Here is a 207,513-nt window from a genome sequence, read left to right on the forward strand (position 1 = left end):
CTCCACCATCTGCTGAAGACAGAAAAATACTGACAGACTCTAGATGGCACCTCAGGGGTATAGGATGGAGTCCGTTAAAACTTCTCTGTCTCCATCTGCTGGAGGGGAGGCAAAACCCAGGAGTCTGAACTGATCTGGGTACGTACAGGGAAACCAAGGTTATAATAAATATTATAGTACCATTGGTTGGGCTCTACTATGTCTATATCCCACTCATGCTTCCTGGCAGTCATGTTAGTGGCTGTAACACAGCTGCTGCCTTACCAATAGGCCTGGGAAAATAGAAAGTGCCCTTCTGGAGAGGAGGAAAAAGGGAATGGGATTTGGGAGGAGAACATCAGAAAGTGGAAGGGAAGGGAGAGAGGATAACTATGCCAAGGGGGAAGTGAAAGAGTATTGAGGAAGATAAGGGAGAGAAAGCAATCAGAGGGAAAGAAGCAAAGAAAAATAATTCTGCAATCCATATGAATTTGGAGAGGAACTCACACAAAACCATCACACTCCCCCCCCCCCCCACCCAAACAAACAAAAAAGAAGAAAAAGAAGGCAAAGTTCCAGCTGTCTAACAGGAACCAGCAGGCTGTCCCCATCACACATTTGCTGTTCCCGGTACGACAGCCTAAACCTGGAACTCTCTGCCAGCGGGTCTGTTTCTCCTTCCTCTTATGCTAGGAGGGCAGCCAGAATCTCTTCTAACTCAGTGACATCCTCAGCTCGTAGAAAGTCTAGGGCCACAACAGTCTGCACCTTGGTGGTCTTACCCCGCACAGAAAATTGTAATCCAAAGGGAAAAAGCCAGTAATATTTAATCCAGGATTTTCACAAGGTGGAGATGACACTACGAAATTCCCTGCGCTTCTTAATAGTAGTCGCTGACGGGTCCTGGAAGACGTCAACCTTCTGGCCATGCCACACAACTTGCTCCACTCTTCTGGCTATCCGAGCCACTTTTTCTTTAATAGCAAAATTGTGAAAGCAGGCCACTATATCCCTGGGAAGGTTACCCCGCGCTCTATCCAATTTAATCTCAGTATCAGGTACAACACCCTCTTCGGTTTCTAATATGGAAATGCAGATGCTGCTCACTGCTTTGAAACAGTCAGCATATTCAGGTACTTCCTGTATACCACGAAAGAACAAATTGGCCCTACGGGAGCTGTTTTCAAGGTCCTCTAGTTTGTCCTCCAGGGCCTGAACAGAAGTCGCCAAAACCTGCCCCTCCTTTTAGTGAGCGGCAAGATCCGCTGCCTGTTCACCACCTTCTCCACGTGGTAGCCCACTGCCGCGACATCCACTTTTACTTCTGCAACCAGCGCCGCGACTTCAGAGCGAAACGTCGCCAATGGAGAGTAACGTGACTTGCCCAAGATCACAAGGGGCGACAGTGGGACTTGATCCCTGGTCTCCTGGTTTATAGCCCGCTGGTCTGGCCACTCCTCCCCTACTAGTGACTTTGTAGGAAGACTGAGCATTCTTGTATTAGATTAATGACTTTGAAGAACAATTGCATGTACGTTGAATATAAGCAGATTTTGCTCAGAATGTGCGGGCCGTACCTTGTTTAGGGGTTGGATTGAGCCGCAGTAGACCTGTTTCGAGTTGTTGGATACACCACTCCAGCTCATCTTCAAATGTTCCCTGAGGAACCTATATCAGTTGGATCACAGGTAAATCACATACATCTTGTAGAATAATACATCAGTCTTAACAAACATTTTCTAACTGGCAGGGTGCAGTAGGAATTTCATCTAAAATGGTCTAGAATTAAAACCTGGCCTAAGCTGGTCAAAATTAATGTGAAATGAAAGGCAGAGAGAGTAGTGCTGCAGAAGGGCACCTAAGGTACGGATATGGTACAAAATATTTTTTTGTCAACATGTTTTTATTCATTTTTCATATAGAAAGAAAACAATGTATCAATATTGATGTGTATTTGTTATACATGCTCACAAATAAGATTTTCTTTCTATATGAAAAATGAATAAAAACAAAATGTTTTAAAGAAAAATACATAGTTGATCAGACATCACCACCAAATCTTAAGAGAAATTGCAAAGCCTGGTTAAAAAAAAAAGTCTCTCTCTAAAATCTATTTATTTTTCATTTTCAAGTGGTATGTGATCTCCTCGACCTCCTTTGGTTTACAACTAAATCAAAATCTGTTTGATCCTTATTTTTTTGCTAAGATATAGCACAGATAAGGGTAAAAAAGTGAGGTGATTCAGGACAGCTATTTTTTTTCACCTTAAATACAACCTACTCTCAACATCCAACATACATCACTAAGACAGATCCTCCCACCCTGGTTCCCTTAAGAATCAGCCCTAGATGTCATTGTTGAGTAATGACCAAGATTCTTATCTCAGGAACAGTAAGCAAAACACTGCCAGGCCCAGAGTTCCCTACACATATGTCCCTTTTAACGGACATATGAACCAACTCAAGACAAACTAATAAGAAACAAATACCATACTAGGTTTCCTGCATCCTTTCAAGAGGTCCAACACAGAAAATCTAAGGCTTTATCAAAACATAGAAGAAACATAAACCAATTCTGCTGTTTGTCTGTTTTATGAATTTCCTTATTCACAATCATAGAAGAGGCCCTAGTATGGGAGGGAAGAACAAACAAGTTTCATACCTCTTCCATCAGATCAGTTTTTCCACTAGAGCACTCTCACATCAAATGACACGCCAGGGGTACAGCATTCATCTATGCAGTTCTCACCCACCTCTTATTTGCCTATAATAAAACAATGGTACAGAGATGAGAAGCAATGAAGGAGCTTCTACCAGTCAAACAGTCCTGTATAAAAGTCTAAAAGGTAGATTCCAAAGATTAAGAACATAAGAAAATGCCATACTGGGTCAGACCAAGGGTCCATCAAGCCCAGCATCCTGTTTCCAACAGTGGCCAATCCAGGCCATAAGAACCTGGCAAGTACCCAAAAACTAAGTCTATTCCATGTAACCACTGCTAATGGCAGTGGCTATTCTCTAGTCTAAGTGAACTTAATAGCAGGTAATGGACTTCTTCTCCAAGAACTTATCCAATCCTTTTTTAAACACAGCTATACTAACTGCACTAACCACATTCTCTGGCAACAAATTCCAGAGTTTAATTGTGTGTTGAGTAAAAAAGAACTTTCTCCGATTAGTTTTAAATGTGCCCCATGCTAACTTCATGGAGTGCCCCCTAGTCTTTCTATTATCCGAAAGAGTAAATAACCGATTCACATCTACCCGTTCTAGACCTCTCATGATTTTAAACACCTCTATCATATCCCCCCTCATTCGTCTCTTCTCCAAGCTGAAAAGTCCTAACCTCTTTAGTCTTTCCTCATAGGGGAGTTGTTCCATTCCCCTTATCATTTTGGTAGCCCTTCTCTGTACCTTCTCCATCGCAATTATATCTTTTTTGAGATGCGGTGACCAGAATTGTATACAGTATTCAAGGTGCGGTCTCACCATGAATGTATTAACTCACTATTATTCTCCTATGGTCCCGGCAGTACTTGATCTTTATATAGGAGATGGAAAAGGAGGAAATGCTTACATGAGGTCTCACTGATGAGAGCCAAATGAAAAGAAATCTGGAGGAAAAAGCAGACACAATGGTAAAAAAAAATATTTCTAGCTCAGCAAATAACCAATTGGCGACATAAGTCCTATAAATCAGAGAGTGGGTTTCTCTCTTTGTTTTGCTCTGAATTGTGAGTTCATAGGGGTTGGTACTGTGCACCAGGCACTGTTTTCTTTTTTAATGTAGACTCTGAGACCGTCACAGTTTTAGGAAGGTTGTTTTTTTTTTTGGAAGGGGGGGAGGAGTAGGACTGCATGTTTGCCAATTTTCTGCAACATAGCCATACGATCCTAAACTGTTAAAAAGAGAAATACCAGCCTTGCTTATTTAATAAAAAGAATACTGTCAATGTCTCGATGACTTCATTAAAAACAGATATCAAAACAAATGAACTCCTAACTACCTGGAAGGAGTTTTATTAATTTGTTGTTCCTCCAATTTAAAAATCCCTATATATTGGTGTGAGCCTGCTACAATTCATGGTCCATTTAGAAGGTAATAAAAAGCTAAGATAATTTGTTATATATTAGTTACCCTGGAAAACATGTTTGCTTCCCTTTAGTTATGGTTAACCATTCCAGATCAAAGGTTTAAAGCAAATTGACTAGCAAAAAAAGATTTTTGATAAAGCAAACAAAATTGTACAAGGGAATGTATAAACATTTCATGTCGTGTCCTGTTTTCAGAATGAAATTTACACATGGTTTGGACATGTATATATGTGTTATAAAAACATTAGACATTTAGAGATTATTTATATATATATAGGGAAAAACAGAGTCAGCTGGTGATCACAAGCAAGGCAACTTTAAAAATGCTTGATGACAGCAGAATGTGCTCTGACCTCCCTGAGCTTTCAAATTAATTGACCCAAAAAAAAGACACATTAATATTTAGAAGACTATCTGATGCTTTCTTTTAAAATTAAAACACCAGTATCTGTGGCTGAACAACAACATTTAAGAATGTTGAATGGCAGTTTCTGCAGAAAATAGGCGCCTGCATGCTAAACCTCGCAAATGAAATAACAAAACTACCGACTTTAAATTGTTTTAATCCACTTGTAAGTTAATATCAGAGCTACCTATGTAGGAGGTGAGCCCCTCCACTTTAACTTCCCTCCTAATAAATGGCCAAACTCTAAAGTATTTTAGGGGAAAATTAGGATACCTTCTTTCTTTTCACCCTACATGCCCTCCAAGGAGTCCAAGAGCTATGCTACAGCGTGTCAGCAACCTTGCTGACTGCACTTATACATGCAAAAAACTCCCCAGGAGCTGAATAATACCGGCAGCAACCAATAACTGCAGACCGGTATCAGGGAGAAATGCCAGAGACTGCAGCGACAGGTCGGCTGCTTGCAGACGATGCGTTCAAAAGCCTGAGCTAGGCACGAACATAAGACCCGCAAACACCGACCCTAAACAAGCAGACACCGCAGAGGACAAGCAAATGCCAAACTCACACTATCTTGCTCCGTTTCGGGGGTTGGGTACTTAGGCGAAGCGTGACCAATGACAGTGCAGGACTTTCGTGACCTATGTATCACATGCTCCCAGAGAGCATTGTGGGAGAACCTGCTGACTAGGAGCAGCCATCATGTCCTTGGTAACCAGAAAGTGTCCTTGGTTACCTGAGGCTCCCATTGGGAGACAAAGTTTAATTCTTAGTGATTTTTGGTGAGTGATCGGGTTTTCAAATTTCATGGGTTTAGTGGAGAATTTAATATGGCATAAGAACATGAGAATATAACATTGTTTTAGAATGGCATAAGAATATGGCATTCTTATGTTTGCAACAGTACTTGTTTTTTACTCGGCATGATTTGAATCCATGCAGACATGCTTTGATGCACATGTAAACTGGAGATTAAACTTTCATTTAAATTATGTGTATAGTACTAGCAGGTGTTCACAGACATACAAGAAAAACAGTTCCTGCACCTTGGAGTTTATAATCTAGTCAAGACCCACAGACAAAAAAAAGAGGTTTTGAATTAAAACATTTGAAACCCTGATTGAAAAGACTTAACCCAGATGAGTTATAGGCACAGATTCGTTCCTTACTGCAAGTCGGGCTACATTTGGTGGTAATGATGTAGTACCTTTGCATAAATGTTATTTTATTTATTTATTATTTTTGCTATACCGGCTTTCATGATCAAAATCACATCAAACCGATTTACATTTAACAAAGTGTGCAAGTTAGAGAAAACTCAAACCACATTAACAAGAGCATAGTTAGGAGAGTGACAGTTACAATAAAACAGGGAAGTAAATAACTGGGATCTGGAAGGAGAAGTGGGGAAGTTAACTGATAGCAAAATATTTACAGTGTAGCAAAAATGATGCAAAAATAATAAGTTTGTATAGTGGATGACATTGAGGCCACGGTAATTGTTAATTATTTTATTTAATGTTAATTATTTTAATTAAAATGTTAATTATTTTGCATATAAAATTATTTTGCATATAAAATATTGCCTAATACAACTACCGTGTTTTTTTCAAGTTTGCTTTGTTTTTTTGGGAGTTTTATGGGTAGGAAATGTCAAATATGGATTTGAGGGAGAAGAGGAAGCAGAAATTTTAGAGTTGGGGAGAAGGCAAGAAAGGCTGAGAGATGGCAGGGGATTTAAGAGGAAGGGAGAAACATAGAAATGATGGCAGAAGAAGACCAAACGGCCCATCCAGTCTGCCTAGCAAGTTTTGCACTTTTTTTTTCTCATATGGGTAAAGAGACAGAGTGAGGATCAAGTAGGGGGAGGTAGGAAGAGAGGAAGATCAAGAATGGGTCTCATTGGTATCTCAGCCATAAACTGTTGGTCTTATATAACAACAGTGGTATAGTTTATTTTGCTACACATAAGCAATAAAGTTTGAATTAAGGCAACGTACATCACATATATAATAAAATAATTTAAACCATAATATTTCTTTATTGCATTTGGGAATAGTAGTTACCTAGGAATAAGCAAGAATGTCAAGAATAAGTACTTTTTCACTCAATGCACAATCAAGCTGTGAAATCTATTGTCAGAGGACGCTGGCAAAGCACACAACTTGCATTTCAGGGTTTGGATAAGTTCCTAGAGAAGTCCTTAAAATATTAACAAGTAGGCTTGGGAAAGCCATTGCTCTCCCTGCAGGTAGCAAAAAATAGTTCTATTTTTTTTTTTGGAATCTGCCAGTTACTGTGACCCAGACTGGCCCCTGTTAGAGACATGATGTTGGGCCTGATGGATCTTGATCTGACCCAGAATGGCATATCTTATATTCTTAATAATTTAGCTATAGCAGGGTTTCCCAAACCTGTCATATGGATACCAGAGCTAGCTGAGTTTTCAGGATAGCCACAATAAATATGAATACAATAAATTAGCATACATTGGAAACCCATTACATGCTAATTTATCTCATGCATATTCAGGGTGGACATCCTGAAAACCAGACTGACTAGGAGGTACTTCAGGACTGGCTTGAGAAAAACTGTTTTAGAGAATAATAGAAGAAGAAAAATAATTTGGAAATAATCTAGTCAACACAGATGGAATACTCACTCTCAAACAAGGCAACACAGATAACTTATTATACAGAAGGATCCTAAGAGTTCATAGAATTATACAAAGCAAATTTAACATTTAGATTGAATATTTAGCATTTATTTTAATTATGCATTTGTATAATTAAATTTGTTGAATGTTGTTAATAATTGCTGATGTGACCCCTTCCACTGTTTGTTCCAGTGCAATAAAACTCAGTTAAGTCTTATGTTTCTTTTTGATATTACTATATTATTGTTAAATGTATAATGTTAGAGATTCAGTATCTTTTGTTAATTATCATCTATGATTTGTTCTATATGTTATCAATCCACCCTTAAACCCTCCCCTAAATCCACCAATTCTGGATCCACTGTTTCTCTTATCCTCCATCCCCCTGCACTCTAGCCCAAATTCATTCGATGCATTCAACTGCTTGTTAACTTTTAATTTTAACGGCTTTTTGCAAGGCATCTAGTATAAGATGTATACTTCAATACCATGTTACTTAAAGTTTTTTTATATGTTCTTCGTTCTATGTAATGCTCTCAGGCAAGTTTAATTGTTTCACTGTAAACCGGTTTGATTTGTATCCAATGCAAGAAGATCGGTATATAAAAAACAAAAAATAAATAAATAATAAATCTCATAGTTTTAGCTCAGCAGTTTTCTGTTGTTCCTTTGGGCTTCCAACACAATCAGAACCGGCCTCTATTGGTAACAGCAGCATAAGCCTTCATACTCAGCTAATTGGAGCATTTTCATCCATTTTTTCAGCCTTTCTTCTTCCCATCAACTTTGTCCATATTTAAAGGAAGGGGACTTGATTGCAATAATCAATGCTTCCAAGATTGGATTAGTGCAATTCTGTTTCTAGGACCACCTAAGAGATAGCTGTAAAGATTACAGCTAATTCAAAACATTGCAGGGATCACATTTCAGCTGTGCTAGAAAACCTCCATTGACTCCCAGTGCAGTTCCACTGTCATTTCAAATTGGCCTTTTTAATCTTCAAGGCCTTGAAAAATGACAAGTTGTTCATTAGGAATTAGTATATAAAAAGAATATAAGAACATAATTTGTCATACTGGGTTAGACCAAGGATCCATCAACTTAGTATCCTGTTTCTAACAATGGCCAATCCAGGTCACAGGTACGTGGCAAGATCCCAAACAGTAACTATATCCCTTGCTATTGCGCAGTAATAAGAGGTGGCTATTTAGTAACTCTGCTTGAATAATAATTTATTGACTTCTTCTCCAGGAATCTGGCCAAACCTTTTTAAAACCCAGGTATGTTAAGCCTTCTGAAAATCCAAGTGCACTACATCCACCAGCTCACCATTATCCACATATTTATTAACCCCTTCAAAAAATGTAACACATTGGTGAAGCAAGTTTTCCTTTGTGTAAACCTATGCTGGCTGTGTCCTATTAAATCGTATCTTTCTATATGTTCTGGGATTTTGTTGTTTAGACTAGTATCCATGATTTTTCCCAGCACTGAAGTCAGACACACTTGGTCTATAGTTTCCTGGAGCCCTTTCTAAAGGTCAGGGTTACATTTGCCACCTTCCAGTTTTCAAGCATGGCAGATGATCCCAATGATAGGTTAGATAGTACCAGTAACAGATCTTCAATTTCATATTTGAATTCTTTCAGAACTGTGGGGTGTTTACCTGAAGACTGGAGGATAGCTAATGTAACCCCAATATTTAAAAAGGGCTCCAGGGACAATCCAGGAAACTACAGCCAGGTTAGCCTGACTTCAGTGCCAGGAAAAATAGTGGAAAGTGTTCTAAACATCAAAATCACAGAACATATAGAAAGACATGGTTTAATGGAACAAAGTCAGCATGGCTTTACCCAAAGCAAGTCTTGCCTCACAAATCTGCTTCACTTTTTTGAAGGAGTTAATAAACATGTGAATAAAGGTGAACCGGTAGATATAGTGTACTTGGATTTTCAGAAGACGTTTGACAAAGTTCCTCATGAGAGGCTTCTAGGAAAAGTAAAAAGTCATGGGATAGGTAGTGATGTCCTTTCGTGGATTGCAAACTGGCTAAAAGACAGGAAACAGAGAGTAGGATTAAATGGACAATTTTCTCAGTGGGAGTGGGCAGTGGAGTGCCTCAGGGATCTGTATTGGGACCCTTACTTTTCAATATATTTATAAATGATCTGGAAAGAAATAAGATGAGTGAGGTAATCAAATTTGCAGATGATACAAAATTGTTCAGAGTAGTTAAATCACAAGCAGATTGTGATAAATTACAGGAAGACCTTGTGAGACTGGAAAATTGGGCATCGAAATGGCAGATGAAATTTAATGTGGACAAGTGCAAGGTGATGCATATAGGGAAAAATAACCCATGCTATAGTTACACAATGTTAGGTTCCATATTAGGTGCTACCACCCAAGAAAGATCTAGGCGTCATAGTGGATAACACATTGAAATCGTCAGTTCAGTGTGCTGCGGCAGTCAAAAAAGCAAACAATGTTGGGAATTATTAGAAAGGGAATGGTGAATAAAACAGAAAATGTCATAATGCCTCTGTATCGCTCCATGGTGAGACCACACCTTGAATACTGTGTACAATTCTGGTCGCCGCATCTCAAAAAAAGATATAATTGCGATTGAGAAGGTACAGAGAAGAGCTACCAAAATGATAAGGGGAATGGAACAGCTCCCCTATGAGGAAAGACTAAAGAGGTTAGGACTTTTCAGCTTGGAGAAGAGACAGCTGAGGGGGGATATGATAAAGGTGTTTAAAATCATGAGAGGTCTAGAACGGGTAGATGTGAATCAGTTATTCACTCTTTCAGATAATAGAAAGACAAAGGGACATTCCATGAAGTTAGCATGTAGCACATTTAAAACTAATTGAAGAAAGTTCTTTTTCACTCAACACACAATTAAACTCTGGTATTTGTTGTCAGAGGATGTGGTTAGTTCAATTAGTATAGCTGTGTTTAAAAAAAGGATTGAATAAGTTCTTGGAGGAAAAGTCCATTACCTGCTATTAATTAAGTTGGCAGCCACTGCTATTACTAGCAACAGTAACATGAAATAGACTTAGTTTTTGGGTACTTGCCAGCTTCTTATGGCCTGGATTAGCCACTGTTGGAAACAGGATGCTGGGCTTGATGGACCCTTGGTCTGACCCAGTATGGCATGTTATGTTATGTTCTTACCATCTGATCTGGGTGATTTGCTACTTTTTCATTTGTCAATCTGCCTTATTACATCTTCCAGCTTCACAATGATTTGTATCAGTTCTTATGAATCATCATCATTGAAAATAGTTTCCAGCACAGGTATCTCCCCAGCATCCTCTTCAATAAACACCGAAGAAAATAATTCATTCAGACTTTTCCGGGATGGCTTTATCTTTCCTAAGTGCCCCTTTAACCCTTCAATTATCTAACAGTCCAATAGACTCCCTCACAGGCTTCCTGCTTTGGATATATTTAAAAACATTTTAAATTATGCATTTTTGCCTCTAAGTATATTTGCTTTATATTTATTTAGTGTATTAAACTGTTAAGTTCATTTTTGTTTTTTTTATTTGAATGGTTTCTGTTTGTATATTTATTTGTTTTACTAGTAGTAAAAGCCCAGTCAAGAATGGGCATGTTCCCTGAAGTATAGGAAGTGGTAAATAAAATGTTTAGTAATAGAATCACAACCCCACCCCCTCTTTCAAAGCCCCTTTGAACCCCTCACTCTTCCTCTTTCACTTCCTCCCCCTACCCAAGCTCTTCACGCACGCTGGTTTACTTCCCCCCTCCAAAACCCCTTACTTCCCCTGTTTCCCCCCCCCCCCCCCAAACCGCTCATTTACCCTGGTTTACTCCTCCCTCATCCCAGCTCACTTGCAAACTTATCCTGGTTCACTCACTTCCCTCCCCAATCACTCTCCCTTTCACTTCCTCCTCCCATCTGATCCCCTCACGCTAGCTCCCCACCCCAACAAACCCGTCCTCCTGGATTACTCTCCCCCGCCCCAAACGGGGGGGGGGGGGGGGGGAAGAGTAATGCATGCACCACTGCTCAGAATCTATTGCAATTTAGAAAATTATATAGAAGTTAATATAAAACAACTGAGAAGTAACAAAGTTACACAAATTAAACAGAAACCACTGTTATAAGAAGATATTGCCATAACCCTGGCAGGGTGCAGATGGGCAGTGAGTTAAGGGGCTTGGCTCACACTTTCCAAGGTGTGAGCCCAAATACTAACATAAGAACATAAGAAATTGCCATGTTGGGTCAGACCAAGGGTCCATCAAGCCCAGCATCCTGTCTCCAACAGAGGCCAAACTAGGCCACAAGAACCTGGCAATTACCCAAACACTAAGAAGATCCCATGCTACTGATGCAATTAATAGCAGTGGCTATTCCCTAAGTAAACTTGATTAATAGCTGTTAATGGACTTTTTCAAACCTTTTTTGAACCCAGCTATACTAACTGCACTAACCACATCCTCTGGCAACAAATTCCAGAGCTTTATTATGCGTTAACTGGAGGGTGGGAGCATCACTCTTACCATAAAACCCATCAGAGTTGCCCAATATTAGTGTCTTGAATGCAAAAGATTATATCACAATAAAAAATATTGCATATTGTTCTGGTTCTAAATTTTAGTCTAGAAAGTTTAGTTTTAATGGGTAACTGTTTTCACAGAAGGGGGCAGGCCTGCATGTCCCATGAAAACCCTCTCTGTCCTCAGCCATGTCCTTTAGAGCCAAGGAAGCTGTGGACCTGACACAGGACAGACAACATCTCAGCTAAATCTGGCATCTCTGGAGACAGCACCTTGGACTGCAGATATGATATAATTGAGGAAGGAAATACAGAATTGAGCCAGAATTACATATAGAACGGAAGCAGCATTTCAAGAGCGGAGAAAGCGCTCAAAAAAAAATCAAGCACTGTTTACTTTATTTCTTTTAAAGAAACACATTTCACTTTTTCTCATGGCATTATTGTTTTCAAAGAATAAACTGAAAATATATAATCTCTTCCCAACACAGTCAGAAAGAAATCCGCAGAGGATGCCAGAACTTTAGAAAAGTGTTTGGGAGAGAGAAAACATAAGGAGATGGAAAGGGGAGGACAGAGAGCAAAAGAAAAAGAGGCACAAGCACAGTGAGACAAGAGAGGGAGACAGACAGAACTACAAAAACAAGACAATAGAAGAAATATATAAGAGACTGGACACTTAAAAACACTGAAACATTTCAATTGTGACAACATAACATTTATTTATGATACGCCTTATCACCGAGGTGGTTTAGGGCGCGCTATTCTCTTAGGATGGTGTTTCAGGCACAGTTTCTTTAGTCTTTCTTCTCTAGCATAGGATTTCCATAAACCCTTCGCAGGAGACTGAACCCATACCCTGCCCCTCCCACTACATTGTGTTTAGCACCTAAAAACTGATAACTGGGTGACTTGGAATCCAATCTACCTACAGTGTTATTTGTGTTTTTAGAGGGCTCAAAATCACTCTCTTTTCTAAAACTCAGTGTATTACAGTTTTCTCCCCATACTGACATAAAAAAACATTTTCCCGGTGCTCCAGGATATTGTAAAGAGATGGTAAGACCTCTGCAGCTGCAAACTGAGTGCCCACATTAATGGAGCAGAGGCAGCTTACACTGGCAGAGACAATGGGAGTGGTAACGTGGAATTTTATACCACAGGTAGAGAGTAGAATCTGGTAGGTCAGAAAAGGTGACACCTGGAAGCAAAGAATGGTGGCACTGAACATGAAGCAGGGACTGGACACCTTATGCTGTGGCTGTAGGTTCTAGATCAGCTGGGCCCATGAATGAAGGGTTCCAGAAGTGCTACAGTGGAGACGTTCACAGTGTAAACCTGGCAGTCACAACGCTCTTCACACCAAATCCATTTCAGTTCAGTTTCTATGATCCCTTCTAGCTCAATAGATCCAAGATCCACATCTTCCCTAACCTGTGTATACGCAGGCAAGAGGTCTGCGATAAAACATAAGCAGCTAAAGGAGATTAAGGGCTCCAAGAGAACTGAGCCAGAAGCAGCATCATACAACACAACCCATCTTGGATACTTCATAAAGCATCCCTCATTCACTTTGTATTCCCTCCTCTCTCCCCATAATACAGCCTTCTGATACTGAGTTAGCAGCTTCTGCTGGGTATTCAATCCTGGGAATTTTTACAAAATGAACATATTTCAATGAAATTAAAGATTGGACGCGAACTCCTCCCCCTAGTGTTTGCAATTAAACTAGTTCAAGCCGGGCTGGTTGAAATTTCTGGCTTTCTTGCACCCCATTCTAACTGCATCCTGTGATTTTGTTTTGCCAAATGAAGGACTACAAGCCCCAGAAAGCCCACTAGGAGTGTTTAAAGAATGCATCAGACTGATCAGACCCTTCACTAACAGTTTCTCATGTATGATAAGGTCACATAGCGTGAGAAGTAATGCTATATGTTCAGTATGTACATATCCATATACTTCTGGACAGACTGTATCTCATACACAAGCTGCCTAACACAGTACTGTAGAAAGGGATGGATTAACAGAGAGACCATTCAGTTTCCTTCGTTGTAAGACAAGAAACTCCCAATATCATCAACTCCCCCTTTCCTGGTTCACCCAGTCAATGAACGTAGCAACCGGCACAGCACATCAACCTTGGCTGAGTCTGGTCTATGCTCCACCCCCTTGTGGCCTTCGGTGTCCATATCCACGAGGAGCAGGAGGAATAAAATATGAGAAGACATTTGCTGGAATCAGGTGCCATGGCTACTGGATGTTACGGTCCTTGAATCTGTGCTTTGAGGGACCCATCTTTGGATTGGAGGAGGGGGGAGGGGAAGAAGCAACGGGAGACAGAAGTCCTGCATCATCACCTGCAGAGTCAGTTTTTAGATATCCTGCTTGGTGACCTCAGTGTGAATAGGTCTTTTCTCCATACCTGCTCCCCAGCAATATAGGTAGCTTTCACATTCAAGTCATCATCGAGCAATACAAAATCTGAGGGAGAAACACGAGAAAGGAAAATTGAAATGGTCACTCACTCATTTAGCTTCTCTGGGGACTCAAAATATACCTCTGCAGTAATACACTGAAGGGGACAGTGGCATCATCTCAGCACAGAGTCCCAGAAAACACCAGAATTAATGAGCAAGAGGCATTATTCACTCTTGGATGCTTAGCAGGCTTGAATGTAAGGGTAGAAAGGCATTTTCCATATCTGGATGAGGGGAAAGATGAATTATCCATGCTTAGATGCCTAGGGAACTCTCAGATAAAGGCAGTGCCCATTTTGAGGTGTCAGGAAGACCACAGAGCAAAAAGGGACAGATTATTCCCAAGGTACTTACTGAATCAAAGATTGGGAAAGACAGAAAGTCAATACATTTTAGAGAAGCAGTACATATTTTATTGGGAGCAAAGATTAATAAAACAGAATCCTGACCGGATTGAGGAAAGAACCTCCAAATTCCTGTTCTTTGCTGGATCTCAGTGATATTATCTGTATCGGTCAGTCCTGATCCTCTGTCACTGCCTTCTGTCTGAGTTGTAGGACATTGTCCATGTGGGGGTAGGATACAAGGATGTGTAGAACTAATGGAGTAAAACAAGCACATCCATGCAACAGTCCAGGGAAGTGTGGGCAAGGAAGACCGAGCATGCTGAAAAAGGGCACAGCTCAGCTGGTTCGCTATAAGAGGGCTATAAATGTTTTAAATACAAAACTGATTGCAGCAAGTAAGAGAGTAAAAGGCAGAATAAAAGATATGTAATGTTCGCCATATGAATCAGAAAGGAAAGGAAAATTGCTCATGCTGGGCAGAGAGTAGAAAGAAAGTCAAGAACCTGATAGGAGGAGGAAGGAGCACTGACCACAGGGGAAGAAATATGGACTGTCTGGGCTATTATGGAAGCATTAGCAGCAGTTACCTGCATCTGCACCATAGTTCAGGGTCCCCTTCCTATGTTCGATTCCGAGCACCTGGGCTGGATGAAGAGAAGCCGCCTCCAGAGCAGATTCTACCTTACACCCTGGAGAGGAGACACATGCATGCACTGTAAAACATGCAATGTGGGGAAGTGATACCAGCCAACACTTTTACAATTAAGACGAACCAATCTCACAGCCATGATCTTCAAAATCAGATGACGAAGTTTCAGCTGGCACAGTGCTCCAAGCTTCCATAATTTATGTTCACTATCAGTGAGAACAGAAGCTGGGCACAGTGACCTTCAATCCCAGAGAGCCATTACCTTTATGGCTAACAGGAGCAGGGAGCAGCTGGTCAGGCTACATCATTATTATTTCCCGTCGATAGCAGGGCTGAATTAGCCATGCTGTATGGGAACTGTCAATCAGGGCCCAGGAGGCGGAGCTTTTTAGTAGAGTTAAGATCTTTTTGATCCTCTGCGGCTGCGCGTGGGTTCCCGCGCAGCATCAACGGTTCTCCTCAGTCTGTTTTTTTCCGCGCGCGGGAGCGCACGCGGGGCTTCTTCTCCTCAGACAAACAGTAAAAAAAAAAAAAAAAAAAAAAATGTCAAAACCGCAGTCGGGGTTTAAGCCTTGCCCCTGTGGCAAGATCATGTCCATCACGGATGGACATGATCGCTGCTATCGGTGCCTAGGGCGCGAGCATCCCCAAACTACTTGCGAACACTGCGACAGGATGTCGCCGAGAGCTCGTCGACATCGCAGCTATCGCTGGCTGGCGATTGCTGAAAGGACTTCGACGACTCACTCTTCGCCGAGACAAGAATTAAAAACGTTGATGGTAAAGAGAGCCTCCTCATGGGATCCTCAGTCCCCGAAGGTAAGGGACGCGAAGAGACGGCCCAGAGCAACGGAGGACCAGGGCCCTGGTCACTCCCAGGAAAGGGAGGACGGGTTACAGGGACAATTTACGTTGACTGAACCCAATTCCCAGGGACCCGGAAAGGAGATTCCAGTCAGAACCTTGTTGCTCTCCAAAACCAAAGCACAAGGGGAACCCGGGTCGGCGCAGGGAAAGGTATCCCGGCCTAGTACATCCAAGTCGGCCCCGAGGACTCATACGGCGCCGAAATCACTCCAAGCGCCGGGGAGCCGGCCGGAGCCGGACTCGGATACAGCGCAGACTCACACGGAGCCGAGGGATCGTAGACCGGCGCTGAAACACTCGGCGCCGGGGCGGACGCCGAACCCGCCGGAGCCGGGGCGGGCGCCGAAACACCCGGAGCCGGGGCAGGCGCCGAAACACCCGGAGCCGGGGCGGGCGCCGAAACACCCGGAGCCGGGGCGGGCGCCGAAACTCCCGGAGCCGGGGCGGGCGCCGAAACACCCGGAGCCGGGGCAGCAGCCGAAGCTCCGAGAACCTGGAAAGACGCCAAAACACAGGGAGCCGGCACAGAAGCCGAAGTCTACGGCGCCGTCTCCGACTCAAACACAAAAACAACCTGACGAGACAGCAAAATCACGGGCGGTCCCTAGCTCAAAAAGGGAACCACATAAAAAAGGGATTTCTCAGCGGGCTACATCGAAGCTGAAAGCGCAAGGTCCGCAATCGGACTCGACGAAAGCAACGCGACCGCTCACTAAACCGACCACACTCCACGGAACGAGACATTCCCAATCCGGAAGTGAAAGCTCCCAAGACCTGAGCGGGTACGAGCGGACTGGGTTAGGCCACATGACAAAGGAGGTCCACGCGTCCTCTTCCAGAAAGAGGGGACATCCTCGTTCGCCGTCATCGCCTCTCCCGAAGGGACAGCAGAGCGACGCAAAGAGGCACAGAGGCACGCATCGCCATCATCGGAAATCTTCCTCCTCGTCGTCATCTCATGTTAGGAGTAGCTCCCATCGTTCTGCTTCCTCTTCGCATAGGGTGATTCCAATCTCCTCATCGCAATCCCCTAGCTCTGCAGTCTCGGCACATTCTAGGCGTCACAGTGAGGCGAGTTGGGGAACTCATTCGGAGCAGACGAAGGTGACCAATCCTCTTCCATTTCACTCCCCTACGAGGACCCAACCACCGCCAATGCCACAACACGCTTCTAAGGCGTTCTGGGACCTAACTCATTCTCTGGAGGGGTTTTTTGAAACCTTGAGGTCCACATATACCCTTCCTCCGGAGGCCACTACTCCGCAGAAGTCGACACACACCACGCCACTGAGTAAACCAGCCTCTATTTCTCCCTCTCCACCGCGGTATGCAGACTCCCCGTCCCACCACACGGAGTCCATATCGCCACACTCGTCACCGGCATCCTCGATGGGCTACCCCTCAGACCCACCGGACCAGCCGCCGGAACCGTACTCTCCCCCGGAGGATCTCACATACCCGAAATTTGTGGACAAAATGGGTAACATCTTGAAGCTCGAGGTCCAGAAATTACCGGAACCAAGGGCGGAAACGTTTGGATTGTTAAAAATCTTCGACACTCCGGGGGAACCGTCCGCCTTACCACCACATACTGTGTTGCATGGAGTTCTGCAAAAGTCATGGGACACCCCCTATACACTGTCAGCAGTATCTAGGAAAACGGACTTAAAATTTAAGCTACAGAAACCATCCTTGTATTCCATGCCACAGCTACCACATGAATCGGTTGTGGTAGAGTCCGCACTCCAAAAAGTTCGAAAGGCGAAGTCGCACACTTCGGCTCCGCCGGGAAAGGACAATAAGTGTCTCGACGATTTTGCAAGACGGATGTACCAAAATGCGATGCTCACAGCCCGAATTAATCATCACCATTTCTACATGGTGCAATATTTGTACGAGTGTCTGCAAGCCACCAAAGGCATGTTTACGGCAGGGGGACAAACGGTGCCGTCCCCCATTACAGATATGGAGGAATGTACACGGCATATGTTACGAGCGGTGTATGAGGGGTTCGAGAATTCTACAAGAGCTTCCGCTATGGCAATCTCGGCCCGACGTCTGGCATGGCTTAAGGCTAGTGCCATTAGGGAAGACCTACATGAAAAGCTGGCAAACTTACCATGCTCAGGGGACAACCTGTTCGGCGATAGATTGCATGACACAGTAAGCAAACTTAAGGATCAGGCGCTGGCGGTACAATCACTGGCTGCTCCGCAGCCTCCGAAACGATATTTTTCAGCACGCCGGCAACCGTACAATAGACGGCCGTATAGGTCGTATCAAACCTTCCGACCTCAACCCTTCACCCCTTATCAGAGGCAAGCGCATAACAATGCGCCTCAACAACAACAGAGAAGAGGAAAACCTCGAATGCAACGTCAACCACAGCAACAGCAACAGACGGCAATCCCAAGTAAAACAACTCCGTCTTTTTGACTCCATTGCCACCTCTACCTCCATCCTTACCGGAACATCCCCCGGGCAGGGTGACAGCTTGTTGCGATGCGTGGAAAACCATTACGACAGATCAGTGGGTTCTGGACATAATTCAGGAGGGATATCACTTACACTTCCTCTCCAAACCCACAGTTCCTCATTTTCCCCCGAAAAAGGGAAAACCGTGTCAAACCCTATTGGCCCAAGAATTGACCACATTACTTCACCAAAAAGCAATTCGCCATATTCCTCACAACGAACAGGGCCAGGGGTTTTATTCCCCATATTTCCTCATCCCAAAGAAATCGGGGGGCTCACGTCCCATTCTAGACCTACGGGAACTCAACAAGCACCTAGTCCGAGAGAAATTCAAGATGGTGTCCCTAAAGTCCATCCTCCCATTACTGCAACAGGGGGATTGGATGTGTTCCATAGACCTCAAGGATGCGTATACCCATATCCCAATCCACAGTTCGTGTTGGCAATACCTGTGTTTCCAGTATCGCAACCAACATTACCAATACAGAGTACTACCCTTTGGACTGTCGGCAGCACCCAGGGTGTTCACCAAGTGCATGGTAGTAGTGGTGGCTTATCTTCGACTACAGGGTCTAACAATATTCCCTTACCTGGACGACTGGCTGTTAGTAGCATCGGATCCGATGCTTCTGGAATCGCACCTCAACACTGCAATAACCTGTCTGCAACACTTGGGTTTGATCATCAATTACCCAAAATCCAAGTTAAAGCCTGCACAGATTCTACAGTTCATTGGGGCACGTCTCGACACGAGGCAGGCCCGGGCATTCCTTCCAGAGGACAGGAGACTAATCATCTACTCCCTGCTCTTAACACTACAGCATATACAAACGTCTACGGCTCGAACGGTGCTCCGTTTGTTGGGTCATTTGGCGGCGGCGAATTTCACAGTCCCCAACACGAGACTCCACATGCGACGCCTACAGTGGGGTCTGAAACGCCAGTGGACTCAACACACGCAACCGTTACACACACGGGTTTCTATAACTGCCCAGATGAGACAGGACATCGCATGGTGGCTCAAGGCGCCAGTCATGACCAAGGGGGCGCCGTTCAACCCACAACCACACAATGCAGTCCTTACGACGGATGCATCACGGAGGGGCTGGGGAGCGCACCTGGACTCCCTAGAGACACAAGGCCTCTGGTCACACGACGAACAAAAACTGCAAATCAATCTGTTGGAGCTCAGGGCAATTCGAAACGCCCTACTCACCTTTCAGACTTACCTCCGGGGCCGGAGGCTCATGATATACACGGACAATCAAGTAGCCATGTTCTATATCAACAAACAAGGCGGGTCAGGTTCCTGGTCCCTCTGCAAGGAGGCGCTGCAGCTTTTCGCTCACGCCCACAAACACTCCATTCACCTACAGGCCTCTTACCTGCCGGGAATTGCAAACACAAGAGCGGACAGACTGAGTCGAATATTTCATCCACACGAGTGGAAACTCAATCCCGAGGTCCTACAAGACATTTTCGCCAGTTGGGGAACACCAACGATGGATCTATTTGCCACGGAAGCCAACACTCAACTTCCTCAATTTTGTTCCATCCGACCCAGTCAACACAGAGTGGCGCAGGATGCCTTCCTGATTCCTTGGAACACAACGCTCCTGTACGCTTTTCCACCGATTCCATTAATCACGAAAACGTTACAAAAATGCATCGCGGACAGCAGTCAGCTCATTCTCATAGCTCCAGCCTGGCCGCGTCAGCCGTGGTACAGCTACCTCCTACGTCTGTCGATAGAACAACCGATCCGCTTCCCGGACCGTCCGGACCTTCTTTTACAGGACGACGGCCTTCTCATCCACCCGCTTCTCTCATCCCTACATCTGACTGCGTGGAGATTGAGCGGGCACTATTAACGGAACAAGGGGTTTCCCACACGGTACAAACTATTCTTCTTGAGTCCAGGAAACCATCCACCAGAAGAAGCTACTCCTTCAAATGGAAGCGCTACTCTACCTGGTGTGGGGTACGCAACATTTCGCCAATTGACTGCTCCCCCACTGCCTTACTGGACTATTTACACTCGCTCTATGAGTCGGGACTGGCCACCTCCTCGATCCGGGTCCATCTTAGCGCTATTGCAGCGTATCATAGGCCTCTAGATAATCACTCTGTGGCAGAACATCCGCTTCTATCTCGATTCTTCAGGAGTCTCCTACATTTACGACCACCAGTGTCTAAACCACTGTTTCCATGGAATCTAAACGTACTACTGGACCAGCTGATGCTATTTCCATTCGAACCCATGGAATCCGCACACATAAAGTACCTAACGTGGAAGACAGTTTTTCTTGTGGCGATAACATCTGCCCGTAGAGTGAGTGAACTACAAGCGCTAGTGCACTACGAACCGTATCTACAGTTCCATCATGATAAGGTCGTTCTACGAACTCATCCTTCCTTCCTTCCAAAGGTAGTTTCTGCCTTCCACCTCAATCAATCCATTAACTTACCGATTTTCTTTCCAAAACCTCATTCGAATGAGAGAGAACGATTACTGCACACCCTAGATTGCAAAAGGGCTTTAGCATACTATAAAAGGAGAACACACTCCCTCAATAGATCTTCGCAACTGTTCCTCTCATTTAACCCTAACGCTCCTGGCCTCCCAGTAGCGAAACGCACCATCTCTAGCTGGATTGCGCAATGCATCAGATACTGCTACGTGAAAAAGGGGATGCCACTTTCTTCATCCCCGAACGCCCACCAAGTGAGAGCAATGGCCACATCGTTGGCTCACCTACAGAACGTTCAACCAGCGGATATCTGTAAAGCAGCCACGTGGTCCTCACTACATACCTTCACATCCCACTATTGCATAGATAAGCTGTCGGCGGGAGATGCCATTCTAGGGCACTCGATTCTACACACTATGTCCAAGTAATGACCATGACTAACACGCTATTACACTACTTACAAGCATTTGACATTGCTTACGGGAGCTTTGGACTCCCATACAGCATGGCTAATTCAGCCCTGCTATCGACGGGAAAAAGCAAGTTTGCTTACCGTAAACGGTGTTTCCGTAGATAGCAGGATGAATTAGCCATGCTGACCCGCCCTCCTCCCTGTCAGTCATGGAGTTTTTTCCCGCTACGCTCAAGCTTAATTACAGACTGAGGAGAACCGTTGATGCTGCGCGGGAACCCACGCGCAGCCGCAGAGGATCAAAAAGATCTTAACTCTACTAAAAAGCTCCGCCTCCTGGGCCCTGATTGACAGTTCCCATACAGCATGGCTAATTCATCCTGCTATCTACGGAAACACCGTTTACGGTAAGCAAACTTGCTTTTCTTAACTTCATGTTTTATGTTAAGTAGCACAGCTTTTATTAATTCTACATCATGGGCAGTGCTCAGAGCAGTGCACAAGAAAATTCACGCTTAGCAGCTATGACTCACCTGTGGCCTCCAGGAAGTGTCGCACACACATGTCCATGGTGGCAATGCTGCCTGCCAGTGTCTTTGTTCCTGGGAAAGGGAGAAGAGGCATCAGATCTTATTAATATAAGGGACAGAAATGGGTTGTATGGATGAGCAAACTAGATAGGAGAAAAAGACTGTATGGCCTAACACATTTCTATGGCTATCCAATTCAAACTGCAGTTCTGAGCTTAGATGAAAGTTATCCCTGTGTATGGTCATTTGAACATATCAATATACGTACAATGATTAGAAGCATTTTGTGTCTGTGTGCAATTGTGCATGCTTGTTTCCTTGAAAATGGACACACCTACTTCCTACTGCACACATTCCTGATATTAGAATCAAAATGGCAATTAGAACACACACACACACTCTCCATGATGCCTTCCTGTATCAGCTGTTAGGCCTCCACACAGTACAGCTCTGGCACATGGAGACAGACTATCTCCCAGACTGCTAAAGGGTGGACCAAGATGAGAAGGAAGTGGCCACACGACTACCTGAATCTTTATAGTGTAACGTTCTGCCAATTCTCTTATGTGCATATCTTTCCCCATAGTCTCTCTTTCCCTCATAAAAGGAAGGCAAAGGAAGAACCAGAGAGAGCTGAAAGGACAGACACAAATAAGACATGGACCTGCCCTCCTAATGTAAATAAAGAAGCTGGGAAGGGGGCGTGGCTGCAGCAGTCTGGGACATCAAAAGAATGAAGCCATACGCAGTCTTCAAATACGCCTCCTGCTGCCTCATGCTTCCATCTCTTTCAAAGGGAAACCTCCATCCTCAACATTCAAAGTGACACTACCCAGCCAAAAGGAAAGCAACCCTGCCCTCCCCCAGCTGGGCAAGTAATAGATTTAGACCATGCCACCACTAGAGAGTTTAGAGATCAGCAGCAAATGGGCTGCCTGGCGTTTTCTTTTCATCTTTCCTGCCAGGGGGCGGGGGCTTCAACTCATGAGGACTCCTGAACCAGGAGGAAGAGAGAAACCCCAAGAAGATTTAGTCAATTATGTTTCCCCCAAGAAAATGAATTCTTCTGGACTACCCTTCCTTCCCCCTCCACCCAACAAAACAAAAAGAAACAGAGCAACTCCTGCATCAGCATCTATTAACCCTCCCCTGGTCCCATGAATCTGAACAAACAGCAGCCCTCTTTATCCTGCAGGAACTCGTACAAATTAATTTTAACAAAGGCTTCCAAAGGGGCTACTACCGACTCATTTGACAGCATATCCCTCAAGTCTCCATGCAATGCACCCCATCCTCTGAATAAAGTTAAATCTCCTTCCTCTTATCTTAATGGCTGAACCTTTGGACCTATGCAACAATAATTAATCAGTATTTTTATAATTAGTAACATGACCTCTGAGAAAGATAAAGGCACACAACATTCCTTCTTCTCAATTGGCTTCCTAGCATGACTGTACCTGGGAGTCAACGAAATGATTTCTCACTTACCAGCAACATAAGCATTCAGCCCCTCAATCTCAATCACTTGCTGCCCCAAGGGGTGTCGTCCGGGCGCGAGCCCCATGGCTGTGATGGCGTCCGTCACCAGCACTAAGCCTGAGAGGAAGGGGGAACAGTCACTCACATGTCTCACTAGGACCCCATAGTTCTTGGTTTTTTCATGGGTGGCTTGTCCCTATCCGGCTTAGCAAATGATCCCAAATCAGATGCAGGAAGTTGGGCCAGTCTTAATTTAAATTCCCTCTTCAGTCCTTACAAAAATATAAAGACCACTGCGAGCAATAAATGCAGGGACGGATTTCATGAAGCCAGCAAGGTGCGTGGATACTTTTGTGCTGGTGTCACTTGCAGTGAGTGCTAACCCTTACAAGAGTGCAAAGTGCCTGGGTACTTTGCCCCTACTTTATCTGTGGGAGAAGTAAAATAGACGCACAGTTTACTGTTGCCAAATCCACCTCCCAAAATGCTCATTTTTTGCAGCAGATAATTATGGCCATGGAGTGAAACAAGGCTGCTCTACTTAGCCTCTTCAGCAGGGAATCATTTTCACAACCCCTGATCTAACCAGCTTTCTCCCTAATAAGCCGGCTGGACAGTTCTCACAATTGCCTTCTGCATGTTTCTGGGAGTTGAAGGGGGAAAAACCAGGGCTGCAAATCCCACCTCACCTTGAGGTGAAAGTTAAACCTGGACTGGCTCAACCATGTGACCCTAAGGCAAAGGTCTCCTCCTACCAGAAGAACCAGAAGTGGTGGGAATTTCCAGGGAGACATGAAAAAATAAAAAGGTGCGACACGTTACGTCAACTTCTGTGTAAGTAATAAGTGCATCATTAAGCATCTGAGATGATTTTTCCCTACAGACAAGAAGTGCTGCTCAACACCAAGGATATCTTTAAAAACGCTCAGTGACATCACAATGTGTGCTGACCTCCTTGAGATTTCAATTCATAAACTGAACTGGCTTGTTTCATTATACGAAAAGAAAAACGGGATTCTGAGTGTAGGGGATGATGGAGGCACATGAAAAATGTGAGCCAAGGCAAAATGAAATGAGATTACTGGTTCAAATGTTTATAGATTTGTTATAGGAAATTAGGTTAGCAAATGAAAAAAAACAACCCCCTCTTATGAAGGGTCATCAGGCTTTGGACGAGTTTCTCCAGATACTGCTGTCCAGGCAGAGTCAATGCTGGGATTGCAGCCTCCCCCAGCAAAGGCACAGATAATAAAAGAATTAAGGAGCACATCACTTGATCCGGCAGCGCCATGGTAGTACTATTTGAGTGGACAGGTTAAGAAAAATCAGGTGAAGGCATATTTCCAATGAAAGGAGGGTGCTCTGAAGTTATAAGACTTTAGAAGCTGCCATTGTTATACAGTCCAGTCTTGTACACGAGGGGAAGTCAACATTTTCTGTATCAAATTTAACTTAAAACAGAAATTTGGAGAGGTACTACAATATAGAAACTAGTTTGGAAACCACAATTAAGTTCCCTGCTCTTTCTGAAAGTGCCACATAGCGTTATAAGGTCTAAATGTTAGACAGGACTTTGGCATAACATTTCATCTTAACAGTGAACTTTCGGCATCATAGGAACTCCTAATACCACAGTAGGGTATTGGCTCAGTACTAAAATCAGAAAGAAGAGCAGCCCCTCACCAGGATGTCAGTTAAAAAAAAAAAAACAGCAACAAAATATAAAAACAGAGCTGTAGGCTCAGGTTCTGTGAGGCTGCTGTACTCTAGAGTTGGGAACGATGTCTTGGCACATAAAGAGGTGCCAAGATTTATCTCAGCACAGGAAGTTCAACTCTGCACAGAATGTCAATAAAAACCTGGTACAAGGCTGGTCTGGAGGCAGTGATGTGCAATGCCATGCAGACAGACCTAGGGTCAATTCCTGGCTTCGGTCTTCTGCTCTCCAGGTTGGCAGATCTGAGAATGCTGCGGTGCCCCCTGGTGGAGAAGGAGGCATTGCACAATGGCGACACCTAGTGGTCAAACTCAGGGCCCGTGGTTCAGGGCTCCAGGATCCCTGGTGCATTGTCTCCAGCCAAGGCCTGTCTCTACAATGACTGAACTAGGCAAGTTGGGAGTGGATATAAAATAGGAGGAAAAACAAAAGCCATAGGTAGTGGAGAATGAAGGCGGAAGGTGTCAGATCTGAGCTCAGGTACAAACACAGCTGGAAAGCTAGAAGTCCAAAAGGAGCAAGAGGAAACTGCTAGGACCAAAATTTTAAATAGCTATGGCACAATCAGTAAAAAAAAAAAAAACAACAAAAACATAAAACATTTTAATGAGTTGGCAACCATGCCTGGGCACTGATTTAGTACTGGCTCAGAGAAGCTACCCTTAAAACCATGGTGGGGCACTGCTTCAAAGAGAAGAGCATCCCTCGACAATATGTAAAAGCACTGGGTCACAGAAATGTGCCCCTCCCCTTCTCTACCACCACAGTCTTCTCTACCACCACAGTCTTCTCTACCACCACAGTGTGAGGCTTGCTGGGCAGACTGGATGGGCCGTTTGGTCTTCTTCTGCCGTCATTTCTATGTTTCTATAAGTCTTTAGCCCCTAATTTTCTTTACTCTCTCATTCGCATTCATAAGCCCAACCCCACTCAACCACAGTGAGGTCACAGGTCTGCAGCCCATCACCATACGGCCGTAAAACGCTGGCTTCCAAGAACACCTCATCCATCATGCTGGGGCTGGCCAAGATCAGAAGGCTCCAGCTAGTTGGGAGAACATTGGTGATGCGGACCTGCGAGCGGGAAAGGAAGCGATTGCCACCACACACACCTTTAGGATGTGCCAGATGTGCTAGTCTCAGGGCGGCAGGGTTCGTGTGGATTCCATCCGCTATCATACCATAAAACACTGTTTGGCCCTTGGGGATCTTGTCACTTGTCAGCAACCCCACAATTCCAGGGTCTCGATGATGAAACTACAAAGAGGGAGAAGGAGAGAGAGGGCACAGCCATCAGGAAGTTACTGGCCGCAGAGACCCGACAGAACCCTTCTGGACATTCCAAGTCACAGGCAAATAAACGCTAGGAAAAAAAATAAAGACATCTTGAAAAGACCTTTTTTAAAGAACTGGGTTCTTGGCAGGCTGCAGTACCTTTCATTGAATCAACAAAAGATTTATCTAATGATGAAGCTGCACCTGAGCTTTTGAGAGCAAAGTGGTTCCTTCTTCACACGCCATCATCTTTGGATAATTCTTCTGAAGGTGCAATAAAAAGGTATCAGAACTTGCAAAGAATACAATTCTTACCCCCACCCCTAGGACTAATCCAGCTATTAACGATGAGGCTGCACTATGTCCCTCCTCCAGTACTCACAGGTAACATGGCATTAAACAGATGCGTGATGTAGGTAGCTCCATGCTGGACAGCTTCCTCTGCCTGAGACAGGTTAGCCACGGAGTGACCTGAGCAGGAAGAAAAAAACAAAACAATGGGTAATGATGGGGGGGGGGGGGGGGCGGGGAGAGAATGAATAGCTCCTGCAGGAGACACTGCAAGAGCGGGATATGCCTACATCGGTCACACGCACATTTCTACTTACACCAGATACATGGACACATCTCTACATCCGTAAGAGACACAAATACATAATCCAACAGAAATCAACATCCATCACACATGGGCAGAGAAACCCAGAATGTGAGTCATGGGGCGGGGGTAAGAAACAGCACAAATGTCTCCCCCTCCATCCTCCCCCCTAGTGCTGACTTTCTGCCAGGAACCCTTCTGAACTATGGCACATTACTTCCTGCTCCCCACTGCAGCCAGAGCGAAAAGTGGAGGCCACATCTGTCCCTCCCCTGGTCATTTTATTATTTTAAGAAAATTACCGCTGCCCCTCGCCACTATGTAACCGAGAACTCACGAGCTCCTCTTTGTACAGAAAACAGGTTGGAAACCAACAGATTTGTTACACTGAACCAACTCCATGTACCTAATGTTGTTTCCGATACAGGGGGGATTTGTTACAGAAGCAGAACTAAGTGACCTCGCAGAACTGAACTCTTAAAAGTGTTCTTCCACTATCAGACTTTTCCCATGGAATTTTTTTCGGGTTTTTTTCTTTTTTTGCTATTGACTTTTAAAAATATTTCAGTTAAACACTTACAGATATTTAAATATGTAAAAACCAATCCAAATTCTTAAAACTTAGATCTTGGTGAATATCTAAATGGCAATCCTTGTTAATTAAAGCGATGGGCATAATATGCAGCTATTTCACATAAAACTTTCCTAAGGCATTAAAAGTGCCACAGTGTTCACATCAGTTGGAACAAACAGTAACAGTCGAGAATTAACCAGTTGGAATTCTGTATTTAAAATCAGCTTTTTGGGCTGGATTTCTCTGCATGACACAGTCCAGCTACAGAAAACTGATGGCTGTTAACAATGGAAAACCCAACTGGCACAAGACAAGCATCGCATTATAAAGCGTGCACTTCTGCTGCCCACTTACACTGTATGAATAAAAAAAAAATAGTGCACAAATATTAATGGACAGGAATGCAGCAGTGACACTGTTTCTGCCATGAGCAAAAGCCTCGGCCATAGGCAGCCCAACGAGCTGGAGCTTAGGCGAATCACGGCAGCAGGACTCGGGCTCTGGGGACAGCGTGTACCACTAGGCAAGCGTCACCAGTGTCAAAGGTCAGCTGAGTATGCCCTTGAGAACTTTATTGTAAACTTTGTCTCTTTCTGATGGTGAATATTGCTAAATTCTAGTGCCGCACATCCTCCGAGAACATCTTAACTTAGCTAACTTCATGAGATCAATTTGGTTGCCGCCTTCCTTTAGTTTATGTCATTTGGATGGGAGGGGGCGGTTAACATGTAATTTTAAACAAAGCAAATCAAGCAGATAAAGAACCCAGCTCCCCTTCTTGGCCACGCTAGCTACTCACTCACAAGGGCGAGGCGGGTGGGTACTTACCCAATGAGACGCATATTCTGCGCTTAACAAGCTCCGAGATCACCTCGCCACTGCCCTTCATCTCTGGAGCCAGCGTTACGATGCTAACGCTGTCCAAAAACCCATAGGTCTTGAGCAGGTCCTGGAAGCCCCCCGCCGCATAGCTGCGCAGGCAGTGCTCGGGGTGAGCGCCTCTCTTCTCACTGCTTATGAAGGGCCCCTCCAAGTGCACGCCTTCCCCACGGGAACGGGTAGGAAAGGAATGAGAAAAAAAAAACAAACAATGCGAAGAGAAACAAAGGCTGTGCAAACGTGAGAATGAAAGAATTCAGCGCAAGCATCACAGCGAGACCTTTGCGTCATTGGCTTGTACGTAAGATACACAGATACCATGGCCTTAAAAACCCCTTTTTACCCGCCCGGCCTCTGCTTAGGTGAATACAATTGGGAAGCACCAAGTTGTGTTCTCCTGACATCAAGGAGGGGAGCATGGCAGTGTAACGCTGAGCCACTGTCACTGCGCGGTAACTGAGTGTTACCCCAGGCACAAAATCAGGAAGCCCCTTCCCTGAATAGGGATCACATTCGGGGGTAGGAATTTATTTCTGCATAATCTGAGGTCCTGAATTCACTCTGGATTCCTGGTTTCCAAATTTAGGGTGATGCACTCAGGCCCCAGCCATAGTCTGCACAACACACACTCAACTCCCCTTTGTTTCCGTGAAGTCTCCTCAACTGGCAGATGGAAGAACCTAATGGAGGCACTTAAGGAGGACAAAGAGCATGCATGACACTTACCCAGGACACCTGCACCTTGGGGACCTCCATCAGTTACATGGATCTGAGGAAGAACCTACCAGAAAGCACAGATTATAAACTGCTTGGGCACATAAGACACCATCCTTCCCAATACGTCAGAGACATATTCTGAATAAGAAAAGTGCATCACTATTCATTCTGCCACTTGCAGACCAAAGCCATTGATCCATTTTCCTCCATAACACTACTCATTGCGCTGACCCTTCTCTGCTCCCATGATCCTGGATACAGGCCATTTGCCTACAAGCTGCTTGGTCTGACCCAACATGGCACATCTTATGTTCCAAGTAATGATTCAATTACCTTCACTACAAAAGAATATTTCCTTACTATAAAAACAGACACTCCTAACTAAAACAAAGACCTGGAACCTAGAGCTGAACATTTACACCAGAGAGAGAACAAACTGAGGCCAGAGGGCAGTATCCTGGCTCCAGACCTTGATCTCTGCTGCAACTGTACGAATGACGTCATTGTGAAACCTTCATTAGATTTTGAGCAGACTATGAATGACATCCACGACACTGCCTGCATGGTGCAATGCTGGCCACGTCAGATGTTTCTATACTGAACACTGTACAATGAAATTAGTATTTTTACATTTCTTGAAAAATTGCACTGGAAAGTTAAATATAAAGATTTGGAGGCTGGCTTTGCATGATAAAAAAAAAAAGGCAGATGATAGAAATGCTTGTGCATTTATCCTGTATCTTTGAAGTCTTTTTCCTCCATGTAATAACTATACTGTTATACGTATCACAAATAGATAAATCACAAGACTATCAAATTTGCCTTGTGGATTTTAAAAAATCCCCAAACATTCGGAACTATAGCAGATCCTTCATTGCTTCCTCGCACTGAGATTACCCAGAGACATCCCACCATGGACAAACTTTTAACAAGACAATGGTCACAATAGAAACAGTGCAGCTTCACCCCGAATGCAACATTTTGTGCAAGATTGTCCTTTTTAACAAATTGTCACAAAACACATCAGTTCTAAACTTTCATGGAATCCAACAAGTGTCAGAGAATGAAGGTGATGTATCCAATGTCATAAAGTCACATCTAGGTCACCACCTCTTAACTAACGCTATAGAACTACATCAAAGAGTGCTTCTATGTTGGAAGATTCTCACTCTCAGATGTCTACTTGATTTTGCTTTGCTTTACAACGTTATTTGCATAGAATTTTCATTATGGCTAAGGTTACACTGTTTTTATTCCATGAGTATTGTCACTTAAAAAAAAAAAAAGTGAATATCGTAGTCTGTCTGCAAATATATGAGATAATATTGTAAGTACCTCATTCAGCTCACTCTGGAAGAGGAGAAATGAAGGAATTACCATACTGGATTAGTTCTAAATGGTTGTTTTAGACAAATTATGAGCAGATGAATACCTGACGGAGATCTGTTGTATTAGTATAGTCATATGTTAGGTTGCCTTTGTTTCGGGACGTAAAAAGTGAAATAAGGAATTTTTATGCCTTGATTCTTCTATTGTATATGTTGGCAACTATCTGGAGTTGGCTTCTGAAAAGGTTTACATCAATAGCTCCATGTTACCCCAGCTGCTGTGCACACGGACCTGATGGTAGACAGATGGTGGAGAGGTCACAAGCGTAGGGCAGAAGGAGGTCACTCCATGAGACAATATCTTCTGTCCAACCAGTGAGATCCCTGATGGTGCATCATCTGTTGCCATTGAAAAATCCACCCCATAGCCCCCTGAAATAAACAAAATTTGCTTTATATATAAACACACTATGAGTATGCGCACGTGTACATATATACATCCATAGCTATAAATCAGAAAAAAATATTTCACACCCCCCCACCAAGAGTACCACGCTACAAAAACTGTTCATCCTTAAATTTCTAGTCATTTTGTTTAGAACTCTTATCCCAGATGGTCACCCTCCTAAAATCCTGAAATATTTTCTCTCAGTGGTGAGTCTACAGAACAGCCAACTGGAAAATGAGACAGAATCCTGCCCCCAGCAAAGTACAATTTCCATATGAAGTACATTAAACAGACAGCAAATACTTATCAAAATCAACATTCTGAAAAGGAAAAAGGAATCAAAAAAATTATGGAAAAGAAATTCTGGGCCGTGTCACCCCAGAGTCAGATGGAAAGGAGGAGGTGTGCTAATGATAGTACACCCCTCTTTGAATCCCTCTCAATTGAAACTTTCTAATATGATTGGTCTGTTGCTTCTAATGGTATTGCCATCCTATTAATAGAGGGGCGATATAATAAAACCCATGCTAAAATTGGAGTTAAATTACCAAAGAAGGCGCAAGTTCTCTGGGGCTTAGACCTACATCTGAACAAAACACAAGGGGCTCAATATTCAGCCGTAACTGGCTAAGTAACTTAACTAGATATAACCTATCCAGCTAAGTTACAAGGGATATTCAGCAGCATGGCTGGTCTAACTTATCTGAGTAACTTAAGCAGATAAAAGCGAATATCGCTACTTATCCGGTTAAGTTAACTGGATAAGTAGCGCTGCACAAATCCACCCACTATCACGCCGACTAAGAGATAGCCGGATAAGTGACGTACCCAGTTATCTAGTGGCCACTGATATTCAACGAACTGTTAGATAGCCAGATGTCCTACTTATAGGGCTATTGAGCGCTGAATGTGCTTTTCAATATCGGGCCCAAGCTCTCTCGGGAAGGCACCTTCAGCTGAATGGCATGCACTTGGTGTTCTGCAGAACTGTTCAGCTGAAGGTAATACAATGCACCCTCATGTAGTCGTGAATATTTAGATAGATTTCGAATTAAAATTGAGACCTTTGATTGGAAAAATGTTCAGATTAGAAAGATGGGATTCTAGCTTATCCAAAGTATATGAGAATTTATCTCCATCACAAGATAAGGTTATGCACATTAAAAGGCATCCGACACTTTGGTTTACTGAGGAGTTGTGGGAAAAAAAAAAGAAAGTCCTCTGTTGTGCAGAGCAAAAATTGAGACATTATCATGACAAGGCTTTAAAATCAGTTTATTATAGTTATTTATTTATTTATTTATTTAAAACCTTTTTTTTTTAAACCGGTGTTAGTGTGAACATCACATCAGTTTACAATATAGCAAAATGAGTAGACCAGGCAAAATGAGTTGCAGCAATACAATGCCTCTTTAGATATAAATATTACTGCAACTCACTGGCTGCTGCACTTAATCGGCCTTCACAATTACTCAATATTTTGAGGATGTTAACTTCTGGCTCATCATTGAATGATCAGTTTCCAATTGAACATCACACTTTTGCTGATCATTTTGAGGCTAAGATTGAAATGCTGTGTAAGTAGTTAAATTTGAATGTAGAGCAGGAAGATATGCTATGTCCAGCTTTAAATGTAAGCTGAACTATCTTTAGGCCCCTTACAACAAGGAAGGTTGCTGCTATTATAGTGGGCCTGAAATCTGCTTCCTCATTATTAGATCCTTGTCCCTTCTTCCTGGTGAAATGCATCAAGAAGGTCTCTTATGAGGTTATTAGGGATGTGATTAACTGTTCATTAGTGGAAGGTTGTGTACCAAAGGGCAACAGTCAGATCTATCTTAAAGGACAGTGGTAAAGAAGGTCATGACCCAGCCAACTATCAACCCATCTCAAATATATCTACTGTGGCAAAGGTATTAGAGAAGGGTGTGTTGACACAACTAATTGAACACTTAACAGATCATATGTTGGACTGAAATCAATTCAGACTACATAAGCATCATAATACCGAATTATGAATGCTATCCTTGGTGGACATCCTAATGTGCAATTTGGATAAGGGGAGGTCAGGAGTGTTACTACAACTTGATGTGTGCGGTGCCTTTGACAATGTACGACACAAGGTCTTGATTAGGAGGTTAAAAAACATTGGGGTTACAGGGGTGGTCCTGAATTGGTTTATATCCTAAGGGATAGGACACAGTGAGTCCAGCTGGGAATTCAGCACTGTCTTTGGAAAGATTTAACATCAGGTGTCCCCCAAGGTTGTGCCTTGTCCTCTAACCTTTTCAGTTTGTATCTTTCCTCATTGGGATTAAATATACTATATGTATGCTGCTGACATGCAGATATTCATACCATGTGAGGCATCTGGTCACTTTTCTGTTCAATTTTTTCAAGGATGCATATCAAGAATAAGAGCATGACTTGCCAATAATGGTTTGGCCTTGAATATAATCAAAGACCAGGCCTACTTTGGGTTGGAAGAAATCCTTCCGACCCTGTGATGTCTTTTACATCTGTGGAGAGATATTTATTGTCATTAGTATTTGATGCGCAAAGTCTGGGCGTCCTATTGGTCTTCCGGTTAACTATGCATCCTCTTGTATGGTGCACAGCCCAGTCTGCTTTTTCCAAGTTAAAATGACTGAAGACCTTACGGTATATACTACTTCCTGCCATGTTCAGGATAGTTCTTCAGTCACTTGTGCTTACTGTAGCGGCCTTTTTGTAGGCCTAGCCAATAAGTTGTCGAGGGTGCTCTGATTAGTCCAGCATGCTGCAGCTTGGGTTTGTAGATCTGATCATATAACACTGGTGCTTACCTTCACGGGATACCGATAAATATCGGGTGAGATTTTGGTTGCTAGTCTTGGCCCAAACTATTAAGAACTGATTCCTCATGTGCTACCAGAAATCTGCTCGAGTGGTATAAGCCTTCCAAGGCCTTTGCGTTCGATGGGCCAGGATCAATTGCAGGTATCAGCCCTTCAGAATTATAGATTATAGATGACAAGGGACAGAGCATTTTTGCATGTGGTTCTAGTGTTATGGAATTCCTTTTCAGCTCAGCTACAGACTAAAGTGGACATGCAGGTTTTTAGAAAACAATTAAAGGCTGTCCTTTTTAGTGAGGTGTTTGGGGGATGTGCTAGTTTGTAATATGTTCACAATGAGCACCTAATTTGTGTTGTTCAGTAGATTTATATTTCATGTTTCTATGTATGTAAACCTGTACTGCTTGCTGAACACTGTTATGTTGGAAGTCGTGAATAATAAGATTTTCAAATAAATAAGTGCCCGCACCAAAGAGTTCACATTGGCAATGTAAATTCTCCTGGGTCTGAGGTGGAGTAACACATTGGCAGCAGCAATAGCCAATATTTGCCACCAGAAATGTGAGTTTCTTCCACCTCAGACCCCAAAGTTACATTTCCAATGTAAGCTCTCTAAGGCAGGCACCAATCGCAGGGTTTCTGGTTTTCTGGACAGCACACGCACATGTAATGCTAAAGCGTGTACTGTTCACTTGTTGGCATCCACTCAGCCAGCCTGCGCTTTGCTCATCTAGCTGTTTGTGTGTCCCTCAGAAAGCTCCTCCTTTTATTTTACTTGCCATTCCTTGTCAAAATGGCCTTGAATGAGAGAATGTGCCCACAAGTTGAGACGCAGAGCACCAATTTCACGTGCAATGCCATGTTGGTAAGGCAGGCAAATGGCAAGTAAAATCAAAGCAGAAGCTCTCATGGACAGGCACCTTCAGCTGAGCAATATGCATTTTGGTGCTGTGCATCCGACTTTGGCATCCTGTTCAGCTTTAGGTGCCCCACCCCCACCCCGAGAGCTTATGCTTTGATTTTCCTTGCCATTCTTTGCCAAAAGGGCCTTGCATGCAAGAATTTGCTATTTGGAGTGGACACTTACAGCTAGCTGAACAGCATGAAAGCTCCCTGGGGTGGGCATCTACAGTTAAACAGTGCGCCAAAGCTGAATGCATTGTTAAACTGTAGGTGCCCTCCCCGAGAGCACCGGAAATTAAACTCCTGGCTCTGAGGTGGAGTAAACTCACATTTCTGGTGGCCAAAGTTAGTCTATTGCTGTGCCCAGTGTGGCAGAAGCAGCTAGATACTACCACACTGGGCACTGCGATAGTATAACAGAAACGTGAGGAAAGGTTTACTCCTGCTCTGACCCAGAAATTACATTTCCAGCATCAAGAAACCCTGCTTTAAGTTGTCTGTCCTTTAACACACCTCCTTGCAGTGCTGAGGAATAGCTAATTGGGATTTGCATTCACCGGTGCTAAACTTCGTGCTTTTTACTATTTCAGCGCACGTGTTTTAGTAGTTAGAATCCCTGTTACATACCAGTTAGCTCTCGCCAGAAAAATGCACGCTAAAACAGGAGTAAAAACTGCACCAATATTAGCGCCCGTTAATACATCGACCACTCAGAAAGCCCCTTAAGCACCAATCTTGTCTGACATCCTTCAGTTAATATCAGGACTTTGTTTACAGTTCAAAAACATCACATTTTAGTTAACTTTAATCTGCACCCAGACGATCCAGTTGATAATACAACAAAAGACTTCTTAAACTATCAGATCTGGGATTTTCCCAATGGGTAACTTCTCCTACCCACGCCAAAGATCATCACATAGATTTAGATTTTTTGCAAACCTCCCAATTTATGGCATTCCATATTCAGGACATTCATATCTAAAATTGGATGGTCTGACCACTCTCTGATATCTTTCTCAGTGACCGGACCATTAAGCACACTTTTAATAGCTATAAATGCAACAACAACTCGCTCTAAATCTGAGCTTCCCCTACCTCATCTTTTAGGATACCTAGATCAGAACCCTAAGTCCACTTTGAAAGGCTCAATGGGAGAACAAGCAGAAACTTGGAACGGACATATTACAAAAATGGACAATATTGCTCCACCGAAATTACATGTATTTAAATCCAATAAATGAGCCCCATAGTTCTGCCTCTGTCAGAGCAGTGCTGGAGACGCTGGGAGTGGGTCAAGGGGTCCCTCGCTCCCAACTCATGTCAAAAAGGTATTGAGAGAGCAGGAAGGGAGGCACCCTGCTCCGATTTAAGAGAAAGTCGGGACAGAGGCCGGCGTACAATGCTGACCCCTTCCTAAGTCTTTACAAGGGTTTGTGGGAGGTTGGGGTAGGAGAGTACGGCCTGAGAGCCTTTCTATTAAGCTTTGGGAGGGGAATAAGGGGCTTGGCCCTCTGAATCTTTCTTTGGTTTGAGGACGACAGCGCTACTTAGCTGGATATCTTTTAAGATATCCAGTTACGTAGCACTTTACCCAGCCACGCCTAACCTAGCTGGACATACCTGATATTCAGTTAGATTAGCCGGATAACTCAATCCCTCCCAGGAATGCCCCCTTTTTTTTCTGGCTAAATTATGGCTGGATAAGTAGTTATTCTGCTATAATTTAGCCAGATAAGTGGCTGAATATGTCACATTTGCCATTTAGACAGATAACTTGTGAGTTATCTATCTGTGTGGCTTTTGAATATGGACCTCCAGTAAAATAAGGGAGACAAATCTTATTTCTCTTCTAAATTAGCTGCATCTCATAATAAGCCTCTTCAACCTTTTTCAAAATGTTCAAACCTTGAGGGATCCTCATTATTCTAATTCTGCTATAACTGGCTCATCCAGTCCTGAAAAGGCAATTTCAAACTCAATGGCTCTAAAACTAAACCCATCACAAACTCATTATCTGCTATAGATAGCTTGTCAAACTTATCCTTGGCTGAGCAGGCACCGGTAGAGAATCTCTCTATTCTTGAGGATCCTCAGTCCAGGTTTTGTCCTCCCTTATCTTTTTATCCTTTATCTCAAAAGGCAAATAAGAGACTTATCATCCGCTGGATCAAGTGGCTCCCCTCTGGAAACTCTACCCCTTTATATATTAAAGGGTGCTGAAGAGGCTCTTATTCTACAATTACTGCCATTAGTGGTAGGGCAATCTGGCTTTAGACCCAGCCACAATACAACAAGCATCAATGATGCTGTTTCTAATGGATTTTGTAAACATCTAGACATAGGACAAGATTGTGCATTAGTCTCCTTAAATTTGTCTGCCACTTTTGACATAGTCGACCATGCCATTTTGCTACATCACCTAGAATCAGTTGGCATTATGGATACGGCATTTGTCTGGATGGCATCTTTTCTTCATAGTAGGATCCAATGTGCCCAGCGAGGGAATAGTTTTTCACAAATATGGCCTTTGTCATCAAGTGTTCCTCAAAGTTTTATTTCATCCCCCTGTTATTTAATATCTGCTTGCCACCTCTGGCCAAATTAATTCCTTAGGTATTGATTACAGTATGCATGCTGACGATATGCAAATTTATTGTAACCTAGTGAGAAATTGGCAGGAGATGATAGATAATTTAAACGATGGCCTTCGAGAAGTTGAACAATGATTGATTTAAATCAAGCCAAAACTGCAGCATAATAAAACAAACAGTTGTTAAGGATAAAACGCCCCTGGATATGCTTATCCAGCCCTCACATTAGGATTAGAACCTATAACATAGTAATTTAAAGTTTATAAATTTTATTATGAGAAGCACTGGTTGGATTCGTTCCCAAGGTCCTGTTTCTGAGATTGGCAGGCCGCTGTATTTTATACAAGTTGGAGCCTGCATAAACTACTATTTAACTGATACTGATCTCCGGATTATCATCCAGGCCTTAATCTCAGTTTACATCAACTACTGCAAATCTTTATTGGTGGGACTGCCAAATATGTAGCTAAGTATCTAATAGTCTAAAAATGATAGCGACATACTTTAATAATATTGCTACTATGTTTATGAAATGATGGGTCCAATCATACTCCTAAAATTTTAACCTCATCACTGAAAGGGATATTCTGCATTCTAGATTACACATAATATTTGTGTAATGCCATCCGTTTATACGTTCCATTAAGGTCCTTACACTCGACACAACAGAATTACCTGAGACTCCTGCTGTTAGGTTGATGGAGAGAAAACGGAGCGCGGTTTTTTTTGTGTGCAGGCCCACACCTCTGGAATTCCTTACCAATCTCTATTAAATCTATAGATGATTTTTCAACTTTCCCAAACAAATATAAAGCTTGGCTCGCTGCAGAAAACACCAATTAATCTGATTTTTGTCTGTTTTTATATGTTTTGTTGTGAACCGCTTTGTAGCCTCCTGAGGGAGGCAGTCTGTAAATGTGAAAATTATTGCAAGAACAACTACAATCACCCATGCCTTGGTCACTAACTGTACAAACTATCAGCCCTAGGTCTATTCAACATGATCAACACAGACCCCCCTCCCTCCCCCCATGAAATATCATTCTTTTCTGTTTTGTTGAGTTTTGTTTACTGTGTGTTCCGGTTGTAACATCGTATTATATGCCAGCCTTGCATGTCACTTTGTATACTTGTTTTAGGAAAGGAATGTACTTGGTTCTGCAGTTCAGAATAAGACACCAGATCCAGATACTCACTTTCTTCAAGGAAAAACTGGTGCCCTGCATTCCTGGTGGCTCCAAGCAGAGCCATCAATAACAATCCAGTGCACTCAACTAATATTTATCCTCTGGTATAAAATGATGTTTCCAGCAGCACTGTATCCATAATCGTGCAGGTCACTGTTATGGCTGTGAAATTAATGAGCTCACTCCTGCACACAGAAGGACGTGAAAGCTTTCCCCTAAATCGAAAGACAGAGAGGTGTCTTACCATTGATCTGTGTGTCGATGAATCCCGGTGCAATCAGACTATTCTGGCAATCCACCAGGAGATCAGCCGACCCTTTCTCATCAAAAAACAGCTTCTCGGGGTTCAGGATCTTTCCTTCTCGCACCCACAGGTCCTCTCTGGAAGAAGATCAGATGGATTAATCCATCTCTGTGTGCCGGGCCAGGAGCTGCAGACACATACAATTACTAGAATCTAATTCAGACTCAGATGCTCATAATGTGGCTTACCCATTAGAGAAATGAACTGCAAAAACGAAATCGAATCTCCCTACTTACTGTGTGACAATGAGAAAGTCATTTAAGCTCCCTGTGCTTCCGATCTAACTTTTACTTAAATGAATGCATGAACATGTACAGAGAAAGCAGCAGAAGAAAAATATGGCCCCCAACTTCCTGCTCTAACTAGAAGACGATCTGAAACTTGGCACCATGCATCATTTTGCTGCTGTTTTATAAGCCAAGATTGATGTTATGAAGACATCGTATGTCTATTTATTTCACAAATAGACATACGTCATCGTATCACTGTCTCTTTATGGTCCCATCATCGAATAGCCACAAGTACAATTAAATTGCATTCTTACCACTTTTCCCATATTTTTCCTGCTGGTTTCTCGTTTACCCAACTCTGCATTTATAAAGTGCTTTGATTTGACCCAAAAAGATTTATTAATAACAAGGCAAATCTAATACCAAGAAAAGTAAGCTGAAGCCAGAGCAAGAAATTCTAAAAGATAAGAGAGTACCAATTGTGGACTGAGGGGGAGGAAGAGGATGAAGAAGGTGGCAATGCTGGAGAAGGGTTAGCGGATATGGTGAGGAAGTTTTCTCCAGAACTGGAGGGATAGGATGCCTAAGAACTGAACAACTTGTAGTGTGGACTTACTACAGGGCAGAAGAGGGACTGAGAGCAGGATTTTTGAAGCTGAGCAGAGCGAACATCTGGGAGTGCAAGGGTAAGTTCAAGTTTTCAGGTGAATAGAATAAAGTGGAACTAACAGGCGAGTATGAAAAACAAAGCAGAAAGCAGGATCAAGAACTCAGGTTAGGGAACTGGTGGAGGAGTGAGGAGATGCAGAGATCTAAAGGAGACATGATACAAGCTCGAAAATGGAGACTTTTTGGGAAGGTTTGGGGTACGTGAATTTGATCAAGTCTGGGATTTCTACTCTCCCTGACCTCAAGCAGACAAACAGACAGGGATCCTTAGCTCCTGGGGTAGGAAGCAGTGTTCTATTGAGGACTGGTAACTGATTAAAAGGCCAGAAACAGAGGATAGGAGTAAATGGTCGGTTTTCTAAAATGGACAAAGGTCATTAGGGAATACCACAGGGATCGGTACTGGGACCCGAGCTGTTTAACATTCATAAATGATCTGAAAAAGGGAACTATGAGCGAGTGAGGTGATCACATCTGCAGCTGATACAAAACTATTCAAAGTTATTAAAACAGCAGTGGATTGCGCAGAACTGCAGAAGGTTCTTGTGAGTCTGGGCATCTGTATGGCAGATAAAATGTAATGTGGAAAAGTGCAAAGTGATGAACACAGGGAAAAATAATCCCAGCTACAAGCACATGATAGTGGGTTATGTATTGGCAGTTACTACCCAGGAAAAGGACTTTGGAGTCCTTGTGGACAATACGTTGAAATCCTCAGCTCGGTGTACGGTGGGGGTAAAAAAAAAAAGTAAATAGAATGTTAGGAATGGCCCAAAAAGGAATGGAGAATAAAACAGGGAATATCATACTGCCTCAGTACTGAGCCATGGTGTGACTACACCTTCAGTACTGTGTGCAGCTCTGATCACTTCACCTCAAGAAAGCAGAACTAGAAAAGGTGCAGAGGAGGGTGAGAAAAATGATAGAGGGGATGGAGAATCTCTCCTGAGAGGGGGCTTGATAGAAGTTTATAAAATCAGGAGTAGGTTGGAACAGGTGAATAGAAAACAGTTATTTCCCCCTTTCAAATTATACTAAAACAAGAGGATACATTATAAAAACCAAATCAAGGGAACACGCCATGAAACTAACAAGCATGTTTTATTGTAAATCACCTAGAAATGCTGATAGGCGGGTTAAATTTTATAAATAAACCTGGGTAATGTGTTTTGCACAAGTTCCTGAAGGAAAAATCCATACCACTTTTAAACCCTGCAATGCTAACTGCCTTGGTCACGTCCTCTGGCAACAGATTCCACAGCTTGATTGTGCGCTGAGCGAAAGAATACCTTCTACAATTTGCTTGGAAGCTGCTGGACAATCATAACAACATAAGAAAATGCCATACCGGGTCAGACCAAGGGTCCATCAAGCCCAGCATCCTGTTTCCAACAGTGGCCAATCCAGGCCATAAGAACCTGGCAAGTACCCCAAAACTAAGTCTATTAAGTCTATTCTTTAGTCTATCAGATAGACTAAAGAAAGCTGTGTAACAGGAATTAGATCCTACTTGCAACCTGGACTGGCCACTGTCGGAGACAGGATGCCGGGCTCGTCGAACCTTGGTCTGACCCAGCATGGCGATTCTTATGTTCCAGCTGTGCGGACAGAGTGACTGCAGCCCCCAAAAAACACTAAATTACTAGGGACCCCTGCAAGAAAATGAGTCTATGCCTGGTGATTTTTCTGCACTGTTTAAGGGACTTCTCTGCAACAGTAACAGGATATATGAGATGACCATAAAAATGCTGCACTGCAAAATGTGATGTAAGAAAAGAAGTCCTTGGACAAAAGGACCTAAGAACAAGTCCGAGGTTACATTGTTGCCCATCAGTAAAGTCACATAGTAAGTGCAAAACATACCAGAGGAGATGGTGCACATCTGATCATTGGCACTAAGCATTTTAGAAGAAATTATTTCCAATTCCTTAGAGAATCTCAGCCTAATAAAACATCACCTCCTGTTTTGTTATCCCAGTCACTCTTTGGGTCTTTTGTTATGGATTTCCTTTTTTATATGTAAGATATATGTAACACACCCCCAAATGGTGATCTTTAGTCCAAGCAAAGTAATAGTCCTTATAGGAGTGCTAGCACCTTTGAACTGGGTGACTCTAGGAGCACTAGGAGACAGGCACATTGATTTTTGCAGTCTCACTGTAGAGATCAATCCTCTAGCACTGCTCCTTATGGCTGGCAGGAACTGCCACTAGTGCGGGCAGCTGACTTTCTTCTCTCCCCAGGATTGAGCGCAATGCATTTCCCAGTCGATGCTGATGGACAGGGGACTTGATCCCGAAGCTGCGGCACGACAGTGTACAGAGCTACAGCCTGAGTCACAAGGCCAGTCCCACAGTCATGTGTTTTAAGAGACGTCACTGTGCTGTCATTAGGTAAGAGGACCAGGATGCAAACTAGTGCAGGCATTATTGCACTAGCTATTAGATTATTATGACACAGACAGAAATCCTTCTCAGAATTGATGGTCATTAGACTCTCTGCTTATACATGCTGTTCATTAAATCAATTTTCACAAAGGTTACTTGGTTTCCATCATACTGAGAGAATCTGAGAATTTTACATTCAGAAAAAAACATCTGCCAGGACTGTGTATAACAAGTATGAGAACTGAGGAGATAACACAAAATTATTTCACCTTGTTAAATCACAAGCAGATTGTGTGAAATTGTAGGAGGACCTTGCAAAACTGGGAGATGGGACATCCAAATGGAAATTTAATTTATTGTGCACAAGTACAAAGTGATGCACATAGACAAAAAAGAGCAAGTTTGCTTACCGTAAACGGTGTTTTCCGTACATAGCAGATGAATTAGCCATGCTGTACGGGTACGTTCTCCGTGCCACTAGGTGGCGGAGCTCTCAAAGTCTATTAAAGACTTTTAGCTAGGTATTCCCTCTCTCCTGAATCCTGATAGGATTACCTCAGGCTCCTCAGTCAGTATCAAAGCAAGGTAGGTGGGCTAGAACTGTCTGGGGAGGCGGGCGGGTCAGCATGGCTAATTCATCTGCTATCTACGGAAAACACCGTTTACGGTAAGCAAACTTGCTCTTTTCACATAGATAAGTAGCTGAATTAGTCATGCTGTATGGGAGACCCCAGCTGACGTATTGAGCAATTAGTATGTGTCATTGAATTTATTATTATTATTAATTTTTTTTTTTTTTTTTGCTCAATACAATGATAGTGGCGGACAGTTCCTATGAAGGCCGTATTTGTTTGGAATTTGTGCGCTTCTGTAGGATAGTCCGTCGGAAAGGGATAAACCACCGTCTGTTTGCATAAACACTTGTGGGATGTGAACATGGTGTAGTGGTGACCGTGTCACCGCTTCACAGAGGTCTATGAGAGGTACTTGATGGAGAGAGAGGCAATCAAGGTTGTCATCTCTGCACATGATGCACCCTTAGGGTGGTAGATAGCATATGCGACTTTTTGTTATCGCTGAAAAAGGATATAATTGGATATCTCTATGGATAACGTTGTTCTCGTCACTGGATGCCCTTGTGCATTTGGATTGACGAAGAAAACAATTGTCAGGTTCAATTGGGTGACAGGATGCGCTTTTTGTAGTATGCCAGCGCACACTGACAAAGGTATGTCACCTTGCCTTATTGTTAATTGCAATAGGCTTGGATGGAACTTAGGGAAGGTGATGGTTTAGTTAATGCAGAAACGGGACATTACCATTAGTAGAAAATCTGGGCAGTAAATCAATGCTTGTAATTCACTTGGTCTTCTTGTAGGAGTTAAATCAACGAGGAAAGCACCTTCTGTGAGAGGTAGCGAAGGTGACATGTGTAGAGATGTAAAGGAAAAAAGCATTAGCTGTTCGAGATCCATGGTAACGTGCCACGGCACTGGTGGTTTGTCAGGTGTATAACAAGGAATAATATGAAAGATTTTCTTCCTCTAGATGAAGGTGATAAGCTGTAATGGTGCTTACAGGAACTTGTAGCGAGGAGTCGCAATGCCCTAGCTGCCTTGTAGATGGAGGCAGGACAGAAGTCGGCCAGGTGGCCAGTTAAGGGGGCTATACATGTTGATGACACTCGGAAGCCCAGCGGGACAACCTTCCTGTACTTGAATGTGGTGGAGAGTTGTCCTGAGGATAGGAGAAAAATGTAGATAAGCGCACTCGTCAATCTCCATGCCATAAGGTGTAGGGGGAGGCATGGAGAGGATAATCCCTCATCCTAGGGAAGAAGCTATGAGCTGCGTCCAGGAGAAATCAGTTGCGGAGTGAAAGCCATCATAGATAACTGTACCATGGATGTGTTGACTATGTTGGCGCGATAAGGAACAAATGCGCTTGGCTTTTTTTTTTTTTTTTTTTTTTAAAGACATATCTGCGATAAGGCCGATTCACTCTGTCTTCTATGCATCTCTGGAGTTTGAGAGATGAATTGTATCGGAGGGAATGCATAAATATGCATTGTGACCAATCACTGAGAAAGGTGCTTGAAGTTCGAGTGAGCTCAGAGAAATCAAATAAAGATGTCTTTAGTGAGACATCTTAGTGAGAATTTGTCTTAAGTTACCTTTGTGGGAGCGAAGCGATGTTGAGTTTGTCCGGTCTGGACTCGGCAATACCGGGCAGGTAATTGATTGAAGTGAGATGGACATTCAATGAGCGTGATCCAGCCTCTGAAACTGCCTCTTCCAGGAGCCGGATACTCTCTTTTTTAAAAACAATGAAAGTCGGACTCCGTGTGAATCATGACTAGGATTCCCTGGTAGGGAATCCTGAAGGCTGATGTGCAGTGTGTGTTTGTAGGAGGTCGATAGAGCGTGTGTCTGAAATTCGTTCAGATGCTGAGGTGAGTCCTATTTGATTGCACTGGGAAGGTAGGGGCAAGCCCGGTGAAATGTCAGCGGGAGTAGCCAGCATTGTGTGTTCATTTCTTTCTTTATTTTTTTACTGCAGGCCAAGGAATGTCAGTGGCCCAGGAATTTAGAAAAATGGAGTCCATTCGTGTCCAAGTCTGCACTGCACTTGGCAGATATGCAAGCGCATATGTGGAACTATGGAGGTGGATGCCGTACGTGTCCCAGAACTGTTACGGTCTGGCAGGTTGTCAGTGTAGTACTGTGAAGTAGAGTTGAAAAATCTGTTGAGAGTGAATGCTCTTAGGTGAGGTAGAAAAAACCTTGTATTGAAGATTGCTATGCAGGCTCTTATGAATTGTAGTTTGAATAGACTGGAAGGTTGACTTCTGTTCCCTCTTTTTTTTTTTTTGGCAGTGGATTAGGAGTCCTAGATTGTCTAGGAAAGAATCGCCTGCAAAATCTGCTGCTTGGTAGTATTGAAACAGATGGCACCAAGAAATTATCGTCTAGTTAGGGAAACATTACTCCCTCTGACGACGAATGGTGCGGCACCATCATGTCCCAGCATTTGGTGAAAACTTGTGGGAAAAATAAGGCCGCATGGAAGAATCTTGTATGGCCGAATAGTTACCTTCCTGGAAAAACGAGGTAGCGTTAGGTACTGGGGTGCATCGATAGGTAAGCATATGTCTGCTTCAAAGGCAGTGTGATCCCCGGGATGAAGGAGTGACGAATGGTTCTGAGAGAAGCAGTCCGCATCTATTAGATTTATATCTATCTATTTATTTATTTGTGAAACACATTAATTCAATGTAATGTGAGTTCACATTGGGAAATAAGTGGGTAACTTTTTTCCCCCAGAGGCAATGAGGGTAGCTGTATGATTGCTAAAGACATGACCAGGGCTTTGGAGGCCAAGGATCCGTAGGATGCTGCGGCTGGCGAGGCGTCTTAGTACGTTAATGTGGTGCGTGTATTTGATCAGCTTGCTGTCTCGATGATCGAGAAGACGGCGCTCACAAGCAGAGTAAGGCTGTAGGTTATTTACCTTTCCCCCTTTTTTTTTTAATCCTGAGTAGAGGGCCGAAGCTGAATATTAACGTCGTGAGAAGATGGACGTTGTTTTGTGACTGTATCGATGAAGTAATCTCCGAATAATTTGACCGGACATAGTAATATGCCCAGTTGTCGTTAACATCATCCTGTTTGGCGTTAGAATTTAACCATGGAAGGTGGTTGGCTGCCAAGGTATTTGCTGAAGTCTTAAAAGAGACTTTCAAGCTCCGGAAAAAAAACCAAAACGGAGTTCAGGAAGAGCTTCCACTTGTACTCGAGGTTAAGGAATTGAGGCAAGCTTATTAGAAAATGTGGTTCTTAGAGCCTGTCGAGTATCAAGATATGCGATGCACAATTTCTTGGTTAGCATGGGGGTCGTGAGTCTTTTGTATATGTATTGTATATGTATATGTATACAAAAGCAAAACAGAAGGGGTAAAGTCTTTCTTTACCCCTTATATATACAAAAGACTCACAACCCCCATGCTAACCCCCATGCTAACCAAGAAATTGTGCATCGCATAAATATATATATATATCTTTTTTTTTTTTTTATGGCGTTGTCCACTGATTTATCCTCAGTTGGCAATTTTTTGGAAGGGATCCTGTAGCACGAGACATTTGTATTGTCTACTCAACCACTCGGAGCGAGGTGGAAGGCTAACGTTATTTATTTTATTTATTTATTGAAGGCTTTTATATACCGACTTTCTTGATACAAATCAAATCAACTCGGTTTACATCGAACTAAGCAGTAACTATAAATAACCAATCAACAAGAGACAATTTAGGGAGCATAAAAGTTACATTATAACAAGGAAGCCTTAACTGGGAGTAGGAAATAAAGAGGGTGAACGAAGATAAATACTATATACAAGGGAGGGAGGCAAGAAGCCGACCTCTTAATAGCTAGTAAGCGTGATTTGGTGATTGTTTATTTACATAAGTGAGTGAAGGAACAGTTCTAAATCAGGCTGTGGAGCTTGTAGTGGGGAAGGCTAGGCAGAACAGCCATGTCTTTAGTTAGTGTGGAAAAAAAAACGAATCTGTCAGTCGAACCTCTAGTCAATGTGAGAAAAATGTTGGAGGATCCAACAAGGGAGACTTTCAGGGATCTTCCGTATTGGTATTCACTGGGAACTATGGTAGGTTATTGGTTCAGCAGGAACCTCCCAATCTCTTAGTTGCCCATCAGCCTCGTACGTGGAAATGGAATGCAACTGTTTATAATTGTTATAGTTCGACTTATATTGCCTGCATAGGCGGTATATGTGCTCAAGGACGAACTTGGGTCCAGTTTGCCCGTCTACGTCGGTAATTATTTTATATAATTTATTTATTTTTTTAATGCCTATTAATAGGCTACGTACTGGTTTGAGAGGCCGTCATTCTTTCTTTTTCTTTTTTTTACACGCCTTAGTGCTAGCAGGCGCTGGTGGCCATAAGTGTGTGTGCACACTTGCTATCTGCATTTTAATTCTGGCGCAACTTATGTTCGCACCTATAGTCCGGCATATACAGTGAGCCTTGTGCTCACAATCCGGTTGTGTGTTGCACCTATTTTTTTTTTTTTCGTACACCCAAACGCCTTGGTGGTAGGAGATGCTTGACAAGCACAATAGTGTTGGTACACTCAGCACACGCACCGATGTTGTGGCGTGTCTGGTGCTCGTGCCAATGCTCCAGCTCGTTCATTGGGTCCTGCGGTTAATCTCCCGCTGGTGCTGTGCCCCTCTGTTGTAATGAATGGATCTCGAAGTCAATAGTTATGCCATGGCTCAGCAGCATCGATGCTTTGTCTCGCTCGGTGCCCACATCGATGCGTCAGTGTGCCCGGGCTTGCGTCGGCGCGCCAGGGGCCACGTTGATGTGTCGGCAAGTCTTCGTCCGCGTTGATATGGCGGTGCGCTGGCAGCCGCATCGATGCACCAGCGCCAGCGTCGATATGTCAGCTCTCCCTTGATGTCTCGGTGTACCGGTGCCCACATCAGCGCAGCGGTGCTCGCTTTGACACTTTGGCGCCCATGTCGGCACCCGTGTTTCACAGTCGGCGCTCTGGCGGCCGCGACGATGCGCCGGCGGCCACATCAATGCGCCCGCGCGCTGGCCACCATGGCGATGCATCAGAACCAGCGTTGGTATTTCAGCGCTCCCTCGATGTCTCGGCACACCGGTGCCCGTCGGCGCATCGGTGCCCGCGTTTCAAAGTCAGCTGTCTGGCGTGAAGTTTTGGGCCTTCGCGTGTGGCGCCCGCAATGAAAGTTTGGAGCGCCGGAGTTGGCTTTTTTTGCAGTCGGGGGGCTGGCATGGATATGCTCTAGCCTCCGTTAGAAGCCCACAATTATCTTCCTTTGCCCCTCCCCCAGCCTCTACTCAATGCCAGCCCGTAGATTCGGGGGGGTTAACCGAGGAGGCTTGTTGAGGTAACCGTCGTCCGGAAGGGGGAGGGGTGCCCTGAGATGTCGCAAACTATCTCGTATGGGAGGCTGCTGAGAAATTGTTGGGGTTTTTTTTAACTACTTTATTCTTGTTTCCTTACATCTTGTATAAATAGATAGAAAAATATAGATGGTTTCCATTCTTTTTAAGTTGAAGAGGAGGAGAATTAGAGAGCTCCACGCACACTGTTGCGCGGAAAAATTCAGACTGAGGAGCCTGAGGTAATCCTGTCAGGATACAGGAGGGAGGGAGTACCTAGCTAAAAGTCTTTAATAGACTTTGAGAACTCTGCCACCTAGTGGCACGGAGGACGTACCCATACAGAATGGCTAATTCAGCTGCTTATCTATGTGAAAATAATTTAAACTGTAATTACATGATGTAAAGTTTCATATTAGGAGTCACCACCCAGGAAAAGGATTTAAGCATCATTGTGGACAATATATTGACCATTCCTAGAGTACTGTGTGCAATTTTAGGCACTGCATCTAAAAAAAAAAAAGATATAGTGGAAATAGAAGGGCAATCAAAATGATAAAGGGAATGGAACTGCTACCCTAAGAGTAAACGCTAAAGAGATTAGGGCTTTTCAGCTTGGGGAAGAAATGTCTGTGGGGAGATATGATAGAGGTCTTTAAAATAATGAGTAGAGTGAAACAGGTATAGGCAAATCAGTTTACACTTTAAAAAAAAAAATTAAAAAATACAAAGATTAGGGGACACCCCATGAAATAACAAAGTAGCACATTTAAAACAAATCACAGAAAATATTTTCACAGTGCACAATTAAGTTCTGGAATTCAATGCCAGAAGATGTGGTAAAAGCAGTTAATGTAACTGGGTTTAAAAAAAAAGGTATGGACAAGTTCCTGCAGGAAAAGTCCAAAAATAGTTATTAACCAGGCAGACTTGGAGACAGCCACTGCTTATCCCTGGGAATAAGCAACATGGGATCTACTTATTACGTGACATCCCGCCAGGTGACCTGGATTGGCCGCTGTTGGAAACAGGATGCCGGGCCTCAATGGACCCTTGGTCTGACCCAGTATGGCAATTCTTATGCTCTTGAACTCCCTCACTTTTGTGCAGTGCTAGAGTCTGTTGCCATTCTTCAGCAGGAGACTGCAAAACAAAGAAGGTGGTGGTGGGGGGGGGGATGGAGAGTGGGGGCCAGACACCCCCCTCCTCATGTTCTACAAGAAGATTTTTGAACCAGAATGACCTGGCATGGGTATGATAGCGGCAAACCAGATCGGGCCATCTTGGAAAGGAATCCAAGTGCCCTTCTCTCATAAACCAGAATCCAAGTGCCCTTCTCTCATAAACCAGAATCCAAGTGCCCTTCTCTCATAAACCAGAAATAATTCATGGAAACATAGTACAGTGGAGTGGAAAAAGGACCAACTGCCCTAGTCAGTCTGCCCGGTAATTCCTTCAATCCTGGGCAGCCGATATCCCAGCCATCAGCTTCTAAACAGTATGACATGAGAAGCCTTTTATTATGAGTGCCTAATTTCTAGCGAAAAAAAATCTTCATTATATAAGGAGTGCATTTTCCCCACTAATCTGTGCCAGAAACATAAGAAAAGCAGAACAGAAACACAGAATTCTATCACTCCTGCTTCATTTTGTTTGGATATAATTGGGAATTGCTTTTTTTCTGCACTCATAATTAGACAGTGAAACAGATGAAGAGCTGAGCATTTAAAGTGACGTTTCTATTAATAGGTCCCTATGCTGCCTTGTGATTTTTCACTAAAGCAGGAGGCTGCACTAAATACACAGGAAGGAAACAGCTGGATTTCAAAGGCTTCCCAGGGAAAATAAAGGTCAGGACTGCAAGCCTTCTCCAGCTGTGCTGTGCTGTGCTACCTGCTCCTCTCCTAGTGCCAAACATCCTACAGGATCCCTCCTGTACTGCACCTATCCGACTGTACTGACATTTTTCTGTCCGTTGCCCAAGCCAGACATGAGTCAGATCCCTTCAGCACTATCCTCATTCCATCCCAGGGAGTCCCCCGTTACCTCTGCAATTTGTGGTCCTTCAAGATTCGGCAGTTTGTGAACTGAAAGATGGGCGCATCCGACACGGACTTGTTAGACGGCATGGTCAGGCCAGGAGAATGGAGTGGACACTGGAAGAGAGAGGATGGCTGAATATTATTAGAGCAAGAAATTGGATTCCTCTTTAAGGGAAAACATAATTACATGAATTCATTATGGCTGCTTTCTTATTTTCCTATAAGTTTTCCCAGATCAGCAGCAGAGTTCAATGGAAGAAAGCCTACCATATGAAAGCTTAAAAGATCTACTTTATTAAAGACCACTGATGTAAGAAATCAAAAAATAACAAGTGCTCATAGCTGCTAATGGTAAGCTCCAAAATGCCCTCCATTAACTCAACAATAGCTTAGAGAGAGCAGGCATCCTTTGGAAGTAAAATGCTACTCACTTTCCTTAACTTGATATGTAAACTATGGGCAGAGGTGGTTCATACATCTAATAAATAAAAAACAGAACATAATTTTGTATGCTATATTTGGGACAGCCTGACACTCAGAAGAAGCCACACCAGAGGGAGAGGTGTGGTGACTCTGGGAGGCGTAAAAGAAGCAGTGGCAGCTCTAAGAAGGAAGAGAGACAGGCCAGTGCAAGGACACCATAATTTTATAAGAGGGCAGGGGCCAAGGCAGAAGGGCCTGTGAGGGGGCTGGCATCATGCCCCTGATGTCACCTGTTCCTTTCTTCCCCCAAAGTGCAGCAGTGGGCCCAGTGGTGGAAGGGCACTCACTGATCCAGCATGTACTACACTCCTGGGGGAATTCTGCATACAACATTTTAAAATTCTGCAAAATTCTGTATCTTGGTCAAATTAACACAATATACATGACAATCTTTAAGTAATTAATTTAAAATGAGAAAATTACTATTTACACCTGATAATTTCCTTTTCTTAAGGTGGATAGATGGATTCAGGTCTAGTGGGTTATACACCTCTACCAACAAATGGAGATGGAGCAAACTGATGTCACAGTATATATATACACCCCTGCAGTGACATCAGGCTGCCAGTATTCTCTTCAAAAGCAACTGTGAAAAGATTAGCAAAAAACATAATTAAAAAAAATATAACCATTTCAATACTCAGCCAACATGAAAAACTGAGCTCAGGAAAGAAGCGCATAAACACTTACCAGTAATCCCCTGGAACATGTAGCCATACAGGGCGACCATCACACAATCATTTGGCAGCCAAGGGCAGGAAGCTGAATCCATCTATTCACCTTAATGAAAAGGAAATTATCAGGTAAGTAGTAATTTCTCATTTCCTAGCATGTGGACAGATGGATTCAGGACCAGTGGGATGTACCCAAGCTACTCCCAAATAAGGTAGGAGGCTGCCCCTGGTCCAGTCAACACCGCACGTGCAAAGGGTGCACCCAGATGATAACACCTGGAAAAGGTGTAAGGAGGATCATGTCGCAGCTTGGCAAATGTCAATGGGAGACAGCGACCTAACCTCAGCCCGTGACACTGCCTGAGCCCTAATGGAATCCACATAAGCGGCCGTGACCACCTCCTTAATCCAGCAAGCTATTGTAGCCCACAAAGCTGGTTCGCCCTGTTTTCCTTCACCATGAAGGACAAACAGACAATATATCTTTGGAAGAGTTTAGAAACCTCAAGATACTTCACATCTCTCTTGACATCCAAGGGATGCAACAGGCGATATTCTTCTGCATCTCTTTCCTTATCCAAAGACGGCAAGGAAATGGACTGATTCAAGTGAAAATCCGAGACCACTTTAGGTAAGAATGAAGGAACAGTATGCAGCTGTATCGCTCATGGAGTCACCCAAAGGAAAGGCTCCCGGCAAGACAAGGCCTGCAGCTTGGAAATTCGACGGGCAGAACATATTGCCACCAAAAACACAGTTTTCAAGGTCAATAACTGCTACACAGCGGTCAAAACATAGGACCCGCCAAGAAATCCAACAGCTGGTTAAGACTCCACAAGGGAGGACGAAGATGTTTCACTCCCTTCAAGAAACGGGCCACATCAGGATGAGACAATAAGGATTTACCATTCACCTGGCCCCTGAAACAGGCAAGAGCCGCAATCTGTACCTTCAAGGAATTAAGGGCCAAGTCTTTATTTAATCCATCCTCCAAAAATTCCAAAATGAGCAGGATCTTAACGAGGAATAACATCTTGATCTTCACACCAAGCCTCAAATACATGCCAAACCTGCACATAGGTTAAGGAAGTGGAAAACTTGAGCTCGTAGCAAGGTGGCAATCACAGCAGAAGAATATCCATGCTTCAACAAGCAAGCCCTCTCAAGGGCCATACCGTAAGATAAAACAGGGAACTGTTAGTTGCGGTCAAGCAAACACCCACACAAACACACTCCTTCCTTCTTAAAGTGTGTCTCCTCTCCTATATTCTAATCTCCACCTTTATCTTAAACTTCAAAGAACTAAAGTTAAGTAACACCAAACTTTTAGCAGAGTTAGAAAATCTAGACATAACTTATAACACTCACCAAATAGTACTTATTATGATATAATGTTACAGTATTCTTGATGGCACCTGTGTAAGAGTTAGAATTCCAGACACTTTATGCAACATAGTTTTTGTGCCTTATTGTGAACCGTTGTGATGGCACCCGCTTAACGACGGTATAGAAAAGATTTTAAATAAATAAATCTTCATGAAGAACAGGCCCCTGCTGCAACAGATTCTTGTGCAATGGAAGATAAGGGGGGGGGGGGTTTCTCTACCAGGAATCTTTGCAGATCTGCATATCATGGTCTTCTGGGCCAATCTGGTGCCACCAGGAGCAACATCCCCCTGTGGCCTTTGATCCTGCAAACTATTCTGCCCAATATGGATCATGGGGAAAGGCATACAGCAGCTTGTCTTCTGGCCAGACCTGCAAGACAGCATCGATACCCCAAGGACCTTGGATCTCTCCAGCAACTGAAGAATTGAGGAACCTTCGCATCGCGAGAAGTTACCAGCAGTTCTAGGAACAGAAGGCCCCAGTGATCGACTATCAGCTGAAATGCCTCATCCAACAATAGCCATTCTCCCGGGTCCAGACTCTCCCTGCTGAGAAAGTCTATTCTTAATTGTTTTTTCCTGCAACGTGAGAGGCCAACATCTCCTGGAGATGCCCTTCCACCCATTCCATAAGTTGATCTATTTCCTGCAACACTTGTGGCTCTTGGTTCCTCCCTTCCAATTATGTAATCCACCATAGTTGCATTGTCTGAAATTACGCAGAACGCTCGACCTGCAGTTTGCTGCTGAACTGCAAGCATGCCAACCAGACCGCTTGGACTTCCAGGCGATTGATGCTCCAGAGAGATTCTTCTGTATTCCAGGGTCCTTGGACCATTAGTTCCTGACAGTGAGCTCCCCAACCCTGGAGACTCATAACTGTCGTGAGCACCAACCAGTCTGGCCATGTCAAGGAAACACCCTTTCTCCAATGATCCGCCTGCAAACACCACTAGAGGTGAGAGCAGATTTCCATCGGAAAGTGGAGCCAAATCGAATAGTCCTGAGACTGCAGGTTCCAACAAGACAGCAGGGAGCACTGAAGATGATGCATATGTACTCTCATCCACAGAGTTGCCACCATCAAACTGAGTACCTGCAGATAGGACCACACTGTTGGGCGTATATTATTCACCAAAAGTCGCACCTGCGATATCAACTTCTGAATACGAACTTCTGGCAGAAAACTTTGCCGTGCCTTGTATCAAATCAAACACCCAGATACTCCAATGACTGAGATGGCTGAAGACTGCTCTTGGCTAGGTTCATCACCCAACCGAGCTTCTGCAACAGGAGCGAGTCACCAGGCGGCTCTCTTCCAGAGACTTGGCTCAAATCAGCCAGTCGTCCAAATATGGGTGTACTAGGTCATCCCTTCTCAACTCTGCCGCTGCCACCACCAACATAACCTTGGAAAAAGTTCTGGGAGCAGTGGCCAGACCAAAAGGCAGCACCCAAAACTGGTGCCCCAGCACCGCGAAATGCAGAAAACGGTGTTCCAATTGGATGGGAATATGGAGGTACACCTTGGACAGATCCAAGGTGGTCAGAAATTTCCCCGACTGCATAGCCATTATCACCGAGTGCAATGTCTCCATGCAAAAATGACAGTTGACTCCTTTGAGATCCAGAAAGGGACAAAAAAGAGCCCTCCTTCTTGGGCACAATGAAATAAATGGAATAATCGCCCCATACTTTCTTGAGACATAGGTACTAGAATCACAGCCCTTAGACAGCATAGACTCCACAGCCTGCTTCTTCTGCGGGGTGTAGCACGGAGATACTAAGAAAACATCCTAAGGAAGACTGCAAAACTACAGTGCATATCTTTCTCATATCACTTCCAGTACCCATTGATCTGATATGACATCAACTCACCTCTGATAAAAGAGAGAGAGGTGTCCCCACATCACCTGTTCCTGAGAGTGGGTCGGAAAACCTTCATTGTGAGGTTCGGGAGGATCCACTATCCGAGCCCATGCCTCACTTGGGCTGTCTGGGATGAAAGGACTGACACCTGTCTAAAGGCCAAGACCTCTAAAAATTTGTCCTTCTGTAGGGACGAAACCACTTGGAACCCCTGAAACAACTCCTCATACCAAAAGGTGCTGTAACTGCTTCTTATCCTTTGGCAACCGAAGAACCAGTGATTCTCCCCACTTACTGGCCAGTTTCTCCAGCTCACTCCCAAACAAGAGCGAGCCTTTAAAAGGCAGTTTCGTAAGATTAGCTTTGGAAGTTGCGTCGGCCAACCAAATTCACAGTCATAACTGACGCCTGGCTGCTATTACTGAAGCCACTCCTCTGGCCGAGGTACGGACCAAATCGAAGCTTGCATTTGCTAAAAAGGTGGCGGCAGGTTCCATAACTGCCCTGAAATTCACTCCAGAATCATTAACCTCCTGAGAAATAAGCAGACAAGAGCGAACCACCAGGGAACAACAGGAAGCTATCTGCAATGTCATTGCCACTCCTTAAAACATTTGCTTAAGGATGGTCTCAATCCTCCTATCATCCAGATCCTTCAAGACCATTCCTCCACTTAGAAACTTTGGGGCTTAAACATAGTACCAGAAGAGGGAGAGGCCACCGCCTGAGGATCTGACCTGACAGGATTGGACTGGGCTGAGGACTGCGCTTGAAGAAAGGATTGCAATCCTTGAAAATGTTCTACCCAAGAGAAAGCAGAAGGATCCATATCAAAAGCAGAAGGCACTTGTGCGGGCCTCACTGCACTGCCATCCCCTGCTGAGGAACCAACCAGTCAAGGGAGTTCTAAGACCAGGTGTTTCTCTGGACAAGTCCTTAACCAGGCCATCAACAGGCTGAGAAGAACCAAGCTTAGTAAAATCAGAGGACGATGACTCTCCCTGAGCCTCTAAGCAGCGCTGACACATGTTAGAGAGCACTCCAGGCTGAGGTGCCCGAATATGACAGGCAACACAGAAAGAAAGGCGCTTAGGTTTCTTGGTCACTAGCGCCATTAGTCCGTCAGTACTCTTAACAGTGCGTCCAGCCAATTCACAATGAAAACATTTAGGTGCACAGAACTTGTGCGCACAAACGTTAGGCGCCCCAAGTCTATGCGCTGCAAAACTAAGCTCACTGTCACCGTGCCAAACCTGGACACACAACCGATTATGTATGAGAATGCGTGCACAGGCAGGGTGCCCAAACGAACCTGGGTGCACAATTCAGATGCACAGCCGGATGCACCTGCGCACACTGACAGACCTGTAGAGGGCAGCCGAACATGCAGAAAAGCATGCGAAAACGCCACTGTGGCCTACCACTCGGCACACAGGAAAAAAACCTAACAGCGAGGCTGCTCAACCCGCCAGGCTGCCCAGTTCTCTAACCCCCACAGGGGCGGGAACGAACGTCAGAATGGTGCACCAAGCACAGAGACCGGAGGAAGTGCTCACAACTCCTCTATGCTGTCTTTGACTCTTTTTTTTTCTTTTTTTAAACTTACCTGAGCTCAGCCCTTACCAGCTGAGTACATAGACGGTCTCCGGCTACAGGGGGAGAGGGCATCTGCCGTCACCGCCATGCTCGGCTTCCTACACCCGCTGCCGTTCAGTTGTTGAAACAGCTACTGGTAAGTCCATGCCGGCTGAAAAACCAGCTACCGGGCCAGGGTACTCATCTGAGGGACCATGGAAATCACCTCAGAAATTCTGAACTGGGGGAGGGACCATTTGGTATCACCGCAGGAGAGCGGGCAAATTAGTTTTCTCTTTTTAAAAGTGAAGCAATCCCCGGCAGGGAGATGCACGTCCACCATCTGCTGGAGACGGAGAATGCTGGCAGGCCGATGTTACTGCAGGGGTAATTATACTGTGACGTCAGTTTGCTCAGTCTCCATCTGCTGGTAGAGGTGTATAACCCACTGGTCCTGAATCCATCTATCCACATGCTAGGAAAAAAGTTATTACTTAAAGATGCAGAGCTTTAAATATTTTGAGCAGAATTTCCCTAGAAGTACATTGTAAGAATGTCACTTCCACCCTCTCTCCCTGCTCCCCTGGCCTATCTCCTTTCACTTTGCCTTCTTAGGGCCCCCCCCCCCCCCCCAACTCCTCCACCCTCCAGAATCTCTCCACTTCCCTGGTGGCTCAACCCCTTCCACTCTATCTCCACTCCCAGAGTTTGACCCCTCTCTCAGTATTGTCCCTCACACAGGCTCCCTCTGTCACTCTCTCTCACATACACAGGTTCCCTGTTTCTCATGCACGCACGCACACACACACACACACGCTCACACGGGCTCCCTTCTCTCTCATGCATACACCCTCATAAAGGTTACCTATCTCTCTCTCACACACCCCTGCACATTGGCTCCCTCTTTCTCACACACACACCAGCTCCCTCTCTCACACACACCCACCCACAGGCTCCTTCTCTCACAAGCAAGCAACCTTTTTCATGCACACCAGCTCCCAATCTCTCACACATATACATATTCTTTCATAAAGTCCTCACATACACCCTCACTCATGCTCTCACTCTCACTCACACACACAAGCTCACAGTCTTACACACACACACACATCTTCACACATAGCCTTGCAGTCTCTCACATAACCTCTACAAACAGACTCACTCTCACCGGAGCCTGCTCCACTCTCGGCATGCCAGAACGTGCACCTCCATCTTCGCTGCAAGCAATATGGGCTGTGCTCGCAGCTCGCCGGGGCCTGCTCTGCCGCGATGCGGCTCGCCGGGGCCTGCTCTTTCTTTACCGTGAGTCCAATGGGCTCCGTTCGTGGCACACTGAGATCTGCTCCATCTTCGGCACAGCAGGATGGGGGTCCACTCATGGCACACCAGGGCCTGCTCCAAATTCTGTGCTCCGCAGTAGCACAAAATTCCCCCAGGAGTAATGTACTCATGCACCAGCTCCCATATGGAAGTGAGGAAGGAGCAGAGCCTGTGATTGTACAAGGATTCAATGAGTCTCTGTGCTGTCTGCTGCCTCACTACCTAAGAAGTCATGAGCCAGCCTGGGAGTCGGGGAAAGCGATGAACAATGGAGTGAAGAAGAAGGGACTGGTATTCCTGGGGGAATCCTAAACCTACCAGCGTGTATGGGGAGTTTTGTTGGTAAAAAGTGTGACTATTGGACACTGCTGCTGGCATCCATTTTTAAATGTGTAAGGAAGATAACATGGGACCATGTCCCTATCTCCATTCCAGTACCATTTGGTTGGCATCTGCACCAGGAAAGGGAGAAGAGGTTCCACCTGTAATGATAGTGGACCCTTGTGCAGTGGCGTGGATGGCACAGCCTAGTAGGCGAACCTACTAGACCCACGCTGACAGCTGTCAAACATGCACTGGGCTGGGATAAAGCTGGACCTTCACCTATACTAACCCCGTTTCTAGCACGTTGAGCCCTTGGGTTCCAGGGGCTGGCAGGACTTAGGCAAAGAGTCCCACAGGAAAAAAAAAGAGTCTGGGGTCGGGCAAAGGGCAAGGCAGCAGTCAGGTGACTACCAGTCAGTCCAATGATCAGGGCAGGCAGTAAGGTGTAGTCGAGGGTCATAGCAGGGGTCAGTGGTAGGCAGAAGGGAAGTCTGGGTCTGTGGCAGAGGTCAGTAGCAGATGGCAGGGAGAAGAGACTTTTGGGTTTGTGGCAGAGATCAACACAAAGCAGGCAATCAGTAGACTAAGATGAACCAAGGCTGGAAGCAGGAAACATGAGGCAAGACTGGACAGGCAGCATGAGGCTGGACAAGGCAAGGCAGGATCAGGTACACTGGAGCAACACACACTACTAGGACAGCAGGAGGACCTATTACTGAGGCAAGGGGTGAAGGGCTCAGCAGGTTTAAATAGTCTGACGTTATCTGCGCGCACCACATCCACTTTCCTGCCGTGTGAGCCTATATTATGCATGCATGCACCTAAGGGTGGTAGTGTAGCAATGGCAGTGTCTTGGGGTGAGTGTAGCCAGCCAAACGTTATACCACCATGTAGGCTAGCAAAAATATACCAATCCTTAACTACAGCGGCAGGAAGCCACCAATCCTGTCACCTCATTCACCAAATCACCTAGTTCTGGGGATAGCTTTGACAATCCTCCTGGCTCAGACTGCAATGTAAAATCTGCTTCTGGCACTTCCTATGCTGCTCACTGCTATCAAACAGCCAGTTTAAAAAAAGCAAACCATGAAGCCTGCTAGTACTCCATTGCATCTCTCGGGACTAGGACAGTGGCAACATGCGGACACTGTGAGAACCACAGTCCTATACCTGCTGGTCTTCCCTGGTGGTTTCCGTAGCGATGACGCGAGGTGGCCTGTGCAAGAAGAGAAGGAGCAGTACTCACCTGTACCCAAGTTACTGCTGGGAAATACTGGAAGCTTTTATCTAAAAGTTGGCTCTGGTTTTCATATATATCCTATATTATATAAATAACCCGTCTCCTCAGCTCCACGTTCTTCAGTAACTGCAACTGATCTCAAACTTTTTTCCCGTGTCACGTGAACTACAGTCAGCTGACAAGATTCGGCCAGCTGAGAAACCCCGCCTACTGCCCTTACATCATCCGGTTCTATCAGACAACCATGCTGATGAGGTCAATAGGGGATAGTGGAACCACTGAGCAGCCATTTTGGGGAGGTCACATCGATTTTGGCCGGTGGTTTGATAGGGTTTAGGGTGGTAATGTTAGGAGAGCGATTGAAAGTGCAACGTAAGGCACTGGGAAAAGTAGCTGTTTCTGATCGCTAGTTGAGACCCATTGAAACTTCAAGGGAGGTTATTCTCCCTTTCCGCAGCACTCCCCGTCTTCTGCTCTGCATGAGCAGTATAGGATTTTAGTGCCCCTCGAAACACCGTTAGTACTGTTACACCTTATCCTTTGACGTCTGACAGCAGGGAATAGATTCTAAGTAATGCAGAGCCTCCGTTTTCTGCAGCGGTTTTCCAACCTTGCTTGTGTCTGTATAATTTATTCTGTTTTTATTGAGTGAGGGGAAAAGTACATTGTTCCTGTTTGTATATATTAGGTGCCTGCTATGACCCTCGACTACTATTTATTTATTTAATTTCCTGGGCGGCGGAGACTGTGGTCATGAAGACCTCCGCCGCCATGGGAGCCCGTCCCCGTGGTGGCGAAGAAGGGGTTTGCGGTGAGCCCCTGTGTGCATATGAGAATGGAAGCCTGGGTGTTTCTATGGTAGCCTTGCTCTCCTCGCACTAAGTAGATCCCTATCTGTACTACTACTACTACTACTACTACCTAGACTACTCACAATCTACCTAACCTTAACTATTTGCACTACCTCAACCTAGGAGACTACTATCTAAAGGCTCAAGATATACAGTACAAAGACTGTAAAGTGTGCTTTACTGCTTGAGTTTCATTCAAGTTTTGGATTGGAGGATCATTTTACTTTGAGGTATTTAACTTCTATTCATAGACATTTACTATGGTGTAGTATATTCCTAAAAACCTTTGTTCAGGGTCAACATTTTAACTTGAGTGAGATTTTTGCAGCGAGTGTTATGGTTACTTTTTGTATTCTCCTATATTTGTTATCTCAATAAAAGAATCATTTTTTGTAGCATAGGATTTTTCTTGAACTTGATGCATTAGTGTTCCTTAACTATAGATATATAGACACACACACACACACATATATGTATATACACACACATTCTTTGTTCTGATTGAAACTTGAAATAGCATGTAATTTGACTTAATTTTGATTATAACTTGCCTTGAGACTATTTTAGGGAAAGGTGAAATATGTTTATAAATAAATACAGGGAGAAGATCTCAGGGATGTGTAGAAGAGAAAGAAAGGGTGAGAGGACTGGGGAAGGGTAAAAGTGTGAGAAGGAAACAGTAATGCGGATAGGAAAGATCTGGAATTTGGGATGAGGACGAGAAGAGGGAGGCAGTAGGTGCCAGGATATGGAGAGAAGGGCAAAGGAGGGAGGGAGAGAGGAAGGTTTCAGGATCCTGGAGATAGACTCCAAGACCAAGAGAGAGAGAGAGGATCTGAATTGCAGGGGAAGGGGAGGGGTAAGGAGGCAGGTGTCCTTACTGTGTTCTGGTCCTGCTCCTCTTTGTATCCCCTGTTTAACCTCCTACTCAATCTGGCATATATTCAGACAGCTAGTCCCCATCTCCTATCTCCCAGTCTGGCACCAGTCCCCTCACGCTACTGTACACAAACACATTTCCCTTCTCCCCGTTTCCCAGTCTCTCTCACACAGACATATACCTCCAGCTGATCCCCTCTCAACTCACAGCCTTCCTCTTCATCCCCCTCATGGTCCCTCACTCAGTCCCTCCTAATCTCTACAAAAAGTATCCTTCTTTTCTCTTTATGCTCCAGATTCACCCCTTCCCCTCCTGTCCTTGAATGACAGGAAGGGAAGGGCTGATTTTGTGAGTAGATGAGCTCTTCCTTACTTTGGTGCATGTGCTGTAGGCTTCCCTCCCACCCTTCCTTTTCCTATAGCCAATGCTTCCATTAGGAAAACTAGGCATTTCCTAAAATGTCAAAACTCCCAGTATGAGCCCCTGGGCGCTGGTGGAGACCATCCCACCAGCATCCGAAACAGGGAGACACCTGGTGGAGCCCATCCTGCCATTTGCTAAAGCCTAGAGAGAGAGGCCCAATGGAGCTGCTGATGGAGTCCATTCCACAGGAAGCTGACGAACAGAGAGTAAGCGGGGCCACCGGCAGAGCCCATCCCACTGGTGACCAAAGACAAGAGGAGGCGGCCCAGCAGGACTGCTGGTGGACTTCATCCTGACGCTAGTGGCCAAAAAAGAGTGGGGGAGGCTGGTATGCATGAGAGAGGAAGAGTGTGGGTGTGAAAGTGAGAGAATGCATGAGAGAGCAGGATTGTGGGTGTGAATGAACGTGTGTGAGAGAATGAACATGAAGAGAGTGTGTGTATATGAGGGGGGGAGAGAGAGAGAGAGGAGAAAGCATGTGTGCACCGTCCCAAGCCACAGAAATCTCACAGTTACTGGAAATGAAAAGTTCCCAGGTATGAAGCGGGGGAGATTTTTAAATCCTTATTAGTTTCAATTATTGGTGTTATTTGTGTCTGCTGTTTTGAAATATTTTATTGAACGTGGAAAACTTTTTAAACTTTTCCCCGTTTTTTTCTTTATTCAAGAGACTTACCAATTACAGCATCACATTGGAAGAAGACAGACAATCAAATTACAAAGCAAAAATAGATATAATCTAATAAAACCCGTGTCTCATAATCAACAACCACCTCCCAGCTGTTTTTCCACATTAGAACCCCAACCTAGAATCAGAACAGTCAAGAAACCATTCTTACCAGCCAGGGTTCAGCCCCTCACCCCCTTCCACACCAACACTCATCCCACATTTCTCCAAAATCAGTTCTATAGGGCCAGAAAGGTAGACATAGAAGACTGAATCTCCATAACTAGAGCAGCACCAAAAATGTTGCCACAGCTGCAAAGTACCCCGCTTTATGAGAGATTTCTCACACGTTAAATCCAGAAAGTCATAAAAATATTGCACCATCAACTGCTCCCACAAAGAAACAGAAGGAGAAAAAGCTTCCACCCAAAGCATTAGAATCGGTTTTTCCGCCACTACCCGCCCCAGGTAAATAAAGCGCTTTTCCCATGCATTGAACAGAGTAGCTACCATACCTGCTCCCCATATTAGCAACCGGGCTGTAAACTCAATTTGCTTCCCAAAATCTTTTTTTCAGTCCAGCTTGAACTCCAACCAGAACTAGCTCAGTTTATGACACCGTACAAATAACTGCATAAAAGCAAACAGCTGCTTGCTGACATGTGAAACACAAACAGTGGGGCAGATTTTAAAACCGCGCGGGCGCAGATTTGTTCACGCGAACAAATCTATGCCCGATTTTATAACGTGCGCGCAGCCGTGCGCACGTTATAAAATCCAGGGTCAGCGCGCGCGCAAGGGGGTGCACAATTGTGCAACTTGCGCGTGCCGAGCCGAGCAGCCTGCCTCGTTCCCATTTCGGAGCGGCCTTGGAGGGAACTTTCCTTCCGCCCCCCCCCCCCCGCACCTTCCCCTCCCTTCCCCTACCTAGAATCCCCCCTTTACCTTTGTTGAAAAAGTTACGCACGCCGGCCGATGGCCGGCCCGTGATCCCGGGCACAGCGGCCATTTGCCTGAGCCTCCAGGCAAATGGCCGCTGTGCCTGGAGGCTCAGGCCCCGCCCCTTTTTGCAAGACCCGGGACATACGTGCTTCCCGGGGCTTGGCATGCGCAGGGGGAAGCAGGGCTATGTTTTCGGGGGTTGCGCATGTATCTTTCGCTCGCAACCCTTTGAAAATCTACCCCAGTATCTGTATCAAAAGCACAAAGCTCCTATCCCTCTAACTCTAGCAAGAAAAGCCCTGGTCCTGTTTTACATCGTAACTCCTTAGCATACACATCAGCAGTCAACTTGCAAAGGGAAGAAAAATACCAAGTCCAAAATGTATTGTCCAATGCTACCCTCAAGTCCAGCTAAATGTGGTCCCTGTGTAGGATTGCTCCTCATCTTATACCAGCAAGCTATCCTATTAAATGATCTAGAAGTGTTTTGAAGAGAGGAAGACAAGCCCCCTACCAACAAACCCAGGGTGTACATTTCAGCACTCTCCCCAGGATAACACCAGCCTAACTCCACCACTCTATCCTCCCCCCTTCTTCAGCCCCAACCCCAGCACACTCTCACTCCATCCCCTTTTCCCTCCTACAGCTGCTGCTGTGTCCCTTCTCTGGCCTGTGCAGGCAACTAAAACCATCATAGTTGTTTCCTCCATCTGCCAGCTCTTGTCTTCTGGCCATTCAAACCCTTGTAAGCCACTCCCCCCCCCAAATCATCTTCCAGTAGCACTGGTGGTGGGCTAATATCTGAGCCTCTTTCTAGTCTGCTCAGCCATGTGGATGGTAGCCTGCATGTTTAGTGACCTCCACCACTGGCTCTGACAGACAGACAGCACCTGAAGATTTTTATATGTATAATTACTTAATTAGTAACAATTACTTGAAACCATGCAATCTTTTTCTGAACTCTCTATATAAGATTCTTGACGTGGCATCTGAAAGAGCCAGCGTTGCTGCAGCAGTGGCCACAGGAGAGCTGCTGTTAGCAGCGCTAACACACATACTTTGCAAAATATCTGAGTTTAGAAAGCACAGCCACGGGGCAGGAGAGGGACAATGGGACTCAGTGGTGTAGCCATGGGTGAGCCTGCGTGGACCATGGCCCACCCAACCAGGGCTGTCTGACCCAATAGAGGGATGGAGCCTGGAGCTGCAATGCCATTGCAGGATCCCATCCCTGTGACGGGGAAGAGGAGGATCAAAGCAAAAATGCATCGCAGGGATGGAATCCCACAGCAGCAGAAATAGGAGTTTGGCTGTGCCTAATGAAAAGGCCCCATATGTATATATGTGTGTGTGTGTGTGTGTGTGAGCCTAGGCATGGGTGTATGAGAGTGAGAATGGGAGTGAGTGTGCATCTGTCTCTGGGTGAGAATGGGAGCCTGGGTGTGCGTCTGTGTGTGTATAAGATAATACTTTTCCACTACTGGTCAAACCTCATCCCTCACACTAATGTTCCCATATTCTTAATAAAATCTGCTATACGGATATTTTTTGATAAAAATGTGTGGAAAAATACAAAGAAATAAAAAGGTTAAAAATTGAATGTGACGTGTTTGATGTATCCTCATATATGATTATATAGTTAATTAAGGTGAGGATTTGCTAATGAATAAGTGATCTGTCTTTTTTGATTATTTTATATATATACACACATTTTGAGATTTTAGCAATTTGAATATCTTTGGGGATGTGCATTTCTTATATTTTTATATTTTGCTCTTTCTTCCTTATTTCACTGTTCAGAGTCTAGTTTCTCAGGCTATTTTGGTTTTGTCTGCATGTTTCTGTTTCTAATTTGTAGTCTCTGTTTTGCCTGTGTGTGTGTGTGACTGAATTCTGCTCACCTGTAGTTTCTCTGTAGTAGTCCAGCTTATTCTGTTATTCCAGTAGGTGATGTATTAATGTTCTAAGGCCTGATGTAGTATTTGCATTGCTGTTTTTTCATAAGGTTGCTGTTATTTGAATCCTGAGAGTCAGTGCTGTGACTGTATGATATGGCAAGGTTCTAGATGTCTCTTTCGTTACAGGAGTTTGTTACTTCACAGAATAGCAGTAGAGGGATATTTTTTGCTGAGGTGACACCAGTATTTGAATATTTTACTTTCATGTTAGTTGTAATGTGAATTGTCCTAGCTCCACTCTGCCTCTGTTCTGATGATTAATGCTATTTTATGGTAGTTATATTGATTTCTGGCTTTTTGCAGAGGATTCATGAGGATCTGTTTGTTTGTTTTCTTTGCTTTTTTACATAGCCCCTCTCCATAGTAAATTATACCATGATGTTATGGAAGATTAAACTTGCTCTTTATATGTCAGTCTTTATCCACTAACTGTATGAGGATTTCCATTCATATATCTGTTAACACTCTACTAGTCAAACCAAAGAGAAGGGTGGCACAAGAATGTATAACTGGTCAATACATATATCCACAGCTTTATTTGTGTTAGGACCAACAGGAAAAGCACTTGAATTACAGTATACACTGGCTATTCAGGAAGCCCCGACCGGCCGTGTTTGCACCAAGGCTGTGGCAGGGGGACCAGCAGGCATGCATATCTGCAAATGAAAACAATTTGTAGGTATTGAACAGAAGGCTAGCACAGAAAAAATTCCAATAGATTCAATTGTTTATACAGAGAGAGGAATAGTAAAACCTACCAAGCATGGATAAAGCACTGTGTGAGAGTCCTGGGCTACCACAGCTGCTAAGGTACTGTGGCCGTAACATTCAAATACTATAATATGAAAAGAGATCCATTATAAAGCCAAACGGAAGGGGGTTTGATACTTATCTTTATGTGTGTGCTGTTTACTCTGCATTTCTGATGTGCTCAATCCTCTACTCATTATAGTTCCTGTACCCAAAAACACGAAGATGAAGCTAAAGCATTTATAAAGCAGGGAATGTTTAATTCCTGCACATGGGTAGAAAATATGATCAAATATCACATGCCTTCTGAAAACATTTAGATTTGATATCACTACAGTACTAATATCAACCAGCAAAAGAGAAGAGGTGAGATTTGAATGGTGGAAGGGGAATGATTGGCTATTAGTAATGGAACATTATTATATGTTGAGAAAGAGCGACTGCAGGAGAAGAGAGTATTTTATAGATTTATTTTATTTTGTTAGCTTTTATATACTCAATTGCCCTCCTTGGAGTGAGGAACAGAGTAAAATCAACATATATATTATAAAATAAATTACATATAAAAAAACTGACTAATTAATAATCAGGAGTTAGATGAATGCAAAGGGAGGAAAGATCCTGGATAGAAATAAGGCCCAAGAGATTAGCAAGAGCAAATATATGAACTTAAAAAAACCCCAAAAAACAAAAAACTTATATTGGATTTTAAGAGATGCCCTCTTCCTCCCACCAACACTGCCTTGAGAGAGCCCATACCTCTCAGATCTTGGCAGCTAAATAGGATCAGGCCTGGTTAGTGCTTGGATGGGAAATACCAGGCCCTGCAGACCAAAAAAAAGCAATAGCAAGCCACCATAGGATCCTGCCCCGAATGTCATAGTCACCATAGTGGGGCTATAATTGCTTATGTAAAAGACAAGACACTTACTACTACCACCCCCCCCCCCCCCCCAAAAAAAAAACAAAACAGAAGCCATGGAGGAATTTATCTGCATGTTGAAATTTCTGTTATTTGAAGAAGAGGCATAGTGTGGTCTTGAATGCTTGTGTAGCACATTATCTCTGGCTATTTCTTGTGTTGATCCAATAAAAGATGTGACAACTTTCAAAGAACTGAGCTTTCTCTAGGACTAGTACATCTCCTAGAACTCCATGCTCAGCTGCTAGATCTACCCTGTTTTTTTTCTAGGCTCTTTAATCATTGAACTTCTACCATTTTGCATGATTCATGAAGCTGAATTTAGAGCTTGAATTTAAATGAGGTCTCTTCTCCAGTGAGCTTGTCTGCGTGTATTGGTAACAAGTTCACTGTGGATTTGTGCCGGAGGCTTTTTTTTTTTTTTTAACACACTAAACATTAATTAAACATGAATGAGTAATGTTCTGTTTAAAGACAACCAAGGGAGCTGACTGTAAGTTCCATTTTACTGGGTTTGAAGACAGCATTCATCTTGTTTATGGTATTGATTGGTCAGAACTCAGAAGGGGCATAGCTTCTCTCTTTGAAAGGAACAGGCCACAGCACTCTCTAGCTAGATGGTTTAAAGAGTAGACAGGTAGCTTTATCGTTTTCTACTTAATATGCACCATGAACGTTGATGAGGCACTTACATAACACCATTGTGTGTGCCCTGGAAAGGGAGAACTTAGAGCTCCATTCACGCATCATGAATATTTCCTATAAAGGGGACATCTATATAGCTTTGTCCAGGGTCATAGTATGCTCAGACAGCTGTGTGAGTGTGTACACTGGGATGGAGATTTCTCTTACCATACAGAGTTATGGCCTTCCATACTTTGAAGGGGAGGCACATTTATTTTTAAAAGATGTTGGGTTGCGTGGTGGCACTGACATGCAAGCTGATACAGAACTGGGCCTACAGGCAATATTCCATAAGATCCAGCATCTGCTCACTCTGTTTGGACATGAGGAAGGGTCAGCACCCAAAAGCTAGTTATGAAATGAGTCCGATTAAAAGATGTTATATTATTTCTTTTATGGTATCAAGACAAGAAATGTGACTTGTAAATTGAGCTACATGCAGCAATGGGTAGAATTTTAAATGAAATATAAGATTTGGCATACTGGGTCAGAACAAAATGTCCCTCAAGCCCAGGATCCTGTTTCCAACAGTGGCCAATCCAGGTCACAAGTACCTGGCAGGATCCCAAAAGGTCAGATTCTATGTTGCTTCTCCCACACATAAGCTGTGTATGTCCCCATGTCCACCTTAATAATGCTTTAGGGACTTTTCTGCCAGCTACACTAACTGCACTCACATTCTCCAGCAACAAATTCTAGAGTTTAATTATGCATGGAGTACAAATATTTTCTCCTATTTGTCTTAAATGTATCAATTCATACCCTTCTTGATCATCACCTACACTTTATACTTTTTGAAAGAGTAAACAATTGATTCATGTTTAGTCATTCCAGTCCAGTCCACTCATCATTTTATAGATCTCTATCATATTTCCCCTCAGCAGATTCACTCTTCTCCAAGCTGAAGAGCCTTAACCTCTTTAGCCTTTCCTCCTACAGAACTCATTCACTCTCCTTTCTCAGTCTGGTCACCCTTCTCTATCTCTTTTCTAATTATGATTTATGTTTTTCAGCTGCAGTTCTGATCACTGCACACGATATTTAAAGGTGTGGTCGCACCATGGAGTGATAGACATATTATGATCTCTTTTATTCCATGTTCTTTTCCTAATTCCTAGCTTTCTAGGCCACTGCCTCACAGTGAGCAGATGGATTTCAACATATCCGATATCTAGATCCTTTTCCTAGGTGGTGACTCCCAATGCGGCACCTTGCAGTGTAGCTATAATTTAGGTCGCTCTTCTCTCCCTGCATCACTTTGCACTTGTTCACAAGCAGGGCCGGCAGAACCATTAGGCCTGGGCCTAGGGCACCGAACATCAGGGGGCACTAGCAGGGGCAGTTCCATAATGAGGCAGGGCGAGGCAGCCACTTCAGATGGCAGAATTTGGAAGGGGTAAAAAGTGCCCCTTCAAAATTCTGCCCAGCCCCATCCCATTCATGCCACCCTCCTGACACCCCCCCCCCCGACAACCTCTGGTGGTGCAGCGGGACCCCCGGGAGTGATCTTTCACGCCCAGGCCATCGGTTGCCACTAACCAAAATAGCAATGATGGCCTTTAGCCCCTCCCATGTGGCAGCCGACGGCCCGGGCACAAAAGATCACTCCCGGGGATCCCCAGCGGTTTTCATGAGTCGTGGGAGGGTATTTTATTTAAAGTGGGGGAGGCCCCTGTGGTCCCCTCCTCAGGCAGCACATTGCCTTGAGCTGCCTGAGGAGGGGATGTGGCCCAGTCCACATTAAATATCATCTGCCATTTGTATGCCCAGTCTCCCACTCTTGCAAGGGCCTTTTGCTCTTTCCCACAATCCTCTTGTGATTTAACAACTTTCAATAGTTTTGTATCATCAGCAAATTTGATCACCTCATGCATTGCTTCCATCACTAGGTCATTTATAGATGTTAAAAAGCAATGGTCCTAATACAGAGCCCTGGGATACTCCACTATTTACCCTTCTCCAGTGAGAAAATTGACCCTTTACCCCTCCCCTCTCACTTCATAGTCTGCCTAAATTTATATTTCATATAATCTCCAATTAATGTACATATTGTATATACTTGCAAATCTTGTTTATAATATTTAATGCTATACTCCCATTATATCTCCCCCCCTTCACTTACTCTCTTGTTAACATGTTATATTTGTTCGATGTAAAGCGCCACCCCAGGCATCTGTTTGCGTTACACTGTGAACCGATGTGATATCCTTGATGAATGTCAGTAAATAAAAATTTTAAATAAATAATAATAATAAATAATAATACTCTGGTTATCTTTTCACCAGTTCTCAATGCACAACAGAACATTGTCTCCTATCCCATGCCTAATTTCTTTAAGTCTTTCATGAGGTACTTTGTCACCTACTTTAAGAAAATTCAGATATTACACCTAGCTTACCTTTATCCACACCTTCAAAAAAGTGTAGCAAATTGGTGAGGCAAGACTTCCCTTGCCTAAATCCATCTTGACTTTGTCCCATTAAACCATATCAATGTTTTCAGTAATTTTTCTCCTTAGAATAGTTTCAAGCATTGTTCCAGGCTCAGACATCAAGCTCATTGGTCTGTGATTTCCCACATTACCCCAGTACTCATCTTAAAAACTGGCATTACATTGGCCACCTGCTATTTATTTATTTTGCCATTTTATAGAGCATCATTCCAAGTGAAGATCACAATGGTTTACATCCTGCCAAATATTATAAGAACCAATTACATTCACTTGATGTGTTCATATTTTTTACAATTTAAGCAAAAGACAAGATAAGGAAGTATTGGAAGATGATGTGTAAACTTCACGTAGTCTTTGTAACCAAGGGAATCATGCTTGATGTGGTTAATATGGAGCTAACAGAATCATTTCTGTCCTGTCTACCAACGTAGTCTGTAAATTATCATTTAAATCAGCTAACAGTATGTCTACAATTTCATTTTTCATTTCTTTCAGCACCCTAGCTTGTACACCATTTGGTTTAGGTGATTTGCTACTCTTTAGTTTGTCAAGTTGCTCTAATAAATCTTTCATGAACACCAAAATGTGTTTCTCTGAATCACTTTTGGCATGATTATCTGTTTTTACATTCATTTAATCACTCTAGTATGGCCTTATCCTCCCTTTTACCCCTCAATCATCTACTAGTCCAACTAATTACCTTGCACGCTTTTTGCTTTGACTGTACCTACACCAGATTTTGAGTTTTTGCTTCCACAGCAAGCTTTTTCAAATTCTGCCTTGCACTTCCTCATCACTGCTTTGCAGCTAACTTGCAAGTGCTTCTGCTGGTTCCTATTTTCATTTGGATCCCTTTTCCATTTTTTGAAAGATGCTCTTTTAGCAAGAACAGCCTCACCCTTCACTATTTAACCAAGCCTGCAGTCATTTGGCCTTCCTTCCACCTTTTTAATGCATCGAATACAGCTGGACTGGGCTTTCAAGATGGTATTTTTAAACAACATCCATCCCTGATACATACTCTTGACCTTTGCAGGTGCTCCTTTGTTTTTCCTTAACCATTTTTCTCATTATCTCCCTTTTGAAAGTGAAATGCTATTGCAGATTTCCTTAGTATCTTTCCTCCAGTTATCAAATCTGATTATGTTATGATCACTAGTGCCCACTGGCCCTAATAGTTTATGAAATCATGTTTTACTAAGGATTATGTCTAAAATAGCTCCCCTCCTTGTCTGTTCTTGAACCAGCTGCTCCTTAAAGCAGTCATATTTCATCTAGAAAATTCATTTCCTGCTGTGACATTTATTCACTCCGTACTAGACTAGTTGAAATTATCTATTATTACTGAGATGCTAATTTTGTTACCTTATCTAATTTGTTAGCATTTCATTTGTCTGCTCATTCTGGCCAGTAGTATATCCTTCTTATATGGAATTTCTATCCATTCTGCAGTGCACTTACAAACCGATATAGTACAGTACACTCCAGCGTGCACTGTTAACCCATGTTTGGATACGCTAGCTTATTACCCCTTACTGAATAAGGGATAATCGCAAAAATGTGCTTCCAACCCCCCGAAACTAATAGGCCCATCAACATTCATTTGCATGTTGCGGGCGCTATTAGTAATTCCCACGCGATAAAGAAAGTAAAATGTGCAGCCAAGCCGCACATTTTACTTTCGGAAATTAGCACCTACCCAAAAGGTAGGCGTTAATTTCTCAGCACCAGGAGATATTAAGTCAGAGGTCCCAAAAGTTAAAAATAATTTAAAAAAAAAAAAGTTTAAAATCTGCCTGCAGCTCGCCGGTTGAAAACCGGACGCTCAATTTTGCCGGCGTCCGGTTTCCGAACCTGTGGCTGTCAGCAGGTTTGAGAACAGCCGCCGGCAAAATTGAGCATCAGCTGACAAACTCGCTGACAGCAGCCACTCCTGTCCAAAAAGAGGCGCTAGGCACGCACTAGTGTCCCTAGCACCTCTTTTTACCGCAGGCCCTAATTTGAATAATGTGACTTGTAAATTGAGCTAGATGCAGTAATGGGTAGAATCGCACACACAGGAGAGCGGGCAACTGCGATTTTTACTGTATCGGCCTGTTTCCTGCAAACTTTTATCCTGTTTGACTTTGTTCTCTTTAACACATAACACCAACCCTCTACCAATTTAATCTATCCTATCATTGCAATAGGAATTTGCACGCTGGTGTCATTGTGTGCCACTGCTAAACCTCCTTCCAGCAGCTCTCTTGAGATGCCAATATTATCCACTTCTTTATTCAGTGCTATGTATTCTCCCATTTTTTATTTTTTAAGACTTCTAGCATTTGTATATAGACATTTCAAAGTCTATATTTTGTTTGTATTTACCACTGACATCTGCTAAGCAGGTTATTTGGAATTTTTCTGCTCTTTACTTAAAGGCGCCTGTGCTATTATAGCATTCATTGCAACCTCTCTCAGAATGTCCTAACTTCTGTTTTGGTGGTATCCTTCAGATACTCTACACTATTTCAAATTGTGTATTTCTGAGCGACTGTCAGCTTTTCCAACAACCTGATACAAAACAGACTTAGGCACAGATTTAGAGACTGGGAAACAGTAGGGCAAACATGCAATATTTTTATTTATTTATTTTTTTTTTTAGAATTTTACATGGAAAAGATTAAATAAGCACAAGTATGAAACTTGTGAACAGTGGCACCAATCATCAAATTTAAATCCATCTTCTCTTTGATTTATATTCCACCTTTCAAAAAACCTTCATAGTATTATAACTTTAAAAAATATATCTTTCACTTACCTCATGCTTTGGACTGGTAAGAGAGGCTGGCCATGCAGTTTCCTATTAATAGGAAAAGGGAACATAAGGGATGGCAATAAGCCATGGTTTTGGGGACAAGCACATTTTCGGAGGTAAGAATGTCATTTGGAGAGAAGGGGAGTAGCCGCCTAATGGTTAGAGCAGGGCACTACAAACCAGGGACGTCTGAGTTCAAATCCCACTGCTGTTCATCAAGAACTTGGACAAGTCACTTCAGCCTCCATTGCCTTGAGTACAAATGTAGACTACAAGTAAGTGGCCATAGAAAAATGCCTGAAGAGGCAGACTACAGCAAGATTTCCATAGTTGGGAGCAGCTGGATTTTTGGCAGTGCCACCTCCAACACCATCAATTGCACCTTTGTAACTTGATGCTGAATATTTTATTATGGTGTATTTATTATACTACTTTTGCTGTTTAGTCACATTGGGTTGAGTTTTTTTCTAAGGAAGGTGGTAGATAAATGCAGGGCAGTCATAACAGGTGAGGTGTGTGGGTTTCAGGTCCAGAAGGTGCCAAACATCTCATCAGGGGGAAAGGGAACCATCATGTGCAGCTACCACAGTAGTGACCTGCCCCCTTTGGCAGCTGACTGAGGCTTCCACACTGCTAGGATTCCACTTATCCTAGCAGTCAGCCAGTTTGTAATCTACACTACAACCTTAGCACCCTCTCTCAAGCTTCTCATTTTATTCATAAGCACCCTATGCAGGACCAAATCAAAAGCGTTGCCGAAATCCAAGTATATCACATCAAGCACTTATCCTTGATCCAATTTAAAAAAAAAAAACAAACCATCAATGTTCAACAGGGCCTTAGCTATCCTTTCCTTCAGCAGAAACTCCATTAATTTGCTCACCAATGAGGTGAGGCCAACAAGGCTGTAGTTTCCATCCTCCTTCTCTACTACAACTGCTCTTCTCCAGTTACACAGCACAACTCCTGAATCCAGGGATCTATTAAATATGGATTTCAGCGAGCTGCCACTACATCTCTGCACTCCCTTAAGGATCCTGGCATGTACCTCCATCTGGTTCCATAGCCTTGTTCACATTGTTTTCCTACCTCTTCCCATACATTCTCATCTGTAAAACAGTTTCATCCACCACATTCCCATCTAGTCTTGTGAACCAGCAACAGTCCTTGCACTAAGGGCTTTGGTGAACATCACACTAAAGTATTTGTTTAGTTCTGCCTTCTTAGTCTCTCTCCACACATTGGTTCCTGCCCCCTATTCAATTTCACTATAGCAGTTTAGGCCTCCCTTCTTTCTCTGATATGAACTGATAAAACTTCAGGTACTGTATATAACTCTTCAGCAATCTTTTCCTCCACTTGACTTCTTACTTTCCTGATCTTTCTTAATCTCCTTTGGGTTTTGAAGGCTGTTCTGTCTGAATTTCTTCAGCCATTGCCTTTGAGAAGCAGATGTTTCTTTACCTTCGTACCTTGTTTACTTTTCTAACATATGGATGTTGCCTTTGTAATAGCATCTTTTAATTTGAGGCACTGTTCCACCTTACCTATTAGCTCCCAGTGGTTTAGTTCTTCCTCCAGAACATCTCAATTTTGACAAAGGCTGTAGTTTTGAAATTCACAACTCTGGTCTTCATACATCTTTTTTTTTTTTATTGAAAACTGTACCATGTGATCACAGATGATCAGGAGGGAACCTACCCAGACATTTTCCCTATTTATGAGCACCAGATAGAGTATCACACCCTCCCTCCTAGGTTCAATCAGAGACCCTTGCAGGCCATCCACACACTACTTCATGGAGATTCCACAGAAGAGACACTCCCATCTATATCTGGAAGACTAAAATCTAAGTAACACTTTTATCCCTTCTTTCCCACCTTGTGAATGTCTTCAACCAGATCGCTGGCCAGTGCTTCTGTTTGCATCAAATAGACCTCAGATTATACCAATATAGATGAAAGCAAATTTTTTTTATAGCCAATCATGCTTTTTCCTTACCCCACATCCCTTACATTTCAGTTGTATGGATTTTGTTTTTGACATAAAGAGCTAGTACCCCTGTTCTGTCCTTTGCCAAATCAAGAGAATTTTAGCTCCTGCTTTAAAATCATCCCATTTTATGGTTTAAGAACTCACTCTTAAAACAGCCATTGCTCACAGCTGTTTTTCATAAAAAGTTCAAGGTGAGAAGGAACAATGCTAATGCAGTTAGACATGGGGGCAGGAAAATAGTAACTTAGTGTAGCAGAAGACGTCTGACTGTGTAGTGCAGGAGAGCTCTTAAACATCTTATGCCTCAGCTTACAATGAAAATATGTTTAGTGAAAAGGATGTAACTATGAAGACCAGCATCAAGCTGCATTCAGCCAATCATAACCTACTGGCTAATGGATCAATAAGAGCATGTACCAAACTGACCTAGCTTCTTATAAAGTTCATTAACACTAAGCATTCACACAAGTGATTGAAAGGCCACTGCTGCTTTGGAGATTGTCTAATACAGTGATGATTCTGCCTACTTACAAAACAAACTGCAACACGAGACAGAATATCAAGTTCCATAAAGGTGGTGACAGCTTGGACAGGAACTCTGCCTATACTTTATCTGCTGTGGTGCAGCCAGTTCTGACAGTAGTTGGTATAATGTTTTTCATACAATAGCTCTGGCATAAGACAGTGTTGCTCTCTGTAGCAGTATAAGGGTTTACAGCCACGATGCAGTATTAACATTTGTATCCCTCCTTTACCAACCATAGAGCCTACTTGATCTTTAGCTTTACCTTTGTTTACACTCACTGACAGATGCCATCTCTTTAATTCAGATGCACCAATACCATTTTGCCTCCATGACATTCGATGTAGGTGAGAAAACACTGAAAGGAACTGACCTCACCCTTGTTTCCATGCTGTGAACTTTTAACTCCTGTTTCCTATCATTTAACCAGGTTGATGCTCACCAGACCACCATGCCTGCTTATCAATCTATAGTTAAAGGCTTTACTGAAACCTAAAGCAGACCAGTTCATCCACTTAAACTTGATTTCCCTTAACTCTCCTTTGCAAGTTCGATGCCTTGGATTCAAGATATTTCACACATCTTTCATTTGCAATTTCATTAGCTGGGAAAAGTTAAGGGGACCAGTTGCTAGTTTTGTGCAGAGTAGCATCAGCCTTCACACTACTGCTCTCTTGCAAGTAAGTCACCTTAATTCTAAATGGCAGAAATACTATAAACCAAATCAAAGTGACTGAATCATGCTGGTTGTGATGCCTTCTACTGAAGGCTCCTAGCCAAAGGCAGTATTCTAGAACCTGTCAAGACCACATACTCCATATTGGTCTAAATAATTGGTTCTCAGGATTGTTTTAAGAAAGAGGTGATACGTCCCTACCCATTCTAACCTCCTGCCTCATTTTTCTCTACTTCACTATGCTGTTCTCCTTGGCAGCCCCAGTTAAACCCTTGCTGTCTTCTCCAGCAGGCTGCTACTCCCTCCTCCAGCAGTGCTGTTTCCTCCTCTGCCAGGAGATCATGAGCCACAGTGCCATCCTATAGGATTTCTGCTTTTTGTCATGAAGACGAGCTGTACTGAAACCTGTCTGATAAGAACAGGAATTAAGTGCCCTTAAATCATTTAAGTAGACCAATATACGGTAGTAGATCCTTCAAGATGTGCGATTTCAAAAAATGTACATACATTTTTTTTGTATTAGACTAAAAATCTACAATGATTCCAGCTCTCCCTGGACCACTAAATCATCTTGATTAGGCTTGCAGCTACCATTTTAAAATCTTTTCAGAGACCACATTCCATGCTTAGAAGCAGAATGTAGGATAACTTCACAAAAACCAACAGAAGCCAGCTTCCTCTTTTGAATAGTCCAGGTTTTACATTTAGAATTCCACAACATTTTCCCTACCAGCAACAGCCTACAACACTTTCACTTTATAAGCTGCTCCAAAAGAAACACTGTTTAATCTTAGGAAAATTTCACCTGACCAAAAAAAAAGCCACACCAGGAACAAGATGTTAGGCAAACAAATCACAATAAAGTTTTGAAATGACAGACAATATATAATTTTTTCTACATTAAAAAGCTAGTTCTACTGTTAGCTTCCCCAATAAACTACAATTTTCGTAGCTTATACTGCAGCTTTGGGAGTCAACTAGTCAACCTAGTGGGGGCCCACAAAACTCTGCCCCCTCTGGCTGGCAGAATCAGCCAGTGATAATCAAATTTCATTTGAATCTGTTAGGTGCTAAATTGTGTGAAGGAAGCAGTAAGCAAGAAGTGTAGTATTACTAGAACAGTTACAATGAAAAATCTAAATACTTTATATAGGGCCTCCAACAAGCCAGGCACATCACTGCTGAAGTACTGACTCTGCTTCTCACAAGGTATCTGTGCAGTATAAGCATGTATCTCACACACCTGGCAACTGTGATGAAGTTGCAATTTCAATCTAAGTAATGGTGGCAAGTCTTAGCAATGGCATAGCCAAATTTAGCAGTGTAAAACAATTTGGCTACCTGGCAAAAGCAGGTATTAGACTGACCAATTTCATGGTCTGTAACAGTCGAGGCCAGAAGCAGCAGGCTATTGTGTTTCTTTCCCAATCAAGGGAAGGACTACTGCAAGATGTGATGGTATAATTAACTACTATGTTACAGCTTCCCATCTGAAGCTCCTCGATTGCACTGCACATGCAGTGGCTATGCAGTTTTAGGGATCAAGCAACTACTGTCAAACATGCCTTAGAGCATTCTGAAGTTAGATTCAGATATCTGCAAGATCATTTTACATGTGTTGCCATGTTCTGGGAGGGAGAATATGTACATTTTCAAGACCAAGAAAAAAATTCAGCTTTCAAGTACCCCTGGTTCCAAGCCATTCCTTCTAGAATAGTGACAATCCATGAAAAAAATTCAGCTTTCAAGTACCCCTGGTTCCAAGCCATTCCTTCTAGAATAGTGTCAATCCATTTAATTTGGTTGGGATTTTCTGCATGTTTGTTCTTCTCAGCAATGACCTGAAAACTGTATTCTATGCTCTAGCTGCAAGGTAACAAGAACAAGGGCCATGTAAGAATCAAGTTAATTATAATCAATTCTAGCTAATATTCACTATGAGAGCAATTTTGAAACCTCATAGGTAGTTTGCAGCCCCACAGGTATTTTGAAAATTCTTGTATATTTGAGAATATAAACCAGCCCCCTTGGAGATTCCACTTGAAAAAGTCAGGTAGTGCACACAATACAGGTGCATTCATAATCACTTTGCATATACATGAGAGCAGATGCAAAATACGTGCAATGCTTTGAAAATGGGATCAATGCATACTTCCCCATTCCCACACAGGCAAACATTTATATTCTGCTTTTCAGCCACTTCAAAGCAGATTACATTCAGGTACTGTAGGTACATGTACCTTCACCTGGACCAAGGGGGCTGGGGAGGTGTGCAATAATCCAACTATGTTTATGCAGGTAAACATGCATTTATGTGCATAAATTACTTCTACGCCTAGCTGCTAAATATTGGGCACTGACACTACTACATAAAAAAATCAAACTGATCTACAATAGGATATGTGAGCAGAAGCTGTTAAGACACTGTTTAATTATATTTTCAGAAACAAATAAAATGGACCATTTTTCTACATGCAAAAATCAATACTGCCAATTCCATAATTTCCACTCCATGTAATCGTGCTATTTTACCTTGCCTTTAGACCACTGTTCCACAAGGAATGTTAGAAAAATGTGATCATTAGCTAAATAGAGTTACTACCACTAGAAGTCACTGTATGTTGTGTTTTCACTAGTAAAAGCAAAATGGAAACAAACCACAAAATAACCCTCTCCAGGCATGGAGGAAGTTTTATTTGGAAATATTGTATAACTGGAACCCCATTTGGTGCATCATCTTAATGCTGCATCATATATATATATCTCAATTTTTATTTCTCACTCCTGGTGATATGATGGGTGTCAGATTGTTTCTCTTATTAAAACACAAAAAAACAGAATTCACACTCCAATATAAAGAACACTACAGCAATCTAAGAACCAAATTGTTACATCCAAGGAATTCTCAGTACTTAACAATTAAACCCCACAGTAATCTATAGCTAAAGATTAATATATATGTAGCATGGGAAACTTGGAAAGAAGGGTAAAGGAGAAGTTATGCTTCATTTCAATGTATTAACAATGTCAAAATTATCTTTATAAATAAAAATGTCCAGTGAAAAGAAGATTACAATTCTATTCCATATTTATACAGAGTATTTGACAAAAATGGTTTGGAAAAAGCCTGTATGTTGGGGTAGAAAGGGGATCCGCCTCAAGCCTAGAAATGGGCTTGTGGTAGCCCATCCAGCTACATATCCAAGTATGCACACGGGACAGACGATTCACTAACATACATTGCGCATTTACAAGATCAACTACCCAACAGACAACTGTACACAGTGTGGAAATAAAACCATTATTCTGGTGCTTCTGGTTGTTTGTTTTTTCTATGTAGTATTTTCATATACTCTGTGGTTTGACTTTCTTCTCTCACATTACTTTGTGGAAAGGATCAGGGCCACAATGAGACCATAAAGACCCAAAACTTCAGCAAAAATCAGGATGAGAATCATTCCCACAAATAGTCGGGGTTGCTGTGCTGTTCCTCGCACTCCTGCATCTCCCACGATTCCAATGGCAAAGCCAGCAGCCAGACCACTCAGGCCGACACTCAAGCCAGCACCCAGCTGAAGGAAGCTCCTACAGCATGGAGAGACAAAGAAAAAAAAAAAAAAAAAAAGAGAAGCTTGTCATCCACATGTGATCCTTAAGGGTTTTAGAAATACAGTGCCCCATTCTCCAGTTCTGATATAGTGCCATTCTGCCAACATTCAGTTCCAGCTTGGGATGTGAATTCATAACCTAACCTGAGGCAAAAAGAGTGAGTCAAGGTGAGAAGAGGCTTTTCAGAGCACTACTGAAATCAAATGCTAGTTGTGAGGGAACCTCAAAACATACAAAAGAAAATATTCTAAATGGCCTGTGCTATAGAACATTCCCCATCCTGAACCCAACCACCATTTTTAAGGCCTACAACTCCATGGAGAGGTGGAGGAAGAGAAGGTAGGAGAGTTGTCTTTTATAGGCTATTGGCCAGCTGTAATAAGGAACCTTTTTAGATTATACATCAGGTTTCTAAATACCAGGAATTACCATCAGTTTCAATAAATGTTACTCTAGATACTAATTCCATAAAGATTGCCCTCTGAACTTATTTGGGCACACAGATTCTATGATGCCCAAATAAGGCAAGGAATAAATCTATATTAATCACTGTATTAAGGCTTTGGCAAGTCCTCAACTGGTGTAAGGTGGTGGTATATTTAAAATCTGTTCTAGAACCAGATGTAATAAGGCTTGTGGTAGAACTGTGCACTGAAATTTTGTACACAGTTTAAATGGCATGGTAATGGTAAATATATAAAAAAACCCAGCTCCTGATGCAGTAAGCAAATGGTATGCTAATGCAACCAAATCTGTACATGTTTTAACTTTGGGAGTTTCCAAGCCCTTGGGCCTACACAGCCTGCCCCAGCCTGAGAGCAAGATCTGGCCTCCAGTAGCAATACAGATAAAGTATAGCAGGAACAAAGGAAAGCTTGCCTTTCCCTTTCTATTTCATGTAAAGAAAGCATGCTTTGTACACAAAGCACATTTTCAGTACATAAAATTTATGTAGAAAAAAGTTTTATGTCTTACAAAACTGTGTGATATCTCATTTCATGCACAAAGCATGCTTTTTGCATAAATCGACTGGTCCTGAGCAGAACTCCAGCTTAGGCCCACTAACATTAGCCCTAGGTGTCACATTTCCAGTGCTAAGAAAAACATGCACTTAGCTTATGTACCTTTGCATGGTGGGAGGGTGGGAAGGTATAATTTATGCCTTCATTAGCCTCTGATTTACATGAAAAAGTTCTACCCAAAGAGCATAGGTTTACACACTGTCTGTATGCAAAATTCCTTGATGCATAGAGTGCACAAAAACTGCACAGAAATGGGCAAAAACCTATGCACTGTAAGCACCCCTTTACTTCAGCCTTGATAGTTATGTACCTGATCTAGAATGCACAGAACACCACAAGTTGGCTTACCGTCAGGCCGAGTCTGTAAAGATCACAGGAGAAGAGGCGCTCCGTGCCCAGTCATCTCTTGGGCACACAATCCTATATTTAAATGAGGGGTCACATTAAAAGGAGGTGCTAGGGGCGATTACGCACCCCTAGTGCTCCTTGGCCCAGGAAGGTGGCTCTGTCAGTGGGTTTAGGAAACCATTCAATTTTACAAGTGGTTTTCCAAACCCACTGACAGCCATCAGTTAGGAAAATGGACGCCGGTAAAATTGAGCATCTGTTCTAACCAGATTGGCCGGCACATTTTTATTTATTTATTTTACATTTTTGGATCCTCTGACTTAATATTGCTAGGATATTAAGTCAGAGAGTGTACAGAAAAGCAGTATTTTCTGCTTCTCATACACTTTCCTGGGCTGTTCATAAATTTACATCTGCCCTTGGGCAGGTGTTAATTTATGAGCGTAAAGTGTGCAGATTGGCTACACATTTTACTTTCTGAATCCTGGGTGACTAATAATCTCATAACATGCAAATACATGTTGAGTGCTATTAGTTTTCAGGGTGTTTGGCCACACATTTGAGGCATTAAATCCCCTTACAACGTAAGGGGTAATAGACGCCCCTCGAAAACACGCGGCCAAACCTATGTTTAACAGTGCGCATTTACAGAATCAGCCTGCTGAAAAGCAGAATTCTCTAGCCAGCATATGTGGGAGGACAGCTGATGGCACAGCCATCTCTCCTAGACTACTAGATGAACAGCCTGCACAATGGTGAGATGTGAAGATATGCACAGACCACCAAGTTGCAGCTTTATGGATAGCTTCAACTGAAGCAGCTCTGAGATAAACCATTCAAAGCAGCTATGGCTATCACTTGAGCTTTGACAGTCTGAAATCTGTAAATCAGCTAGTGCAAAAGTGAATATAGTCCACTAGCAATATGAGTTTTTGGCCAACTACTCCCAAGCTATTGGGATCAAAAGACACAAACTGAGAAACCCAATGAGGCTAAATCCATTAGTAGGCCAAGGTTCTCTTGCAGTCCGAGAATGAAGAGCCTTCTCACCTTTATGTACATGAGGCCTTAGAAAGAAGGTTGGAAGAACAATGGCTTGATGTGACCACCACCACTTTGGAAGAAATTTTGGGCGAGGATCACTGGAGATATGATAAGAGATCCGTGCTTGTAATTCACTGATCCAGGGATGCAAGGAACTTCAAAGGTTCATATGGAGGTTTCATAGCTAAGGCAAAACTCCCAAGGCAGATGTTTGGAGACAGAATGCTACAATCTCTGAATTTAAAATTCTTTCAAATAAAACTGAAGCTCCCTCGATCAGCTGATGGTATTGCCACAAAGGTATACTTTCACTGAGAATGTATTAAGTCCCAATAAAGAAAGGGAAACATTTAAGGTAAATTGATCCAGAAAGTTTTTCATCCTATTGTCAGGCTGGCTATTTGAAACCATAGGACTTTCTAGTTGAAGACTTCCAGCCAAACACTACATCCTCCACCTCCCTCAGGAGAAGGGAGGAAACGACCATGTGCTCAACATGCATGCTGAGGGTAGAGGACAGATCTGGATGGTGAGCTCATTTATTATCGCAAAGGAAAGAGGCAATGTCTAATGAGATTAGAGGCTGCACAGACAACCGGACAAGGTATGGAAACCACACTTCTTGGCCACACTGACAAGAATGTCTGCTCAATTTCTAATCTCCTTCTGGATTGTCCTTGCAATCAATGGGATTATCAAATATGTAAACCAGTATCCAGTGAAATAGAAAAAGGTGTTAGGAGATGAACTGCAGCTGCTTGAAGCATGGAGCAAATCTATTGACTTTTCTGTTGCTCTGTAGCAAGTAGCTTGGATGACCTGAGGTTGAAAACAATCTGCCAACATGTTTAAAGTACTTAGAAGGTAGGTTGTAAGTAAGCTCTGTAATAGAGAGCCCACATACAGACCCCTGAGTGACTTGACAAAAAGATCCAGCACCCTTTGCTTAAGAACATAAGACTTGCTGTACTGGGTCAGACCAAAGGTCCATCAAGCCCAGTATCGTTTCCACACTGGCCAAGCCAGGTCACAAGTACCTGTCAGGATCCCAAGGGGTAGACAGATTCCAAGCTGCTTATCCCCAAGATAAGCAGCTTGGCAACCTAGTTGTATGTTTGTGATCAGGATTCTCTTTCCTGTCAGTATACGTGCAAAAGCCCTGCAGGTAGTGGATGACAAAGCATTAGGGTGATCAGAAGACAACGTCCTATGAAGAATGTTACCAGAGTGCAAACTTTACCTGCATGAGCTCTCCCCACCCTCCGGTGGAGGCAATGGAGAGAGACTTGTGGTGCTCCAGGTCCTGGATGGTTTTAACCAGAGACACTCATCACAATAGTTAGAGATTTGATGAGAAGTTGATGTAGCTGGTCCCACTGACGACATCTCATGTTCATTTCCATAATGGAGACAAAGTGCACCATATGACCAGGGATGACCAAGACCGATCTCGTTTGAATCTAGTCTTGCTGCAGGAAGGTCTTCACCAGGCTCCTTAGTGTTACAGCTCTTTCATCCAGGAGAAATGCCTGCTCCCAAACAAACAAAATCATCCATGCACTTATGTACATTACTATCCAGAGGATTCAGGTTAAACATGGAAAAGCTGACCAGGAACTGAATTGACAGACTGCTTCCGAATCTCTTGATTGGGATGAATCCATTACCAACCAACTGTCCAGAGGAAAACAAGACTCCCTGATGAAGGTGCACTACTACCACACACTTGGAACGCATAAGGCCAAAGACAGGCCAAGGGGAAGACTATTGCTAATGTGTCTCACTACAAACCTGAGGTACATCCATGGAGTTGGATGAGTGGGCATATGAGCATAGGTATCTGATATAAAGCACACATCCAACCTATGCTGAATAAATGGGAGAACCTTGTAGAGAATGTCTTCAGTTTTTCCCAGGCTTTGTAAATCCAGGATAGGCCTCAGCTCCCCAGTATTCTTAGGAGGACATTTCAGTAGTAGAACACCTGACCAGTAGCTTTATTATCCTCTGCTGAAGGAGTGATGTCACTTCCAGCCGGAGCCAGGCCAACTTAGATGGTTCTAGATTGAAAACTACTAGGTGGAGTGCAAACCAGAGAACCGCAAGCAGTAACTACACTCGTTTTCAGAATTCAATGGTCCCTGGTGATCTTTATACATTTCTAAAACTGGACCCAATCCTCCTAGTGGAGGTGGTGGGGAGTAGAGCCTGAAACTTACAAAAACCTAGGCCCAGGTTTCATCTGTGGTTGCTGCAGGGTGCAGTTATACAACAATGGTCAAACACTGATAAAGAGCAGAAGTGGCATCTCTGGAAAAACTTGTCTAAGAGAAATATTGGTGCCTGAGAGGTAGAGTTTGGTCATCCCCTCCCACCAACAGACTGAATAGTAGCTTGATGCACCTTAATCTGAACTATAGTATGATTCTCAAAGTAGTCTTATACAAGGGACATCCTCAAGCTGATCATGTATATCTTCCTACAAACTGCTGGCTCTTAACCAAGTGAGCCTCAAAGGCTACTACATTAAATGCTTCATAGATTGAGCAGATCAGGTGCCTCTTGCACTTCTCTGCATCAACTACTTTATGAACTGTAGCACGTTCTAAGACTCATGCAAGTGCTGCTATGCAAGTACTCAGCTTGAAACTCTGGAAAACTTTCCAAAGGTTTTCAAGAGTTTAGGGTCTTTCTCCTGGAGAGTACTGGAAATCTCCAGAGTCTTCTTGGCCTGCTTAAACATAGATTCAACCACAATGCTGTGGTCCAGCTTCATCAGTTCAAATACAGAGTGTGGTCACATCCTGGATTTCAGGTTAACTTTTGTGGCTGCTGGTCAGACAAGTAGTGGGATTCTGCCACATTTTGGACTAAGTTCCTGAAGTAACTTGTGCACAGGAATTGCTGCCAAGTCAGCTGGAGACTGCCAGAGTTGCAGGTGGCCAATATCCAAAAATCTAGAATAGAGGAGGGGAGGAGTTGTAGTAATCAGGTAAGGGGTCTGACAATCCCTGTTGAGCCTTCCTCAGATCCCAAAGGGGAAATGCTGACTCATGAACCAAGACAGCGAAAGAGGTGGAGACCTGTCACCTAAGAGGAGGCATAACCAGGAGGGAGGCTGACTTAGCCAAAGCTCCTTCCCCTTCCTCTGAAGAAGCATGGCCAGTAACTCTTGCACCAGGACAAAGATCAGCTTTGATTCTGTAGTAGTCTCAGCACTTACCCTTAAGTGCTCCTTCAGAGATCCTGCATCTTCCAGACCTAATACTGTTGAGCCCTGGGAGGACATACAACTGCAGTTATAGCAACTAGCCACATGTTCGGGGCCTAAACACTTGCAAACTTCATAGGCACCTGTGAGATCTGACACCCACAAACCCAGGTCTCTATGCTGCCGATGGCTAGCTTCTTAGGCCTTTTTCTAGACATCACAACCATCTTAGAAAAAAACTTTTCTTGGTAGCACTTAAAAGTGCTGTTGAGACGCTGCTGAGGTAGTAAGGCAAGAATAAAAATTTCTAGCTGCAATGAGGCAGGCAAAAATGATAGAAACACATAGTAACAATGGCAGAAAAGGACCAAATGGTCCATCCAGTCTGCCTAGCAAGCTTATGGTAGCATCTGCTGTGTAGGTTACCCCTATGTTTCTCTTAAGGGTAGTACATGCCACTGTTGCACAATTGCTAGAATGCACTTTGAGTTCAGTTTGCTGGTGATGGGTGTGAAGTTATATCCTGATAAACTGCAGGTGAGATTCAATCTTTAGAATAGGGGATTCACAATCTGTTCTTGCTATACATCTATTACAGCTAATTCAATGTTCTATTTTTTATATGCTCATTTCAGCTGATGTACCTATGTAAACAAGAATAGTGATTAGAAAGTCTATATTTTGCTATAGCATCCAAGTTTTTTGTTCTACGTGTTTGACCATCTCTATTGGAACCCTTTCCATATAACACCATATTTATGTATTCAGTAGGACTGGAAAAGACATGAAGAGTGCTAGAAATTAAACTTACAAACCTCACAACTTACCTGTATAGTGTGATTGAGTCTACAAGGGGCATTGGCGATTAGGACAGCCACCACTAAGCCGTAGATGGCAATGATACCCGCCATGACAACAGGAATGATGGACTTCATGATCAGCTCAGGCCTCATAACCGACATGGCTGCAATCCCTGTGCCACTTTTTGCTGTACCATAGGCAGCTCCCAAAGCTAGAAAAAATTTTTAAAAAATTATTCAGACAGTAATACTCATAAATACAAAAGTGCAGCAATAAGTTTACATCCTCTTCCCTCCCCCAATGTCACACACTCCGCTCTGGACAACAACTTTGCCTGGCAGCGTTCAAGTGCAGCACTGAGCATATGCAGAAAACATGCACAAACTGCAAAATCTTTACAAACTATAGAAGTTAACTGTAAAAGCAAAACTGAAGCTTGAAAGATACTTATGTGAAACCTCACACAACTGGTCAAATACAGATATACAGGACAAGTCACTTGTTCCAATTTTTTTTCCCAGTTTAACATAAGCAGAGTAAACCCAATAGCATTCAATCTGTTCATGAATTAGAATTACAGGAAGCCCACCTTGTTAGCCAAACGGTTAGCATAATACACAAGTCTGTGACCAACATCTCCCAAGTCAGGAACCAAGTAATGCTGAAGTCAGGAACGGAAATATTTAGAAAACAGATGCTGGGCCAACATTTTTAGGAGCCAGGAACATTTGCTTTTAACTAATTGCCTTTTTACTTTTTGTATATTTTTTTTGCTTTACTGAATTTTACCTGGCTCCTGGGAGTTTTCCCAACCCTGGCTTTAGTGACCTAGAGGAAGAACTTCACCCTATTCCAGTGTTTCCCAGTGCACTATGGCAGTGGTGTGCCTTCAGATGTGATCAGGTATGCCAGTATCAGCACCTGGGCTCTGTTCTTAGCAGCTCACCGGTGGTGGCTCTTAAACATGCAGTAGCTCCTTTCCGAGAACACATGTGTACACCTTTTCTTCCTAGTTACACCATGAGCAACATGCAGGGCATGGATACTGGGCCCCACTTTGTACAGCACAGGAAGTGGGGCCCAGCACATTTAATTATGTTTATCTGAACAGGAAAAGAAGAACAAAAAACTTCTAAAAAGTAACAAAAGCAGGACATCAGTTGACAGAGGCTTTTGTCCTAGACCAGGTTAGACTATTTCTTTATAGATTAATGAGAAATAGCTATGTAATCTTGTAAAACCTATTACCATATTAAAAAAACAACAACCTTATTTTCAGAAAGGACCAATAAATCAGAATTGGGCTAAATTAAAACCTCAATTTCAGTTTGCAGAAAAAAAATAAAGTCACCAAGATCTTATTTGTGCCCAAAAGCTTGCTGCTGCCTCAGCTGAATTTCAAGGTTCCCATGTAGTCCAGTCATTGCAGTAATATTCCTCTAGTTCTGTTCAGGAATATGAGATGCTTGTGTTTAACAGCTGAGGCTTTTGGGCAAATAAGCAATCTCATTTTTTGAAATACTTGTGGTCAACTACCCAAGTACGAAAAACCCCTTTACACAAAAGCTACCTATTGTAGAGATTGTCCCCAGCCTTCAAGAATGCTGTTCAAAGGGGACCCAAAATGGCAAATCAAGTGATTTGCCATTTTGGTCCCTACCATTTATGGGAAAGTGTAAAGATTAACAGCAATTTTGTCAAACTCCCCTCTGGTGCGTTTCCTCCAGGAGGTTTGGGGGAAGAGGAAGTGCAGGGCTGGGGAATTAGGCCCTCATTGCTCTCTGATCCAGAGAATTATCTCCTCTTATGGATCCAGCTGTGTGTTATGCTCTGCAATACTGCATTATTGATGGCCAATGACCTCAACTAATGGATACTCAGCCGGAAGAGATATGGGAGCAACCCCTGGATTGGAAGCAGGTTCAGGTGACAACCAGCTGGCAGAAAAGGCAGTTTAGTGGTGGTGGGCAGGATTCTACTGCAGCCCCAGGAGATGCTCTGCTGAACAAGTCAGCAGTATTTTGAATTGGAGTCCTCCAAGTAGATTGCTTTGGAGGATATCTGAAAGGCAAATGCTAGACTGGGCAAGTCCTTTGCTAGCCAGATGTCACTTGTTTGAGGTTGCAAAACAGAGGTAAATGATATAGCCAGTTGGTGAATGAAGGATCTGGTGGAGAATGCAGAATACAGGAAGCAGAAATTAAAACTTTATTTAAACTGGAAGATTTGGAAAATCAAATTAGTAATTTATGGCTCAGTTTTATATGCATCAAAATTCTACCACTTGCAATGTTCAAAAAGGTATTTAATAGAAGTCCTTAGGATGCCTGCGCAGCAGCTTCCTCTGAGGGTTTATTACCTTCCACCTTTTCCATTTGAGGGCAGCCTTCTCTCAGAGCCTTCCTGGAATCTTTAGACATCCCAACAGCAGCCCCACCAACTTTGACAGTCACTAACTCTTGAACCCAGTCAAGACCAAATTTTTTTTTTTTTTTTTTAAATCATGAGGAATGGTTTAGATGTGTAAGTTACCGTTTCTCCTGATGAGACCATAAGTAACATTGATAGCCCAGTTTTTCTTTAGCTTTCTGTACAAGTGTCGTATTTTTAGTTTGTTCAGGAGGGAGCATTCACATTCAAGCCTCAATCCATAGTACTGATTAATTGCAGCCTCACTCTTTCACTCTGACTTGTATGGTTAAAATTTCCTTAAATTTTGACTTTGAAATTCCATTATTGTGGACTTCAATGGTACAATTGATATCTTATTGATTTCATTTCTTTGTTTTTCCTCTTCTCAGATATTCAACATGAAAATTAAAAAAAAAAAAAAAAAGAGTGCATAAATTAAAAAGATTCTGCTCACAAGCTTTTCTGTACTTTTTTTCAATGCTCCAGGCAGGCATTAAATAGCTGAGCGATAAATGTTAGTCTGAGATGCACATTTATTTTTTTGCATTTGGAGTGAGTGAGTAAATAGCCTCATTCACATGCATTTGCATGTGATGACTGCTCTCATTCACGCCGTGGATGCACGTCAAATAGGTGCTAATCCCCCTACTGCATTAGGGGGTGGATTAGCGCTTATCCCGCGTCCGACTGCGAGTTACAGTGCGCTCGACTGAGCGCACTGTATCTATCAGTCCCTTAATGTGGTCCAGGCCTGTATATTCCCCCATTTGAAAATGTTTCATTTTTCAAAGAGTCAATGTTTTGACAACCTAGCTTTGGGAGGATGAATGGTTACAATTTTATCTAGAATATTTGTTAATTTATGATTGAGCCATCCCCCTTAACCAAGGTGTCCCTCAGGGATCATCCCTCTTCAATATTTACATCCTTCCCCTCTGCTACTTCCTTTCTAGCCTAAATCTCCCCCATTACATATACGCTGATGATGTTCAGCTGCTCATACCCATCACCGACTCCCTTTCGAAAACCATGGATTTCTGGAATAATACCCTCCAATCCATAAACAATCTCCTTTCTTCCATCCACCTAGCCCTTAACACAACTAAAACTGAAATCATGCTCATCTCACCCCCCAACCACTCGATCCTCCCCCCTCTATCACAGTTCAAATTCGCCCAACAAGTCCGTGATCTGGGAATCATCCTCGATGGGCACTTTACACTGAAGAAATTTATCAACAATATACTTAAAGATGGTTTCTTTAAACTCCATACTCTGAAAAAACTTAAACCCTTACTGCATGCCCTGATTTCCGGACAGTGCTTCAAACCACTATCTTTGCCAAAACTGACTACTGCAACTCCCTGCTCCTCGGCCTTCCTAACAACGCCATTCATCCCATTCAAATTCTGCAAAACACAACAGCCCGAATCTTGACCAACCTACGCAAACATGACCATATTACACCTGTTCTAAAAGATCTACATTGGCTCCCAATAGCATCCCGTATACAATATAAGGCGCTCTTCTCTCATCCACAAGGCTTTATACCATCCTGAAATGAACTGGTTCAATGAATCCTTCCGCTTACACCAGTCTAATAAGCCTACCAGACATGCACATCTCGCAACCATGCCTATCCCCTCTCCCAAACTCCACAAACTAACCTCCACAAGAGCCCGTGCACTATCCATCGCCGGGCCGACCCTTTGGAACACAATGCCAGTTGAACTACGGCAAGAGGAATGCCTGAAATCCTTCAAGCGAAAGCTTAAGACCTGGCTATTTGCCAAAGCATACACCTAATCTCCTCTCTTCCTCTCCTCTCTTCCTTTCCACGGCCCCCCTTTCGGTACCCCGCTTTTGCCCCATCCTTCTTCTTTCCGCCCCCTACTCCCCTTTTCTCCCCCTTCTGCTCTCCACTCCCGCCTCCCCCCCTAGTATTCCTAAATCCCTTTTCTCTCAGTCTCTCAACATTGTACATATGTATATAATTGCAATTCTTGTTTAATATTTAATGCAATTTATCCCATGTTCTCTTACCCCTTTATTCCCTTGTTAACATGTTTTATTTGTTCAATGTAAAGCGCCATGCATGGCGTATGTTTGCGTTACACTGTGAACCGATGTGATATCCTGGATGAATGTCGGTATATAAAAATTTTTTAAATAAAATAAATAAATGTATATCATAAGTTGCTATGTATTATGGAGAATTGACTTGAGGAAGGAGATGCATTTTGTCTAGCCCTTGTTTGCCTGATTATTCATTTTTCAATAAATGTAGGACACTGACAACTGGAGACAGGGTAGCAATTTTCTCTAATACTCTAAGCTTTGTAATAATGACAAAACCTCTTTGGATTGATGCACTTTTGAAGTTTGAAAGTCTCTTGTTATTGCAGGACACTAATTTAAAATCCATCAAATTGTTATTCTTCCCTGTCAGATCTCCAAAATAATTACTGAATGGGTTATGGAGGTTGAATATTTGTTGATTTTAGGAAAGTTTATGCTGAGAAAACTACCAGATCTAAATTTAGAGACAGCTTGGGATTTAGGCTTTACTCAGGTGTCTGGTAAAATCCAGAGAGCTAGCCATATATTAGATTTTTTCCACAAAAAAAAATAAATCTAAGACCCCAATTCAAACTTCATCCTTCTCTTGGACTGTTAACCATTACCTTTGGTAATGAGTTTCCATTAAGTATGACCAAAAAACAAATTTTAGAAAAAAAAAGTCTAGATCTTGAGCTTTTAACTTCTGAGCTGGATCCTTAAGACTTTGCAACAAGTTCAGATACACAAGAAGCACTTTGGAATACATTAGGGATGCTTTTGATGGAATAGCGTCACTATGTCATTGCCTAGTTAACACTTGCCCTAACAGAGGTATCAGTCAGATTTACGATTTTAAAAGCACCAGGTCCATCATGAACAAAAGTGGTAATTCATGAAAGTGATCGGCTGTCTTGTTTTTTGAAGGAAATTTTCAAAAATAAGATATTCCCATCTTTCCATAACCCGTTAACTGATCCAGGTGGAGATAGCTAGAGCAATTCTGATTGTGTGTCAGTTGGTCTCATGAGCAAATTTAAGTCCTTTAACCCAGTTTCATTGGTTGGATTGCAAAAGATTGCCATCTATGAATGGAGACACTTATGTTCTTGATCCTCTACTTTCAAAATTGGTTAAATACACTACTGTAGGCCTGGATGCCCATTTATTATAGTAAGTACTAGCATGGAGTAGGGTTGTTTCCTCATGTGCCTTAAAGCTGGCAATTATGTTGAAAAATATTCATTAGATCCTGGTATAATTTATTAGTAGGTCAGTTTCTAATCTCCTTTATTTTAGGAAAAATTTAAAAAAGTGGTATTCAACAAGTTGTCATTTTCTTATAAAAGTTGTTTCATCCTTTCAGATTGTTATGATAAACTGATCTCCCCTAAAAAAAAGTCTGGGGGTCTTAATTTACCAGATATTAGACTTTATAATATAGAATGTCAATTACATTGTGTGTGAATGACTCACCGTTTCCTATTCTTTCTGTGCCAATAATTTGGAGGCTGCCAAGGTAACATCTTTTTGGGATGAACCTGCTGAGGCTTCAGGACTGCTTCCACTGATGAGAAAACTGTGCATTACCTCTGGATTACAGAGTGTTTAAAATCTGGAAGGAATAGGGTATAGTAGATATTTCTTCTATTGTTTTGATGATTAATGCCTTTCTTCTGAATAATTGTATGATCAGTACCAGATCTCCTGCTCCTGTTGCCTTATTTTGTACTGTGAACATAGTCATGGGGATTTGATTGTGGCTTTATGGTTACTGGCTATTTGTTTTCTAATTTCCTAATAAACCCAGCCTCCCATTCCCTTGACCCTATCCCAGTCAAAACCCTTAAACTAATCCCCGAAACCATAGCCAGCCCAACTGCAGACATAATTAATACATCCCTCAAACAAGGCATCTTGTTTGAGGGATGTATTAATTATGTCTGCAGTTGGGCTGGCTGAAGCCCAACTTCCCTGAAGTCCCTGAAGCCCTGAAATGTGCCTTAATCAAACCCATACTCAAACCACCTCACCTGGATCCCTCTGACCCAGCAAACTACAGACCAAATTTCAAGTCTGCCTTTCATAGCGAAAATCCTGGAAAAACTCGTAAACCACCAATTCTCTGAACATCTAGAAACCCATAAAATACTATATCCCACTCACATGGATTCAGGAAGTCACTCAGCACAGAGACACTCCTACTATCCCTTGCTGACACAGCACTGAGGTCTAGACGCTGGTCACTCCTACCTACTGATACTTCTGGAGATTTCGGCCAACTTCAATATCATCAACCATGATATCCTACTAGCCCAGCTAAGGAAGATTGGTTTGGTTCTTACCTATTACCTATCAAACAAAACCTACAAAGTAAGAATAAATACCAGCGAATCAAGACAATTCCCCCTCTCACACTGCGTACCACAAGGATCATCACTCCTCCACCTTATTCAATATATACATGCTCCCCCCTCTGCAAACTCCTCTCCAACTTGGACCTCTCCTACTATGTCTATGCAGATGACATACAAATTCTCCTCCCCATGAAAGAACATCCAAAACACCCTACTACAATGGGAGTCCTACTCATCCCAAATAATAAACCTCCTTACTCAGATATCGCTCACACTCAACCACATGAAAACTGAAATAGCAAATGTTGCTTACCTGATGTAACAGGTGTTCTCACAGGACAGCAGGATGTTAGTCCTCACAAATGGGTGAGTACCGAGCTGAGGATGTCCCGACTTGCACCAAATGTACCCAACGGTGTGCAGCAGGCACAACAACTGAGGAGAAATTTGGGAAAGGGCATCCACACCCTACCGGGTAGGTGGAAGGGTGTTGGTACATCAGGTTGGAAAAAGGTTACGCAAGACAGACTGGCCGAAGATGGAGTCCTGTCTTCCAGCCTTGTCCAAACAATAGTGGGCTGCAAAGGTATGGAGAGAACTCCAGGTTGCAGCTTTGCAGATGTCAGGAAGCGGCACCGATCGAAGGTGTGCCACTGATGTCGCCATGGCCCTCACAGAGTGTGCTTTAACACGGTCTTGAAAAGGAATGCCAGCTTGCTCATAGCAAAAAGAAATGCAGTCCGCCAACCAGGAGGAAAGAGCCTGCTTACCCACAGGTTGTCCTAACTTGTTAGGATGGAAAGAGACGAATAATTGAGTGCTCTTCCTGTGAGAAACTGTACGGTCTAGGTAAAAAGCTAGAGCCCGTTTACAGTCTAGGGTATGCAGGGTCTGCTCTCCAGAGTTGGAGTGGGGCCTGGGAAAAAAGATAGGTAGTACGATAGATTGATTGATATGAAACTCCGAAACTACCTTAGGTAAAAATTTAGGGTGAGTGCGGAGTACCGCCCGGTCCTGCAGGAGCTTAGTGTAAGGCGGATAGGTAACTAGGGCCTGCAATTCACTAACCCTGCGAGCTGAAGTAACAGCCAAAAGGAATAACACTTTCCAAGTGAGATATTTCAAGTCACAGGAGTGCAGAGGTTCGAAAGGAGGTTTCATTAGACGACCAAGAACCAGGTTAAGGTCCCAGGATGGGGCCGGAGGACGCAAGGGTGGCTTTAGATGGAGTAAGCCCTTAAGAAAGCGTGTTACTAGGGGTTGTACTGAAATAGGATTACCCCCAATACCCTTATGGAAGGCGGCTACCGCACTGACATGCATTCTGATAGAAGAGGTTTTAAGACCTGATTCAGAGAGATGCCATAAATAGTCCAAGAATTTGGAGATTGGACAGGAAAGGGGATCAAGGGACTGAGAAGTGCACCATGATGTGTACCTTTTCCATTTGTATGAGTAAGACTTTCTTGTGGAAGGCTTTCGTGAAGCTATCAGGACCAGAGAAACGGAATCTGAAAGGTTAAATGGTTGAAGGATTAACCTTTCAACATCCATGCCGTCAGGGACAAGGCTTGGAGGTTGGGATGGAGGAGGCATCCGTCGTTTTGAGTGAGCAGATGCGGGTCCTTTCCCAGAGGAACGTGCCTGCGGATGGAGAGATCCTGGAGTATTGGAAACCATACTTGGCGTGGCCAGTAAGGTGCTATCAGGATCATGGTTCCTCCATCCTGGCGTAGCTTCACGAGAGTCTTTGACACAAGAGGGAGTGGAGGGAATGCATAGAGCAGACCGGTTGTCCACTTGAGGGAGAATGCATCTCTCGGCCGAGAGTGCTGGCTCCGAATGAGAGAGCAGTAATCGTCCACTTTGTGGTTCTGAGGGGACGCAAAGAGGTCTATGCGGGGAGAACCCCACTTGTGAAACAGAGAGGTCGCTACCAGAGGATCGAGTGACCACTCGTGTGGTTGGAAGACACGGCTCAGCTGGTCTGCCAATACATTGTCTACTCCCGGCAGGTAAGTGGCCCTGAGGTACATGGAGTGGGAGAGGGCTTCCGCCCAGATCTGCGCAGCTTCCTGACACAGAAGGAAGGAGCCTGTGCCTCCCTGCTTGTTTATGTACCACATGGCCACTTGGTTGTCCGTCTGGATTAAGATTATCTGATGAAATAGATGATCTTTGAAAGTTCGGAGCGCATAGCGGATTGCTCGAAGTTCCAGGAAATTGATCTGGTGTTCGGCTTCCTCTTTGGACCATAACCCTTGGGTTTGAAAGTCGTCCACATGGGCTCCCCAACCGATGTGAGAAGCGTCGGTGGTTAGGATTACTTGTGGATCCGGTGGAAGAAAAGGTAAGCCCTGAAGGAGATTGACCTGAGTCGTCCACCAGGTTAAGGATAGGCGCAGCGCTTGTGTGACTGACTATGGAGGACAGAGGCTGAAAAGCTTGAATCCATTGGTGTCGTAGAGTCCATTGTGTTACTCTCATGGCTAGTCGGGTCATGGGAGTGACTTGAACCGAGGATGCCATGTGTCCTAGGAGAATGAGGAACTGGCGAGCCGTGGCAGTGTTCTGAGACTGGAGCTTGCGAGCCAGGGATATTAGGGTGTGGACCCTCTGAAGAGGAAGGTAAGCCTTTGCCTGTAAGGTGTCCAAGTCTGCCCCAATGAAGGATAAGGTTTGAGATGGGACTAAGCAAGATTTGTCGTAATTGACAAGAAACCCTAAGGAAAGGAGTGTTTGAATTGTCAATTTTAGGGAGGATTGAGCTATCTGTTGGGTGGAGGCCCTGATTAGCCAATCGTCCAGGTAGGGGTAGACGTGGACACCTTTCTTCCTTAGGAATGCTGCTACCACTACGAGACATTTGGTAAAGACTCGTGGGGCAGAAGCCAGACCGAAAGGTAGGACACGGTATTGATAATGGTCGTGGCCTACTAGAAACCGCAGATATTTGCGATGGGATTGTGTGATCGCAATGTGGGTATAAGCGTCCTTGAGGTCGAGAGAGCACAGCCAATCCCCTCTTTGTAGCAGAGGGAGCAGCGCGCCTAGGGTTACCATTTTGAACTTCTCTTTTTGAAGGTATTTGTTGAGGGCTCGAAGGTCCAAAATGGGACGTAGTCCCCCTGATTTCTTTGGTATTAGGAAGTATCTGGAATAGAATCCCTTGCCTCGTTGAGAGGGAGGAACGGGTTCTATAGCATTTGATTGCAGAAGAAGAGATACTTCCTGTTGTAATTGAGCCAAATGGGTGGATAGACTCCACGCTTGAAGAGGCGGGGAGTCTGCCGGAAGAGTTATGAAGTTGAGGTGGTAACCCTGTGCGATAATTGTTAGCACCCACTGATCTGAGGTGATCTGCAACCAAGGTTGTAGAAAATGGTACAGTCGACCTCCTACAGGAATGTCCGGAAGAGGGGTTTGGCATGTGTTCCCTACAGGGGAGTCAAAGGCCAGCCGCAGGCCCAGGAGGAGGGGCTACAGTAGGCCTTTGTTTCCTAGGCTGACGCGGCTGAGGCCTAGTAGAGGATCGAGCTGGACGAGGCCTGGCCGATGGAGGGTAGTAACGGCGTGGCCGAAAGAACGACTTCTTAGAGTCCTTCTTAAGTGGTTGTTTGGAGGAAACCTCAGACGGAACAGAAGAAAGTTGTTTTAACGTCTCGTGGTGATCTTTTAATTCAGCTACAATTTGCTGAATTTGTTCTCCAAACAAATTGTCCCCTAAGCAGGGTAAATCCGCTAAACGATCCTGGACCTCTGGGCGAAGGTTGGATGATTTTAACCAAGCCCAACGTCTGGCCGAAATGGCAGTAGCTGAAACCTTTGTGGAGGCATCAAAGATGTCATAAGCCGTCCTGATCTCGTGCTTCCCTGCTTCAAACCCTTTGTTAAGAAGGGTCTGAAGCTGTGGCTGGTATTGGTCAGGTAATGTGTCAGCAAAATCTTGCATCTGTTTAAGGATGGCTCTGTTATATTGCGTCATGTAGAGTTGATATGAGGCTATGCGAGAAATCAGCATAGCTCCATGGTACACTTTCCGTCCCACACTGTCCAGGAATTTATTGTCCTTGACCGGCGGAGTGGAGGAGTGTGGCTTTAGACGCTTGGCCTTTCTTTGTGCGGACTCAACCACAACAGAGCGATGATCCAGTTGAGGCTTTTGAAAGCCTGGTGCTGACTGGACGAGATATGTGGAGTCAGCCTTCTTGTTAACTGGTGATACAGATGAAGGAGATTCCCAGTTTTTCTTTAAGAGATCGAGAAACACCTGGTGAATGGGGATGGAAGCGATGATTTTTGGAGCATCCAAAAATTGAAGCAGTTCCATCATCTGGTGTCTGTCATCGGTCTCAGATTGCAGCTGAAAAGGTACAATTTCGGACATCTCCTTTACAAAATTAATAAAGGAGAGATCCTCTGGAGGAGATCTTTTTCTACTCTCTGTAGGAGAAGGTGGTGATGGTAAATCTGTGTCAGAAGATGTATCATCACCCCAGGTATCATAGGGATCACTTGGGGGCTGAAGCCCCGATGGACCTGGTTGAGGATCCGAAGGCATCGAAGGAAACCTTGGAGGAACCGGTGGTACAATCGGTACTGGGAACGGCATCGAGGATTTCGGTGCTGCCGATGGAGTCGGTGCCTGTCTTGGAACCGATGGAGCCAAAGGATAAATCGGTGGAGATATACGAGAAGGCACCGATGGGACCACCCCGGAAGGGGGAATCAGGAACGGTGTTTCTCCCGCCGATGAAAATCCAGTCGGAGACGATGGCGCTGTCGGTGCTACTGGAATCATCGATGGAAGGGCATGTACAAGTGCCTCCATACGTTGTAGTAGCGGTGCCAGCGCTTCCACCAAAGGTTCGGTGGTCGGTTCCTTCCTCGGTGGCGGAGTCGGTGCCGGGGTCGATGCCGGTGCCGGAATCGGTGCCGGAGACGGTGCCAATGGAGGTTGGAATCTTTGCATCGCTTTCTCGATGGCCTCCTGGACCAGCCGGTCCAGTTCAGCCCGGAGACCAGGGGTAACAATACCCGGCTCGACGGGAGAAGGAGGCTGAGGCAGAGCCGGAGGGACCACCGTAACCGGTGGGATCACGGCTCCCACACCCCGAGAGGGTGAGGGTTTCCTCGATGCCTGCGAACGAGACGTGGACGGTGCCAAGTCTGATCGAGGCCTCTTAGTCGGTGGTTCGGCCTGTTCAGAGGTCGATGACTGTGGATCCTCGACAGGCCGAGACTTGTGCCGTCGATGGCGATGCTTGTCCTTCCGGTCTCCTCGCCCATCCGGGGAGGGGACAGGAGTCGACGGCCGAGAAGTCATCGATGGTGGACGGTCACCGGAGGGTTGACGATGGTGGTGCAATTTTGACGGTGCCGGTTCCGATGACGTCGATGCTATCGATGGCGTTGGGGTGGGTGCATGGAAGAGGAGCCCCATCTTCTCCATCCTGGCCTTGCGACCCTTAGGTGTCATTAGGGCACATTTGGTGCAAGTCAGGACATCATGCTCACTACCCAAACACAAAACACAAACCCTATGGGGGTCTGTGATTGACATAGTCCGGGTACAATCCGGACATCGACGGAACCCCGTTGCCATGGCTTAAGGCCAAATTTAGTCGCGGGCTCGGTAAGTGCCAACAGGCCTCGAGGGCCAAATTCGACGGTAGTCGAGGAAAAAGGCAAAAAACTTACCGGTTTCCGCGAAGGTGACAAATTTGTCGAAGGGAGACCCCTGAGGGGCAAATTTTCTTCGGAAAGAAAAGTACCGAATTCCTGTCAGGAACGTGGTAAGGGAGCTCCTTTCACCGCGTGGCAACTGCTGCGCGGAAAAAAGAAGACTGAAGAGAGACCCCTGCTGGCTGCAGGGTCAGTGCCTTGCTGGGCATGCCCAGTAGGGGCCAGTCAAAGTTCTGTTTAAACTTTGACAGAAGTTTTCCGTGGTGGGCTCCATCCTCGATGTCACCCATTTGTGAGGACAACCATCCTGCTTGTCCTGTGAGAAACTATATAACAAACAAACCCTCCACTAAGAACATTCAAGACCTCCCGATCACAGTCAATTCATATCCACAGAAAAAAAACCTAGGAATCACACTAGACTCTAAACTTAAACCTAAAAAAAACCCCACATCAACGCAACAATAAGAGGGCTACTTCAAACTACAAGTCCTCAAAAAACTCAAACCCCTCTTCAACCAAGACTACTGGACAGTACTGCAATCCCTCATTCTCGGGCTTCCTGCATCCTCCCTCAAACCTCTTCAACTACTGCAAAATGCAGCAGCCAGATCTCTCACAAATAAACGGTCCACCCACATCACACCCATTCTTAAAGACCTCCACTGGCTCCCCATAACCCACAGAATACAATACAAAGCTCTAACCCTTTTGCTTAAGACCATCAACAATGAGAAGATTGAATGGCTAAAGGACGCCCTCCACCCTCACAACTCTGAGACCTCCGATTCAAGAACACTGGCCTGAATTCCCTCCACCCAACTGGCCCACCTTACCACAACCAGAGAATGTGCCATCTCAATAGCTGGCCCCTCACTATGGAACAAATTACCCACACATCTCAGATTAAAACCCTCAACCCAGTCTTTCAAGAAGATCCTAAAATCTTGGCTATTCCAGAAAGCCTTCCAACCTGCACGCTAATGACACTACCTGACCACCTTGTACCCATCCTTCTCCTCCCCCCTCCCTACTTTCCAGTTCTTCAACTTCCTCAACCCACTCCTTTCAACCACCCAACATAATTAATAAATTGGAATTGTTTGAATTAAGTTACACTGTTTCAATGTATATCAACGTAAGTTCCAATTTGTTAGTTAAGGTTCTTTGTTACCATGTAATAAGACACCGTTGTCATTATTCCATGAGTTAATCTGTAAACAGATGTGATATGCCATATTGAATGTCTGTATATAAACAATTGTTTAATCTGTTCATGTACATATTTTGCACTATTTGTACTTCTCATGACTTGCTAACAAATTGTTTCATCCCTAAAAATCCAGTCCATATGGGTTGTAGCACACAGATATAGTAGCTTTGACTGCCCTTGCAAGGTCAGCTGCATTTGACACTAGACCATAAATTATTTTTATCCAGTGTTTCAGATTTAGGGATTGTTGAACAAGTTTATGGTTTAATTTGAATTTATTAGATCACTGATATAGGGTGAACTGGGATAATTTGTCAGATTATAGACTAAAATGTGGTGTACCACAGGGGTCTAATTTAGCTCCCCCACTTAATTTATAATTTGTCCCTACTTATAGCATTTGACAAGGTGGTGGCTAAAGCCAGAAGGATGCTGGGCTGTTTGAGAGGCATAACCAGCAAGAAAAAGGAGGTTATAATGCTCCTGTACAGATCTTTGGTGAGGCCACACTGAGTACTATGTTCAGATCTGGAAACCATACCTCAAAAAGGGATAGACAGGATGGAAGTGGTTCAAAGGGGCAACCAGAATAGTGTAGGACCTGCACCAGATTGAAGGACTTAAATATATGCCCTGCAGAAGAAGAGGGACAGGGGAGATGATACAAATATCTAAACCGGTATTACTGTACAAGAATCACCTTTTCCAATAGAAAGCAAGCTGTAGAGGTTATAATATGAAGCTCAAAAGAGGTAGACTCAGGATCATCAGGAAATATTTCTTCACAGAAAGGGTACTACTGGATGCATTGAATACCCTCCTAGAAGAGGTAGCAAAGATAAGAATGGTTATGGAATTCAAAAGAGCTTGGTTAAATAGAATCCCTGGTGGCTAGAGGATGGACATGAAGACATGGTGTAACTGTTTTCTTTTCAAGTGCAAGGCACACCTATATTAACAAAACATGGGTGGTACACCAACCTCCGTGGGGCAGGCAACTCATATGGCCAGGAAAAAAAGAGTTAGGGAAGCATTGACATTTTAAAATAAAGGGGAAGAGGGCCAAAGACATGATCACCTCCAAGGACCAGTTCTCTCTACATACAAAATGCAAGAGAAAGGAAAAGTCAGTGTGGCACAGGCAGCCAGCTCAGTTACCTTGGTTGCCGATTGTGGCTACCAGAGCTCCTCCACTGCTGTTGCTCCCAACACTCAGAATAAGACATCTAGTACTCAGTGCATGTTCTGCCTGTCTCATTAAGCCTAGGAATAAAACAAGAGGATGAAGGGTTCAAAGAAGGAAGCGTGTGCCAAACAAAGTGGGGCTTGGCTATCCATACTCTATGGTACTTAATTTCCGTACTCCAGAGCTGAAGCTAGAAAGGGGAGGCATGTGTGAGACTATACATGTTCTAAGAAAGGAGTTTCTACATGTTTAAGAACCACTGCTATGGTCTCTTAGTTATGTGGTGCTGAGAGCACAGCCAGGTGCTGGTTTAATTTGAGAATCAGGCAGTGGCAACTTTTCCATGGCTCATCTGGATCATGGTCTGAAGGCACACTGGTGTAACCAACACTGGCTGGGAGGTAACCTGCATGGAGCAGTAGTTGCTACCCATTTAAAAAAAAACAAAAAAAAAAACAACCCTTCAGAGCAGGACAAATTGGCTCTCTTCCTGCTTGTTACATGTCCCACTCAATGAGAACTGGTCTAAGCACAAGCCTTTTTGCCATTCTAGCAAAAAATCTCCACAAGCTAGAATAACCAACAGCTGGAATATTTTAGCAGAATTAGGGAAGTCAACCAGTTAGAAACGAAATCCAGTTTTGTCATATTACTTTGTGATCTGAAAAGTAGTTTAGTTCCCTGCCATAAAGGATAACACCCCTGTAGAATTACAGAAAAGAACTTCCCATCAGATGAGAACGTTACACCACAGCAGCAAACCCCTAATTGCTACATCAACCAATAAAGAGAACCTGAATTTGGCAATGAACAGTTACTCTCTCTTCCCCATCCTCCAAGAAGTTTCGAGTCAGACCACAAATCATGCAGTCATAACTTATTGCTGCTTTGTGATGAGGATATCATCTGGGGGGGGGGGGGGGGGGACGGACACATAAATCCTTAAGAATCATTTGTTAAGGTCCTATGCCTATAGTGCGATTGCTTAGCTGGATATTCAGGCCATGAGTGATAACTTTGGCACCTCCATAAGAATCATATGCAGCTAGTAACCTGTAGGCCTGTTTCCTAGTCCAGTCACCAAGACAGATTTTACAACTGTCTAGTTGTCTTTTACCTAGCCTGACACTCTGTAGATACAAATCAGTTTTCAGGGCCCTTTGTGTATCTATCATATGTCTAAACTTAAAATAACCTTGCCCACAACAGCATGTGAATTGAGTGTAAAAGGACCCTAGAATCAAAACAGTTTTATTGTGGGAATACCTTATATCTGACCAATTTCTTTGAGCCAGTGACAAGCAGTGGATCAAAGAAATAGAGAAATGGCCTACACTGACTTCAGTAAATCTTGACGTTTTGTGTGGAGATGTGCCAAGGGAATAACATGCACCATTGTCACCATGAGGCCCAACATCAACATGTCTCATGCTGATGCCTGCTGACTCACTTGAATCTGTTTCCATTGCTGATAAAACGTGGAAGGATTTTACCAGAATTGCATTTAGTAATGCTTTCAAACTCCAAGATAAGCTCAAGTGGGATTTGGTAATGGATGACAAACCCTAGTAACTCCCAACACAGATGATTCTGTACATTGATTGTGGCCCCTGAGACTGGCTGAAGAGCACATCATACAGGTAGGGATATATGATCACCTCCAGCCTGCATAGATGTGCTGTAAGCATAGCAAAGCACTTCATGATATGTAGGGCTGACACTGGCTAAAAAGCAGCACATGATACTGGAGGTGACAATCCCCTACTAGAAGTCTGTGACTTTGAAATCTGTGGGTGTAAACATCTTGAACTTTCCTTTTCAGAAAGTTGTTCAAGGGCCTTAGGTCTAAGAGTCTTCCTGTTTTCTTTGAATCAGGCAGTGCCTTGACTAGAATCCTCACTCTCTTTCCCTTTTTGAGTGGGCTCGACAGCAGTGGTATCTAAGAGGGACGAGAACTCCTTCTGTAGTAATTCCAGATGCACAGACTTCCTCCAAGCGGGATCTGAAAGCCAATTTGGAAGGATATCCAATAGATACATGTACCCTTCTTGTGCTGACAACCAGAAGTCTAAACTACTGGTCCAGTAGAACTTCAAAAACCTCAGTGGATGTTACACATCACCTTGCTCAGGGCCTGCTGAATCTTGTCCAGCTATTCCTGCTGATGCTCAAACTGACTGGATGGCTACATCTTCCCAGGAAGTCAGAGGTGTATTAATGGCAGATATTGGACCCTTCAAAGGTCCTGAGTCTGCATCAAGGAGATTCTTTCCTCTCCACATGACCACTTTGGAGGAGTCACAGCAGCAGCCAGAATCACTGCTCCTGGTATCATGCACACAAACTGATGCCAATACTCCTTCCGTTCCAGCATCAAGCAAAGATGTGGATGTTGAGAGGGTTTAAAGCATCAGCATCTTGTGCAGGCCCCAGGTCCACCACTTTCACAGTAGGCCAATCTCATAGTATCTGGAATGCTTTTCCGTTAAGTCCCACCTGGGACCAGCACCCCCTATGGCTCATGGTTGCGCAAAGTTGATATCCCAAGACATCATGCAATGCTTCCAGGCACATCATGTGATAGATAATACCTTGTCACAAATAGCACTCAAAGCCTCTGGCCTGCCTATCCATGAATAGTCAAAGCAAAAAGAAAATCAACTATGAGCAGTTTACACCTTTTGGTGCATAGGAGCCAGTGCACTGTCGAGCATAACCATGAAAGGAAGCATGCAAAAAACAAAAAAAAACCCCACAAAAAAACTTAAAGGACATTAAGAAAAACACCATGGAGTCCCATGACAAATGATTCCTTCCCAGATTATGGCTGGAAATACTCAGAAAGCAGGCATGAAGATCTGCAATTGGTGTACTCTGTAGAATGGACTGAAGGGCCCCTAAGTAGATATGCAACATCGTTCTAGCCTGTACGTGCCCAGGAAATTGAAAAGTTCCAGGCTGGGTTCTATCGAACATCACCCACATGTGAGAGTTGCCATCCTGCTTGCCTTCAGACGTCCATTACAGAAAGCCTTCTTGTGAAAGTGGTAGAGGGTGGCACTGTCAGAATTCAAGAAAGCTTGAGACAAGCAGAGGATCTGAGGTAAGAAGGAACTATCAAGCCAATCAGGAAGTATGGATGGGTTGATACTAAACAGCAGCAAATATGGTATATGTTTCTTAATTTAGTCCATTCTGGTTTCAAAAATATGCCTCCTATACACAGCATTAGTCTACTTATATCATGTACATTCATAACAAAAGACCACACACACCACAGTAATATATAGTGAAGGAGTGCCCACTAAGATGCCATACAGTTTGGTGCTATGGCCGATACTTTCAAAGATTTTTTCCTACTGACAAATGCATAAAAACTGGGAGAAGACCATTTACAATATTTATCATCCATAAAGTACATCATTGTGCAAAGACTAGAATTTTGAAAAAAAAACAGTAAGCAAAGGTTGTAAACTATATACTAATCTAAAGTGTAAAATCATGCATTGGACTGCAAAAAAATCCACTGGCCAATTAGGAGAGCAAGAACTGGCAACTACAAATAGGAAAGGGCTTGTTCTGAAGGTTAATTTAGTCAATAGGAGAAAGCAGCAAAGCTAGAAGCTAGCTAGTTGCATATGAGAGGTATCAGGGAAGTATTTTAGTTTACAATAATTTATATTTTGCATCATTACCAATAAAGTTTGACAGATTACAACATTATAAACACAGATATTACCAAAGCAAACAAAATGTAAATAAGAATTGGACATCTTAATTAAAAGCAAGTCTAAACTAATATGGCCTTCAATGCTTTCCTAAAAACACATGTAATCTGTAACTTCACCCAACTCCAATGGAAGAGCATTCCAGAGTGCAAGGCAGCAAGAGTAAAAAGCACGTAGAATGCAATGTTGATCTAACATCTCATTGGCAAGACCCCACTTAGCTCAGATCTGGCAATTTCTAACAAATGGCAGAAGCACTAGAGATGTGAATCGGAACCAGAATCGGTTCGGATTTCAGTTCCGATTCACATCTCTAATAAGCACCTCAGCAGTCTGTGGAACGTAAGGACAAATTTTTTTTTTTTTTTTTTTAAATTATTTTGAGCCATTAAGATTAGTATAAAACAGTAAAACATTTCAAAGGATATCAGTACAGGTATATAATTGATTTATAGTCTGAAGTAAACCCCCCCCCCCAACTTGTTTCCAAGACAGCATACTGCAGCATATAATATAGCCCTATACTCAACACCAACATAAGTTAAGCATTTGACATCATGTAACATTGCTCCCACACATTCAAATATAAGGAAAGTGAGTCCTTCCATATAGCGGTTAATTTCCTCATATAAAACAATCCAGACATGCCTCAATGATAGCAACAGAGGCACAAATTCTTCCAATGAAATGAAAATTACAATTTTGCCACAAAGACAGTGGGGCCGATGCAATATCAGGTGCTAAGCTCACTGCGCCGTAAAACGTGCGGTTGGATGTGGGTAGCTAATAGCCTCAATGTGCTATTGCATGTGGAGCACTATTAGCTAGTACCCTGATGTAAAAAAAATATGCACCCGACACGCACATTTTAACCATCAAAAATTAATGCCAGCCCAAAGCTGGTGTTTTGAGGCACCCCAAGCCATGCTCAGGAAAGCAAACAAATACAGCTGTTCTGTGTTTCCTCTTAATTGATAAGACAGGAGAAGAGAGAATTTGAAATGAAGTTGGCCATAGAGACAAAAACTCATAATAAAAACTTAATATATCCGAAGCAAGAAACCTTGAAGGAGTCGGTTGGACCATTAGATGACAGAGGGGTTTAAAGGGGCTCTTAGGAAGATAAGGCCATTGCAGAAAGACTAAATGAATTCTTTGCTTCCGTGTTTATTAATGAGGATGTTGGGGAGATACCAGTTCCAGAGATTGTTTTCAGGGGTGATGAGACAGACGAACATGGAAGATGTAGTAGGCCAGATTGACAAACTAAAGAATAGCAAATCACCTGGACCGGATGGTATGCATCCTAGGGTACTAAAGGAACTCAAAAATGAAATTTCTGATCTATTGGTTAAAGTTTGTAACCTATCATTAAAATCATCTATTGTACCTGAAGGCTGGCCAATGTAACCCCAATATTTAAAAAAGGCTCCATAGGCAATCCAGGTAACTATAGACCAGTGAGCCTGTCTTCAGTGCCAGGAAAGAGATCAAAATCTTAGAGCATATAGAAAGACATGGTTTAAAGGAACACAGTCATGGATTTACCCAAGGGAAGTCTTGCCTAACAAATCTGCTTCATTTTTTTGAAGGGGTTAATAAACATGTGGATAAAGGTGAACCAGCAGATGTAGTGTATTTGGATTTTCAGAAGGTGTTTGACAAAGTTCCTCATGAGAGGCTAAGAAAACTAAAATGTCGTGGGATAGGAGGAGATGTCCTTTCATGGATTATAAACTGGTTAAAAGACAGGAAACAGTAGGATTACACTTTTCCACTGAGAAAATTGACCATTTAAACAGTGGAGTGCCTCAGGGATCTGTACTTGGACCGGAAAGGAATAAGACGAGTGAGGTTATCAGATTTGCAGATGATACAAAATTATTCAGAGTAGTTAAATCACAAGCGGATTGTGATACATTATAGGAGGACCTTGCAAGACTGGAAGATTGGGCATCCAAATGGCAGATGAAATTTAAATGTGGACAAGTGCAAGGTGTTGCATATAAAAATAACCCTTGCTGTAGTTACTCAATGTTAGGTTCCATATTAGGAGCTACCACCCAGGAAAAAGATCTAGGTATCATAGTGGATAATACTTTAAAATAGTCAGCTCAGTGTGCTGCAGCAGTCAAAAAAGCAAACAATGTTAAGAATTGTTAGGAAGGGAATGGTTAATAAAAGAGAAAGTGTCATAATGCCTCTATCACTCCATGGTGAGACTGCACCTTGAATTCTGTGTACAATTCTGGTCGCCGCATCTAAAAAAAGATAGTTGCGATGGAGAAGGTACAGAGAAGGGCAACCAAAATGATAAAGGGAATGGAACAGCTCCCCTATGAGGAAAGGCTGAAGAGGTTAGGGCTGTTCAGCTTGGAGAAGAGATGGCTGAGGGGGGATATATGATAGAGGTCTTGAACGAGTAGATGTGAATCGGTTATTTACACTTTCGAATAATAGAAGGACTAGGGGCATTCCATGAAGTTAGAAAGTAGCACATTTAAGGCTAATCGGAGAAAATTATTTTTCACTCAACACAATTAAGCTCTGGAATTTGTTGCCAGAGGATGTGGTTAGTGCAGATAGTGTAGCTGGGTTCAAAAAAAAGGTTTGGATAGGCTCTTGGAAGAGAAGTCCATTAACGGCTATCAATCAAGTTTACTTAGGGAATAGCCACTATTAGTTGCATCATTAGCATGGGATCTTCTTAGTGTTTGGGTAATTGCCAGGTTCTTGTGGCCTGGTTTGACCTCTGCTGGAAATAGGATGCTGGGCTTGATGGACCCTTGGTCTGACCCAGCATTGCAATTTATGTTCTTAATATTGTTTTGATACTAAGCAGGAGGAAACAAAGCTGCAACATGAAAAAAAAATATTGACAGCAATCAGGTTAAGAAAAGAGAAGCTCAATTATGAGCATCTATTTTCCTTACCTGTGCACCGCCATTTCTCCTGGGCGCTCAATGCCATGGATGTGCTAGGGACTCAATTCATCCATTGCACATCTTTTAGCGCGCCAGCTCCTTTGAGTATTACATTGAGCACTCAAGAGAGGATATGCGTGCATTCAAAAATGTGCGTCCAGGATGGATACACTTTTTTTTGCATCAACCCAATACGAGCCAACATTCATTTTTTTTTTACTGGTAAATTAGGGAAAATAGAAATATCTTAAAATGGTTAAGTAATGTCACCCCCAATCTCTCTGAAGTTAATCGAATCATCACCTCTGAAAAATATTTTACAATACACAACTCCAAAAAATGACCCAACCAATCACCAGATAAGGTGGAAGAGATACTATGCAGCTTAGCAGGTATTAAATACCACTGCAAAAGGACAAACCTTTTTTACTACCAAAAGTAGAATGGGAACCCTTTGCAATCCACAAAACAAAAAAAAACCCTTATCCTCAATTCCCATCTCAAATCACATTCCCAGGCAAGCAGGTGTTTATCTTTACTATCTACTTTAGGGAAGAGGAGAACATATCTTCAAAATTAAGCCTTTATCTGACACCATGTCTCAAAATGGTGTCAATATCCTGATGCTTTATCTCTAATATCCTTGACAGAAGTGTTGTACATGAATATATGCAAATCTGTCCTTATCCTCAACCCAAACTGTGCTATAAAAGTTTCTCAAATCCAACTTTATCGTATAAAAAAATGCCTCAAATTCAGCATATTCCACCATAAGAAAGTATAACACATAACCACAGGAGCAAAGTCCTAGTTAAAGGGGAGTAGTCACTGAGTAACATTCTATGTGCAACCCACAAAGCTAATGCAACAAAAATTATCAATTTGCCTACATAGCCCCGCACCATTCAAATCCCATAACCACCTGCAAACTTTACCATATATGTTCTTGCTGTGGAAGCAGTTTCCTGACGTTATCTGGTATAGCAGCAGGTAGTGTTTGAAACAAGTACTACCAGCTAGATAGCAAGGATATTTTAATAACTGCAATGCGCCTCAACCATGAGAACTCATAAGGATTTCAAGATATTAAGTCCTGTATCATTTTAGACATTAATGGTTTATAATTCAACTGAAACAGCTTCTGGTAATCTGCTCCTGACTAACCCCAAATACCTCAGGCTATCCTGCATCCAAGAAGAGGGAAAGGTATCCTTTAATTTAGCCATTTGATTCTCTGGAAAATTGATATTTAATGTTTCTGATTTTTCCATATTGACTTTGAAGCCAAAGACTTCCATAAGAAAATCAACTCCTTTATTAAAACTAGGAGTAAAAAAGGATATCAGCATAAAGCAAAATTTTGAAAAATATCCCACCTTAATGCCATGTATGCCCCCAATTGATGAACCCTCTCACCCAAATGGGTCCATCACCAAGGTGAAAAATGATGAAGAGGCAACCCTGCCTAGTTACCCTTCCAAACAAAAAGTCTGAATATCGCTCATTAACATAAGCCTGAGCTTGTGAATAGAGAGCTTCACACCCTTGTCAGAAAATTGGGAACTAACCCTACTTTCATAATACCTTAAGCACAAAGACCAATGAACCTGATTGAATGCTTTTTCAGAGTCAACCAACAAAAGATCTTTTCTTTCCATGCCTACCATATAATTTCATCAGCTCCTTAGCTCCCTGGCATAAAACCAGACTGATTAGCCATTACCAGATCAAGCATCACCCAGTTTAATCCATGTTGCAAGCACTTTTGCCAAGATCTTGAAATCAAAACTTAAGTGAAATGGGTCTGTATGTCGCATCAAAGTGGGATTCTTGCCTGGTTTAGGCAACACTTGTAACCCCAGCTAAGTTCATAGATATTGGCAAAGTTAAAAACTGAAAAGTTTCCAAGTGGTTGAACCAACAGATCCCTAAGTTTTTAAATAAGTTTTGCAGTGAATTTATCTAAATCTGAGGATTTATTCATTGTGGGAGAAGCTATAGCTGCTAAAACTTTTTGCCCAATCTAATCTAAACGAACAACGTATTCTGGGGCAAATAGCATAAGGGTAATTTGTTGCAGATCTTGATGATCTCCCTATGTATTCTAGTATCTGCCATATATAAAGTTTCTATAGAGCCTAAGGAATCTATGCCTTATTACATTCATTATCAAATAACCCCTTCCCCCCAATCTTTAATTTTAGAAACCTGATAGCTTGCCATTTCAGCTTCCATGCTAGAAGCCTACTAGGTTTGATTTCAAACTCAAAATAAGTTTAGTAAGATCCAGCTTATGCCAAACCTTCTCAAAGAGCACATTAAGCTAAACCCTCACAATTTCCAACTTTAAGCCACTTTGGATTCCAGCAGTTTTGTGCAGCTGTTCCAACTTTAATGGAGTTTGTCTAACCTTATCCCTGCATTTCTCTTTTTAGCTACAGTCCAAGAAATTGTTTGTACAATCTATGTGGGTGTGTTTTAAGGCAGTTTTCTGTGGCAAATTTAGTTTTAGTCATTAAAACTGGAGATGCTCCTTGATGTCTTCCTGGAGTTACACAGATTTAATAAATAATCAACCTCCAGAATTGCAGTCCCATTAGCACAACTAATGGGAGCATGGTCAGACCAAGTGATAAGCGTCTATCTCCATAGAATTTGCGCCAGTTTGGGCCAATTTTAATTCTAATAGCAGTATATAACATTTTAAATAAATTCTTGATTAACCAAGAACATATCTGTTCTAGAGTAGAAGTTATACACCTTTGAACATAAGAAGTTGCCATACTGGGTCAGACCGTGGGTCCATCAACCCCAGCATCTTGTTTCCAAGAGTGGCCAAATCAGGTTGAATATCAGGTTAAGTACCCAAACAAAATAAATCCCATGGCTTAGGGAATAGCAGTGGCTATTCCCTAAACCAACTTGATTAATAGCAGTTTATAGGCTTCTCTTCCAGGACCTATCCAACTTTTTTAAACCCAGATCATAACTGCCTTAATCATATCCTCCGACAAACTCCAGAGCTTAGAGCATTTGGCTGAAAAAAAAAATTAATCGGTTTTAGATGTGCTACTTCCTAACTTCATGGAGTGCCCCCTAATCGTATTACCTGAAAGAGTAAATAACCAATTCACATTTACTCATTCTAGTTGTCTCATGATTTTATAGACCATCATATTCCCCCCTCAGGTACAGCATGCTGGGCCGATTTCAATATATTATCCACTATGACTCATTTTGTTCCTGGGTGGTAACTCCTAATATGGAATCTAAAATCGTGAATCTACAGCAAGGGTTATTTTTCCCCATATGCGTCACCTTGCACTTCTCCACAATAAATTATCTGCCATTTGGACACCCACTCTTCCAGTCTCGCAATGTTCTCCTGCAGTGTATCACAATCCGCATGTGATTTAACTACTCTGAATATTTGTGTCATCAGCAAATTTGATCACCTCACTCATCATATCCTTTTCCAGGTAACACTGTAATCCCACTTAAGTTCACAGATCCAAGAACAGATCCCCGAGGCACTTCACTTTTTACCTTTTTCCCCAGAGAAAAGCTGACCATTTAATCTGTTTTCTGTCTTAAACAGTTTGCGATCCATGAAAGGAAATCACCTCCTATCCCATGACTTTTAGTCATCTTAGATGCCTATCATGAGGGACTTTGTCAAATGTGTTCTGAAAATCCAAATACACCACATCTACCGGTTCACCTTAATCTACATGTTTATTAACCCCTTCAAAAAAAAAAATATAGGAGATATGAGGCAAGACTTCCCTTGGGTAAATCCATGCTGTATTCCATTAAACCATGACTTCCTATATGTTCTGTGATTTTTTTTTCTCTTTAGAACAGTTTCTACTCTTTTTCCTGGCACTGATGTCAGGCTTCACTGGTCTAGTTTCCCAGCTCATGCCTGGAACCCTTTTTAAATATCAGGATAACATTGGCCACCCTCCAGTCTTCAGGTACAATTTCCTTACAATTTTGATAGTTACAAATTTTTACTAATAGATATGAAATTTCATTTGAGTTCTTTCAGAACCCTGGGGTGTACACCATCCAGTCCAAGTGATTTGCTACTCTTTAGTTTGTCAATTTGGCCTACTACATCTTCCAGGTTTACTGTGATTTGGTTCAGTTCATCCCAATCACCCTTGAAAACCAGCTCTGGAACTGGTATCTCCCCAACATCCTCTTTAGTTAAAAAACAAAACAAAACACAAACACAAAACAAAGAATGTGTTTAGTCTTTCCGCAATGGCTTTATCTTCCCTAAGTGCCCCTTTAACCCCTTGGATCATCTAACAGTCCAACCAACTCTTGCAGGTTTCCTGCTTCCGATATATTTAAGTTTTTAATTATGAGTTTTTGCCTCTATGGCAAACGTTTCTAATTCTCTTAACCTGGCTTATCAATGTTTTACACTTGACAATGCTTACGCTTTATTTTCTTCAGATGGATCCTTCTTTTTGAAGGAAGTTTGGGTTTTTTTTTTTGTTTTTTGGTAAAATAGCCTCTTTCGCCTCACCTTTTAACCATGCCAGTAAATGTTTGGTCTTCCTTCCATCTTTAAAACATGGAATGTATCTGGACTGCTTCTAAGATGGCATTTTTTAAATAGTGTCCATGCCTGTTGTACACAACCTTTGCAGAAAAAAAAAAACCTGAGGTGCAGCTATTTTCCTCATTTTATCCAAGTTTCCCTTTTGAAAGTTTAGTGCTACAGCTTTACATATGGTCTTCCTTCCAGTTATTAAAATTTGATCATGTTAATGTCACTATTACCAAGTGGCCCCACCATTGTTACCCTCTCAATCCTGCATTCTACTAAGAATTAACTAAAATAGCTCCCTCATCTGTTCCTGAACCAGTTGCTCCATGAAGCAGTCATTTATTCCATCCAGGAACTTTACCTCTCTAGCATGTCTTGATGTTATATTTATCCAGTCAATATTGGGGAAATTAAAATTTCCCATTATTGCACTGCCAAACTGGTTAGCTTCCCCAATTTCTCTTAGCATTTTGTCTGTCATTTTGGCCAGTTGGACAATAGTATACACTTATCACTATACTCTTACCTAACACATGGGATTTCTACCCATGAAGATTGTGTATTTAATCTCTTGTATGAACTTTATCCTGTTGGACTCTATGCCCTCATGGACATAAAGCGCGCCGCTCCCCCCCCCGACTATCCTCCCTATCATTGCAATATAATTTGTTCCCTGATATAGCAGTGTCCCATTGGTCATCCTTTCACCAGGTCTTTGAGATGCCAATTAAGTGTCATTCACTGCTATACACTAACTCTCCCAATCTTACTTAAGACTTCTGGCACACAGACATTACAAAGTGTGTTTTTTGTACTAACAACCTTCTTTTCAGTTGATATGGATAATTTGGAATCCTTTAGCTCAGGTGATTCTTTACTTATAGGCACATGGACTACTACTGCTTTTATTAGGCATCCCAGAGGTTCCAACTATCCTGTTCATTAATATCCTTTGAAGATATCTCCCCTCCAAACCATGCGCTGTCAGTTTTACCCCTTGTTCTAGCTTAGAAACTGCTCTCCCCTTTTTAAAAAGTTAGCACCAGCTGCCTAGGTCCACTCTGGTTAACCCATGTCCAAAATGTTTAAGAAGCTATCCTCTAAATAGGAAACTGGGACAAAATGGGTTAAGGTGGAGACTGTTCTTTCAACAAAAACTTTGCCAAAAGGTTGCCCAGTTCTTTACAAAACTGAATCCCTCTTCCTGGTACCATCATCTCATCCACACATTGAGATGACGGAGATCTGCCTGCCTCTGAGGGACCTGTGTGTGGAACGGAGCATTTCAGAGAATGCTACCCCAGAGGTTCTGGATTTCACCTTTCTACCTAAAAGCCTAAATTTGGCTTTCAAAACCTCCCCTCCATTTTCCTATGTTTTGGTGCCCACATTGTACCATGACAGCCAGCAACTCCTGCACTGTCTAAAATCTTATCAGGTAACACGTGAGGTCCAATCACCTTCGCACCACGCAGGCAAGTTACTAGGCAGCCCTCATGTCCATCAGCTATCTACATTGCTAATAGTTGGTGAGTCATCTACGACAGCAGACCTAACCCTTCCCCTCCTGGGCAGTAGCCCTGGGAAACATCTGTGCGAGGGGACAATGCATCACCTGGAGAGCAGGTCCTTGCTACAGGTTCATTTCCTGCTGCACCAGGGTGATGCTCTCAGACCAGATCTTCCTGAGCCAAGGCAGAACCAGGGCTGCCAGACTGGAGTTTGGACTTGGCTACTTTGCCCCTGAAGGTCCAACACACACACACCTCTGTCTGCCTCAGCTCTTCCAGGGCTGCCAGTAGCCTCATTCTCTGAAAGCCAGCTCTTTACACTGGGCGCACACATACCTCTCACCGGTGAGTACAAAAAAAAAAATCATACCATGTGACAATGCAAAAGATTGGAAGACCCCCCCTCTTGCTGCTGGACTGCTGTCTTCATCTTAAATTTTGTTGAGTTCTTAGTTAAATTAGATCATACCTAAACGTAGTTTGATTACAAATGGACAGTCTGAAAATGTGTCCCTATAAAGATACTTTGCAGTTTTATATCAGTGCTCATAGAAGTGTGAGGCAATATCTCATCACCATAGTAATGGAAGGAAATTCACACAAGACATAAGAAATGTTGTTCCAACACTCTCCACACAATTTGTTTTACATTGCAGCTGGGAAGGACTTTTCTGGTTATAAGAGCAATAAAAAGTGATCCCCATAAGAAGCTGATACCAAGCCTGATTAGTGTTGAGAAAAAGAGTGAAGCCTGAAGGGGGAACAATCTGGTACCTTCTACCCAAAATATGCTTCTTTAAATGTGATGAGTCAAGGGGGGGATCTACAATTCCCAAAACATTTCACAGAAAATAAGATTTGCAATTCAAATCTGTCATCCAATTTTAGTAAGTGCACCTGCTTTGCAATATTTCTCAGCTACACAACGGTATCAGACTATAAATGTTCAGGAAAGTATTTTAGATTAGCTGGTCTCTACATAGAAATTTCATACAACCATAACTTAGCAATCAATCTCAAAATGAAACCACTGGATTACAGAATGCAAAGCAGCATGGATTCACTAGAGGGTGAAATTGTTTTGGGAAGAAGATCAAGGGAGTGGTGGGTGTAAAATGGATAGATTTTAATGTGGCCTTTTACAATGTTTACACAGTAGAACAAGATAGCCTGGGAGTATGTTACAAGGAGTAAAGCCATTAGAAAGTGGTTGACTTGCTTAATATCAATCTGAGCTCAGAAGTAGTACGGTCATTAAAAGAACAATTCCCTTTCAAATGGGCCAAAACTCACATCAAGTACCTAGGTGTTTGGATATCATCCCAGCTCTCTGATTTTTTTCACCTGAACTATCAGCCACTGATCGATAAGATCTCTACAGACTTGAGCCGCTGGAATAAGGGTATGTTTTCCTGGCTGGGCAGAATTGCCATTGTCAAAATGAATATCCTACCAAAACTCCTTTACCTGTTTTCCTCACTTCCTGTTTATCTCCCGTCTCCTCTCTTCCACCATTGGCAAAAGAGAATCTTTGATTTTATTTGGCGCCGGCGACCTCCAAGACTTTCCAGGGCTATTCTTTACTTACCCAAAACACAGGGAGGTATGGGAGTACCTAATATTCTTTGGTATTACCGCGCTGCTCAACTGAGAGCGCTCATAGACCTCAACCGCTCCCAAAAGCAATGGGTGGTTCTTGAACAGGCTATGGTGGGTAATATGGTCCTAACAGCCATGCCCTGGCAACTACGGTCTACTTGGTGGCCAATACACTGCATCCCTTGGGCCTTGGAGACCACACTGCGAATTTGGGGGCAAACACATACACAACTGGCAGGGAGTTATACCTATTTCTATCAATCCTTGTTAGTTTATAATGAGCATTTTGCTCCGGGTCATTCTTCTCCACCTTTTAAATATTGGGAGGAGAAAGGCATAATCACTATAGGACATCTCTTAATCTCAAGGAAGTTTTCTTACAATGGAGCAGTTGTCAATTAAGCACAACCTCCAATCTCCCAACTTTTTGGTGTATGCCCAGATTGTTCATTTCATCCGGGCCTTGCAAGGAGCCAACTTGTTACACCCTGGTCGTTCTCTGATAGAATCTTATTTTTCCTATAGTGACTTACTTAAAGGTGTCATCTCTAAACTCTATCAATTGTTTTTTCAGCAGGGAATAGACAAGTGCACATTCGTCTCACAATGGGAGGCCGATTTACAGATTCAGCTAGGTGAGAGAGGGTGGAGCGATGTGTTGACTGCTGCCAGACGTTGCTCGATCTCTGCCAAACTCCAGGAAAATTGTTTTAAAATGATATACCGCTGGTATCACACCCCTGATAAACTGCATAAGTTTTACCCCCACCTTGACGATAAATGTTGGCATGACTGTGGTTCATCATAGAAACATAGAAATGACGGCAGAAGACCAAACGGCCCATCCAGTCTGCCCAGCAAGCCTCACACATTTTTTCTCTCATACTTATCTGTTTCTCTTAGCTCTTGGTTCTATTTCCCTTCCACCCCCACCATTAATGTAGAGAGCAGTGATGGAGCTGCATCCAAGTGAAATGTCTAGCTTGATTAGTTAGGGGTAGTAACCGCCGCAATAAGCAAGCTACACCCATGCTTATTTGTTTTACCCAGACTATGTTATACAGCCCTTATTGGTTGTTTTTCTTTTCCCCTGCCGTTGAAGCAGAGAGCTATGCTGGAAATGCGTGATGTATCAGTCTTTCTCCCATGCCGTTGAAGCAGAGAGCCATGCTTGATATGCATCGAAAGTGAAGTATCAGGCACATTTGGTTTGGGGTAGTAACCACCGTAACAAGCCAGCTACTCCCCGCTTTGTGAGTGCGAACCCTTTTTTCTTCTCCCCTGCCGTTGAAGTAGAGTGCTCTGCTGGATGTGTGAAGTATCAGTTTTTCTTCAGCCCTGCCGTTGAAGCAGAGAACTATGCTGGATATGCATTGAAAGTGAAGTATCAGGCTTATTTGGTTTGGGGTAGTAACCGCCGTAACAAGCCAGCTACTCCCCTCTTTGTGAGTGCAAATTCTTTTTTCCATATTTCCTCTTGCTGTTGAAGCTTAGAGTGATGTTGGAGTCACAGTAACCATGTATATGTTTATTGAATAAGGGTATTGTTTCCAGGCAGTACGTGCGCACGTGCCACCAGGCAGTAGCCAGGCACATACATGCACATCTGGTGGGACTGCCCAAAACTAATAGATCTCTGGCAGGAAATTTTTGCTTGGTTGGGTAACCTCCTAGCAATAGATCTCCCTCCATCGGCAGTGGTAGCATTGTTAAATAACTTCCGACTCCATCACTAAAATGTACCAGCATTTTAGTGCCCAATTGTTTATTGCAATGCGCAGCCTTATCGCCTCCCATTGGAAACCTGAGCGTATACCAACATTGCCAGAGATTAAGGCGAAATTACATAACTATTATAGGCTAGCTTTGCTGACAGCCGTTAAATATCAACGCCTTCCTTCTTTTACAGCAGCATGGAAACCCTTCATTAACTCTTTAGGCAGCTCCTAGCTGGCAGGAATGATGCTCAGGGCCTGGGCATTCCCCACATTTCTCTATTGGATTTGGAGGTTTTTATAGCATTAAGATATGGCACTATGTGATTTGGGACCTTTGATGTATTCTTTTCTACCAATTTGGATACATGCTCATCGTTGGTAATGATTTTCTGATGTAGTACTTAATTGTAATTAACCCTTTTTACAGCTCGATGCCTCGGACAGATGGACTTATGTTTGGAAGGAGACTCATGGGGGTTGGGGGAGGGGAGGGAGGATGGGGGGGATGAATAGGGGCTATTGAAGGGAGCTGTTTATTTTTCAACTTGTTTACTGTTAGCACAATCTGCACAGTCTTCACAACCATTTTGTAATCTGCACTATGTGTTGTAAAAAATAAAAACTGTCAAATTAAAAAAAAAGTAGTTGACTAACATGTATTTGTAAAAAGAATACATACCGCTGAGAGGTGACCAGCAGGATGGAAAAAGTCCTATGGTCCATCTGGTTTCATATTTTCATAAACAATATTGCAGAGATACTAGAATGGAATGCATATTTTTTCTGGATGGGGTGATTTAATATGGCAGCAAAATTTTCAACAGGGTTGACTTTCCAGACAAAATAAAATGAGATTTTAAAAAGGTTAGTATAGCGGCTAAGACTTAAGACAAGAAGAGTACAATCCTACAAATTGGACACAAACCTAGGAAAGTGTATGCTGTGAGTTACTGCTGTGCTGTTCAGTGATTTGTGTTAAGGATATATCATTATCTGTAGGGTAACATGGCTAAGTAGGACAACTGCACAAATGAAAAATAGTAAGGCCTTATCTAGTGGACTGTGTCCATCTCTAGAGGAAGCATATTTAAAAGGATATTAAACAAAGACAATCCAGGAGAGCTACCAAAATGGTTCACAATCTGCCCCATACGACTTAAGATCTAAATAAGGTGGTGGCAGCAGAGGGGAAACCAGAAGATTCAAATCTCAGGCAAATACTAATCAAAAGGCATTTTCCAGTCAAAGGTTCTAGAATACGCAAGCATAGGAGGCTGGAGGGGTAGTCTGAGGAGCAGCAGAGTAGTTAAAAGGCCATCCTGATGAGTAGATGCTCACCATCCACTCCATTTAAACCATAATGAAATGATGAATCACAACAGCAATATCAGCAGTAACTTCCTAGGAGAGCTTGAATTTACCTTCCCTGGAACACAAATTACCAGTAATCTAAGGCCTTTCCCATCCTTGAAGCATATACACATCTGCTGCAATACTGCAAATGCTAAATTTGATCTCTGGCTTTACCCTCTTTTCTACTACCAGGTTGGGTTTGTCCATGGCCTTTGTAAATTCACATACTGTTATCTCCACTACCTTAGTTGCATGTATGCATCCGTTAGCCTGTCAAGTTGATTCTATTCCATCTGAAGTACAGCAGCTACATATGAAGTCCCTGTCTGACCATTCCTAAAGGGAAAGATTTTGGCAACATAGCCTCAAGGAGTATAGCAGCTCAGTCAGGTCAATGTCTTCAAAGGAAATATCCTCTTGAGGAAACGTTTTAAGGCTGAATATTTGTTATGAAGGGTTCCTCTGCATATGTTCTTGTCCAGTCTTGGTATGGATAAATTAAGATCATGGATAGGGTGGCCCCCCTTTTAAATTGTATAATAGCATGGCTAAATGTTTCTCTCCTTGGTTCATTTCAGCAACTTAAGAATTGAAACACAGCAAATGTAAGCTGGCGCAGAAACTGCCAACAACTTGTCTTGAAGCCGACTGGTTGGTATATATGATGCAGTCTTAAGAGCAAAGAAGTCATTTTTTCAAACCAGTTATCCCAGGCTAAATTTGGAGGGATTTGTTAAAAGCTTGTCACCAGTGGGTCCTGCTAACTCAAGCCCTGTAATGGTGAATTGTGTTAGATTAGATGAGCGGTTCTCAACCGGTGTGTTGCGACACACTAGTGTGTCGCCAAGCACCGGCTGCTGTGTCGCGTGCTCCCGGTCTCTCCCGCTGCTCTTTCTTCATTGCTGCCGTTGCCGCCGGGCTATCAACACGTTCAAGCCCAGTGGGAACGGCAGCGGTGCTAAAAAAGGCTGTGGCACTTGTGGCTGGGCCTTTTCTTCTTCCCGCGCCTGCCCCCCCCCCCCGTGACCCGGAACAGGAAGTGATACGCGGTGCGCAGGAAGGAGAAAGAGCAGTGCCGCGTGATAAAGTAGCAGCGGCGGCTGCAGCATCGGCCCCCGAGCAATTGAAGCAGCCGGTAATCGGGAAAGGAGAGAGCAGCTTGAGCCTCCCGCGGCCGATGGGATTCTTCTTTCTTGGCTTGCGGGGGCTGGAGGAGGCCGCTGCAGCTACCATTTGTGCTCGGGGAGGGGCGGGAAAGAGGAAGTGAGTGAGAGAAAGAAGCAGCCAGCCTGTGTGTGATTGAGAGCATGTGTGTGAGTGAGAGAAACTGGTCAGAGAGCTGATGTGTGTGTATATGTGAGAGACAATGAAAGTGACTGCTCAAGGAGATGACTGATGTGTATGTGAGAGTGTGAGACAGTCAGGGAGGTGACTGGTGTGTGTGTGAGAGAGAGAAAAAGCATTGAAGTGAGAAATCTGGGTATGTGAGAAAGCATGGGCATAAGAAGCCTGCTGTTGGGGGGGGGGGGGGTGGATGTGTGTGAGAGAGCATGGGAGTGGGAAGCCTGTGTGTGCATGCATGAGAGCGAGAGACTGGTTGGTAAGGTGACGGTGTGTGTGAATGTAAGAGAAAGAATGTGATTCAGGGAATGAGAAACCTGTGCATGTGAAGAGTGAGCATGGGAGTGAGAAACCTGGGTGTGTGTGAGAAGCCTGTATATCTGAAAGAACATGGGAGTGGGAAGCCTTTGTGTGTGTATGCATGAGAGAGATCAGGTGACTGGTGTGTGTGTGTGAGAGAGAAAAAGTGATTATGGGAATGAGAAGCTTGTGCATGTGGAGAGAACGGGAGTGAGAGACTGGTGAGTGTGTGTGAGACAGAGAAAGTGATTATGAGAGTGAGAAGCCCATATTTGTAAGTAGAACACGGGAGTGGGAAGCCTGTGTGTGTATGGCATGAGAGAAACTGTTCAGGAAGGTGACTGGTGTGTTTGTCAAAGACTGTTTGGGAGATGATTGGTGTGTGAGACAGAAACTGGTCATGGGGGCATGACTGGTATGGTGTGTGTGTGAGAGAGACATGGGCATTAAGGAAGAGGACCATGAGTATAGAGCTTAGCTTCTACTGCTGCTTCTGGTGTGTACTACGGCCTGCATGGAAGAGGAGTAGGAGAGCTGGTGGAGGGGGTAAGTAAAGGTGGCTTTTTAAGTTTATTTTTCTTGATTGACTGCCATTTAAGTTTAATATTATGTGATGTGTCTGCTTTTTTTGAAATATTTTATTGGTGTTTGGAGAATTTTTAATAGTTTTTATGAGTTTTTAATTGTTGGATGTTATTCTGTTCATAGCTGTTTAGAAACATTTATTCTGCTTATTAGTATAGTTTTACAATTATTTCTGTGAGGGGATCTATAGCTGCTTGCTAGTTCTGTTTTCCTAATAAGAGGTGTATTGGTTTTTAGGGCCTGATTTAATATTTGTAATGTTGCCTTTTCATAGATAGGGTTGCTCCTGTTTGAGTGTATTCCATAATACAGGTGTAACTGTGTGCGGATTAGTTTGTGCGCATTACTACATATCCTGGGAGTATGTTAGGTCTGTTCTGTGTCTGTTACCGAGATGAGATATTTTACTAGCATGTAAGAGTTTTATCAGTCTTATTTGTTGTGTTTTCTCAAGAGGACATGCATTGGTGGTAAACTGCTGTCTTTTCATAAGTAGGGCTATTGAGTCTGGAAGTAGAAGGAGTTTGAGTTACTGTTACTGAGATGACACCAGAACATCTTTTTTGTAGGGTGAGTTGTATGGGAATGTCATAATTCTGCTTTACATCCATTATTGTGGGTCAGGGGGGTTCCCGTGGATGCAAACTGTATTTTTACATCTAGCCCCGTGAGGATCATGGGTCAGTGTGTCACGCATGTGAGAACCATCTGTCAGGTGTGTCCTGACAGTAAAAACTTTTAAAAATATATCCGAAACAGAAAGCCTGTGAGGGAGTCAGTTGGACCGTTAGATGATCGAGGGGTTAAAGGGGCACTTAGAGAAGATAAGGCCATCGCGGAAAGATTAAATGATTTCTTTGCTTCGGTGTTTACTGAAGAGGATGTTGGGGAGGTACCCGTAATGGAGAAGGTTTTCATGGGTAATGATTCAGATGGACTGAATCAAATCACGGTGAACCTAGAAGATGTGGTAGGCCTGATTGACAAACTGAAGAGTAGTAAATCACCTGGACCGGATGGTATACACCCCAGAGTTCTGAAGGAACTAAAAAATGAAATTTCAGACCTGTTAGTAAAAATTTGTAACTTATCATTAAAATCATCCATTGTACCTGAAGACTGGAGGATAGCAAATGTAACCCCAATATTTAAAAAGGGCTCCAGGGGCGATCCGGGAAACTACAGACCGTTTAGCCTGACTTCAGTGCCAGGAAAAATAGTGGAAAGTGTTCTAAACATCAAAATCACAGAACATATAGAAAGACATGGTTTAATGGAACAAAGTCAGCATGGCTTTACCCAGGGCAAGTCTTGCCTCACAAATCTGCTTCACTTTTTTGAAGGAGTTAATAAACATGTGGATAAAGGTGAACCAGTAGATATAGTATACTTGGATTTTCAGAAGGCGTTTGACAAAGTTCCTCATGAGAGGCTTCTAGGAAAAGTAAAAAGTCATGGGATAGGTGGCGATGTCCTTTCGTGGATTGCAAACTGGCTAAAAGACAGGAAACAGAGAGTAGGATTAAATGGACAATTTTCTCAGTAGAAGGGAGTGGACAGTGGAGTGCCTCAGGGATCTGTATTGGGACCCTTACTTTTCAATATTTATTTATTTATTTATTAACTTTTATTTACCGACATTCGTGAAACACATCATGCCGGTTTACATAGAACTCAATTGGGAGATACAGTATAACAATATAACAATATAACAGTATGATAATATAATATATTTATAAATGATCTGGAAAGAAATATGACGAGTGAGATAATCAAATTTGCAGATGACACAAAATTGTTCAGAGTAGTTAAATCACAAGCAGATTGTGATAAATTGCAGGAAGACCTTGTGAGACTGGAAAATTGGGCATCCAAATGGCAGATGAAATTTAATGTGGATAAGTGCAAGGTGATGCATATAGGGAAAAATAACCCATGCTATAATTACACAATGTTGGGTTCCATATTAGGTGCTACAACCCAAGAAAGAGATCTAGGTGTCATAGTGGATAACACATTGAAATCGTTGGTACAGTGTGCTGCGGCAGTCAAAAAAGCAAACAGAATGTTGGGAATTATTAAAAAGGGAATGGTGAATAAAACGGAAAATGTCATGCCTCTGTATCGCTCCATGGTGAGACCGCACCTTGAATACTGTGTACAATTCTGGTCGCCGCATCTCAAAAAAGATATAATTGCGATGGAGAAGGTACAGCGAAGGGCTACCAAAATAAGGGGAATGGAACAACTCCCCTATGAGGAAAGACTAAAGAGGTTAGGACTTTTCAGCTTGGAGAAGAGACAACTGAGGGGGGGATATGATAGAGGTGTTTAAAATCATGAGAGGTCTAGAACAGGTAGATGTGAATCTGTTATTTACTCTTTCGGATAGTAGAAAGACTAGGGGGCACGCCATGAAGTTAGCATGGGGCACATTTAAAACTAATCGGAGAAAGTTCTTTTTTACTCAATGCACAATTAAACTCTGGAATTTGTTGCCAGAGAATGTGGTTCGTGCAGTTAGTATAGCTGTGTTTAAAAAAGGATTGGATAAGTTCTTGGAGGAGAAGTCCATTACCTGCTATTAAGTTCACTTGGAGAATGGCCACTGCCATTAGCAATGGTAACATGGAATAGACTTAGTTTTTGGGTACTTGCCAGGTTCTTATGGCCTGGATTGGCCACTGTTGGAAACAGGATGCTGGGCTTGATGGACCCTTGGTCTGACCCAGTATGGCATTTTCTTATGTTCTTAACCACTGGATTAGATCATTGACTACTGTAATTGAGAGACACTTAGCTTTCCTTTGAAGCTGGTTTATAAGGTTTCAGCAGATGCAGAATTCAACTGCCCAGCTATTTGATGGGATTTGATGAATCATATGTATTTCACCACTTATAAAGCCTTCATTGGCTAGTGTTATTTTAAATACAGTTTAATATTCTGGTCCTGGAATTCAAGTTTGAACAACCTAGCACTAAACTGAGTACATGGATTAAGATGTGCATTCAAAACTTGTGTTTGCAAATCTGAATCTAAGGATCTGCTGAAGTGTGGTCAGCATAGATAGCATGGTTGACAGACTCCCAGGTCTAGGAGAACCTGATGCCTTGCTCACCAATCTAGTAAATCCACAAATTCTTGAACTGGCATCTTTCCCAGATCCCCAATTTATCTTCATGACCCTTTTATACTGTCTGGTATCATGCATATAAATCTCTTGCACTCCCCACTTCCTCTTGCCTAAGTACTTCAGTGACATCCCATGATCAAATACCATGCAGCTTCCCTCAGTCACTTCCAATGCTGTCTTTTGAATAACCATTAGGTACACCAATTTGGGGAACCAGGCTTCTAATTTTTCTGTTTAGCAGTACCCAGCATTAGCTATCCAGCCTAATGCTAACAAGGTGACAGCGTTCTAAAAGTCACTTTTCTGCCCATACTTGACTACCACCTCTTAATTTCTTAAGCTTACAACAGCTACAGAAACGTTGCTTGCAGAATTAGAATATAAGGAGGTAGTGTCTGTGGATACCGAGACAGGAATGAACCTCATTCGTAAGCCAGGGTACATTAGGAATGATCATCTCAACTTTGGCACAATGCAACTACTTGGGGCATTAGCAGTAAACAGCCACCTTGAGTTCAGGGTGTAATTTTTTTTTATGTTTAAATGGTTATTGATTTTAATAACAATAGTACAACACTGAGTAGGGTGGGTTCCTGAACCCTCCTCAAAATAAACTTCAACCGTGAACAGTCCGCAGTTCCCTTCTACCCCATCCCTCCCCCCTCCAGACACAAAACTGAATAATAAGTAATACAGAGAGAATTAGGTGAGTTACCATCTGCCCAAACAAGGAATGCTACTGGGTACAGTGCACAATATAAAACATTACGGTCAATCATTCACAACAAGACTATGAGCATGTTGTGAGAGGGTCTGAAGATAGGCCTGCCATACCGCAAGAAACCGCCGCCTACAACGCGGGGATTTCCGGGACGCCATACATTCCATATTCATCATGACATGTAAACAATTTCTCCAGGCCCAAAAGGACGGGGTGTCAGGAGACCGCCAGACTGATAAGATCACCTTTTTACTCACCAGACAAGCTTTGCGTAGCAACATGCGCGAGCCAAGATCTCAAATCCTAATTGGGATATACACCCAAATAGCCATAGCTGGAAAAGCTACATCCAGTAAATCAGCCAGATAATCTGCCATGCTGCGCCAAAAGCGCTGTATAGAAGGGCAGGCCCAGAAAACATGGGACAAAGTACCAGTGGCATGCCCACAATGGGTACAGCTCGCCGAAGGGGCTATAGTTGACTGAAATGCCACTTGGGGCGACACATACGCCCGGCTTAGAAATTTAAATTGCAGCTCTCTATAAGACATGTTGGACTAGATCCTGGCTATGCGCCGGAAGCATCTCTTTAAAATGGATTGGGTAACAGTCTCCATCTCTATTCCAGCGGGTCTACCTCGAGTGTTTTTGTAGATACTTATAAGCCGACAAAGTTGGGGCCGTAGCTTTCTCAAAGCGAAATACCTGATCTAGGGCGTGGAACAGAGGGATTCTTATACAGGTCCGGGATGGTCCTTATGTAATGTCCAATTTGTAAGTAAGGGAAGGTGTGTGTAATACCCAAGCCATAAGTCACCTGGAATTCGTCCCGTATTAGCAGGTGGCCCAGGCTAGCAACACCTCTAGACTCCCAAACCCCAAAGCTAGAGGGCTGAGATCCAGGGGAAAACTGTGTTCCCCCATACTGGCAAAAAATATGCACATGTGGAGGATCTGTAATAGTTTTGTCAGCCACTGCCATGTCTGCCGGAATGGACATACCAAGGCCGTGCATTTGAGAAAGGACATGAGCAGTACTAGATTGGACAGCATAAGCAGGAGCCACCGGAGCCATTAATGCCCGATCAGCATACAACGGGGTATAGACTGGTTTGTCTGTCAGCCAATCTGAAGATTACATGCCAAATTATAAACAGCCAGGTCAGGCACCCCTAAACCACCCCTCCCCCCCATCGCATTTTCAACCAGGATAATGGGATACGAGATATCCCCCCAAAGGAACTGCCGAAGTGTGCTATCTAGCTGATGGCGATCCGTCCGCTTCAATATAACTGGTAAATTTTGAAGAAGGTAAAGCCATTTGGGCAGGATGATCATTTTAAATAAATTGACATGGCCACTTAATGAGATGGGTAGTTTACTCCAGTTGATCAAACTGTCTACTGTGATCTGCAATAGTCTGGGAATATTGGCCTGGTAGATAAGTGCAGGATCTGCCGGGATATGACCCCCAAATAACACAAGTGGTCTACTGCCCACTGGAATGGGAAGGGGTCTGGCCAGCTAGTTGACAGGGTAAGTGGATAGGCCAACGCGGAGGACTTAGACTCATTCAATCGCAGCCCCGAAAACACACCAAATGCCCATATTAAATGCAGTAATGGGGGCAAGGACACCTGAGGGTCCATAAGAAAGACTAGCAAGTCATCGGCAAAGGCCACCCCTTTAAAAATATGCGAGCCAAATAGAACACCTCGGATCTCACGACTGTGATGAAGAGTCAACAGAAGAGGCTCTAATTACAAAATAAACAGTAAGGGTGATATCGGGCACCCCTGCTGAGTGCCCCTCGCCACCACAAACTGTTCCGACTGCACGCCATTCGCCAAAATGGCTGCTGGAGGATCTGAATACAATAAGCGCACAGCCTGAAGAAAGAAACCATTAAACCCCATGTGGGCTAAAACAGAAAATAAATAACGCCACTCCACCCTATCAAATGCCTTTTCATCATCAAAACTGATAACTAGATGGGGTGTGTCCATTTGCTGGCAAATTGTCATCGCCATCAACACATGGCGGATATTAGCTAACACATAGCGCTGACGTACAAAGCCCACCTGATGATCCCCTACCAGAGATGGCAAAATAGAGGCCAACATTTTATGATCCAAGCTAACAGGGATATCGGGCAGTATGATTCAGGCGCGAGAGGGTCTTTACCTGCTTTGGGTATAAGAGTAATTAAGGCTAAGTTATCATGCGTAGGGAAAGAACCCAGAGTTATCAACTCCGAAAAATTTGCAACCTAGGGACCCGCTATCCGATCAACCAAAAGCTTAAAAAAACTGCCGTATAAAATGCTCCCGTTTGGGTTGACTTTCAATTTTCTGTGGCTAAAAAATATGGGTATATCTGGTCCAGGAGCTTTAAAATTCCGCAAACGACCATTAACTAGACTGACCTCCTGTTCTGGGCTGATTAAGCAGTTCCTGTTGGTCCCTAGAAAGGTACGGAAGAGACACCTTAGAGCAAAATTGTGTACTTGCTTCCTCATTGTCGCCAGAGGTGTATAATCTGGAATAAAAGTCCTGGAAACCCTTTAAAATGGAGACTGTCTCGAACTACTGTAGTGTTAGAGGTCCGCAATGCAGGGATAAACCGATTCGTCCTGACTTAATCAAGTTGGCCATCATCCGCCCAGCTTTATTACTATACTGATAAAGCTGAAACTGGTAATATGTAAAGCTTTTCTTCGCCCGCTGGTGTAACAGAATTAAGAGCAGATTGCAATGAACGGTAGGCACCCCGTGTCTCTTCGGTCTCGGCAGCCATCATCCGTGCCCTAGCTTTGCGTAGCTGCATACTTAGCGCCAGAATCCGTTTATCAAGCATCTTTCGGTGGTGGGAAACATAGGAAATAATATCCCCCCGCAGAACCGCTTTAGCCATATACCAGAACAGGGCCGGCTGGGAGACATGCGATCGGTTTAAGGTCAGATAGTCCTCCCATCAAGCTCGTAAATAATCACGGAACTTTGCATCTGTGGCTAAAAAATATGGGTATCACCACAGCTTGACCGATGGCTGGCGACTGGAAAATTGAAAGTCAACCCAAACGGGAGCATGATCGGAAATCACGATGTTATCAATATCCGCATCCTGCACCAGAGGGAATGCCCTGCAACTAACAAGAAAATAAGCAAGCCTTGAGAACAAGGCATGAGCACGAGAAACATGTGTGAAATCGATCCATGGAGTGCAAAGTGCGCCATGCATCTAACAAATGCAACGCATTTTCCAACTGCAGGCCCCGTCCCATACCCTGCTCCCGTCGGCACGACTGAAAATCATCCAAGGCCGCGTCATGTACCGTATTGAAGTCACCCCCTATTCCCAGGGTGTCATTTATAAATGGAATTAAATGAGAATAAAGTCCTCTGGGAAAAAAAAAGGCTATATGTATTAGGGGCATAGACATTACAGAGCACGAGAGTTTGACCATATAATTCAGTAACCAGAAGACAGCAGCCATGTGGGTCTACGATTTCTTTAGTAATTATGAGAAGCTCCTTATGTATCAAAATCGCTATCCCCGCTGATTGAGACGGCGGAAGCAGACCGCACCTCTCCCACCCAGTCCTAGCATAACTTGGTGTGCTCTGCCACGTAAAGATGGGTCTCCTGTAAATAGGCCACCAGGGTAGACTTTTTTTTTTTTTTTTTTTAGCAGGGTAAGTATTTTAGAGCGTTTGACCGGGGAATTTATCCCACAAACATTCCATGAAACAAATCATGTTTGATTACTCATATCTACTCAGGGGAAAAATACAATGGCTTGATATCCCAAAACAGATCCAGAAGAGAGCCCTCCCAGCTGAGGCCCTCCCCAAGTTTCCCCTCCCAAAAGAGGGTGAAATCAGAAAGTCAAGCAACAACATGGCAGTGTAACTCATGCTCTGCAGCATACAATCTACCCCTCCCAGCATCCTCCATGTCTTCCCCTCTCCCCCTGCCCACTCCAAACACCCACTCCCAACCCACCCGCCCAATGCACCCTCCCTCCCCATCTAGACTATTTCCCCCTGAAATCTTCAGTTCCCAATTTCTTAAGCCTTCCATAAAGGAAGTATGAGTTCACGCTTCGATGTGTGCATGACCATGCCTCGCCTTGGTAACAAAGATCAGGTATGCCAGTTTCTGTGAGTGTAATGAACTAACAAAGAATACAGTTCAGCAGATCAGTCCTCTGGTGCCACAAATAAGAGCTTAGTTTCCCTCACCATTCAACAACTGATGGGAGTCGGCTACTCAGGTTAATGTTCAAATGCAATCCTCAAGAGCACAGAATCTTGCCACATTCAGGAAGCTGAGATATGTGCGCTGGGTATTGTCTGCTGCCTGCCATTTTGTCCAGGTATACAGAAGTTAATCCAAACTTGACAGCACGTACATGCAGAGACAATTGAGAAGAAAAAAAAACATCTCATCAAATCCAATGCTGTTAAACATGCGTCTGATGGGATAAAAGCCCAGAAATTTGGCTCCGGTCCATCCAAAACTAGGCAAGACGGTTGAACAAAAAAAAAAGACAAACCACAAACCACAAAAACAACCCCCTTGACGCCTGAGGTGCTAAGCAAAACACACCGGTACCCCACTTGGCCCGGATACACTGAACTAGGCCCTCCAGCCTCTGCACACATAACCAGATGACAGGGTGCTGGGCCAATACATCATTGTCCTCCAAACCTGAGAGTGCCAATTCAGGTATCTAGAGAGTCCACAAAGGCCTTAGCGAGTTCTGCAGTTTCGAACGAATGTATTTTATCCGTGTGCCAAATTCTCAGACAGGCTGGAAACATGAGGGCGAATTTGATGCCACGATTATGCAGAGAAGAGCAAATTGTGGAAAATCCTCATCGCGCTTCCGAGACCGAAGCAGAAAAGTCCTGAAAGATTCTGATGGGATGAGATTGATAAAAGCAGTTCTGATTTTGCCCTGGAGGCTTGCCAAATCTCTTCCTTGTGAGCAGAATTAAGAATCTTGGCTATAACAAGCTGAGGGTGCCCCGATGTTTTCCTTACCCCTAACCTGTGGGCACATTCCACAACTAGCTTCCCTTGCAGGTGCGACAGAGAATACATCAGGAAGCCATGTTTCAAGCAGCGAGCACAGAGCATTCAATGTCCTCAGGAAACCCGAGAAAACGCAGGTTCTCTGTGTGCTCTGTTTTCTAATTCATCCACTAAGTTGTAGGGCCTGTATGTCTATCACGAGCAGGCATCCGTGCCTCGGCCGGCTCGAGCCGGGATGGGGGTGCGCAGCCAAGGAATCGCGGCCCTCCCCCAACTGTGCAGTAATTACAGTCCATTTCTCCTCTAATGTCTCCCGGATCGCATCTTTAATATCGGCGATTGTTAGTGGAACGGGGGGGGGGGGGGGGGGGGGGACGACACACTCACTTGCTGTTGCGGTTGCCATCTTGGCTTCCAAAGCCTTCGATTTTTCTTTATATTTTTCCCGGGCTTGGTAGTCAAGAGCTGCGTCTTGCTCCAGATTCGGACAGCGGACATAAACCTACCCCCTGTGTTTATCCCTACCAGGTAGGTTTAAGCGTGGTCTGATGGGTCACGCTGGATAAGGCTGGTCTGGAGCCGGGAAGTAACACGTCTTCCCAGATACCACATCACGTGATCTCCCTTTTTTTTTTTAAACAGGCAACATACCAAGATGTACATGGAAATTCTTCTTAATCAGGCCAATGGCACCCAAAATAGTTGGGGCTATTTCTGTACTTTTCTACATTTTTGGTCTCCAATTACATCTCTTTGGTACTTATGGATTTTCACTTTCTCCATATAATCTGCAGCTGAGTACAGACATCTTCATCAGCAATGCAGTTATTGTGATGAAGAAAAAACATAAGATCTTGCTTTCTAGCAGCATAGTAGGGGTACCATATGACATTGAGGTGATGCCTGCTAGAAGGAAAAATCTTGGCACTATTAAAATCCTGAGAAAAATATGTTGTATTGAGAAATTATTCATTCAATGTATCAGCTTAATTTTATTAAATTCTTAAAGACTAATATTTTATATTTTTTTTTAGACAATCTTTTCCTAAACGCTTTGGCCTTTGGTTCTGGTCTTTAAGTTACCATGCAAAGGGAAGTACCATTTTCTCATTTTTTAAGAAAGAGGAATTAGTTTCTACATATACCTTTAAAAAATGTTTTCAGTGGACTTATGATTAAAAATGACTCCGAGTAGTAAATATGCAAGTGAAGACAAACTTGGCTAACTGGAGTGGTATGAATGGTCAAAGCGTCTAGGAAAATAATATTTATATTTTTTAGAAAGATTTAAGTCTTTTTAAGAATTGAATTAATAAAATGAAGCTGATACATTGAATGAATAATTGATACAATGTATTTTTCTCAGTACAAATGAGTCGGTCGGATAATTCACAAATGTAATATTGTTATTTCACTATCAAAATCCTAACATTGTATATATTCAATGATGGTAATTTTTAATCAGAAACTATATGGAAGTTATTCCTTAACCCTACCACATACAAAATAGACAATTTATTGAATACTTCCTTTACTAGTGTTTTTGTCCATAATGCAGAGATTGCCGTTACATAGTCCTACTCATGACATGTGACATGGAAAGGATTGTCCATCTATTAGGACAGCACTCACATGACGTTATCAAAAGAAAACCCACTTCCAACCACAAGTCATCTGATTTAGATATGATTAATAAAAACTGAGAAAGAACATGTCACAACAAGGTTTACTCTGCTATTTGTGGCCAATGTGCAGTGGTAACTATCCAGAACTAGTTTTTTCTGCTACCTGTTTACTATCATCAAAAGATCTATTTAGAATTCCAACAGACTCCTTAACATAACCGTACACAAGAGTGTTTCCATACCAAACCACCACAGGGCTCATTTACTAAATACAGAACAAGAATGTGAAATAGGCATATTTAAAAGGAAGTGAAAACCAAGGAGAATTGTTTCCACAAAATTCACACCTGCTGAAAGTTGTTCTATATGTATTTGTTGAAGATAAAATTCATCTATTTTGTCTCCTCTTTCTTGCATCACCTCTCCTGCACCTCATTTCTTTAGAAGACAATTAACACCACTGCCAGCCAGCATGCAATGCTGGCAACAATTCTAACAGTATTTGGAAGCCTTGGGGGGGGGGGGGGGGGGGGGGAGCTGCCTCCTACTTACTCAATAAAGAGATGTCCGACTACCAAGAAATGGCAATTCAGGAAACTTAACCCACTGTCGATAAACTTTTTTTTTTAATAAATTTTCCTATAGCCACTTCAGTTATTCCTATTTCATAGACTTAAGTATTACTATACCAACCCTTATCAGACATTGCATTAATTTATATTCAGAGATAGAAATATTTCAAGAAAAATCTTAGATGCAGGCCAAAATCTTTTAGGAGCCAAGCAATTTTTTCACCTTTTTGCTTTTGTTATTTTGCTCTTTTTAAAGTTTCTCTTTTTTTTTTTTGCTTTTCCATTTGCTCTCCTACTCCTAGCCACTATTTCCACATTCCCTTGCCTTTTCAGGTCCCTCCCATAGTCTCACCCTCATTCCTCTCTGAGCATTCCAGTGCGTTAAGACTGAAAATGGCTCTGGGCTGCAGTGAGTTGTTCGGTGTTTGGCTTGGTTTTTCTTTTAACAGTCTTGCTTATATTAATAAGTGGTCACACAGGAGACAAACCTGAACACTAGTATCATCTGAGTGAAGAGTCAGAATAAAGAATCCCAAATGACTGCTTAAGAGTTTGATGCTAATATTTATTTCCATGCTACTCAGGAAAGCCTTAACTTGTTTTCTACAAATGGTGGTGGTCTTCCTAGAGCACTGTTTTTTCTAGCTGCTTAGCTTTTACAGTCTGCCATCTGCTGAAGTACACTAAAGCTATAAAATCTGAAGGCTTCATTTACAGACTCCCACCAGACAGTTGTGTTTCTCTGAATTTTCAACCCCAAAGCTACTAAAGGCAGGAAAAAAAAAAAGATTGAGGGGAGAAAAAGGTTGAACAAGGCATTACATCATTCCTTTCTTACAACATGAAAGACATACTAGTGGGCTAATATAGACCCAGAAATGGAAAAATACTGTTAACAGTCTACATAATTTGCTACTTGAGAGTCACAGTATACCACAAACTGTTTATGCTAAATTTTTGGGAGATTTTGTGATTGATTTTATTTGCTTAGGGTGTGGTATCTCACCTAAAAATTAAAGAAATCTAATTAAAATAGCTTATGCACTTTACATACTTCTTGTGGGTGCAAGGGTACATATACCTTACTTTTGAATTGTCCATCCTCTGTGCAAGTGAAAGTACACATGCTATGTAATTACTTTTATCCACTGCAAAGAGTACGTGTATTCAACCTGCATCCCAGAAATGTTGGATTCTTGGGGGGGGGGGGGGGGGGGGAAGAAGAAACAGGGACAGGGGGGGAGGGAGAGGAGGCTGGGGACTTAAGTCTACACACATACGTGTTTTAACACCATCATTTGACAGGCCCTTCCACTAGTGTAAGCAAGCATGTGACTAAAAATGGCTTTCTATAAAAAGGCTCATTTATGCAAGGTGATGCAGTACATGTATAATTAAGGGGGGGGAGGGAACGGACGGAGAAAATATGAGATCAGAGGTATGAAAGGAAATGATCCCCTTCACCAGAAATGTGAAGCTTGGGGAGAGGGATGAGAGATTTAACATGTCTCTTACAGAATCAGAAATGAAACCACATACCTTTCCAGAAAGTTATAAAACCCACTAGAACACTTGAACTGATGGCCACAGTATGTTAAGGCCTGATACTCGTTTACTAAAAATTGGCATCAAAACTTTTGCTTTATTAATTTCAATATAAGAATTGTAAGGCTCATCTAGTCTGCCCGTTACTGATGAACTACCATTGTACTTTCCCAGTCTCATGCTTTAAACCTCACATCCTAGGATCTTCTGTTCCTGTTTTGGCCTCTGCCATCTGCACTGGGAGACAGTTCCATGTATCCACCACCCTTTGAAAAAAGTGCTATACCCAAGTCTACCTACTTTGTGGACTATGACATGGATACAGTGTTAAGTTTTATATACAAAATGAAGAATCACTAGTGCAAGTAATATTTTGTCAGACAGATTTGTCATGATTTCTGGACAAAGTTGTTGAGACACCATTTAATGTTCTAGTGAAATCCTGTAAAGTATAAAAATCTATTGATATAACATGGCCAATTATATTGTAGTGCATTCTTATCAGCTTAGTAAAACTAAACTGGCCAATGTGCCTAGTTTAGCTGGGTGAATGCAACACCTAAAAAATAATAAATCAACTATAAAAATGCACATTAGCAATTTCAGCATTTATACAGCTTTACAACAAGTAACATGCAGGGGCAATCTAAGTGGGCAACTAAAGCAATGGGAAAGAACAAGAACTTGACAAGTGTCAGATGCAAGACTAACCTAGGTCCCAATTCCCAATCTATTATTCTAACCTTAATGTATGATCATGTAGTTACACACCCCACTGTAGGATGAAGATGAATAGGATGGCCAAACCGAAACTGGCTGCAACTGATGGAACATTTTATATATATTTAATCATATAAATGGAATTAATCATATAAATGGAAATACCAATCCACCTTCCATATAGATTATATTATTGAAACATGTAACCGAAAAATGTGTTGGCACCCTCTAGATAATTTATATACCAAACCAAACTTATTTACGTGCCTATTTGTAAACTGTTGTGATGGTGCATTACTAAACAACTGTATAGAAGAGTTTTTAAATAAATATTTTAAGTTCTAAGAAACTTTTCTCCAAACATACATCTCTACTCCAAAAAACAGATATATAGGTATCAGAATCTTATGCAAGGTTAGTAGCTAAGTGCTCTAATGCTACAGTTCATAAAGCATCTTATGAAACATGAACAAAGCAGACAGCCTAAAACAGTCTTTGATCCAAATAAGCAAACAGGAAAGTAAAAATTGTACTGTTAAATCTTTTATATTTGTTTTATTTTTCAGAATCCAATGAATGTGTTTTAAAACCAGAAAAACTGGCACTGCAAATGTGTTTTAATGCTGGCAACATTGGTTGATATTAAGACATACCAACAGTTATGAACATTCACCTGCATATAATTAATAAAAAAAAAAGCTTGTATATACTTTTTGCCTTATAAAAGGCAAAACACCATGAAAAATCCAGAGGCTCCCACGAACTATACCTAGCTCAAAAAAAAAAAAAGTCTTTAATCACGCTGCTATACAGTTTTGTTTGGCAGCAACTGGTAATCAGCTTTTGCTTAAACAGAAGTGTAAATTAGACTTTTTTTTAACATGGGAATAAAATCACTTCCTTAATCTCCTTGCATGCTTCTAAATAATAGACGTGTGTGGGCGTCAAAGCTCAGCTATATTATCTTCACTCTTTTTACACTGAACCAATAAAAAAGCATCACTGTTTCTTGAGTGCTTCAACAAGATAGAAATATCTATTTGGCTTAAAATGAATTTTTTTTTTTTACTTAAGAATAAGGTAATATTCTTAAGTAATAAGAACAGCTAGCAATTCAGTAAAAAATCCATGTTAACGCCCTTACAAACCCCATCCGTGCATAAGATCAACAGAATGCTACTTTTATTAGCAACTCCTCCATCCTCCACCCTTTCTGTAATCAGGTGATAAGCGAGGGAGGGGGTGGAGAGGGTAGGAGCTACGGGGGAGAAAGCGCTTCCCTCAGCAGGCGCCATTGGCCTATGACGTCATCGCGCCATGAACGCCAGCCTTGCTACCTAAGCCTGCCAGAGCAGGGAAGATATTGATCAACGGGCTATGATTGGCTCGTGAGCCAAGAGTGACAGAAGCCGCCATCGCCCGACGAGCCGAACTGAGCAGCAGCTGGTGCAAGGCACGAAAAGAGACGAAGCTTTCCGAAATCTCCTGTAAGGGCGCTAGGGCGACAGCCACCGAGCCCTGAACAGAAAGGGCGGAAAAACCTCACACCCCTCCCCCCCCCCTCCCAATAGCCCACAAAACTTGTCAGACGGGATTTAAACAGTTGTCCAGAAAAGGAAGACGACAAATAACGCCCTCAACAGACGCCGCGACGCAATGACCCAGAAGCTGCCGGCTTTCCTTTCACAGAAGAACAAGGAGAGACAATGACAAAAATACAATAAAACGTAGAAGTAGAACACGAAAGGGAAAGGACTGTAAAGTTTTCCTTACCACTGAAGACCATAGCAGCCGAGGCGCCCATGACGGCGAAGAAAGAGGCATATTCAGGAGGGCCAGACGACATTTTCACTGCGGGCTTCGCTCTAGATTATGCGGTTTCTCTCTCTCCCAGAGGCTTTCCTCAATAGTCAGTTAACAAAAGGCGGCCCAAGTGGAATGCGACGTCAGTTCCAGCGCTCTGCAGGGATGGGGGTGAATGGGGGCAGTCCACCGTCACGGACGAATTATTTAATGCCTTATCGTGGTCTAGCTGAGGAGCGGGGAAACAGCCAAATTGCTATTAGCTAACGAGAAGCAGGCAGATGGGACAGCAGTACTGCAAGCTGACACTCCAAAGTGATCGACTCCAACTCGCTGCCGCGGTCTAAATACCGCACCGCAGCACAAAATGGCGGCTGCGTCATGTGACGCGGCAGCTTTGTAGCTAATACGTCAGCACCCCACCCGCTTCTCCTCCACCTCCTTTCTGGGACGAGACCACGATCGACGAATTTATGGGGGACGAGTATCATCTTGCTAAAATCAAGAGTTTCAGTGGATTAAGCCATTTGAAATCATTGCTGTCATTACACTTGTATTAATAATAAGGCGTTGCGGTTTTAATTTTGTTAATTGAAAAAGTATCTATTCTGAGATGATATTGCACAGACCCGGCGTTACGGGGTGTACACACTGTGCAAGTGTATAGGGTACCACACCCGGGGGCAAAGAAGACGTGGAGGCCCGCGAGGCCGCCGGTAAGCCCCATTCCACCGGTGGCCCAGACGAGGAGCCCCGCGTGTGAACGAGAGCTTGACTGGATTGTGTGGTGGGTGTGAATAGGAGCTGTCCTGGTGGGCGTGCATTTTATTTATTTAGACATTTTATACACCGTCGATCCAGTATAGATCACAACGGTTTACAAAGTGACATTCCTAGTTATAACTCTACAAACAACAGTGATTGGTTACAGGGGTGGTGTTCATAGACAGGCATTCATATTTATCAAATGAAATTAACTAGTACCTATTAATAATTGATCTAGGACTTAGGACAATGAACAGGGAAAATTAGAGTAAAATGATAGTTTTCACACCTTAGCTAGAGGGTTATTTTGAGAATCTTACATTCTCTTGTTTGGTTTATTCTACATGATTCAAATATAATGTTTTGGCCCTCTTGTCTTTGTTGCTCTGAATATGCTGAAATTTTAAGTTAGTTATATACATTTTTGAATAGCCATGTTTTTAGCTCACATTTAAATCTCTTGCTAGCTGGTATTTATTTAGATTTGTATTCCACTTTTTGCAGCACTTCAAAGTGGAATACCTTCAGGTACTGTAGGTATTTCCCTATCCCCAGAGGGCTTACAATCTAACGGGCCGATACAGTAAAGTGTGCTCCAGTGGAGCACACTGTTAGCTCGGGTTTGGACACGTGTTTTCAACGTGCTAGCTTTACCCCTTATACAGTAAGGGGTAAACCTATATATATATATAGTGATATAGCTATATATATATATATATATATAGCAATATTAAGTCGGAGGCCCCAAAAATAAAAAAAATTATGCTGGTGTCCGTTTTCCAAACCTGTGGCTGTTAAGGGCTCGAGAACCAATGCCGGAAAAATTGAGCGTCACAAACCCATGCCTCCTTTTACTGCAGGCCCTCATTTAATACTTGATCGCATGCCCATGAGAGTGACCTGGGTATGTATTGTTTATACCTGAGGCAATGGAGGGTAAAGGAGTAACAGTGGGACTCAAACCCTGGTGTCATGATTCATAGTCCACTCTCTAACCACTAGGCTACTCTTCCATCTCAGGCAGAGAATTCCAGAGTTTTGAACTCTAGGTATGGGAACCTAACTGTTGTGTGTGTATATTGGAACTTTACTGAGATATGTGTGTGTGAATGGGAGCCTGCGTGTTGTGTGTGCATGCATGCACATGCATGGGAACTCAACTGGGGTGTATGTGTGTATATTGGAACCTGACTGGGGTGTGTGTGTGTGCAAATGGGAGCCTGCGTGGTGTGTGTGTGTGCATGCACATGCATAGGAATCCAACTGGGGTGTGTGTGTGCATAGGAACAAGACTAGTTTGTGTGTGTGTGTGCATAGGAACCTGACTAGGATATGTATGTGTGTGTATTGGAACCAAGCTGAGGTATATGTGTGTGTGAATGGGAGCCTGCCTTGTCTGTGCGTCCACATGGGAACCTAACTAGGTGTATATGTGTGAGTATGGGAACCTGACTGGGGTATGTGTCTTTGTGTGTGTGAATGGGAGCCTGTCAGGGGGAGGTGGTGCTGTATGTGATTGGGAGCCTGCAGGAGGGAGGAGATGATTGGACTCCTGCCTGAGTGCATGTGTGAAGAAAGTTTGTGCTGCGCCCACTAATTCACCCCATACTCAGAATGACTGGAAATGAAAAGTTTTCAGGTATGGAGAGTGGTGAATATTCCATCCTTAGTTTAAATTATTGCGTGTGTGTGTCTGCCATTTTAGTGTTTGGAAAATTTTAAAATTTTGTATTAGCTCTTAATTATTGGATGTTATTCTATACCTTAGCTTGTAAAAATATTATTTTTATAAGTATGGTTTTACTAATATGATTGATTTATATTGTTTGATGAATGATTTATGAGGGTCACGGTTTTGCTGCTGTACAGTCTCCCTGTGCCAAGATTCAGCCTGCTGTACTGTCCTCCCTCCATTAAGGGTCCTCAGTGAGCCTTACTCGTTTCCGTGCCGCCCCTTGCTGATTGCACAACACCCCAGCCTCAGCCCCACTTGACCAGCCTGTCCAGTACTTCAGTCCCTCTTCATTGAGTCACCACAACTCTCTGACCTGACCAGCCCTGTGGCCTCCAAGGCTTCTGCTTTGCCCACCCTTGTAGCCTCCAGGCCTTCTGTCTTGCCTTCCCTTGTGGCCTCTGGGCCTTCTACTTTGCGTAGCCCTGTGGCCTCCAGGCCTTCTGCCTTGCTTAGTGGCTTCTGGGCCTTCTGTATAGCGGCCTCTGGGCTTTCTGTGTCCTGTTTTGTCCTTGTCCACTCTAATCTGGTCCTGCCCTTATTCTCCAGCCCTGCCTGTGCTCTGCTTCCAGCTCCCAGCCAGCGCCTGACTCCAGCTCCCAGCCTGTCTCTAATTTCCAGCCTGTGCTTGAGCCCAGCTCCTACCATGATGTTCAGCAGCAGACAAGTCCTACCGGCCCCAGAACCCAAGGACTCAACCTACAAGGGAGGGGGCTGGCTAGGCAAAATATCAGCACCAGCCCAGCCCTCCAGTCCCTGTACAGCTTCTGCCAGAGCGCTTCCTGCTAGCCAGCTGGACCATGACAATGAGGACTGATTATGTTTGTTTCTGCATTGCATACAGAGTCTGGCTTGTTGCAGTTTCCAATTCAGTTTCTGTATACATGTTTCTGTATACATGTTTCTGTTTATACTTTATAGTCTCTTTATTCTGTATTTGGTGAGGGTGAGTCTATGTTCTGCATGTTTAACTGAGGGGGGTATTCTTTATTTAAAAAAAATGAGAAGGGGAGGTTAGTACATTAATCATTCAGGGCAACGACATGCTAGTACTGGCCCTGATATTGCTCCTCTATAGAATGTCATTGACAGCCTCACCTTGCCAGCTCCTTAATATTTACATAATAGGCGTGGCTGCAGTGTCTTTTCATTTGTTTTTAATATAGAGTATGTTCATGTGTTTCATAATACAGGTGGATCCTGCTAGAGTATTACAAGTATGAAGAGGTGAAATGTGTTAAAGTGGTGATGGGCAATTCCAGTCCTGGAGGGTTGCAAACTGGTCAAGTTTTCAGGATACCCTAATGAATATGCATGAGAGAGATTTGCATACACACTGCCTCCATTGTAGGCAAATCTATTTCATGTATATTCAGTAGGGATATCTTGGAAACCCAACCTGTTTGCTCTCTTAGAGGACTAGAGTTGCCTGTCCCTGAGTTAAAGTCAGTTTAACTCATTATTGTCACTGTTAGAAGAAATTGTAGTTTGGCCTAGGAGAAAATTAATTAAACCAAAGATTCTGAATTTGAGGAAAAGAACAATAACCAGTCAAATGTGGGTAAGTAAGTAGATCACTAGTATTCATGCCCACCTTCTCAAACTAGATCTGCTTTTTCGCAGGAAGAGGAAAGATTCGCATTGACTTTTAAATGGGCCATCTTGGTAAATGAATCCACCACCATCAGAATTCTTGTCTTCCCTTATGAAGGTGGTAAATTGGTAATGAAGTCCATTGATACCCATTCTTAAGGTACTGGTAAAGGCAAGGGTAATCCATGAGGACGATAATGTGGTATCTTATTCTGGGCACATACTTCACAAGAGGTTACATACTTTGTTATATCTCAGGTCCATCCCAGCCACCAAAATTCACGGAAAACTAGTTCCTTAATTTTGTGGCAAGCAGGATAAGCTGCCAATGGGGAATCGGGCAGCTTCAAAGGACTTCCAAGTGTGAGGTGCCCTCAGGTTTATAGAATGCCTTTCTATAAAGGAAGGTTTCTTGCTGGCTCCATTCAGTATCCATTCCAGTTCTAGCAGCTGGGCCTGTGCAAACTCATCTTGCTGCTGGTTTCCATCGGATCAGAATTCCTGTTTCCGAAGACAAAGTTTTCTGGTCTGAAGATTGTGGTGGGAGCTTCCAGTTCTGCAGATTCTTCCCCTTCCCTCGGAGACAAAGCCATCTGCCTTACTATTCATGGAGCCTCTTCTCTGCATCTGTAATTTATAGGAGTAGAAAGCACATAGATAGAGGAAGTCTTTATGCACCCTCCTTTGAGATACTATAACCCTGCTCGCTGTTCTAGATGCATCAGCCTTCATGATAAATGGTTGCTGTGGGTCTAGATGTACCAGGATCGGGACCATTGTAAAAACTTTTTTCTGCAGTTGCTTCTCATGGGTCCTCCTTTTAAGAACCTCAGTTAATGTTGCTATCAGTTTAGAGAAACTCAGGATAAAATATTGGTAAAAGTTTGCAAACCCCAGGAAGCATTCGATTTCCTTAACATTTTTCAGGACAGGTCATTGGACCACTGCTTTGTCCATCTCTATTCCTGAGGAGGAATTATATATCCCAGGAATTCCAACAGTCGCTTGTCAAATTCACATTTCTCAAGCTTGGTATACAATTTGTGTTTCCAGAGACAATCTAAGACCTGTCAGACCTACTGGTCATGCTCTTCCGGTTCTTTGAAAAATATCAAGATGTCATCCAAATATATAACTATGTTCTGACCCAGTATAGCAGGAAATATTTTGTTCACCAGCTTTTGAAAAGTAGCAGGAGCATTTGTTAATTCAAACAGCATCACTAGGTATTCAAAATGGCAATAACATGTTTGAAATGCCATCTTCCATTCATCTCCTTCCCTAATCCGGACAAAATTACATGCTCCCCTCTACTGAATATTTGGGACACTTGAAGGCTTTCCAACAGTTTGTTAATATTGGGCAAGGGGTAACGGTTGTTAATAGTTACAGCACTCAGGGCCTGATAGTCAATGCAAGGCTGAAGAGAACCAGTTTTCTTTGGTACAAAGAAGTTGGGTGACTCGGCTGGTGAAGCCAAATGTAGAATAAATCTTTTCTGCAAATTTTCTTTTAAGTATTTATTTATTTATTTAAAATTTTTATATACCGGCATTCATGATACAATCACATCATGCCGGTTTACATAGAACAGGGGTGTACAAAGAACAAATGAGTAACCTGGTATTAGTGAGGAGGAAGCAGTTACAAATAACAAGGTACTAGAACTGGGAGTAGAGAAGAAAGGGAGAGGATTCCTGGAGGGCCTTCAGTAGTAGCTTAGACATTCTACCAAAAGGGATTTCTGCCCCTGGCAGTAAATCTGTGGGGCAGTCATATGGTCTCTGTGGGGAGAGAATGTCAAGAACTTTTTTTTTTTTATCAGACAGTTATACCTTTTCGGCAGTTGTCCAATCCCATCTTTGAGTGCCAGATAACACAGATTGCCTGGATTCTCCTCTTCAGATTCTACTTCCTAAGCTTCTTAGGTATGCACGTCTGATGGGAATATCACCTGCCAGATCTTCCAGTTGATGTGTGGCTCACTTTGTTCCAGCCATAGACGACCAAGAATGACTAGGAAATGTAGCACTCTGCTGAGGTCAAAACCCGGGGCTTCCTGGTGGTTAGGTATCATAGTTGAAATGAGAGGTTCACTCTCGGTGGTTACAGGCTCTGACGTAAGGGTGAGCCATTGATGAACTTAAGAATTGCCACGCTGGGTCAGATACTTAATCCCTTGTATTGTATGGGGACCTGATGCTGCGTGAACATGAAGTCCAAAAAATCAACATATACTCCAGAGTCAATTATGAGTAGAGTAGGAGTTCTATTATTTTCCCAGGAATAGTAACAGAAGAGAGACAAATCTCCAGGACAATGTTGATACTCAGAGGAATAGCTACCTACCAACCCATTCCCTCTACTGTGCATAAGTGTCTGAGGCACTTACATCACTGAAATATGAAATAAACAACTTGATTGTTTTAGTGGATTTTATCCTTCATGTGGATGAAGATCCACTTTCTTCACCATGTAAGGGTTTTTTAAAAGCTATGTCAGCTCTGAGATGGAACCATTTAATCCATGTGCCTACCCAAATGCATGGTCCCACTTTAGACCCAGTTTTTGTGAATGAAAAATTCTATAACCACTTACTCCAGTTATTAATGAAGTTCTCTGGAGTGATCATCAGTTATCTCTCTAGTGTGCCTCTCAAGCCAGGACCATTTTCCCGAATCATCTTGCCTTAATATGTAGGTCTTTTATGAACAAGTTGGTTATCATAGTTGGCTTCTTTGCCCTCAATGACAGTAATGTGGTTCTGACATGGTGTGATACAATATTTTGTGCTTGATGATATCACTCTAGTTGAAAACTCATGTATGAGTTTTGAAAAAGATCAAAACAGCCCATCATAGGCTTGAGTGATGGCGCAAATCACACTCTGAAAATGATTTGATATAACATAATCATGCATTGGATACTTATAGGGAAGCTACTGTGTGAGCAAACAGGGAGAATACAGAACGGGAATTATTTGCTACTATTTAACGGCTAACCAATCTTTTTTCAGATGCAGAAATTTTCCTGTGTGTCAAATTCTTTCCAATGTATTTGTTATTTTCAAAAGAAAGTTTGAGATCTATCGATGTAAATAATACTATGTTCTTCAGCAATGAAATTCTTCCTACATGGAGTCTGTTTACCACGACATCAGAAGATTAAATTTCTAGTCATATAAAATTGTCTGCTTGATCCATGTGATACAGTAGTTTTGAAGGTTATCTGGGATGAGATAAGCAGTCCACTATCCTTCTTGGTTAATTATTCTCTGGTTGAAGATTTGTTTACCACCCTCATTAAAGCAAACATCAATTAGGCCTATTCTAAAAGAAGCAGAATCTTGATCATGCAGATCCATCTAATTTTCATTCACTCTCTTCCATTCCCTTTGTGGCCAAAGTGCTTGAGACAATAGTATACTGGCAGCTCCAAGAATTTCTGGATGGAAATATCCAGTAACGCATTGGAAGAAGCCATTGCTCAAGATCAGAATCACTTTGCTCATTATTTTCAAGACAAAATTTTCAGTTTGTTAGCAGATTTAATAAGAAAGGTATTCCACCTGTTAGGATCCCTGGTAGATAGTAGTGGAACCACCGGTTAGACCGCTTACCTCGTGACGGGAATCTCAAAGGCACTCCGAGTCAGGGCAGGCAGCAGACAATGAAGTCCAATATTCAGTCCGGGTCGGGGCAGGCAGCAGACAAGCAGGGACCAAAGCAGCAGATAATCCAGAGGCAGGCGGCAGGTAACGAAATCCAATACTCAGTCCGGGTCGGGGCAGGCAGCAGACAATCAGGAACCAAAGCAGCAGATAATCCAGAGGCAGGCGGCAGGTAGCGAAATCCAATACTCAGTCCGGGTCGGGGCAGGCAGCAGACAATCAGGAACCAAACAGCAGATATCCAGAGGCAGGCGGCAGGTAGCGAAATCCAAATAATCAGTCCGGGTCAAGACAGGTAGAAGACAATCAGAAGTAGAGGCAAAATCCCCAGGCGAAAGCTCCACAGAACAATCGTGGCCGAAGCAGCGATTTGGGGAAGCTGCTCCCTTTAAATAGTCTATTTTCCCGCGCAAACGGAGCCTCTGCTGGCGTCTGACGTCAAGGGGGCGGAGCCAATGCTTGAGTCCCGCGGTGATTGGCTCCCCTTGCTGCGCGGAGACGCTGCTCTGCCCGCTGAGTGGAAACGCCCCGATCCCCGCTAGCTCGCGCTACCGACGCTGCCGGGACCGCCCTGCTACACCCCGGAGCCGGAACGCCGCCATCAGCGCGCTGCCTCGCCGCGGACCGCGCGCCAAAGGTAACACCACCTACTCTGTGTTCTGGTTCCTTTATTTGGGAAACTCGTGATCCGGTATCTAGAGAGTCAATTATTGAGGACAAGGCTAAGCTTAAACCTACCTCTTTCCCATTAAAATCATTCTCACCTCTACTTTTAAAATTATTGCGAGAGGACATGAGAAGCTTTATTTTGAAAATGGTAACTCTGTCTCTGACAGAGAGCAGTGTACCATCTTGTCTGAAGAAAGCCTGTGTAAGACCTCTATTAAAGAAATCTTCTTTTGTACATTAGCTTCAGCCCGATCTCTTCACTGCCTTTTCTGGATCAGATCTAGAAAGTATTGTTCTGAAGCAAATGATGCTTTTTTTTTTTTATACAAAATGAAACACTGGATCAGTTCCAATTTGGATTTAGAAAATTATTTAGTCCCAAACTACCTTTATTGTCTGCTACTGATTAGATCTGGAGAGGTTTTGACAGGAGTACCTGCTATGTAATGGGCCAGTGCCTGGACTCTAGTCATGTGACTGGTCAGGTCGGTGCCATTTTGAAACATGGCACCAACTGGGCTCAAGGCTAGGGGGCGCCCCGGGACCCATTGCAGTGGCCTTTTTGAAGTTTTGAGGTATGGGAGGGGGTGGTGTATACACTAAAAACCAACACTGGGGGAGGGAGGAACGAGTGCTGAGACATTTATAAGAAAAGGTGGGTGGGAGACACTTTTAAACGCTGACAGGGTCGTGTGGGGGGGGGGGGGGTAGTGCCGTCATCATGCGGCTACTTTTTACTTTTTTTTTTAAAATTTGGTTGTCGGGGCCACCTGGCGTGGTGGCCATGGGGGTGAGCAGGGGGTTAGCTTTGACCTTCTCACATTTTTATCTTTTTGCTGTGGGATTTGTGGAACACTTTGCATGGCCCTTTAAATCTATCGCGGGAGCCTCGGACCCGCGTTACGGGCCTGGGGCTCCTGCGTTACAATGTCGTTTCTCAAAGGTGTGTTATTAACTTGGGGTAGATTTTATAATGTGCGCGCTCTTCCCAGCGCGCGCACACAAATGGACGCGCCGATTTTATAACATGCTCGTGCAAGGGGGGGGATAGGGACTTTCGCAATTTCTGTGCAGTGATGCATTCCGGCCTTCCCCAGTTCGCTCCCTGTTTGCTCCAATTAAGGAGCGGACTGGGAGGGAACTTCCCTGCCCCCCTAACTATACTCCCTCCATCTTCCCCTCTCCTCTCCACCCCCTAAATCCTACCTTATCTTTCTTTTTTTTTTTGTTTCATAGCTTACAAAATAAATTCTGCAATCTTTTACCGGTTCTAAACTATTAAGATGCTGTCATTTTGCAGAATCTGACCTGTCCTATCTGTGTCTTGTGCTGCAATTATTATCCGAGCTGTTCATTTTGCTGAATTTGTTGTTTAAAACTAAAACACAGTGGAATCCCCATCCCACCCCAGTGAATGGCTTTTCAAAATCCCCTGCAAGGGGTACTTGCTATCCTGTCCCGCTGGTTTCTTCCTGTTCCTGCACTCTGCTCTGCTGAAAGAGTCGGGAGGCTTCTGCAGGCAGTTCACCGCCAGGCAGATCTTTCCACCTCGGAGCAAGTTTGTTCTGCCAACTTCTGCCGTGCAAGAGGTTCATGGCGTGATGTCAGCAGGGGGTGAGGTGTATGGGAGGGAGAGGCACTGGAATTTGGCTGGGCTTGTTTTGGAAACAGATGTAGAAGAGAGGCTGAAGATACGGAGAATGACGGGTATAAAACCCTGCCCAGGAACAAAATTAGAGCTGGTGGGCTTTTTCAGAGATGCACTTCCCCAGTGCTTCACTGGATTTCCCATGCAGAAGTATATAGAATTGGGCTTCTCGTGTGACGCCAGTGACTGCTCACTCAGCCATGGACACATATGGGCCTGTGTGCAAACCTGTCCATGGCCTTGTTTACAGTCAGTATTAAGGGAAATGCCCACGTTCTTAGAAAACTGCAAAGAATCTAACTTTTTACCCCAGTTTAGCTAAAGATTGTTAATTTACAAGAATTGCAGTTGTGACAGTAAATGAGTAATAGCTGTAGCTGTACTTTTATATAATGTGACTGGTTCTGTGACCCTGGTTATCATGAATTGATGCATTCATATATTGCTCCCTAGCAGGCCGATACAGAAAACCCTGTGGGAGCGCCCGCTCTCCCGACGCGCGCTCAGGCCACTCTCCTGGGCGCGCGATTCAGAAAAAAAAAATATTCAAATGAGGGCCCGTGGTAAAAGGAGGCGCTAGGGACACTAGCGCGTCCCTAGCGCCTTTTTGACAGAAGCGGCGGCTGTCAGCGGGTTTGACAGCTCAATTTTACCGGCATTGGTTCCCGAACCCGCTGACAGCCACGGGTTCGGAAAACGGACGCTGGCAAAATTGAGCGTCAGTCTTCCTACCTGCGGGCCGCGGACATATTTTAAATTTTTTATTTTTTTAAATTTTTTATTTTTTTTTTAACTTTTGGGGCCTCCGACTTAATATTGTTATGATATTAAGTCTGAGGGTGTACAGAAAAGCAGTTTTTTCTGCTTTTCTGTACACTTTCCCGGTGCCGGCCGAAATTAAAACGTGCAGCTTGGCTGCACGTTTTACTTTCTGTATCGCGCGGGAATAACTAATAGGCCCATCCATGTGCATTTGCATGTAGCGGGTGCTATTAGTTTTGGGAGGGTTGGACGCGCGTTTTCCACGTGCTATTACCCCTTACTGTATAAGGGGTAAAAATAGCGCATCGAAAACGCGCGTCCAGCCGGGGGCTAACAGTGTATCGGCCTGTAGATAAGTCTCTTAGCCCCTCAGGGGTCCTACCCCCACACTCCCCTGAGCTCAGGTCCCACAATCTTCCATGGGGGACTCCTTCTTGGGGAGCTGACCTCTCCTTACGTGCATTGCTTTTCACAGTTTGAGGTCCTTTTTTTCCCTTCACACCTGAGCTTAGTTCTAGCCTAGTCAATCCTTGTCTCAGTCCTTTCACTGCTATTTATTACAGGAGGACAGCCATAGCCGAGGTGCCATTGCAGCGTCCAGGGCGTTTCTCCGATTAGGTCCCTCTGCACTCTCTTGTTAACCAAACCATCACAGCTGTAGAAGGCTACAGACCACAGTGTTCTTCCAAACCTATAAATGTCTGTTGCATGATAAGCAAAACCTCTTCACTTCCATGTGCAGCACCCCCAGCCCCTGCTGGCCCAATAAGCAGGACTCAAGTCCAGAATTCAGACCCGGATCTCCTGCATGGCTGGGCTGGAGACCTCATTTTGATTTTGTGATTTATGTGCTGGCAGATTTTATGTTTGGATTTTTGCTTTTTAGCTTCCTAATTGTTTCAACGGTGAAAGCTGCAAATAAAGAACTGACTGCTAAAGTCTGTTAGCTTTGTTCTTTATATTAAACAGAAAAGATTAGTGACACTAAAATATAAGAAAAGGAGGATGTTATTAATATAGTTTTGTTTTGTTTTTTTGTTATTCATTTAGGGCCTGCTTCACTAAACTTTTTTCCCCCTAGACAGACTAAAAGAAAAGCCTTACTGAATCACACCCAAAATGGGGAAAAAAAATACTTTAGTACCTAGGCTTCTTAGAGGATCGGGTACTTGATGTACCATATGTGTGGCAGCATATAACAGGGAAGGGGGGGTTCAAAAACCCCATGGAGTTTTCCTTCTGCAAATTCCATGGGGGCAAACATTGCCTGCAAACTTTGCCCCTGCTATTTATGCAGGTTGGGTCCACGGGGAAAAATACACGCAAAGATTTAAACTGGTCCTCTGCCTGTACTTTATCTCTCCTGCAACAAAGGCTGGGCAACTTTCGGAAACCCATTTTAAGTGGGTAAACAAGTGTTTACCCACAGAAAACCTCTTGACAATTGACCTTGCAGTATTAAGAACGTGCAGAAGGGCTACAGGTGCCGTATTGTAAACGGCAATGGTTGATTCTTGTTTACAGTCCTGGCAGTACCTAAGTGAGAACAAAGTTCCTGTCACTTGTGACAGCCCATCCTACCTGCTGGCAAGGAGAAGGCGGCATCTGACGCATTCTGCTCTAATCTGGTTTCTAAAATTGCCCCCTCAACTTTGATTTCTTCTAGCAATTACCTGATATATGTATCTTTTATATATATTCTGCTTTTTGGCCCTTCACAGTGTACATCAAAGTGGATTACATTCAGGTAATGAAGGAATTTCCCTATCCCCAGAGGGCTTACAATCTAATTTTGTACCTGAGGCAACAGGGGGTAAAGTGACTCGCCCAAGGTCACAAGGCGCGACAGTGGGATTTGATCCCTGGTTCGTACTGGCTGAGCTAACCACTAGGCTACTCCTCCGCTCCTTGTATGTCTATGTGTATATCAGGTAATTGTTTATTGGACTAACTTAATACATTTTTGTCTAGCTTTCCATAGCTAGAGCTCTCTACAAACAATTCAGAATCTGAACGAGCAAAATATGTTAGAATAAATCAAAACTGAGGGGGAGATTTTAGAAAGCAGATTAGAGCAGAATTCCTCGGCCGTTAACCTTTATTTCTATCCTGCTAATCGTTCTGTAGAAGCCCCAGCTGAATTCAGACTGCTACCTCTAAGATGTCACTGCTTAATTCACACCTTGGGTTCATGTCATTGGCAGCTCTTTGTCAGAAGTAGCCTAGTCAAAGTACAGACACGCTAACAGGGGTGTGAGAAAAGAGCTGCTCAAGTTAAAACTCTTCTGTGGGAGGCTGATGTGCTAAACCGTCACTAAAACAGCAGTTTGCTTGGTTCTCCTTTGGGCCTTACTCTTACAACTCTTCGTAATCTATTGTAATTTTTTATGTTACATGTTTCAGGAATAAAAAAAAAATGTGTGTTGATTATAGCCCTGCCTTTCTCTTTAACGGCTCCGATGAAGATCACAAGTGTCCTGCTCTTAAGTACATTCACAATGCTGGAGTGGCTAAGTTGGAAGATCTTTTTAAAATCACAAACACGATTATCTCCTGTAGCATGAAATACAAATCAGCATGAGAGAGATCTTACTGATTTTATCTGCCAACTAAATTATCTTTTTTTATGGCTAAAGCACCCGTTCTACCAAAAACAAATCATGTACTTGGCGGTTAAAAGATGTAAAAATGTGTACTCTTGTACTAAAGTGCACTCATATCTGTCATTAATGAGTTAATTAGTTAATGTTAACTGCCCGTGTTAATGACATGTAAATGAGTTTTGCATTAATTTATTGGAAATAAAGGTAGCACATTAATGCAGACATTATCACAAAAACTTAACTACACCTCTGAACTGGAGTTGTTTTATGCATTAAAGGGTCCATTTTAATTTTGTGCGTATTGATGAAGATTATTTTTATATGTGCTAATAAGTAATGAGCTATTTTGCATCTCATTATAAGCAAAGGATTTTGTTAAAACACTCATGAGCTAATTAAAAGATGTTAAAAGCACTGTTTACGCACGTCAACTAGATTGCACATGGTAACGACGCTTTCAAAGTGCGTTAACATTTGCAAACCCGTTAGTGCACTTGTCTGAAAACGAACAAAATCAGTACACCCCATTTGAGGCTGCATAGATGGCTGTGGTGAATAACTATTGGGGGAATATCAGGTGATTTAAAAAAAAATACGCTGATGTGACAAAGGCCAAATAAGTGGTAAATGGGACAATAATGAAGCATTTGGGGGCCAGGCTGGCTCTGACCTGCAGAATGCATTATCAGTCCCATTACAATACACAATATCTGACATGCACAATCGTTCAAATTATGTTGATGCTCTATAATGGTGGGGAAATATGAAAGCAGGCTCCGAACATGCTGTGGGAATGAATTAAGAGCAAGAAGCCCACCCTTCAAGCACCTGCCTGCCTCATGTGCATACACGCTGCAGCCCTTTTGCTGACGAGCATAGGGGCCGGGAAGGGAGGTATTTTATAACTAATCCTTGGATCCTAGAAGGAGCATGACTGTGATAAGCCTTAAAAATGAGGAAGAGAATTTTAAACCATGTTCTTCATACTACTGGAGGCCAATGAAGATCAGCTAAGACTGGAGTTATCACTGGAGGAGATGACAGATTAAACATGCAGCAGAATCTTGGAGGAGTTGTAATACTTTTAAGTGAAATTGGGGTAGAGCGAGGAAAGACGCATTGCAGTAGTCAATGAATGGGAGTATCATAGCTTGGATCACTGTATGAAAGTTGGTGCAGTCAAGAAAAGGTTTAGGAGAGTACAAAATCTGCAATTTGAAGTATGAAGACTGGACCACAGAGTTAATGTGTGGACAAAGTGATAGTGATGAATATATTAAGACACCTAAATCACGAGCCTAAAGTTTAATAGGAATAACGTGAATATCAAAGATGAGGCAGGGCAAAGGTTGGGCTGTGTCATTTTGGAAAATCATCATGGGGCTGGAGCCTAGGGGGTGTTAAAGGCCCTTACTGGACCACCAGGGAGACTTTGAAAAGTAAGATGGGGTTTGGGAGGAGGGGGGTGGGATCCACTGGACTACCAGTGTTGGCTGTTTGAGGAGGGGATGCCCAGGGGGCCCCACTGGACCATCAGGGATGGTATTTTGAGTAGAGAGGATATGGGGGTGTGAGTCCTGGCCAATGGGAAACTAATTTTTTTTATTGAAGGGGAAGGGGGCAGAGCTTCTGCCTGTTTTAAGTACATTTATTTTACACAATGGGCTGTCTACGTGGGGGTTGGGACTCTATGTGTCATGCTCCAGGGGTTATGCGCTCTTGGGCCGCTGCTAGGTTGATGCAGCCTGGTGGGTGCAAGCACAGATCAGGTCCTAGCAGACAGCAGCTGATACACCACAAATCAAAAAGAGACTAAACAGTAGTCCGGGCTGGTAGTACATGGACATGTACAGAGTCCAGGCAATAGTCAGGGCAGGCAGAGAACTAGCAAGGTCGGTGTCCAGGCAGGGTTCAGGGCAAGCAAAGCTCAAAGGGGATGGAACAGCTCCCCTATGAGGAAAGGCTGAAGAGGTTAGGGCTGTTCAGCTTGGAGAAGAGACGGTCGAGGGGGGATATAATAGAGGTCTTTAAGATCATGAGAGGTCTTGAACGAGTAGATGTGACTCAGTTATTTACACTTTCGAATAATGGACTAGGGGGCATTCCTTGAAGTTAGCAAGTAGCACATTTAAGACTAATCGGAGAAAATTCTTTTTCACTCAACACACAATAAAGCTCTGGAATTTGTTGCCAGAGGATGTGGTTAGTGCAGTTAGTGTAGCTGGGTTCAAAAAAGGTTTGGATAAGTTCTTGGAGGAGAAGTCCATTAATGGCTATTAATCAATTTTACTTAGGGAATAGCCACTGCTATTAATTGCTTCAGTAGCATTGGATCTTCTTAGTGTTTGGGTAATTGCCAGGTTCTTGTGGCCTGGTTTTGGCCTCTGTTGAAACAGGATGCTGGGCTTGATGGACCCTTGTCTGACCCAGCATGGCAATTTCTTATGTTCTTATGTTCTTAAACAGAGGCAGAGTCCAGGCAGAGGTCAAGGCAGGCGCAGAAATCAGTCTGGGTCAGCAACAAAGCTAGATGGAACAGGAGCATGGTGAGACGAGGCTGGACAAGTCAGGGACACGGCAAGGCAGGAACAGAAGCAATGTAGCACCAACAACTAGCGCTGGAGGACCTGTAGTTAAGGCACCGACTGGTTGCTCAGTGCTTCCGTAAATATTAGGATGTGATGTCATCGGCTAGCTCCCCAAATCCTACACAAAGGATGCAGGTGAAGGCTCTTATACTGGAGATGCTCAGAGCTATGGGGCATTACATATGCAGACTCCTCGCGGGCTTTTATACTACTTTTGGACTCTTTAAGGCTAGGCTCCGAGATGTGCGTTCGTGTCCTTATGACCCAGGGGAAAGTCAGCTACAACTCTTGAGTTGTAGCTAACTTCAAATGACATGCCTTGTGAATTTTTTTTAGTAAGCCATGTTATTTAATTTGCATAGTTTTGCATAGATATGAGCTAATCAGATCCTTTAAATATGCATGGTGCCAGGGCTTAGATAAGGGAAGATATTTCAAATATCTGATGTTATCCCTACATTAGATCATTTACCATACAAAAACAGTGCTTTTCATGAGATAAATGGCCTAACGACTTAGTAAATGAGCTCCTAAGTTTTAGCTCAGGCAACCAAGGGTGAAGTATAGAGAGGGGACAGTGGGATGCCATCATTTATCCTCACTGCTGTCATTCCCTTGTAAGATCAACATGCACAGGATGCTAGCTAGTGCATCTTGGCCTTACACATATGCACTCCAGAAACCCCTCATTACTGTTATAGCTTTTCCATCTCACAGCCCCCTTTCACATATCTGTCGAGCCTGCAAGGCTAGTGATGTTGGGTACTGAAGCCTTATCTGTTACTCTAAAAGCCTCCAGCACTGCATCCCCAGCAGTCATGCCATAGTAGAGGGGGTTTAGCCTTCATACTTCCTACTCCCACCAGCATCTTGCCAACGTATTCATTAGACACACTGGCATAATGAATACAGACTAGGAAGTTCTCGTCACCATCCCTTTGTTACAGATTTATACAGGAATATAATACAGATGAAGATATTTTGGTGAACATGGCATACACTAAAGAAATGAACACATCTGAAAGATAGAGTGACTGTTGCCGCTCACTATTTCTTGCCTCTTCTCCAAAGGCTGCCATTTATTATCACAAAAAAGCTCAGGATGCCTGTCTAGGCAGCAAAAACAGGTGTGGACCCTTTTAAAAGCAGGTAATGCACCACATAGGAAGCACAGGACACAGTGAAGCATGCGAGTAGCACATGCACATGTACATGCTCATTAACTGACTGACAAGGAAAGATGGCAGTAAGGAAACTGTGACACCCAGCTGCTTCCCACTGGCCTTCCTGCAGTTGGTCTTTTGGAACCGGCATTGGGCCCAGGAGGACCACTGCTGGTGGTTTCTCCTGCAAACTCCAGTAAATCAGGTATTTCTTGTTTCTTATCTTTCTGTGTGAAAAGTGCAGGGTCTGCATCCACTCTGGAGCCGATGCAATAAAGTGTGCCCAGCCTAGCACACAGGTGTACATGCGGTTGGAAGTAATAGACTAGCACCCGATGCAATAAGGAGATCTGTGTGTCCCAAACATGCGCCCAAACAAATGAGTAGGCGATATCGCCCATAACATGTAAATTCCATGTAGATAAGGCTATTGGCTATTACCCCCCATGCGGAAAATCAATGAGCGACCAACTCACACTTTTTAAAGTGGCAACTTTAATTCCAGCCCCAGAGGTGGCGTAAAGTCAATCTGCAAATCAAGAGCTCATGAGAAATTTAAAAATACAGTCTTCTGTGGTTCCTCCTACTTACTATCATTGTGACACTTAAATGTACTGCTTGAGGTGTTGAAAAATAAATGTATATTGGCTTGATTTTAAAAAAACAATTTTGGCGCAGAATTTAGACATCCATAGCAAAGGGCGCTTATGCAACCTCAGCAGAATCGGCAAGAAGCAGGATAAAAACGGACGCTCGCACTGAGTGCCCATTGCAATTGTGGGCGCCTGATGCATTTGAACGCGAGGGATACGTAATTCTCCCCTAGCGCATCCATTTTTACGCAGCTCCTGGCTTAAATATCGCATCGGGTGCCCAGGGGATGTGGTTGCGTGCGCGTTAGGAAAATGGGCGCTCAATACAAATGCCCATTTTCAACGCACGTCTGATTGCATCAGCCCCATTGTGTATTGCCAGAACAAGAGTTCTTTCTCTAATACGTTTTGTATTTGTTGGACTCAGTCTACTAATTTATCTTCTTTTTTAAGTTTTTCAAACTAACCTGTATCCCGTCAGAACTCTGTTCCTGGTCTGATGGGGGGAGGTTGGGGCAGAGCACCCTGTCTTCTGGGTACTAGGAGGCTGACATGGAGGGGGCAAGGTGGCCTTGAAAGACTTGTGGAGGAATTCCAGAGGATCAGCTATGGCTGATGGAAGAGATCCAACCCATGGCTACTACCTCTAGGCTAACAAAGTGCCTTTCGTGAAACCTGAAATTGGCACATCGCTACTCCCCCTTATTTATTTATTTAAAACTTTTATATACCACTTTTTGGTCAAAGATTAATCAAAGTATGTAAATCAAATGTAAATATTGCATTGTTCAATCTCTCCCCTCTTCCAGCTCCAAGTTAATTTTCCCTGTTTTATTGTAACTTTCTCACCCTTCAATTGATTCTCTGTATTTAAAGTTCACAGTTCTATTGGGAATATTGTTATCACGTTACCTTATGCTTTTCACACATTGTTAATTGTAAACCGGGTTGATGTCATGAAACTCGGTATAACAAAAACAATAAATAAATAAATAAATAAATAAAATAAAGTGGATTAACACCATAAAACATAATACAATATGCCATCTATGATGAAAAATACCAGCTTCACTTGTGTTACTAACCGCAACCTATTCAGGGTCCTCCCCGATCTCTACTTGATCCTTCCCCAATCCCAGAGAGAAATTTAGAATACTGTCACCCCTAAGCACCATTGGTGCTGTCATCTTCTGCACTCCCCCCTCTTACATAAAATGGTTAGATACACCAATGAAATCTGGGGTCTATACAGGATGGCTCAGAATCCCAATATAAACCCTGCATCTCAAGTTCAGCAAAGACCCTATGTCCACAAGAACTCCCCCAACAATGTGTGCAGACGAGAACGATGAGGTTCCTCCTTCAACTCACTATACTGAAAAAATATTAAAATTTTGATGTATCAGCAACACACACTTCCTCCACTATTGACATTCTGTGATGCAACACAAAGCCTTGCAAAAAATGTCACTCAGGACCTATACTGTAAACCAATCATACCATAATAATAATTTTCAAGTCACAACAATCCTACCTAGGAAAAGGCAGCAGGCCCTAGAACACAATATTCCTCCTACTAGGAAATAAAAATAAAACAAGCAGGATTGCTACAGAGCTCTACACATAAACTACACACTAGCACAGGGGTGGCTAGAGCGAGACACAGGCTAGGTTTTCAGGATATCCACAAAAAATATATATGAGATACATTTGCACACATTGCCTTTATTGTATGCAAATATATCTCACATATATTCATTGTGGATATCCTGAAAATCTGACCTATTTGTGGCTCTCGATGACCAGAGTTGGTCATCTCTGCACTAGCAGAATATCTCACCGGTGTCACAAAGAGAACACAGACAGATCCTCAACAAATTCAGCACAAGTGACCAGAAATTAGAAATAGAAACATGCCAAAAAATATAATTGAAAACCCTGAGAAGTCAGATTTAACATGCAGTGAAACACCAGAGAAAGAGAAACAAATGCCTTTCTTCCTGTACTGTGCAAAATGCAAAGATATTAGAAAATCACATTCCCAAAGCTGACATGTTCCACTCACTAAATGAAAATAATTTTTTTAAAAATATCTTTGTTACCTGGACAGTTTTTTTTTATAATCGTGTTGGTCCTCATCTCTTTTTTTCTTCTTTTCCCATGTCAGTCTCCCACCTCTTTTTTCAGGGTCTCCTATCCATTTTTCATTTCTTCTCTCTACTATCTTCTTTATTTCCTCCCCTACATGTCTCTGACTGTGATCTTTCGCATTTGTCTAATTTTTCTTCATTTCTATCTTTGTTTCTCTCTTCATTTAAAGCTAGATTTCATCCTTCCTTCTCGTCCTCCAGTTTTCCCTGTCCTAATCCTACATTTCCCCAACTCTCCCCTCTAATGCCCCCTTCTCAGCCCTCGCTCTCCTCCTTGCTAGGGTTGCTCCTTTTACTATCTAGCGCTATCTGACTCCCCTGTCTTTCCCAACAGCTGCCTCCTTTCTATCACATTGACACCTTCCCTATAAATAATCATCTTGCCCTTTCCTTGCCTTCCAACCTATACCTTTTATCTTCCCTTCTCTTCTCTCTTCCCTCCCCTTCCATCCTCCCCCACCTTCCACATTTTCCTTTGCTCTCCTTCACCTTCTATCCCATCCTCTGTCTTCTCCTTCTCTTCTCCCCTCACCTTCCTTCCCTCCTTCACCTGCCATCTTCCTCTCCCTTTCCATCTTCCTCTCCTCATCCTCCTCCTCTCCTCTCACTTTCCTGAAAAACTGGGAACTGATATTGACAAAGGGCCTTATGAGAACATTTTTAATACTCATTTTTAGTAGACTGTTTCCTAGATTACAACACTGTTTGAGTAACTCCTCCAGAGAAACGTTTCCCCTTTCACCCTCCCCTCCTCCTCTTCCCACCCCTTCTAGCTTCCTCTACTGCAGTCTGACTGGCAGGAGAACCACACTGGTGGCCTAGTGTTTCTAACCTGGGGATGTTTCCTCTTTCTCCTACACAGTTCAGTTTATAGAGCAACTGTTTGAACTGTGTGGAGGGAGATGAGCCAATGTCAGGAAGGGGAAGTTTGACGCCATAGGCTACTGGCTGAACTCTCCAGCCTGTCACATAACATGAGAAGGCCCAAGAGCTGTTCTTCGGCCTCATGAACAGTGGACAGTGCAGTAGCAGTTCTTCAGCCCTGCAGGCTGTATTGGACGAAGGGGGCCATGGCACTTCATCAGCATCACAAAGGAGTGTTAACATATCTTAATTCAGGGGTGGGCAAACTATGGCCCAGGGGGGCCAGACTTGGCCCGTTAGCATGATTTATGTTGCCTGCCTACCTCAAGCAGCTGTTCCTTTGCTTCTGTTTCTCTGCCACTGCCATCATTATCAGCGGTTCAAAGTCATGTGAGTCGGCACATCATTTTGGGCATCAGCTTGAGCGGCATTGGTGTGAGCTACTGCAGACAGGCACTGCCGTCTTAAATTTGTATCCTGCAGGACTCCGGAGCATGCTTAAGCATAGAGAGCCAGAAAAATTGCTCCTGCTGGTCTCTCCTCTTTCCACCTGGCTCTACTACAGCAGCAGGAGCCTTTCGATCATGCTTCCGCTGCTGTCCCTTCAGAGCTTAACTGACCCCTTTAATGCTGCAGCGGCACTGAGCAGCCTTCCCTCAATCGCCTGCTCTCATTCCTGCCACCAGTCACTCTGTGTTGAGCTAGAACTACAAAACGCCTCTTTAAAAACAACTCATGCACCTGCAGGCAAGAACAGCACCAGTGAACTTTAACCCCGGTGGGCTTTAACAGCCCCTTCTCTCCTCATGCCAGCCATTCCAGGATTTGCCAGCTGCCAAATGGCACTCCAGGGGCATCACCATCATCCAGGTTATTTCTTTTTGTTTGAATGCACTGCTACTTTCTCATAGTATTGTTTTTTTAGGGCTAATAAATCTCTCTTGTGGTGCTGATTTGCCCCTCTCACTGGGTCTTGGGCTACTTTTGCCACTGTACCTAGAAGATTCCCATACTTTTTCTTGTTATAAATTAATACATTTCTATGTTGGAGCTGGTTCAATCCCCCCCCCCCCCCCCCCACACACACTCTCGAAGGAACCCCCCCCCCCTCAGTTCGAGCAGCTCCAAGAAGGGACCCCCCCAGCCCCTGGTGTAGGCAAGAGCTAATAATGTGACCCCAGTTCCAAACGGTTTGCTCACTTCTGCCTTAGTGCCTGGTACCCCTGTCTGATTGCACAGGTTGCACACCTTAAAAGCCAGCCCTGATCCAGTCTATGAGTATCCCTCTGTCCATCGCAGTCATTGCCCAGCATGCGAGCTTGTCTGGATATTTGCACGTGCGTTTTCATGCTGGTGTGGCACCTGCTCTGTTCTCTTGTCTTATTTGTGCATGGCATTTAGCTCACCTTTAACAAAGGTATCTGCTTCCTCTTTCTGTCTCTCTCTATTGTTTAGTGTGGCATTGTTTCCTTTCTGTTTTATTGGGCGTGGTCCTCTGTTGCATGCCATAGAAAGATAGGTGCTTTTTCTGTTGTATTCCCGGAGCAGTGTCAAGCTGATTGTCTTTCTCCTTTCTTCTGTGCATCCTGCCTAGCCATTCTTTGTTCACGCACGCAATATAACTGATACCCCCTTGTATCCCATTTTCCACCCACATGTATTACCCCCTAACTACTCAGACAATGCAGGAGCCTCTCCAGAGGGCTGGTGCCTGCCATTCCAGGCCTGCCATCAGTACACTTATATGTGCTGCCTTCTTTCCTGCTTTTCAACTACAATGGCCCTAGTACAAGACAGTCCTGTTTTTTTTTTCTTTTAAGAAATTGCTCTATGTCCTGCTTAAACAAGAACAAGATGCCCTCTTTTTCAATCTGGCCATACACAGAAAAATAACATATGGGCAGATTTAGGTGCATAGGCAATAAAACGTATACAAAACCAATTTTTGCATGGGCTCGTGAAAATTGTAATATACACAATAAAGCCACTGAATAACTAATGCAAAAAGACTTAGCGCACTTGTGGTATAAAATGTTAGAAATTCATGCTCACACTATTCTTGTGCAAAGAAACCTAAAAATGCAATGGCTGAATAGTGTGAGCATATTACTTATGCAGCACATGCTAAATAGGGTGAGCATCCTGAACTGAGTATGTTCCGTTCCTCCTTTTAAGGGGTTATAGAACTACTCTGGCACATAGGGGTTGGTTGTCAATGAAGAAGGAAGAGGTGGGAGACCTACTATGCTCCAGATGAGGAGGTCAGAGGAGAGCAGAGAGTTCCAGAAGAGCATAAAACAGACATGAGTGCATGATTAGAGCCATCTGTCTTCTCTGCCAGTGAGGATCTTCAAAGAGCGATGTCAAGCGAAGTGGCTGAAGACAGAAGGGAGTATGCAAGGGAAAGACCAGGGAGGAGCCTGGCTGTCCTGCGTCAGAAAGGCACTGGCATCTGACCATTCCTCCCTCTACGACCGGTCTATAGTGTAGCCTCTGCAACGATGGCACCGCATAGTTTGCGACTGCCTCATAGTCAAGGCCCGCACGTCCATTAGCCTGTCCTTGCTGTCTACCTCCTTTAGATAGGAAGCATGCAGATGGAGGGAGGAGGTGGGCCGTAGGGATAGGCTGAGCTGAAACTATTCAGAGAGCTTCAGGGGATAGGAGGGCTGGAAGAAAAAGGGATGAGGGAGGGAAGGAAGGACATTTTGGAGGAGAAAGAGAATAAAGAAAACACATGACAAACTAAACTGGGATCAGGAGAAAGCAACATGAAACAAAGAATGATGATAAGGAGAAGAAAAGAGCAAGAAATATAAAGGTTTGAAAATATTTTATTGAAAAATATTATGTTACATTACAGAGTAAATTGGCAGAGCAGGAGTACCAGACAGTGATGGCCTTAAGGTTGTTCAGGCCTGGGCAAACAAATCCTTGGAGGCTTAATTTTGATGACCTGTAAAAATGTTGAATATTTTCAATTTCCCTTTGCCCTATACATGAAACCGCAGTGAAAGTTGTATCATCAATCTTTTTAATATTCATTGGAGCAGGGGCAGCCAACTCCAGTCCTCAAGAGCCACAAAGAGACCAGGTTTGGATATGCATCCAAGAAGTGTGCATGAACTGCCTCCATTGTATGCAAATCTCTCTCATGCATATTAATTGTGGATATCCTGAAAACCAGCTTTGTTTATGGCTCTTTAGGTCCTAAGTTAGCCACCCATCATCTCACCTTCTCCCTCCTGTCTCTTTCATCTCTAGTCTCTCTCCTTCTCTCCCCTTCCCCCTTATTACTAACCTCCTCCCTTTACAGCTCCCCTCCCTCCTATTGCTGTTCCTCATCCCACCAACTCTACATTTCTCTTCCCCTCCCATCTTCTCCCACTCACCTCTCTTCTTCCCTTCCCAGTCTACCCCTTCCCCTGTTTCCCAACTACTCTGTGCTGGACTGACCACCCCAAAGGGAAATGTCAGTGGCTTGGCTAGTTATCTTGTCTACAGCATGTGGTTGCCAGAGCTCCTCCATTGCTGCTGCTCCCAACACTGTGTGCGAGTTGAGTCGCATCCAGTGGTCAGTGCAAACTCTCTTTGTCTCAACCTGGAGATAAGACACAACTGGCAGGAAAAGAAGACAGCTCCAAAGGGGGATGATGAGGAGGTGCCGGGTGCAATGTGTGTGCCCCACAAAGTAGGGCCCAGCTATCCGTGCCCTGATTGTTGCTCATTAATTATCACACTGGGGCTCATACTGTAGCTAGGCATAATTGTACATGTTCTCCGAGAGTAGCTCCTACACTTTCAAGAGCTAAGCTAGTGTCTTTTGTTGCTATCAGGTGCTGAGAAAGGAGCCCAGGAGCTGGCCTGGATTTGCGAATCAGGCAGTGGTGATTTTTCCATGGCACACCTGATCAGGTCTGACTGGGAAACACTGCTTTAATGTATGTATATTCTCCCCTGGATATCCAAGTTCCAGCTTAGGCTCCTAGTAAACTAGTATATTGGAATAGTATGTGTTGCTTCAGATACATTGGCAGAGCTATGTGGTCCCAGTACTGGATTAGCAAGGGGTTCTGCAGGTCAATGGTAAAGTTCATTATAAAATATACTGAAAGATTTTAGGGTTTCACCAAACATGAGGTGTCTAGGTTTGGTGGAGGATCAGGGAGCATTTCCTCCTGAGAAAGGTTAGGACTGCAGGAGATGTAAACTCTCCTAAATGATCGTACACCACCCCTTTTTTGTTGGAAGAGGAAGGGATAGAAAGAATTGTGGGCTCCCTACAGACAACCTGTGACCACTGTTTCCACAAGGGCTACTGGTGAAAGTGGATGGCAGTGGAGATGATTAAGGTCCTCTGCAGCCAGATGCCTTAAAGCACCTCCCGCAGAGACTGGAGACATGGACCCCTCCCACGCTACTCCACTACAGCATTTTCCATTATAAGAGATCTATGACAGCTGCGGGAGCTAGCTCTGCACTGAAACTAGTACAGGTTTGGATACAGAAACAATTACACAATAGCTATTGCAGTGCACTGAGGGTTGAAATGGAATTCCTGTTGCTCAATCTCTGTCCAAATGGAGGTGCTTGCAGCATTCTGCTGCCTGTTCACAGCTTAAAGGAGCAGGAAATAGCTCACCAAGCTGCTGTACATAACCGAGCAACTGTCCTGTTCTAACATGGACAACATATTGAATGGTTTGGTTTTTGAACCTGTTTCATTCCATGATCCTGTCCTTCAGCAGAGGGTCCCTGGCGCCATCAGCTGCTTACTACCTGCAGGAGATAAGGGGAGACCATGGACATGCACAGCACACCGTGGAACCCATGCAAATCCACTTTATTTTCACACATTTAAATGGGCCGATACAGTAAAGTCCGCGGGAGAGTGGGCGAACGCCCGCTCTCCCAGCACGCGCACAGGACACTCTCCTGTGCGCGCGATACAGTATGCAAATTAGGTCCGGCGGTAGAAACAGGTAACAGGCGCTAGGGACACTAGCTCGTCCCTAGCGCCTCTTTAGGGACAGGAGCGGCAGCTGTCAGCGGGTTTAACAGCCAACGCTCAATTTTGCCGGCGTCGGTTCTCGAGCCTGCTGACAGCCACGGGTTCGGAAACTGGATGCCAGCAAAATTGAGCGTCCATAATGATGATTAGTAAAATGGTCCACTTTAATATTGGGAGCTATTGAAATGGCTTCCTTTCAATGGGTGATGGCATGCAGGGTCAGTTCTTCCAATTTTGTGGGCAGCAGAGGGGGCGAATCTGTGATCTTGGGCAGCAGAAAATACGGTAGCTCTTCTGCTTACTGCTTCAGCTTCTTCTCTCCCAGGCAGCGCTCAAAGAACGGGGAGAGGAAGGGGTGAGGCTGAAGTGCACAGAGCATAGCAAAGAAGAGCTACTCAGCTTCCTAATCCAGCCCCTCCTTTCCTGTTGTTCTCCACCCCACTTCCCCTCCTGCCTGCAAGGAACCTCCGAGTCAGTTTGGAGGTGACAGCAGAACAAAGACAAGTTTAAGTTTTGACTGCATATTTCAGTTTCTAATTCTTGTTCACCTTTTTTGTATATGATGAGGGTCTGTGTTCTGTTTGTGTGATTGAAATGAGGTATTCTACTAGTGCAAAACCCACAAACAAGTCCTGTTTTCAGGATCTCCACAGTGAGTATGCGAGAGATATATCTGTATACAATAGAGGCGCTGGGGCAGATTTTATAAATCTGCGCACACGCGTACTTTTGTTCGCACACCAGGCGCGAACAAGAGTACGCGGGATTTCAATAGATACTCTTAAAATCCGGGGTCGGCACGCGCAAGGCTGCCCAAAATCGGCAGCCTGCGCGCGCCGAGCCGCGCAGCCTGCCTCCGTTCCCTCCAAGGCCGCTCCGAAATCGGAGCAGCCTCGGAGGGAACTTTCCTTCCATCCCCCCGCACCTTCCCTTCCCCACCCCCCCGGCCCTATCTAAACTCCCCCTAACTTTGTCGGCAAAGTTACGCCTGCTGGAAGCAGGCGTAACTTTGCGCGCGCCGGGCCGGCTGCCGCGCTCCATGTTCCGGGCTGGGGGCTGGTCCGGAGGCCGTGGCCACGCCCCCGGAATGCCCCCGGGCCGAAACCACGCCCACTGCGCCGCCCCCGAAACACCGCGTCACTCGCAACACGCCCCCGAAATGCCGCGTCACTACCGGCACGCCCCCTGACACGCCCCTCCATGCAAGCCCCAGGACTTACACACGTCCCGGGGCTTGCGCGCGCCGCCGAGCCTATGCAAAATAGGCTCGGCGCGTGCAGGGGGGGGTTGGGGTAGGTTTTCAGGGGGTACACATGCATCTTATGCGCGTACCCCTTTGAAAATCTACCCCAGTGTATGCAAATATATCTCATGCATACTCAATGTGGAGATCCTGAAAACAAGACCTGTTTGTAGCACCAGAATTATTTACCTCTGTTCTAGCTTGCAGTTTCTACATAGGATCTGTAGCATTCTGGCTTATTCTGTTTTTCCCCAATAAGAGGTGTAATGGTGTTTTAAGGTCCAGAGTAACGTTTTCATAGGGTTCATGCTATTTGATTTCTGGGAGTTAGTGTTTTTTTAGTATGGCAGGTTTGCTATATAGTTTTGGAGTGTCTTTTTTGAAGGGTTTTGCGTTATTTCACAAAGTGCCTGGTAATGGAGTTTGTTTTACTGTTACTGAGATAAAAGAATTTCAATTTTTTTTGTATGGTGATTAATAAAGGGAAGCATCCTAGTTCAGTCAGACTAGTCAGCCATGTTAGAGATTACCTCTAGGCAATGAAGTATGGATTTCTTTTAATTTTCAAATGTATGTATTTCTTGATTTTTTTTGCATGCAGTAAACCCTCAAACATTAAAGATGACACATGCATCAGACTCTAAATTCACGATTTCTGCAACATATTTGTATTTTATATATATACACTAGCGAAAAGTGCCCAGCGTTGCTCGGGTTGTCTGGTCCAGACCTGATATAAATTGTAAAAAAGATAACTTGTGCATTCCTAGCGCGTCCATGGCATCGGGCGCCCAGGAGATGTGGCTGTACACCAGTTAGGAAAACGGACGCTCAATTAATGGGCATCCTTTTTCCTAACCTGACCACCAGCAAGATTAGTTTTTTCATGCTGCTTCCTGTGGTTCCTCCTACCTATACGCTGATTTGGACACACGTTTTGGACGCACTAATCCCCTTATTGCATCGGGTGTTAGCCTAGCGTGCCCAAGCACTCATTAACCTATGCGCTAGGCTCAGCCTACGATATTGCATTAGCCTGATTGTCTTTGAACAGTTCACCTTCCAATGTTACAGGATTGCTCTGGGAGGGGTGGTGGTGACATCATCATGACTGTTGAATTTAATTATCAAAATCTCAGGGCAGGGAGTGGCCTATGGGTCTGAAAGTTAATTTGGGGGGGTGGGAGAGAGGTTTACGTAGGATGCTTAATACCCTTGCACCAGCAGACCTGGTGGCATGACCGGAAAGACAGAGAGAGAGAAAGAGCAGAATACCTCACAAAATACAGAATAAGTGACTGCAAATGAGAAATACAAATATGCAGAGAAAAGCTGAATTCGAAATCCTACAGGTTTTCATGCAATGTAACATCCTAGAAACAGAAGCAGAAATGCATTTCTTCATGTATTGTGCAAAATACAATGATATCAAAGATGCACATTTCTCACAGCTGAAAGACAAAAAAAAAAAAGACATTCCATAAAAAAAAAATGAGCAGAAACAAACTCTGTAATCCCTGTAGGAAACAAAAGAAACAGCGGCTACAGCAGCAAAGTAGGTTATATCCTGCCACCAGTCCAGAAATGTAATCTGACCAGAGACAATACTGACAAGCACCAGAACCTAGTCATTATGGCCTTAAGGTAACCAATGCTGCCAAACAAGGAAGTTGCCCTCCACCCTGGGTCTGGCTTGACCACTTTGATTGGTCAGAAGGACCTGAAATTCACCAGGCTCCCCCCCTCCAAACATTTTTGAAGCCACTGCAGAATAATGCATAATAAACAATGGTCCCACCCTAGTCCGTTTGCTGAAGTAAATCCAATCAGACACAAAAGAGCAGCTTCTAAAGCACAGGCAGAGCCCATTATGCAGGTAGGTCACATGTCCCAATCATACTCCAGAGAAAGTCAGAGAGCTGCTGCAATTGCATAGTGACAATGTGTAATTAGGACATTTGTCAGTACTATGAAAGTACAACATTTGTATGCATGATACAAGTTTTAATTATAAACCCAGGCTATGTAAAAAATAAAAAAATAAAAAATATATATATAATGTGAAAACTAACTGGGTCTAAAGTCTACAGCAGTAAACTGCTTGCTCGAAGGTTAAATGGCTCCTGATATTGTGTTACAATGCAGGGTGGTAGAAAATGCACTTCCTTATAAGAGTCATTAACAGAAAACTGAATCCAGGAACCCCTCTGAGCAGCTTTATCCCTCTATAAGAGAAGAGAGGGCCCAGTTTATCAAGGGGCTGTCACCTACGCCACTCCTTTACCGAGACACTGTGTGTTCTCAGAAAATAATTAAACAGGGGCTCCCAAAACCTGCTTCAGCAAATCACTGCTTTTTGACAAAGAACGCTGACACAGTTCTTCTTTCTTTCTTCCTTCCTTCCTCTTTTTTGGTTTTTTTTTTATGTGCGAACAGGAAGGTACAATTTACGAGGTTTCTCGACATTGCATCCCAGAGCCAGGGCTGCTAGCGATGGATTCACAGTCATGATTACACCCGGGGCTCTGGGGAGAGATATCACAAGCAGAGCGATCTTTCTAGATTTGTCAGTTGTCACCGGGTTTGAAGAAAAATAGACGGGTAAATGAGGACACTGAAGGGACGAACCAGCACAAGTGAATCAGGGCTTGGAGTGGTCGGCGCAGTTAGGGATCGTCTCCCAATAACAATCCTCACGCAAAACATTGCCGCACCTAGTTTGCTTCGGGAAGCTAACTTCTTATTAAGCAGAAAGTAATGCTCATAAACTAAACAATGAACAACATTATACAGTGGCAATTATGATGGAAATGATTAAATGATTAAAAAAAAACAAAAACCAGCTATGCAACGCCATGTGTGGCTATTCGCACTTTGTAGACGACCCCCGAGCGGTCATCTCTTTAATCAGAGGGCGTTTAAAGGTTATCCTACTGTCTGGAAACTAAACAAACTAGAAAATGAGATATTACTGGGGTTATACTAATCGGAGGAAACTAGTGAATTACTGAAACGCTCCAACCCTTTCCTCTGAAACCCCTTTAAATCAGGGGTTTCTATAATGAAAGGACGAAAGGGGTCCTCGTCTATTTTCATTTCACTTTCTTACTAAAACTGAAAAAAAAGGATTAATTTTATTGTGGTGACATTTCTTTTATTTATTTATTTAACTCTTTTTCTATACATCATATCATATTGGTTCACATGGAACAGGGGTGTTATAACATTTACATTAAAGAAGAAGAAAAGTTACAATAAAACGGGGGGGGGGGGTATGGGAACTTGGGAAACAGAGTGCAGAAGACGGAGGTTTAACGCTATAAACTTAACAGGGAAGGCTGGTTGTGTCATGGATCATATCTAGAGCACTCTATACATATAGAACTTATATACAAAAGCACAATTGTGCTTTTAAAACTGTTACGGGGAACATTACAGTATGGTGAAGAGAAAGAAAAGAAAAAGAGAGCCTGTCTTAAATATAACTTAAAATTAAGAAATATGTGGCTAACACACTTAATTATTGTATTATGTTTGTGAGTACGAAGTTTTTTTGTTTGTTTGTTTTTTAGTATTGTTACTTGCCTGGAAGTTTCATGTAAGGCATGATATCAAATACCAATAAATAAATACATTTTTTTCCAATCTGAAACTAAATGCAGTTGTGGAGTTTCCCCTCCCTGATCTTTTCTTGGGAAGAGGGAGGGTATGATTTAGTGGTAGCTCCCCCCACCCCCCTGTAGGCTTTGAGCTTTCCTGACACACGGCTCGATACAGTAAGGCCGCGGTAAAAACAGTGCGGCAGTGTCAGGCGCACCCTTCCTCCCCGCACGCACAGTTCTCTTCACTAACTCCCCGATACTCTCCTCTAATCGCATGCAAATGCATGCCGCGGCTGTGAAGCGTTAGGGAAGGGTTATGCCCGCGCAACCCATTTTACTGTATAGGCGCTGTAACAGCGCCTATACAGTAACCTGGGTGCGCTGGTACCTGTCATTTCAAATGACATTTGAAATGACAGGCACCAGGAAGTGTAAAAAAGTGTAAAAAACAAAAAACCTGTGTGTTATATAAAAAAATAAAACAATTTTAAATACCTGTCGGAGGGCCGTGGGTCCCGGTGGGCGGCGGGCAGCCATCAGCGGCATCCGGTAGTCCCTTCTCCCTCCCTCCCCTGCCTGGATGAGTGCCAAAATCGCACGGGCGGGGCGGCAGCAGGATCCGGGAGCGGCGGGTAGGCAGCAGCGGGGTCTGGGGGGGGGCAGCGAGATCCGGGGAGCGAGTAGCGGCAGCGTGTTCGATCGGGCAGGCAGGTAGGTGGCAAAATAAAGATGGCCGCCTGCACGGGAAAATCGTGCAATTGGCCGCTGAAGACGTGACGTCACACCCCGTGACGCCAAACGTCGTGACGTCACGTCTTCAGCGGCCAATTGCACGATTTTCCCATGCAGGCGGCCATCTTTATTTTGCCACCTACCTGCCTGCCCGATCGAACACGCTGCCGCTACTCGCTCCCCGGATCTCACTGCCGCCCCTGGATCCTGCTGCCGCTGCCCCCCCGGACCCCGCTGCCGCTGCCCCCCCGGACCCCGCTGCTGCCTACCCGCCGCTCCCGGATCCTGCTGCCGCCCCCCCGCTGCCGACCCGCCCATGCGATTTTGGCGCTCATCCAGGCAGGGGAGGGAGGGAGGAAGGGAGAAGGGACTACCGGATGCCGCTGATGGCTGCCCGCCGCCCACCGGCCGCCTGGACCCACGGCCCTCCGACAGGTATTTAAAATTGTTTTATTTTTTTATATAACACACAGGTTTTTTGTTTTTAACACTTTTTACACTTTTTACACTTACCATAGCAGGCCCGAGCCTTGCTACTTTTTCGTTTGTTTTTTTTTTGCTTCGGGAGGAGGGGACCGGACGGGGCTGCAGGAGACCGGACGGGACCAGGGCGGGTAAGCAATGTTTTTACACTACACTACACTAACTCCTACTAGGGGGAGGCGGTAAACTAGCAGGTTAAGGCCGCGGCAGAACAGCGGGTTACGGAGGAGATAATATCAGCGCCCGTTACAGTATCGCAGGGGAATAGCTAATTCCTTCATTATACAGCTTTTTCGTTCATTTACATGCTGGGTGCGGAAAGGGTTTAGGAAAGGGTTTAGGAAGCGCTAAGGACGCGTGAAACTGGAGACTGTATCGCTGGATGGCCTTACTCGTCTGTATTGTGCGCTCCCAGCACGTTACAGACCGGGAATCTTTAACTCAACGTTACTGTATCGACCTGACAGAATTCAATGAATAAAGCCTCAGCTTTAGAATTTCAGAAGAAAGGTGACTGTCTTTGGTAGCCCATAATGAAAAGGTAGCCTGCCCCTGAAGATTCACTTGCACTGCATCCATTTCTGTTTCAATCTGATCTTAGAACAATGATGCAGGTGGTGGCCCTTTCCCATCTTGATTATTGCAATAGTGTGTAGTCAGGGCTTCCTCAAAAATCGCCTGCCTGGTTGCAACTGACACAAAATACGGCTGCAAAAGACATCACTGGATTTATTTATTTATTTATTTATTATTTTTATTATACCGAGTTTCATGATAGGAATCACATCAACCCGGTTTACAATTAACAATGTGGTTGTGGATGGAAAAGATGGGACAGAACCACACTGTTTTTGATTTCTTTGCACTGACTACCAATCAAACTGTGTGTGCATTTTAAAATCCACTCCATTATATTTGGAGTTCTGAAGGGATGTGCCCCAGACTGCTTAAACAGTCACACTGAACAATATTATCCATGATGGTCATTATGCTCTAGCCCAAGATTTAATTTGGTTTTACCATCTGTTAAAAACCTAAGGCTTACCAGCTCACCGGAAAATAAAAACGTGTTCTCACTGGCAAGGCTTCACAGTTGTAGAATCTGTTGCTGGTTGACTTAAGACTTGAAATAAATTCTCTCTCTTTTGGAAAAACCTGGTTATTTAATAAGTTTCTCCACTCAAGAGTTAAGATCTTCCTAAGTTCTTGATGAAGCATGTTAATGTTTCTCTTTATGTAGTGTTTTGGAAATTCAGAAATTTCATCTGGCTGGGCCAACCTTTCTGGAGTTATAACCCCAATTTACTCAGAGTTGTCTTAATTACTTAATGGAACTATGGATCTTTATTCTCTTACCATTAGGATACTGGGCCTCTACTTTCTAGATATGGAAGCTTTTTTACATTTTTTGTTTATTCAGGCCTAGTATTTTGAGTTGTAATTAACTATTTTGATTTTATAATGATGTATTGGGCTATTGTATTTTATTGATGCATTTGATTGTTTTTAAGTAATTTATGATTGTGCTGTATTTGATTATGTAGTGGTGAATTTATCATTATGATGTAATTTCCTATTATGATGTATTTGGAGTTATTTGTTTGCAAGCCACTTTTGATCAAGGTAAGCAGTCTATAAGTGTAAAATATAACAAAACATGCACTTGGCTATGTATGAATGTTAACGTGTTGGGACTTATTTTATAGTATTAGGTTGGGTTTGAATGTTAATGGGTTAGCTGTTTATTTTACCAATCATTTTGTGGTTATTATTTTAGGTGTATGGGTCCCTGAGGTTTTTTTTTTTTCAAAAATGATTATAAATTGAAACACACAACCAAAAAATAAATGCCCAACATGGGTCCCTAAGGTTGTTTTTTCTTTCAAAATGTTTATAAATGCAAAACATACAGGCAAAAATTAAAAGCCTAGCAAGGGTCCTTGAGGTTTTATGATGATTGTTACCTTGAATTTGGACTGATTTCATTTTTGTACAGTGAATGTTTTTCTATGGGATGTGCTAAATTGCTGTTGTAATTTGCCATGAACCTGGAAAATTATTGTAAAAGGGGAATACAAATGCCTGTGAAAATTAAACTAAAAGCAAACCGATTATTTGGTAGTGCATCCTTATGGAGTCTATCAGGGCACTTATTACTGTATAATTTGTTATCAACAGTGACAAAAAGGAATGCAGAAAAAGTATTGAAAATATTGTGACAATGTTTGTTCTACAGTAATCAGCTTTCAGAAATTGATGAGCCACAGTGAATGAATTCTTTTATCTTTTACATTCTTCTCTTTGTGTAAATGCATGGGTAGACATGGGGATTTCCTGTGGTAGTATCTGGGGTTTTTTTTGGCACGCATCCTCATTCAATGAGATGGCTTCATGTCTAACTTCCTCTATCCTGCCTCCTCCTCTTTTCCCCCCAAACCAGCAGAAAATCATAAGGCAGTAGTCATGGGGTCGAGGAGAGGAGGAATGGAATTTCTGTTACTGAAAATGGTCTTTTCTTTTTTTTTTTCCCCCTGAGTCACACTTCTCTGTTTCTCGGATACTCACGCTATCTGTGATACTCTAGTTATATCAGGCTTGTGACCTTGAACAATTGTATTAACTTTATAATGCTGCAATTTTATCCAGCAACACAATTACAGTGGAGATGCTTATGGAGAGGCAGTAGAATCACTGCGTGAAAACAAATGAGCTAGTAACTAAATGGCCATGTCCTTTACAACAAGCAGAAGGCCTGGGTTGAAGCCCCAAGCCTGCTCCTGCACCCTGTGCTGATACAGAACTCGAAGTCCCTGCAAGAGGTTCCCATGTATTATCATCTCACACTACCACTGGCTGATCCCCTTCAGTTTCATTCCCTACTGTATCCTCAATCTTTATTTTTAAGATAGTCACTAGCTAGAGGTTTCTTGAAAGGCCAACGTTTGAAGCTTTATCATCAAAAGGGTGGGGGGTTGGGATAATTAAAAAGAGATGGGGGAGGCGTTGCCAGGTGTCATGACAATGATCCTATGGTAGCCTTGTCCTGAATCCCTTCCTCATGACTTTTTAAGGCTTTTTAAGTATGGGGTTGGAATGAGGTTCAATTAAGTGCAGAAAGAGTGGGGAAAAGTTTTGGAATAAAAACACAGAAAAGCGAAATAAAGAATCACATGGAAATCTAAAAAAATTTGGACTGTTTTCATATTTGTAAAGTGAATGTTTTTCTATGGGATGTGCTAAATTGCTGTTGAAATTTGCCATGAACGTGGAAAATTATTGTAAAAGGGAAATCCAACCCAATATAATAAAAAGATGGCCATTCAAGATTTTATGTTGGCCAAACTGGAAGAAGATGGACTATCACAGGAAAATTTAAAAATGTCTGAAACTTAAGTCCATTTATATCTTCCTATTAAATTTTCACATCTGGGAGTAAAATGTAGTATTATATCTTTTGAATCAGGTTTGTTTTACTAGAGAAAGGTTCTATTAAACAAAACTGGATTGAGAGAAAGAGAGAAAGAAAGAGACAGAGAGACAGAGAGAGAATATGTACAAGGTCCTTTATGCTACTATAGGAAGCCCACCTAGTAACTCGAAGTGAGGTTTAGGTAGTGGTATAGGGGTTAGGGGCCACTTTTACATGCAGAGCGAGACGTACAAACAGAACAGTACAGTCTTGTGAAGATCTGATGTCCTTCAGAGTGAGGAACTTCAAACAACGATGAGATTTGTACAATGTTCTCTCAACCTGCTAGGACCTCAAATCTTCACAAGACTGTACTGTTTTGTTTGTGCGTCTCATTAAGGATTCAAACTGAGTGGGATTTGTCCACAAAATGGTATTGTAATCAGTAGATTAATACTGAAATACACAATGAGGTCACTGGGTCAGACACTCAGTTTTGAATTTTTTGAAGCCTTGTATAGAAAAATCAAAGATGTGTAGAACATATCTTCACTTGCCACATCAGACTATGCCAGGCTTGGCAGGGAGAATTACCAATCTAGAAAGGTCTCCTTGTCAATGACAATCACTATCATCACTGCCTGACAGTAAACAGGTTTTGTTTTGGGACTTAAGAGGAGTTTATAGTAAATAGTTCCCTTCTCATTTGTTATTACCCTCGTCGAGCAATTCTGGACTACACCAACGATGGAGGAAGCAGTTGCAATAGAATATACGTTTATGATTGAATAATTTGTACAAACAGGATATTTTGCTCTTGCTGTGAACGCTTTAATGAACCTCAGAAGGCTCACATGCTATACAAATGTATTCATAGCATATTATTATACTGTTATACCGTCTAGGCAGATCAAACCACGGAAGTATTTATTCCTCCTTTTCTCCACACCACCTTCCCAAAATGATCTTGCAGGGGAATTAGTCCTGTGCTAATAGAAGGAGCCATTTCCTCTCAGGCTGATGCTCCTTAGACAGGAAGTGCCACCCCTACTTGACTGAATGCCCAAATGTGCATGTCCTGTGCTCTATCTCAGGCATTGCCAAAAATATCATGCTGCTGGACTACTGGTAATTAGTAACAGAAAGTAATGGACAATTGGTTGGGCGACAGCCCTTTAGGAGATACAGGTTCAAATTCCTGCCATTGGGCTGCTTGAGAATGGGAATATTGCTAAGAGCGAGAGGAGAGAGATCTCAGTGGAAGAAACGACTAAGTAGTTCGGAGTTAGAGTCTCTGGTACTCATGTTCCAGGTTTCCTTACTAGCATGGTATGGTGTGAAACTGTCTTGGGTTCTGACTGGACTTTCAGAGAAAAGAAGCATAATGGCTTGGCTAGAAAAAAAAAACATATTTTTCACTTTTTATTTATACATGTTTCAGATTATATCACAAGAAAACCTTTTTACAGAAAACACAGGTTGTCACTCAATATAGAGAATATATTGTATGTAGGATTAAACAAGTAAAATATAGGAGGAAAAATATTACATTGACATGGCCCATCTACCATTGACCGAGCCACGCAGCAACCAGCACTGGGGGCAGCACAAAGGATGTGGGGAAGGTCTCCCCCCAGAAAAAGGAGGTAGGAGGGAGCCGCCGGCACCGAGGAGCCTGTCTTGCCCCTAGCCCACCCACTGGCACACAAAATCGTGTGGTGACATTAAAGGCGTGCACAAAGGAAGGAGCGCAACAAAGGAGTTTGCCCCTTTGTGTGCCCCTTGGTGCGCGCCCAAAGTGCAAAAATTCATTGATCCCTGGATTGCAAACTACAGTCATGGAACAGACGTGCATCACTGAGCCCATACTAAGACAGGGCCTGAATGGAGATTTAAGGAGTACCACAAGTAAGACGCAAAGAAGGACCAGAAGCTCGGTCTCCCCAATGGTAAACACCAATGCTTCCACTAGTTCATCCTACCTAACGTTTACTCTGCTTCTATTAAATGTTCAGTCTATTTAAATAAAAAAATCCCCTTGATTAATGATCTGCTAGAAGATTTACAGCCCACTATTTCCTGCATCTCTGAAACCTGGATGACTGACAAAGATAATGTAACTCCTAAACCAAATTTTGCACCCTAACGATGAGATATTTCACTTTCCTAGACATAAAAGAAAAGGTGGGGGTTTATTAATAACCTGTTAAAAAAGAACTTAAGCTAGTACCCTGCAAAGTAGAGAGAAACCCACCTTAAGAAGTGGCAATTTTAGAATCCCCTCAGCTAAACTTAGGTCTGGTCTACTGTCCTCCAGGTTTACTTCAAAAAGACTGCTCACCACTGATTGAATTATTCGCTAAAGTGTTTCCATCACCAGAACCTACATCAATTGTAGGAGACTTTAAACTTCAAGTAGTGAAAACACTGAGAACCAGAGCTTGTGAAATGTTTTTTAAAAAAATGTTTTAAAATTGTGACCCTGGGATGATCACAATTTGTCTCAAAAGCCACTCATAAAGTGGAACACACTCTAGACCTAATATTTGCTAATGCAAGTAATTGCATCAATACTTCACACACGATACTGCCCTGGTCTGATCACCAATTAATAAAAGCGGAAATAGCCATCACATGCAAATCCATAATAGTATAGAAAATAAGCATACCTTTACCTTCAGGAAAAAGACAGAGATGGAAGTACTTGCTGAAGCTATAGAAAATAAGCTCCACGAAATAAATCAATCCAACTCCACATCGGCATTTGTCTCCTGGGATAAGACAGTCAATGACATAGCTGAAAACCTTAGCCCTGTCCAGACAAAAACTATTAACAACGAAAGGAATAACTCCAAACATAAGAAGCCCTGGTACAATGATGAATTAAGAAGCACTAAATGGATACTCTCTACCTACATGAAAGCAATACAACAAGAACTATCACAACATAAACTGACTGAAATCATTTGGCTGAGTAGGAACACATCGATAGTTAAACCACCTGCCCTAGACCTGGGTAATTTTCAAAGTAACCCCACAAATCAAGTACGGCATTTAGGAGTACAGATAGATGAGAACAATGAAAATGCACATCAGTAAATTAATTAAAGACAGGTTACGCCAAGTTGCTTATATTACATCGGTTAAAACTATTATTAACTTCTGAGGATTTCCGAACTGTATTGCAAACTTTAATCTTCTCAAATCTTGACTACTGTAACTCCTTACTACTAGGTCTTCCACAAGACACCTAAAAACCACTACAACTATTACAAAATGTTGCAGCAAGAATATTGCTAGGATCTAGAAAATAGGATCATATTACACCCTTGCTGATGTCACTGCACTGGTTGCCAATACAATCCAGAATCTACTACAAAGTATTAACAATAATATTCAACATCATTCATTCCCATAACACCGGATTATTAGGGGAGACATTACAACCCTCAGCAAACACTAAGATCTCAAAATAAAGGACTGTTAACCATTCCCACAATATGGAGCACACATCTGATGCAAATAAGAGATCGCATGTTTTCCATAGCAGGACCAAAGCTCTGGAATTCTCTGCCTGAGACGTTACGGATTTTACCAGTCAGAAAGAGATTTAACTGTGAACTAAAAACATGGCTATTCAAAAACGCATATTATTTAACTTAAAAACATCAGAACACATAGAGCCACAAAGATAAGAAGGACAAAAGATAATAAACAAATCATGAAGAATAAATAAAACGAGAGAATGAAAGATTCTCAAACAACCCACTGACTTAAGATGTGAAGGCTATTATTTTAATTACCCGCACACTTTGCCTTATGTACAAGATCAATTGCTAATATGTACTAGAAAACTTCACTTGATTGATACTAATGCCTGCCTGTGATTACCACCTCTATAACCAATCTTTGTTTATTGAGTTATAATTATGAATGTCACTTTGTAAACCATTGTGATCTATACCTGGAACGACGGTACATAAAATATCTAAATAAATAAATAATAGCAACACCCCCCCCCCCTTTGCCTTCTGGCTAATCTCCATTATATATGCCTTGAGATGTATGTGTGACTCCCTAAAGAGTCTCAGGGTTACCTTTAATTTGGGGGATTTTGAGTTGTCAAAATGTTTACAATCCTGAAGCTCCTCTGAGTCCAAGATTCCCTGTCAGGTGGGAGAGAAGACTAACTCCAAAGCCCTTAGCATTGTTCGATTCATAGATAATCATTAGAATCTTTTGATGGTTTCCAACTTAACTTTCACTGATTATTGAGGAAAATTGATGAGATTGTTCAGTTACAAGTTTTAATGCTTTACAGTAGTTCTTCTAATAAATTGGTGACTTTAAGCTTCCAATTACTTTATGATCTTACTGAAGTCTGATGATTCTTTAGATTTTGATCCTAGTAAATCAATGGAGTAGTTTTTAAGCTTTCTCTCAATAGCTGGTGGATAAGATGATAACCCAATTTAGAGGTTTTATTTTACAGTTCCATGTCTCATACCTGTAGTCCAGTTGTCTCAAACATTACTCCTTCTCCTCTTTACCTTCTCTGTTAATACCTGGATACTATCTCATCACTCCTTTCTTCAACATTCTGGTGATGGGTATATGGTTTGCACCAGATGGGTGCCACAGATCTTCTTCACAAACTCCTTCTTCCAGGAATGTATGCAGATTCATTCCTCCACAGGATTAACAGAGGTCCATTGGTTCTTCCTGGATGAGAGACACTAACTCCTTTTCGATGGAACACTTTGAGTCCCTGGGCCCTAGGGTACTCAGGCATGTTGTAAAATTAAACCTGGAAAAAGGCAACTAAAAGTAGAGGGAGGAAGGGTGGAGCAACTTCCTTCTCTAAAACCAAAAGGTATCTTAAAGTTAGGCAAAGCACCCTTTTCTACTTTTCCATACTCACGCCTCATTCTTAAGGAGCCAAGGGTCCTTCCCTAGGAAAACATAAAACGGGAGCCATCTTAAGGACTTGCTGTCTCTATCAGGGATAACTAAAAAGTCCACACCCTAAAATGGTGGCTCTGGGTTTTATAGTCTGGAGATTCTACCATTTCAGTCTCCCACATGGGAGAGCTAAAACCCAAACACTATTATTTCTGTCCCCCTCCCTCCTATAATGGGAAAATCTTCTTAGTAGGAAGCCTTAAGGTTCTCTACATATAATTAAAGTTTCAGGCAATTATCAGCCTGGTACTGCCCTTGTCACTGGGGTTATTGCCTTAATTTGTATATGGCAGGGAAAGCAGAAGGGCATCATTGTATCATCATCATCACTGATTTCTTACAAGCTTTTCCAACAAGAATTCAAAGTGAGTTACAAGTTCACATACAACTGTATGTGAAGCATTGCTAATAGATACAAATAAGATAATGAGGTCCATATTCAGCGCATTTATGCAGCTGTTTGACATTTAGCCAGACAAATACTAAAATTTCAAAATCTCATCAATTGGACTGCCCCTAACATAGTTGGATAACTTGATATTCGTCTACAAACTTATCCGGCTTTGTCAGTGGTGGTCTGGGGGCATTCCAGGGTAGAGTGCTATTATCTAGTGAAGTTAGCCAGATAACCCTGATTTTGAGTGTTCAAAGTTAATAGCTTGACAGTGCAGGAAACTGAGCTCCTCCCTTTATTGGCATGACAAGCACAGCATGGGCACTGGGCAGTGGCAGTGCAAATGTTTTCACTTTGCTTTACCAATATGCCTTAACTCTGCTTGGACAGGACAGTTCTATGAGTGAGATTCTACACTGGGCTTCCACGCCTATTTGGTCTTTGGGCTCTTTGCTGAGACTGCCAACTGGAGTACATTTTTATGACATATTCAGTACTATGCATGCCCTGCCTAATAAGAACTGGACTGAGGCCACCAAATCTTTCCAGAGAGACCACTGAAATAGAGCCAGGCTATCTTTGACTTTTCCAGTGCCAATCCATGCAGTCATCCAGCCCTCCGACTGCCTACAAACGGAAAGAGTTACAGAAGTCAGCATGAGGAAGCCTTCCGGGAGAGCCATCACTCATGGTTTGTGAATGCATCAGGCAACTTATATAGAGTGACCGCTGGACTTCAGCTGGTGAGGAACAACTGAGTCAGTCCTGGTTGTTCCAAGTCCTAAAAAGCTTTGAAACAGGACTGGTTAATCATGTTCAGGCATCACATGATTTTCAATGCTGCTCGCTTGCCATCCACGGAGAAGAATCTTCTCTTTCTCTTCATGGTCATATTCGGCGTGAAGCAAGTGCACAGATGAAGACATAGAACACATATGAAAAGGAAAACAGTGTTTCACAGAACACTGCCCCAAAATATGCAAGCTATGAGGCACATAAGAACTTTTTTGCACACCCAGTCCACCGAAAATTAGAGGGAACATTTGTCTTGATTACTATTTCCAGAGAGACAGAAAGTATGTGTGTATGTGTTTGAAGGTGGGGGGTGTTAGGATATTTTAACAACCTAACAGAAATTTGAATGAAATGATTGAATAAGTCCAGAGCACATGTGCAATATTCAACAAAGGGTTGTATCCTCACCAACAGACAGAGAATTCCAGTACACCAAATGTAATGGTTTTAGCCAAAAAGGATCCCATCTTTACAACAACTTCTCCTACATATCAAACATACTTTGGAGAAAAAGGACCTAAAATCAAATTAAATCAGAGAGGGAAATGATTCATTAAAGTCTCCGTCCTGTCTTCCAAGAAGACATGGTTATGTTCCATGCTTAGAAATGTATAGATGTTGGCCAGCCTCAGAAATTCTTTGTGAGTTAACATCCTTAAAAGATTTGAGAGGATTCAGCTGCAAATCAAGGATCTCCTGAGTTCAAAGTGCTGAATATAATGTACTAACTGAACAAAGGCTAACCAAGAGCCTACTGGAATCCAGAAACTTTGTACAATTATTTCTATTTTCAGCTTATATCTGACCCTTCTAGTCCAACAACGGAAGGCTTAGAAGTTGAATTTACAATATACAACAGAAATAAATATCAAATCACCTAATACAAAAAATATTCATCCACCCACCCCACAAGCAATGAACCTAAAACAAATCCCTATATAATTTTTTTTATTTGAAATTCAGCAATACAATTATTCACAACCAAATATTTAAGGTGTGTTAATTTCTTATTACACTATTCCTGAAAAACTCCCTGTGTCATTGAAGGTGAAAAATCTAGGTTCCTCCAGATAGGGGTTAAGGGACCACTAATGGAAGTATCAGAGCGAATGATTAATTCGCTAAAGTCTTGGTATGAAGTATTTCCCAACAGTTGTGTCCTGATAAGCCTGGGAATGCTACATGCGGTCTTGAAAATAGTGGTAACTTGCACATTTAGTCTTATTTTTGTTACTTGTAAGATACATTTAGAGACCATGGTGTGACTCCCTCTATTTTGATATCTTTAAGCTCCTAATCTTTACCATTGTTTCTTGGTGGCTGAGCTGGTTTATTCTGAACCGCGGAGGACACATTTTCGCAAAAACAAGGGATCCGCTCTCTGCCCTTGGCTAGTCTCCTGCTTCAGCCAGTCTTGCCAGCGTCTAGCCCTGCCCCAATTCCAGGGGTCAGAACACTGGCACTACGAGCCCGTGCCACTGAAAATAACGCATATAGATTTGAAAATGTAATCTACATGCATTGTTTCCCTTCCCTGACCTAAACGTGCATCCAGGATGTCCTTTATTTTTTGAATCTAGCTAAAAGTACCCATGCTGTTGATCACTGTGCTGTACTTTTAGATGAGCAGGTAAATGGCTTCTGACAAACTGTCTTCCTCATTATTACTGAAAGTAAGAAAAATCTCATTCATTAGTGCTTTCATAGATCAAAGCCTCTGCACAGGGTGGGAACAGCCAGCAAGCTCATCCTCCATTTGGAGCTGGTAAGCAGAGGAAGGTGACCGTCTTGATAAGAGGAACCAGCCTGCATTAAACAGGGTTTCCACAATAGCTGGTGTCGGTTCAGTTTTTGGACTTTATCCCTAGCTTTGGGCAGTTCAAGCCCTGCCATACCTCACCCGTTGAACCCCTTGTTCTGTGGTTAATTCCTCTTAATTTTTTTTTTTTGCTTGCTCCTTCAGGCAGGAGGAAGAGAGCAGCACTATTCTTAGCTGTATCTGCCTCCTCCTCCCCTGCGGGCTTCCGTCCGAAGATGCCGTGCTGACAAGCCCCGCAAGACTACCGGGTCCCCGCCCATTCAGACTGCAGTTGCTGACCTCCTGCTGGGTCAGAGGGACAGGGGAGAGGGTCATACTGGGAGAGGATGGGATTGGGGTGGGGCCATGCACAAGCTGATTTGCTGTGGATCGTTCAGCCCTAGTTTTAAGATGTTTTGCGTATTCAGATCCCTATTGTTCAGAGGGAGGGGGTTGTTCCGAAGGTAACACTGTAGGCAAAGAAAGAAAAGAGGACTGTATGTGACAGTGCTGCTATCTGACCTAGCAATCCTTGCCACCTGGCGCCATTATGCAGACATCTCTATTGCATAGCGGGTCTCGGCCGAGTATGTTGAGCTAACATAATTTAGTGTGTTTTTTTTCCATCTTAGAACAAGTAAATGGAAAAAGCCAATATCTTGAATGACAAGGTCTCTTCTGTCTTGGCAAGGGGTGTCTGATGTTGCTGGTTCGTGATGTCTTGTATACATGGAACACACAGAACCAGCCCATGCAGGTTGCAAAGCTGCAAGAGGCGGATCCATCCCGACGTTTCCCCTAAATATAAGAGGCTCCCAGCTACAGGCATACTTGCAATAGTTGGGATATATTTGCCCACATTCATCCCAGTGTACGGTTTGCACAATAGGGTTTAGCTGTTTTTTGTTTTTTTTAATCAGGGGTTCTCCTTTATCAGATGAGTGACAAAGGGCTGTACCCTCTGTAACACTTCAGTAAGCACGAGTGCTCCTGTCCTGCCAGTTACAAATGTGCTGGTGAGCCATTATGTTTGAAATTCTGTGAACTGCCCCCTTACATGTCCTTGGAAGGAGGTAATAAGTGAGGAAGGGGTGGCGGGGGAGGGTCAGCGTGAAATAAAACGGGGCATCCCCTCCCTCTCTTCTGACAATCCAATCCTTCATTTCACCCTCTCCCTCTTTATCACACTTCAGTGCCCTTGATCTATCTTTCCCTCATCACCAGTTCAGTTATCCACCCCATCTACACCTCCACCTCACTGATATTCATTGTCCTCTCGGCCCCAGACCTTCCTCTCAGTGCTCCCTGCTTATCTTACCACGTCTGTCCCTTCCAGCTTCTCTTCTTCCCTAGTTCCCTCCTTTAAAGTTCCTTTCTTCCTCTTTTAATCCTCTTCCCTCCCTCATTTCCCTCCCCCCCTAACATTTTCCTTTCCTCTCCCCTCCCTCCAGGTCCAGTCTTTTCCCTTTCCCCTTTTGTTCCTTTCCTCCTCCCTGCCAGTTCCACTATTTTTCCCCACCCCCTTTCTTCCAGATTCCTCTCTTCCTTCCTCATCTTTATGTGTTTTTCTCCCCTTTCCCGAGTCAGAGCAGCCGGGGTCAGACAGGGCCGATTTAATAAATCTGCGTGGACTTTCCCAACGCGCGCCCAGCCGCCACTCCTGGGCGCGTGATCGAATATTTAAATGAGGGGGTTGCGCTAAAAAGGAGGCGCTAGGGACAAATGTGCGCCCCCCCAGCGCCTCCTCGGCAGCGAACGCCCAGGAGAGGTGACTGTCAGCGGCTTAGGAAGACGGACGCTCAATTTTACAAGCATCCATTTTCCTAACCTGACTGCCTGCACGCTTTTTGTTTTTTAATATTTTTTTTAAAACATTCTCGTCCTTTTTGTTCCTCCGTCTTAATACTGGCACGATATTAAGTCGGAGGAAGTACAGAAAAGTAGTATTTTTCTGCTTTTCTGTACACTTTTTGGGCTGTTCAGACATTAATGCCTGTCGGGCACACTTTTTTTTTTTTTAATCAGGAGAGAATAGCTAATAGCTTCATCGACATGCATTTGCATGTGATGAGTGATATTAGATTCACGGGGGGATTGGATGTGCGTTTTGGACAAGCTAATCCCCTTATAGAATAAGGGCCGTCCAAAACCTACATCCAACCACGGGTTAAACAGTGCACTCGGCTGAGCACACCATATTACATCTGCCTGCGAATTAGACACCCTGGAGGTCCATATTCAAAAGCCATTTACATGGAGAACTCTCTAAATGGTAAATCTGGCATATTCAGCCACTTATGCAGCTAAATTATAGCTGGCTAAATAGTTATTCGGCTGTAGTTTAGCCAAATAAAAAAAGGGGCATTCTGGGGAGGCATTGAGTTATCCAGCTAACCCAGCTGAATATCGGGTATATCTGGCTAAATCAGAACAACTTTAGGCCTTGTGTGACTGGCTAACTTGCTACTTTCCCAGATATCTTCAAAAGATCTGTGTAACTAGCGCTCCTTACTAAAAAAAAAATATATAACATAGTGATGACGGCAGAAAAGGACCAAATGGTTCTCTTAAGGGTGGCAACTACTGCTCAGTGCAGTTATTCCTAAGCCTTAGGATAACCCATAAACAATTTACTGCTAGCAACATTTTTACTGGGTGATGAGCCTTCTTGATAATATGGGCACACGTGACCACACTCGCTCGTCTCCCTTCACTCACGTCTCAATAACTTACCAACAGACAGAGTCGGGTTAAATAAGGCCGCAGCTTTATTAAATACACAGGCCCGAGCCATCAATTAACAATAAACATTAAACATTGCCTCCGGGTTTCAGCATCCGAGTACCCCGACATCCGCCGCTCCCCGGCAGGACGGTCGCTACCTGCCGTCCGGCTCACTGATCCGGCCTCACACCCCCGGTTCTCGCTCCTGCCGCTTGTTTGCAAGGAGCCGAACCCGGGTGGGCTCCCGCCGCCAGTCTTGCAAGGAGCCAGGCCCCCAGGGTCTCCCGCCACCATTGCTAGCAAGGAGCCCCCAATGTTGACAACGGCCCCCTGTTGTCAACCTCCGTCCCGTACTAGCTGAAACCCCATAGTCTAACAACAACAACAGTCTGGCTCGGGCCAACCGCCCCCCCCACTGCGACAACCAAAACAATGGCCCCACCCTTCTAACGCAGAGGGCGGGAGGGAGGGAACAAAATTCCCCAGCCACTCTCCGCCGCGCCGCCGCACGAGTCCGTTCGCCGCGCGCACGCCCCCTCGTTCCCCTAGCTTGTCCCCTCGTACGACTCCACCCCCCCCCCCCATGCCGACCCAGCCCCTCATCCCCCTGGCAACCCTCCGATGTCCAATCCCCTGCCCTTCTCCGGCGTCCTTCCTAACGCCCCCCCCTCTCTGCCCGCATGCTGACCCTAACCTTATCGTGCCCCCGCTTACCCCCCCCCCCCCCCCCCCTTTTCCCTTTCCTTTCCTCGCCGTGGGCACGGGCCCACATTATCCCGCTCAACCGGAAACAAGTTCCGGTCGAGCTTCCAAAATTCAAACAGTGCTGACGTGTTTTGCTTATGGACTTGGCCTTAGAAGCAGTCCTGTGCTTTTTCACTTATGTCTGCGTATAAGAACCCCAGACTTAAAAGTCAGGGCCCCCGTTGGTGGTTGTTTGAATCCAATTCCTCTTCTACCCCCCCCCCCCTACCCTCCTACCCCCCTACCATCGTCAAAGCGGAGAGTGATTCTGTAGTTGCATCAAAGCATCAAGGCTTATTACTTAAGGGTAGTGATCCCTCGCCTTCTGTTATGGGTAGTAACTGCTGCTCTGTGCTGGTTACCCCCATGCTTATCAGTTCCCAGACCATAAAGTCAGGGCCCCCGTTGGTGGTTGTTTGAATCCAATTCCACTTTTCCCCTGCCATTAAAGTGTTGCAGTTGGATCAAACTATCAAGGCTTATTGGTTAAGGGTAGTAACCGTTGCACCAGCAAATTAGCCCCATGCACTCATTTCTTCGTTTCCATCCTCTCTAGCCTTAGGGATCCACAGTGTTTATCCCATGCCACTTTGAATTCTTTGGCTATTTTCGTCTTCACCACCTCCTCTGAAAAGGATTTCCAGGCATCCACCACCCTCTCCGTGAAGAAATATTTTCTGGTGTTGGTTCTGAGTCGTTCCTCCCTGGAGTTTCAAATTGTGATCCCTAGTTCTACAATTTCCTTTCCAACGGAAAAGGTTCAAAGTTCATGCATCACTAAAACCTTTCAGGAATCTGAAGATCTGTATCATATCTTTCCTGCACCATCTCTCTTCTGGGTAGGGTTGCCAACTGGCTCCAGATTTTCAGGACAGGTTGATCCAGTCCTGGTTTTACTCCCCCTGCATGCAGGTACTTATAGTTTTGATTTTCTTAGGAAATGCAGTGGGGAAAATCAGAAAAAATCCCAGCATGCAATTGGGTAAAACCAATACTGGATCAAACTGTCTAGAAAAACTGGAGCCAGTTAGCAACCCTACCTCCAGAGTATACATATTCAGATCCTTCAGCCTCTCCTCATAAGTTTTCCGAAACAGATCCACACCATTTTGGTCTCCCTTCACTGGACCACCTCCATCTTGACTCTATCCTTTTTGAGATACAAGCTCCAGTACTCCAGGTGAGGCCTTGCCAAGGCCAGATATGGCTGATTAGACCAGATAACCTTAGGCATAATCAGCCATATTTAAACATTGGTGGGTTAGGCCTACAGTTACCCAGCTATATGTAGCCAGATAACTTTAGGTTGGTATACTCAGTGGAACGTTTATCCTGCTGAATATATGGGACAAGTTATCTGGCTAACTTTAGCCGGATAACTTGTCCACTACTCGGCCTGATGAATATGGACCTCTCTGGGGCCCAGGGCAGAAATTAAGGAGCAGCCTAGCCAGTGTCAGGCACCCTGGAGCTCTGCCTCAATAACATCACAAGTTCGCAAGGGGAGTCACTTGTAGTGATGGGGGTTCAGGAAATTTCCCTGCTTGCCCCTCCCCCAATCCATCCTTGACAAGAGGCCAGCGGAGCACAACACGGACAAAGTGAGCATGGTATGAACTACTGACTGCATCGATTTAAGAAATATTTGGGCCAAATGCAACATCTAATTTAGAGGCCTCCCACCCCCACATTTTTTGGCAAAGAAATTTATAATTAAATCCCACAAAAAATATATTTCATCCCTCATCTGGCTGCTCCTGTCTCTCTGTTATCTCCCCTACCCTAACCAACCCCACATTTTATGGCACTGATAATTAAAAGTTTCATCTTTCATCTGGCTGCCCCTGGTTTGACTCAGAGTCATCCTCTCTCTCCTTTTGTTTTGCCAAAGAGAATATCTACTCCCTTACCTTGCAATGCACTAGTTCTCCTTGCAGAACATGGGACGTTTTTAGCACCCTGCTATTCCATTCCAGCTGCAGGTCAGCAAAACAAGCTACTCAGGGCCCAATGCAATCGCATTCCTGGCCATGGTCTCAAACCAGCACTGGATCCTGCAGTTGATTCTCCTTCCCTCACGTACTTCCTCTCTAGACAGGAAGCATGAAAGACTGGGGGGGAGGAGCCACTGAAACCAGGCACCGCTGCCTCCCTGACACTACCAGCAATGAGAGAAGGTGGGCAGGGTCAGAGTGAGGATTTTTGTGCTTGGGGTGGGGGAGGGAGGGTCACTGAGTAAGCAAACCCACGTGGGGTTCTCTCCCATCACATTTCTCATTCCTTTCCATCTTTCTCTAAGGATCTAATTCAATCAAGATTGTTTCCATAGGCACAGAATGGGGGAAAACTATTGACTAAAGCCCTAGGTCTTCTTCTGAGTTCTATCATCCTGTCTCTCTGTCTGTCCTTTCACTTCCTCTGTACCATTCTTCTCTCCCTTTCTCACCACCTACTGTGTGCTATTAGTCCCTCCACTGTCCCACTTCCTTTTTCATCTTCTCCTTTTTAATTTCCTGCCCTCTTTCTAACTTGTTCTTCTTCTTTCTCCCCACACTTCTCCCCCAATTTGTATTTAAGCTTTTTCTAGCATTTCACACATTTACAAGAATGAATTAAAGCAAGAAAATCATGATATATCCAAAGACAGGAACATAAAAAAGAATACCATTTAGCATAAAACGTGAAAAGTCCACATTATGGGGAGGACAAGGGAAGGAATAAATACAAAAAAAAAAAAAAGAATTCACACTATCAAGCCACAAATTGGTATAGTGAACCCATCAAAATGCATCTTGCACATCAAAGACATCTACAGGAAAAAGGAGTAGCTTAGTGGTTAGAGCAGCAGCCAGGATTCAGATCCCACCTGTTGCTCCTTGAGACCTTGGGCAAGTCACTTCACCTTCCATTGCCTCAGGTACAAACTTAGGTTGTGAGCCCACTGGGGATAGGAAAATACCCACAGTACCTCAATGGATTCCACTTTGAAGTACCTGAAAAAGTGCAATATCAATACTTAACCTCATTCAAAAAGAAATATCTTTAAATTTGAAATATTGCCTAAGTACCAAGTCCTTGTCCATTTCTGAACCAATGGAGCCCAACAATTTGGCCCTTATTGGAATATCATCCTGAGAAGCCTCCAGAAAGGCAGATCAATTGAGACTGTTCATGGTAACAAGGGTGTCCCAACCTCCTTCCACATTTTCACCTCTTGTTTCATCAAAGGTCACTCCAGAGGCTTGTCGTATAGGTAACTGGAACCTATTGCAACAACCAAGTCCTGCATTTCACCAGGCCTCTTAGCACCGTCTCCCAATTTAGCAACAGCTTCCTTAGAAAACTTACACAGTTGAGCTATAGAGTCAGCCATGGTATTTTCAGTGTGGGCTACTACTTTCCACACATCCAAAAGGATGTCACCTTCCGATTCTTGAGATAGGGATATGGCCCCTGGCACTAACACACCCCTAACACTCGGGGACTTGACACTGACCTCTAATTTTGCTCTTGATATACTCCAGATTGCTGCATAGATCTAACAATGAGCCTTTCTAAGCCTGAGCCAGCCCTCCAAAAGCCAAGCCATTCAAACATTGCTGCTCTCCAGGCCCCACAGGAATCGCCACTGCTATTACTGTCATTAGTGGCATGGGATCTATTTCATGCTTGGGTTCTTGCCTTATACTCAACCTGGATTGGCCACTGTTGGAAACAGGATGCTGGGCTTGATGGACTCTCAGTCTGACCCAGCATGGCAACTTCTAATGTTCTTACATCCAGATCTCTATTCTCCTTCAGATCCTGCACAGGTCCTACATATTGTACCTCATCAGCGCATCCCAGCATTTCTAAGACACCTCATGACTCCATCTGGGATCCATAGATGAAACCTCCAATAGAATAACACAAGAAGCAGCATCTGGGAAGACTCCAAAACTGGCAGCATCAGCACTGAAATCAAGCAACGCCAGCAGTGGAGGCATTCTAACACCAGGCCTCAATGAAACCCCTGTTTTAAAGGAGGCATCTGTGCTTCACATCTCTCGAGTATCAGTCAACAGACATTGAGAAACACGATCACCCATCGGGCCACAATTTCCCCATCCCGGTGCAGAAAGAAAAAGGAGTGCCCAAGGGAAAATGAGGCAAACTTTTAGCTCTTAGGAGCTCCAGCTCTCAGCATCAATATATGGTAGCCATCTTTCCTGCCCCCTCCTCTATTTTGAGTATGAGAACCTGAATACCATACTTACACCAAACTCTAATGCATTATTTGCTCTCATTATATTGTCAGACCTTCCAATTGTCTGGCTCACCAAACAAAGGTAGTTGGCATTTTTCAAATACTTGTCATGCTGAGTCAGACGAAAGGTCCATTGAGTCCAGCATCCTGTCTCCAACAGTGGCTAATCAGGGTCATTAGGAAGTCCTCCCAGATCCCAAAGAGTAGATCCATTCCTTGCTGCTTATTCCCAGGGATAAGTGGGAGCTTTCCCTGAGTCCACCTGGCTAATTATTGTTTATGAACTTTTCTCCACAACTTGTCCAAACCCCTTTAAAGCTCAGCTATAGCAGATGCCTTGACCAAATCCTCTGACAACAAATTCTACAGCTTTATTGCGTGGAGTGAAATAATACTTTCTCTAATTTGTTTTAAATTTTCTGTTAGCTTTATGGTATCTGCTCTAGTTCTAGTGCTATTTGAAAGGGTAAATAACTGTCCCCTATTTACCTGTTCCACCCCACTCACCTCTGTCAAGTCTCCTCTTATTCATCTCTTTTCCAAGCTAAAGAGCCCTAACCTGTGCAGCTATAAAGGAGCCGTTTCATCCCCTTTATCCTTTTTATTGCCCTTCTCTACACCTTTTCTAATTTCACTACATCTTTCTTGAGATGGGGCAACCAGAACTGTACACATTATTCAAGATGCAGTCGCACCACCGTTCTATACACAGGCATGATATTCAGAATTTTATTCTCCATTCCTTTCCAAATAATTCCAAACACTGTATTTGCTTTTTTTGACCACCACCACACACTGAGCTGAGGATTTCAACATAATGTCCACAAATCCTCCAAGATCCTTTTCCTCATAAGGAACCCAGCATTGCAAACCTATAATTAAGATTATTTTTCCCCAGGTGCATCACTTTTGTACTTGTCTACATTAAATTTCATCTGCTATTTAGGTGCCAGTTTCCTAGTCTTCCAAGGTCCTTCTCACAGTCTGTTTGTGTTTTAACTACTTTGAATAATTTGGTGTCATCTGCAAATTTGATCATGTCACTTGTTGCTCCCTTTTCCAGATCATTAAAAAAATAGTTGAACAGCACTGGTCCCAGTACAGATTCCTGAGTTACTCCACTATTTACCTGTCTTCATTGGGAAAAGTGATCATTTAGTCCTACTCTTTGGTTCCTGTCTTTTAACTGGTTATCAATCCACAGTAAGACATCATATCCTATCCCATGTCTTTTTAGTTTTCTGAGGAGTCTTTCCTGAGGGATTTTATCAAATGCCTTCCAAATATCAAAATACACTATGTTGATCAGCTAACCTTTAACCTCATGCTTATTCGCATCTTCAAAAAATTCTAATTCCTTAGTAAGCCAAAACCTCCCTTTGCTAAATCCATCCTGGATCTCTCCCATTAAGCCAAGTTTATCCATATGACCAATAATTTTGTTCATAATAGCTTCTACCATTTTACCCAGCACCAATGTCAGGTTTACCAGTCAGAAGTTACTTAGATTACCCCTGGAACCCTTTTTGAAAATTGGCATTATATTTGCTAACCTACAATCCTCAGATATTGAGGTAGATCTGAATGGCAGGTTACAGATTATCAGTAACAGATTGGAAATGTCATATTTGACATGTGAATACCATCAGGTTCCGGTGATTTGCTACTATTTAATTTGGCAAGTTGTTCTAGCAGTCTCTTTCAGGTTTACACTGATTTCATTCAGCTCCTTTGAATCATCACCTATAAAGAATAATTCAGGTGTGGGTATCTTCCCAACATCCTCCTCAGTAAAGACAAAAGCAAAGAATCAATTTAACTTTTCTGCTATGGCCTTATCCTCCCTTAGGGCTCCTTTTGCCTCTTGGTCAACTAATGGCTCAACAAACTCCCTTGAAGTTTTCTTGTTTTTAATGCACTTGAAAAAGTTTTTATTTTGCTTCTTTGGCAAGTTTCTCCTCAAATTCTCTCCTGGCCTGTTTTATTAATGTTTTATATTTAATTTGGCAGTGCTTACACACCTTCCTATTTCCTCATTAGGTCCTGCTTTACATTTTTTTAAAGATGCCTTTTTGGTTTTGATGACCTCTTTCATAGTACCATTTAGCCATGCTGGCAGATGCTTGTTTTGCTTTTGTCCTGTTTTCATTTGTGTAATATATTTTATCTGGGCTTCCAAGATAGTGTGTTAAAACAGTCTCCACACTTTATGCAGACTTTTACGAAAGTAGCTATTCTTTTAGTTTCCTTCTAAATAGTTTTCTCATGTTATCATAGTCTCCCTTTATAAAGTTAAACATTAATGCAGTAGTTTTGTTTTTTTTCCCTTTAGTGGTTATCCAAAGTTTGATTGCATTATAATCATTATTGCCAATCAGCTCCACCACCACTACCCCTTGCACCAGATCCTTCATTCCAGTGAGCACTAGATGTAAATTAAACCCCCCCCCCCCCGCCATCAGTTCTAGGACTAGTTGTTTCATGAGCAGTCATTTATGGTTGAAAATTAAATGCAAATTTCACTATATAGGGCCATTAAGCCTCACTAAAATGTAAATGCTTGTTTTAATAAAGTAGCAAATTAAAAACTGGAATATGTTCCTTAACTGATAATACTCTTTCCCTCTCATGTTCACAGTCATATACACATTTCAAATGTGTGTATATTCTCTAATTCTGTCTCTCTCCCAAAGCCGCATGCATCTATGCACTCTTTCAGTTTTGTGTCACCTCCAAATCTGTCTTGCCTTCAGTTTCGTCCTTTCTTTCCCCGGTTTTGTTTCTTTCCAGCCTGGTTCATGGTTTTTCTCTCTTTTTTTTTTTTTTTTTTTTAAATCTCTTTTCCCCAATTATGCCTCTTATCATTCCATTTTTATCTCTCACCCTTCATCTGTTTGTTCATCTCTCCCATCCACTCTTCTTCCTCCCCTGCCTGTCTGTCCTCTTCTCTCAGTCTTGTCTAGCCACCTTCTTATATGCCCTGGGCAGGGAAAGAGAAATGCCCAGCTCGTACTACGTCGTCCTGAATTTGTCAGCTCTCTGGCAAGCACTTTGCAGTACAACTGTTAAGTTAAAGTGGGGCTTCTTTTCTGTCTCCTTTCCTCCTGTTTTCCTTTCGTCTTCGTTGTTTACTCTTAGTGTTATAGCAAATGAGCTGCAGATTCAGGGCTGGTGCAAGGATAAGTGGTACCTGAGGCATCCTCTGGTCTTACATTCCCCCCGATATGATGTATACATGAATACTGGTATATAAAAACATTTAAATAAACAAATAAATAAATCTACTGGTGGCAACTCTGTGGTTCTTCGGCTGCCAGTGGGATGGGCTCTGACGGTGACTGGGGGCCTTGTGCTGCTGGGATTTTGCAGGCCCCCCCCCCCAAAGGTCTGGTGCTCTAGCTGACTGCCTACTTTGCCTCATGGAAGCACCGGCCCTGCACAAATCTCATAAGCCTTCTCTTATTTTTGTCTACACGGAAAACAGACAGGGTAGGGGGGGGGGGGGGGGGACTGCTGTCAGCCATGGCGATTGTGAGCGGTAAGCACATGGCCCCAGCACGCCAGCCAGCCCTGTGTCACTTGCTCCGGTTTCATTTTCCTCTTTCAGAGCTCCTATAGGCTGATGGGAGGAACAGAGGGGTAAGATGGAGACTGAGGAACAAGGTTAGGGGGAGGGGAAGGAGAGGGGCTTCGGCCTTCCAGAAAGTGTCTAGCTTCATCACTGGAGATGGGGGAGAGGAGAAGCGGGAGTGTTAGAGAGAAGGAGGAGCAGGGCCCACTGCCACCATGGGGGAAGATGAGGATCTCTGGCTAGCAGCTGAATGATTTCTGCCCAGCCACAACTGCTCTCCTTCCTCTTCTGATGGACTAGAATCCCATCGTGCCACATATGTTATCACAGGACTAAGATGTCATTGGTTCGTAGTGTTTGACGTAGTCTGTGACCATGCAGCCACGGAGTCAGACCAATCAGATCTAGTGTGAATATGAGATAATCTGTGGGTCACTCACTAACATGACTACCCCAAATATTCACAGAAATTTGGGGGATCTGCTTAATGAGTTTAAAAAATAATGACATAAACAGTAACCTTTTTAATTGATACATGACAAATATTGCTGTCCTACTTTGTGTATGTTTGAAACACTGCACAGCATACAGAAGGCACAGCTTTTAAATTATTTTCCAGGGAAAATTAAATATTAAACAAATTGGTTATGCATTGAAAAATAGAACCTTTGCTTATCTTTACTTTTATTCCCATTGCATTCCAAGTCTCTTGCAGATTTGCTTTTCTTAATACAAACAGCTCTACAAATCCCACAATTCAACGGGACACAGAGAAAAGGAAGGCTGCATAACTGTGCTGTATTTGAATGCAGGGACAACCTCAGGTCACATTGGTGTAATTTTCTAATCTCCTTCCCTATAAAATAAAAAAAAAGCCATTGGAGGTTTTGTACTGACTGGAAGACTCTAGTGCCATTGGCACGCGTGCAGGAATTATAAATCAAATAGAGGCTGCAGGCAATCAAAAGCCTTAGAAAAAAAAATGTTTCTGCCTGGTTCTCCTTTCCGTACATGCAGGGATCCCTTTCTCTGCAGTAGGAGGGGGCGGAGTGGGTGGTCATTATCTTGCATCCCGAGAGTCTGCAGATCCTGGGCAATGACTGCCCTCGTTAGGATGACGCAGGGCTTGTCCAATTAATCTGGGTCTCCTTTCCCCCAACCCACGTCAGGATCTGCTGACAGTGCCAACTCCGGTATGCTCCGAGGAGGACAGATTTCCCAGAGCCTGAGACTATGCGATGTGCTGTGCATCATGCAGAATGTGCCCACCTTTCGCAAATAAAATAGGAGATTCCTTCTCTAGTAATGCGGTGCCCAGTCTGCTCCTGTGTGTATGAAAATACTCCTGATTTAGGTTTGCTCAAAGTGTTAGATTCCCACAGATGGGCTGACGTAATAAGAAAATACATTAAGACTGTGCGCTGAAATTTAGCTCAGTTTCTTAATGCATGCCCTAAAAAAAACCCCAAAACAACTCTTGATGCGGTAAGCAACTGGTAGCTACTGTATCATGAATTTAAAAAGTGCCCAAAACACGTTCGCTCAGCATTTTAAGCTCCTGGGGGAGGGGGCAGGAGGAAAGGGTCTCTCGGACTCACAAAAACAAGTATAAAAGACCTTTATGTGCACAGAATATGATTTCTGCTTATTTTGTGCAGAAATCGTGTGGCAGGAGGGAGGGAGATCCCAACACACCAGCAGTACTTGTTCTTCCTCTTGCTGCCTCATCTCTATAAAGAGCAGGGTCTCATGCACCTGGGCTCCGAGCCTGGATCCTTTCCGGTGGGGTCTGGCACTTTAAACAGAAGCTAGAGTTGGTCTCAGCCTCTAGGAACCTGGACTCTGCAAAGGCTGCGGACAGAAGCCCAACTGCGGCCTGGGCCCACACAGCTTCTGAGCCAGGCCAGCCTGCCATCCCTATGCCGGGTGGGAACATTTTAAAGCTTTTTAAAGAGAGAAGGGGGGGGGGGGGATGATTTATGTGCACAAATCACCTTTTGATAAACCTGGCGTGCAGACTCCCCACCCCACAAACTGACACTAGCACGGGAAACATTGCACCACCACTGACCAGGAGTAACATTTCCAGCGATTTGGGGAACCTCTCTGGCTTGGGGAGGGGTCTGTGTGTGCACGCAGGTAAAAGCTAATGCTTTCATTACTATCAGGCCGATACTGTAAAAAATGCAGGAGAGCGGGCGCTCCGTGTTGAGCGCCCGCTCTCCCCGCCGCGCGATTCTCTATTTAAACAAGGTGTCGCGCTAATAAGGAGGCGCTAGGGACAACAGTGCCTCCTTATTAGCGAAGAGGTGGCTGACAGCGGGTCCTGAAAACCGATGCTCTATTTTACTGGCGTCGGTTTCCGAACCCGCTGACAGCCATGGGTTAATAGCGCTAGGATATTAAGTCGGAGGGTGTACAGGAAAGCGGTATTTTCTGCTTTTCTGTACACTTTTCCGCGTTGCTTAGAATTTAACACCTGCCCTTGGGCAGTCAACATTGTGTGTGCAGGAGATGGGACAGAGCTAGGAGCAGCACTGAATATTCATATCCATACCTGAAGATCGGGCTGGATGCCAACTTGTTCGCTTAAATATTGGCACAGGCTTCTGCACCTACCATATCCTACCTTTCAGTTTCAGACACATTGGACGTTAGATCAGAACATCCAACAAAAGATTTTGGAGGTTGAACTTTGGGCATTTAGCTGTGATTAGATGCTTCACTTGGGGTTTTTTGTTTTGTTTTTTAAACTGAGGATGAAGCAGAAGCGCAGGTTTCGAGCACCTTGGAAGGAAGAGGGAATCCCAAGAACACTCACGATCCAGACCTAGGGGAGACCTGCTCCAGCGCGAGTCAGGAACTGTGTCCTGTAACCATGAATTACTCCTGTAACAGCTGGGAGGGGGGAGGGAATGGGTTAAAAATGGGGGAGAAAGCCCAGGCAGCTGAGAAAGAAGGAAGGCTCATGGTTGCTTTGGTGCCATTGAACTGGCAGCCTAAAGCAGCAGAAGGAAGTTTCCTCTAGCAGAAAAAAAAAATCTTTCTTTGTAATCACTATTACTCAACGTAGATCAGCCTGAAATGGACTGTTCACATTAGGGAAGATGTAAAAAAGGTGCAAAAGCAGCTATGCAGTTTTGAAATAGCACAAATTTTACCCATGCCCCCCAAAACTGCATGCGCTACAAGATGTGCAGTGGCGGCCCGCGCACTGCGCTGGAGAGGGCCTGGCTTTGATTCCTGGGCAGGTCTTTGGCTTGTCCTCCCTCCCCCGGTTAGCCTTCACGGTGCCTATGGGGGGAGGGAGGTTTAGTCATCAAGCAATGGCAACATCTAAAAGTCAGATTCAGGGTCCATGATGGCAGGGCTCCGGCGGAAGCACAGATGCGTAGTCCTTGCCTCCCCCTCCCCAGCTGAAGATCGCTGTGATCATTGGGTTAGATGAATGAGGAGGGAGTATCAAAAAAAAAAACAAAGAGGGGGAGAAAATCCCTGGGTAGTTGTGAACACAGGCTCCTCGTGCCCTATTCCCAACCCTGTTTCTGAATGAGCTGGAGGCCCAACAGCGCAGGAGGCAACTGCGAGGCCAAAACAATGACGCCTTTAATAGGAGGATCCAGTGCACCCCCCTGTTAGCTCTCGGTTTTAATCCATAGTCAGAAACCCCGATTGGCTCTGTAGATGAGAAGCTGCACAAATCCTTCTCACGGTGCCCCTCTCTCTCCTCTCCAGTCCTACTAAAGCAACTGAGCTGAACAAGAGTAAAAGAACATTTACGTTGAAGAGGACTGAGTTATTGTATAGGGGTTTCATATCATACTGTCTACAGCAAGCATATCATGGATCAAGCGGGAGAACCCTAGACAAGAAGGAAGAGTTGTGGCAAGCAAGTCGGAGAAGGAAATTCTGCACAAAAATATATATAAGTTGTTGGGTTTTTTTTTCCAGAACATACTTTATTATGAACAATTGCATCCAAGATACACAATTTTAATTGAAAAAGTTCAAATCTGAAGGTGAAAAAGGAAGATAACATGATTTTGTTTACTCAACTTGCCACCCTGAAAAGGCTTTGAGGTTGAGCAGCCCTGTCTCACAGATTTCTCCTCCAGTTGCAGACTATTCTAACACTTTATCACCCTTGCTTGATTTTAGCCTGAACCGCAGCACCCCTATGGTACACACAAAACGAGCAGTCTCCTTAAAAAAACCGGTGGCACACTTTTTTTTTTTTGTTAGACAACCGAGCAAGTGTTTTATAAACCTGATGTCGGGTTTTGGATACCTGCGTAAGAACAGAGAGAAACCCACACCTTGTTTTTGGTTTAGTCAGGTACCAGTGTCAACGCCTCAGAGGCCGTGGAAGAGTAAGGCAGTATTACCCCTCTCAGCTAGAAGCCCTCGCCGAAGGGCTGGATTTGATTTACACCGGATATAAAAATACCATTTAAACAGAACAGCCTGTTTCTGTAAATTTAGCCAGTGTGAGCTTATAAATCTCTGCCTGACAGGTGAAACACGAAAGGTGGCAAGGTCTGAAGGGCATTTGCTGGTAACCGCTGGCCTGCCAGAGGACAAGCAGAGAGAGATAATACGAAGGGACGCATGCAGCTGGCTCGGACTGGAAGCGTTGTTGTCTTGAGTTTGATACCTACGCAGTTCCAATGCCTTTGCAGAGCTGGGGCATTCTGCCACGGACCAGTCCAAACCATACTGGTGCTGGCCAGCACGAAGCAAGAGGAGGACAAGCTGTCCGGGTTGTGCAACGAGGATGCATGAGGACAAAAAGAGACGTTGATCCGTAACACGGCCCATCAATCTCCTGGCAGGGGAAAGAAAAGGAGAAGCTACAAGCCGAAGGGACTGGCTTCAGCGAGCCTGGGAGAATGGACTGATCAAATCACATCCAGCAGTAAAGGAAGGAGTTTCACATGAAATAATACAAAAATGAAGCACCAGTGTGTTTGATGATTTTAGTCTTCAAATCATCTTCACCTAACATTAAATGTGATTTTTTTTTTTTTTTTAAACAGTTTGGTTGTGAAATGTAAAGTTCTCCGGTTACCTGTGTGAATGGTGCTGAAAACAGGTACCCAAGCTCTCTAGATCAGTGGTTCTCAACCTTTTTTCTGTCGGGACACACCTGACAGATGGTTCTCACATGCGTGACACACTGACCCATGATCGTCACGGGGCTAGATGTAAAAGTACAGTTTGCATCCACGGGAACCCCCCTGACCCACAATAATGGATGTAAAGCAGAATTATGACATTCCCCATACGACTCACCCTACAAAAAAGATATTCTGGTTCTGGTGTCATCTCAGTAACAGTAACTCAAACTCCTTCTACTTCCAGGCTCAATAGCCCTATTTATGAAAAGACAGCAGTTTACCACCAATGCATGTCCTCTTGAGAAAACACAACAAATAAGACTGATAAAACTCTTACATGCTAGTAAAATATCTCATCTCGGTAACAGACACAGAACCGACCTAACATACTCCCAGGATCTGTAGTAATGCACATAAACTAATCCGCACACAGTTACACCTGTATTATGGAATACACTCAAACAGGAGCAACCCTATCTATGAAAAGGCAACACTACAAATATTAAATCAGGCCCTAAAAACCAATACACCTCTTATTAGGAAAACAGAACTAGCAAGCAGCTATAGATCCCCACACAGAAATAATTGTAAAACTATACTAATAAGCAGAATAAATGTTTCTAAACAGCTATGAACAGAATAACATCCAACAATTAAAAACTCATAAAAACTATTAAAAATTCTCCAAACACCAATAAAATATTTCAAAAAAAGCAGACACATCACATAATATTAAATAATTAAAATGGCAGTCAATCAAGAAAAATAAACTTAAAAAGCCACCTTTACTTACCCCCTCCAGCAGCTCTCCTACTCCTCTTCCATGCAGGCCGTAGCACACAGCAGAAGCAGCAGTAGTGGCTAAGCTCTATACTCATGGTCCTCTTCCTTAATGCCCATGTCTCTCACACACACACACCATACCAGTCATGCCCCCATGACCAGTTTCTGTCTCTCACACACCAATCATCTCCCAAACAGTCTTTGACACACACACCAGTCACCTTCCTGAACAGTTTCTCTCATGCCATACACACACACACAGGCTTTCCACTCCCGTGTTCTACTTACATATACGGGCTTCTCACTCTCATAATCACTTTCTCTGTCTCACACACACTCACCAGTCTCTCACTCCCATGCTTGTTCTCTCCACATGCACAGGCTTCTCATTCCCATAATCACTTTCTTTCTCTCTCAAACACACACACCAGTCACCTGATCTCTCTCATGCATATACACACATAGGCTTCCCACTCCCGTGTTCTTTCAGATATACAGGCTTCTCACTCCCATGCTGTGTCTCACACACACCCAGGTTTCTCACTCCCATGCTCACTCTTCACATGCACAGGTTTCTCATTCCCATAATCACTTTCTCTCTGTTACACACACACACACACACACACACACACACACACACACCAGTCTCTCTCTCATTTCCATGCTCGCTCTCCACTGCATAGGCTTCTCATTCCCTGAATCACATTCTCTCTCTCATATTCACACACACCAGTCTCTTTCTCTCACACACACCGTCACCTTACCAACCAGTCTCTCGCTCTCATGCATGCACACACACACACAGGCTTCCCACTCCCATGTTCTCTCTCTCACATAATCAGGCTTCTCAATCCCATGCTTTCTTTCACACACATCCAACCCCCCCCCCCCACAACAGCAGGCTTCTTACGCCCATGCTTTCTCACATACCCAGATTTCTCACTTCAATGCTTTTTCTCTCTCTCTCACACACACATTGTGTGTGTGTGTGTGTGTGTGTGCAATGACACATCATTGTGTCATTGCAAATCACAAAATGCTTTATTTTGTACCCCATCATACTTCAGGTTAATACTCGATGTTAAAGTTCCTATTATTTTTTCTCGCTTCTAGTTTTACGCCTCCCTGTTTTATTGTAACTGTAACTTTATTATTGTTTTAGCACCGTTCACTGTTTTCCGTTTATCAGCCCACTGTTTATTGTAAACCGGCATGATGTGATACCCTCACGAATGCCGGTATAGAAAAAATTAAAATAAATAAACAAACATCAGTCACCTCCCTGAATAATGTCTCACACTCTCACATACACATCAGTCATCTCCTTGAGCAGTCACTTTCATTGTCTCTCACATATACACACACACATCAGCTCTCTGACCAGTTTCTCTGTCACACACAGGCAGGCTGGCTGGCTGCTTCTCTTTCTCTCTCACTCATTTCCTCCCCCCCTTCCCCGAGCACAAATGGTAGCTGCAGCAGCCTCCTCCTCCAGCCCCCGCAGGCCAAGAAGGAAGAATCCCATCGGCCGCGGGAGGCTCATGCTGCTGTCTCCTTTCCCGATTACCATCTGCTTCAATTGCTCGGGGGCCGATGCTGCAGCCGCCGCTGCTACTTTATCACGCGGCATTGCTCTTTCTCCTTCCCGCACGCCGCGTATCACTTCCTGTTCCGGGTCACGGGGGGGAGGGGGGGGGGGGCAGGCGCGAGAAGAAGAAAAGGCCAGCCACAAGTGCCACAGCTTTTTTTTTAGCACTGCTGCCGTTCCCACTGGGCTTGAACGTGTTGATAGCCTGGCGGCAAAGGCAGCAGGGAAGAAAGAGCAGCAGGAGAGACCGGGAGCACGCGACACAGCAGCCGGTGCTTGGCGACACACTAGTGTGTCGCGACACACCGGTTGAGAACCGCTGCTCTAGATCACATTACGAGCGGGAGAAAACGTTTTGGGACACAGCTTTACTTCTAGCACTGGCTCAGTAGGGGGAAGCTGCAGCCTCCCTTCCTCTGGCTAGCGGATGCCAGGTGCTCTTATGTCTGTTCTTCATTTAATTTTCAGGCCTGGCCATTTCTTCCTGCTTCTTAGGGCTCCCAGCTCCATCAGAACCAGCCTTTCCTGGGCTATGGTCCCAGGGAGCCTTCTTTCACAATGAGCCGGGGTGTATCCCCTCTTTTATAACTCATCACCTCGCCTGGTGATTGCCGCAACAGTCCTTGGTCAGGGGCCACACAGGGCAGGTCCTTTGAGCACCCCCCTAAGCAAGTTAAGTCCAACCGGCAGTAATAGCTGAGACTCCCTTTGTCCCGGTGGCCACGAATGCCCTCCTCACAGCAGCCCCAGCCCTGGCCAGTCCAGGCAGCAGAAGCTAGGCCTGGAAACTGCTATTGCCCAGCAGTGACACCGAACCACCAGTCTGCCCCTGCCCTCCTTATGACGGATGAGCATTGTGAGCAAGATGCCTCTTTGTTTACCATAACTTGCCCTCTACCTGCTAAGCTGCCTTTTTGAGTGCTGTTTGTATGAACGAAAGCAGCAGCATACCACACGGGCCTGGTTTCGCTGAATGACTTGGCTTTCAGAGGATAAATAATACAAAACAATATTTAGAAATATTAAGAAAATGTTGACTTTGCAGAGGCTTCAAATGCTAGAAGGTTGATAGTTGATTGCTAGCTTTATGAGATCCCCTATACTGATAAGGGATACTGTGTCATATCTGATTAGGGTTTAAGTTTGCCAGAGATCAGCATTCTGATTTCGCTGGTGATTTTGCTTAGGAAAGCTGGAATCGAAGTCAATTCATACAATGGGGCAAATCTAGGGACTGGAGGAGCCTGGTCTGGAAAAAAAAAAAAAGACATGGAGCCAGTTGACCATCTCATGCTTAGGTGATTACAAAACCCAGAGTTGCCAAGTGGTTGCACAACCCTAGGCATAGATTAAACAATTTCCAATTTAACTCCTGCCTGCAAGCATCCTGGCATTTGTAGTTTTGCATTTGTCAGTACAAAATGTTCAGGCTCCCTGTTGGCTTGGAATAAGATGTCAGATCTGCAAGCCTCTGATTTGAAAAAGGACATTTTTGCTCTGCAAATGCATTGCCTTGAGTCACTTAAGACACATAAATTAATAAACAGAAGAATAAAGGAACATGCTTAAATTCTTAAGCAGCACCAAAATCTGTATTTTCCATTCCCTGGCTGTGTGAACCCTGGTTATGGCACACGAGGACCGGAGTTGGCCTGATCTGCAGAGACTCTGCTGGTGCCATTCATATTGAAGCCTGACAACATGGGTCTGTGCACTATAGTTTTTTGCCTATTATAATATATTATTTATGGGTCAGAAAGTAAGAATATAATACTAAATCAGAATTTCTTGAAAATAAAATTACCTTTACTGAGAAAAAAAACAAGTAAAGCTGATTGAATCAGAGGTAATTACCTCTAAAAGACTTGAGGCAGTGGAAAATTCATTAAGGGCACATAACTTGAGAATTATTAATTTTCCAGTTATAAAATCTATACCTCCATTAAATTTGTTTAGAACATATATGCAGCAAATGTTAAAAATTCCTGAATCAGCATTACCTGTAGTGGTTAAAGCTTACTATTTACATCAGGTTGGTCAGATAGAGGAGCAAAATGTTTCTTTAAACTTAACAGACATATTAGAGCAATCTCTTAAGTTAGAGGTAGCTCAAAGGAAACCATTACTTATTTCCTTTGCTTTTTTTGTCTGAGAGAAACCATATACTTCGATTATTTTTTAGAAACAGACAGGTAAAATTCTATGGATATCCCATCTGGGTTTACCCAGATGTAGTAAAACACACCCAGCAGTGTCGAAAAGAATTCTTGTTGATCAGAGGAGATGTCATTAGGTGCCCGCTTTATATTAAAGTATCCGTGTAAGGCCTGCATATTCTATAGGAATAATAATTATATATTTCAGGAACCTGCACAATTAAAAGAGTTTTTGGTAACACATCCCCCCGAAATAACTGCAGCAGATTCAGAGTAAAATAAGAAAAAAGGTTCCTAGTGCTGCTCAGCATAATCAGTCGTGTTATAGATTTTTTCTTTCTTTTCCTTAAGTATACGCTTAAATTTTCATCTCCTTATTGTCTTATAATAATAATTATATTATTGTCTTATAATACAATATAAAATATTGTCTTATAATACAACAGCCTGATTTAGAACTATTCCATCACTCATGTAAACAAACAAATGCTAATTATGCTCACATTATGCCCATATTCTATTGTATATAGTAATTTATCTTCGTTCTCCCTCTCTTTTTTTTCTTCTCCCAGTTAAGGCATCCTTGTTATAATGTAACTTTATGCTCCTTTAAATTGTCTCTTGTTGACCGGTTGGTTATAGTTACTGCTTAGTTCGATGTAAACCGAGTTGATTTGTATCAAGAAAGTCGGTATATAAAAGCCTTTAATAAATAAATAAATAAATAATTTAGATGTCTAAAATACAATATAAGAGATATGTATAAGGGTTATTTCTTTTCAAATTTGTATTTTTTTCTGTGTTGAAGACATCAGTTTTTCTGTAAAAGAGTTTATCTTGGTAAAGTTTTCAAAAGATTGGAAAATAAAGAATTAAAAAAAAAAGTAAGAATATTTCCTGCTAGTAAAGTAACTCAAAACGAGAGAAAGAAAATTTTGGGGGAATGGAAGAGAGCTATAGCAGTAGGTACCAGATTCTGCCTAAAATTATCTGGCAACGGTAGAATTGTGTATCAGAGCGCACTATACTTTCTTCTGCCTATTGCACTTGAAATCCTTTTTAATAGGAGAAGTTCAGGCAAGGGTCCAGATCACCCGCAGAAGCACATCTTTATTGTGAGCTTAAGAGTCTCTTTAAAACGGGGGGAGTCCTGCCTGCTGGACCTGGCGACACTGACCAGAGGTTCCCAAAATTGGTCCTGCCCTCCCACGTCATCCGAGGGCTGCTGGGAGCTCACCTAAGCCACACACCCCCTTATTGCCGTTTTGAGTGAGCAATTTTCCTTTTGGAACGGGCCTTGGGTTGGGCAAGAAGCGCAAAGGCATCACTCGAGTGTTGCCCTCTGCATCGCAAGGTCCTCCTTCTTTAACTCATACAATGCTGGATTCATTCCTGCAATCCCAGGGAGATCGGGGTTAAGAGGAACTTGGGGCTTTGGCTCCTGCTCCCAGTGAAACTGTGAGCTCACTTTGCCCCAATGGACCTTCCTCGCCACAGGCTATTTCCTCTATCTATATGGGGACTGGGGATTGGTTAGAGGATGCATCTGGTGGGCTTCCCTCTCTCTTCTCAGTCAGGGGACCCCCCCACTAGCAGAAGCAATTTCATCAGTTTCTGCGGGCATGGATATTGAGGGATGGGTAGCCATTCTAGCCCCTCCAAGGCTGGACACTCTATGGCCGATGATAGTTATTTCGGAGAAAAATGTTTCCACAAACATTGATGCAATGTTGGGGTCATTGAGGGGCCTCTCTAAGAAGAGAGTAGCGCATTCTCACAAGTTTGTTGAAAGAGAGGGTAATGAGATTTTCATCAGGAATGGGATTCTTTACAGAATTCTCAGATAATCAATGTTTCCATCATAAGAGAATATTGGTAATTATAGGCATAGGTGAAATCTTAGGTTTCTTAAGTGTCCCCTATTGTGGCCTATGAGCTTTTGAGAAAATTCTGTCTTTAAATTTTAAAAGTCTCTAAAGAACACATTCCACTTACTGAGAAACTGCTCCCTATACACTCAGTTGGTACACATGGTACTCTTTCTAGGCCTCAGTTGAATGCTCCACCACGTGAAATTGACCTTTCTTACTTTTTTTGGAGCATTTCAGTCCTGAAGGTTTGGAAAGATCTACCTTAAGTGTTACTTATGTTTGTGAAAAAGACAAGGGCTGGACCTTGAGACTCAGGGATAGGTCCGTTCCAGGTCAGCCTCCTTCCATCGTTAGTGCTGTTGTGAAAGAAACTCAAAGGAGAAAGGCTTTTTAAAGCTACAAACAGAGAGCAATTAACATTGGAGGAACTTTCTTGCTAAAATGTCCATGTAAATGTTCTATAAGTTACAAAGGTAAAAGTATGTTTATTATATTCATTCATAGTTAGATTCCTTTCTTGCTAATTAGGTTTCTCTGATCTTGACTATCCCAGTCCCAGATGAGAGTTCTGGAAACCCTTAAAATGTTTGTTTTTTGGGCATTTTGTTATTTTTTCTTGGTGAATTTTTTTTTTTCTTGGGCTAATTAGCAGCTTAGATATTGACATGTAAGGGGGTTACAGTTAGATTTGTAATTTGTTTTATGTACTTATTTGGAAAATTACAAATAAAGAAAAAAAGATTTTTCTTAATCTTAGGAGACTGCCAATTGTTGATTTGCATTAAGAGGCTGAATGGTTAGCAAGTTATGTTCTTGCTTTTCTACTTGTTAGAATTCTTCCTTTCAAAACGAGAATTCGGGTGCTCGGCCGTCCCTCTTCTTAAGGGCTAGTTAAGCGGTTGCTATCCTACAGCCTACTTCTCTTTTTTCTTTCTTAGTGAAACAGATTTATTGCTAAACTGTAAAGCCATTTCCTTTCTGTGAATTTTTTTTTTAATGTTGCAAAAATGAGATTTTGTAAAAATAATAAAAATAAATTATAGAAAAGAGGATCCTGCCTTTTCTATATAAACGCAACGAAAGCACAGGCTACCAAGAGCCCAGAATATTGTTTTTCTTCTTTCATTACAGGAATTACCGGTCTGGCTGGTAGAGGGAGGAAAAGAAAATGAATCCTGGCTAATAGTATAACATCCAACCATAAACCATCCTGCATGTTTGCAAAAGGGCATTATTAAAAATAAAGCAAACATGGCTGCAGGGTCACCGTTCCTGCACCTCATGGCACTGACTCAGTGAGAAGTGCATCATTATGGAAAAGTAGGCCAGGAATCAACAGGATCTAAAGCAAATCTACTCCTTTAATATTTCTCATACTCCTAACTCCTATGTGCCAGCTAGGAGTTACTGAAAACACGTGCTACGAGATCCACATCTCTCACACTTTTTAGGATAAGCCTCCCTTTTTCTGCTTTGTGATACTTTTACTCCATTACCTCTCCCCCCCCCCCAAAAAAAAAAAAGGTAAAAGCTTGCTGTCATTTAAAATCACAAGCAACAGACTGCAGTTCAACATGTTAAACCAAACATCTGGCCTCTCTCCCCTCACCCTTCAGTTTGAGAGCCACTGGTGCTGCTGCATGGGATTATGGGAGTGATCTAGAGCAAATGAATAGTAAATCAAAGCAAATGGATGATAAACTCATAATGTAATTATTTAAAAAAAATATCACTTCAGACTTAAAAAAAACACCCCCCCCCCCCCAAAAAAAACCCCAAATAAACCCCCCCCCAAAAAAAAAAACAAACCCCAGCACTGGCAGCTGGAATGATCCATTCTGTTTTAGTTAGCTGGTTCTCACCTTGGCTTGCAGCCCAGTTGGGATTCCATTACCTATCATGAGGGCAGAAGGGAGGGAAGTGGACAACTAAGAAGAGGCACAATGTCACCATGCTAATGGTCCCAGTATTATTCATTCATTCCAGGGTGAGGGATACCCTCATGTAGAACAATATATTTTATTTTATTTTTTTTTTGTGGATAAAAAGGCATGTAACTTATTATAACCATGCCCCCTGTAGGATACATCTCCTTCCCCTGCGCTCAGTCTAAGAAAGTGTTTCCTAGTACTGCAGCTTTACTTTTTGATAGTGGCCATCAGTCAGCTAGATGCTTTGTTACGGCTATGGGTGATGCCAGAGCACCTCTTTACTTTTAGACTCTGCTCTTCACTTTCATGGTCTTCCTGAGCCCTGCATATTTTCCCCAGACAGAATAGCAATCTGTTACCTGCAAAGGGCAAAATAAAAAGTTCTCAAAACATCTTCACCCGAAGCAGACCCATCTAGGGAACTTCTTCTCAATAAGGAATCAGTTCTTGGGTTGTTTTGATGGCAGTGCCGTGCGCAGCCATGAGAAAGTGGGTTTGATTCCTGGGCTGGGCCAGCCAGGGATTGCTGGATGCTGTGCAGGCAGCTTTCAGAGGCCCTGGGGGCAGGAGTCACAGCCATCGCTCAATGGTGACATCTAGTGGCTGGAAGAGTGCAGGGTTTCACAATAGCCCTGCTGGCCCCTGGCTGAAGATTAGCACCGCAATGAGCAGGCTGTACAAGAGGGGGAACCCGTCCCCCAAGTTCATTGCCCCATGGCCCCATGAAAGCCACTTCTGTTTAAACTGAAAGCCTGAGCAGGAGGAAAGTGCCAGGTCTCCCCCCCACGCCCCCTCACAAACAAAAAAAACAAAAATTAGTAAAGGTGAGATGCAAATAGAACAGGAGTAGATAACTCTGCTCCTTGAAAAGCCGAAACAGGTGTGACCTATTCTGTGTATGTCCACACTGAATATTTACAAGACGCATTTACATCCATTTGGGGACAGAAGCCCAGTCCATATGCATATTTTAATTATCTTGGAGCTAAATCCATTGACAGTTCTTAAGGATGCCTCTGGCTGAGAGGGCTGCGCCAGGTTTGACTTTGCAGTGGTGGAGCTGCTGATCCCGTGACTCATCGTCAGGAAGTTTCGCAGCACTGATGAGTCAGGCTGAGGGCAAATACATACAGGAGGTGTGGCGGCAGCAGCAGCAGCTACTCCACTTGCTTGGTGAGAAAGCTTGCCCTGCTGGGGCTCTTTAGGTGGCAAAGCTTGAAGCACAGCCATGGGGGTAAAGAGGCTCTCTTTCCTCTTTGGAAGAAAAGGAAACAAAAAAGAGGGTCTAACAAAAGGAGTGCTTTAAAAGGCTTCTAAATTAACCTGCTATGCGGGCAGATGCTTGGGCATTTCTAGGAGGTGCTGGATCTGTGTAGCAGAGATCACCTTCCGCCATCACCTTCAAATCCATCCAAGAACAAGCAGGCCCAGCTTTTGGCACAGGCAACGGCCTAGGGTGCCAAATATTGAAGGCACCAAATACCCAGGCCGCTTGCTTGACGGGTGGCGTGCCCGCCCGGCTTTAAAGGGGTGCCAAACCAGACGCTGCGCACAGGGAGCACTCCCCTCGCATTTTCTGCACAGCCTTTTATGCTCTTAGAAGCTGCCCACGCTGGCCTCGCGTTTCCCGAGGCTTACTGCACAGGACTGGGGGGGTTTCCACTGGGACCGTGCGCAATTATAGTCGAGACACGATCCCCTGGATAAAAGTGGATCCTTAGCAAGCTGCGATGCCTTTCACTAGACTAACAAGAATTAGCTGAAGATGGTGTCATCTAAGAGTTTTAGTGACCCCGCTGGAATTTCCTTCGGACGACATCTTGAAGGGTCAAAAGTTTACGTACATCCTCACCTTTGCATAATTCTGGTATTAGCCCAATCCGAAAGTTATCACAACCCGCAAGGGATATGTGCGCTCAATGCGACCGTTGTTTGCCTTAGATTTTACTAACGAAGCCTTTCATTATACAGCCTGGCCATGGCTCCAAACCATTAAGCATTTTTTTTAAAATAAAACTGTTTGGATTTCACAGCATTTTAATCTACAGAAGTGCTGTGTAGATCCGATGTTGGCTCAGGTACAACTGGCTCAGACCTAAGGAGCAGCCAGCAGCCAGTTCTGATGCCTTAACTCCAGCAGCGAGAGCAAAAGGAGGTGGTTATGCACTGAAAATGTGGAACAAGGTGCTGGTACCTCACCCACTTGAGCCTTGCTCCCTTTACCTGCTGGAGGAAGCCTAAGGGGTGGCTTTTCAACCAGGGCTTCCCTCCCAAGAGACTTTTTTTCACTCTGTTCCAACAACCTGCACATCTGAGAGGACCTGAAGTTACCCTGGATTCCCCATGCCATTCTGCTGCAAATGTGAATCCCACCGTAAATTATTGCAAGTCATCTGCTTTTAAATTGATTGCAATGTGCCTTGAAGCCATTCTTGGTAAAAGGCAGTATATCAAATGTTTATAAATATAAAAAAAAAAAGTAATCTAAGGGACTATTTTGTTAGAGTTTGTGGATGTATGGAACAGCCTGCCGGTGACGGTTCCTGAATTCAAGAAACAGAAGAGCTCGGAGGGAGTGATAGGGATTGCAAAGCGGAGCAGCTGGTGTGGACGGGCAGAGCAGATTAAGGCCTTTTTCTGCCATGACATTTATATGACTGCAAAAGCTTTCAAGTGCACCTTCCAAAAATTGTCCAAACTCGAGTTGAGTACTGAGGTCGCTGAAAGATTCTTTGCTTTTTCCTCAACTCAGACCAAATGAAGAAAGGCCTTCGCCAGCACACCTACGTGCACAAGGCGGCAGGAATACTCCAGCCGTGAGCGCACAACTTTCCAAGAGGCATATTCAAAGCGCAAACAAGAAAAACGCCGTTTCTTTAAATAATAATTAAAAAAAAAGGTGACCTTCGTGGTAGGATGTGATTACCTATATTTACAAGAGGGAATCTGAATGCTGTGTACTGAGGGCGGACTTTGCAATAGGCAACTGTCTAAGGTAAGTGCCCAGGTGGATGTCCGGTCTGCATGTAAACAGCCGTGAGGGGAACAGGGCAATGCCACCACTGTTGGTGAAAGTAAGAGCTCGCAGTGGCCACATCAAGCAGGGGAAAGCACACATCACTGGACAGGTCTGCTAGATTGTGCTGCCAATTCTGTAACAAAAAAAGGAGGAAAACACGCCACATCTTTTACCATTACTATCTTATGCACCAAGTAGTAGTTCCAAATTCCCATATTGTGCAGGCCCACAAACCCTGTTCCTTATCACATTTTTACTGGCCTGAAATTAGTTTTAAGCACTGGTTTTTTTTTTATGGTCAGTAAATTTACTAACAGTTGGCAACCCTGCTACTCGGATTTTCTGATAACCAACAGCAGAGTGGCATCTAGTGGCCAAAACTATCACATCTGCTCGGAAACATGGAACAACTGGGTGGACGGCACAGGTTTAATTCCTCCTTGAAGCCAGGGCCAGATTTTGGCCTAGGCCACATAGGAACCTGCCTAGGGGTGCCAAACGCTGAAGGCACCCCCCCCCCCTCATCCCAAGTCCTCTGCCTCTGGGTGCTGTCATTTTAAGTCTGGCCGGGCTTGACACGGCTCTTATTAAAACACGTGCTGGCATTCGCGCTAGGTGGAGTTTCTGTCCGTGGCACCCTCGTCAGAACGGCGCTGTCTGGCACCGCTGCTGTACAAGGGCTGCAGGGAATATTCCAGCAACCTTTCCCCTCTTTCTTCCCAAGGCAGGTAGCCTAGCACAAGCCAATGCTGCTTAAAAAGGTGAGTAGTTTGACACTAGAAACAGATGACCAATTAGTCCACCATTTGCTGTGGCATATTCCCCCCCCCCCCCACCCCAAAGATAATGCCTCATTATGGTTTATTTCTTGTATTGAAAGCCGAACAATTGCTACTCTGCAGCTCCAAAAACAGCCACTGGCAAATGCTGCAATGCTGGAAGCAAACGTCTGCCAACAAAATCACTTGTGACAAGAACATACAATGCAAATGACTAATTCCTCCCTCACTTATTTATAGAAGCAGAGGGAACCTGGAGAAAGCCCAATTCATGCATTTCAGCCTTTCTTCCTTCCCTCTTATGCCATCTTTCAGCAGTGTCTGGGGGGCTCATGCCTCCCCCCTCGTGTTGCAGGCCCACGCAGCCGACCAGCACCAGCACCCTGCCGAGTGTTAGAAAGGACTAGAAGCAATTATTGCCTCATCACTGCTTCCAGCTTTGTCTTCCCAGGGCTCTCTCTTGGCACAAGACCTTTGGGTCATGCTGGTGCTCCCTCTAGAGCAGGGGCTTCTCACACGTTTAGCCAGTGAGACCCCCATCCCCCTTTCAGCACTTGAATATTCACATGACCCTAGAGGGTGACCAAACCAAGATTAGCAGGACCACAGCCCTCCCTCCCTCCCTCCACTTTCACCA

The 207,513-nt window shown here is 43.4% G+C and overlaps 3 protein-coding genes across 6 annotated transcripts in view; all 3 read right to left on the reverse strand.

The window, feature by feature from the left end:
• The window catches only part of LOC115076106, a 20,575-nt gene extending 15,490 nt beyond the window's left edge, over positions 1–5,085 (reverse strand). The window contains exons 1-3 of the mRNA XM_029577222.1: positions 5,049–5,085; positions 3,488–3,593; positions 1,557–1,647 (exon numbers count right to left, since the gene is read on the reverse strand). The gene's annotated coding sequence lies outside the window, so the exon portion shown is untranslated. The remainder of the gene's footprint in view (positions 1–1,556; positions 1,648–3,487; positions 3,594–5,048) is intronic.
• Positions 5,086–12,053: 6,968 nt separating this feature from the next.
• Positions 12,054–59,045, reverse strand: AMDHD2 (amidohydrolase domain containing 2). 4 transcript variants are annotated; one of them, XM_029576994.1, is made up of 13 exons: positions 58,876–59,045; positions 51,170–51,259; positions 50,001–50,110; positions 38,673–38,809; positions 30,755–30,894; positions 29,144–29,198; positions 28,367–28,579; positions 26,752–26,840; positions 26,207–26,351; positions 23,388–23,495; positions 21,903–21,971; positions 15,083–15,184; positions 12,054–14,152 (listed from the first exon to the last, which is right to left on the reverse strand). In XM_029576994.1, the coding sequence occupies exons 2-13, from the start codon at positions 51,194–51,196 to the stop codon at positions 14,037–14,039; spliced, it is 1,311 nt and encodes a 436-aa protein (XP_029432854.1). In that variant the 5' UTR covers positions 51,197–51,259; positions 58,876–59,045; the 3' UTR covers positions 12,054–14,036. The 4 variants fall into 4 exon arrangements, with proteins under 4 accessions (XP_029432854.1, XP_029432857.1, XP_029432856.1 ...); XM_029576997.1 differs by lacking the exon at positions 23,388–23,495; XM_029576996.1 differs by lacking the exon at positions 51,170–51,259 and having other exon boundaries at positions 58,800–59,045.
• Positions 59,046–77,788: 18,743 nt separating this feature from the next.
• Positions 77,789–135,474, reverse strand: ATP6V0C (ATPase H+ transporting V0 subunit c). The gene is given in 4 exon segments (XM_029577725.1): positions 77,789–78,974; positions 85,451–85,476; positions 85,478–85,635; positions 135,089–135,474. Coding segments are annotated over 4 exon segments (462 nt in total). The 5' UTR covers positions 135,162–135,474; the 3' UTR covers positions 77,789–78,769.
• Between the last annotated feature and the right edge of the window lie 72,039 nt (positions 135,475–207,513).

Source organism: Rhinatrema bivittatum, chromosome 14 (assembly GCF_901001135.1).
Source record: "Rhinatrema bivittatum chromosome 14, aRhiBiv1.1, whole genome shotgun sequence".
NCBI lineage: Eukaryota > Metazoa > Chordata > Amphibia > Gymnophiona > Rhinatrematidae > Rhinatrema > Rhinatrema bivittatum.

What these genes read in the sequence shown, in the direction of transcription:
- AMDHD2 (XM_029576994.1), bottom strand. Translation starts at nt 51,196, where the DNA reads ATGGCTACATGTTCCAGGGGATTACTG. An exon ending in CCAAGGTGCAGGTGTCCTGG is followed by an intron (nt 28,580 to 29,143) that starts GTAAGTGTCATG and finishes CCCGTGGGGAAG; the next exon opens with GCGTGCACTTGGAGGGGCCC. An exon ending in GAACTATGGTGCAGATGCAG is followed by an intron (nt 14,153 to 15,082) that starts GTAACTGCTGCT and finishes TTTCTCCCTCAG; the next exon opens with ATTTTGTATTGCTCGATGAT.